This window comes from Bos grunniens, chromosome 22 (genome assembly GCF_055505025.1).
Source record: "Bos grunniens cultivar Pamir isolate PY7600 chromosome 22, Bosgru_T2T1.0, whole genome shotgun sequence".
NCBI classification, from domain to species: Eukaryota; Metazoa; Chordata; class Mammalia; order Artiodactyla; family Bovidae; genus Bos; species Bos grunniens.
Window position 1 is genome coordinate 14,986,943 of NC_141186.1, and position 240,130 is coordinate 15,227,072.

A 240,130-nucleotide genomic window follows, 5' to 3' on the forward strand; every position below is an offset into this window, starting at 1 on the left:
ATCGCAGCACACCAAGCATCTTTTAATTTCATGGCTGCAATCACCATCTACAGTGATTTTGGAGCCCCAAAAAATAAAGTCTGCCACTGTTTCCCCATCTATTTCCCATGAAGTGATGGGACCAGATGCCATGATCTTAGTTTTCTGAATGTTGAGATTTAAGCCAACTTTTTCACTCTCCTCTTTCACTTTCATCAAGAGGCTTTTTAGTTCCTCTTCACTTTCTGCCATAAGGGTGGTGTTATGCATATCTGAGGTTATCGATATTGCTCCTGGCCATCTTGATTCCAGCTTGTGCTTCTTCCAGCCCAGCGTTTCTCATGATGTACTCTGCATATAAGTTAAATAAGCAGGGTGACAATATACAGCCTTGACATACTCCTTTTCCTATTTGGAACCAGTCTGTTGTTCCATGTCCAGTTCTGACTGTTGCTTCCTGACTTGCATATGGATTTCTCAAGAGGCAGGTCAGGTGGTCTGGTATTCCCATCTCTTTCAGAATTTTCCATAGTTTATTGTGATCCACACAGTCAAAGGCTTTGACATAGTCAATAAAGCAGAAATCAGTGTTTTTCTGGCAGCACAGATCAGATCAGATCAGTCGCTCAGTCGTGTCCCACTCCTTGCAACCCCATGAATTGCAGCACACCAGGCCTCCCTGTCCATCACCAACTCCCAGAGTCCACTCAGACTCACATCCATCGAGTCAGTGATGCCATCCAGCCATCTCATCCTCTGTCATCCCCTTCTCCTCCTGCCCCCAATCCCTCCCAGCATCAGAGTCTTTTCCAATGAGTCAACTCTTCGCATGAGGTGGCCAAAGTACTGGAGTTTCAGCTTTAGCATCATTCCTTCCAATGAAATCCCAGGGCTGATCTCCTTCAGAATGGACTGGTTGGATCTCCTTGCAGTCCAAGGGACTCTCAAGAGTCTTCTCCAACACCACAGTTCAAAAGCATCAATTCCTCGGCGCTCAGCTTTCTTCACAGTCCAACTCTCCCATGCATACATGACCACAGGAAAAACCATAGCCTTGACTAGACGAACCTTTGTTGGCAAAGTAATGTCTCTGCTTTTGAATATGCTATCTAGGTTGGTCAAAACTTTCCAAGGAGTAAGCGTCTTTTAATTTCATGGCTGCAGTCACCATCTGTACTGATGTTGGAGCCCAGAAAAATAAAGTGTGACACTGTTTCCACTGTTTCCCCATCTATTTCCCATGAAGTGATGGGACCGGATGCTAGCACAGGGAGGTGGTTAAAAGCAAGAATTCTAAAGCCAGACTGCTTCTGTTCAGATGCTGGTTTTGCCCTTAGCAGCTAGGAGATCTTGGGCAAGTTACCTAATCTCTGCTTTCTCATCTGTAAAACGGAAAAAATAATAGTGCTTTTTAGGGTAGTAAATCTGATTTTTTTTTTTAAGGGCCCAAAGGAAAAAGAGGGCTATATGCGAGTTTCTCCCTCAGCAAAAGCCGACACCGGTGTTTTCCTCGGCCTTGCAGGGTTTGGCTTGAAAGGAGGCAATGCCCAAAGTTCAGGGTCCAGATGCAGGCCTGTAGGCACCAGAGCGGTGTTTAAAGAGGTGTGAATGTCGACCCAGGTAGGCAAGCTCCCACAGAGTGGCGGTACCCAAAGCCTAAAAGCCCAGACGCTACCACGGATACCGCCCCTAAGCCCAGCTTGCACACACGTAGAAGATCCACAAACAGCTCAAGATTCTCAGGGGTGGGGCCAGAGGAGGACGTCAAGATTCTCTCTTATTAAGAGCGTGCCCAATCACAAATGACGTTCTGCCTGTTCCCCGCCCCCTAGGTGGGAGGACCCAATCAACGTAGAGAGTGTAGGCCAACCTATCTTGGTCCCTGCTGCGGCCGTAGTACGTCTGACCGCTCCGGTCTAGATCAGGAGATCTGCCGGGCCTGAGGCCGAGTTCCACCCTGGCTTCCCGGGATGTCGGTGGCTTTCGTACCGGACTGGCTGAGAGGGAAGGCAGAAGTCAATCAGGAGACCATCCAGCGGGTAAGCGCTAACACGGGCAGAGAGTTCTTAGTAGAGATCCTAAATGGCTGCGGATGCTGGAAGCTTCCTGGAGCGAGCAGCTGAGACTGGTGGTGTGCGTAGGTGACTTGCTGTGAGGTGAGAATGAAGTCAGCAGAGGTGCTGGGGCTGGAAAGCCCGGCCTTAGGGGGAGCGGGGGCGGGGGGCGCAGAGGCGGCAGTGGTCCTCGCCGCCCTGACGTCATCGCACTGACCCTTTGTCTGGTCTTTTAGCTCCTGGAGGAGAATGACCAGCTGATCCGCTGTATCGTGGAATATCAGAACAAAGGCCGGGCGAATGAGTGCGTCCAGTGAGTCTCCTCTTTATTCCCTTAATTTGTGAGTGTGAAGGGGAAGCTAGTATTGGAATCCATCAGCTGACCTGAACTAGGAGTCTTGAGTGAGCACAGATAAGGCTCAGAGGAATTACTTACTTGCCCAAGATAATACAGACAGTACATTGTGAAGCCTGGAGTCAGACGTGGCTTCCTCTTCAAAACTTGAATTGTGCTCATTGCAGAGTCCTCGAAAAGCCATGCCGGCCGATGACAACAGGGATGGGGACGGTTCAGTTAAGTTCAGTTCAGTCGCTCAGTCGTGTCTGACTCTTTGCGACCCCATGAATTGCAGCACGCCAGGCCTCCCTGTCCATCACCAACTCCCAGAGTCTACCCAAACTCATGTCCATTGAGTCGGTTATGCCACCCAACCATCTCATCTTCTGCCGTCCCCTTCTCCTCTTGCCCTCAATCTTTCCCAGCATCAGGGTCTTTTCAAATGAGTCAGCTCTTCGCATCAGGTGGCCAAAGTATTGGCGTTTCAGCTTCAACCTAAGTCCTTCCAATGATCACCCAGGACTGATTTCCTTTAGGATGGACTGGTTGGATCTTCTTGCAGTCCAAGGGACTCTCAAGAGTCTTCTCCAACACCACATTTCAAAAGCATCAATTCTTCGGCGCGCAGCTTTCTTCACAGTCCAACTCTCACATCGATACATGACCACTGGAAAAACCATAGCCTTGACTAGACCGACCTTTGTTGGCAGAGTAATGTCTCTGCTTTTTAATATGCTTGTCTAGGTTGGTCATAACTTTCTTCCAAGGAGTAAGCGTCTTTTAATTTCATGGCTGCAATCACTATTTGCAGTGATTTTGGAGCTCAAAAAAATAAAGTCAGCCACTGTTTCCCCATCTATTTCCCATGAAGTGATGGGACAGGATGCCTTAATCTTAGTTTTCTGAGTGTTGAGCTTTAAGCCAACTTTTTCACTCTCATTTTTTATTTTCATCGAGAGGCTCTTTAGTTCTTCTTCACTTTCTGCCATAAAGGTGGTGTCATCTGCATATCTGAGATTATTGATATTTCTCCTGGCAATCTTGATTCCAGTTTGTGCTTCCTCCAGCCCAGCATTTCTCATGATGTGCTCTGCATATGAATTAAATAAGCAGGGGGACATTATACAGCCTTGACAGACTCCTTTTCCTATTTGGAACTAGTTTGTTGTTCCATGTCCAGTTCTAGCATTCGGAAAATGTCTCACGAAATGATGAGAGCGGTGGCTGTTTCTGGTCGTGGATCCCTGGCTCATATTTTTGTGGTAACACATACAAAGACCAATAAAAGTTCTCAGTTAAGACAGAGGTAAATTTGGCACAGTAATTTAAGGTCCTCTCTAGCCATATGCCAAGATGAGAGAAAACACTCTGTTTTCTAAGTGTAGTTCCAGGAATTATGCCCCGTTTATTACAGAAACAAAAAAGATTTTATTTCATTGCGAATGAAGCCATGCTTTCCCCACCCCCTAAAAAGTAACCCTCAATTCCTCACTGAACAGCTTAGTGGAGATATCCATCTTGGGTAAGTCTTTACATTGGACACTGGCATTTGGTGATTTGCTTTTTTACAGTTTATAGTAAACAACTCCCATTTTTCTATATGGAAAACCGTTGCCAAACACTCTATTTGGTGCAGTGATTCTCAAATTATGGGTAAGTTACCAAAATCTCCTCATGGACATTTTCACATTGCATGGTGCATGATTCCTGCCCCCTAGTCTGATTTGGGGCTCGACCCCTTGACTGAGAAATGCGATCGTAGTAAACATGCTTTTATCATGGAAGTGTCTTGTCCTTTCTTTAACTTTTTTCAAGATTTTTTTTGGCCTTGTACCACATGGGATCTTAGTTCCCTGCCTGTGTGTGTGCTTAATCGCCTCAGTCGTGCTGTGTGACCCTACAGACTGTAGCTGACCAGGCTCCTCTGTCTATGGGATTCTCCAGGCAAGAATACTGGAGAAGGTTGCCATGCCCTCCTCCAAGGGATCGTCCCTACCCAGGGATTGAACCTGTGTCTCCTACATTGCAGGAGGATTCTTTTAACTGCTGAGCCACCAGGGAAACCCTTAGTTCCCTGACTAGGGATCTGACCTGTGACCCTGCAGTGGAAGTATGGAGTCCTAACCCTGGACCTCCAGGGAATTCCCTGTTCAAGATTTTTTTATAAGTAATACTGAGTATCAGGCACTACTTCAGCTACTGGGGAATCATTACCAAAACAGATACCAGCTCTGCTTTCATGGAGCTTACATTATAGACTGTAGAATCATATAATTAGGCATATAATAATAAGTGCTTTGAATAAGAATAAAGCACAGTAAATGGGAGGAAGTGCTAGTTTATACAGGTTATCTTTGATGTGGCATTTGGGTAGACACCTTAGGTGAGGAAGGCAGCTATGCAAATGTGTGAATCAAAGTGAGCATGGGGTGAAGTCCCCCAGGCTAGAGCTTGCTGGATAGCTTCAAGTCTCTACAAGGACTCCACTCTGGCCAGAACTTAGTGAGTAGAGGGAAAGTGACAGATGAGATCAGAGAGAGAGACTAGAGGCCCTGATCATGTAGGTCCTTATAGGCCATGAGAAGAGCTGAGCTTTACTCATAATGCGATGGGGACGTTTGAAGAGTTTTGAACAGAGGTATTACATGATCTTAACCTAAACTCTAAAATCACTCAGGCTGCTATGAGTATAATTACAGTAGGGGTACAAAGGTAGAACAGGGAGACAGGTTAGAGAGTGGTCCAGTACAGTAATCCAAGCAAGAAGTGATAGTGGCTTGGCCGAGAGATATAGCTGCGGTAGTGAGAAGTGAGAACAGGTAAGATTCTGGATGTATTTTCCTCTGATATGATAAATAGACACGTTGACAAAACTGATCTAGTCAGTAGATGAGCCATTCACTAGATAAAATTCTTTTCCAGTTTTTTGTTCAATAAAAACACACCTCTAATTTTTATGTTTTTCACCCATAGGTACCAGCATGTGTTACACAGAAATCTCATTTATTTGGCTACCATCGCAGATGCCAACCCAACCAGTGCTTCAAAAGCAATGGAATAGTCTTCCAGTTGGCTGTTGTGAGGAGTAATTGAATGTGATCTATTTCCTATGAAATGGATTTTTGCCAGCTCAACTGCTTAGAATGTGAATGGAACCTCTGTGGCTCTTCTAAAAATGTGAAAATGTGAAGAAAGCTACTAACTTAACCATATTCTCAGTATAAATACTTAATAATTAAGTGGATTCCCTCAATTAAGTTGACTCCAAGTGTCCTCCATCCTGAAATAAGTGTGTTTGGATAACAGAGATATAATGGGCATCTTCAAGTCAACCTTTTTAGTTTCAATCTGAAGAGGAAACTGAGCAGGTATTGGGCGATCAGCAGAAATTGGTGAGACTTTCCACTGAGACACTGCCAAATGGATGTGTGACTGTTTCTCCCTCCTGCCAGTTTGTGGTGGTGGACCCCTGACTGCTGTTTTCATGTTGCCTTGAAATAAAGCTTGCCTTTCCACAAAAGCCTGATATTAAGGTATAGAAATTTTCATGTAATGTCTTCCACTTGGTTTTTGAGGAAAAGTGTAAGGAGCTAAAAATACATGTAACACCACCACAGTCATTGCTAACAAAATTAATAGTAATTCTTAAGTATCATCCAACATCATCTACTAATAGAAGATGTGATGCCAAAGGAAGAGTATCTTTTTCTTTTCTATCCTTTTAAGGTTATTGGCTAGGCCTCTATAACAAAAGACAGATTAACAGAAGAAAAGCATATGCATTTATTTAATATAAGTTTACATGACATGGGAGCCTTCATAAGGAAACAAAAGACCCAAAGAAACAGTTAAACCTGAGCATTTTTATATATGAAGTTCGATGAAAAGTATAAAGTTTTAGAAAAATGTGATGGGACATAAGGGTATGAACTAACTGTAGGAAACTGGGGGAAATTTAGCAAGGCCTTTTTGTTCAAAATCTCTGTCCCTCTGGGTGTGGGAGGGCACCTCTCATCTGAGAGTCACATGACCTGCTTTATGGGAGAAGGTCTGAGAGTCCCTCTAGGATCTGCTGTTTCTCAAATTCCTTCCTTAAAATATTCACTATGCCAAGGAGCTGTATTTTGGAGTGGCATGTCCTGAATTCTGTGATGTTCAATTTTCTTCTCTTCCCACAAAATGTGATTTTGTTGATGTGTCTGAAACAGGATCCCAACAAAATTCACACCCTGCATTTTGTTGACATCACTATGTCTATAAAAATACTTAATTCCCTTTTCCTTTCTTTCCCATTTGTTGAAAAAAACATCATTTGCTCTAAAAATTTTCACATTTCTGTTGTATCCCTGTGGTGTGGTGTCATTATATGTCCCACTATTGGCCCAGTTTTCCTATAAACTAGTAGATCAAGGTGCTCGTTCAGACTCAGATTCTAGTATCTGTGGCAAGAATATATCATAGGAAGTGATAGGTGCTTGCTTTTCCATCACATCAGGAAATAACCCAAAATGATTTATTATCAAGCTCCTGATAGCCTTTCACTTAAATTATGATCTACCCAGCTTTGATAGGTTATTTCATTCAGTTCAGTTCAGTTCAGTCGCTCAGTTGTGTACGACTCTTTGTGACCCTATGAGTCGCAGCACACCAGGCCTCCCTGTCCATCACCAACTCCTGGAGTTCGCTCAAACTCGCATCCAAATCGAGTCGGTGATGCCATCCAGCCATCTCATCCTCTGTTGTCCCCTTCTCCTCCTGCCCCCAATCTCTCCCAGCACCAGGGTCTTTTCCAATGAGTCAACTCTTCGCATGAGGTGGCCCAAGTATTGGAGTTTCAGCTTTAGCATCAGTCCTTCCGAAGAACACCCAGGATTGATCTCCTTTAGAATGGACTGGTTGGACCTCCCTGCAGTCCAAGGGACTCTCAAGAGTCTTCTCCAACACCACAGTTCAAAAGCATCAATTCTTCAGAGCTCAGCTTTCTTGACAGTCCAATTCTCACAACCATACATGACCACTGGAAAAACCATAGCCTTGACTAGACGGACCTTTGTTGGCAAAGTAATGTCTCTGCTTTTGAATATGCTATCTAGGTTGGTTATAACTTTCTTCCAAGGAGTTCAGTTCAGTTCAGTTGCTCAGTTGTGTCCGACTCTTTGCGACCCCATGAATCACAGCACGCCAAGCATCTTTTAATTTCATGGCTGCAATCACCATCTGCAGTGATTTTGGAGCCCCAAAAAATAAAGTCTGCCACTGTTTCCCCATCTATTTCCCATGAAGTGATGGGACCAGATGCCATGATCTTAGTTTTCTGAATGTTGAGATTTAAGTCAACTTTTTCACTCTCCTCTTTCACTTTCATCAAGAGGCTTTTTAGTTCCTCTTCACTTTCTGCCATAAGGGTGGTGTTATGCATATCTGAGGTTATCGATATTGCTCCTGGCCATCTTGATTCCAGCTTGTGCGTCTTCCAGCCCAGCGTTTCTCATGATGTACTCTGCATATAAGTTAAATAAGCAGGGTGACAATACACAGCCTTGACATACTCCTTTTCCTATTTGGAACCAGTCTGTTGTTCCATGTCCAGTTCTGACTGTTGCTTCCTGACCTGCATATGGATTTCTCAAGAGGCAGGTCAGGTGGTCTGGTATTCCCATCTCTCAGAATTTTCCATAGTTTATTGTGATCCACACAGTCAAAGGCTTTGACATAGTCAATAAAGCGGAAATGGATGTTTTTTCTGGCAGCACAGATCAGATCAGATCAGTTGCTGAGTCGTGTCCAACTGTTTGCGACCCTATGAATAGCAGCACGCCAGGCCTCCCTCTCCATCACCAACTCCTGGAGTTTACTCAAACTCACGTCCATTGAGTTGGTGATGCCATCCAGCCATCTCATCTTCTGTCGTCCCTTCTCCTCCTGCCCCCAATCCCTCCCAGCATCAGGGTCTTTTCCAATGAGTCAACTCTTCGCATCAGGTGGCCATAGTATTGGAGTTTCAGCTTTAGCATCAGTCCTTCCAGTGAACACCCAGGACTGATCTTTAGGATGGACTGGTTGGACCTCCTTGCAGTCCAAGGGACTCTCAAGAGTCTTCTCCAATACCACAGTCCAAAAGCATCAATTCTTGAGCTCTCAGCTTTCTTGACAGTCCAACTCTCACAACCATACATGACCACTGGAAAAACCATAGCCTTGACTAGACGGACCTTTGTTGGCAGATAATGTCTCTGCTTTTTAATATGCTATCTAAGTTGGTCATAACTTTCCAAGGAGTAAGCATCTTTTAATTTCATGGTTGCATCACCATCTGCAGTGATTTTGGAGCCCAAAAAATAAAGTCTACCACTGTTTCCCCATCTACTTCCCATGAAGTGATGGGACCAGATGCCATGATCGTTTTCTGAATGTTGAGCTTTAAGCCAACTTTTTCACTCTCCTCTTTCACTTTCATCAAGAGGCTTTTTAGTTCCTCTTCACTTTCTGCCATAAGGGTGGTGTTATCTGCATATCTGAGGTTATTGATATTTCTCCTGGCAATATTGATTCCAGTTTGTGCTTCTTCCAGCCCAGTGTTTCTCATGATGTACTCTGTATATAGGTTAAATAAGCAGGGTGACAATACACAGCCTTGACATACTCCTTGTCCTATTTGGAACCAGTCTGTTGTTCCATGTCCAGTTCTAACTGTTGCTTCCTGACCTGCATATGGATTTCTCAAGAGGCAGGTCAGGTGGTCTGGTATTCCCATTTCTTTCAGAATTTTCCACAGTTTATTGTGATCCACACAGTCAAAGGCTTTGGCATAGTCAATAAAGCGGAAATAGATGTTTTTCTGGAACTCTCTTGCTTTTTCCATGATCCAGCGGATGTTGGCAATTTTATCTCTGGTTCCTCTGGGTTTTCTAAAACCAGCTTGAACATCTGGAAGTTCACGGTTCATGTATTGCTGAAGCCTGGCTTGGAGAATTTTGAGCATTACTTTAGTAGTGTGTGAGATGAGTGCAACTGTGTGGTAGTTTGAGCATTCTTTGGTACTGCCTTTCTTTGGGATTGGAATGAAAACTGACCTTTTCCAGTCCTGTGGCCACTGCTGAGTTTTCCAAATTTGCTGGCATATTGAGTGCAACACTTTCACAGCATCATCTTTCAGGATTTGAAATAGCTTAACTGGAATTCCATCACCTCCACTACCTTTGTTCGTAGTGATACTTTCTAAGGCCCACTTGACTTCACATTCCAATATGTCTGGCTCTAGGTGAGTGATCACACCATCGTGATTATCTGGGTCGTGAAGCTCTTTTTTGTTCAGTTCTTCTGTGTATTCTTGCCACCTCTTCTTAATAATCTTCTGCTTCTGTTAGGTCCATACCATTTCTATCCTTTATCAAGCCCATCTTTGCATGAAATATTCCCTTGGTATCTCTAATTTTCTTGAGATTTGTAGTCTTTCCCATTCTGTTGTTTTCTTCTATTTCTTTGCATTGATCACTGAGGAAGGCTTTCTTATCTCTCCTTGCTGTTCTTTGGAACTCTGCATTCAGATGCTTATATCTTTCCTTTTCTCCTTTGCTTTTTGCTTCTCTTCATTAGGGATTACCTAATGGTGATTTTTCTATGTTATCATTCTTTCTGCTTCTTTTATCTTTGTTCTGTCAAGAACTTTCCTTCTTTGAGATGTATCTGTTAAATGGGGCAAAGAGCTTGTAAGTGAACCCCAAATTAAAACCTCCTTTTGTTGAGAGTCAAGGGTTTCAACCCAGGAAGGCTGTAATATGTAAACAGTGAAGAGAGACCTCATTTTAAATCCCAAATCTGTCAGAACCTCTGTAAGCTCTGTTTCCTAAGCTCTACAATGGAGATAAGAAAAGTAGTATCTGCCTCTTGAGGTTATGAGGTGGAGATTATGTGGTTGGGAGCTGGGCATGGTAAACATTCAAGTGTGTTAGCTGAAGGCTCTGGCCCTTTTCAGAGGCCCCAACCCATTCTGTCATCTGTAGGGTTCTATCCCATCATTGGTCTTCTCTGTTCTCTATTATTCATGTGGTTTGTGCTTGTACTCTATGCCAGGTAGGCTGCTGAAGGGCCTGATCTGATCAGCAAATATGGTAAGTGCTGTGCAATGTCTTTAGTTTTGCATTGCTATGCTATGCTAAGTCACTTCAGTCATGTCCGACTCTGTGCAACCTCATAGACGGCAGCCCACCAGGCTCTCCCGTCCCTGGGATTCTCCAGGCAAGAACACTGGAGTGGGTTGAGGATTTCCCATGAAAGCCTGGATTTCTAGCAATGCTGGATTACAGGTCCACGGTGAAAACTATCAGCTGGAGTGTGATAGCAGCTGCCCCCCACTCACGTTATTAGACAGCTTGAACACTTAAAGATCTGTCAAGAAGGTAGATCTCACGTTAAGTCTTTTTACCACAATAAAGTAAAAAGGAAAGAAAGCAGAGTGCTTGCCAGATCCTGGGTAGAGGGGAGAAGGAGCAGTTATTGTTTAATTGGTACAAAATTTTAGTTTTACAAGATGAAGATTGTCCTGTGGCTAGATGGTAGTGATGGTGATATAACAATGCGAATCTACTTGGTGCTTCTGAACAATAAGCTAAAAAAAGTTAAAAGACCAGTTTATGAAAAGTTAAAGTATATATTACAATTTTAAGAAAATAACGTAAAACAACAACCACCCAACAGTGTGGCCCATGGTAAAGATAAATCAATGTAGCAAATTGAGCGCAGAAATAGAATGGCACATATGTGGTCACAAAGCCAAGGTAATTCAATGTATAAAAGACAGTCTTTTCAACAAATGGTGGTGGAACTATGGTATATCCCTATGAGAAAGAAAAGAACTTCAGCTTCTACCTCACACCATATCCGCAAATGCTGACAGATCATAGACGTACACCAAAAAGACAGGGTTATAAAATTTCTAAAAGGAAATATAGGAGAAAATCTTCATGACCTTGGGGTAGGCAGAGATTTCTTACACAGAGAAGCACAAACCATAAAAGAAAAAGTTGATCAAATGACTTCATAAAAAATTAAAAAACTGCTTTCCACAGCCACTATCAAAACAATGAAAAGGCAAGACAGACTGGGAGAAAATAGTCACAATTACATAAACCTAGCAAGGATTTGTATTCAGAATATACATACATCGTTTAACAACACGTTATTATACAGAATTCTTGCTTTCTATTAGACGAAGAACATGATTAAAATAAGAGCAAAGGTCTTGAACTGACAATTTAGAAAAGAGGTAGAATCGCCTTGAACACTATGCCCATGACGCTGGCCCCCAAAGCGGAAACGCACGTATAACTGTACCTAAACGGCCTTTGAAGTGAGACAGTCTAACAGGATAGGGTCATAACTACTCCCTGAGTAAAAAGAAAGTCAAAACTGTCAGTCTACCGATCCTCAACGACTTGATTCTCCAAACTCTTGCAGCTATGGACAATAAGGGAGGCTCGCGATATCCGCAAATACTTTGACACGGCCCTTGAGAAAGGACAACAGGAAGTAGAGAGCGCAGGCGCGTCCGGGGCTTCCCCACAGTTGGCGTCTGATTGCAGCGTAAAGGAGGAAAGGGGCGGAGCAAAATAGAACCAGCTCAGGTATAGGAGCGCGGGACTCGAGCTCCCAGGCATTCCCACGTAGGCGTAGCCGCTACTGTTAACCACCGCCTTCGAGTACGTGCTCTCGCGGTATTTGTCCTGGCTCTCGCGGGGTTTAGCGTGGCAATCAGAGACCCGGCCGGGGGGCGGGGGTGGCGGTCCGTTAGTGGCGTTGGCCTCCGGCCGCGGTGGCAGCGCTTTCTCCTCTGTCTACTGGGAGGTCTCAGGCTGGAGGCCAACCAGGTGAAGAGCGCGGCTGCATGTGTGTGCGCACTCCATGGGAGCCGGGAGGCCTGAGGTGAGAGGGAGCCGGTCTCGGCCTCCGGCGCTGTCGCGACAGGCCTGCGGGAGGTGACTGAGGCGCGGGCTCCGCCCCAGCCCCCGCCCCAGCCCCCGCCCTGACCGCTTTCCTCTCCATCTCTCCCAGCTTTTGCTGCCGCCTCGGTCGCTATGGGGGCGCAGGACCGGCCGCAATGCCACTTCGACATCGAAATCAACCGGGAGCCGGGTGAGCCGGGCCACTGGGGAGCCCTGCGGGGCCTTGGCTTGCCTTGGGGAAGGGGAGGGGTCTACCTTCATCAACCCTCCCCCAAGCCTTTTTGGGAACTGGTAGGCGCAGTCCGTACTCCCTTTTCTCCTGAGGGAAAATCTGTGGAGAGGAGGGTGGTCCGAATACAAACTAATCGGAGTCCAGGCCTCGTCCTCCCAAACTCCTTGCCCCTGCACCCCTCCTGAGTGTTCCTGCCCTGCCTTAGCGCCAGGAAAAGGGGTGCGATCCTTCTGGACTTTGTCTCTCACAATATCTCTAAGGAGCAAACACTCCCAATTTCGATTTCTGGTATCTTGCTCTGTACTATGAGCTTTGGACTCGTACGTTGTATATTTTCTAATTATTGTGCATCATTAATAGGTTAATTTTGCTTTTATTTTTCCTTAAGTGTCTTTAGCCATAATTCCTTGGTTCATGGGGTAATGACTTAGCACAAGTCTTGGGCTTTAAACCAAAGCATTTAGTATCAACGGACTTGCAATGTGTGTTCTCTTCCATTACTGTTTTCTTTAGGGAATCCAGCCATTCCTTGGTATATTTTTTTGAAAATGAGATATTTTCTTCTCAAGGATAGTTAACTTCATTCTACGTAGCAGAGCGTGCGAGATTCCAAACAGTTTTCTTAGCTTTTTTTTTTTTTTTTTTTACTGTGACAGAAGTTTTAGTTGGAAGCATGTATACAGTCTCTGCAGATCTTGTTCAGCAGATTGTCTACTGTTCTAGACTGAGAATATAGCAATGCATAAAACAAAGGCCTCTCTTCCTTGTAGTTTATATTCTGTTGGAGGAAGACAGACAATAAACCAGAAAAAAAAAAAGTGTCTTGTAATAGGGGTACTGTTTTAATAGATTGGTCAGAAAAGGACATTTTAAGAGGATGACATTTAAGTAGACCTGAAAGAGAAGGTGAGGGTGTGGATATCTCAGAGAAGAACCTTCCTGATAGAGGAACAGATAATATGAAGGCCTTGACGAAAAAGTGTACCTTCTTGTTTGAGGAACAGAAAGTGTAGTAGCCTCCTTGACTTGATGAGAAAGCGTACCTTCTTGTTTGAGGAGTAAAGGAGGCAACTGAGTAGCACAAAATGAGTAAAGGCCAGAGTAAGAACTTTGACTCCGTGAGATAAAATGTTGAAAGGTTTTGAGCAAAGGAATGATGTGATCTTAGAAATTTTTGTTGCATTCTCTCTTCATCTTTTGAACCTTGAGGCTCTTAATCATTATTCTATAGTGAATTTTCGTTTTGAATAAGAAGGCTTATTTTTTTAAGAGTTAAAAATAGCATAGTCCTGGAAAGTAGAGGTCAAACAAAGGTTCTGTAGCCCTGGAAAGTACTCCTTATCTTGTACACATTCATATCCTAGTTTCGCAAATAACTTTTGTCATGAAACATCTCCAGAATGTGTTTGGCAAATGTAAAATGAACTTTGATCACCAATATTATAATACCGTTCCGGTAGAAGTGACTAGAACTCTGGAGAACACTGAACCGTATATAAAACAAGGAATGCTTGCATTGTTCTAGGTTGAACCAGTTGATAACTGGCAATTTCATATGGTTCAGTTTCATATATAATATTGATATTTCTCTAGCACTTTTCAGTATATTATCTAAGTAGTAGGTACTTGTGGAGAAGGCAATGGCACCCCACTCCAGTACTCTTGCCTGGAGTATCCCATGGACGGAGGAGCCTGGTGGGCTGCAGTCCATGGGGTCGCTGAGGGTCGGACACGACTGAGCGACTTCACTTTCACTTTTCACTTTCATGCATTGGAGAAGGAAATGGCAACCCACTCCAGTGTTCTTGCCTGGAGAATCCCAGGGACGCGGGAGCCTGGTAGGCTGCCGTCTATGGGGTCGCACAGGGTCGGACACGACTGAAGCGACTTAGCAGCAGCAGCAGTAGGTACTTGATTTTTACACAGCTTGTAAGAATCTCTTCAGTTGTTTGAAATGAGGTGTCTTGCTTTGTATTATTTAACCTTTAGTATGTATGTCATTGAGTATTTATTCAAGTAATAACTCTTGTCTTCTCGTATAGTTAATAATTCCCTTGATACAAAGTAATATCTTTTATTTACTTTGATAAGTAAAGATCCTTTAATGAGTAGCTATGTTGTCCATATTAATGAGAGATCAATAAGTACTGATAAAAATTGAACAGCACAGTGTGTATTTTCCATTACTATCAATGGAAATTTGTATATTTTATAGCAAACGAGGCTTTTGAATTGTAAAGCCACCAAATGAATGCAAGTATATATTAAAAGAGGAATGTCTTTAAATTACATGAGTATAGTTACAGAACTATTCATGTTGTTACTTCTCTTTGAGTTTTGGTGGTTTGTGGCTTTTAAGCAACTAGCTCATTTAATCTTAAGTTGTCAAACAACATCATCCTTTAATTTAGTATCTGTGGGATCTATAGTAATATCACTTTTATTCCTCATGTGATAATTTGTGCCTGTTGTCTTTCTTTCTGTGGCCAGTTTGGCTAGGAGTTTTACCAATTTTACTGTTATTTCAAAGAACCAGATTTTCATTTCATTGGTGTTTTGTTCTGTTTTCTTTTTTCAGAGGTTCTGTTTATTTTTTCTGACAGGCAGGTCCACCCTTCTTTGATTAAATATTAGTTCTCTCTATGGTTGTTACTGGTTGGTTAAACTGAGTACCTTTCAGGGCAGACATGAAATAGGAATCTACCTTTTCCTTCTTTGGTGCTTCAGAAACTTATTTTGCCCTTTTCAGATGTTGTATCAAGAAGTGGAATATTGGAGCCCAGGGAAACAGGTTTTAGATATCTGGTGCAAACTGATATAAGCCAGTTTAGTCAAAAATGGCTATTAAGTTTTTAGAGCATATCAAGGAGTCACCAATAAGTTAATGGCTGTAGACTGCTTTTGTCACAACCTTGCTACCAGGACACAGTGAAAGCAAGTCACATTTGCCATATGTAGATGTTGACAAGCAAGTATACATACACATAAGTCATAAAACCAGTTCTGTAAGTCTGATGAAGTCATTTTCAGTGCTCCAAGTACTCTTTATGTGGAAGATTTCTGGTCTTGAAAATTGCCATGCGAATCTTTTAGTTTTGTGTACCAGAATCCTCTTAAATCTTGACTAGACCCAGGACCTTTTTGATGAACCCAGCCTGAGATTCTACTCCAAAGGGTGACTCCAGATTTATGTCCTATTAATGGGAGGGTATGGATTATCTCCAAATGTTTTTATTCAGTCTGTATGTTCCAGACATTACCAGTTTGCCAATAAAAACAGATTTTAAGCATTCATTTTACTAATTACTATTTGATTAGAGATAAAGATAGCAAAAGCAGTATTAGAAGTCACCTCTGGAGTACGGCCTTTGATTTATCACTCCCCTTGAGGCTGTGTGTTTCTTAGAGGCCTGAGGTGTAGTTTTAAAATGAGAATGTCTATGTAAGGTATTTTTGAAAAATTATAGTTGTAATATATTACATTATAATAGTATAATGGTGTAGACCTTTTTTTGTTTTCAAACTGGGAAATGCTATCATGAGACCAGAAGTCAAACTCCCAATTTTTTCACTCCCATTTCTGTTAGTATTCAATAGTTTTTCAAAGGCAGCAGTGACACAACAGATTGAATGCAGAAGCAGATAGGAAAATCTATCTTTTATTACATTAGACATGAAATAGGAAATCTCATGAAATGAGATTTGCAAAAATGTAAAAGATGACACTCATTAAGTTTTTTGTTCATATTTCAAAATGTAAAGTATTAAGAAAGAACCCATATTGGGCTTCCCTGGCAGCTCAGTAGTAAAGAGACTGCCTGCTAGTGCAGGAGTCATGGGTTCAACCCCTGGTCTGAGAAGATCCCACCTGCTACAGAACAACTAAGCCAGTGGGCCCAGCTACTGAGCCTGTGCTCTAAGGCCTAGAAACTGTAGCTGCTGAACCCCGTGTGCCCTAGAGCCTGTGCTCCTTGACAAGAGAAGCCGCCGCAGTGAGAAACCCGTACACTGCAACTGGAGGCTTGTCCCCTCTTGCTGCAACTAGAGAAAAACCTGTGTAGCAACAAAGACCCAGCACAGCCAAAATTAAATGCATAAAATTATTTTTTTAAAAACCATATTCAAATGTCTTTATAAAGTCTTCAGTAATTGTTTAGCATATAGAGGGATTCTGAGACCAAAGAGTTTGAGAACTGCTGATAAAGACACATGCTTTCATAGAACTCAAGCATTGGGTTTTATCTGCAATCGTTTTAAACTTTTTGTTTGAATATAATTTCATGTTTATAGGAAGTTGAAAAGTAAAAGCAGTAAAAAGAATGCCAATCTATTCTTTACCTGTTGCTGCTGCTGCTAAGTCGCTTCAGTCGTGTCCGACTCTGTGCGACCCCATAGATGGCAGCCCACCAGGCTCCCCCGTCCCTGGGATTCTCCAGGCAAGAACACTGGAGTGGGTTGCCATTTCCTTCTCCAATGCATGAAAGTGAAAAGTGAAAGAGAAGTCACTCAGTCGTGTCCAACTCTTCACGACCCCATGGACTGCAGCCCACCAGGCTCCTCCGTCCATGGGATTTTCCAGGCAAGAGTACTGGAGTGGGGTGCCATTACCTTCTCCGATTCTTTACCTAGATTCTTTACCTAGATTCACCTATTTACATTTTATACCATTTGCTTTATTAATCTCTCTCTTTCTCTCTAAACGCACAATTTTTTTCTGAATCATTTGAAGATATGTTACCCGCATCATGGCTCTTTACCCCTAAGTACGTGCATGTATTTATTAAGAACAGAAATATTCATTAAAAGAGTCTTAAACATTTTAAAATTTTTTTCAAAGAAAAGAAAGGGGTATTCTCCAACATAACCACAATGCAGTTGTCAACTTCATAAATTTACATGGATACAATACTTTAGTCTACTATCTCTGTATTCTATTTTTGTTCGTTGGCCTAAAAAATCATTTATATCATTCTTTACCCTCCATTTCCATAGCTTTTGTCTTTTATGAGATTGACATTTTAAAAAGATATAGCCCCCTTCTTGAATAGAATGTTACTTATTTTGTATTTGTCAGAGGCTTAAAGTGGTGTTGGAGAAGACTCTTGAGAGTCCCTTGGACTGCAAGGATATCCAACCAGTCCATTCTGAAGGAGATCAGCCCTGGGATTTCTTTGGAAGGAATGATGCTAAAGCTGAAACTCCAGTACTTTGGCCACCTCATGCAAAGAGTTGACTCATTGGAAAAGACTGATACTGGGAGGGATTGGGGGCAGGAGGAGAAGGGGATGACAGAGGATGAGATGGCTGGATGGAATCACTGACTCGATGGACGTGAGTCTGAGTGAACTCTGGGAGTTGGTGATGGACAGGGAGGCCTGGCGTGCTGTGATTGATGGGGTCACAAAGAGTTGGACACGACTGAGCGACTGAACTGAACTGAACTAAAGTTGATTTTCCAAAATGATGACCAAGGTGTTTCTTTAAAAGAATGCTTGACTTTAGAATTTTGTTTATGTGGGCCTCAGAACAATGTCATAAAACCCTGGCAATTTATCAAAATAGGTAAAATGGATGTTTTAGCTTTACTGCTCAAGGTTCACATGAATCAAAGAAACTAAAAATATGTTCTTAGTAAACACTATAGAGTATTTGGAACTGAAACTGAGAAACAAGTTTAAAGTAAAGAGGAAGACAAATGTTTGAGTACTGCTTATGACCTAGGGAAAGCCCTCTGACCTCTTTGTAAATGGAAGTGCTGCTGCTGCTGCTGCTGCTAAGTCGCTTCAGTCGTGTCCGACTCTGTGCGACCCCATAGACGGCAGCCCACCAGGCTCCTCCAACCCTGGAATTCTCCAGGCAAGAACACTGGAGTGGGTTGCCATTTCCTTCTCCAATGCGTGAAAGTGAAAAGTGAAAGTGAAGTCGTGTCTGACTCTTAGCGACCCTATGGATTGCAGCCCACCAGGCTCCTCCGTCCATGGGATTTTCCAGGCAAAAGTACTGGAGTGGGGAAATGAAAGTACTATAGAGTCATTATTGTGGTTCTAAAGTACAGCAAAATTTGCTTGTATTCGAAATTAACCTTTAAACTTTAGATTAATATCCAAAATAACTTATACTTTGAGATAGAGCAGGGCATATGAGACCTGATTTGTACGGGGGCCGGGAGAAATGAATCTCCCATCTCAAGCATGCTCTGGGTCATAAGCTTGTGAATACAATGACTCGATGACTCTGGATGCAGTGGTTTGCTCCATTTAAATGATTTCTCCCTTTTGTATATACTCAGACTAATAAGACAGTGCAGTATTGCTTGCATGGTAAGGTTCTTGAAAAGAGTAATTAAATAATACAACCACGTGTCTTAAAGATCATATTTTTAAAATGAATTTATTCTAATCAATTAAGGAGCACAATTTTTCTTAGCCAGATTACCATTTGTGTTGTGACACAGATAGCAAGGAGGGGAACTACTGTGTGGGAGAAAAGGATGGTGAGCAGCACTGCTGTTTTGAATTATTCTCATCTATTTAATAGTTACTTGAAAGACCACAAGGAGGGTTATGCTAATGACAGTGCTGAGAAAGGTCAGAGTGAGGTGTGATCAGTTGTAGGATTTCCCCAGTGATGTTTAAATGTTATAAGATATTCTTATAACTAAAAGCATGCCTTTATCATTGATACTCCTAAGATAAAAACTATTTTTTACTAGAACCTGAAATTCCCTTGTCCCCAGCTCACATTGTCCCATGGGAACAGTTGTCTTTCTATGTGATTTTTTGATAATGCAGTGTTTCTTTCAGTTTTTTCATGTTATTGCAGAGTTGCCTGTATTTGTAAAGAACCTAGCACAGCATGTGACACACTTGTTTTTTAAGTTGCTTTAATTAGTGCATTTGCGTGAACGTGAGCTTGAGCACTGAGCTCATGTTCAGTTTTAGGGCAAAGGCTTGTTACCATTTCTGTAAGCAAGAAGGTTCTCCTTCACCCCCTTTTCTCCTTATTTTTTTATAAATTGGGCCCAGAGAATCCCAGTAATAACCACAGGCCTGGTTGAAAGGTCGTGAAGGCAAATTCATACGGATTTTTTTTTTTTAATTAAATTTTTTTATTGAAAGATAATTGATTTACAGAATTTTGTTGTTTTCTGTCAAACCTCAACATGAATCAGCTATAGGTATACATATATCCCCTCCCTATATATCCCTTTCCTCTTGAACCTCTCTCCCATCTCCTGCCCCATCCCACCCCTCTAGATTGATACAGAGCCCCTGTTGAGTTTCCTGAGCCATACACCAAATTCCCATAGACTGTCTACTTTACATATGGTAATGTAAATTTCCTTGTTACTCTTTCCATACATCTCACCCTCTCCTCCCCTCTCCCCATGTCCTTAAGTTTATTCTCTATGTCTGTTTCTCCATTGCTGCCCTGTAAATAAATTCTTGAGTACCATTTTTCTAGACTCCATGTATGTGTTAGAATACAATATCTATCTTTCTCTGACTCACTTCACTCTGTATAATAGGTTCTGGGTTCATCCACCTTATCAGAACTGACTCAAACGCATTCCTTTTTATGGCTGAGTAATATTCCATTGTGTATATGTACTACTTCTTTATCCATTCATCTGTCGATGGACATCTAGGTTGCTTCCATGTTCTAGCTATTGTAAATAGTGCTGCAGTGAACAATGAGATACATGTGTCTTTTTCAATTTTGGTTTCCTCAGGGTATATGCCTAAGAGTGGAGCTGGGTCATATGGTGGTTTTATTCCTAGTTTTTATAAGGAATCTCCATACCGTCTTCCTTAGTGGCTGTATCAATTTACATTCCCACCACAGTGCAAGAGCATTCCCTTTTCTCCACACCCTCTCCAGCATTTATTGTTTGTAGACTTCTTGATGATGGCCATTCTGACCGGTGTGAGGTGATATCTCATTGTAGTTTTGATTTGCATTTCTCTAATAATGAGCGATGTTGAGCATCTTTTCATGAGTTTGTTAGCCATCTGTGTGTCATCTTTGGAGAAATGTCTGTTTAAGTCTTTTTCCCACTTTTTGATTGGGTTGTTTTTCTGGTATTGAGTTGTATGAGCTGCTTGTATATTTTGGAAATCAATCCTTTCTTACTTGTTTCATTTGCTATTCTCCCATTCTGAGAGTTGTTACGGGTTTTTATGGGGACTTTGAGAGGAGAAAATTGGCTTCTTAGCACTATCCTTTTCCTTCCTTTTCTCTGCCTCAAATCTCCACGTGAAATATACAAAGATTTTTCTCCTTTTTTGCCTTTAACATAAGATGATTATTCCTTGTCTCTTACCTCTTACTCCTGTTTGAATCCCTGTGCTTTTCAGCTGTTTTTCTACATTTGTTGGTATTCATCTGTCAGTGTTGTTGCAAATGGAATTCTGACAATGGTGGATGAACTACATGTCCAGTATGATTCAGAATTTTTTTTAACAGTTCTGATAGGTACATCATTTACTTTACAGTCTTTAGCAGTGTTCTTAACCTTGTACTGTAGTACTGCACCCAAAACAATTTGGTTTTGTTCATGTTTCTTTCTTTTGCTCTTAACAACACAGTGCCATGGCAGAGACAGAATTTCTGCTCAAACCATTGCCCCATGAGTGTGAAAGGTCAATAGAAATTTTGTTTCTTCATCAGGTTAGAGGGTAGGGTATTCAGTTCAGTTCAGTTCAGTCGCTCAGTCGTGTCCGACTCTTTGTGACCCCATGAATCGCAGCACACCAGGCCTCCCTGTCCATCACCAACTCCCGGAGTCCACTCAGACTTACGTGCATCGAGTCAGTGATGCCATCCAGCCATCTCATCCTCTGTTGTCCCCTTTTCCTCCTGCCCCCAATCCCTCCCAGCATCAGAGTCTTCTCCAGTGAGTCAACTCTTCGCATGAGGTGGCCAAAGTACTGGAGTTTCAGCTTCAGCATCATTCCCTCCAAAGAAATCCCAGAGCTGATCTCCTTCAGAATGGACCGGTTGGATCTCCTTGCAGTCCAAGCGACTCTCAAGAGTCTTCTCCAACACCACAGTTCAAAAGCATCAATTCTTCGGCACTCAGCTTTCTTCACAGTCCAACTCTCACGTCCATACATGACCACAGGAAAAACCATAGCCTTGACTAGATGTACCTTTGTTGGCAAAGTAATGTCTCTGCTTTTCAATATGCTGTCTGGGTTGGTCATAACTTTCCTTCCAAGGAGTGAGCGTCTTTTAATTTCATGGCTGCAGTCACCATCTGCAGTGATTTTGGAGCCCCAGAAAATAAAGTCTGACACTGTTTCCACTGTTTCCCCATCTATTTCCCATGAAATGATGGGACCAGATGCCATGATCTTCGTTTTCTGAATGTTGAGCTTTAAGCCAACATTTTCACTCTCCACTTTTACTTTCATCAAGAGGCTTTTTAGTTCCTCTTCACTTTCTGCCATAAGGGTGGTGTCATCTGCATATCTGAGGTTATTGATACTTCTCCCGGCAATCTTGATTCCAGCTTCTGCTTCTTCCAGCCCAGCATTTCTCATGATGTACTCTGCATATAAGTTAAATAAGTAGGGTGACAATATACAGCCTTGACGTACTCCTACCACTAGAGGGTTCATAATTGTCTGTAAAGGAGAAACTAAAAATATTTGAAATTTTCATCAGTTTTTGTGTGGAGGCATAAGACTTTGGGCGGAAGAACTCTTTATTGAAGTTACTATAGTCCTAGAGAAAAGGTGAAGTTTCAGTTGTTTTGATTATATCTTTTATTCTGAAAAACATCTGTCTTAAAGAGATTCCAAAGACCTATGTATGTTGTAGTTTGCAAAGCTATATGATTTTGAATTTTGACACCCACCTAGCCAGCCATTTCTTAGGGATTTATGAGTGATGGAAATACTCTGATAAGAGTATTAATAAATTATTTTACATAGGATAATAAATTATTTCTATGTAAATACAAAGAATAGTACTTAATATTACTGATATTACATGCATTTCCTAAAATTCTGAAATGTTTTTAGATACATTGCTATCTTCCTTTTTGCTTTCTTAACTTTCTCTTCATTTCTTTAGACATCAAGATCAGCTAGAAGGTTTTGAAACTGCATTAATTTTGACTCCAGCACTCGATTTGACAGTGCTGACACGGGAGTCTCTTCTTACATGATTCCATTCTTCTACTTTTTATCCTTTAAGGTTGTTTCTTACACAGTAACCTTGTTTTGTCCTCGCAGTAACTGACTGACATGCCAGGAATAAAGTAAAATCTTAGTGACACAATATATCAAGGCATTTTGTGTCTACTGGATTATGCCTGATCCAGTTAATTTTGATTTATTCTACAAGTCTTGACTATGTACAAATGTTCATAATGGAAAAGCTTTTATAGAATAAAGGGAAAAGGAACTCCTGGAAAATGGTTGTAATTCAAAATTCCCTTTATTTTATTGACAGGAGGGCAAAGTTGAAACAGTTTTTAAAATAATATGACTTGCCCCTTGTACTCTCATTCACAAGGTGAGTTTTCCAGACATTACAGAATATGTAATGATGTCACTGCTCTGACAGCTGATGGAACAGTTACCTGAGTATTCTTGTTTTGAAAATTTCTGAGTTTTAATTTATAATACAGTAAATATCAAAATTATAACCCACATTTTAAAAGCTTTAGTCATTTTTGAGAGTTTAAAGGAGTCCTGAGATGAACAGATTTGTGAAACACTTCTCTTTTGGCATGAGAGGCATGTTGAGTTCTGTCTGACTCTTTGCAACCCCATGGACTGTAGCCTGTCAGGCTCTTCTGTCATGGGATTCTCCAGGCAAGAATACTGAGAGTGGGTTGCAATTTCCTCCTCCAGGGGATCTTCCCTGACCCAGAGATCGAACCTGAGTTTCCTGCATTGGTAGGCAGATTGTTTATTGCATAATTAAGTCGAATTTGGAGACTTGCTCCTATTGTTTCTTGTTTGTTTGTTGATTAGTTTTTAGGAACCATAACCTATTCTCTTTCTGCCCTCTCAGGGAATTTAATGTGCGTTTTAGTTGTGAGTGACAGTTCAGGGGTTGGCTGTGAACAGTTCTTGCATAAAGGTAAATGTAGAGGACAGAGCTTTCTTCTACTAGTACTAGCCCAGAGTGACTGTCTTATGATGTGCTCTCATCACTGGAGGGGTTTAGGCATAAATCAGACAACTGTTATCGAGAATATCTTTAAAGATTAATAGTTCAGGTAGGAGATATACTAAGAGAGATCTAATAAAATAAGGTCCTGTTAAAGACACTTAAAATCCCACAGTTCTGGACTGAATTCACTTTGGTTGCATGTGAATCCTAATGCTAATAAATATAGTATGGTTCTTATTAATTGGTATTGCCTAGTTAAATTCTTTTCCTGTTGAATCTCTTAAAAAAATTAAAATGAATGATAAAAATGGGCCTCTCAATTTGTTTATTTTCTTTATTTCTCCCATATAAATATGATACATTTAATCAACTTGCTTACCTGTTTTTTCATGTGTTTTATTTCAGTTGGTCGAATTATGTTTCAGCTCTTTTCAGATATATGTCCAAAAACATGCAAAAACTTCCTTTGCCTATGCTCAGGTAAATGAATTATTAGATTATTTCCAATGAGAAGTCCTGGCTTAAAATTTTACCTTCCTTAACAGAATAGCTGTTTTCCTTAAAAAGTAATGGATTGTGAAATGAAAAATAAAAAATATTATTTTCACTGATAAGTCAGGGAAGCATTTCTTAAAGAGAGGAGAAAGAAATGGTCTCAAAAATTTAAAAGGAAGTACCACCATATGTAATGGAATCTTTATGCATTGTAGTTTAAAAAATAATAGCATGTATTCAAAACTGATTTATTTTGATAGAATTTTACAGATTTTAGTACTTTGAATAAATTTAGCCTTCCAGATCTCACAATAAATTTACGATTAGAGGATAGAGAAGCAGAACATAATGATGTTGTTGTTACATGTAATTGGATTTATATTTTTAAACAGTAGATAAAATGGGGAGGAAAGACATTTATAATGTTGCTTATGTCTTAGAGTGTCCTATACCAGGGAGGAATTTGACAAAGAGCTAATTGAATGGTTGTTCCCATGGAAGAATATGTTTGTAGCTAAATTTCATTTCTTTTTTTTTTCCAGGAGAGAAAGGCCTTGGGAAAACAACTGGAAAGAAGTTATGTTATAAAGGTTCTACATTCCATCGTGTGGTTAAAAACTTTATGATTCAGGGTGGGGACTTCAGTGAAGGTAGAGCTAAAAGTTATGCTCTTAATAACTGTATTAATTCCTAAAGCACCTCATTATTTTAATTATAAATATTGTGTCACAGTATGATGTAAATATTAGATGGTCAGTGAATAGTTGTTGGATGAATGAATGTTGTAAGCCAAGAATATATCAGGTCAGATCAGATCAGATCAGTCGCTCAGTCGTGTCCGACTCTGTGACCCCATGAATTGCAGCACACCAGGCCTCCCTGTCCATCACCAACTCCCAGAGTTCACTCAGACTCACGTCCATCGAGTCAGTGATTCCATCCAGCCATCTCATCCTCTGTCGTCCCCTTCTTCTCCTGCCCCCAATCCCTCCCAGCATCAGAGTCTTTTCCAATGAGTCAACTCTTCGCATGAGCGTGGTGGCCAAAGTACTGGAGTTTCAGCTTCAGCATCATTCCTTCCAAAGAAATCCCAGGGCTGATCTCCTTCAGAATGGACCGGTTGGATCTCCTTGCAGTCCAAGTGACTCTCAAGAGTCTTCTCCAACACCACAGTTCAAAAGCATCAATTCTTTGGCGCTCAGCCTTCTTCACAGTCCAACTCTCACATCCATACATGACCACAGGAAAAACCATAGTCTTGACTAGACAAACCTTTATTGGCAAAGTAATGTCTCTGCTTTTGAATATGCTATCTAGGTTGGTCATAACTTCCAAGGAGTAAGCATCTTTTAATTTCATGGCTGCAGTCACCATCTGTAGTGATTTTGGAGCCCAGGAAAATAAAGTCTGACACTGTTTCCACTGTTTCCCCATCTATTTCCCATGAAGTGATGGGACCAGATGCCATGATCTTCATTTTCTGAATGTTGAGCTTTAAGCCAACTTTTTCACTTTTATAAAAAGCAAAATACTAAGAGGTTTTTTGTTTTGTTTTTATGCAGTTTTAATACAGTTATTTGGTGAATACCCTCTAGTGAATGCCAAAGTATTGTTCAATTGGTTTTATTCTTTTAGAGTTTTGCCAGTGTTTGAAATAAATGGGTTCTGGGGATAATTTTTTAAAATAGTTTTTATTATAATGGAATTGGATTTATAGTTTAAAAATGAGGTTGATTGAGGATTATTAGAATTTTTATCATCTACAGGAATTACAAGGTGTTAACTCCTTCAGCAAATTAAAACCATAAAGAGTAACTTATGTATGTTAGTATTTTTTTAGTTTTCATCATTGTTTAACGTAGCTCATTATTTTCAGGTAATGGAAAAGGTGGAGAATCAATTTATGGTGGTTATTTTAAAGGTAAGGCTTAATATTTTATGGTCTTTTGTCTCATTTCTGATATAAAGCAAGTTTGATCATGTACTTTTAATGAGAAGAGGTTTACTTATAGTTCACTTTTTGCATGAAACTAATGCTGCATGAAAATACTTTATTTGCATGAACTTGGGGATAAATTATATTGTAATATATAACTTTTAATTGACAAGATTAATTAAGGCTAACTTTATGGTTAAACATGACTTTCAGCATGGAGGTTAGGCAACTATATACATGAAAACTCCTATCTTCCTGCCTAAAACTGTCAACATATTCTTTTGTTTATAGAGAATGTGGTCTTTTGCAAAATGAAAAGGTAAGAGAACGAAGCTCAGTAACACAAACTCCAACTCTTTTCCCTTGCACCCTTCCTAATAAATTTATGGAGAGTCTGGGTCAGGTTGTGACTGGATTTCTTATATTGCTTGAAGACTTGGAAAACTCTGTGTACTATTTCATCCATGCACCTGTATCTTTTTTTCTTTTTCCAATGGGTTATTATTTCCACGTCAGGGTGAAGAGTCTAGTTTTTTTTTTCTTTTCCCCTCTAAGCCAAACAGTGTCTTTGAATAAAAGTTGGTATTTCTTCCTTTCTCAAAGGTTTGTATGTTTTCTTTTGTATAGTAGAACTATATGATTGTGTTTTATTCCTACAGTAGTATTTGCATAAACCTAACTATTACACTTGCCCCAAAAAGCCTTAGAAAAGTCAGTTGCAGAAATTTATAATGGGATCCAGTATTACTAGGTTTTAATGCCATGATAGCTTCAGTGTTATAATAGTCTTTTATATTTCTTTTGGGGAAAAATGGATTACTACTCTTTTTCAGAAGCCTGTTCCCAAGGTAATCTTTTTTTTGTTTTTGTTTTTTAAGTTTTCTGTGTTTCTGTTTGTTCAAAAGAAAGATTTGTTTGTATCAATGTTAAAAGGAAACTTAAATTAGTTTTCAGGATACTTCTGCTGGAATTAAATCCGTCTCTAAGTGATCTTTATGACAGAGGTTTTCCTTTGAACTAGTAGCAAACAGCTCTTGAGCTGATTCCATTAGCATGTAGCAATTTGAAATTAATACTGTAGGCCACTTTAACATTGTTGTTGCCTGTGGCAGATATTTGTATGTATATCTTAAAATTGAATCTTGCCATTTAAATTTTTGTATTTGCAGGGCTTTCTTCCTTAGATAGTTTTTGATCCTATTGATTAGAATCTACATACTTGATTTAATTAGGCATGTCTCTAAACTTACTGTAATATTTTGGTTAGGGTTGGTTTCATCATCTAGCAACAATTTGATTGAGTAATAAATTTACCATATAGAAATTAAGCACATAAGAGGATTATTAAAGCTCCCATGAATGGTGCATTATGCAGGATGATTGGAAATTTGGAAGAAACGAGCTCTACTATAAAGATTTTTTTTTTTTTAATTTTCTTGGTAGTTTTCCCTGAAAGTTAATAGTTTAAATATCATTTAGCCAAAGTCTGTTGGTACTAAAAGTGACTGTTCTAAGGCTGTTTGTATAAAGTATTAAATATATGTTCTTTTTCTCAAAGCTAAGTAGTAAATAAGTAGTATCTGGGTTTTTTTTTTTTATGCTTTTGTTATTTGGTTAGTTAAAAGAATTTTTTTCGAAATAGTCACGTATCTGTACTGACCAGAAGAGGAATTTCATCCTTTGCTTTCTATTTACTGCTTTGAACATTACACGTTACAAGTGGCTTATAATTGGAGACTGACAAATTTGTGTTTTCTTCAAACAGATGAAAACTTTATTCTCAAACATGACAGAGCGTTCCTTTTGTCAATGGCAAATCGAGGGAAACATACCAATGGTTCCCAGTTTTTCATGTGAGTAGGCATAATTCAGAGATGAGCTTTTCCTAAACAGAGAAGCGCTGTTCATGAGAAAGATGGTATCCTTGATCCAAATTTACTACTAGGTTCTGTCAGCTTGAGTTTTATTATGTTATAGTAACTGGTAAGCTCTTAACAGCCATCTCAGTATTAAAAATATATCCTGGATTTGAAGGATGGTACTTAAAAGGCATAACTTGAAGATGTAAATTATTCTGTTGTCATCTTAAGAAATTGGCTTTGACTCTTAACAAATTTGGGGGCTCAGTTTATCAAATCTGAATTGGAATATAAACTCTTGATGAGCATTTAAAAAATTGTTCATGACTGGAACTGAATGTATCCTTGGCGTGGAAAGCAGTTGGTTTGAGTAAACCATAGTATGGTTGCTTTTCCCTCTTACTGTTGTTCTTTGAGCCAGTTTGAGAGGTGCCATTATTTTCTGACACTGTATAGAGATAAATGATTTGGTGTTAAGCCAACATTTGTAGCAGTCTTAAACTTTGTGAGATCTCTATGCATAATTGAACTAACCCAATATTGCTTTCATTTTCACCAAAAATTTGTGCTGTTATTGCTTAGAAAACTTTAGAATGATAAATTTGTTTTTTAAAAAACAAACACTTTTACATGTACGTGTATACACAACCAAAACCTTAGTTATTTCTCATCTGAAAGACTTTTGGCATACTCTCTGTTATGTTCTTATGTAAAGTTATTCTAAAACCTATTTTTATTATAACTCCATGATATAAAATATGAAAGGTAGTTGCCTAGTATGGAGTTTAATGCTTTTGATTGAAAGTAAATTTCTGCAGTTATCCTATATATATTGGAGAAATATTTTTTCCATACCAGAAAAAAATTTTGTCATCTTTCTGAATGGATGGGTATGAATGGCGCTTCCCTGTATTTAAAGGAGTAAAGTATTCATATAAAATAAATCTCACACTTTATGTTTGTGTGAAAAATAAATTCCAACATGATCTGATAAAGTTCAGATAAGGGGCATTCTGTTCCCAAGAATGTCCTAAAAATGGAAAGCTGACAGAAGATAATAATGCTTGGATTTGTACAGGAAAAAAAGAAGACTTAAAACAGTTATTCCTCTATCTTTTTTGATCCCATAGAGTATTAGTTACTACACTTCTTTACTAGAATATTTTTCTATTCTTAATCTCCTTGAGAGCCAAAAAAAAAAGTAGTGGAAAATATTTTGAAAAACTTAATGTAGGAGCTGTTTACTCTTTGATTAAGGTTTCCCATTTCCATTTTTAAGCTTATCTGAACTGTGAACATGATAAACTAATGATTCATTGGTCAAAAGCTACCATCTGAGGGCTCTAAAGTTTCTTTTAGATTTCCTTTTTTAATCAGTAATTTTAAAATTTGATTTATCGGGTAGTAGTAGCTTCTTCCCATTGTTACATACTTATTAGCTTATTTATAAAATATTAAGAGATAAAACCCATGCATGTATATGCATTGACTAAAATTCAGTATATGAGAGTCTGACTTCAAAAAATTTAGAGTATCTTGTTTTTTTGTTACTTAGTATTTGCTTAAGTCTTTTCTAGAAATGTTTAGCATCAAACAAAATTAAAGCTATGTCTATTTTCTACATGACTTAATTTTACATCGGACTATCTTTTGACAAGGAATGCCAAATGAAAATTGTAACATTTATAAATTAGGATTAAGTTTTAACCTTGTTTTTATAATTAACTGCTTATGGATGGCACTAAGATCACTGTAAACTTGTGATTGAAAGAAACTTTTCTGCTTCTAGTTTGAAATTTACTTTTGGAAATGAGTTTTCAGTTAAAAACAGTCTTGGAAGTAATTAAACATTTTTGCAGTCACAAAATAAAATCCTCTTTTTTTTTTTTTTAAAGAAGCTTTTATGCACGTGCTTTTTTTATGTGGGCTAAAAGTACCAATTCCTCAGGGGTTTCAGGATAAAATAAAACTATTCACTTTTCTAAATAAAATGTTTCCTTGCTTTTATACAAAGAGTAAGTCAAATGGAGACGGTGGCCCATAGAAGTATCTTTGAAAATCTATGTCTTGCAAGCCCAAATCTATTTGGAATTGGAAGTAGTTAAGAAAAAGCATAATGTACAATCTTCAAGTTGTGTAGATGATCACAGACAATTGCTCTAAAAGTTGAGGTTCTGAGGGTTGATGGTCACTGAGCTGTCAGACAGCTTCCCATTGGTGACTTCTAAATTTTATCCTCCTCCCACACTTCTTTGGCACCTTGAGCAGCAGTTCTGCAGTCTGAAAAAGAAAGAGTAGTGTGAGAATGGATCATAAAATGCCAAGAACTGCCTTTATAGTTCCGCTTAATAAGGACATTTAATAAATCCTTGCAAAATGGTATTTGCAGTTCATGTTATAAATCTGTTACCTTGTAATTCCAAGGAGTAAATTTGGTGCAATTAGTGTGGGTACTTTGAGCAAAATGTTTCTCAAGAATTCTTGTGCTTTTTGTAAAAACTATTGCCTTCATTACTTGAAACACTTAAGACCTCTCCTTCCTAAGGCATATACATCATTTTATTAAAATTTTTTGTATATATTGCTTTCTTTGGGTGGAAAAATTATGTGTGTGATAAAAACCAGATTGTCTTTTGTATAAAGCTATTTATAATTTTTGCAGTAATTGCTTATATCTACTACTATATTAGTCATAGTGATTTTGCTTTTAGGGACCTAAATAGAAGAAAACTAATTATTTTTGGAATAGTACTGCTCAAGAAACATGAAAGAAGTAATACATGGCACTATCCCCATGAATCACTGAGGAAGTAATAGTTTGTTCATGCTGAGGTATTTTTGAAGGAATTCAAAGACCTAGGACCATGTTAATGGGGTTCATTTTATTATTATTTATTTTTTAGGCCAAAGACTAGGAAGAGGCTGCAATAAAAGTTATAGGATTATAAAGCCTAGGACTAGAAAAGAATTTAGAGATCCTCTATTCCAGTCTTTCTGTTCTATAGATAATGCTAAATAAGGACGAAAAGACATATACAGTCTAGGTTATAGTGTTTTTCTCATAATCTTGAAGAAATTGATGGCTAAAAAGAGCATGCTGAACACTGTATGCTACATAGGTTTATTGACCGTCTGCTCTGAGTTTATTTATTTATTTAGACTTGTGAGATATTAGTTCCAGGGATTGAACCTCAACAGTAAAAGCACAGAGTCCTAACTTCTGGGCCATCAGGGAATTCCCCTGAATTTATTTTAATTTTAGTCAGCTTTAGATGCATCAACTGTTGCTGGAAAAATAATATGACACACAAGAAAGCATTTTCTTGTCCTTTAGCTGTCAGTAATAACTATCAAGTCTGGCTCTGAAATTCATTGTCTTTCATTCATCAGAAAGATGAAGAAGATACTGCATAACATAAATTAAAGAGATTAGTTAGGTAATTTATAAGTTTGTATTAAGTAACTCTTCTCCTGGGTTAGAGCACTAACCTATCAGGAAACCTTGTATCTAGTCTTACCGTATGCCTTGAGTTAGTTTTGTTTTTCCTTTTCTGTTTGTAAACTGTAGCTCACTTTCAAATATAAATAACATTTTGGTGTGAAAATGCAGACATTAAAGGAAGAAAGTGTTTCTATAGGTTGATCCTAAATTTTTGAGTATATGAAATGATTTATATGCAAATATTGTCTTGCCTAAAAGAAATAGTTGTGGTTGCTTAATTTTCATCAGTCTGAAAGGTAGTTCAAAGCAGCTTTGGTTCATCTTGCCAAAGTCAGCCAGTTTCTTCATTGGCTGCTGTTAGAGCATATTGATGGAGAAGGCAATGGCAACCCACTCTAGTACTCTTGCCTGGAAAATCCCATGGACAAAGGAGCCTGGTAGGCTGCAGTCCATGGGGTCGCAAAGAGTCGGACATGACTGAGCGACTGCACTTTGACTTTCCACTTTCATGCATCGGAGAAGGAAATGGCAACCCACTCCAGTGTTCTTGCCTGGATAACCCCAGGGACGGCAGAGCCTGGTGGGCTGCCATCTGTGGGGTCACACAGAGTCGGACAGAACTAGAGTGACTTAGCAGCAGCAGTAGAGCATATTGGAGTAATGATCACGCTCATCCCCCTTGGCTTAGTCTGTGAAGGCCTCATGTCACACCAGGGAGTGGGAATACCCACAGAACCTTCGAGAACAGGCTTTGTCACTTGCCACTGTTAGCAGTCATGATAATTATAAAAATTTAAGAAAATAGGATAGTCAAAAAGTCGGACTTTGATCTTTAAACAAAAGTTCATCTTGTTTGTTACATCTTGTTATAAATAGGACTGTGGGAGGAAAACATAAATTTTAGGATATCTTCTGTGTCATTTAGGATAGCTACTCACCTGAATGAGAGAAGTGCTGATTGTTTCAGAGTAGCAGAGCAAGAGGAGTTGAGGGGTGGTTCGGTTTCAGGGCTTTACAAAGCTGTATTGATATTTGGGGGTAGAAATGCTTTTTCTTTCCACGTATTCATGAGTTTGTTTGAGAAGAAATGCTACTAAGTATTAATAACCTGAGAAGTTTTTCCTTACTTTTTTAGGAACAGTACCTTCATATGTTAAAGATTTTTCATGAACAGATTTCATGACACTTAACCATAATCCATATTCTCTGGATATCAAATGTCATCCCTGACATCCAGTCTGAATATTACTTAGTGTTTGTGTGACATTTGTGTTAGCAGCATGGACGGAATTCTGTATCTTGTGGTGTTTGGTGTGTATTATGTTAATTTTAGTGCTGAATTTTTTAAAGCTGTTCCATTTTAGTGGCTTCTGGAATGATAGGTAGAGCACTGTACTGTGGGTTCGTTAGTTTCCATTGCCCTTACATGAGCTTTGTTACTCTGTACAATTTGGTGCCTCTTACAGTTTCAGGAGTCGAACGGGAAAATTGCATGTTAAAGGTTGTGACAAATAGATTGTCTTTATTTCCTTCTCTCATACTACTTTACAAATAGAGTCACTTTTTTTCTTAACATTCATTGGAAACACCACATTATTTGAAACATACTCTTTGACAGTCATTCATGTATCAATGCCTTTTAACATTTTTAAATATTTCAAGATTTAGTATGTCCAAAACCCCTGTAAAGAATTTTGTCCACTGTATATAATATGGGTTTTGGTCTGAATAGTAATAGATATGTTTAAATTTTAATTGAGTTAAAATTGATCAGACAGTGTATATTCATTGAACAAAAAATTTTTATAATGGGGAAAATCAGACATTTGAGAGGAAAAGAAAGTACTGTAGCCAACCAAGATTTGACAGCATACATTTTCTTATACTTTCATTTCTCTTGCCTTTTTATCCTTTGAGAAGATTCTTAAAATTCTAGGTATGCTGCCTTATTATTATTATTATTTTCAGTGACTTAACTAAAAAAGTGTGTGTAATGGCAGTGAACAGAAACTACAATCTAAACATTTGCTCATTAACTCATAATGTATAGTAGTCTGATGTGATGTGTAACCAACAAAGGTTTCAAATGTAGAAACATGAAAGGTTCCTTAATTATCTGAAGTGAATTAGTAAAAAGTATTCTCTGGAATTTTGTTTTGAAGTCTCTTAACTCAGTTTTTTCCATTGAGATTTTTGTTTTTGTACCTCTAGTAACTGCTCCTGGGTATTCAGATTTTTATATTTATGTATGTACTCCAGATACATTATTATCTTTTTGAGAAAGATGTTAGTTGACTTAGCCAGTTTCTAGGAATATAAAAGGAAATATAATATTTTGTTTCTAACTATTATTCACACTGTGATGTTACAAATATTAGGGACCTGAGCAGATTCCCACTTCAACCACAGTGCTTTTCTTAAGCATAGTTCATCTCTACATACATATCCTATGTGAAAGAAAATTTAGAGCCCTCCTTTTTAAAAAGCTTTCTTGCTTTGCATAAAACTTGAAAGTATTTAATTTCAAAGTTATATTGATATTAAAACATAGATTCAGTCTTGTCTTAAAAGTGTATTACAATTTATTTCTTGCCATTTTTGTGTAAAATTTACAGAAAGAGTGTTACACCGTGCGCTCCAAAGGTAATGTCTCATTACTCTAAGGCTCTCTCTCTTTCTTTCTTTACCTTTATTTATCTCTTTAATCCTGTTGTTATATGCATTAAGAAAAAAACTTTCTGCTTGATCTGTGGCAGCAGTACATGTAAAATAAGTGTGTTTTATTGTTCATAGTAAATCCTGGGAAGTATAATTTTAATTTCAGTGGCCTGTTACCACCAAGTTCCCACACATCTTGGGGACTGGGGTATATTGTATATAATGGTTTATATCTCATTTCAGTACAGAACTGTTACTTTCTGTATAAGGCCAAAATCTGCTTTGATAATGGTAAAAAAAAAATGTAGTTTCTTTTTTTGCAGTATCAGTCATACTTTTCTGTTTCTAGGATTTATGAGATTTAGATGAACCCTTGTGCATGTATTTTTAAAGCAGATTCAGAGGTGAAGGGAACTGGAAAATCAGTATCTGAGTGACAGTAGAAAATGGAAATGTGAAAATATTGGAAGCTTTTCTAACTTGAAATGTTTTTGTGGTTATTTCTCCTTCAGGTGTGTTTTCATAAGCATGTATAAACTTACATATTTATGATAGCTCCTGGCTTTAAGGTCTTAACTTACTGGGCATATGTTATCACTACATTGGTCCTTACAGCTGTATAGTTTTGAAACATCAATTAAGAATTGGTGGGGTGAGGTCTCGTTGTCTATTTTAGTAGAATTGAAGGGCTTGGACCAAGCATATAATTTTTTTCCCTTGCCCATCAGCCCAATTCCAGTAAGCCTGCTTTACCTTGGAATTTCTGCTGTTAGAACGTGGGCTGAGAATTCCAGAGGGCTTCTTATTGTTAAGCTACTTCCAGTATTCTTATTATATAGCCTAACCCAATTAGATCATAAGTTTGTATTTCTGCATCCTGAATTGCAGATGCGAGTAATAGACTTAGTTATTCACACCTGTTTAGGCACAGTAGGCCAGTTGAAATTTATCCTTGAAAGAATTGCTCTTGTTTTCATTTGTTTTCCTTGCTAGTGCACTAAAGGTTGAGTTTGTGTTCAGTTCTCACTTGAATTAAAAACAAGACTTGAATCTGTCATAAAGGTTCTATTCTCAAATTGAGTTTCAAGTAGTATTTTGCTGCATCACTGCAGTAAGTTCAAATTTTTAATTACACCATTAGTTCCAAAGATTTGCCCTAAGGTGGTTTTTACAGCACTTCTATTAACCAGGGTGCAAACTGAATTGGATTCTGTATGTTTTAAGAAAATATATAGACTTTTCCTCAATACCAGAATATCTGAGAGTTGTGAGAGAAAGGCCCAAGGAAGAGAAATATATCTAATTAATACATCATTGTTTTTACTGCTACATGTTTGAGACTGAACCTTTACATTATAGAACATTTTTTACCTTTAAAATTGTTATCTCTTTCCATCTTTCATACAGTGGAATCACTGTCTAGCATATGTCCTAATTTTTACTGTCTTTACTGTGCTTGGTAAAGTTGCGTAATTATGGGAAGCACATTTCTGTATTAAAGTTACTGTCAGGATAGTTTTTGGATGCTCCTTTCATGATTTAAGCATCAGTGCCTAACCGTTTGCTACATTTTCTTTTCTTCTGTTTTTATTCATTTTTATGGTTACATTGGCTTCAACTACCACTTCTCAATCTTCTAGGGAAAATTTGAGACTAGTGGTTTTAAAACTCAAGATTCCCTTTAAAATTCTGCCACTTCTTGAGTTGATATTTTAATTTTTTAAAGCTAAACTGTAGTACTGTTACAGAACTAAAAATTCTTAATGTAAATATATGTGTTATATTTCCTGATAGAATAATGCTTTTTAGTATTGAAGGCTAAAATTATGTTTTATTGACTTATATTCCTTAGAATTTCCTTAAAATGATAATAAAAATTGACATTAGAGCTTCTAGTACAAGTGACTGCTTTCACATGGTCTGATAATCCAGTGACGATTCTCTCAAATACTATTTCTCTTTCTTATAAACTAAGATGTTTGTGATAGAGTCTAGTTATCTACTTTTGAATTTTTTTCCACTATATAATTCACATAGTCTGAAGATGTGTGAAAATGCTATGGGAAAACCAGCTTGAGTTCAAAATGCCTTAACCATAATATACCCCCTAGGCTTCCCAAGAGTGGCTGTCTGCCAATTTGTGACTGTAAAGCAAGCAGTTGGATGTTTTTGGGCCATGGAAATGTAAAGTACCTGTAATGTTATCCACGATTACTTACTTTGTGGTCAGAAGTGTTGGCAGATGGAAAATTTTGTTCCCTATTGCGTTTTCTGAGTTGTTTTGAGTGGCAACTTAAGTGAAGCAAGAGGGGCAGGAAGTTCTAAAAACAGCTGTTGAGGCCTACCTCCAGCTACCTGCCTAAAAGATGCAGACTCAGTATGAAAAATAACTAGTAGAAAAACTCACTTAAGTGTGGGGGGGCACTTGTTAAGTGTTGATCACACTTTTCTTTCCATAAGCAAATGGCTAGATGTTTTTTATTCTTGTTTAATTATCTTGATAAGTTTTGAGTTTGTTTTTGTTATTGTCATTGTTTCGGATTTGAGAGTAACTTTAATTTTAATGTATATTTATGCTGTATATTTCAAACCTATTTCACATATATGTATATATATATAGTCTTCATATTGGAGAGAGAAAAATTTGTAATGCATTGTCATCTTGAGGGTTTTTTTAATCAGTAAAATGACTACTATTGCTGTTTTTAAGCTTATTAAGTTTAGGTGTATATCATGTTTAACTTTTTCCCCTTTTTATCTTTACTTCTTTGTTCTCTACATGCTGTGCTTTTAAACCCTTCTGCTCTGTACACCTGAACACCTGGTTTCTGCCATCTTCTTTGTGTTGATATTTGTTGCACAGTACCACAAAACCTGCTCCACACCTGGATGGGTAAGAGTTACATTCTTAATATTTTGGGGAGGTGTGCTGGTGGCCAGTCCAACCAATTAGACCGTAGTGAACCCTCAAGGGGGCACTCTTGACCTCTGGTTTATTCTCTCATAGCCAAGCTCTCCCCTAAGGATCACAGGATGCAGTAGTCTTGAGACCACGGATGGTGTCTCAGTATCAAGTGCAATCTGATTGGTACACTCTCTACTGTAAAATAGTTAAGAATCATTGTTTTAAAAGCAGAAAACTAAGGCCCAGTTTGAGCAAGGTTTTTTTTTTTCCTTTTATGAAGCAGAACTTCTAATTTCCTTCTAGTTGCTTCATACATCAGACACTTTTATTTTCAGGTCTGTGGACATGTCATTTACAATTGTCTTGATTACTAATCTTGGCTTAACTATCATCAAACCAATTTTTCTTGAATTTGTATTGTGACAGGGTGCATGTTGTCTTTGGACTAGTTATTTCTGGTTTTGAAGTGATCGAACAAATTGAAAATCTGAAAACTGATGCTGCAAGTAGACCGTATGCAGATGTACGAGTTATTGACTGCGGGGTGCTTGCCACAAAGTCAGCAAAAGACGGTAAGAGTGTTTTGAGTGCAGAGGGAGCTAGGATACAGGTAACACTTGTTGAAGACTATAACTTAAAGATACCTCCTAGATTTCAGTAGTGGAAGAAACTCCTACGAGTAATATACCAATATCCCTGATGCCTCCACATCATAGCCTGTATCCAATCCATCAGAAATCTTTCCAACTCTGACTTTCTCTTTTTACTTCCCCTGTTGTCACCTTGGTCCAAACCCAAATATCTTTTACCTGGGTTATTCCAATAGCCTCACCACAGTTCACTTTGCCTCTGTCATTGTATAATCTTTTCTCAGTAATAATAGCTTCGTAACTGGTCTTCTTGCTTCCACCTGACCCTCTTCAGTCCTCAGCAGCAACCAAAGCCAGCTTCTCCAAGGGTTCCCTCTCTGTCAACCAAAACTAAAGTCTTTACTGTGGTTTGTAAGGGATTCTGGCTTTTTGTTGTTTCTCTAATCTCTCCATATTCATTGTCTTCCCAGCAGTGTTAATCTTTACTCAAACATGCCAGACACTTGGGGACTTTGTGCTAGCTGTTCCTTCTATCTGGAATACTCTTTGTTCAGATACCTGCATGACCCCTGTCCCTCGCTTCTTTCAGGTCTCTGCTCAAATGTTATCTTAAATTACCTTGACTTGCCTTGTTCCCTTTACTCTGTGTTTTCCTCCCTCTTCTTTAAGCATTTATCATTTGTTATATTAGGTAGTTACTTATTTTCTTATCTGACTGAACTAATAAATAAACTTCACGAGGGCTTTGTTACCTTACAATCTCACCAACAAGTTGTATTATCAACTTGAAAAAAAGTTTATTTAAATTTTTAGTGGGCTTTATATAAAACATGTTTTATAATACTTGGTAATCATTTCTTTTTACTCTGAAAGGTGGGCAGTGAAATCCAGTACTAATACTTTTATTACTATTTATTAAAAGTTTTTGAGAAAAAAAGGAAGAAGCCAACTCATTCAGAAGTCTCGGATTCCTCTTCCAATTCCTCATCCTCTTCAGAATCATCCTCAGAAAGTGAAATTGAACATGAGAGAAGCAGAAGAAGGAAACATAAGAGGAGACCGAAAGTTAAACATTCTAAAAAGAGACGAAAGGAAGCAAGCAGTTCAGAAGAGCCAAGAAATAAACATATAATAAGCCCAAAAGGGTAAGTGTGAGACACCAGGGTAGTCTTACCTAGAAAACAAACACCCTGGAATGGGAACAGTATGTGTGATTCTGTAAACTTATCTTTGTTACCTATTGTTGAAAAGGATAGTATTTTAGGAAGTTTATATTGAAATGTTGCAAATCTAAGGGTAGCACAGATGTTTTATATCAAAGATTTATGCATTTGTAGGTAAAAACAATCCCTAAAACTCTTAAAGAAAGGATCATTTGGCAATTCTTGTATCAGAGTTTTAGTGCAGTGACTGTTTCACTCACTCATGTTTTATATGTTCTGTTTATGAAAATTGTGTTAACCTTTTTAGTGGGATTTGCAAGGTATCAGTACTTTTGCTGTTAATTATGTTATTTAATACTAAAAATTTAGATATACACATTTTAATTGGTGATTTGATTGTTCTTTCTAAGTCATTCTGAGAGGAGTGATACCAATGAAAAAAGATCTGTTGATTCAAATGCCAAAAGGGAAAAGCCTGTGGTCCGCCCAGAAGAGATTCCTCCAGTGCCCGAGAACCGATTTTTACTGAGAAGAGATATGCCTCTTGTCACAGTGGAGCCTGAACCGTAAGGATGATTAACCTACATGTTTTTGTTTCTCTGACTGATAATTCCTGTCACCTCATTGCAGGTGCACACTCATTTATTGAGCGTGACCCATAGTCAAAGCACTTTGAAATATACTGTGGGAGATACTGGATTCATGAATGCCATGGACCCTATCTTTCAAAATTCGTAATCTACTAATAGAAAAAGGGAATTTGCCAAGTTGACCTGGGAGAGTTCTTAGTGGAGATCTGGGAAGATTTCTTTACTAACTTCATTTACTTAGCCTTTCATTAGAGGGTGAGATTTTGGTTACCAGAACAGAGGGTTAGTTGAACTCTTTGGGTCCAGTCAGGTTTTAAAACATACTCCAATTAGTAGTGCAAAATTATTGCATGGTGATTTGGGATATAATTTAGTACCATATGTTATTATTGTTAACTTACTCAGTGATAACTCCTCTATATTAGAAAAGCTAAAATGTAGCTTTAGATTTGGTCTCAAAAAATAGTGCTTAATGTATTTTGTGTGTTACACTCAAGTTTAGAATTGTTAAGAGAAATGTTGTATGACTAGAAATACCATAAAGTGGTTGGGGTAATTGGCAATTGAGTTATTTTGAAGTCTGAAAAGTTATAGAGATGTCCCTGTTCACAGTTAAGTCTCTATAGAAGATTATTGTTTAGACCGTTAGATATTTTAAAATTCTAAGAATTCTGTCTTGTGAACAAATCTTAAAATACAAAACACCATTCATTGATCAAATCCATCTAGTTTCCAGAAAGTAGGAAACTTGAAAGGTCAATTTCAGTGTCATCTAGTAGGAGTTGGCAAACTACAGTCCTCCGTGGGCTAAATTCAGCCTCTTGTCTGGTTTTGTGCAGCCCATGAGCTAAATGTGATTTTTATGTTTTTAAATGTTTGTGGGAAAAAATCAGAAGAATAATAATATTTTGTGATATGTGAAAATTGTATGAAATTCAAATTTCAGTGTCCATTAAATTTTACTGGAACACAGCCATATCCATTTGTTCACTATTTTCTTGGGCCGTTTTTATGCTATAGCAGCAGGATTGAGGAGTTGCAGAGAGTTTGTATGTGGTGCTGTCATTGGTATATATGCTGTTCAGTGCACTACACATCACAGTGTATTATATTTCAAATTTCATTGATAAAACATTTGTGAAAACTTGTTTTCTTTTTGTTACATAATCATCTTTAATTTTCTTCTTGGCCTAGAAATCCTAAAATACTTTCTCTTCGACTTTTAAGAAAAAGTTTGCTGACCCCTATTATCTGGTATTTTTTTTAAGTAGTTTATACCACTGTCTTGTATTTATGGTTGAATATCATTGGTGAGTTTATTTGGTCATTGCTCCTCTTTGGTTACATAATATCTTTGGAAGTTATATCCTGCAGAATAATTTTAAATCATAATTGGTAAATAGTTGTGTCATAACAAAGATAGCAAGTTGATCTATTTCATTAGAATGCTTGAGATTTGATCAGTCACTTGGGAGCTAAAATTAATGTGCTAAGAATGCAAGATATGCAATATGAAAGGATAAGAAACAGGGACTGACAGCCTTATAGAGCTTGCCATCTTACTGAATTTGCCAGCAGTTAAGTTCTTTATCGGAGAAGGCAATGGCACCCCCACTCCAGTACTCTTGCCTGGAAAATCCCATGGATGGAGGAGGCTGGTGCACTGCAGTCCATGGGGTCTCTAGGAGTTGGACACAACTGAGCGACTTCACTTTCACTTTTCACTTTCATGCATTGGAGAAGGAAATGGCAACCCACTCCAGTGTTTTTGCCTGGAGAATCCCAGGGACAAGGGGAGCCTGGTGGGCTGCCGTCTATGGAGTCGCACAGAGTCGGACACGACTGATGCGACTTAGCAGCAGCAGCAAGCTCATTACCACTTATACTTTGTTTAGCAGAAGCTGGATTCTACACTTGCTCTAATTCATTTGTTCTCATGTTCAGCTGCACTTCAGTGTAATTTGGCAAGCTTTTAAAAATACCAGTTTCTGGGCCATACAACAGAGTAAATTGGAATGTTGTGGGGAAGGAGGTGGAGAGTGGCAACGTTGGATCAGCCATGTAAAAGATACCAGATGAACATTAATTCATGCTGAACAGTTAGAGGCAGGTCATTTGGTTCAGTGATGTGTTCTTCATGAGGAAAATGAGGTAAACAGTTGTCTACCAAGAGTACCGGCTTCTTTCATTGTGAGAATCAAATGATATCATGAATATGAAATAACCGAAAAAACTATAATATACTTTTTAGTAAGGTTTTCTTATAGTGGCATTGTATGTTTATCTGGAGCCAGATTCCTGGCTGGGAAAACCCTGTTATATCATGGTTGTAAAAGTCATGTTTCATTCCTCTATGTGACGTTGGACAACATTCTTAACTGTAATCTTAAAATTCTTTATTTTTAAAAAGGAGTTGATAATAGTACCTACCTCATAGTATTGTTATGAGAATTAAATGAACTAATAATGCCTTTAATGATATCTGTTAACATTTATTTAAAGGATTTTTTTGATGAGAACCTACTTATAGCACAGGAAACTCACTCAGTATTTTCTGTAATGGCCTATCTGGGAAAAGAATTTCAAAAAAGAGTGGATATATGTATATATAAATAACTGATTCACTTTGCTGTACACCTGAGACTAGCAAAACATTGTAAATCATCTGTACTCCAATAAAGATTTAAAAAATAACAGAGGATTTGCTTAGAAAATTAGGTCATGTGGAGTGCCTCATTCTATAAAAGTGTTAGATCTAAGTGAACTGTTATTGTATTAAAGGAACATAAATTCTCCGTTTACACACTGAGAAAACTGCCTAGCATTTGTTTATTTTTAATTTTCAATCTTCTTTTCCAGGAAAATTCCTGATGTTACACCCACTGTAAGTGACCAGAAACCATCTGTGTCAAAGTCTGGACGGAAGATTAAAGGAAGGGGCACAATTGTATGTGTGTTAAAACTTAATTTTTTTCAAATTAGTTATCTGAGCAGTAAAATGTTTTTACCTATAGGCAAATCCTAGCTTTAATCTTAGGCGTAGTCCAAAGTCTGTCCAGGGAGCTAGTTGTATTCTCTTAAATTAATATGTAGCTATGCGAAGGCACTGCTGTTAGATCAGTGTTTATTGCTATGTTTGAATGGGTTTAAATATTGAAATGAATGTGAAATAGTATGTTCAGAAATCTTAGTATATTGAATAAGCTAATGAGTATAACCATTAGGACTTCTAAGGAAAAGTTTATGTGTGATTACAGGTGAATATCTGCCTTTCCTATTTCTTTTAGTTTGATTTAACTTTATACCATCATTATGGTACTTCAGTTATTATTGCATTTAAATGGCATCCAAGATTGAGTCTTATGCTTACCTGTCCTATAGCAGATTACAGTTGGGAAGTATTTTTTAAATAGTTATTCCTAACTTTGTTTTTAAAGCGCTATCACACACCTCCAAGATCAAGATCCTGTTCTGAATCAGATGATGATGATAGCAGTGAAACTCCTCCTCACTGGAAAGAAGAAATGCAGAGATTAAGAGCATATAGACCACCTAGTGGAGAAAAATGGAGTAAAGGAGATAAGTAAGTAAAAGTATAATCCTATCTCTGCTATATTTTAAGTCTTAAGGGGATAGAGACATACTTCTGGGTTTTTCACTAAAGATTTATATTTAAAATTAGATTGTCACCAGAGAATACATTTGGGAATGCTTGATGAAATGGAAGGAGGGCTGATTGGCTTTGGATACTTTTAAATCAAAATTCTATTTTCTCTCACAAGACCATTACCCTACTGAATTTCTTAAAGATTTCTTGTTTAATTTTAGCAATAATCAGGACTTTATTTTTTTTAACTTACATAGCAGATTCTCTCATAGCCTCTTTTTTTGTAGTCACTGATGGTAGATAAAAAAATTTGTAGCCATTGTGTGTGTTAACTTCTGACCCTAGGGACTGTTGCTTCTTCAGCAGTGTACCCATCTCTTGTCTTCAGTGACACTCCACAGTGGAATATCTATTTTAGAAGTGGGGCTGGCCCCAGAATAGCTAGTGCAAAATATACCAATGGGACCCTGTGTAGAATTCTCTTTCTCTGTGGCCATCCAATGGAATGGTTCAGAGTTCAGAGAAGGAGGACAAGGTGTGTGATCTGCTGTGTGCAAGTGGTATGGATATGGTAGCACTGAGAACAGTTTTGAGCTCTGACATTAGCACTGATATTGTAAAGCCTGCATCTTAGTTTTCATGTACTTTTCCCCCAATTTCTGTACTAAGTAGTTTAACTAAAACCTTAAGGAAAAGTCTATGATCACCTCTATGATCCTGAGATAAAACAATAGTCATGCTAGTTTTAAGAAGAGGCAGGCCTCCCTGATAGCTCAGTGGTAGAGAATCCACCTGCCAGTATAGGAGAAACGGATTCAATCCCTGATCTGGGAAGATCTTACACGCCTTGGAGCAACTAAGCCTGTGTGCCACAACTGTTGAGTCTGTGCCTGGGAGCCACAGCTACTTAAACCCATGTGCACTAGAGCCTGTGCAAGAAAAGCCACCATAATGAGAAGCCCATGCACTGCAACTAGAGAGTAGCCTCCACTTGCCACAACTAGAGAAAGCACATGCAACAAGGAAGACCCAGCACAGCCAAAAATAAATAAGGTTATTTTTTAAAAAAAGAAAGAAAAAGAGGATTGTCAGGAATTCCCTGGTGATCAAGTGATTAGGACTTGGAGCTTTCACTACCAGGTCCCAGGTTCCATCCCTGGTCGGGGAACTAAGATCTCACAAGTCATGCAGCCAAAAAAAAGGGAGGCTTCTCTTAAAGTTTTGGCTGTTATCCTGTATCTACAGAGAATCAGCAAGTTGTTTGGGAATTTGATTTGACTCCCTCAGAAATTATTTCTGGAGGCAGAGCATTATTGAGCAGATCAAAGCCAGGAATGTGGTAGGTGAGCAGTGCTTTTGTAATTAGTTGGTTTGCTTTTCAAAACTGTTTTCCTATCAAATTTGAAAATTCCTGATTTGACTCTGGAAAAATCCTTTTGTAAGTGAATCTGTTAACAGTTATTTCTTTGAAGTTTTATAATTTCAGGACCAGGCCTATCAACTATTTGCTTTATCCTTCCTACATGTGCTTAAAGCATTGATAGAGTTAGTACTTGGTTGTTAACTAGGCTTTTGTTGATGCCTAGTATTGACAACAAATGTGTTTTAATTTTAAAGCTTAGAAAACATGCTTGTACATAACTGCCTGCATATTATGTCCTTTTTATAGGTTAAGTGATCCCTCTTCAAGCCGATGGGATGAAAGGAGCTTGTCCCAGAGATCCCGATCGTGGTCCTATAATGGGTATTATTCAGATCTGAGTACAGCAAGACACTCTGATGGTCACCATAAAAAACGCAGAAAAGAGAAAAAGGTTAAGCATAAAAAGAAAGCTAAAAAGCAGAAACATTGCAGAAGGCACAAACAGACTAAGAAAAGAAGGATTGTTGTACCGTCTGACATAGAATCCTTAAAATCTTCAACCCGACGAGTGAAATCCTCATGTGATAGAGAAAGGAGATCTCATTCTTCCTCGTCTTCATCTCATCACTCGTCCAAGAGGGATTGGTCTAAATCTGATAAGGATGACCAGAGCTCTTCAACGCATTCCAGCAGAGACTCATACAGATCAAAATCTCACTCGCAGTCTTATTCTAGAGGAAGCTCAAGATCAAGGACTGCCTCAAAATCTTCATCACATTCTCGAAGTAGATCAAAGTCCAGATCTAGTTCTAAGTCGGGGCACCAAAGAACAGCATCAAAATCACCAAGAAGAACAGCCTCTCAGTTAAGTGAAAATAAACCTGTTAAAACAGAACCTTTAAGAGCAACAGTGACACAAAATGAAAATGTTGTAGTACAACCAGTGGTGGCAGAAAATATTCCTGTTATACCACTGAGTGACAGCCCCCCTCCTTCAAGGTGGAAGCCTGGGCAGAAGCCCTGGAAGCCCTCTTATGAACGAATCCAGGAAATGAAAGCTAAAACAACCCATTTGCTGCCCATCCAAAGCACTTATAGTTTAGCAAATATTAAAGAGACTGGTAGTTCATCATCCTACCATAAAAGAGAAAAAAATTCAGAAAGTGATCGTAGTGCTTATTCAAAATACAGTGATAGAAGTTCAGAAAGTTCACCAAGGTCAAGGAGCAGATCTTCTAGGAGTAGATCTTATTCCAGATCATACACAAGGTCTCGAAGTTTAGCTAGTTCACATTCACGGTCTAGGTCTCCCTCATCTAGATCTCATTCACGAAATAAATACAGTGACCATTCACGGTGTAGTAGATCATCTTCATACTCTTCTGTTAGCAGTGATGATGGAAGACGAGCCAAGAGAAAATTTAGATCCAGTGGGAAAAAAAGTTATACCTCAAATAGAAGGCACAGCAGCAGCTCTGAAAAAGCACTTCGTAACAGATATGTCAAAGGCAGAGCCAAGTCTTCATGTCATAGAAAGTACAGTGAAAGCAGATCATCTTTAGATTACTCTTCAGACAGTGAACAGTCAAGTGTTCAGGTTACGCAGTCAGCCCAGGAGAAGCAAGTCCAAATGGAAGTGAATAATAAACAAGAGAGAAACAGAGATGACAAATCTAGGCCTGAACGGGAATGCCCTCATTCAAAAAAAAGAACTTTGAAAGAAAATCTTTCTGATCACTTTAGAAATAGCAGTAAGCCCAAAAGGAAGAATTATGCTGGGAGTAAATGGGACTCTGAGTCAAATTCTGAACGAGATGTAACTAAAAACAATAAAAATAGTCCCCGGCCATCTTCTGATAAGGAGGAAGGTGAGGCCACTTCGGATTCTGAGTCAGAGTCTGGTGAAATTCACATCAAAGCCAAACCCACAACTAAGTCTTCAGCAAATACTTTACTGCCTGATGGTAACAGTGCCTGGAAATCAAGCAAACAGCGCTCCTTAACCTCTGATTCTGAGGAATTCTATTCCAATTCAGAAAACACTAGAGGAAAGCCACACAAGCATAAACACAGCTCAAAGGAGAATATTAAAAGGGAACACACCAAAAAAGCAAAAGAGAAATTAAAAGGGAAAAAAGATAAAAAGCACAAGACTCCAAAACGAAAACAAGCATTTCACTGGCAGCCTCCACTAGAATTTGGTGAAGAGGAGGAGGAGGAGATTAATGAAAAGCAAGTTACTCAGGAGGCGAAAGAGAAAAAGCAAGTTTCTGAGAACAGTGAAACCATAAAAGAAAATATTCCCCAAACTAAGAAGCCCTGTGAAGACAGCAGCCTTTCAGGTAAACATAGCACAACAGTGTCATCAGATATTGACCAGTCTACTAAAGATGGTGTTAAACTCAGCACTTCTCCTGTAACCGTAAACACTGATGAAAATGTAGTCCGTTCTCCCCCAAACATTCAGCATATTGAAGAGAGCATCCCAAGCGGAGCAGAGGATATGCTACAAGCAGATGACAACATGGAGATTTGCACTCCTGATCGGAGCTCCCCAGGAAAGGCCGAGGGGACTTCCCCTCTAGGAAATTCAAGGCTTGATACCCCAGATATAAGCATTGTTCTAAAGCAGGATATGGCAGCAGAGTATCCTGAGGCAGAGTTGAGCAAACAGGAAAGCAGTATGTCAGAAATCAAAATGTTGGGTGAGATGGGCAAACAGGACAGCGGCTCTGCCAGCTTGACCAGTGCTGTAGAAAGTACTATAAAGAACGAGGTAGCTGAGAAAAGCCAGACGAGCCTTGTGGATAATAAATGGAAGCCCCTGCAAGGTGTGGGGAACCTTGCAGCACCATCTGCTACCACATCTAGTGCTACGGACGTTAAGGCACTGACTGCTATGCCTGAAATGAAACCACAGGGTTTGAGAATAGAAATTAAAAGCAAAAATAAAGTTCGGCCTGGGTCTCTCTTTGATGAAGTAAGAAAGACGGCACGCTTAAACCGGAGGCCAAGAAATCAAGAGAGTTCAAGTGATGAACAGACACCTAGTCGAGATGGTGATAGCCAGTCCAGGAGTCCAAGTAGATCTAGAAGTAAGTCTGAGACCAAATCAAGACACAGAACAAGGTCTGTCTCCTATAGTCACTCAAGAAGTCGATCGAGAAGTTCCACATCATCTTATCGGTGAGTGTTACTCTCTTTTTGTCTCCCAAGCAGAGTCCGTTACCATTTTGTTTGGAAGAACATCAGAGTTAGGGACAAGACCACTGTTTCCAAATACCTGGGAGGAAATAAGGAGAAGGCTTGTGCTATGTGACTCACAGAGCAGACTGAAGACACAGGGAGTAGAGATTTCAGGGGAAGAAGTTTGGGCTCAGGGTAAACAACTGTTGCTGTTAGTTAAAGCTCCCTGGTATTTGCAATGCGTTGCCATGATAAGGGACAGGGTCTCCATCTTTAAAGGTGTAAGCCCACTCTCTGCTATCAGTCATACCTTAGAAGGGAATCTTGCATTTACTGCTGGGGACCAGCCTCAGCAGAGTCCAGGGATACCCTCAAGATGAACGGCATCGGCGAATGAATGACACGGGGAGGCCAAGCTTCAGTGAGCGAGGCCCATAACTTTATTTTCAAAAGGAGCTTTATACCCTGACTTGTACATAGAGGAAAATGAAAGATGCAAGGTCATGCAGAGTCAGCCCAAACACTCCAGCAGTTTTGCCCTTATCGAAACCAGGGTTTTTTTCTGTATGCCTTTCCATAAACAAGGGTCTTATGCTATGTACATTATCTTCTGGCCTGGAGGCCTGTTGACATTTTATGACCCTTTTTTGATAAAAGGTTGATCAACCAGAAAACTTGTTTTCCCTTGAAATGTTTTTTCTTTATATTTCTAATCTGTGTCAGCCTCAGAAAGTACTAAACAGTTATATTTTCATGGAGCAAAGGTACAGTGGGTCACAACAAGGAAAGAACTTATTAGCTCAAAGGTCTGATGTGGTTAATACCAAGGCTACTACTTGTTTTTCTTACATTGCAACTACATTAACTAATGCACTCCCAGGTGCACAAGGGATAAGGGATATGGGAACTTGGCAGCAAGCATTGGCCCAATAATGAAGCCCTTTACCAGTACTATTCTAATAATTTTTCACCCCTTAAAGGGCTCTATGCCCATTAGGACTTTTAGAATGTTTAGGCTTCCCGTGCCTTTCATGGTTGGGAAGTTGTGAACAATCATGTGCGTTAGTTGTAAGAGTAAGGAAAAACCTGTGAAGCAAGCTAGAATGCCAACAGAGGGGTTAGAATAGAAGTATTCCTTTCATGCCCAGGAGACTTATTAACTTAGAGTCCTAAGTTGATTTTCTCGAGAGAAAGGTGGTCGGGGATAGCCCCCTGCTAATATCAGAAGAGTGGTTGAAAGGCATAATATAGTAAACAGTAGACAGACAGATTTTGGTTTCGGGGTAGATGCTCAAGCAGGTCCAGGGAATCCCTCGAGTCCTCATCTGCCTTTGCCTGTCAGGTCTTCTCTGCATGACCTTTGTCATGGGTGGGATCTCTCGTGGGGGCTCCTGGAACATTTACGGAATATGTAGGATTTAGAAATCAGTAATTTAACCCTCCATTTTATACGAGTGGAAGGTGAGGGCCAGAGAGACCAAGTTGGCTGCCCCAAGACATGCATCTAGTTGATCTTTATTCAGGGGGCAGGAAATGGTAAAAAAGTGATCATCTTTTGATTGATTGATTGATTTTTGGTTCAAGTTACATCTAACTTTTGTCATTGACATAGACTGGATAATGCAGAGAATGAGCATTTTTACAACTGAAAAAAGTGATGGTGGTATGAAGTTAATAACTAATTTGTATTCTTTTCTTGTAAACTTTTCATGGTTTTTACCTCACTGTCTCTTACTCATATCCTTTATTATTTTGTGCTTGATTTTCATCACTTTAACTTGAAATAGACTAAGAATCTTTAACTTTTTTCTTCCTAGTTTTTTTTTCACTTACCCAGATTTCTTTAAAAATAGGAAACAACATTTACCATCTATAATAACCATCTCCCACTTACTCTTAAATTGCTTGCAGTATGTAGTCTGTGCCTTCCTCCCCTCATCTCACTCAGCTGACTTAAGATTTTCAGGTATTTCTGCATGGCCAGTGCCAGGGCATGTTTTCAGTCCTTCTGGAAGCACCCTGCTGGCTCTCCTCATCCCTCAGACCATTCCTGCTTGAGTGTGGGCTTCTCTTCTTCCTCGGGCTCTGATTCACGGCAAGCCCCAGAGAGCTGGTGAATTCTGGCCTTTTCTCTCTGGGTTCATATTCTAGATGCAGGTGCCTGTTTAGCTTCTGCAGTCTGCTGCTGTCTGCTCATTGTCTACCTGGCATTCACCCTCAGATAACTCTGAGCTGTTGGTGGTTCTGGTCACTGTCATCTTCCTTCCTACCCCTGCATTTGGAGTGGGTAGTGTTTCATTTCAGAAATGCTGAGAATTTTGCTCTTAAGTTGAGCAGCTCACAGGTGGTAGATTTGAGATAGCTGAACTGTGCCTCCCTATTTTGGTTACCCACCCGGGCCTGACTCGCCTTCTGGCCTGTGAACTTGGTGGAATCAAGGACTGTTTGCTACTCATCTTTTAGCCACCTCACAGAGTTACCCTGTAATTGTTTGAGTAAATGACTAGAATCTTATGAGAATAGAATGTCTTTGCAAATAAACTGCACCTGTCTTCCAGAACGTAAGTATATACTAACTACAACCTGTAAAGATATTACGTAAGGAGCATATACACAGGGTTATTGTTCTGATCCTGAATGACAGGTACAAACTAGGTGGAAAAGGTTTGGGAGCCAAGTGAATGCAGGGTGGGGGCAAATTTGCATTAAGTTTCTTGTTTGTTTTATTAAATATTAAATAGGTATAAATTTTTTAATGATTGAGGTATAAAACATACAAATGATTAAGGTATAGAAAATAATTTTCTATCTTAAAAAATAGAGCTTTGACATAATAGAGCCCAACCTGAAGCTACCCTACTTTCTCTCTTCTCTCCAAGAGTTAAATATTATTCTAAACTTCTGTTATAATACTCTTGTTTTTCTTTGTTGTCTTTCTATAAATGTTTCTATCTATATATAATGTTTTTTGTTGTTTTCAAATAGAATCCTTTTTTTATATGTATATGTATATTTGCCTTTTTCACTCAACATTATGTTCCCAAGATTTAACTGTGTTGATACATGTAAATGTAGTTAATTTTCCTACGTTAGGATATTTCAGTATATATCTGATAATTGTTTTAAAACCCATTCTGCTGTTAATGAGGATTTGGGTTGTTTCCTCTTGCTGGTATTACAGAAACGGCTCCTGTGAACATACCTGTATCAGCCTTTTCTGTTTTTTATTTATTTCATTCTGTTCAGTTTAAACTCTCATTAGCCATCTCTTGTCATACCTGCTGTGAGGAGTTTATGAGAGACCTTTCCAAAGACCTTTCCTCTATTGGGTTTTCCCACTCCTGCCCTACTAGTAATTAATCTTAACAGCATAATGAGTTAATATAATTATATTTTTTCCACTCTTAATTGTAGATCAAGAAGCTACTCTAGAAGTCGGAGCAGAGGGTGGTATAGCAGAGGCCGCACAAGGAGCCGGAGCAGTTCCTACCGCAGTTACAAAAGTCATAGGTGACCTCGTGAATCCCACCCTACAATGTGGTTTCCAGTCTATCTCCCTGCACAGGCAGAGTGGAGTAGCTGTTGAAAAGGGTCTTGTCATTGCTCAATACCAAACCAGTGTCCCACCTGTCTTCCCCTTCCCCACCCAGTTCTTTTCCCAGTGACTTTCTTTATGTGCACCTCATAGAAGAATTGTGTAAAACTTAAACCTTTCCTGTGAAACCCAACAGGCTTTAAAAAAAAAAAAATCCAGTATGCTTTTAATATGAGAAATGAAATAAATATAGCTGCTGGATTTCATTGTGTTTTCTCCTTAATGGGTAAATAAATGCCTAGATTTTTTATGTAGCCTGTCCTGATCCACAAATTGATGGTCCCTCATGTGGTTACTCTTAGGACGTCCAGCAGGAGCAGATCCAGGAGCAGCTCCTATGATCCTCACAGTCGGTCCAGGTATGGACAGGGCCTGGGAAACCACCCCTTAATTCCCTTTTTAAAGGTGTTGTATTTCATGGGAAAACATGTCTTTGACTTTTTAAAACAGTTTTTATTTGTTGACCCATTTTTCTCTAGTGTCAAAAGTGATAGTTGATGTCAAATTGTAATGGCAGGGGTTTATTGACTATAATTGCCTATAAGATGCACCAGATTCAATTGAACTAACTCAGTGTCAACTTTGTGATATTTTTCAATGCAAAAAAGAAATTAACGTTTTTCTGTTTAATGTGGTAAGTCTGATTTGGAGCAGTTATTAAATGTTTCCAGTACGTGTTATGCACATAATGTCTTCATTCTGTCATATAGTGCCCGTGTTCTATGAGGACACTTAAGAACCTAAAAAGAAATGGGAGTATATGAATATTTGAATGGGAAAATTTAGTGTTTGTTATTGCTGTTAAAGCAGGTCCTACACTTACGATAGCTACTATAGCAGAAGTCGGAGCCGAAGTAGAAGCCAGAGGAGTGACAGTTATCACCGAGGCAGAAGCTACAATAGGCGATCCAGGTGGGTCTCTGTTCTCTCAAGCACTGTAAGTTATTGCAGGCACTTGGGGTATGGGGCAATAGACTGCTATAGCAGAGAAAGCATCATCTTCTAAGGAGAGAAATTCTTCTTTCTCTTCTTGAATTTCTTCAGTCCAGAGGCAGTTACTGAAAGTGGGCTTTGTATTAAGAGTTGCTGGGTAGTGTTTATTGGTTGTGTTTAAACATTAAACATTTAAACATGTTTAAATCTAAAGTGCATTCTTAAATATTCACATATCCTTGGACAAAGATTTCTTTTGGAAGGAATAGAGAGAGAAGACCACTCAAACTGTGGCCCATTCTTTACGGTTACTTGCTAGAAATAACAGCCAATTTGTCAGTGTTTTAAATTTTAAAAAGGTAGTATTTTTTTTGTAATATGTAATAAAATGTCATAGTCACTTGCTTCAGTAGCAGGATTTGTGGCTTATATGGTTAAAAATGTCTTTTATGTGTTAATATATATTCATAGATATGTTTTATATAACATATAGTTATTGCAGAAGTCTTTTTGGTTACTTTTTGTGTATCTCTTTCCTGGTGGCTTCTGGTCTTGCCCTCCCTCACCACCACTGCTCTGCCCCCGTGCCTTGCGGTTACAGTCAGTGGTGCTTATAGAATTTCAGTGTGATACAGACACTCCCTTATTTGAAACTCTTCAAGTACACCCCAGTGACCTTAGGAGCAGGTCCACCATGCTCCTGAGTATTGCATGGAGGCCTCTCCACCTACCAACTCCAGCTTGGGCTTTTCTGTGTTCCCTGCACTAACATTCTGGAACCTCTATTTTCTGCCTAGAGATTCACATGCCCATTTCACCATCTCCCATCCCGCCTCTTGAAATAACCCACTCACTGCCCCTGGGAAGCCCTTCCTGACTGCTCATCCTGAGATATATTCCCTGCTGTGTGTTTTATTTATCTTACTACCCTCTATTCCAGACTACCCTTGAGCCCAGGGAACACTAGTCCGCTGTGTGTGTGCCCTTAGCATCTAGCAAAGTGACTGGCTCTTTGTGGATATTTTTCCCAAAATAACTGAATGGTGACCATTACCAAAGTCTTCTTCACTCACTGTCCCAGTGGTCCCATCCCTGCCCCACCTCACCCCTCATTGGGCTCACATTTTGATTTGATTTTGATTTCCTTGTCTTTTAATGAATTCTTGTTGGCCTTTTTTCCCCTTCTTCAGTCTAATTAAATATTGATGTTCATTTTGGGTAACATGGAAAATTATTCTCATTTCCTTGAGTGGATTTCAAGTAATTCCACAGGAAGTGCTATTTCTTTATTTACGCCTTGATATTACCACCATCTGTCACTAACATCTTTGAAAAGTCCACAGTGTTGTCATGGTCAGTACTGTACTTTTCTACCCACTATGCTGTGCCTCCTCGAGTCACTTGCTTTCAAGCCCCTTATATCAAAAAAGAAGTTTCAACAAGAATTCAAAGGGTTGAGAGTTAAAAGATATTTGTATATTTGTTTTGTCTTGTTATACAGGAGTTGTAGATCTTATGGCTCTGACAGTGAAAGTGACCGAAGTTACTCTCATCACCGAAGTCCCAGTGAAAGCAGCAGATATAGTTGAAAGTGTCCCCTTTTTTTATATGAATTATATCTTATGTGTAAATACCTGGTAACTTAAAAAATTAAGAAACTTAATGGCAGTCTGTTGTTCTGTTTCAGTATTAGAGATGAATTTGAAAAATAGACACTTCTTAATTGTTATTTGTTTATTTACATGTGCATAGAATTTAAAATACAGATATGTCTCCTTAAAATATTTGTATGCCACATTTTACAGTAGCCAACTATGGAAATTAATTTCTTTTTCTTGAATCAAGAAATCATGAAATTTAAGTATAATTTGCAATATTATTTTAGATAGATGATTTGTCTCATATATTTCTTAGAATACAGATTCTTTTTGCCCATTTTTAAGGTTTTAGCATCTATGCTGCCCAAGCATAGAACTGAAGGAGAACTGTGAAAGGTGGCCAAATACTTCCATACCAATTACACAGTCTTATTCATGTGTGTTCTTAAAAACAAACCACCCAAAACTGATACTGATGGTAACCAGGCAGTGGCTCCTTTCTTCTTTGTTGTTTCAGAGGATCAAGAACGTGGTCATAATACAGCCCACTGTCTTATTTCAGGCTGGCGGGTGAGGTTAAAAAGAATAGATCAGCCTTAACTATAAATATCTGCACTGTCTCTGTAGCCCTAATGTTTCATGTGCTTTTTTAATAAATATTATTAGAAGTTCAGTTTGTTTAAAAAAAAAAAAAAAGTTCTATTCCAGTTTATGCTCTGGTGCTTGGTAACTTTTGGTGCATTATTCTTATATATTATACATTAGAATTCCATCAGAGAGAGAAATAAATTTTTAAAAAGTTCATTGGCACCAAGTAGGGTTCATTGTAAGCTGTATTCACTTTAACTATTTGGAGAGCTTCTCTCAAGCACAGGTGTGGGCTGCAGGCCGTGGAGCAGGCAGGATTGGCACAGGGTTGTGTAACCACTTGGGTATGCTGCCCAGAACTGATGCCTGGAAGAGTTGAATGGAGAGTGGACTTCAAAAGTAACACTAAGATCTACCTGCCACCATTTTGGACACATTTTTCAGGGCTTTACTTTAAAGCCTTTCAAGTAAGAGATGTAAGAGCAGTTGAACGGTCCTTAGCACCCGCCAGCTTGTTCCCTTGTTTCAGTGGCCTGCAGTGATGCAGTGAAACCTTGTGTGAGATGGGTAAGCCTATGACAACAGACAGGAAATCAGGGTGTGCAGTATTGCATAGATTACACATATTCAGTGTCTTGGGTGGTTCCTGTAAAAATGATTTGACCTATAAAAACTGGTGAGATTTTGTGTTTTTTTATCTTCAGTTTGAGCTTTTTCCCCAAGTGTACTTAATCACCTTAGTGCCAGTTTTATCCAGTTATGCAGAAGAAATTCATATTGGATATTTGATGCAGAAGTTTGTGCCATCCTACCCCTTGCCTGCTATACTTGGGAGGTGGGAAAGAACCCCCAGTTGAAGGGATCTAACCACCCCTGATGGATGGAGGGGTGACCTTGGATGTATTACAACCATCACCTATAAAAGGTTCATAAACAGGGTTAAGTGGCCAATTGTTTGCCAAGTTGATAGATGAGAGTACATTAGAAAGTAGGACCTGACTCAAGCAAACACTTGATGGTGAATAAAAAACAATGTGTGATTCATATGAGCATTCTCAAAAGTTGCCTGCAGAGGAGAATATTGCTTTAATAATATTCAGTGGAAAAAAACTGCATTTAGAACTCAAACCAAAACTGCCAAATCTAATTACGTTAAGAAAAGTTACCTTTAGGCAGTGTATTAGTTTTCTATTGCTGTGTAACAGATTATCCCAAACTTAGCAGCTTAAAGCAATACTCATTTCTTAGCTTACAGTTCTGTAGCTCATGAGTCCAGCGTGATACGGCTGGATTCTCTGCTCAGGGTCTCACAAGGCTGAAATCAAGGGTCAGCAGGGTGGCATTCCTTTGTGGAGGCTCTGGGGAAGAATCTGCTTCCAGGTTAATTCAGGTTGTTGGCAGTATACAGTCCCTTGCTGGCTGTCAGCTGGGGTCCTCTCTCTCGGCTCCTTGAGGCTGCTCGCATTCCTCCTTGTGCGCTTTCCTCCATCTCCAAACCAGCAATGGCCCATCGGGGTCTTCTCATGCTTCAGATCTCTCTGCCTTCCTCCTCTGTTTTAAGGTTCATGTGATTAGATCACGGTTCATGTGTGAGACAGTGTCCCTATATAAGGTCAGCTGTGCCATAGAATGTAGTCACAGAAGTGATATATTTACAGGTATCTGGGCTTGGGGCATGAAAAGAGGGAAGGGCGTTTTAGAATTCTACCTCCCACAGGCAATAACGTTGCAGGTTGTGCTATGGGTAGAATTTTATCCTCAAAAGGTAAGCCCTAGAAGCCTCGTTTGTTTTCTCCATGGAAAAGAACAGCCCTCAGCTGCACCATTCAACTTGTGTGTTTACTGAATGGACTACAGAAATAGCTTTTCTTCCTAAAGGGGATTGTTCTGTATTTTAAATTATTTTTTAATAAAATTGAATTACATCGTGTATTGTGCTTCTTAACAGAAAATGTATTATTGGACTGTTTTTGTAATGTCCTCTTTATTGCAAATGAAACAATATAGCTGGTATTGTTCAAAAACAGTAGAAAATACTTTTGTATATATTGGCAATGTCTAATTTGTATATACTTCATTTAAATTCCCTAAAACTTAAAAGGGAGGCCTTGTAGAAATTAAACTATATACTTAGTCTAAGTTTGAGTCTGAGCATGTTTCATCCTTCTTTATTTACCAAGACTTCAAATAGTCTTTCTGAAATGGAAAAGGAAGCATTGAGTCTCTTTGCTGACCCAGCCAGGGAAGAGATTTCATCTCTTCTCTCTGTGGCTCATTTTCCTCTTCTGGCCGGGTATTAGTGGTGGGGCACGAGGTGGTGCTAGAGACAACTTCAGGCAGAATGTTTACCTAGGCAGAGAACCATTGATGGTGCTTGGTCATGCTTCCCCTGCCAACTCCAGATTTCTTTCAGGTCCAGTTGTCATCCAGCTGAGGTGGCCTGCATACAGATATCCTTGCAGAGAAGGGACTGTGTCCCACCCCATCTGTGAGATGCTGCCCAGGGACAGCACGTTTACCTGCTAAGCCACCTACAGCCTCCGCCTTCCCTCCCTAAGAGTGGTTCACCAAGCAAGCACATAGCACTTACTCTGGGAGAAAATATTCTTTGTGATATTTTTAGCATCCACATGAGAATTTGCAGGGCAAGTACAATTAACTTTTTTCTCCTCAGAACTCAAAGGGATTTGTACTTTCTTAGTGAATACAACATAACCTCACACAGTAAGATTGGCAGAGATTCAGTTTCCAAAGTTGAGTTAACAGTAAACCGCCAAGTCAGGTAGTTCCTGAAAACAGTCAAATCTGGATGTGTTGCCTTAAAATTTAAAGAAAATTGTAGAGTCAGTTTGCTGTAGGGAAATCCCCAAGTGAGGTTCCTTTAGAGTCGTTTATTATTTAGAAAGCGCCATGATCTTTACTGATGTTCTGATAGCATCTTGATCGGCTGGGCAGTATTGGGAGGAAATGTGTTAAGGACTTTTGACTGTGCTGAATTAGCTAGCAAGATGATTCAAGGGAAATAAATGCCCCTCATAACTGACCATGAATACTGGCCAGGCATCACTGGAAGAGAAAGGAGGTTCCACCAGTGCAGAATGAGTGACACAAACTGTGTGGCCAGGGGAGGGGGCCCAGAAGCCATGGCTCATGTGGGAAGAGACTGGGCTCAGATGGCTGGTCTTTAGGAGAGGGAATCCACTCTGCTGCTGCTCAGAGAGGTGAGCGCCTAAATCCCATGAGGGACTTGTGAAGAATGAACTGGGCAGAATGCTAAGAGGACTCGTGCACAGCAGGGAGAAGTTCTTTGATGCTTAAAGGTTGGGGGGAGGAGCTGGTTCCCTGGAAGATGGCAGCTTGTAGACAGACCCTGGGCAGCTTCAGCCAGTGCCTGAGGAACGTGAGATAAGGAGGGCCTACGTGGGCAACACGCAAAGGAGCAGGAGGCTCTAACGGACTGTTTTCTTGAATGATTTCAGTAGAATGTAAGGGCAGAGTGCTCCATTGCTTCTGCCTCCTTTACTCCCTGTGAATCAGAAGGACTGCAGTGGGGCTATGCCAAGCTTGGGGTCAAGCACTTCTGCCTCTTGGAGACCCCAGGCCCCACCATTCACCTTCTATAGCTATTGAACTCCAGCTCTACAGACTTAGCTGAGTTTCACAGTCTGCAGGACCCAGACTAGCTGGGGGAGGGTGTGTCTCCAGCCAGCCTGGAGATCTGAGGACATTAGGGTAAAAAAACAAAAAAGTGACCTGAGCGCTCAGCACAAACACTTGTATTCTGCATCTGGAGCCCTGACACTCATCTGTAATGTGAGGCGAGGCTAATAGTCCTTAGACTGTTGGTCTCTCAGCTCACACCCAGAAAGAGGGTGCAACCAGACATGAAAACCAGGAGTGCGCATCCCTTTCCGGACCATCCTGGAGATGAATCAGCCTCCCAGAGAGCCCACAGGGGATAGGACTCTGGGCTGGCATATCCCCAGTCTCTGGTCACCCAGGGCCTCCTGCAACTAAAACTTCTGCCACCAGGCTAGATTCCCAGAGAAAGATCCCACTGGTCTCAATGTCTCTGGCCCAATCTGATTTTATTTTGAAAGAGTAAAGGATCTCTGTGAGCAACTTTCTGTGGCACAGCCCTTAAGGGTTTGGGGTCTGAGCCAGACTGCTTGGGTTCAAGTTTCACTCTGACACTTCTTGGTGGGTGACTGGGTAAATTGTTTGACCTTTGTAGTTATTAATATAACTTCTCCATTTTAGGAGTCGTGAGGATTAAATGCTTAGAACTAAGCACACGTTGAAGTGGTTCAGGGACATTAATTCCTGTGCTTGCCTCCAGGTGGAGAGTATGAGGAGGGCCAGGCTCAGTCACTAGTGAGAGGCCCAGGGCCCCTTGAACCAGCAGGGTGGGAGAGGATCCTGGAAGCTGCTAAGGAGGCCTTAAATGCCTAGGCCATGACGTTTATGCTGCTGGAGGGAACTGGGCAACCTGCTGGTTTGAATTAGGCCCTACCATCTACAGCTGTAGCCTATTAGTGCTGAGCTCTGAACAGGAGCGATCTACTCCCCTCCAACCCCCCACCCAGGGATCAATGCTCCCTCAACCTACAGAGCCCTGGGTCCACACCTAGTGGGTAAGTTGAACTTCCATGCCACCCCTCCAGCCCCATGCTGCAATGTCCCTTTCTGTTTTCTGGCACTGCCCACTCTACTCCCCCATTGCTGTTACGCAGCTCCACGCCCCGCCTAGGGAGGCTAAACCCTGTTGTGTGCAGACACACGCAAGTGCTGCCCCAGCACGTTTTGGGTCTGTTCCTCCTCCAACGTGGGAGAGAAGTTCAGGGCTAGAGGCTTAGGGAAGTTGTGGGGGAAAAAAAAGCAGAAAACACAGAGCTGGCCTCTAAAAGCAGGGGTGTGGCTTTGCTGACCTTGCCAGCACCCAGTCCTGAGTGTCTGAGGATCATCCATCCCTGCCCTGATCTCCACAAACTCCTGACTTGCCCCCGTGGCATGTGATTCTGGCCTGGGATCCCCCTCCCCAATAACTTGTCCCACCTTGGACTCTCCAGAAAGCCTGCCTTGACGAACCCTGAGAGGAAGATCCTGTGGCATGGACCTTTTCAAGGCCAAGGGAACAGAACAATTCTGCCTATCTCCATCCGGCTACTCCTACAGGACAAGAATCTGGATTCTGCTACATCAAATCACCTCTAGTTCCCTGCAGATGTTTAACTGTATCCTCCCTTGGGGCATGTGCAGGGGAGTACCCTTCCTCTCCTTTTGCTCTGCTGCCTGCCAAGTCGCTTCAGTCATGTTCGACTCTGTGCGACCCCATGGACTGCAGCCTACCAGGCTTCTCTGTCCATGGGATTCTCCAGGCAAGAACACTGGAGTGGGTTGCCATTTCCTTCTCCAATGCATGAAAGTGGAAAGTGAAAGTGAAGTCACTCAGTCGTGTCTGACTCTTAGCGACCCCATGGACTGCAGCCCACCAGGCTCCTCCATCCATGGGATTTTCCAGGCAACAGTACTGGAGTGGGGTGCCATTGCCTTCTCTCTCCTTTTGCTCTAGCGTTACTCAGCTTTCAGTCCTCAGCTCTGAGCCAGCCCCACATGAGCCCACCAGACAGCTCTTCGGACAGTGCCTTCCTGCCATGTCTCATGTGACCCAAGTCCCAGTAGCCTCCCAGAACTGGCTTGTCCTGGGGTTCCCCCAGTAGATGGGCTGTAGGCCAGAGAAGAAATGGGAACAGCTAAGGTCTTCAGGAAGACTGAGCCCCCTATTCCCTCCTTTCTCACCCAACCTCCAGCCCCTTCTTTGGCTTGACTATTGCAACCAAGACCAATTCCAAAAGGGCCAGCAGCCCTACCTTGGTCACACTGGCCACAACCCCTGCCAAACCTTGGCTGGGAAATGGGCCCAAGAGTGTCCCTTGCAGCCGCCTGCCAGGCTCCTCCCAGTTTGTGAGGCAGGCTGCTCCAGCCTCACCTTTCCTTGGCTCCTCACGCTGGTATCTGACTGTGAGATCTGTCCTGTTCTGCCTTCACTGTCCTTAGCCAACCAATGGGTATACACGGTTCCTCTCTTACCACGTCTCAGGCCTGTGCAAGGGAGCCACAGAGTCAGATGAGGAAGTGGGTTGGGATGGTGGAAGAAGCAGAAGGCAGCCCTGAGGTGATGGGCTGGTCAGACATGCAGGTTGCTCTGGCCTGGCCTCAGCTTGAGGCCTTTGGGAGCTGAGTCAATTCACCCACCACAGCCACAGAGATGCAGAATATCTGCTGTGTGGTCATCGCTGGGGGCATGGGCCCCCATCGGTGCCCCTTCTTCTCTTGCCATCTTTTTCCACCAAGGTCTCATCTCACCCTCCATCCAGCTATGTGGTTTCCTCCTCTTTCTCTTGGCACTCTTTGGTCACCCCCATTTTTGCCCATGAGATGTTTTCTCCCTGACCCTGGAACGGCCTTAAGGACCTAAATCCTGGCCTCATGGGAGGCCGTTGCAGTTTCATAGGACAGACATCAGACTACGGGATGGCGCCTGCCTGGGATCTTGGCCTCTACTCCATTTCCTTCTCTGGCATCCAGAACCAAGTTACTCTGAACTGGCCCCAGAGGCCCTGCCCACTCATGAGCAAGGTGGCAGGCATACTCAGGGGACACTGCTACAGCCAGGCATGGGCGGGTGTGTAAGCACAAGTGCATGTGTGAGCGAAGAGGGTGGGGGATACAGTGTGGTACTGCCAGGATGTGGGCAATGTGAAAGTGACCAAACGTGGGGCAGCCATCAGCTTGGAGTAGGGGAACAGAAGCATCTGAATGATGACACAGATGACATTGTGGCCCTCTCCACAATGATGGCCCAACCACCACCTAGGCTCTGCGAGGCCTACCGTCCTGTGGTCCCCACTCTGCTGCCTGCTTGGCCTGGCAGTGTTTCCTTGCAGCCTCTTGCCAGCACAACCAGCCCCCAGCCCCCACTGGCATCCATGCCAGAGCAGCATTCCGCAGCCCTGGCTGTATCTCTCCAGCAGAAACAGCAGGAAGGCCTCTCAGCAGCCATCAAGCTCCACAGCTAGGGGACACAGTGGGACCTGGGCCTCTGGCCCTCACTCCTCTAGTCTTGCCTTCTCCCAGCTCTGGGTCTGTCACATGAAAGGATTTGATCAATGCACCTGTGGTTCACATTCTCCCATCTCCTGCCCTGGGCGTCCCTGTGTAGCCAGAGGCAGCCACCAGGTCAGTATGGATCGACAAGAAGCAAGTCCTGGAGACAGAATAACATAAACCCTGAGCTGCCCTGGGATCGGGGTGGGGGGTCAGCTCAGTTGGAGATCCTAGACTCACTCTCAGGTCAGAGCAGCCCAGGGCAGAGGGTGGGGATGGTGACCCAGCAAGGATACGCTGGGTTCAGTCCCTCAGTGTGAGGTCGCTCAGGGGAGCAGGTGTAAGCCTTTTCTGTAACTGGTTGGTGGGCGCGGGAGCGCCCAGCTTCCCCATTTTGGGGCCGCCTCCTCCTATGACCCCACCTCGGTGGCGCATCTGGAGGGCTCCCAGGTTAGACTCTGGGATGAACTTCCTGGCGGAAAGGGGCCTCGGTGCGAGAGAGTGAGTCCAGGGACCATCCTCTAGGATGGGAGCGGCGGGGCCTGGCCGGAGTCCGCGGCGGCCCGAGGCGGGGCTGGCTGCACCCGGACGGCGCGCACCACGCGTGTCCGCGCCCCCGCCGGCGCGCAGGGCGGCCTGGCCCTTTAAGCGTCCAGACGGCGGCCCCAGCTGACGCGCGGGCTCCAATCGGCGCCCCGCGCCCCCCGCCCGCCGCGCCTGAGGCTCTGGGGCCGCAGCTGCTCGGCGGCTGGACTCGCCGCGGCCCTGCGCCTCCGCCCGCCCGGCCGCGCCCCCGGGGGCCATGGTCGCGGGGCCCTGCGCGGGGGCGGCCCCCAGCGCGGCGCTACATGGAGCGGCCCCGGCCTGGCCGCCGGGGGCAGCGCGATCCCGCGGGGCCCTGTGAGCCCCCAGCGCCACGGCACCATGGTACGCAAGGCCCTGCCTGTCCCCCCACTTATCCGCCCACCTGCCCGCTCTGCCCTCTCGAGCGAACAGCCGGTCGTCTCGGCGTGGAGGGGTGTGAGGGATCTTAGCCCTCGCCGGGTCTCCCCTACCCCTTCTCGGGGTCCCTGCGGGCTGGGAATGCGGAGCTTTGACGCGGTCCTGGGCTGGGAAGGGGTTAAATTCCTGGGGTTGGGGCCGGGGCGCGAGAGGCTGAGGTCCTGCTAGGCACCAGCGGAGGGGGGCGCTTCTCTGGGCCGGGGACGGCGCCGCCCTCGGACTGGGTGATGGGGGGAGGGAGGAGGTCGGATTCCCGCCTGGGCCTTGGGCCACGTGGGCGCTGGAGCCGCCCTGCCAGGGGATTCGGGGCTCCTGGGCCAAGCGGGATCGGGGGAGGACGCCTGCAGCTCTGGTCCAAACTCCTGTGTGACCTTGGACCTGTCCACCGCCCTCTCTGGGCCTGTTTCTCGGGAAGGACGAGTGGCCTGAGTTGAGAGGAGGCTGGCACAGATACCCTCTCCCTAAAAGGAGGAGGCAGTAAGTCATGAGCCTGTGCCCCCTGTGCTCAGTCTGGGTCCACCCACTGCTTTCTGGGGACAGAAGAATTGACGTGGGAGTAGAGGGTGCAGATGGACACCCAGGTTTCATCCTGGAGCCTCCAGGGAGATTCTGGGGCAGCGTAGGGAGCTAGCTGGTGGTTTTGTGATGGTGAGGCAGGGTACCTCTCAGGAGTAGAAGGCTCTGCCGGTGGTGAGCAGCCTCAGCAGGTGTCCCTGGCACCTGGCCTGCCCCCACCAGCCTGGCTTGTGGGGGAGGGTTTGAGAGCATGAAATGCCCTGGCAACAGAAGTCCCTGACCATTCCTCTGGTCTTGTGTCTTAGCCCAGCTGGCCTGGACTTGGGGTGGGGTGTGTGACTGCAGCTGGCACAGCCAGATGGGGAGGGGCATCTACAGCTTCAGGAAACTGGCACATCTGGCTGGAGAGGCAGACACAGCTGGTGGGCCCTGTGTGGGAGGTACCAGGCTAGGGGGTAACCATACCCCACTGAGGGGCTGCCAGATAAGGACTCAGGCAGCATCTATGTGCCTGGTCAAGGAAGTACAGTCAGGGCTCCTGGTTGTAAGATCCTTGGGCCCCTCAAGGGCCAAGGATGGTGCAGCCTTGCCTGGGGGTGTTGCCTCAGAAATGGAGTCTCTGGGGCAACACTACCTCCCAGGCTAAAACCTTTCCTCCCCTGCTGAGGCCAGAGGAGTCTTCAGTGGATCCTGGGACCAGATGTGCACACAGGAAGTGTTAGGCACTGCCCTTGACCCATGGCAGATAAGCACTGGAGGGCGTTCTGTGAAGGAGCAGTGGACCTGGGATGGGTACCCCACAACACGTCTGACATTGACAAGTCCTTATCCAAGCTACTTCCCCACCACTCTCTGGCCCTGGAGGCCCTGAGGAACTTCTGTTACACCCAAATTGCATCCTGACCCCTCACTGACTTGCAGGTGGCAGCAGCTCTAGGGAGGAGGGTACAGGTTGCCGGAGGTGCTGGTGGGGTCTGGGGAACCACAGCTGGTCCTGAGACGCCTCGTCCTGCTTTTTGAGTCATTAAAGGCCAAGAAATACTTTCCCATGGAATAGTATCCAGTCCAACACAGATTTGGTGGCCTCAGCAGGGCTGAAAGTCCAGGGGCTCTGCTTCTGTTGACTGTGAGACCCTCCCATTCTGAGCCCATCTGTGTAATAAAGTTTGGTCCCAGAAGATGAATTAGAATGAGTCAGAGGATGGAGATGAAAGGGGGTTGGCACTTTATTCCTGTTAGATTGGCCAGACCAAGATGGGCTAGCAGCCCTGAGACAGAGGAACAAATAAGTGGCTTCTTGGCTGGGGTGAAGGAGGTGTTGGGGAGGAACTCAAGAGAGATGGTGGTGGACTTCCCTGGTGGTCCAGTGGTTGGGAATCTGCTTGCCAATACAGGGAACATGGGTTCAGTCCCTGGCCCAGGAAGATCCTACGTGCTGCAGGGTAGCCGGGCCTGTGTGCCATAACTACTAGAGCCCGCAAGCTGCAGCTGCTGAAAAAAGAGAGCATGAGGTGGGTGCTGCCCTGGGCTACTGGGTGTGAAGGGTGAAGCCCAGGGCAGGTCCTCTCATTCAAGTGACTGAAAGGACTGACATAAAGGGAGGGGTAGGCTGTGGATGGATGGGACTGGGGTTTTATCCCGAGGCTTCCAGAGACATGCATAGGGTAGGAGAGCTGATGGCTTTGCAGTGCAACAAGGTACCCTCAAATGTAGGAGGCTCTGACTTAGCGGACAGGGCCTGAGGAGGGCCAGAACCAGGCAGGTCGTTGATAGATGTTAACTGAATATCTGCTGTGCGCTGGATCCATGCAAGGAACTGGGCAGCCTGCCTGTCTGTGCTCCTCACCTTTTGGGGAAGCCGCTGTGGTTGGACCAAGAATTAAGCTAGCCCTTGCTTAATTCCAGGCCCTTGCTTAATTAAGCCCTTGCTTGCTGCTGCTGCTGCTAAGTCACTTCAGTCGTGTCCGACTCTGTGCAACCCCATAGACAGCAGCCCACCAGGCTCCCCCGTCCCTGGGATTCTCCAGGCAAGAACACTGGAGTGGGTTGCCATTTCATTCTCCAATGAGTGAAAGTGAAAAGTGAAAGTGAAGTCACTCAGCCGTGTCCGACCCTCAGCGACCCCATGGACTGCAGCCTTCCAGGCTCCTCCGTCCATGGGATTCTCCAGGCAAGAGTACTGGAGTGGGGTGCCGTTGCCTTCTCCAAGCCCTTGCTTAATTCCAGGCAATTCACAGGTACTGAAAGTGGTCCAAAGATCTAATAATCTGACCAATCAGATTCAAAGGCCTCCTTCAGGCTCCACGAAGATGACATCATCTGGGAACCTCTGGGCCTGGACCACACCTGACCTGGGGTATGGGGGGCCTAGAGGGAAAGGGTTTGGTACAGGTCTTGGGATGCAGGACTTTTGATGCTAAAACCAGGGCCGTCCCCAGCAAACCAGGACTGGGTCGTCTCCCCACAGGCATCCTTTCAGTATTTCCAGGCCCTGTGGATTCTCTCCCTGACACTCACTTACAGATAAAACCAATCCTGCCCAACCCCAAACACCTCAGGAACAGAAGTCACCTAGCTCACTGCTCTGTCTCTGGCCACTGTACCTCCAGGACAGTGACTGTGACTTTTGTTCCGAAAGTGTCTGGGGCTGGGCAGGATTGGTTTAATTTGTAAGTGAGTGTCAGGGAGACAATCCATGGGGACCAGAAAGACTGAAATGATGCCTCTGGGGAGACAACCCAGTCCTCGTTTTTGCTGGGGACGGCCCTGGTTTTAGCATCAAAAGTCCTGCATCCCAGGAAACCCCTAGGTTCCTGGCCCACCTGCATAGTTGGTCATCCTCGAACCTTTTCCTTCCCCTTTTCTCCTTTTCCGCTTCCCTTCCCGGGATGACTGCTCCCATTTCACAGTGGAACAGCTGGAGGTCCAGAAAAGTCAACCACTGACCCAGGAGCTGATACGCGGCCTCAGAAGGTCACGGCCAGAGTCTGAGCTCTGAGGGACAGCTGACTCGGGCTTGAACCCTGGTTCCCCATCGTCTTTGCTTGAGTCTTTCGGCACCTTCTCTGTCACGTGGAACCAATAGTGATGGGGGATGGGGGGCACCTCCTGGCTGGCCTCGACCTGACCTGTGCCCTCGGCCCTGCAGTTGCTGGTTGAGAAGACAACGGACTCACCGGCGGCCGAGTTCTCGCTGGTGGAGGACGTGGCGCTGCACTTCGCCTGCTTGATGGGCCGCCTGAACGAGCAGCGCCTCTTCCAGCCTGACCTGTGCGACGTGGACTTGGTGCTGGTGCCCCAGCGCAGCGTCTTTCCAGCCCACAAGGGCGTGCTGGCCGCCTACAGCCAGTTCTTCCACTCGCTCTTCACCCAGAACAAGCAGCTGCAGCGCGTGGAGCTGTCCCTGGAGGCGCTGGCACCCGGCGGCCTGCAGCAGATCCTCAACTTCATCTACACGTCCAAGCTGCTGGTCAACGCGGCCAACGTCCACGAAGTGCTGAGTGCCGCGTCACTGCTGCAGATGGCCGACATCGCTGCGTCCTGCCAGGAGCTGCTAGATGCCCGCTCCCTCGGCCCCCCGGGCCCTGGTGCCGTGGCCCTCGCCCAGCCAGCTGCCGGCTGCACCCCAGCTGCACCAACCTACTACTGCGACATCAAGCAGGAGGCCGACGCCCCGGGCCTGCCCAAGATCTACGCCCGAGAGGGCCCCGACCCCTACTCCGTGCGCGTCGAGGACGGGGCTGGGGCCACAGGTGGCACGGTGCCTGCCGCCCTCGGGCCGGCTCAGCCCTTCTTCAAGGAGGAGAAGGAGGGTGGCGTTGAAGAGGCTGGCGGGCCCCCAGCCAGCTTGTGCAAGCTGGAGGGTGGGGAGGAGCTGGAGGAAGAGCTCGGGGGTTCTGGCACCTACAGTCGGCGAGAGCAGTCCCAGATCATCGTGGAGGTGAACCTCAACAACCAGACACTGCATGTGTCCACAGGGCCCGAGGGCAAGCCAGGCACTGCCACTGGCCCGGCCACCATGGTGCTGGGCCGGGAGGACGGGCTGCAGAGACACTCGGAAGAGGAGGAGGATGACGAAGAGGAGGAGGAAGAGGAGGACGAGGAGGAAGAGGAGGGAGGAGGCAGTGGAGCAGAGGAGGAGGAGGAGGATGAGGAGGGCGGCAGTCAGGGGGAGGATGAGGAGGATGAGGAGGAGGAAGGGCACAGCGAGCAAGAGGAGGAAGAGGAGGAGGAAGAGGAAGGGCACAGCGAGCAGGATCAGGAGAGCTCAGAGGAGGAGGAAGATGAGGAGGACGGGGAGGCAGGGGGCAGGCAGGGGGGCCTGGGGCGCCGCAGCAGCCGGGCAGAGCCCCCTGCCCACAGTCGCATGGCCACGAGGTCTGCCCGGCGCCGTGGCCCCCCTGAGCCGGAGGAGGCCGGGCGGCGGGGCGGGAAGCGGCCAAAGCCACCTGCAGGAGTGGCTCCCGCTCCTGGCTCCCGAGGGCCACAGGCTGCTGATGGGCTGGGGGCAAAGGTGAAGCTGGAGGAGAAACAGCACCATCCATGCCAGAAGTGCCCGCGCGTTTTCAACAACCGTTGGTACCTGGAGAAGCACATGAATGTGACCCACAGCCGCATGCAGATCTGCGACCAGTGCGGCAAGCGCTTCCTGCTAGAGAGCGAGCTGCTGCTGCACCGGCAGACAGACTGCGAACGCAACATCCAGGTGGGCCTCCAAGGGGCCTGCAGGGGGCAGCCATCCAGGCTAAGCCAGGCCGGAACTGGGCCCTGGGCACCCAGTGTCCTGCTGCCTGTGTTGTCTGCACAGTCTGCAGAGAGCAGGCTCAGCCCCCACCCCCCAACCCCGCCCCAGGGACAGTGGGACCAGCCCCAGCCCAAGGGTGAGCCCAGAGTGGTGAGAGCTCAGGGGATGACGTCAGGGAGAGCTTCCTGGAGGAGGCAGATAGACCTGGGCTTCCGCAAGAGTGCAGAAAGGATTGGAACAAACAGGACCCTTGCCAGAGAGGCAGAGGGGAGCAGGGACTCAGGAGAATGAGAGGAGAGAGTTGTCTGAGCATGTGAGGCTGGGGGACAGCCAGCTCTGAGGAGGGATGAGTCAGTGTTTTTGGACTGCTGCAAGGCCAGCAGGGCCCCCAGGTATATAGTTTGGTAGATTGAGCAGTGCAGGAAAGCACAGAGGGGAGGAGGGGTTTGCCCGGAAGGGGGCGCCATTTTCCACTTATTGCAAGGGCTGAGTGGAGCAAGGGGCAGCCAGGCGGGAGGAAACCCCTGCATTCAGCTCTTTGGAGGTACCAGCTGGCCTGGGCATGGGGAAGAGGGACTGGATGAGCAGTTCGGGAAGTGCAGGGGGCCCAACAGGAAGGCTGCTGGGGCCAAACAGGGGATCTGGGCTGACTGCCAAGCATTGAGCCAGCCTGCATCTGGGCCAGCCTGGCCTTTCAGGGTGAAGACAGCACAAGGCCAGCCAAGTGATTTTTTGCCTTTTCTGGCTGAGAGTGAGGTTGAGGGGCAGTAGGTAGGCGATGCTAATTGCCTGAACTAATTGCTAATTGGAGAAAGTGTTACCTGAGGGTTACCTGGATTCCTGCCCCACCCTCAGGCACATGCTCCCACCTGCCTGCCTGCTGGCCTGCCCTGTGACTCTCCACATGCACACCCCCGAGCTTCCCTCCTGAAAGGGAAAGACGCTTGTACTTCTACCCTGGGTACCCTGACCCAATTTCTGCCTAAGCCCTGGCCTACTGCAGGGGTAAGGGCCCAGGAGACGAGGAGGAGGGGAGTGTGGTCCCCAGGGTTCCCACTACCATCTCGTGTCCAAAAGGCCCTTGCACCTCCTGCAGTCCCCCAGCCCTTTGGAACCTGTTCCCTTGGGGATCTCTGTGGTGTCAAGGTATGGGCCCCAGCAGGGGAGGCAGCAGAAATAATGTCTCAGCTTTGCCAGGACTTGTTATCCGAGGGGCTCCCCCTTGAACTGTAGCCTCCTCACCCACTGTGGCCCTTCAGCCAGTTATGTGTCTCTCCTCTGTAGAAAGATGTCTTGTTGAAATGAGCACAGAGGAGGGACTTCATGGAAGAGGTGGCCCATGACCCTAGTGAGTTCAGATGAGGAGGGAGGGCCCCAGGCTGCAACCCTGGGCGGGTGGGCAGGTGGGTAATATTAGGGATTTACCACCCCTGACTCAGAATATCAAACGTAGCTGGTCCTTGGCCACCAAGATCTCTCTCTCGAGCACAGTTCAGGTGGGGAAACTGAGGCCTAGAGAGGCAGTGACTTGTCCTAGGTCACATGGTCCTGACTCAGGGCCTAAAGTCTTTTCATTCCACAGTGTGTGACATGTGGCAAAGCTTTTAAGAAGCTCTGGTCCCTCCACGAGCACAATAAAATTGTGCACGGCTACGCAGAAAAGAAGTTCTCCTGTGAAATTTGTGAGAAGAAGTTCTATACCATGGCTCACGTGCGCAAGCATATGGTTGGTAAGTCTAGGCCTGTGGCGGAACGGGCCCAAGGTCCAAGCTGGGCCAGCTGCTGGGTGTGCTAGGAAGTCTTTCACATCCAGGGACAATATAAAGGGATGAGAAAGCACCAAGTAGCTGGGAGGTGGGGCGGGGACAGTGGATGGGGCAGTGGGGCCGAGGAGGGGGTAGGGCTAGTCTGGGGCCAGGGCTGCCATGTACAGTTGGGCACGTTGCACATGGCACAAGGGCTCATGACAGGAGGGCAGGTAGAGACCAGAATCCAGCTAGCACACTGCTACCCAGGCTGGCACCCCAACATGGGGCTAGGTCCACCAGAGCACCTTCTGCTAAATTACACAGAGTGCTTACTGTGTGGGCTGACACAGCCCCTGTCTCAGTCTGAGGACAGCTATGCCCCTGACAGGGCTTCAGACTTCTCTGAATGCAACCCTCCTCCCAGGAGTCATACCTGGACACAAGTGTGTCTTGGGCCACTTCGCTGCCTTGGGCATGGCTGTCCCTCCCCTCTAGGTGGGCCTGGCTGAGAGTCTGGCTGTTGTCTGGGTGGCCCTCCTTTCTTTGCCCACTTAGGGGCTGGAGCTCTCCCCACTGTCTAGCCAGGGAGACAGTGAGCCCTGGCCAGAGATGCCCTTTCTCTACCAGACAGTACTGGAGGCTTCCAATATGAACTGACTGGGAGCTGGGAACCTGGGGTGTAGGTATCAGCCAGGAGCATACTAGGTAACCCAGGATTGGTGGTCCTTCCTGGGCTTGGATTCCCCAGCTCTGAACTGTGAGGGGGGCCCTCCGTGTCTCCAGATGCTTCCTCCCACATCTTCCTTGGAGTTTGTTTTGGCAGGGAGTGCAGATAACTCCTTCTGGATGGCAGGGGACCCAAGGCTGAGGCCTTTACAGGTGCCATCCTCTGTAAAGCCCAGCCACCTTGGAGACCCAGGACCACTCTTCCTGTTTTTATAGAAGAGGATGCTGAAACTCACTGAGGCTCACAGCAGCCATACAGAGAACCAGTGGCTAGGCCAGGATTTGAGCCGAGGCTAAGGAACCACGAAGGCCTCTGTGCTTGTCTGAGCAGACAGAGACCTAGCGGGGGGTGTGGGAGGGAGGGACAGGGAGGGAGGGGGAAGGACCTCGCCTGGGGGACAGAGGCCACGGGGCAGGTCCCAGGGTAGATGGTGCCCCAGGAGGTGGGTTCAAGGCTCAGCGTGGGGTCGGTCCAGCAGGGGTCCCCTGGGAGAAGCCAGATGGGTCCCTGAGATGTCATGGCCATGGTGCCTGCCCCGTAGCCCACACCAAGGACATGCCCTTCACCTGCGAGACCTGTGGGAAGTCCTTCAAACGCAGCATGTCTCTCAAGGTGCACTCCCTGCAGCACTCCGGGGAGAAGCCGTTCAGATGCGAGGTGAGTCCACTTCTGCCCCCAGGGACCACCCTGAACAGGGCAGGGATCAGGGGCAACAGCAGCTTAAAAACCAGGGGGTAGGGGGACTGGAGTATAGGGTGCAGAAAGAGAGGGGGCCCTCCTGTTGTTTGCCTTCTACTCCATCCTTCCCTGGTTGCCCACCTACACCAACCCCCCCCACCCCCGCCACATACCCCTGCTTCCTCTCACTATCTCAGTGCTGCACGTTCAGGGTGGGAAGTCTGCATGGGCTGGAACCATAGGACAGGCTTTCTGGAGAGGTGGAGAAAGACACATCTTAGGCAAAGATCAGAGATGGAGTTGCAGGTGGGGCTGAGGGAGGCCTTTGGACAAGGAGGAAGGATGGAGAGTCTTAAGCACAAGGGCTCCCTCCACTCTGGGGCCTTTTCCCACTTGCTGAGCCCCATTCCTGCCTGGGCCTCTCTACCTGTGCCCCATGCGCTGCCCCACCCCAGGAGCACCTCAGCCGGCCTTGGCATCCACCTGTCCTTGCCCAGGAGTCCCTCCCGCTGTGAGTCCTTCCCGGCCCTGTGAGCTGGGGACCAGTGCTTACCTCCCTGAAGGTTATTCCCCCACTCTGCCCTGGGTCTTGCCCCACCCAACCCTGCCCTCAGAACTGCAATGAGCGCTTCCAGTACAAGTACCAGCTGCGGTCACACATGAGCATCCACATCGGCCACAAGCAGTTCATGTGCCAGTGGTGTGGCAAAGACTTCAACATGAAGCAGTACTTTGATGAGCACATGAAGACCCACACAGGTACTGCTGTCCAACGGTGATGGCCTCTGCGCCATAGCAGGCATCCTTCTCTGCCCTTTTCTGAGGCTCAGCCCTGGCCTCCCTGACTCCCACGGTCGGGTGAGGGAGGCTGGCTCACAGGTTGGGGGTGGGGGGCGTGGCGGCCCCCCAGCAACTCCCCGAGGCTCATCCCCACCCACCCTGCAGGGGAGAAGCCGTACATCTGCGAGATCTGCGGCAAGAGCTTCACCAGCCGGCCCAACATGAAGCGGCACCGGCGCACGCACACCGGCGAAAAGCCCTACCCCTGCGACGTGTGCGGCCAGCGCTTCCGTTTCTCCAACATGCTCAAGGCGCACAAGGAGAAGTGCTTCCGCGTCAGCCACCCCATGGCCAGCGACGGCGCCCCCGCGGCCCCGGGCCTGCCCCCTGCCCCGCCCCAGGCTCTGCCCCTGCTGCCCGGGCTGCCGCAGACCCTGCCACCCCCGCCGCACCTGCCGCCCCCACCGCCGCTCTTCCCCACGGCCTCCAGCCCGGGCAGCGGGAGGCTGAGCACCAACAACTAACTGCCTGCCTGCTCCAAGGGGCCCAGGACCCTGCCCTCCTCCTTGGGGGGCAGTGACACCTCCAGAGTTGGCTGGACCCCAGCCTCGCCCCAAGGCCCCTGACCCTGGGGGGTGTGCAGGCTGGCAGCCCCCAGAGCTGGCCGAGGACACCTCGCTACCAAGTGCCCCCTTTCAGTGACTTCTTGAAGCCTTTACTTTTTTTTGTTGTTTGTTTTTTGGGAAGTGAAGGAAAAAGAAAAGAGAGGAAACCATTGGCAGTATCCCCCTCCAGGTGAGGGGGGCGCTGGAGGCGGCAGGTAGGGGGGACAGGGGCCCAGGGAGCAGGTGTGACTGGTCACTCTGCTGAGGCCTAAGCCAGAGGGAGGGGGGTGGCCCAGCCCAGATCACCTTTAGCCACTTATCCGCGCCTTTCCTGGGCCCCCTAACTTGTGCCTCATATCCTGGAGGGTTTGGGGAGAAGTTGGGTGCCATCTCCCTTTGGAGGAGGTGTGGACCCAGTGTGAGGGCTGCGGATATCCAGGCAGAGGCTTGAGCCTGGATGCCCTGGGAGCGTGCCAGGAGGCTGTGGCAAGGCGTGAAGACTGCAGCTCTACATAGGGAGGGTCAGGGGGGTGTGGGGCGGGCAGGGGCTGGACCCCAGACATTTGCTTTCCCCATTCACAACCCTGCGGCAGGCACAGGGATCCCCGACCTGCACTAGGCTGCACCGAGGGCCCTGGGTCCTGGAGAAGATGTCCCCGGAAGCCGCTGGGCCTCAGGGTGTTGTGGGCCAGGCCCTGGGTAGACAGACGGGCTGGATCCCACAGCACTAGCTCCCAGGGCCTGCTGCCCAGGAGCCCCTGCAGATGGGTGGACCCCAGGGGCAGGCCCCTAAGGAGGAGGCTTGGGCCAATGTTCTGAGGTTTCAAGGTGCTATCAGTGGGGCAGAGGCCAGGGCAGCTGTTCACAGAGCACCCCATCCCTCACCAGCTGCCCCAGCTGCATCTCCCACACTAGAGATGTGTGTGTCTGTGTCCGTCTGCTCCCTGAAGGCAGCACAGGCCTCCTCCGCTCCCTGGACCTGGTCACAACCCGACCCTGGCTGACATCCAGCACCCTTGTCCCTCCTGGGCCTCTGTGCTCATGGGTGGCACGAGGAGCCTGCATGACCAGGCCCGGGGGTCAGGGTCGCGGGCGCTGGGAGAGCCCCAGCCTGTGCCCAATGCTTGCCCTCACGAGGCCAGCACTAACAGGACATCCTTTTTTTGTTGTCATTTAACGTCTTGATTCCTGCCTTTAAAAGGGGGAGGAAGGTTCCATAAGCTACATATTTCCTAGTTAAGCTCTTTCCTATTGTGTTTATACAGTTTTGTTTGTTATACTCTTTGCACCTTAAACCCCCATGACTACCCCCACACCACCACCTTCCCAGCATGGCTGGAGTGGGAAGAGGCCTGAGCCCAGGGGGTCGTGGAGGGGGGATTGGCCCCATCAGCTCAAGGGCTGAGGGGGTCGGGACCCCTCAGACCTCCTTGTAAGGTCCATGGCGCTGGGGCAGGGGGCTGGGGACATTTTAATCATCAATAAACGAAGCACTTTATTCTGTACAGATGTGGGTAAGCCCAAGGAGCCCAAATGATTTGAGGATTTAGAATCCAAGCCACACAGCCCAGACTGTTCTCTGGGCTTAGAGGGTTTGAGTTTGGGGCTGTAGCAGGAACAGTGCAAGCCAGAGCCTACGTACGTACCCTCAGATGCCCCTGCTGTCCTCTGGGCACCCCCTCAAGAGAGGAAAGCTCCCTGTCTGGTTCCCAGCACTGCGGCTCCCCCACCCCGAGGCTGAGGGTTCTAGCCTCTTATGGGGTCAGGGTTGCACCTCTCAGGCTCCTGTTCTACTGTAGCTCTTTTCTTCTCCTGCACCCCTTGATCTCTGGGCTTCCATGACGTCCTCAGGGTCCCCCCCACTCCCCCCTCTCCCTTGCTATTTCCAACCTCCAGTCCCAGTGCCTGGCGGCTCTTCAGAGCTTGCCCACATTTTCCTAAAAAAAGTCTGATTTCCCCAAATGGGCTGTAGGCTGGGACTCCCCTGAGCTTCTCACCCACTGTGGCTGACACCAGGATCTCACCCACTGTGGCTGACACCACCACAGAGCTGGTGGCCCTGTCACCTGCTACCGTCACTGCAGCCTTAGAAAGCCTGGGGGGCCCTGGCCAGGCTGGCCTCTGATCCGTGAAGTCAGACTTTCACAAGCAAAGGCTGGAGATGGGTGTAGGGAGCTGCTGGCGAGACCCTGTCCCAGGACTTGGGTCTCCTACTCTTGAACGCTTCCCTTCTCAGGGCATGAGAGGGGTCCAGACAGCAGGCTGGGCACTGGTCAGATGGTCATTGTATTAATAGCTTAGATGGGCACGGCCACCCCCTCTCCTGGGAGGCCCCCGTCCTAGCGGGGACAGGAGTCCTGTGTCCCTGGTGCTAAATGCTCTCTTCCCCTTTGGCCAGTGTTGGTGGGAGCTCCTTTCTGGCCAGACCACAAGGGTCTGAAGCAATAATGGAACCTCAGCCGTGCCAGTGTGGATAGGGGTTCTTGTTTTACCAGCTTTTACATTTCCTTTTTAATTTTTAAAACAAATTAACAAGCACCTGGATATTGGAGGGAGGGGCTTGGGCCATCACACCCACTTCCCAGGGCTGGTGATGGGGAGGGGGCTTGGGATGATTATCTCCCACTGCAGATCTGCCAAGGGGGGCCGCTCTGTCCAGCTGGACTTCTCAGCCCACTTGGCCAAGCCTCAAGTCTGGAACCTGGCCTGCCCCTCCCCAGCTCCCCTTGTAGTCCCTGGTCTTGGGCCAGCTGGGGATGAGTGGCCAGAGAGATGACCATTCAAGCCCCATGACTACAGTTCTAGGAACCCAGGCTGGGTGGGGGGGCAGGCAGTGGGGGCAAAGCCTGAGCCTCTGATCCTGACATTTGCTGCCATGTCCCACATGGCACCCCTCGGCAGTCGGGGGGGGGTGGCGCTCAGTGGCAAAACGGCTGTGCCCAGGTACGTGGACCCTTGATGTCTGCCCTGTGTGGTCATCCCACAGCCCCAGAGTGTATGGGGGACTGCAGGAGGGTGAGGAGAAGAGTGGAGGGGAATAAAGGCAGTACAACTGTCTCTTGGCCCAGCCTCTTCTTTACATATGCCGCCCTGACCGTGGGCTGAAAGGACTCAGACCACAGAGAGATGAAGGACAGTGCGGCCGCCAAAGACCACATGGACACCTGTGCCCGGAGCATCCCCAGGTCCCGTCTCCCTCTCCTGAGGATGGGCTGGGCTCCTGGGGAACCTCCAGAGCCAAGGGCTGAGGTCTGAAGGAGCTTGGTGTCTGCGCCTGGGAGAACAACTCAGACGGAAGACTGTGGCCTCCGAGGAGCAAGCAACTCTCCCCGTGGACCTCAGAATTATTTCGCTGGGGCACCGGGCTCCATGTGGGATAGAATTATAGGCTGTGGGGACACATGGTGAATGAATGAATGCCCCCTCACCATGTATGTAGCACTTGGTTTCAGATGCCCAGAGAGGGGTCTCAGATGAGATACCAGGGTATCTGAGGGGTCTCAGACACTGGGAGGGGCTAGGAGAGAGGCTGCTGGGTGGCTCACTAACTGGCCAGGGAGAGGCAGTTCAGGTCCCCAGGATGAGTACGTTGCCCTCCACGCAGCCCCACTTCTCTGAGGGGAACAGGGGCTTGCTCAAGTCACCCTGAAAGTGCCGCTTGCTGCTAGGCCTGCGGGCCTGGCTGCTCCCTGCTGGGTGTCTTGAGGGGATTCGGCCCCCCTGTGCTACCTGTCCATCCGTGCGTTGCCTCCATATCACCTCTTCCCGGCAGCCCCACTGTGCTGTGAGCAACAATCCGACGTCACACAACACGGTTTTCTAGAGAACCTCTGAGGAAAATATTTATTTTTTTAATTAAAGTTTTATTTGGACATAGTTGAAGAAGCCAAATATTTCTAGAACTTTTTTTTTTTTTCCCAAAAACCTGCAGTTCCCCACATCTCCTCCTTTCCAACTCCCAATAAGTGAGCAGTTCCAATTCAGTTGGTATTTTTGGTGTTTTCCTGCCCATGGAAAGCACTCCTCCAACACTGCTCTCCTCCTATTTTCAGTTTTAGGCATTGGCTATTGATGTATTTCTTCAACACTCCCATCACACACACAAACACTATATACACAATTCCCCTTCCTCCCAACATGGTTATGTTACTATTTGAGGTTAGATTAATATTTAGTATCTACATTATTATGACTATGTAGACACCGATCTCAACCAAGCCATATAATGCAATAGGATTCCATTTCCTTTCTCATAACTTTTTACTTTTGGCTCTTTTAAACATAATTTACTTTGGTTTCTAGGTGTTTAGCACTGCTGCATTCCCAAACCTCTTGTCATAAATGCAACTTTCCTTCCCGTATGTACAAACACAGCGAGTGTTCCATCCATTTCCTCACTCTCATAACCAAGGAGCAGTACAGGAAGATGACCCTAGGGAACACACAGTGCAACCAGCTTCCCATGAGGAGACTTGAGAAACTGCCTAACAGCCTCCCCCGGCCTGTCATTCCCTGTCCCTCTTTGCTGAAGACTGTGTCCTTTTGCGTTCACTGCAGAGATCTTTAACTTCTAAAAGGTTTATGTCTTAGTGGACTCCTTTTTCCTAACCCTAACATTTACCTTCTCCTCCGGACCACTTCCGGGAATGAAGCGCTTGACTGTATCTCCCTGGGTGTAAAATTGCCTGGGTGTAAAATTCAGGCTGGAAATGACTTCCCTCAGAATTTGAGATGCCAGCATTTCTGTTGAGAAGCCCAATGCTGCAAAGTTTAAAAGGATGAAATGAAGTGACAGGTCCCTCTGATCAACATCAAGCCCTGGAGTCATGCTTTCTTCCGCCCACCTGTGGTCCCTGGGCATGTCCTTGGGTGAAACCAGAGTGAGAGGGGCAGGGATGACACAGGACTGGCCATAACTTCATGAGTTGATAGTTGTTGAAAGAGGGTGCTCAGTACATGAGAGATCAGTATATTACTCTCTCCCTGGAAATGTTTGCATTCCCCATAATTATAATTTAAAAATAAACAGCGGTTCCCCATTTCACAGAGGGCAAAAAAACCCGTCTGTACACTGGTCATACATGATACCACCCCCTCTTACCTCTTGGCCCTCATCTCCTACTCATCTCCTCATTCATTGCTCACTGGCTTCCTTGCTGTTCTTGGAACAGGACAGGTGTAGTCCTGCCTCAGGGCCTTAGCTCAAGCTGTTCCCTGCTTGGAATCCTCCTCCTCCATGGTTTAAACCTGCTCAAGCATAATCCACTCAGTGAGTCCATCCTGACTATTCCATTTAAAATTGTGACCTCTGCCACCCATCGCTTCCCATGCCCCATTCCCAGCTACCTGTTACCACAGCAGTTATCATCTGACACCCTGTGTAACTATTTACTTGTTGCTGTTCCCCTTTCCCTCAGCTGAAGTTAAGCTCCAAAAAGACAGGAATTCTTACTTGATGTGTTCACTGCTGAATCCTCAACATTTAGAATAGTGCACAGTAGGTTCTCAATGAATGGATGAGCCACATATAAACATTCTAGTAGAATGCCTGGTAGGAATTGAGCACCATGGGACTCATCATAATCTAAAAATATGCCACTGAATCATCTGATAAACATAAGTTAATTGTTCAGCCAGTACCTTCTGTCCTGGTCTTTGGAAAGTGAGATGACGATTAATGGGCATTTTCTTTGGAATCAGCAGGGCAGGGAGGGATTCCCACAGTCTTTGGAGGTGGGCAGATCTGCTTCGAATCCTGGATCAACCACTTGCCAGCTGTGTGACTTGGCTACATGGCTGAGCCTCTCACAACCTGGTCTCCTCACTGATGGTGCTGAATGGAAATGTTCTGCAGTATAGGGCTGGGCTGGAGGCCCCTGGGTGAGCCTTTGCCCTTCCCAGAAGACAGACAGGACTATTTCTAGGTGATCCTACCTAGGTGCTGTGTCCCTCTGAGACGTGCTAGAGGGGTCATCAAGCAATGGTTGAAAGCACTGCTCAGGAGGGACAGGCATTGACATCACCGGGATCAAAAACGGGGTGGTGACTCAGTCCTGGCCCAGCCTAAGCCCCCCTCGCTAATCCCCCCACCCCCTCAAGCCTGAGGTTATAAACAAGTGACTCAGGAATGATGGGAGAATGCCCCATAACAGTTCACACCAGTGTCTTGGGGGCTAAATTTAACCCACAGCTACAGCCTCTGGCACTTTGGGAACAAGTTTATCTTGGTGGCTGAGGCTGATGTGTGTGTGCATGTTGTCGAGTGGGGGAAGGCAGTCAGGGGTCCAAAGCAGGGTGGGCATTGGGACTGGCTGCCCCACACCTCTACCCGGATCCCTTAGATGCTAGACAGGTGTAGGGGCCCCAAGGCTGGGCAGGCTCAGGTCAAGCTTAGGATGAATGAAGAACTGAGCACAGACAGCTTTCCTGGAATATTCAACTCTGAGTGTAACTTTTTGTTAGTTTTTTGATCCCTGGGGGTTTTAACGCCTAGAATAGTTGAACCTACAAAACTGAATCTAGCACCTCTGACAGCTTACAGTGTGAAACCCTGTGCCTGTGTATTCGCAGGGACAGAAAACCACAGTGAGTGGTACTGTGTGATTCTGCCCCATCACCGGACCACAGAATCACACAGCAGTGGGACTCTGCTTTCGAATCACAGCAGAACTAAACTGAAGCCCTTAAAAATCAAACTCACCCATCTCTTCACTGTGCAGGAAGGGAAACTGAGGTGCAACAGAGTGATCTGGCCTTCTCAGGCCCCACAGGAAAGTGACCTTGTTTATTCAAGCGTCTTCTTGCTTTCTTGCACACTCCAAGGAAGGTCTCCGAGCTGGGGGAGAAAAGTCTTCCCATTTTAAAGCTGAGGCAACAGGTGCCCCAGGCCCAAATTCATTGAGTGGGAAACCTGAGCACACCGTGTCCAGGACTGGGTGGAGGGAGGTACACTCCAAGGAGGATAGGGTCAGCTGGGCAGAAAGGCCCACAAGGCCTGGAGGAAGGGAGACCCTTGAAGAGGGATTCGAAGGCTTCTCCCTTCTTTGAGAGGCAGAGCTTGGGTCATCCCCTTCCCTGAGGGGCATCACCTAGACCAAGGAAAGCAGTCAAGGCCTCACTGTGCTCCGTTTACAGAGGAGGCAGGGAGGCCCTCATCTTTCAGGGAGGACCGAGACACCCTACCCCAGTCCCATGAACCCCAGGGGCTGAGTCAAGGTTGCTCTGGGAGGGGGCCTCAGCCCAGCTGTCCCCTCTGCGTCATGTGCGGGAGGCCAGGCAGCTCGCCTTACCGGGCCCAGTCCAGCTCTATATATAGCCCGGCTTGGACAGCTGCGTAGACTGAGTGCGACCCAGCAGGAAGGCAGGGAGGGCGGAGAGGAGGCCACCCACCATGGCGCTGGGCTTGGAGCAAGCGGAGGAGCAGCGGCTGTACCAGCAGACGCTCCTGCAGGACGGGCTCAAGGACATGCTGGACCACGGCAAGTTCCTCGACTGTGTGGTGCGGGTGGGCGAGCGCGAGTTCCCGTGCCACCGCCTGGTACTGGCCGCCTGCAGCCCCTACTTCCGGGCGCGCTTCCTGGCCGAGCCTGAGAGCGCAGGCGAGCTGCGCCTGGAGGAGGTGTCCCCTGACGTGGTGGCCCAGGTGCTCCACTATCTGTACACGTCAGAGATCGCGCTGGACGAGGCGAGCGTGCAGGACCTGTTCGCCGCGGCGCACCGCTTCCAGATCCCTTCCATCTTCACCATCTGCGTGTCCTTCTTGCAGAAGCGCCTGTGCCTGGCCAACTGCCTGGCGGTCTTCCGCCTCGGCCTCCTGCTCGACTGCGCGCGCCTCGCGGTGTCCGCCCGCGACTTCATCTGCGCGCGCTTCTCGCTGGTGGCCCGCGACGCCGACTTCCTAGGGCTCTCGGCCGACGAGCTCATTGCTATCATCTCCAGCGATGGCCTCAACGTGGAGAAGGAGGAAGCCGTGTTCGAAGCGGTGATGCGATGGGCAAGCAGCGGTGACGCCGAGGCGCAAGCCGAGCGCCAGCGCGCACTGCCCACGGTCTTCGAGAGCGTGCGCTTCCGCTTGCTGCCACGCGCCTTCCTAGAGAGCCGCGTGGAGCGCCACCCTCTCGTGCGTGCCCAGCCGGAGCTGCTGCGCAAGGTGCAGATGGTGAAAGATGCCCACGAGGGCCGCATCACTGTGCTGCGCAAGAAGAAGAAGGAGAAGGGGAAGGAGTCGGCTGGGGCCAAGGCCACTGACAAGGGCACAACCGAAGCCAAGGCGGAGGAGGAGGAAGAGGAGGCAGAGCGCATTCTACCCGGGATCCTCAATGACACCCTGCGCTTTGGCATGTTCCTGCAGGACCTCATCTTCATGATCAGTGAGGAGGGCGCCGTGGCCTATGACCCGGCAGCCAACGAGTGCTACTGTGCCTCCCTCTCGACCCAGATCCCCAAGAACCATGTCAGCCTAGTGACCAAAGAGAACCAGATCTTCGTGGCTGGAGGCCTTTTCTACAATGAGGACAACAAAGAGGACCCCATGAGCGCTTACTTCTTGCAGGTGCCTGGCCCGCCTTGGGAGGGGCGGCCAGTACTGATTTCTGGGCACTGGGGGGCGCCTTGGGGCCCAGCAGAGGCCTATGTCTACTTGTTGGGGAATGTCATTGGATCTAGGCTGAGCTGTAGACCGGGGAGGATGAGTGACAGCCATTTGCCTGAAGGCTGAAGATCGTTATAGGCAGTTGACAATAAGATGTATAACTTTGGTGTCTCAGTTTCAGGGAGATGTCAGCTTTCAGATGGTGAATATGTTGGAGGCCCTAGCTCTGTGCAAGGATTGAAGTCAGGGACAGTGAGAAGGAGCAAGGTCAGTGTAGGGGTCCTGGCTAAGACCTTTGCATGAAGCTGGGACTGGAATGTGGAACAGTGTGTCTCAAACAAAGGGACCATCCTCCCCTCCTTACCATTGCACAGATAAGGAAACTGAGGCCCAAGAAGGAGCAGGAGAGTGGGGTGCCTGGTCCAAGCTATAGTGTGACAGTGGGATCTCAGAGGCCAAACGTGGTTTCCTTGTGACTGGCCATGTAAGTTTAAGCCTTGCCAGTTGGGTGAATTTGGAGACGTGGAGGGGAGGGTGCAGTGCTTCTAGGTGGGAACCAGTGAGCATGGAACAGAGATGGGTAGGAGCCGAGTGAATAGTGTGCTTACTGAGGCCTAACCAGGCTGGAGAGGGGTGAGGGCAGCATCGTGCCAGTGTTAAGCTGGTGGGTGGGGAGAGCATCTCCACCAGCCAAGGCACACGGTGGGTGCATTGTGTGTTCTCTCTAGGCCTCTTTGGAAATGGGGATATTATACTTCCTTGCCTGATAAGATTGTGTGAAGGTTAATTGATGATTATAAAGTGTTCATCAGCACAGTGCTCAGCCCTCAGAAAACTCCACCAAAAGATGAGCCACTAGTGTAGTTATTAACAGACCGTTGGGAATTCCCTCTAGGTCCAGTGGTTAGGACTCCACTCTCACTGCCAGGGGTAGGGGGGTGGGGGATGGTGGGAGGGTGTGTGTGGGGGCGTGGTGGAGGGCTGGGGTTCAATCTCTGATTAGTGAACTAAGATCCCACAAGCCATGCGAGTGTGGCCAGAAAAAACGACTGTTGGAGTGCACAGGGCCATAGACTTATTACACTGTAAGTTTGAAGGAGTGGGTGGCTGTATTTGGACCTTTCCTGTGCAGTGGGATGGGATGGAAAACAGGGGTCAGGCAGGCCTCAGTTCAGGAATTGTACTGGGGAAGGGCCAGGGTGGCAACTGGGCCTCCCTCTCAGAGACTCCTTCTTAGCTCTGCAAGGGATGCTCCATCACGGTGCTATAAAGGTGATCTCCGGGCCCCGGTGGGGTTGGGACCCTCGGCTGTTCTCAGCCCGATATGGGGGGCGGGGGGGCACTGTCTCCAGGCACCGCCTCCCGGCTGCGCTGGCCCTACCTGCAGGCCCGTACTCCCCATGACCCAAGGCGGGGGGTGGCCAGAAGGCGCTGGGCTGGGGCTGGGGAGAGGGGTTGATGAGAGGGCGTGGGGAGGGTCGCTGACTGGTCGCCCGGCCCGCAGTTTGACCACCTGGACTCAGAGTGGCTGGGGATGCCGCCGCTGCCCTCGCCGCGCTGCCTCTTCGGCTTGGGAGAGGCTCTTAACTCCATCTACGTGGTCGGCGGCAGAGAGCTCAAGGACGACGAGCAAAGCCTGGACTCGGTCATGTGCTACGACAGACTGTGAGTGAGGGTTGCGGGGCGAGGCCAAGGATCCGGGGGCGGGGCGGGGCGGGGTGAGCGAGAGCCCAGGGCCGGGGGCAGGGCGAGAGCCCAGGGCTGGGGGCGGGGCGAGGCGAGGTGGGGTTGGGCTGGGCTGGGCTGGGCGAGGCGGGGGCTGGGCGGGGCTGGGTGGAGCGGGGCGGGGCGGGGCTGGCTGGCAGGTAGCGTGGGAGCCGGGAGCTGAGCTGTCTGGGGAGTTCCGGTTAACAAGTCGGGTGCATCCCAACACCACGTGTTGGGTGGTGGGCAGATGGACGGAGAGCGCCTTACTCTCCTCCCCTCTAGGTCGTTCAAATGGGGCGAATCGGACCCTCTGCCTTATGCCGTGTACGGACACTCGGTGCTCTCCCATATGGACCTGGTCTACGTCATTGGCGGGAAGGGCAGCAACAGGTGAGGCCCGGGCCTGGACGGGGGAGTGCAGCAGCCGGGTCGGCGGGTGGAACCGAAGCAGAGTCTCCCCGAGGCTGTCAGGGGTCTGTCCTGCCTGCCTTGGGAGGCAGCTGGAGGGACTGGGCCAAAGGAAAGGGGCGGCTCTGCCCCTCGCCTTCTCCTTTCTCACTCACTGCCCCTCCACCCCGATCCCATAGGAAGTGCCTGAACAAGATGTCGGTCTACGACCCTAAAAAGTTCGAGTGGAGGGAGCTGGCGCCCATGAAGACTCCCCGCTCACTCTTCGGGGCCACCATCCATGACGGCCGCATTTTTGTAGCTGCTGGGGTCACAGACACAGGGCTGACCAGCTCAGCCGAGGTGTACAGCATTGCAGACAACAAGTATGGCTGCTTCCCACCTCCCCACCCACTTCCACAGGACAGCCAGGGACGAAGGTCCCCACTGTAACCCTCTGGCCCTGTGGCTTTGGGCCTATATCAGCCCTCTCTGTGTCTGCCCTGGCAGGAATCATAGCACCTACTTTGAGTCTCCACTGTTCAGCTTGGACATCAGCACAGATGTAGCCCCTTTAATCTGGTCAGCAATGAGGTGGGCTTCCCCTACAAGATGGGGCAAGTGTTATGGCCAGCCTGGTCTGCAGGCGAGATCTTCCAGGAGATGCCAGGTTCCTCATTCAGAGACTCATACCGGTCACTGGATTGATGGCTAGAGATAAGAGCAGTAAACAAGATAGAAGCTACCCTGCCGAGGGAGGTCAGGAAGAAAACTGTGGACTCTGCCAGCTAAAGGGGTAGTGGGAGGATGCCCGAAGGCAAAGGAAGGCTAGTGCCAAGGCAGTTAGGAGAAAAAAAAAAAAGGCAAGCCCATTGGATAAAAGGGCTTTGGTCAGGCTGGATAGAGCGTGGTGGGTGAAGGGAGGTGGGGATGGTGGATACTGGGGCTGGAGAGATGGCCAGTGGGCTGAAGCACTTTATCCCCAGAGTAATGAAATGCCTCTGATGGGTTTTAAGCTCCCATCTGTGTTTTACCAAGATGCCTCATGGCACACCATGTAGAGAAGAGATTAGGGATTTCCCAGGAGGTGGGGGTACAGCTGGGTAGCAAGTAGTGATGGTAGCCTGGAGCTGGGGGTACAGCAGTGATGGGGCAGAAAGGATGCACCAGAGAAAGGTCTAGCCAGTGTTTCTCACGTGCACACGAATCTCCTGGGGGTCATGTTGGAATGCAGATTCTGAATCTCAGGTCTGGGGAGGGATCTCAGGTCTGGGGAGGGATCTCAGAGTGTATTTCTAACAACCCCCCAGCTGATGCTGATGCTGCTGGTCCATAGGCCAAACTCAGTAGCAAGAGTTCAGGAGACAGAAGAAGCAGGATTTAGCAATTGATTGGATGGTGGGGGTGAGAGGGAGAGGTGGATGCTTTTGAGTGAGGCTGGGAGGTCATTTATTGAGGAACTGTTGAAGTTAGGTAGGAAAAATGAGGGTCCACTTAGAACATGTGGATGTGAGGTGCTTGGGTGTATCCAGGAGGAGCCTACTGGGGCAGAGAAAGGGCTGAGCTGGGGGGTGAGATCTGGGGGTCAACAGTAGTCCGTGGGGACAAGCTCCCTCAGGAGAGAGGGTGTGAATGGGAGAAGCTGAGGCTCAGGCCCTGAGGGACAGCAGGGACAGATGCTTTATTCAGCAAGGAAGCCTACGCGGTGAGGCTGGGGAGGTGCAAGGTGAAGAAAGTCATGTCAACAGAGGTGTGTGCTGTGGGCCCTGGATTCCGGTGGTCAGGAGAGCAGTTTTGGAGGGATGGAGGTCCACCCTCAGGAGTTAGGGGAGTGAAGGCAGCTTGAGAGGGTCTGGGCTGTGAAGGGGAGAAGAGAGAAGGGGCAGGAGTGCACAGGATGGTCTCAGTGGTGACTGAGGTGACCAGTAGAAGTTGGTTTAGGAGCAAAGGTGGGACCTTGGGGAGGTCCCTGGTGGGTTTCACCGGGTGTAGGTTGGATGGATGATAGGGGCACAATGAAGGGAAACGTGAGGGGCAAGAAAATGGGGAAGAAGAGAAGACCAGAGGGTGTTCCTGAGCAGTCAGGGAAGAGGAGGTTGTGCTTGCAGAATGGGTGCCTGGGAGTCGAATTTTGAAGGTTGCAACTGAAGCTATGGATGCTGGCAGGGGACAGTCACTGGGCTTGCCGAGGCCCATGCGGGCACCCCCCCTCATACCCCCTTCTTCCCATCAGGTGGGCACCCTTTGAGGCCTTCCCACAGGAACGCAGCTCACTCAGCCTGGTCAGCCTGGCGGGCACCCTCTATGCCATCGGTGGCTTTGCCACTCTGGAGACTGAGTCCGGGGAGCTGGTTCCCACAGAGCTCAATGACATCTGGAGGTGAGCCTGCCCCCCAACACCAGGGAGGTAAGAGGAATTGTGAGCAAGGCTGGCTGGGCACCGAGGCAGCACCTGGCAGGCTCGTGGGCGGGGCAGAGCTGACCCCCTTCCAGGGAACCCTGTGGGGACGGGACAGCAGACATGCCTTGCTTAGCCCAGGGTCTCTCCACTTGGTTGGGAAAGTCTGGGTGTGCACACATGGCCCCGCACCCCACTGTGGAGTATCAGCAGTGTCACAGTCAGAAGCCGATGCCAAGGTTAGGACCCAGACCCACAGAAATTGGCCCCCGGGAGCAGAGTGGGCTTTTCCTCACTCCTCCCTCCTGAAGGGGAGAGCTGGACTGGCATTGAGAAGTAGCTGGATCCTAGCTTCTCAGTGCCTTGCTTCTTTGGCTGATCCTACCTGGGGGTGGTCGGGAGAGGTTTCAGCCATCTGGGGCAGCTTTTGAACCTTCAGCAATGCCAGTGCTGCAGGCAGCCTCTAGGGAGCAGCGCTGCTGGGAGAACCTTGGGAGAACCCTTGGGTCCTGGGAGAACAGGACCCAAGACATTGAGGGTGGTGGGGGTTACTTCTTCGAGGGTTCAGTTCAGAAATTCTCAAGAGGAGGGGATTGAGGAGGTGTAGACCCTCCTGGAAGGAGGTGGACTTCAAGGAATATGGGATTCTTGGAACTTCCCTTAGTCCAGTGGTTAAGACTCCATCCTCCCAATGCAGGGGGCATGGGTTCCATAACTGGTCAAGGAACTAAGGCCCCATATGCTATGTGGTTAAAAAAAAAGAGCGTGGAATTCTTGAGAGGGAGCCCTTCCTAGAATGTAGGTGTTCTTTAGGTAGGTGCCCACCCCTTTCCCAGAGCATGGAAAGGAAGGAGGTGGGCCTGGGGCTGGGAGGCAGCACCTCCCAGGGGTGGCCTGCTGCACTCTTCCTGCTGGGTCCGACCCTGGACTTGGCTGACTGAGCTCTGCATCCTTGTCCCCACTCCTCCCACCCCAGATACAATGAGGACGAGAAGAAGTGGGAGGGGGTCCTCCGGGAGATCGCCTACGCTGCTGGCGCCACCTTCCTACCTGTGCGGCTCAACGTGTTGCGCCTGACCAAGCTGTGACCTGCCCAGAGGGCCTGAATGTGCCCTGTCCCCTATGCTGCAGACCACAGAGGCCTGGCCTTCTGGGTGGGGACTCCAGGGAGGAGTCCCTAGCAGAGGAGTTTGGCAGAGGCAGAGCCCACCTGGATCCCATCCCATCATGGTGCCCCAGGGACTGCTTCAGCTGGGAAAGGGAAATCGGTGCCCAGTGCTGGGGCTTCGGGCAGGGATAAGAAACTTTCGGCTTCTCCAGTGTCTCATATCCCCCAGTGTTCTTGGTCCACGAGGCAGAAGCTCATGGGGTGTCAGGCTGCACCCTGGTCCAGCCCCAGCCTGGCCGTGTGCCGGTAAATGCCCCACAGGGCTCAGCCTCCTCGCCTGTCAGGTGGGGAGCAACTCTATCGAGTGCACCTTGCAGCCTGAGTAAGTCTCCTCCTTTGAGAAGAATAAAGTGCCTTCCGAGCAAGCAGCTCAGAGTCTGGGATGAGATGCTCCAAGCAGCAGTGACCAGGTGGTTTGAAGGCCTGGGGCTTCTTGTGTTCAGCTGCTGGGCTGCCAAGGTCGGTGGCCTTGGCCGTCCATGTGTGTCTCCTACATGCTCTGTGTGCGCCGAGAGTTTGAGCCCCCTCCCTGGACCTCTAGCTCCTAATCTGGCGTGGACAGGGAGCCGGGAGACCACGGGAGGAAGGGGAAGGGAATGGCTGAACCACGGTAGAAAAGTCTTTTATTCTATCAGTCAGGCCCCATCTGGCCTGGCCTGGGCCAGGGCCCAGGAAGAGCTGAGCAGAACCCACCCCTCTTCCCCTCCGCCCCTACTCCAGCTTCTCTTTGTCCTGCTTCTGTTCCTCCTCCAGAGCCAGGGTTCGCTCTCGCTCCTTCACCAGTTGGACACCACAGTAGGTGACAAACAGGATGGCCAGCGTGGTCTGGGGGAACCCTGGGTGGGGAACAGGTTATGGGTCCTAGGAACAGAGCCTCCCTCCCCCCCACCATGACTCTTCTCTTCCCACTTGATGGTCCCCTCCCTGTTGGGTCCTTGAGGAATTACGGTGGGGTGGGGACATTTCAGGAGGTCACGATTCTCGAAGTGGATGCAGGGCACATTCTGTATCCACTGTCCCTCACCTGAGAGCAGCAGGCGCTGGGCGACCAGATCTGTGAACTCAGGGCTGTTCAGGCTTACAAGGTTGTACATGATGATGGCCCAAAAGTTCATGGCCCCAAAGACAGCTCGGACCCTGCGGGACATCTGCTCTGACAGAGAGGTCTGCTTGGTCCAGGAAAACATTGGCAGTGAGGCAACAGGCCCAGGGGAAAAGAGGATACAATGAGTCAGAGGCCTTGCCCACATGGCCACAGGATCCTAGGATATGCCCGTGTCTCTGAGACTCACACGTCAGCTCTCCCTCTGTTAAACATGGGAAACTGCACCCTGGAGAGAGGACGCAGCCTGATCAACACAGTGAGGGCCAGGGGCCCCACCCTGCAGAAGGTAAGGGAGGGCCAGACACCCACAGGAGGAGTCATAGCCCTGATGACCAGGAGGGTGGTGGTGAGAAAGTTCTGGACTGAGAGTCAAGTGTGGCTGGAAGACTCCAGAGGTCAGCAGTGCCACCCACTCCAGGGCCCCAGCCAACCCCAGCCCCAGACCTTCTCTGCTCACCTCAATTTGAGATAGGGGCTCCAACTCTGCCAGCTTCTGTACCCAGAGCTCAAAATTGAGGCCAAAGCAGTTAAGGCATGACCACAGGTAGACAACATCACAAGGCCCAAGCCACAGAGTGGTGATGGCAAATGTGGCTATGGTGGCCCCCAGCTCTGGGATCACCGCAGAGTGCTCCCCACCAATGTAGTTATACACATACCTGCAGGAAAAGTGGAAAAAGGGACCGGTGGGAGTGTGAGAAAAGGCAGGTGGGAGGTGGGCAAAGGATACACAAAGGGGGGCAGCTTCCTCAACACTATCATCCGGGGCATATTCAATATCCTGAGCCTCAGGTGGCTGCTCTGCTTCTATCCAACTTCAAAATATGGAGGGCTCAGCCTTGAACTTCCCGTCCTCTCCAGCTACCTTCCTTCTTCAAGTGACCTCATCCACAGCCAAGGCTCTGAATGCCGTCTCTATTCTGATGAGCCTCAAATGTATCTCCTGACTCATAAATCCAACTGTTACCAGACACCTCATATGAATGACTGACTCCCTCATCCCTGCCCAAACCTGCTTCATTCCCATCTCAGCCACCATCCATTCGGTTGCTGCCAGAACTCTTGGTCCCATCTTGGATTCTCAATTCCCCTCTCTGCTCACATCCAAGTGAGCAAATTACACAGCCTCCTCTCAGTCCTGAGCACTGCTCATGCCTCCAGTAACACCACTCGAGTCCAGGAGGTCATCTCCTTTTACACAGATTATTGCAAGGACCTAAGTTGTCTCCCCGGAGAAGATGATGGCACCTCACTCCAGTACTCTTGCCTGGAAATCCCACGGACGGAGGAGCCTGGTAGGCTGCAGTCCATGGGGTCGCTACGAGTCGGACACGACTGAGTGACTTCACTTTCACTTTTCACTTTCATGCATTGGAGAAGGAAATGGCAGCCCACTCCAGTGTTCTTGCCTGGAGAATCCCAGGGACGGGGGAGCCTGGTGGGCTGCCGTCTATGGGGTTGCACTGAGTCAGACACGACTGAAGCGACTTAGCAGCAGCAAGTTGCCTCCCTGCTTCTGCCTCTGCCCTCTACTGTCCATCGTCCACACAGCAGCTTTTGTTGTCATAGTTGCTCAGTCACGTCCGACTCTGTGACCCCATGAACTTCAGCATTCTAGGCTTCCCTGTCAAGGCATCTTTTAAGAGTGTAACCCAGATTACCTCACTTCCACAATTATACCCTCCCTCATAGTTCCTCATTAAAACTCAACCACCTTCCTACGGCTAGAAGATCCCACGTTGTCTGGTTTCTGCCTCCCTCCCTGACCTCATCACCCACCATTCTCTGCCTCATTCACTGTGCTTTCCCTTACCAGTCTTTCTGACACTCAGAGACACACAGCTGGTTCCTGTCTTGAAGGCTTTGTACCTATTTTTCTCTCTGCCTGGAAATCTGTCTTCCAAATTGCCTATCATTCAAGTCTCAGTTCATCTCACAGAGGCATGCCTGAACCCCAACTAAAGAAGATTCTATCCCATTACGTTCTTTTACTTTCTTCATAACACTTACCACTCTCTAAAATTATTTCTCTCTCTCTATCTTTTTTTACCTGTTTATGGTCTGTTTCTCCCCACTAGACTCTAAGTTCCATGAGTTCAGGGTCTTTGCCATGTTCACTACTGTATCCCCAGAAACTAGAACAGTGAGTGCCTGGCACACAGTAGATAGATACTCAATAAATATTTGTTAAATAAATTTGGTTGAAGACCTGTTGCATAGCCAGTGTCTCTGTTACTTGACCTCCTCATTTCCAGTGACTTCTTCTCCACTCCACTCCAGTCATCCACTCCCATGGCCACACCCCAACTTTTTCACCACTTCTTTTACTTCTTCCTGATTCCCATCCTTCACCCAGCCCCACCTGATCTGACTCCCTAGCTCCACTTCTTCAATCTCATTGACTCCCCCTACAGTCCTCATCTCCTGATGCCCTTCTATTTTTACCACCCTTCTTAACAGGCTTATATTCAATAAGTCATCATCACAACCTAAAACACCCTTCTCCCTTACTTCTTCCTTCTCACCCATCTGGGAAAGCCCAAATCACCCACTTCCTCCTCACCTGCACCCTAGAAACTAAACCCTAATGAGAAGAATGCCACACCTTGGCATATTAGAATCCATAAATCCACCGCCTCCCACACTATCTGCGCCATCAATGTCAAAGCTTCTCTCGTCAGCTTCTTCTCCCAGGCTCTGCAGTGGCTACTCCACCTTCATCTCTCCTGCAGGTATGAGTGGGTGTATGGTGATCTAAGCAAGGGAGGCACATAGATGCTGCCTCCCTCCATCCCCAAACAGCTCTCAGCTGATGACCTTGCCTTTTATTTCACAGAGAGAACCAAAGGCTTCAGGAAGAATCCCTCATCTTGCCACACTCACCCACCATTCTTCGGCATCCACACTGGCTTTTCTTCCTCCTCCCTGTCCTGAAGCCAGACCTCTGCCTGGCACTGGTTCCATTGCCTCTTCCTTTCTCAGGGACCACCCTCCATCAATCACCCCTCTATCCTACATTGTCAACTTCTTTCCCTCTACTGAATAATTCCCCTCAGCACCCAAGTATGCCTCATCATTTCTTGTCTATAAAACACCTACTTCTCCCTTCAGCCATTCCTGTGTGTCCCCCTTCAGTGCCACACTTCTTCCAGGGGTTGTCCACATCGGGACTTCCCTGCAGTTCCTCAGTGCCCACCCCCCAACTTTCCCTCTCCTCCCCTGCCCCTGTGTCTCCGGGGAAACGCTGAAAACCTGCAGGCAACCAACACTCATGCTCAGTCTCTAGCTTCAGCAGCATCCAACCTGCTTGCCCCCACCATGCCAGGATGGGCTTCCCTTAGCTTCCAGGGTGTCCCATGATCCTGACTTTTCTCCTGCTCCTCTGACACTCCTTTTAGGCCCTTCTGCCAGCTCCGCCTTCTCCCTTCAACTAGAGTCCTTCTTAGCACATGACTTCCTGGGAGTTATCGCCCGCTCCTTCCTGATGCCCTCAATCCAGGGCCAGGCCCTGTCCTGGCTGCCTGCTGTGTGTCTCCCCTCCACCATTCTCTCACCTCCAGGGCCCCTGCTGCTGCTGCTGCTGCTAAGTCACTTCAGTCGTGTCCGACTCTGTGCGACCCCCATAGACGGCAGCCCACCAGGCTCCCCGTCCCTGGGATTCTCCAGGCAAGAACACTGGAGTGGGTTGCCAGTTCCTTCTCCTCCAGGGCCCCTACCCACGTCCAAATCCTCATCTTTCACTTAAACCTCTACCATGACCTCCTCACTCCCGCCTTGCTTCCTCTGGCCCAGGGGGTGACCTTTGAAATCGTGGACCCATCCGGACACTGCCCTGCTCAGATACTTGGGGGATGGCTGTGACATCCCGCCACCCCACCCCACCCCAACTCACTTGCAAAGCCAGTCATTGATGCCACGGTCAAAGTGTCTGTGGGAGGAGAGGAGAGCAGACGGGTTTAAATCGGCCAGGCACCCAGCTCTGGAGCATGGGGGAAGAGGCTAAGGGAAGGTGGGGATACCGGGGGCGTGTCCCTGGACCTCGCACTCACGTCTCTGCGAAGACATAGAGCGCTGTGATGCACTTGGGAGGCTGGGGCGGGTCCAGATGGTCGAGGCGCGCAACGGTGTTGACGACTCCGAAGAGGACAGCTGCCTTCACCCAGTCGTACACCAGGTTTGAGTAGGCTAGGCCAGCTGCGGACAGAGGGTCGTTACTGCCTGGGGGCCGTCACATTGGCATCTCCTCCCGCCCCCTACCCTGCCCCGGGCCTTCCCAAATCCAGCGTGGTAACTGAGCCCAGCCCTTCCCTACGGAAAATTACCAGCTCCTGGGGCGGTCCTTGCGCCCGGACCGCCCCCATAGAGGTCCCGCCCCCACGGAGGTCCCGCCCCCACGAGGTCCCGCCCCCACGGAGGCCCCGCTCGCCTCCGCGGAGGTCCCGCCCCACTTCCGAGGGCGGGGCTGGCCCTGGGGAGATGCTGTCGGGCTGTGGAAATCATCCCTAAGCCCCAAGTGGAGTGGGGCGCCCTCTGTAGGATACCCCTCCGGGCCTCACAAGGCAAGCCTACCTCCAAGTCCCACGCATTTCAAAGAGCAAAGCCCCGCTCCCCCACCCTTCCATAGACGCTGCCATGGCTGTGACTCCGCCGCTGTGGGGGCACAGAGGTCAGTTCTGAGGTGGCTGCCCAGCCCCCGTCCCTGTGCTGGGCCCGGCGCGCACCCACCGAGGGCGCTGTCCGGGAGACGGTTGACGAACTTGAGGTCACTGGGGATGGTGAGGATGTAGAAGAAGTGGAAGAAGACGTCCACGGCCAAGATGGCTACCACGCTGAGTCCTGCTTGGGCCCGGATACGCCACAGCTCGCCCTCTGGCCGCACCGGCTCCACCTGGCTCACCTGAGGGGACGCCCAAGTGTCTGAGCGGGGAGGCCGGCCCTGCCTGCGGGAGGAGCCCTGTCTGAATGGTGAGTCACTGTGTGGGGACCTGAAGATGAGGGGAGACGCCGCTTCATCCCGGCTGCCCCGAGTGTGGAGACCAGCCCCTCTGGCTCCTGCGAGGGGTTCACTGCCAGTCATGGTGGGGGGAAGGGGCCCAGTCCTGTCTTGGGAGCCCACAGTGTGTCTGTCTCCTCACCTGAGAGTGGAAGCGATCAAAGGTCATGATGGGTCCGAAGAAGAAGAAGGGCAGGTAGAAATTGTACTTGAGCAGGTCGGCTAGGGAGTAGCGGCGGTCAGGGTGGGCGCAGCTCTCCAGCGCAAAACTGGTGCAACGCAGCACCGTGAAACCGCAGCCCCCGTGAAACAGCACCTCTTGAAGATCAAAAGTCCCTGTTACAAACCCGCTCTGGATGGGAGAGAACAGGCCACCGGCTCACCAGGGTGCCCCTTGCCTCTGGGAAGCCCATCCCGCTTCCAGCAGGGGCCCAGCCTGGTCCTGCCCTCTCCCTCTGCTGGCGTCAGTCAGCACTGGCCGCCCAGTGCTAGTTAAGTGCTGGGGTAGAGCTGGACATTTTTGCTGAGGTGGAGGTGACTGCCTCATGGGCCAGGCATGCTCTGTAATCAAAGGGTTGACGACAGCTGGGAAAGTGAAGGAAATGCTTGGGGAGACTCTGGAGGCCAAGGGTTTGGATGGAGTAAGATGTTTGGGGTCCTGTCCCTGCACCCTCCACTCCTGCCCTGCCCCAGCACACACCTGCCAGGAAATGAGGGGGTCCAGCTTGAAAGAGGCAAGGCTGGCCAGACCGACGCCAAGACAGAGCCAGGGCTGGCCAAAGAGTGAGACAACATAGAGGCCCACACAGTGGCCAAGGAGCAGCAGCAGGTACCAAGGGCCCATGGTGCCCACCACGGCCAGGGCCCCATACACAGCGTACATCCAGGAGCGGAGCTGTGGACAGGGAAAGTGTGAAAGTGAAAGTGTTAGTTGCTTCATTTGTGTCTGACTCTTTGCCACCCCATGGACTGTATAGCCCGCCAGGCTCCTCTGTCCGTGGAATTCTCCAGGCAAGAAGGAGTGGGTTGCCATTGGAGAAGGCTTCAGTTACCTTTTCAAGTAAATGGAAGTGGGACCCCAGGATGGCCTTCCCACAACCCTTACTAGGGGAAAGGGAGGGGGAGGCTGGGGTGGCTCAGATCCAGCTCACCTGGGGGGCAACCATTGTGCAGAGTTTAGCAAATAGCACGTGTCCGGAGAGAGCGAAGATGATGACATTGCGGAAGGAGGTGAACCACATAACCCATTCGAAGTCAGCCACATCCTGGGGCAGGTCCCAGCAGGTTAAGGTGGGGTTGGGGTAGAGTGGGCTGGTCAGGGTCCCAGCACCTTCCCCGCCCCCAGAGTCTTCTTATACATTAGTGGAGAGCAGTGGCAAAAGGTCCCTACCTTCCCCTCTTGTGGCAAGTACCAGGAAGATAGGTTGAGAAGAATGAGGGGCCCCATATGGGCTGCTCTGCTCCTCGGAGCTTCCCCTCTGCCCAGCACCTTGCCTGACATTCTGCCATTATTGCAGTGTTCTGGGGAGGATGGTGCTGGAGGCCCTGCTGAAGCATGCCTCAAGTTGTTTCTTAAATGAGCAGGGTCTGGGCAGACTTGACGTGACCCCAGGAGGACAGAGGAGGGGCCACTGGAGGATTTGAGGCTGCTAAAATTCAAGCCAGGGACCCTCCCCACTGAGAGCCCTCTTGTTATCTGGGACCACTGGGAACAGGGGACAGTCAAAGAAGGTTTGGGACAGGAAAGTTGTGCCAGGGATCAGGGACCCCGGTCAGGTACCCCGAGGTGTGGGGAACCTACCATCTTCCGACCAATGTACTCCCAGCCGGGTCGCACAGACTCCCGGAAGGCCTTCCTGTGGGCCCCATCTGAGAACAGAATGTGGCCTCATGGGGAGGGACCCCTTCACACCCATACCTGCTTCTATTGCAAGGCTGATGCCACCCTGGGAAGAGGCGAGAGGGTCTGGGTCTCTCTCTGCCTTTGATTCTCTCTAGGTCTCGCTGTGTGTCTGGGGCCTGGTCTCTGTATTCCTGAGTGTCTGAGCCTCTCTGTTTCTGTCGCTCTGGCTCTGGCTCTGTCCAGGTCTCTGTTGATTCTTCCGCATTTGAATCTCCCTGTGATTGCATTTGGCTCAACACCCCCCCCACCCCTTCCCTGCTCAGGGCCTAGGGACTACCCTTGAGTCTGGGGCCTCTTAAGTTTCTGACCTTGCTGGGCAGAGAAACTTGCTGAGAACCCCGGGGAAGAAGGGTCCCACCCCTCTGCCCCTGGGCTCAGCTGTTACCTTGTGAAGCCTCAAAGAGCCCCCGGCCAGCATACGCTAGGGCCCCACTCAGCACCAGGGAGTACAGGCCCAGCTCTGCCGCAGGCAACGCTGTCTTGATGCCCATAGCCTGGATGGAGCTGAGGGAGAAAGATCGAGTGAGGGCCCCGAAGCCCCCCAGCCCTGCCTAGCGCAGTTCTTGGTCCCTCGCTGAGGTGGTAGGGACCCCACTCTGAAGAGAAACTGCCTTTCCTGCCCCTTGGGGACCTCATACCATCCTTCCCCCCCACCTATCTCCCACTCCTCCCAGGCCCCCTACCATCTGGTGCCCCATCCTAGCTGCCGCTCTAGCTCCCGCCCTTCCCACTGAAGGCTCATGAAAGCATTCTCTTCACCCTCAGCCTGCCTTCTTCACCTTCATTCACTCCGCCATACCTTTCAGCTGGACCGGTCCCCACCCTCTGCTCAAACTGCTCCTCCAAGGTCTCAGATGACTTTCACGTGGAGAAATTCCCTCTGCATCACCTCAGTTGTATTTCTGGCCCTCAGGATCCCCACTCCCCCTCAGTAAATCTCCCACAGTTTCTGACAAAACCCCACCCCCTCAGGGCACCCTTCTGTGATCCCCACCTGCTCCTGAGCTGCCTTTACTTCCCAGGGCCTTCGCAGGTCCTGCCCTAGCACCAAGCCCCCATCCCTCTCATTCAGCCTCTAGCTTCTCACCGACCGCCATTACCCCACCCAGCCCCTGAGCCCCAGCCTGCCACGTCCCTGGTTCCTGCCTGTGTCCGTGGCCACACCAGCCCACTCTCTCAGTGCTCTGTATTCAGGCCCTGGAAGCTGGCTGGAGGAGTGCTATTTGAAGAGGTGCCCTGGAGTAGTGGGTGTGGGGCTAGGCTGGGCCAGGCAGACACCAGGGAGTTTGCTGGCCACTGCCCAAGGTGCTGACCAGTGTTGGGCTCAGGGTGAGCCTGGCCACTCCCTCCTGCCAGGGCCTAGCTCATCCCCAGGAGTCCTGGGTCATCTCTGGGACCTCAGTTAGAACCTGTGCCCTCTGTATTCTGCTCCAACCTAAACTAGGGCCTTCCCAGGGGCCCCATGGGCCCAAATTAAAGGGAGGAACGTGTCTAGGCATCCTTTCGGTCTGGGCTGAGCAAGAGGTGGCTGGCAGAGCCCTGTCCTGCCCCAGATCCTCCCCCAAACCTCCCTCACTGTTTCTGAAACCAGCTCCTCTGGGCCGCTAAAGTCAGCATTCTCCCTGTTGCAGTGATGGAGGCGTTATGGACCAGAGAAGGGCAGGGACCTGTCAAGGTCACACAGTGGACTAGGGACAGGATTGAGTGTTCTCAGTGAGGCCCCTGGAGTCTCTCATTGAAGAAGCCAGTCCGCTGCCCCTGCCACTACCGGGGGGCTGCCCGACCTGACTTCTCCACTGCCGGCCTGAGGGCTGAGGCACCTTCTCATGGGCCGGGTGGGGGCAGGGAGGCCCTGAGGATCGGATTAATGGAGCAGAAGCTTGAAACCGGAGCACGGTGAAGAGCCTGCGAAATAGCTTTGTCAGCTGCCTCCCACTCGCCACTTTCCAATTTTAGCTCCCCATGGCCGGTGCCGGGTGTCCCCAGTGAGGCCTGTGTGAGCATGGCCAGTGCTGGCCCCCAGCTTGGGACCTCTCTGGATAGACCCCCGGACCTGGGCCCGCCTGTGGACAAAGGAGTACCCCCTGCCCACTGACCTGCCCGCCTCAGGTACACCTGGAGTAAAGCTGGCTTTGGAGCCTGAGGTTTGGGATGAGGAACCTGGGGTGGGTTCCTTGGGTCTCAAGAACCCTGTGGTGGCTGCATCCCTAGCTGGCACTGACCTTGAGGCAGCTGTGAGGGACCCTGGCACACTGCCCACCTCAGGGCTCCGGGGTCCTGCGTCCGACCGTGCGACCGTCCGATCAGCTGGGCTCTGGGGCCACGGTGGGGTGTGTCCAGCCCTGGGGTCCCCACCCCCTCGAGGCTGTGATCGGTGAGTGGTGACAGCGGGAGGAGGGGGGAAGGAGGAGGGCAGGGAGGAGGTGGCCTTCCTGGAGCGGAGCTGAGCAAAGTGGAGCAGAGCCGAGTGCTGCAGAGCTGCTGGCCACAGGGAGCTGCAGGGAGGATGGTGGGGGGAAGCGCAGAAGGGGTGGCCACTGGCATCGGCTCTCGCCAGGACACCTGGACCTCTCTTCAACCTGCCTTCCCTGGTCCATAGAGCCTGTGTCTCCCTCTCACTGCTCGCCAGGACTCCCCTCTTCCAGGAAGCCTTCCAGGTGCCCCTGCTGACCTCGTCAGGCTTGTGAGCTCTGCCCTGCCTTGCCACACTCACACCATGCACACACTCTGATGATCAGCTCCATGAATTTCGGCACACACCTTTACGTGTGAATTCTCAGGGCACCCACACCTAGCTCCCTGCGCTGGTCCATTTTAGCATGTAGAGTCCTGCCTGGCCAGGCATCAGTGCAGGGGGGGAGTGGAACTGGAACTGACAAGAGCGATGTGAACCCCATACCCCGACCCTGTCCCACAGGGAGCTGCCAGGTGGAGGGCTGCTAGCAGGGTCACTTGAGTGGGTCCTCGAGTGTAGGCACCCAGCAGTGCTCCCAACCAACTGGGACTCCTCTGGGGGAGACAGGACTCTCATTCTGGGAAGGGGTAGCCAAGGCCTCAAACCAGCCAACGTGATACAGAGGGATATCCTGAGGGCCACTCCACCCCAGCTCCAGAGCTCAGTGGGTCGGATGGATACGTGGGTGGATGCCAGACCCCAGAGTTCCCTGCTGGGTAGTGTGCCAGGGCCCCTCACAGCCTCCTTAAGGCCAGTGCCACCCAGTGATCCAGCCACTCTGGGATCCTTTGGGGCGAGGATCTCAGTCTGTGAGGGTCTGTTTGTGCATGTGCCAGGGGGGCAGAGTCTGGGGGCAGAAGGAGCTGTGTGATGGTAATCTGTCAAGGATAGGTCCTGGGGCCCATGCCGATCCCCAACCCCAGTCATAGGCTCAGCTGAGACTAGAGGAGGAAGGGGTGCTCTCCTCCCTCTACCCCCAGCAGGGGCACTTCCAGGGCCTGAGCAAGGCCTGGGCGGGAGAGTCCCCTACCTTTCCATATACCTTAAGGCAACAAGCTCCCTCCCAGCACGCACTCCCCAGAGTGACACGGAGCCTGGCATGCCTGGTCCCTGGCTGGGAGAAGCATGAGTGGTGATTCCTGCCCTGTAAGGGGCTGGGTAGTGGCTCCAGTCATGGATCACAAATGCTAGAGGAGGCCAGCATCAGGCAAGGCTGCCTAAGCCAGACTAGGGCGGGCTTCCTGGAGGACGTGGGACACCTGAGCAGAGTCCTGAGGCAGAGGCAGTGATGGTTAGAGGAGAAACGAGTTAATCACAGTAGCCAGGCATGGTTGTAAGACAGTACAAGGATTAACTCTTTTTAATGTCACCACAATCCCTAGGGAAGGGGTGGTTACCATCTTTCCTAGTTGACAGAAAAGGAAACTGACGTACGAGGAGGTTAGAATCAGCTGTTGGGTCAACTGCATAAGCTTCTGGAGCTGGGTGCCCTGCAGGAGCAGGAAGCCAGCACACCCACACCCGTGCTGGCTGAGACAAGCCTGGGCCAGCCATCCAGCTGGTGCCCTTGTGAGGCTCAAAGAGAACGACTCTGGGAAGCAGATGGGGTGGTCTGGCTTCACCATTCAGAAGCCAGGTGCAGCCTGCCCGACTTGAGCCTGAGCTCCGCCTTGCTGGCGATCTACTTCTCTGAGCCTCAGGTGCTCCTCTGTAAATGGGCACCCTGCCAGGCCTGACCTCACTGGATTCCTGGGGGGATTCGACAACTCCCTCCATGGCCAGGGCTGGCTCACTGGACTGCTCATAGAGAGAAGCTGTTAAGAGAGATGGAGACCTCTTGCTCACTCCAGAGGCCCGGACAGGCAGCACTCACACACAGCAGGTCCACCAGGCGAGCCCCACATGGTGGAGTCTGTCAGCAGCTTGATGGGGTGGACGGCAGGTGGGTGGAGGGCTAGGGAGGCCTCTTGGACCTCAGGTTAGACAGCCTGAGGCCAGCTCCTCCCTGCATGAGGGGTGCCAAGGGGAGGGTGCCTGGCACCCACAAAACGAGGGGCAGGAAGTGATTGGCCTAGAATCAGCAGGGGCCACTGGGAAAGATGGGCAGGGGGCCAACTCTCTCAAGTGTCAGAGTCCTTTTTATTTGTTTCTGGTTGCTGCTCATAGTAAAAATTTGGGTAAAGTGTGTGTGTGTGTGTAAGGCTCAGGGACTGTAGGAGATAGGATGTATGTGCAGGCACTGCCTGTGAAGATGGAGCAGGTGGGCAAACGCTTCTTTGTATGGGGTATGGGGGCCCAGAGGAGTCCTCCGGAGGGCCAGGGACAGTGGGATGTGTCTGGGGCTTGAATCAGCCTGAGCCAGATGCAACCTTATTCAGCTCAGCTCTGGTGCCCCAGAGGCCCCCACAGGGACAGTGGCCAAGCCCCACCCATGACTCAGCCAGGTCTCACCTGTCAGTGTTGGAACCTGAGCACCCAGGCCCACAGCCCACGGTGCGGCCAAGGACAGTCCTCACGTGAGGCCTCTCCATCCTTGGCCTCTTTGTTTGTTGCACTCTCCGGGCACCTGTCTCCTATTCCCATCACCGTGTGGCTCTGGGCAGGGACTTCAGTATTCCCATCGGGAGAAAAGTCCAGCCCACCGGCTACCCACCTGCCTGAGGGCGGGGGAGGTCCTCCTCAGGGACAGGTACTGCTGCTCAGGAGGGGCCAAGGGCACTCACCTGGACAGACTAGGTTGTCCCACTCCCCACCCGGCCCACCTGGGTTAGATCCTTCAGGGCCCCGTCCTTGTCCCTTTTGACAACACTTTCTTCTCCTGGGCCTTCCCCTTCCACCCTCTCCCATCCATACCTCAGGGAGAGTAGAAGGATGGCCCCCGCCCCATTCAGACCTGGCCAATGAGCCTGGAAGCCAGAGGGATGGTGGGAGGCTCTGAGGTGCAGTTTTCTGTCTCTGTCTCCCCCAATCCCACCCCACCTCTTCCTGCCCCATCAGGGCCCTCCATTTCCCACACCTCTTTGACCAGACCAGCAGCTCTCTAAAAGCAGCAGCAAGTCAGGCTCACCTCTGGGTCCCTAACAGGCCTGGACAGGCTGGCATGCTGTTGGCATGCAGTGACTACTTGATGGCCAGCTGGCTGGGTACATGGTGGCCTGGGAATCTGTCTCCCCAGCTGGTCTGGGGCTTCTAGGATCTCAGGGGCCGAGTCTACCTTGCCCGGCGCCCCCTTACCTGGGGCAGTGGAGCTGCTCGACAAGTATTTGTGGAACTAATAGAGGAGATACTGAGGGCTGAGATTTATTGAGTGCTTACTGTGTGCCATCCACTGTGCCAGCACTTGGCACCTTTTAATTCAGTGAGTCCTGAAGAGGGATTCTGCTGGGGGAGTGGAGCAGACCTCTAAGCTGGCCCCTCCGTGTATGTGTGTGTGTTTAGAGGTAGATAAAATGGCAACCCACTCCAGTGTTCTTGCCTGGAGAATCCCAGGGATGGGGGAGCCTGGTGGGCTGCCGTCTGTGGGGTCGCACAGAGTCAGACACGACCGAAGCGACTTAGCAGCAGCAGCAGCAGTACCTTCCTGCTAGAGAAGACCAGTCACTTGTGTTACTTGTGCAGTGACTCACATAGGCGGCGTACATACTGTGAAAACCCCCTCCTCAGGGAAAGTCATCCACAGCTTCCTGGACCCTGCCTGTTGGAGCTCTTCTTCAGGGATGGGGCTGAGGAGGGAGTCCATGCTGGCCCCCTACTTGGAGCCGACCCTGGATGGGGTGACAGGTCTAGAGACCTCAGCAAGTGTAGTGAAGGCAATCAGGATGAAGGGCCCCTCAGGTTTCCTGGGCAGGAAGTTTTTCTCTGATGCTACTTGAAGGGAAAGGGCCAGGCAGGACCCGTGAGCGTGGAGTCAGCACCGTCTTTTGGCACATGTGTATACATATGATTCATGCTCCCAAGTCTCGGGATTTGTGTGTGTCTGTGTCTTTGTGTAGGCCCATGTGAGCAGAGATGTGGCTACCCTCCATGGAGCCACCCCTCCCCATGACAGTAGTGGAGGGGGTGACCCTGTGGTTGTCACCGAGGGGCCTGGAGCTCTCCTGCAGCAGCCCTCCCAGCTCAGCCCTGTGCCGTGGGGAGGGAGGTACACTCTTCCTTTGCCTGGACCCACTGCCTCAAAATCCTCTTGCTGGCCTTGCCTCTGCCCTCTGCCGCCAGTGCCCACTGGCAAAAAGAGGTGCCTCTTGGAATAGCTGGTGGGGGGCAGAGCTGCCCAGTAGTGAGTAGCATGCCCACCCTGGGTAATCTGCTCAACTGGAGGCCCCGGCTTTTGGAGGCCTACAGGCCAGGGTTAAATATTAGTTCTGTGTCTTTCCATGAGCCTCAGTTTCTCCATCTGTAGAATAGGGTGACAACCACCTGGGTTATTGGAGATCTTGATGGGGGTCAGGTTTACACAGTAGATGCCCACTCACTGGGATCTGCAATGATCGTGAAAATAATCATTATTATTACAAACCTAAGAGTCTGAATCTAAGGAAGAGCCCTAAGGTGTGGGTTGGCAAGATGGCTAGGACCATAGTGCCCCCCGAGTCTGCAGAGGGAGGAATGCCCAAGATGGGGCCATGGTGTAGGATTGGCCTAGGGCTGTGAGGATGCTCTAGTGAGGGGGATGGAGTGTGGCTGGGTGGCTGGGGGCTGCTCCCAGCCCAGAGCCCTCTGCATGCTCCTGCACGTGTGGAGCCCTTTGGGCCTGCAAGGTCCCCTGCAGGGGACGGGGCAGTGAGCACCTGCCCAAGGGACTGCATCTGTTCATCCACAGCTGGCGTCTCATCCCAGAGCTCTTGCTGATGCTGACAGGGTGTCGGTCTCCTTCCCTGCTGTGGCTAAGCATGCCCGGGGATATTGCTCTCCTGCCATGGGATATTGGCTCTGGTCACCTTTGAAGCGCCTCTTCTGGGAGCAAGGGCCCAGCTGGCTGTTTCAGGTTGGCTTCCAGGAGCAGATGGAGTCCTCAGATGGAGCCTCGTCCTCTCAAGGCCTAAGGCTGCCCTGTCCAGCCAGGCTGACGGGGCTGCCCTCCTAGTGCTTGTCTGCTTTCTGCTGCCGCAGGGCCTGCAGGAAAACCCCTTTCACCTGGTCCAGGGTCTCATGGTACATTCGGAAGTCCTCCTCCTTTCCCTGCAGGGCGTTGCCTAGGGCAGCCTTCAGCATTTCATTCTCCTCCACCTGGATGGCCAGCCTGGACCACACAGAGAGAGGGCTCAGCATGACTGAGCTGGCACGTGTGAGCACGTGTGCATGTTTGCGAAGGGCCCTGGGGCTGCCGGCATAGCTGCTCTTCACACTCAGGGTACTCTCTGACCAGTCCCCTCCTCTCAGGGACCCTCGGGGAATAATACCATCTGGGATTCCTCTCTGGGCCCACTCACAGCTGCTGGGCCTAGTGTCTGGTAGTTCTCCAAAATGTTGACTGCCTCAAGGCATGAGTACTAATTTATAGAGGTTCCCCTTTCTTCCTTTCCCACCACTGCATTTGACCTTAAAAAGTTTAAGTGAATGAGCAAAGTGGGTTCAGTAACCCACACATGATAAAGCTTTTCTTGGGACCATGAGATCTTTAGTCATGGTTGGGTCTCTCTGCCCCCTGATGGCCGGCCACTGAATGGCAGGCTTAGAACCCAGGACCCTGCGGGACCAGCCTTCTGGGCAAATAGAAGTCACGAGGGGAGCGATGTGATCCCTCTGCCTGTCAGGGCACCTCCACCCATGCAACATCACCCTTTTCAGAAAAAGGGGCAGGGAGCACCTGGTGGTCAGCTCCTCCATCTGGGATTCCATGGGCACACTGGAGAGCTGGGCGGAAGATGGGTCCTTCCTCTCACTTTCGCTCGGGTGGTGCCTGGTGTTAGAGGCAGGCAGACCTGTGGGGCAGCAGTGGCTACTTTTTGTGATCCGGCCATGGCTCTGTGTTAGCACTTCCCCCTGCCCAACCCCGAACTGTCCACTTCCTGCTTTTCCACTTTGTGAAACATTATACCTCCTTCAGGGTATAGGCTGCCTCCCTCCAGGCCCTGCTTTGTACTGAGATGGCTCCTCTTGTTAATGTTTCCATATTTGCATTTTACAAGTTTCTGGAAGTCAGCTGGGCCTGAGGTCTGGCCTGCAGGTTGGGTCTGAGTCTAGGTCATCGGACCTGATGCTCTCTTACCATTGGGCCCCTCACCTCCAGCTCTATCCATACATATAGGGGATCCAGGGTGGCTGAGTCCAGGGGACAAAGAGTGCTCAGAAAAAGAAATCAGAGCCCACCCAGTGGGGAACTCCAGTACTATCACAGCATCAGAAAACCTCTGTGCTGAATAAGACCTCAGGGGCGGCCTGGTGCAGGGTAAGTCACCTGACATCAGCAGCCCTGGCTTTTACCTCCTGCTGTGTGGCCCCAGGTAAACCGTCAACTTCTCTGAGCTGGTCTCCTCACCTGTTTCATGAGGAGAATAGTTCTTGCCTCCAGAGCTCTGTGAGGCCACAGTGGATGCACGTCTGGCCCTCAAGGCCTGTGTGATGGAACCACCACCTCAGCACTTCATGACTTCCCTACCTCACTTCATATTCCCCTCCCCATGCTCCAGTCTCACTGCCTCCAAGCCCCCAGCCATGTACCCACCTCAGGGCCTTTGCACTTGTTCTTCCCGCTGGTATCTATGCCACATCCCCACCCCCTTCTGCTGTCTTTGCTCAGATGTCAGCTCATCAGTTAGGGTGACTGCTCCACAGAAATCAGCTGCTCTCCGTACCTCCTGTCCCCTTCCTCTTCTATGAGCCACAGCACCTGCCTCTATCTGACCTACCATCCTTTGCTGGTTTGTTTATGGTTCTCTTCCCCACTGGCATGGAACTGCCACAAGGGACCTCATTTCACAATCAGGCTTCCTATTGTATAGGTGCAGGGGTGTGCTGTGCCCCCCAGAGGGGTGCTGCATTTCCCAGGTCACAAGCAGCATGCACAGAAGCCACGTGGTCACTTTCTCTCCAGGCAGTTGCCCCTTCCTTGTCCAGGCAGTGCCAGAGTAGTTTTTCTTACTGTGGCTTAGCCCTCCCTAGTTGGAGGCTCGGCCAAGGAGGTAAGTCCAAGGTCTGGAGACACTGTATCCCTGAGGAACCTGTTCTGAGAGCTCAGCAGAGCTAAGCCCTGTACTCCTTCCCCAGCCTGTACTCTCAGCAGCTCCTGGAAGGCCCATGGAGTCTTGGCTCTGCTGGAGGGAAAAGGGCTTTACTCCTTCTCCGTGCCCTACTTCTGGCACATCCTACAGTGTTCTGATCTCACCTGCCCTGGGAGAAAAGATCTAAGTGTCCTTGGCTGGGGGAGGGGTACTGGGGTGTTGAGAGGCAGGGAAGTGGGGACAACCGTCCACGCCAGAACCCAGAGGGGTTGGGATAGAGCTATCAGAGAGAGGCAGACCCATCATCTCCTCACTGAAGATTCTCCCTCCCCAGAAATGGCTTCTGGCTCTGGCATCTCGCACCCCCACTGCCCCCACGAGATGCTGCCACTTGCGGTCCAGAGACTGTACCTTAAGAACCACTGTGTTAGAGCCATAGAACTGAACTTTTAGTTTAGGACACCTAAACTGCCCTCTGCAGCTGGTGTGGTCATGTGACTAGGATCTGGCCAATGGGATGAAAGCAGAAGTGACTTGTGGAACCTTAGGGTCCTGCCCTTGGAAGCTAAGGGGCTCAGGACAGAGGGTAGAGCCAGGCAGTAGCCCCTCCACCAGGGTGGAGCTCAGCCTGCCTCTGCTGCTGTGTGTGCTCTCCCCCAGCCCCCAGTCAGAACCAGGAGCCCCAGAGCACCGTCAGCCCACATGGCCCTGGGCCGGCCCCACCCCCAGCCCTACCTGTTTTGCTCCTGGGGGCTGCTCTCTGAGAGGCTGACATCCTGCCCGGCTCCAGGCGCATCTTCTCCAGGTGCTGCTCCAGCACCACGGCGCGATGCCGCTCTTCCTGCAGCCTCCTCTCTGACTCCAGAAGCTTGCTGTTCCTCTCCTCCACCCTGGTGATGAGAGAACAGGGGCCACCATACTCCCTGGCACCTGCTCAGACTCTCAGAGAGCTGGGCACGTCTTACACCAGTGGACACAGGCTCCGTTCTTCCTTATTTTTATTGCAGTAACATAGATATGTGCGTTTAAAAACCATATAGTTCTCTCTAAGCCTTAAAATGAAAAAAAAAAAATGCAGCCTCTTCCCACCCCTACTCACTCCCAATTCCTGCTCTCTAGAAGCAACCACTTATACCGCTTTTAGCTGTTCCTTTCACTACTGCCATATTTCTACAGATGCTTATGCTGCTATTTTTTAAGGCTTAAATATAATCTTATGAGTATATCTTATGCAACATGAGATTTTAGTTTTATTTTGGTACTTTCTCCTCACCAAACAGAATCACCTCACCACTTCCCAATGTAGTTATATTACCCTTATTGGGGGCTGAATGAATGTTAGGTAGCGTATTTGTTTTCTATTGCTGCTGTAACAAATTACCACAGACTTAGCTTAAAACAATGCAGATTTATCACCCCATGGTTCTGTAAGTCAGAAGTTTAGCAGGTCCTGTTGGTTTCTCTGCTCCAGGTTTTATAAGCCAAAATCAAGGTGTTGGCTGAACTGGGCTCTTACCTGGAGTTTCTAGGAGAGAATCTGCTTCTAGGCTTGTCCACATTGTTGGAAGGCTTCAGTTCCAGTTGAAGGACTAAAATCCCTGTTTCCTGTTGGTTTGTTGGCTGGGTGACTTTCAACTTTTAGAGACTACTGGGCCCTCTCCATCTGCAAAGCCAGCCGGGTACCCTTTTCATACTGTCTCTGACTTTTTCTGTAGCACCTCTCTGACTGACCCCAGATGGAGAAATTTCTCTGCTTTTAAGGGTTCAAGTGATTAGATTGGGTAATCCAGGATAATCTCCCTGTTTCAGGGTCCATGATGATTATTACATCTGCAAAGTCTCTTTTGCCATATAACATAAAGTATTCACAGGCACAAGAGTGGGGATGGAAGGACACAGGGAACAAAATCCTGTCTACCACAGGGGGTTACATTAGGACACTCAAGAGGCAGTATACTCATGATTACTTTTTTTTTTTTGGCCATGTCACACAGCATGTGGGATCTTAGTTCCCCAACCACAGATTGAACCGGGGCCCTCTGCAGTGGAAGCGCTCCAAGTCCCGACCACTAGACTACCGAAGAATTCTGGACATTTTCTTTCTTATTTGCTTGTTTTGCTTGGAGTTAGTGATTGCTTTCTGTTTGTTATTATGATTATTTATTATTTTCTATATACTTGTCATGAATTTATGGGCCTTCAAGTCCTTGTTATTTGGTTATTTCACCAAAGGATCTGATTATTTTCTCACTGAGTTTGAGGCTGTGGTCCTTCTTATGGTGACGTGTGGCATTTCAGACTTTTGTGATACCAAAGGACTCTTTGAGGTTTCACCCCAGCAAAGGATCACATACACACATAGACCCATGCAAATCAGAGTGGGAACCTGGAGATGTAAGAACAGTGATGGAGGAAGCGTTCTTCCCACCATCCCACCTTCCCGGTGTTCTTCTTCCCTTCCTTCAAGAAGGAGCAGAATGCTAACAATTTTGAACAGAATACAACTACCAACACAGAACTGTATGCCAACACAGTATACAGCTACTAACACAACCTGTTAGTGTTGCGTTAGTTCCTTGAAACTAACAATGTTAGTTTCAATGTTCCTTGTTACTTTGAATGTTCCTTGAAACTGTATTTGCTAAAGCAAATGACTAAAACAACCTAAAGGTGCATCAACAGGGGAAAGACCAAAGGTAACATATTCACACCATGGGATATGGTAGAATATGATGGAGTTGTGCTGCTCAACACAGTGGCTGCAGCCTCGTGTCCACATGTAGCCATTCAAATAAAAAGTCATGAAAATAAAATGTAAAATTCAGTTCCCAGAAGGTCTGGGTATCAGCTGAGAGAGAATCACACACGTGTGACTCTGAGAGTGTCTTTTGAATGTTGTACCCTAGGTCTCTTGCCTGCCCCACCCTCACCCCAGCCCTGCATGGAGAGGCCCTGGAAGATAAGGCGCTACATGGAGAGAGAGGCGACGTACACAACAGAGGCGCCCCTACCGAGCTAGCTGAATGGAGCATGTGCGTGATCCCGCTGGCATCATGTGAAGCAGGATTACCTAGGCTGCCCACAGAAGGGTAAGAAAAAATCAGTCATATTTGAGGCCACTAGGTCTGGGACGGTTTGTTAGGCAGCAGTAGATAAGCGAGTCAGCTTGCTTCACACCGCACTGCCCCAGACTCAGGTGCAGCTCAAAGAAAACGGCAAAGAAAGCCATAACCGAGTATGTTTCTTCCCTTGGGTAGGCTGGAGGCTTGTGCTAGCCATTATATTTCAGTGACAGAAAAAGAATTTGTTACTTTTTCTTACTTGCTTGAGCATGTCTGAAATTCCTACCCTCTCTGTGTACATACTACTGAAAAGAAAATAAAGCTGATTACCCCTCACTGCTTAGGCAGTTGCCATCCCAGCACCTCAGCTCCTTTGGTGACTTACTCCATCTTTTCCTTTGGCAGTTTGCCCCTCCTTCACTTAATTTAATTTTTTTTTTTTTTTTTTGGCTGCAGTGTGTGGCATGCAGGATCTTAGTTCCCTCACCAGGGATCAAACCCATGCCCCCTGCAGTGGAAACACGGAGCTTTAACCACTGGGCCACCAGGAAAGTCCCAGCGTTCCTCCATTATGTGAGCACCTGGAGGTCCTTCCAGTAAGGGTGTCTGGCCTTTGTCCAGGGTTGACATGTGAGCCACCCAGGCCAGCTAGACCTTCTCTCCCAGGACCCACTGGCATAAGAACTGAAATCCACTGGGCATCATTCTCATGGCCCAGGAGAGACTACTCCAGGGTTCCTGCTACCAATATCCCTGGACCTTCTTGGGCTCCTCTTCTGCCCTGCACATTGGAGACGGCCAGCACTTTCCCACTCTCCTTTCCCTTGAAGGAAAGGGAAGCCAGAATTGGTTTCTGTTGTCACCAAAGAGCCCTAACTGACATGTGACATGGCCTGTTCAGGGAGATAATCAGCGGTATCCTTTATATTTTTCAGTGTGGATGTCACATGGTTGGGCCATGTGTTGGCCTGGGCAGCCACAGTTCTTGCCAAAAGTATCACTTGAGAGAGGAACACTGGTTTATCCGAATAGAAATCTGTCAACAACCCCTTAGAGGAAACCAAACCCCCGGTCCACTGCCTCAGGCCACACGCTTCCCTCCCCCAACCAGGAAAGCCCCAGCTCCCATCTCTCGGTGACCCTTTTCCTCTTTGTTATTTCAGGCCTCAGTCTCGCCTGGAACTTCTTCCCACCGCAGCCTGCAGAGACACGGAGTGCAGTGCTGTGCTCATCCTAGATCTTTCTTACTGGTGAGTTGACTTGACTGATTTACCTACTTCAGAGTCCCTTCCTTGAGACTCCCACCTCACGGCCACGGCAGAACACAAGTGTGATGACGGGGCCCCGAGACTGAGGGGCACTCGGGGGGCACATGAGATGTGGCCGGGAAGGCCCAGGACCAACACTATGGGAACCAAGCTCACCAGTGGGGTGGACCCAGGCACGGACACGGCCTGGCCTCTGTCCAAGAGGGATGCCCCTGGGTCAGGCTGCCTACCACCAGCCCACCTGGGCCCACGAGAGTGTGTCCCTGGCTCCAGGCGTTACCGTTTCTGTAGGACGGTGACAAACTCCGTGAGCCGGTCGCGCTCCACCTCGGCAGCCTGCCAGAGGGCCTTGAACTCCGTCACCTGTGTCTGCCAGCCTTTTTGTTCAGGGGAGTCCAAGAACCTGGGGACCAGGGTTGGGGGCAGAGGTCAGTTAAGGGTTACCTGAAGAGATGCTTATCCCTGTGAGGGTGGGAGGGACTGGAAGGACATTCACGGGTCCTCAAAGGGAACCAGAGAGAAGGAAGACAGTCCAGCCCCTTCTGGCCTCTTCCTCTGGCTTCTTCTCAGGCCTCCATTCCTGGCTCTGCTGAAATCTCTCGACCTCACTTAGCTGGCTCCAAAGCCATTCCCCACCAGGACTAGAGTTTCATCAGTACCTCTGTCCACCCAGTCCCTGTAGGGGCCTGGAATCAGTATGGTTGCCTTGGAAGCTGACTCTTGGGCACCTGGTGGTCCTACCCTGGGAACCCGTGAGGTGTGGGACCTGGCCGCCCTTTTCAGTGCAAGCTGGGCCCAGCCCCTCCTGTCTCCCTGTCAGCCTGTCCTGGCCCTCCTGTATTTCCTGGCATGACCCTCAGCCCAGTCCTCTTTCCTGGGCCCTGGACTCCTGCTTTGTAATTTAGTCAGTTTTCTCCAGCCCTGATCCAGCCCATCTCTGGTTCCCTTCTTACCACTGGGCCTTACCTGCTGGCTGGGGTTGGGACCAAAGGGGAGCTCTGCACGCCCCCACCCCTGGAGTGCTTGTACAGTGCCAAGCTGCTCTCTCCTTTGCCCTCACCCTTCCTAGGGAGACCCTGGTGAAGCTGACTTGCTCTTCCAGAACCCCAGGACCTGAGGAGGGCTGGGCTGGGGCCAGGAGCCCAGAAGCTGACTGGCTCCCCCATGGGTTCTGAGGACCGCAGGCTCCCCTCTGTTCTGGTTCCTAAGTATACTCTAAGGTTTTGCCGCTCCATGTGGTCTCTGAATCATCGAGCTTGCTGGAAATGCAGGATCCCATTTCCTGCAGGATCCTACCTGCAGAGTCAGAACCTGCTGTAACCTGGCAGATCCTCAGCTGATTCGTGTGCACAGTGAGTTAGGAAAACCTACTCTAGTCGCCTCTGTGATCTCACATGTTGGGGTAAGGTGTTATCCCCTCACTCCACCTGCCTCCCAGGCACCGCATCTGAGCCAGCACGCTAGCCCTGACAGACACGCTCTCTGGGATCACTCCTACTTGCTGAACATCTGTCCTGTCCCTAATGGGAGGGAACTGTGAGCTCCGTGAAGGCAGGACTCACATGTGGTTGGCTTTGGTAAATATGTGTCTTGTGGAAGACACAAGCTTAAGAACCAGCAGTCTGGCCAGCCCGGGGCACATTGGCTTCTGCAGCCCTTTGGAGTGCAGAGGTCATGGCTGCATAAGCCTGGCAGGGACCTTGGGGTCATCTTGTCTATCCTCCTGCTCTCACTACTGTGATAACCGCCTCAGAGCAACAGAGCCTCTGTTCTCCCTGTGCTATGAGGAGAGTGTGACAGGGGCCCTTGAGGCTCTGAGTCAGACCCCTCTCCCCCATGCCCTTGTGGCCCCAGGCTGATGGAGGGGGCATCTGCAGGGCTGCCCTCAGCCCATGGTGCCTGTGCCGCCAGATGTCAAGCCAGAAGCACCACCCCCAGACACTTCCTGGGGGACAGCCCCCAGGATTTGCCGACAGCCACACAGCAAGGTGAGCGTGAGACAGAGGCCCTTGAGAGGCCTCAAGCAGAACCTGAGCTGACCTGCCCAAGGAGTGGGGGCAGGAGCTGACAGCAGGAGCACGGCTCCAGTGGACAGTACATAGGACAAGTGAGGAAGGACAAAGCAGCCCTTTGTCTGTGAGCTGGCAGGAAGGACAAAGGGCCCATTGGAGTGCTATGGCTTGATTCTATCAACAAAGAGCGGGCCAGAGAGCTGAGGGGATATCAGTGGCTTCAAGTGGGAACCGTGTGATGTGAAATTCTCCCCCCTAGAGACGGACTCTCAATGGGCAAGAGGAGGCAAGGGAAGGTTCTGGGCCCTAGGCCCTGGAAGGTTCCTAGTGTGAACTCTGGTAGCAGAAGGAACACTAGGCCAGGACTCCTATTGTGAAGCCACTTGCCCTTTCACCTTAGATAAGGCCCTGGACCTCCCTGACCCTCTATGTCCCTATGGAAACTGGGATGAGTCCCCAGACGTGGCCTGGCCTCAGTTTCCCATCCTTGTAATGGGATGGTAACACTGGCTAAGTAATCAAGGATGGGAAGTCCTGTGAAGGCATGGTGCTGAGAGGGCTGGGTTCCTACCTGGGTGAGGCCCCATGAGGACTGGGCAGCGAAGGCCATGTGAGAGAAGATTCCACCAGTGTGTGGCCCAGGCTGGTCACGGAGCTGTGCAAAGACAGAATGGGCTCATCACCACGGGCAGGCAGGCTGGGCCCAGCTGTGAGGGGAGCAGGGGCCAGCAGGGACCTGGGAGTGGAGGAGGGGGCAGTGCTGGCCCCTAGAGCCACCCTGTGGATTTGCCGCCCTCCTTTCCAGAACTCTAGCTTGCTTAAAAACAAGACAGAGCCAGGGGACATCAGAGCCTCGAAGGGTCCAACACGGGTCTGTTTGAGAATCCTAGAAGCGGGTGAGAATTGAGGCCAGCTGGGAACCAATTTTACAGACAGCTGCAGCCAAACGCTCTTGAAGTAATGGTATCTGGAACTCACTGGCCCCTTCATACAGATGCGAGGCTGACGGAAGGGGAGGCCCATGTATCAGAAAGACAACACCACAGACATCGTAAAATTGCATCCGGGGCTTCCCGCCCTTTCTTCTGAATAATGAAGATGCACTTCCCAACCCAGCGCCCCACCCCATTTTTTCTTACCGAGAAGATCCAAGCCTGCCAGCATGATCGCCTGCTGAGGCTGGGGGCTTGGTCAGGCCAGGGTCCTCAGGGAGCTTGGTGGAGGCCCGGCTGACCTCGGGCCCACTGGAGCCCTCGTCTACTCCTTTATTCCGAAGATACTGCAGGGAACAGACGTGGGTTCCATCATCAGGGCCTTGGCTCAGAGGCCTGGAGAAGGCAGGAGGGGGCCTTGGCTTGATTTCGGGGCTTTCAGGGGATATGAAAGAGGCTTCTTTTCAGGAGTGCAAAGCGAGGCCTGTTGGGTGAAGGCACTGCTTGCATGATAATAACAGCTCATAATGCCTCTCTTCAGAAAGGGAGCTTCACAGCCAGAGGAGGGTGACCAGGCCATGAAGCTGTTCCACATTCAGGTCCCAAGGGGAGGTGAGGGGGCAGGTCCACCTCTCCGGGCAGCCCCACCCACACGGGGATGAACACCAGGTGTGACTTCAGGCCTTTTTCAACTAGAGATGTGAAGACCTTCCAAACACCTGAAGCCAAGAGCAAGGGTTGGCAGCCTGGCCAGGAGGCTGGGCTTCTCAGGCCCCTACCTTCCCCCATCCCTCCCTCTTTCAGATGGCTGGTGGGGCCAGTGGAAGGAGGAACGTTTGAGGACCCCCAACGGGAGGTCTGGCCACCATCAACAGCGGGACAGTTGGTGTGAGCCCCGAACAACCTGGCACGTCCCCTAAGCCCGGCCACCCCGAGGAAACTTGCCATGTGTGCCCTTTTGTCTGGGGTAGTGCTCGGCCCCCAACTGCTCGGTGTGACCTCTGAGGTGAAGGTCAGTCTCTTTTCTGTGCCTGGAGCCAGGACAGCAGTGAGGTGGAGATACTGTGACCTCCAGGCCTCTGCTAAGGCAAAACATCCTCAGGAGCTCACGCGTTAGACAGGCATTTACTGAGCAGCTAACTACTGTGTGCTCGGTCCTGGGCCAGGCACTGAGGCACCACTGTCGGTGCCCCCTCAAGGAGAATTTGGGAGAGAAAACAGGAAAATGATCACACTGTGTGACAGAAGTTTGGCTTGGGGATGCACAGGAGTTAGGAGAGTACCCAGGAGGGGCTTATAATACAGACTGGGAGCCCCAGAGCTTCCTGGAGGAGCTCTGGACTAGTAAGATGTCAAAGCTGAGGGGAGGGCAGGGAAGGTGTGTGCTTTGGGTATGTGCACAGGCCCAGAGTGGGGAGAAAGTGGGGCCATGGGGGAGCTCAGTGGCATCCACGTGGTTAGAGTGGTGGACGGTGGGCAGTGAAGAGAAGATGCAGGAGGGATGGCAGCAGGAGCCAGTCATCTGGTGCCCTGCAGACTGGACGAAGGAGTGTGCTTCCCTTCTGCTATCCTGCTGCCTGGAATGTGGATAAAAGTGCTGGCACTGTGGCCACCATCTTGGGTCATGAGGATGAAGGCCACAACTGGGGAGGAAGAGGGTAAGCTGGCAGGAGCCTGGACCCTTGGCCAGGTGAGGTTGAGGGTGATGGGGAGCCACAGACAGGTTTTACAAGGAGCAGGGAGACAATCAGATCTGTACTTCAGAGAGGAAAGGTGTGTGCAGCATGGGCTGGGGAGCCAGATGGAAGCAGGGAGCCGAAGCAGGGCCAGGTAGGAGATGGTGCAGCCCAAGGGAACACAGGTGGAGGGAAGAGGAAGTGGCTGAGGCTTCTCTGGGTAATGGGTGGACTTGCCCAACTTGGGAGCCAGCAGGCTGAGCCAGTGCCCCGCTCACCTGCACACTGAGCTGCCCAATCTCCAGCTCCAGCTGCCGCACCTTGGCCTCCCGCTCAGCCACCATGGCCCGCAGTTGGGCCACCAGGCTGCTGCTTCGCTGAGCCTCGCTGTTGAGCTGCTGGTCTAGGCGGTGCTGGGACACTCGCGTCTTCTCCTCTTGCAGACTCAGGCTGCCCAGAATCTCCTGGAGCTGTTTCAGCTGGTCCTGTGGGGCCGGGTGGGAGGGTGGGCGAGGGGAGCCACGACTCTCGATAGAGAAGGACAAGAGAAGACCAGCAACCCACCCCTTCCCTGCTCCTCGGGAACCTAACAGTGGGATGCTAGTGTTCCCTTGAGAAGGAAGAATACTTTGCCTGCCCTCAGCGGGTATTCAACCAGGTTTTCCTGTCCTCAGCTCCCTTCTCCTTGAGATCAGGGTTAAGAAGGACATCCAAAAGGCTTCCGGGAGCCCCATCCAAGGAGATTTTACGATCAGATAAGTCTGGTTTGAATTCAGTTGTGTGGCCTTGGATGACTTACCTAGCTGTGAAATTGGATTATGTGTTCCTAAGGATTATCTTCGGAGAAGGCAATGGCACCCCACTCCAGTACTCTTGCCTAGAAAATCCCATGGATGGAGGAGCTTGGTAAGCTGCAGTCCATGGGGTCGCTAAGAGTTGGACACGACTGAGCTACTTCACTTTCACTTTTCACTTTCATGCATTGGAGAAGGAAATGGCAACCCACTCCAGTGTTCTCGCCTGGAGAATCCCAGGGATGGGGGAGCCTGGTGGGCTGCCGTCTATGGGGTCGCACAGAGTCGGACACGACTGAATCGACTTAGCAGCAGCAGCAAGGGTTATCTTCCCTGGAAGAGGAAGTGGCAACCCATTCCAGTACTCTTGCCTGGGAAATCCCATGGACAAAGGAGCCTGGCAGGCTACCGTCCATGGGGTTGCAAAGAGTTGGACATGACTGGTGACTCACCATCATAAACCACACCCCAAGAGCCCAGAAGGGTGTGCTGTTGCTACCACACAGATGGGGATATGCACTGGCTCCCCTCAGTCATCCTTTCCATTTCTCCATGAAAAATAACCCAGGGTGTAACCGCATCTGTCCCCACTACATCCTCTTCTTCCTCCTTTGGGGTCCACAGGCTCAGTGGCTCATGGCCGGCATCAACCTCTCACAGCAGGTCCTCTGCTGGCCCTCCGGCAGCCTCTATGCTGCTCCTGTGCCCAGCGCCAGGCTTTGGGGCTGGGCCCAGCAGAGCAACGAGCTCCCGGGTTATGCAGGTGGCATGTTGGGGTGCATGAGGACTCTGGGGGCTGGGACTGGGTCACAGGTCTCTGGTTGGGGCGGGGGCCCCAGAGGTAACTGTACCATGAGGGCATCGATGAGCTCATCATCATGCCGGCCCTTCTCCACAAGGGTCCCCATCTGACTCCTGAGGGTCTTCACTTCACTCGACAGCACCTTGTTCCGGGACCTCATGCCCTCAAACTTCTTTTTCAGCTCTTCGAGCTCTCTCTGGAGGGCATCCCGCTCCGCCGCAAGTTTCTGTAATCAGAGGGGGCAGTCACAGGCTGCAGGGCTGAGTGGGACCCTTGGTCACAGCTGAGCCTTCACTGCCACTCACTGATGAGGCCAGAGCAGAGAGGGGTTGGGACCCCATGGACTGTAGCCCACTGGGCTCCTCTGTCCATGAGATTCTCCAGGCAAGAATGCTAGAGTGGGTTGTCATCTCCTCCTTCAGAGGATCTTCCTGACCCAGGGAACCCACATCTCTTGCATCTCCTGCATTGGCGGGTGGGTTCTTTACCACTGAGCCACCTGGGAAGTCCCAGTGTGTCTTCTGAGGACCCTCAATCCCTGCCTGGGTGGTGAAAAGAGAAAAGCCATGCTTCGGTGGACAACACTAAGCCTAATGTTCAAACTGAGGTGTCTCACCCCATCAAGAGCTAGTTTCAGGCCCAGCATCTCCATAACAGCCATAATGGGGCCACCTTGATATTCATGAAATGGGCTCGGGGTGAGGAACCAGTCAGGCTGCTCAGAGTGGACCAGCAGGGCATGAGGAGCATGCACAGAGGTGACCCCAAACCTCAGAGCCTCTGAGTCTTCACAGACGTGGCTGTGGTCTCCCGGTTCCACATGCCCCTGACCTCCTGCCGGGCACACTTACCTCCCATCCTTCCTGTTTTTCCCTCTCCAGGTTGCGGATGCGCAGCAGATTTTTCTCCTGGGCTGACAGCTTCCTTGAGTCAGGATAGACAGACAGCTCACTGGCTGTTTCTTCGGACCGGCTCCGGGTCTGTCCCAGCTGTTTCTCAAGCTCTCTAACCTGAAGGTGGTTCCACAACAGGTCTGCAGTGAGACTTGACCCCTCAGAGGGGCCGCCCTGCAATGTGATGTATGCATGACCCCCCTGGACAGATGACACCGCAGTTCCAGATGGGTGTGGAGGCCCCTAGGAGAGGGACACTGGTGGGGGAGGGGTGGAAGGGGTCTGTGGCAGCATCCTGAGCAGAACAAGGGAAGACACCAGAGAGGCTTTGCTTGGCAAAGAGAAACTTCAAAGGAAATGAGAGAAATCACCCTATCTCTGAGGCCGAGAAGCAGATGTGGAGCCCCGGGAACTTGGGAGGGAAAGGACAACAGGTCTCAGTACCAGAAATAGCTAACAGACAGGCCACCTGAGCCTGGGGACGCTCCTCGGGAGGCCACAGGTTCCTGCAGGAGATGCTGCGAGGGAGGGCAGGGTGGGGAAGCTGGGAGACCAGCTCAGAGCCTCGCTGGCTGTGCTCTGCACAGATTACTTCTCTGAATCTCAGGTCCCTCGTCTGTTAAGGGTAGGGGATCTATGAGTACACCCTGTATGTTAGGAGAGTTCAGAATCCCAACTTGTCTGAGCCTGGGAATCCCCAAGATGTTTTTTGGGGTGACAAATCTTGGGGCCCACTCCAGGGGAAGAACACTGGGATTTTCATTTTAAACAGGTGCTATAGATGATTTTTAGGTTAGGCAACTTTGAGAAACCCCAAAATGGCCTCAAAATGACGGCGGAAGCCCTCAGCATAGGGCAGGTGGAAGTCATCCTACAGAACAATGGCTTTATCACTTTGAGTTTAATGTGGATAACCCCTAGGGCCCTTCTAACCCTGATTTCTGTGTCAACACAACATACATGGTGTGACCCTGAAAGTGTTAGTCACTCAGTCATGTCTGACTCTTTGCCACTGTGTGGACCATAGCCCACTGGGTTCCTGTGTCCATGGCCAGGAGAAAAATTCACTGGGATCCCTGGTAAAGGGCTGCAGGATCAGCGCCCTCCTGTGGCATTGTGTGGTAATTCCATTTAAGCGCTAAAGAACACTTGCTTTTAACCATTTATTTACACAGCTTTACAACACTAATGCAACCCACTCCAGTGTTCTTGCCTGGAGAATCCCAGGGACGGGGGAGCCTGGTGGGCTGCCGTCTATGGGGTCGCACAGAGTCAGACACGACTGAAGTGACTTAGCAGTAGCAGCAGCACAACACTAACAATAATAACTAAAGTGCTGAGTGCTTATTATGGCCACGCACTGTGCTGGGTGCTTCCCAAACATTATTTTGTCTAACCCATAACAATCCTATAAAGAAGGTATTATTATCTCCATTTTACAGGTGCAGAGACTGAGACACAGAGATGAAGAGATTTATTCAAAGACACCAAACATGTAGACCAATGACTGAGGCCAGACTCAAACTCAGGTCTCTGGAAGCTCAAGGCCACACACTGGTTGTTAATTACAGTTTTTTGGAGACCTCTTCATTTGGCTTCAAGGATCCCACAGGAGACCCTGAGGGTAAAAGCCACTGGAGAACCTGGGGTGAAGGCGAACCTGCGCGTGGCAAATCATGGAAGTGGCCCACCTAATTGCATGCCTCTTAGTTTCTTGGTCCAGCTAACCTCAGACAGCGTTTCCTCCATGCCAGGCACTGTGGCAAGCGATTTACACATGTGCACACGTTCAGTCCCCCCACAACCTGTAGGGTAGATGCCGTCATTATCCACAGTACAAAGAGGAGGGAACTGAGACACAGAGATGAAGCATTTTGCCTGAGGCCACACAGTTGGTGAGTGGAGAGCTAACATTTGCTGGTTTTTAAAAAATATATATTTATGTATTTGGCCGTACTAGGTCTCAGTTGGGACACGTGTTAGTTGTGGGATGTGGGATCCAGTTCCCCAATCAGGGATCAAATCCAGGCCCCCTGCATTGGGAGCATGGAGTCTTAGCCACTGGACCACCAGCGAAGTCTCAGAGAGCGAAGATTTGAATCCAAGCAGTATGGCTGCGGAGCCCCTACTCCCAGCCTCTTTGTTGCTGTTCAGTCACTCAGTCGTGTCCGATTCTTTGCGACCCCATGGACTGCAGTATGCCAGGATTCTCTGTCTTTCACCATCTCCCAGAAATGCTCCAAAATATTTAGAACATAAAAAGGGAGACAGGCTAAGTTTTTTTTTGGTGGGGGGTGGGGTGGGTAATTGAAACTTTCAAAAGCCTGCAAGCATTTGGACAAAACTGGAAAAAGCCTACAATAGTCATGCAAATTTACATGAACTAGGGGGAAAAAAATCTGCCTGGAGTGAAATAAATCAAAGGCATTTGTTGAGCGCCAGTGCCTGGCATGTAGTGTTCCATAAATGCCTGTTCATTAAACAACAAATGAAAATCAGGCTGGTTGGGGAAAATGTGAAACAACAGCGTTGCGAGTGCACTCCGCAGAATCTAAAGGCCTTTTTTGGGTTCTGTGTCTCTTAATGTGGGTCATCGTGGGTCTTTCTAGGGCATCTCAAGCCTTACGTTCAGGGCCAGGAGGAGCCTGATGACTCACTCACCTTGCTCTGCAGGACAAGGATCTGTTGAGCCCGACCCCTCCAGGTCCCAGGCGAGGACAGGAGCTGCTGGATGTTCACATCTTCCCCAACCTCACTAGTCAAAACCTGAAAAAGGTGGGGCCTTCAGTATGACCCAAAGCACAGTATGTGCAGAAACAGTGCTGGGTGCCTGGCGTTCCCAGAAGACCCGGCCTCCACCTGCACAACCACCCCCCTCTCCCGCCTCCCCACCTCAAAGGCCAGTTGACCACGCTCTATGAGCAGCTCTCCCTGGGAAAGCAGTAAACCCACCTTCCCCAGCACTTCCCGGTGATGCTCCAAGCAGACAAGGAACTGCTGACAGTGCCCAGGTGGGGCCGCCTGCTCTTGACACATTCTGGGATGAGTGAATCACAAAGTTGACCAGGACCTGCTTCCTAAATTTGTTCCCCTGTCACCCTGAACTGAGATTGTTCTGGAGGTTACAGGGACGACCTCACCACAGGGCCTTGCCCTCCGTGCAAAGCCACAGACGAGGGGCCGTGTCTGAGTGCAGCAAGGCAGGGGCCTACCAAATGCCACTTGGGGATGTTTGCTTCCAGAAGGGCCCAGATTTGTGGTTGTTACAGGGAGATGTTCAGGCTCAACCTCAAGGCTTTGAGGTAGAAACAGTACACCCCAGCTTGTGCCCTGGGGCCCTCTGTAGCCTGTCACGGAAACTGATCTAGCGTACCAAGTCTCTGGTGCTTGTTTCCACAATAGAACTCTGTTTTGGAAATCTTGGCTGGTCTGAGTGGTTCCAGCAGGGAAGACAAATGCCAGAGAATTCACTATGTAAATAAAAATAAATAATGAACCAGCTGGGCCTGCCTCCCAAGTCTGAGCATTTTCCTTTGAAAGGGGCCTTTAATCCACAAACAACCTTTCCATTTTCTAACATTAGAGACAGCAGTGGACAGGAGGTGGGTCTTGGTAGGCTTCCAAGTCCAAGGTGGCTTATTAAGGAGACATCCAGGGTCTGTTGGGGTACACATAGCTCAGGGAAGGTTTAAGGGACTTTCTAGGGTGGACAGCACTGTCTTCCATCCAGGGTTGGGTGGGCACCACAAGGGCCTCTGTGCAGGGACCTGCAGGCAGCCAGCAATCCCCCTTACTAGATGGGTCTGTTTAAAGAGCTGGTGGAAGGACGTTACTGGATCTGGAGCCTGACCCAGAACAAGCAACATGATGCTCACGGGACCAGGCTCCTGAATGGAAGTCATTGTCCAGCCGTGCCCTTCCCAGCCCTAGTCCAGCCATGCAAGAAGACCTGAACTCTGACCCAGAAGTACCTTCTGGGCCATCCGGAGCTCCTGCTTCACAGCCTGGATCTGGTTGCGGAGGTCACTCATCTTCAAGTTTGTGGCCGCCAGCCTGTCCTGCAAGACTTTCACCTCTGGGTTCTCCGGCTGGTTGGGAAAGACAGGGAGAGAGTTCACTTGAAGCCTAAATAGTAATAATACTCACAGCCCCCATTTCTCCAGGTGTGTGCAGGTACCACGCTGAGGCTCAACAAAAGGAGCCCATCTCATCATCATACGCGCTGTGAGGTAGGTCCTGCCGTCAGACCATTGTGGATGCAGAGCAGAGGCTGGTGCAAGGTGAGCCCCTTGGCTTGAGGGACCTGGTAAAGGGGAGCAGGGGTGTGGATCCTGGCAGCCCAACGCTGGGGCCTGAGCCCTGTGCTCAAGTGTGGCCCACACACGTGTGGACACCTGTGGTTGACCACAGACCGGGAGCATCTGGAGGAAGCTGTTCCCCCCCTCCCCAGACACAGACTGTGGGCTCTCTGCTGTGTGTAGAGACTGGTATCACAGCAAATCTACCCTCACTCAGGATGAAGAGGGAACGGGTTTAGCTTGGCAGGAGGGCCACAAACATTCTAACTCAGGGCCTCCCTCTCCTAGAATTGTCAGACTGGGCCTTGGGCTTTCCTGGCAGTAAGTTCACTAAATAGAAATAAGGACCCAGGGTTTCCCTGGTGGCTCACTGGCAAAGAATTTGCCTGCCAATGCAGAAGACACGGGTTCAATCCTTTATCTGGGAAGATCCCACATGCAGCGGAGCAGCTGTGCCCATGTGCCACAGGTACTGAGCCTGTGCTCTAGAGCCCAAGAGCTGCAACTCCTGAAGCCCATGTGCCCTAGTGCTCTGCAACAAGAAAAGCTACCCAATGAGAAGCCTGCACACCGCAACTAGAGAAAAGCCCTTGCAGCAGTGAAGACTCAGCACAGCCAAAAATAAATAAATAAATGAATAACATTATTTTTTGAAAAAAGAAATAAGGACCAGTTTAATCCCCCAGTGCTCCATTTCTGTGGTATAAAGAATTGCAGGAACCATGAAAACTCTGCCTGTTAGAGTTCTTAGCAGTGTTTTGTTTTTTTTTTAATAATAATATTTCATGTAAACTATTTGGATGAAATTTTTCTCAAAATGGGGAGCTAATGTGCTCCCCATTTCTGACTTCAATAGAAGTTCCTGAGGCTCACAGAACTTTGGCATTAAAGGGACTCCAGGGTCAGCCCATTCAAACCTTTTCCATAGGTGATGAAAATAAGTTCCTGAGGAGGGAAATACATGCCCTCTCAGGCACACAGCTGGCTGAGGTGGCAGCAGTAGAATTAGGAGCCTAGTCCTTCCCTTGCACCAACTGATTTTCCAAATTTAAGCTGCTGCTGCTGCCCTGGCATGATGGCAACAGGTACACTGGTTGGTGGGCTGAGGGTCCCACTGGCAGTGACACAGACCATCTGCTCCTGTCCCAAGACATCAGGTGGAGTAAACTTCTGGGAAACAAGGTGGATACCGCAGCAGCTTTCTCAATTTTTCTTAGCAGACACAGATTAAAACTTCCAGGGAATTCTAGTGAAAGATAGACCCTAGGAGACTGGGGGTGGGGAGCTCCATAGACCCCAGAGGTTCTGGGCAGCCCCTGTGAAAACCACTGATCAAAGTAACTAGACCTGCACACACAGCCAGGAAAGCCTGGACTCATGGGGGGGCGGGTCTCATCTAGGAAATGCTTGCGTCCTCACAGCGCCACCATGAGGCTAAATAGAGTAACCAGTGTGAGCAGAATTTGCAACCGGAGAACTTAGGCAAAACACAAGGGCATCTTTTTTTTGTCTGTCCTTCCCCCGTCTGGCTGTCTGCCATCCCTTCCCACTGCTGTTGGGGGCCTGTCTGCCCCCTGCTAAGGTGCTGCTTTGAATCTGCCCTGGGTTAGGAAGCAGCAGCCCCTGCCTGACAACCCCCTCCCGCCCTATCCCCCAGGCTCTGGTGGGTGGTGGTGCAAGAGCTGAGAGAGCACTTGAGAGCATGAGGGCACAGAAAGGGCACTCGGATTGCATCTCGATCTGGAGCCCGGGCAACCTCACACCTCTCCAAGCCTCATTTTCTCGCCTGTGAAATGGGGGCAATCTTATACCAGCCCCTGGGGTGCCTGTGAGTGTTGATGGGATAATGCTTGTAAAGGTGCTCCCTGGGGCAGATTCTGACAGATGGTGATGCCCAGAGAGCATAACTTGGCTTGGGGCGGCAGCTGGCAAAAGTGGCTGAGGGTTAGATGGTGTTCTGGTGAGGGCATCACCCCATCTACTCTGCCAGGCTCCACACCTCACCCCCAACTCGGGAAGCTGTGCCAACCCCACCTCCTTGGCATTTCAGAGCTGTTTCTGCCCAGAGTGAGATACCACAGGCTTTCTGGGGGTCTTGGCTTTCTCCCCTGAGGGAATACCTGAACCGGTGTCCAGGGGGAGCAGACAGTGCCAAGGCCACACACAACAACAGCTTCATGAGGCCCCATGCAGAGAGGGTATTCAGCTCTACTCTGGAATGCACTTGGAGCTCTGGGCCCAGTCGGGGGTGAGCCCGCAGGCTATGGAGCATGACCCAGGCCTGGGTTGGGCTGAACAGTCTAATGAGAGGAACATGGCTATTGTTCTCGCTCTCAGTAGAAGAGGCCCGGGAAGACCTGTGTCCTGAGGAGTGGAGACTGCAGCCGACCACCCACGCTTCCATCAGAAACCTCCCAGGCTCCCTGCTGCCAGAGAACGAAGTTGGAACTCCTCCTCCAGCTACTGTCAAGGCTTCCTTCCGCAGGTGACTCCACCCCAGCTTTGTTTATGTTCCCCTTTTCCTCCTCATGGGCCCTGGGCTGCAGCCAAATGTTGTCTAACTGATGCCCAGCTAACAAACAGAATAGGAACAGTGACGCTTTCCTGCTCTGAGCTTACGCTGCTTCTGCTGGAAGGGCCACCCCTACCTTCCTACTCCAGCAAGGCCACCTCAGGAAGCCCTTGCCCATCCCACCTCCTGGCTGCCTCGGGTGGAGTGCGTTCCCTCTGTGAACTCCAAGCCAGGGGGCTCTCCCTGAGGGCCCTGTCCCCGCCTCTTCCCTTCAGTATGCCTACTCATCTCCCCTATTGTGGACAGTGGGCTGGTCTTTGATTCTCTGTGTTACAGAAAATTCCATCAGGTTCAACAAGTGACCGAATGAGCAGTTTCCCACCCAGCACAGTCCCACTCAGAGATGTGGATGTACATGGGGCAGCTTAGCAGCATCCCCTAGAGCTGGGAAAAGCGCTGAATGACACCCAGACTGGCCCCCGCTGAGGGCGGAGCCCCTCCACTGCCTCCCTAGCAATGAGACAGGTCTACACAAGACTAGCCTTCAAGAGATATGTCACCCTGTACATGGAGGGGCCCATCACTGTACACTGAGGAGAGGACTGAATTCTCCTTGAGACAGGCATGAAGTGGCTTGACCCTGAGTCATAGACAACAGGGAAGATTGGGTGGAAAAGGGGGCACCGAACTGGGAGTACTGAGGCTTGGATTCCATTTCACCAACTCATTTGGCTTAAGAAAACGATGGAGAGATTTCCTTGGCTGTCCAGTGATTAGAACTTGGTGCTCTCACTGCTGGGGCCCCGGGTTCAATCTCTGATCAGGGAACTAAGATCTCATAAACCACATGGTGCAGCCAAAAAAACAAAAACAAAACCGTGGGGAGGCCTCCTGGGATGTTCTTGAGTGTGTACTCGGTTGCTCAGTCATGTCTGACTCTTTGTGACCCCATGGAATGTAGCCCGTCAGGCTCCTCGGTCCATGGGGATTCTCCAGGCAAGAATACTGGAGTGGGTTGCCATGCCCCTTCTCCAAGGGATCTTCCCAACCCAGGGACTGAACCTGCATCTCCTCTGCCTCCTACATTGGCAGGCAGACTCTTTACCACTGAACCACCTGGGAAGCCTGTCCTTGAGACTCTGAGCTATTTATTGTCTGGCTTGGGTTTGGTGCCCCTCACCAGTAGCCCACTGGGTCAGGCTGCCTTCCTTTCATGGAGTTGTAATTCCCATGTCCTAGGTTTCCTGGAGGCTCATTGGCTACGTGAAAATGGAATCTTGGAAATAGCCCCCATTCCCAGTGACCACTTTTACTCTGTAGATTTGGAGTTCCACCAAGGGAAGACTTCCCACAATATGGACTGCCTCCTTCCAAAACCAGGGTTCCGTTGAGGACGAGTGAGAGCCCTGTCCCTGGGGTAAGGTAGAGGCTGGATGTCTCACCAGTGAAGGCTGTAACGGAGATCCTTCATGGCTGGGCTGAGAGTGGGAGGCCAGCTACACCAGGCCTTCCCTCCTGATGCTGAAATTCTAGGATTCCGGGGTCCTCAGGCCCCTGCTGACCTCCCTCTCTGGGAACTAAATCAATTAGACCCTCACTAGCCTTCACTGGGGCATTCCTGGCCTCAGATGGTAGACTTGGTCACTGTGCCCTGATGGCTACTCTGAGGATGCTGCTGCAGTGGTGGCACCAGCTCAGCAGTGGGGTGGAGGTAGACCCTGGAGAGAGACACCTGCGCCCCCATGGAAGAGGGGAGGCCCAGGCCCATGGCTGCCTCACACACTCCCCAGCACAGAAGGGAATTCATACCAAGACTCTGTCTCCCATCTGGGTCCTTGGTGGCTTGGCTCCTGCGTCAGTGGATCCCTTGGCTGGCAGCCTGGCCTGGGCTATCTGCAGCTGAAAAAGCAAGCCTGGCACTTAATATTTAATTCTGCTCAGTGGTTGTGGCACCTTGCGGGAAGTGCTCTGGTGCTGCCGTCGGATGTGCGGTCACCGATCTCAGTAGCCTGTCTCTTCAGCTCACTTGAAGGCCCATTAATGGAAGAACTGTCCTTTACAAGCTGCTTTGCGGTGGGAAAAGGTTTAATTGATTGTTTGCCCCATTCCCCAGTCACAGTGGAGCAGCCTTAGGATTCATGAACAGCTTAATAAATAATGATTCTGCAGCCATGGTCTGCATCTGACAACAGCCTGGGAGACAGAAAAGGAATTACGGACTTCACCTTACACTCAAGGAAACAAGGTCGGAGATGCTAAGAAACCTGCCTAACAGGCTTGTGGCCTGGTGGCCAAGACCGCTGCTATATACAGACAGTCAACTGACCCTTTAAGGGTTTCCCAGTTGTCCTTCACACCAAGACCACGCTTGTCTGACATGGTTGGGCACGACCCGCCCTCCCACCTCTTTCACCTCACCTTGATCCACGCTTGGCCACATTGGCCCTCTTTCAGGCCTTTATCCATATTTAGGTCCTTGCACCTGCTGGGTCCTCTGTCTGGAGGCCCCTGCCTCAACCCTCCGAGTCTGGGCCCTTCTCATCCTCCAGGCACCCACTGCCCGTGCTACCTCCTTGAAGGGCCCCCGATGCTGGTCTGACTCCAGGAGGAAAAGACTCAGGCCTATTTTGCTCTTCACAGTCTCCCCAGGGTCTGGAACAGAGCCTGAGATGGTTCTCAAAAAGAAATTTGTTATAGAATAAAGAAGCTCTAATGCAATGCCAAGTATAATGACTGAGGAGGGTTTTGGAGAACAACAGAACTGGATTTGAAGTCTGGCACCACCACATGCTGTGTGACTTGAGAAAGCCTCTTAACCTCTGCCAGCCTCGGCTCCTCCAGCCACATAAGGAGAAGCTATGCACGTAGGTTCATTCCAGCTCCTGAAGGACCATGAGCCGCTGGGGCTGTGCCCTCGCTCAGCTGGAGGCGTTTATGATTAGCTGTGAGAGGCAGGGGTGGCAGAGAGGGAAGGTGGACGAACAGGGGACGAACTGATGGAATGTTCCTGGTTCTAGCTTCAAGTTAGCCAGAATCCCTGATCATGTATCTAACAACATCTTTCTGGTGCTAAATACCTGCTAGGCTCTGTTCTAAGCATTTTACAACAGTAAGTCATTTAATCCTCAGAAAACCTTGAGGTGAGCACCATTATCACTGCCATGTGACAGGTGGAGGAAACTGAGGCACAGGGAGACTGTAACTGGCCCAAAGTCACAATGCAAGTCGGTGGTGGAGCTGACATTCACACCTGGGTGGTCAGGCTCCAGGCCTGCATCCTTTCCAGTGTGCTGTGTTACCTTTCCAGGCCTGCTTCTTCCTTGCTTTCCAACAGTCCCCTCTCAGGATGGGACAGACTGAGGGACTCAGGGCAAACACTGACCCCAAGTCCTTGCAAAGGACCCAAAGCATGTAAGTGCGTTCCCTCTCTGGAGGAGTGGCGTGGGGTGTGAGGAGCCCCCGGGGCAGGGGCACCTGAGATTCCTCACCTCCTGCTCCAGCTCCTGGATGCGGTTGCTGAGCTGCCGCACTCTGGTCTTCGCGCCCTCGGACTCTGCCATCAGCACCCGGTTCTTTTTGGACAGCTCAACGATTTTGGTGGCAATCACATCCCCAGCCACACCAGCTGTCCCTAAAATGAAGGGAAACGGTGAGGTCCATTAAAAACACAGGCCCGCATGTTTGAATAAGCTTGCTGCTGCTGACCTGGGCCAGGCAGTGACTGGGGAAACAAGGAGTAGCTGCCCTCGGCCACCTCATGTCTGTTGAAGAGGGTGAGGACACGTGAGGAGAAAGAACCTGGGGAAGGAAACGAAACCTAGAAGTACAGATGGTCCAGTGGTGAGTTTTCTGGTTATGTTTCCCTCCCAGGACTCAAAAGCATTACAAATCCTGGAACTAGACATCAGAAAGAGGTCAAAGCGATCTGCCCTCTCTCGTCCAAAGGGCAGGCAGTGGGCTCAGAGCGAATGGGGGAAATCCTTTTCTTTTGCTTATTCTTTCCCAACTGTCTTCAGACAAGCCCCACTATTTTTTAAAAATAATTTTAATTTATTTTTGACTGTGCTGGGTCTTCATTATTGCAGCAAGCAGGGGCTGCTCTCTAGTTGCAATTCCCAGCTTCTCAATGCTGTGGCTTCTCTTGCTGCAGAGCATGGGCTCGAGGATGCACGGGCTTCAGTAGGTGCAATACCCGTGCTCAGTAGTTGTGGCTCTTGGCCTCTAGAGCACAGGCTCAATAGTTGTGGTGCATGGGCTTAATTGCTCTGAGGCATGTGGGATCTTCCCGGATCAGGGATTGAACTGGCGTCTCCTGCATTGGCAGGTGGAATCTTTATCACTGAGCCATCAGGGAAGCCCAAGCCCCACGCTTGAAGCTGCCAACCCCATGATAGTAGGGGCAGCACTAAATGGGCAAGCACAGAAATGGTAAAATATCTGGGTAAATAGAATATTTTATATCGTTAAGTTCTTTAAAATATGTATTAATATAATTCAGTTCAGTTCAATCGTTCAGTCATGTCCGACTCTTTGCAACCCCATGGACGGCAGCACGCCAGGCCTCCCTGTCTATCACCAACTCCTGGAGTTTACTCAAACTCAGGTCCATTGAGTCGGTGATGCCATCCAGCCATCTCATCCTCTCATCCTCTGTCGTCCCCTTCTCCTCCTGCCCTCAATCTTTGCCAGCATCAGGGTCTTTTCCAATGAGTCAGTTCTTCGCATCAGGTGGCCAAAGTATTGGAGTTTCAACTTCAATATCAGTCCTTCCAATGAACATTCAGGACTGATTTCCTTCAGGATGGACTGTTGGATCTTCTTGCAGTCCAAGGGACTCTCAAGAGTCTTCTCCAACACCACAGTGCAAAAGCATCAATTCTTTGGTGCTCAGCTTTCTTTATAGTCCAACTCTCACATCCATACATGACGACTGGAAAAACCATAGCTTTGACTAGACGGATCTTTGTTGGAAAAGTAATGTCTCTGCTTTTTAATATGCTGTCTAGGTTGGGCATAGCTTTTCTTCCAAGGAGCAAGCGTCTTTTAATTTCATTGCTGCAGTCACCATCTGCAGTGAAAAATAAAGTCTGTCACTGTTTCTACTGTTTCCCCATCTATTTGCCATGAAGATGGGACCAGATGTCATGATCTTAGTTTTCTGAATGTTGAGTTTTAAGTCAACTTTTTCACTCTCCTCTTTCACTTTCATCAAGAGGCTCTTTAGTTTTTCTTCACTTTCTGCCATAAGGGTGGTGTCATATGCATATCTGAGGTTATTGATATTTCTTCTGGCAGTCTTGATTCCAGCTTGTGCTTCCTCCAGCCCAGCGTTTCTCATGATGTACTCTGCATGTAAGTTAAATAAGCAGGGTGACAATATACAGCCTTGACATACTCCTTTTCCTATTTGGAACCAGTCTGTTGTTCCATGTCCAGTTCTAACTGTTGCTTCCTGACCTGCATATAGGTTTCTCAAGAGGCAGGTCAGGTGGTCTGGTATTCCCATCTCTTAAAGAATTTTCCACAGTTTGTTGTGATCCACACAGTCAAAGGCTTTGGCATAGTCAATAAGGCAGAAGTAGATGTTTTTCTGGAACACTCTTGCTTTTTTGATGATCCGACAGATGTTGGCAATTTGATCTCTGCTTCCTCTGCCTTTTCTAAATCCAACATTTGGAAGTTCACGGTTCATGTATAATGGTTGAAAGCAAATACAATAGCATTCTCTGATGAGATTTTCAACATATACAGATACAATACTTAAGAGTTGTACTGTAAGGGGGAGGGGAAAGGGATCCATATGGTGGTAAAGTTTCTTCATCCCACTTGAGTGGTAAAATAATATTTCTAAGTAGGCCATGAAAAGTTATATGTGTTGTAAGCACTAGTGCAATCATTAAAGAATTGTACAAAGCGATGGAAAAACTAAAGCAAACACGAAAAATCCAGCCAAAGGAAAACCAGTTTATCAGCTGTCAGCAGCCTGGTTTAGAGACATGAACTGAGCCTGTCAGACTTTCCTCTTCAAAACATGAAGGCATCTCCTCTTCCCCTGGAGCCTCTCAGCCTTGAGAGACAGTGTTGCAAAAGCTGCCCCTTTGCATCTGAAACCCAAGCCAGGTTAGGTGTTACCTTCTCTTCAGTATAGCTTTATTTTTAGACAGAAAAGGCCAAAGAATGGAGGGAGGCATAAGAGTTTTTAAGATACCAAATTTCCCTTGCTTTTTAATTCAGCACTGGTCCTCTGGGTACACCTACTCTCAAGGGCATTTACTAGCAAAGGCAGAGGGGGACACTCCAGCAGATGCCAGGTGAGACGTATTGCCCTCTGTGATTGGTGACACCGACTTTGTACTTTTTTAGTCAGCCACCTGGGAATTGCTCAATGCATGGAGCAGAGGACAGCCAGGGCCAAGGTCTCTACCAGGTCTGTAAGAATAAGGTCTAGCTTAGAACCACAGAGTCAGTGGTCAATGTCCAGTCCACACCCACAGGGCTAACATACCCAGGGTCCCTAACAGGCCCATGGGGTCAAGGTCTCAAGCAGCAGAGCCAAGGTCCAAGTCAGACCTGAAGAGACAAGGTCCACTCTAGATGCTGCTGGATTCCAGGAAATCCCCATGGGAACAGCCAAATTCCCTGTCTTGTCTACCCTTCTCGCCCAGTAACAGCAAGAGGTATAGAGTAAATGCTTACTTCTACTGGAGCTTTTTTCACGTCCATGTTTGAGTCAGAGTATCGAGATAGAATGGATGCCATCAGCCCACCGAACATGCAGCAGATGCCATGGAGAACTGTCATGAGTCCCAGCGGCTTCACCCACACTGCCTGGAATGCCTGTCCTCTGCCTTTGCTGCTCCCGGTTCCTGGCATGCTGGCCCACCCTGCCTGCTCCATTCCTCTCCCCATCCCTCATTTCTGAGACTTAACTGGACAAGCTTGATTACAGCTGACCCTTGCACTCTTTCTTCACACCTGCCCTCTGGAACTTGCTGTTTGTCCACCCTGTAGGCTCCATGGCAGCTGGGCCAGCCGACCTAGACTTCAGGGTAGGAACTGTCATAATAGCAGTGCAGTTACCTGTAAAGGCAAATCTGTCTTCTTCTATTTTCTTTTTGAGATGTTTGATTTCAAAGTCCCTCTCCTTCAGCAACTTATATAATCGCCCGTTCTCATCCACTGTTTCCCTGAGTTGATCCCGAAGCTGTTCGATCTCATCTTCAAGCACCCTGCAAGGGAAAAGCAGAATCACAGGGGGCTCAGGCCTCCGTGGCCCAGGTTTGTTGTCCCTGGCTGGGTACTGGGTGGTGACTAGAACTGGTCTGTATAAAACAGGAATGAAGAATTAAGGGGAATCTCAATGAGCAGATTTTTAGCATACTGTTCTCAAAACAATGATCAAGGACACATGCACATAAGTGAAAGGAGTAACAAGCTTTGAATGCTATGGTTTACTAGGGGTTCAACAGAGCTATGTAAAACCCTGCCCAGAGAATTCATACTCCATTCCAGCATCCATGGAACATGCATAAAAATGTATTGTAGTCTTCAAAAGCAATCTTAGCAAACTTCAAATAATGAGCATCATGCAGACCATTTTCTTAAATATTCATTATCTAAAATTAGAAATCAATACTAAAAAAGGGCAAAAATTCAGAAAAGAACTCCAAAGTTGTCATATGCTTAGAACTAAACATACACACACACACACACACACTGCTAGATTATTTATGGGTTAAGAAGAAATCATAATGTGTATTATGAAGCATTTAGAATGGATTGACTATAGAAGCAATATATCTGAAAACTTGTGAACAGCTAAAGTGATACTTACAAGAAATTTATAGTCTTAATTTTTAAAAGATTTTTTGATGTGGACCATTTTTAAAAGTCTTTATTGAATTTGTTACAATACTGCTTCTGTGCTTTTTATAATTTAAAATTATTTATTTTAAAATTTTTGGCTGCGCTGGGTCTTGGTTGCTGCGTGAAGGCTTTCTTCTAGTGGCGGTGCATGGGCTTAGTTGCCCCACAGTATGTGGAGTCTTCCTGGACCAGGGATTGAATCAGTGTCCCCTGCATTGAAAGGTGATTCTTAACCCACTGGACCACAGGGGAAGCCCTGCTTCTCTTTTTTGTTTTAGTTTTTTGGCCCCGAGGCATGTGTGTGATCTTAGCTTTCCAACAGGAATCTGCAGCTCCTGCACTGGAAGGCAAAGTCTCAACCAATGGACCACCAGGGAAGGCCCTCTAGTTTTACTTGCATATTGGATTATAGAAAAAGTAATAGAATTCCAGAAAAACATCTACTTCTGCTTCATTGACTATGCTAAAGCCTTTGACTGTGTAGATTACAACAAACTGTGGAAAAATTCTTAAAGAGGTTGGAATACCAGGCCACCTTACCTGCCTCCTGGGAAACTTGTATGCAGGTCAAGAAGCAATAGTTAGAACCGGATATGGAACAATGGACTGGTTCAAAATTGGGAAAGGAGTAGGTCAAGGCTTATTTAACTTCTGTTCTTATTTAACTTCTCTGCTTATATTCACCCTGCTTATTTAACTTCTATGCAGAGTACATCATGCGAAATGCTGGACTAGATGAAGCCCAACCTGGAATCAAGATTGCCGGGAGAAATATCTATAACCTCAGATACGCAGATGACACCACCCTTATGGCAGAAAGCAAAGAGGAACTAAAGAACCTCTTGATGACTGTGAAAGAGGAGAGTGAAACAGCTGGCTTAAAACTCAACATTAAAAAACCAAAGGTCATGGCATCCGGTCCCATCACTTCATGGCAAATAGATGGGAAAACTATGGGAACAGTGAGAGGCTTTATTCTGGGGGCTCCAAAATCACTGTGGACAGTGACTGCAGCCATGAAATTAAAAGACGCTTGCTCCCTAAAAGAAAAGCTATGACAAACCTTGACAGCATATTAAAAGCAGAGACATTACTTTCCCAACAAAGATCCATCTAGTCAAAGCAATGGTTTTTCCAGTAGTCATGTATGGATGTGAGAGTTGGACTGTGAAGAAAGCTGAGTGCCGAAGAATTGATGCTTTTGAACTATGGTGTTGGAGAAGCCTCTTGAAATCAAGTCCCTTGGACTGCAAGGAGATCAAAGTAGTCAATCCTAAAGGAAACCAACCCTGAATATTCATTGGAAGGACTGAGGCTAAAGCTGAAGCTCCAATACTTTGGCCACCTGATGTGAAGAACTGACTCATTAGAAAAGACCCTAATGCTGGGAAAGATTGAAGGCAGGAGAAGAGGACCACAAAGGACAAGATGGTTGGATGGCATCACTGACTAAATGGACATGAGTTTGAGCAAGATGGAGCATCTGGGAGATGGTGAAGGACAGGGAAACCTGGCGTATTGCAGTCCATGGGGTCACAAAGAGTTGGACATGACTGAGTGACTGGACAACAATTAGAAGACCAAAGAGGATTGTCTAAGCCTTAAGTTGAGGCCAGGGCTCTGGGTCTCAGGTTAATCCAATAGGAAATCAGAATAGGCGACTGGTATTGCATGTTCTACGTTGTCTTGCAACGCTTTTTTCAGAACTTTAAAACATGAGAAACATGTGATTGATGGGTCTGTGATTGTTTCTATCATTAGGCACGAAACCAGCTCCATAGAGGCAGTTGCTCAGGAAGTAAATAAGTTATAGAAATTATGCATGTGTGTCTGCTCAGTTGCTTAAGTTGTCCGACTCTTTGCAACCTATGGACTGTAGTCCACCAGGCCCCTCTGTCCATGGGATTCTCCAGGAAAGAAATCTGGAGTGGGTTGCCATGCCCACCTCCCGGGATCTTCCTGACCCAGGGATTGAACCTGCATCTCTTACGTCTCCTACATTGGCAAGCTGGTTCTTTACCATTAGCGCCAATTGGGAAGCTCAAAGGTAACAGTAATTATTGTTGTTTTGTTTAGTTGCTAAGTCATGTCCAACTTTCTTGTGACCCCATGGACTGTAGCACACCAGGCTCCTCTGTCCACAGAATTTCCCAGGCAAGATACTGGACTGGGTTGCCATTTCCTTCTCCAGAGGGTCTTCCTGCCCCAGGAATCAAACCTGGATCTCTTGCATTGCAGGCAGATTCTTTACCACTGAGCCACATGGGAAGCTCAACTAATTATTAGATAATGGATATTATTAATAATATTGTTGGATATCCACAAATTCCACTTTCTCCGACTTGGGTAAAGATCATTTGGAAATCGGTCTGGGGTTAACTTAGATCTAATATTTAGGAGCCCTATGAATTTTTCAATTATTGACATCTTAATTTTTTTCTAATTAGCTTTTTCAGTAGAACATTGTGAAAACTGAGAAACCATGAAAAGTAGAATTTGTAGATGGAGAAAATAGATTCTGGGTGAAACCAGAAGCAAAGAAATAGCTCAACAACTGCTGTGATTTTTTTTTTAGCAAACTGGCTAGCAAACTTTGGTATCAATTGAGACTTCTGCTTCTAATAGCCTATATAAATCACTGCATCTGTATGACAAATTTAGAGCAAAATGAGAAGATTTTGGACTCTTCAAACTTTTCACCAACTATATAAAAGCAATCCATCAAGTGCTTCTTTATGAGAGGTAGGTTTGTGTCCTTGTGTGTCAGGAAAGGGAAATTGGGGCAGAACAATCTCAGATGAGATTTGGAGCAGTGGTCATCTGTGAGTCATCAGAGCCAGCCAACTGGCTCCTCAAAAACCAGTTTTTTCTTTCATGAAAGACAAAATCCAAGTGAATAAACTACACCTTGATGAGTTTCAAAATTTTCCATTTGACTTCACATGGTTTTTGAATAAATTTCATGCCAAATTATGTCTATAGGCCCACAGACCCTCTATCAGATGCAAGAGTCTTCAATAACAATCTCTATGTTGAAACCTCTTGAGTCTCAGTTGATAAACACACATCTGGCCAACCGGACTGTCGAACTGTCTGCAGTCATTCTCCCCATCTTCCCTACCTCCCTGCAATGCCCCTGGGAGAGTCCAAGCTTGCATTTACCTCTGCTGAAAGCTGGTTTTCGAGTTCTGCTCCCCAGCTTGGAGGACGCTGAGGCCATCAGAGATCTCCAGGGGCTCTTTTTGGTCATCACCTCTGCTTTGGAGGCTCAGTTCTTTTTCCTTCCGTTTCTCCATCTGCTTCTGTAACCTTTTGTGCTGCATCTCTTGCATGGCTCTAAACTGGAGCCTCAAGGTGTCCTGTGAGCCTTCATCCTCTGCCATCTTGCCCTCGGAGTAGGAAAAGAAGCCTGAGCTGAAGCAAACTCTACGAAGTGCTTCTTCCTCAAGAGTGCTCGACTCGTAGTAAGCCCTGTACGACCCCTCAAGCCTGGAGTTTCTTGCTTAGCTTTGCAAGTGTCCATGTGGAAGCTTGGAAGACCCACCCTCACTTCAGATCCCCTGACAGCCACAGCTGAACTGTACTGAGCGTTACCGCCCCACCCCACCCCCGACACACCCTTCCATCCCTGACTGTGCCATCAGGATACTCTTCCCCATTACTCAGACTCAACAGTTGACTCCTTCCTATCCCTATAAGCAGTGGCTGTCAACTCTAGCTGAACATTAGAATCTCAGTGTTCTTAAGTGGAGAATCCCAGGGACGGCAGAGCCTGGTGGGCTGCCGTCAGTGGGGTTGCACAGAGTCGGACACAACTGAAGCAACTTAGCAGCAGCAGGAGCTCCTAAAATATAACAATGCTGTGGCACATTCCTGGACCAATTAAATATCAATTCCTAGGAATGGGGCTCAGATATCATTACTGCTTTTTAAAAAAATATTTATTTATTTGTCTGTGCCAGGTCTTAGTTGCAGCATACAGGATCTTTAGTTGTGGCATATGGGATCTAGTTCCCCGATTAGGGATCGAACCCAAGCCCCCTGCATTGGGAGCGCGAAGTCCTAACCACTGGACCACCAGGGAAGTCCCTAATTACTGCTTTTATTGAATTATAATTTACATGAGTAAATAATATGAGTAAGTCGTGACTGTACAGCTCAATAAGTCTTTACACAGGTATACACCCCTGGCTCCGGCCAGGCCTCCTGGCGGCTACTTGCTCCCTTGACTCCAGCCGGAACCATTCTGTAGTTTTCCCTGCACTTACAGTGTTTGCTCCGCTGCTCCCCATCTCTAGCTGCAGAAGGTCCGTCACCTCTTCAGACGCTTTCCTGCGCTGTCCTGGCAACCGTCACCAGGGAAACCAGGCACGACGCCGCGTGACGTCATCATGCGTCTACGGCGGCCAAGAGGGCGCAGGGAGTTCGGAAAGGGACGGAGGTGCAGACTACCCGGGTTTAGTAGGTAAGTCAGCCAGCGCGGTCGGGTAATGGGAGGGGGCGTCTTGCGTCTTGAGACTTTAAAGTTGAGCTAGTGGTCCGCTTCTAGAACGTAGTTTAAAAGTTTTGTGGGCCAAACGTTCTACGCAGAGATGCGCATCCCGCAGTCCTGCTGGAAGAAATTAAAGTGAACGATCCCACCATGAAATTTAACGTAGCCTTTCAGAAAGTCTTTGGAAAATACAGAACAGTGTCGGGAAAAGGTTATTTTGTGCCAGTGAGTGTAAAAGGCAGGGCACGAAATAGTAACTGCTAAATAAATGTAGTTATGTTTTTAAGACTAGGAACAGAGGGACTTCCTGGGAGTCTAGTGGTTAGGGCTCTGCGCTTCCACTTCAGGGGGTGCGAGTTCGATCCCTGATCTGGGAATGAGATCCCGCATGGCGCTGCCAAAACAAAACAAAAACTGGGAACGGAACTTGACTGGGGAGGAATGCAGAGAAATATTAAAGTTTAAAATGGTTGTATTCGGGTGCTGGAATTGCAATGGTGTGTTTTTATTTTTGCACTTTAGAGGATAATATAGAGCACATGGTTTATTTCCACAGTGGAAAACATTTGTGTGTTTGTTTGTTTTCTTCTTTCAGATACTTCCGAATTTAAGTCACTACTAGATTCAGGTCTTCAGAAAGTCTTCAGATATTTCATGGTTGTTTTTTTCTTCTTTTTTTCCTCATAAGGCATTCACTCCACAGACATGCATGAAGGTGGGGCACCGGACCACATATTGCAGAACTCTAGTGCAGTATCACAGCCAGAATATTGATGCTGATCTTTGTACTTGTATGCATTTGTGTGTGTGTTTAGTTCTGTACCATTTTATCATGCTTAGGCTTGCATATCCACTATCATCTTCAAATAATGAACACTTAAATCACCACAAGGATTCCTCTTTGGGGCTTTTATTACTACATCCACTTTCCTCCCTCCTCACTCCCAAAGGGAGTGACCACTAATCTGTTCTCTATTTCTAAAATTTTGTCATTTCAGAAATGTTATATAAATGGAATAATGTAGTATGTAACCTTTGGGGACTGACTTCTTTTATTCAGAATAGATTTCTGGAGATTCATCCAGGTTGTTGTATGTATCAGTTTGTTCCTTTTCACTGCTGAGTAGTTTTCTATGATTTGCATGTACAACATCTTGTTTAAACCATTTGCCCCTCAAATGACATCTGGGCTCTTTCTAGTAAGGGGCAGTTACAAATAAAGGGGCTTCCCTGGTGGCTCAGACAGTAAAAAATTTGCCTGCAATGCAGAAGACTTAGGTTCAATCCCCGGGTCAGAAAGATCCCTTCAAGAAGGGAATGGCTACCTACTCCAGTATTCTTGCCTGGAGAATTCCATGGAGAAAAGATCCTGGTGGACTACAGTCCATAGGGTCACAGAGTTGGACAGGTCTGAGCAGCTAACAGACACATGAGGAGGATTACAAATAAAGCTGATATAGATTTCTGTGGGAACTTAACGCTTTCATTTTTCCAGGATAGATGCCCAAGAGTCCAGTTGTATGATAATAACATGTTTAGTTTTATATGAAACTATCAGTCTTTTCTGTAGAGTGCGTCTACCATTTTACATTTCTACCAGCAGTGTATGAGTCATCCACTTTCTTCACATCTTTGCCAGTACTTGATTTGTCAGTATTTTTCATTTTAGACATACTCGTAGGTATGTAGTGACGTCTCATTGTGGTCTACTGTGCATAATGAATAATGATATTGAACATTTTTTTCAGGTACTCATTTGCCATCTGTGTATCTTTGGTGCAGTGTCTGTTCATGTCTTTTGCCCAATTTCTAGCTGTTGATTTGTGAGAATTCTTTATATGTTCTCGGTTCAGTTCAGTTCAGTCACTCAGTCGTGTCCGACTCTTCTCGGCCCCATGAATCGCAGCACTCCAGGCCTCCTTGTCCATCACCAACTCCTGGAGTTCACTCAGACTCAAGTCCATCGAGTCAGCAATGCCATCCAGCCATCTCATCCTCTGTTGTCCCCTTCTCCTCCTGCCCCCAATCCCTCCCAGCATCAGAGTCTTTTCCAGTGAGTCAACTCTTTGCATCAGGTGGCCAAAGTACTGGAGTTTCAGCTTCAGCATCATTCCCTCCAAAGAAATCCCAGGGCTGATCTCCTTCAGAATGGACTGGTTGGATCTCCTTGCAGTCCAAGGGACTCTCAAGAGTCTTCTCCAACACCACAGTTCAAAAGCATCAATTCTTCAGCGCTCAGCCTTCTTCACAGTCCAGCTCTCACATCCATACGTGACCACAGGAAAAAACATAGCCTTGACTAGACAGACCTTTGTTGGCAAAGTAATGTCTCTGCTTTTGAATATGCTGTCTAGGTTGGTCATAACTTTCCTTCCAAGGAGTAAGTGTCTTTTAATTTCATGGCTGCAGTCACCATCTGCAGTGATTTTGGAGCCCCAAAAAATAAAGTCTGACACTGTTTCTACTGTTTCCCCATCTATTTCCCATGAAGTGATAGGACCAGATGCCATGATCTTCGTTTTCTGAATGTTGAGCTTTAAGCCAACTTTTTCACTCTCCACTTTCACTTTCATCAAGAGGCTTTTGAGTTCCTCTTCACTTTCTGCCATAAGGGTGGTGTCATCTGCATATCCGAGGTTATTGATATACGTTCTAGATACTAATTATTTGTTGGACTGTAGTTTGCAAATATTTTCTTCCATTCTGTAGCTAACTTTTTCTCTTTACATGAGTTTTCACGGAACAAAAATTTTGACTCATTCCTATTTATCATTTTCTTTCTTTCAGTGTTGAGTGTAAGAACTCCTTGTGTTAGGGGAAGCACACTGACTGAAACCGCCCACCCTGGCCAGGCCCTTTAGTAACCATTCACATGAGTTATTTTATGACAGGAAATCCTGGTAAGAAATACGGAACTAATAAGCCACCACCAACTGGAAGAGTTTGGGAAAGGTCGAAAGGAGACACTGCGTGTCCATCCACTTCCCAGAATCCCTCTCGCTAGCATCCATCTTGGCTGGGCGATGCGTGCGCCACCAGGAAAGACTCTGAATTAGAATGATTGGCCAAAGACAAGCCGGAAACTAATCCCATCACTGTAAAACCTAAGACTGCAAGACACATGGCAGAGCAGTTCTCCTGGGTTCCCTTACCCTACTGCTCTCCACCCGGGTGCCCTTTCCCAATAAAATCTCTTGCTTTGTCAGCACATGTGTCTCCTCGGACAGTTCATTTCTGAGTGTTAGATAAGAGCCCAGTTTCAGGCCCTGGAAGGGGTCCCCCTTCCTACAACACTTGAATATCTCTGGGTCCCAAAGATTTCCCCTTATGATTTTCTAAAAGCATTAGTCTTATGTTCATGATTTATTTTGACATAATTTTTATGTAAGATGTGAGGTTTAGGTTGAGATTCTTTTTTTTTTTTTAACCTATGGATGTCCAGTTGCTTTAGCACTGTTTGTTGAAAAGTATCCTTCCTCAGCTGAATTGCTTTTGACCCTTTGTCAAAAATCAGTTGTTTAAATTCAACAACAAAAAGCCACCCACTTTAAAAATAGGCAAAGGACTTGAAGAGACATTCCTTTCAAGAAGATATACAGATGGCTAATAAGCACATGTAAAGATGTTCAGCATTACTATCCATTAAGGAAATGCAAATCAAAGCCACAGTAGTGTACCACTCCATACACATTAGAATGGCTATTACTTTTTTTAAAATGGAAAATAATGTATTGTTCAAGAGGTGGGAAAATTGAAACCCTTATGCATTGCTGGTGGGAGAGTAAAATGGTGCAGCCACTGTAGAAAAGTTTGGAAGTTCCTAAAAAATTTAAACATAGATTATGATCCAGTAACTCACTTCTGAGTATATTCCCCAAATATGAAAGCAGATGGATACTTGTACACCAGTGTCCACAGCAGCATTATTCACAATGCTCAAACGATGTAAACAATCCAAATATCGATCTCCAGATGAATGGATAAGCAAAGTGTGGTAACGTCACTAAATGGAATATTATTCACCCATAGAAATGAATGAAGTACTGACACATTCTCCAACATGGATGAACCTTGAAAAACATGCGAAGTGAACTAAGCCAGACATAAAAGGACAACTACTGTATGATTCCACTTATATTAGGTACCTAGAGTAGAGACAGGTAGTAGAAAAGAGATTGTAGGGGGCAGGGGAAGAGAGAAATGGGGAGTTTTATTATTAAAGAGTATGAAGTTTCTGTTTGGAATGATGAAAAGGTTATGGAGGCCAATGATGGTAATGGTTGCATAGTATTTTAAGTATACTTAGTATCACTGAACTGTACACTTAAAAATGCTTTAAATAGTTAATTGTTATGTATATTTTGGGCGTCCCGTGTGGCTCAGCTGGTAAAGAATCCGCCTTCAGTGCAGGAGACCTGGGTTCAATCCCTGGGTTGGGAAGATCCCCTGGAGAAGAGAACAGCTACCCACTCCAGTATTCTGCCCTGGAGAATTTCATGGACTGTATAGTCTGTGGGGTTGCAAAGAGTCAGACACGACTGAGCGACTTTCACTTTTCTTTCATGTATATTTTACAGTATAGTTATTTTTTAATCAGTTGAGCATGTTTGTGTGGCTCTAGCTGATCCTTTTTCTAATCCCTAAATTAGGTCCTTCCCACAGTTCAAAATAGCTCCAACTTTAAGCTGGAACCTTTCTTTTCTAAGGTGATAAGATAGATTTCCCTTCACTGAAATAATATTCCCTCTCCCACAAATAAGTAAATATGACATAACCAGTTAGTGATCCTACCCTTATTATGAGAAGCAAAGTTAAACACAGTCTTTCAGAAGTAAGAATACCTAGGTTTTAATTCTTGGACATTAGTCAAGTCACAAACCTCAACTTTCTTCTTAAAATAGCAATAGTAAATTTATTTTCATGATAATCAAATAGATCTCAAAAGTGATCTGTAAACTGAAATGCTCTTCAGCTGTCATGCATTTTTATAGCCTTAGCTGTTTAGCCTCAAAATGAAAGTAAGCTTTGCTACAGCTTAAAACCAAGGTTCCATTTATCTCTTGCCATTTCAGAGTTCTCTTCTTAATGGACCTCAGCTTTGCAGGTCCAAAATCTAATTTGATCATTAAACCAGGAGTGTCATTTGGGACCAGACTTATGTCATCCATGATATTAAGTGATTAACCTGTAAACAAACAAGAACACTAAGACCCTAGTTCACACTAGGGGATTGTGACACATATCCAGAGCTCCTCCTTTCCCAGGACCAGACACTCATGATGCCAAAAGAGTCATCAGAAAGATATTGTGGGCAATTGAGAGCAAACAGAAACAAACTGCATTGAAATATTTTTAACTTAGGGTTAGAAAGAGCGCTAAGTCATGTCTGACTCTTGTGATCCTGTGAACTGTAGCCTGCCAGGCTCCTCTGTCCATGGGATTCTCCAGGGAAGAATACTGGAGAGGGTTGCCATTTCCTTCTCCAGGGGAACTTCCTGACCCAGGAATTGAACCCTGGTCTCCCGCATTGCAGGCAGATGCTTTACTGACTGAGCTACATGGGAAGCTTTATTAAATATTCTACTTCACAACCAGAAGCACGCTATAGATAAAAATTATCCATTGTCTCCAGGTTCAAGTTCCTTTCTCGCTGGAAGGTGCTGGATACACATCGCCAGTTTTCTTCATCTCATCATGGATTTGGGCTTTTTTTGTTGGCCACCAGCCTCTCAGACTCCCCCTACCCCACCCAGTTGCCCCTCTGTACACTCCTTGTTTTAATTTAACACCATTCTGGCTATAGTCAAGTCCTATTTTATCTGTGGAGCAATTTTGTCTTAAGATGTGCTCGTATATATAGTGATCTCATTCATCATATGTTGACTTCATTAGAAAACCCAATGTTCTGCCAAGATTCATCAGCCCTTAGTTTCAGGGGACCACTCTGATGGCTCTCCTCCAAGCATAATGTATTGGTAATATACTTTATATTTTCTCCCCAAATTTCTCAGTTTCACTCTTGGCTCACATCATGGTCTTTGAAAACATTTGGATGAAAGTCACCTTTTCTCAGAGGTAATTGGTTTCTTACATGTTGATAAGGTCCCCAATACCTTGTCTACTTACTAGTTTTTAATTTACTCCCTCCACAGTAAGACCATGTATATGTGAGAATCTCCTCAACTTTCTTTTTAAAAAACTGAAGTATAGTTGATTTAAATTATTCTGTTAATTACTGCTGTACAGCAAAGTGATTTACTTACACACACATATTACATTTTTGTAGTCTTTTCTGTTTTATCATAGGATATTGAGTATAGTTCTCTGTGTACAGTAGGTTTTTGTTTATCCATTCTCTATATAAAAGTTCACATCTGCTAACCCCAGCCTTCCACTCCATCCCTTCCCCAACCCCTTTTCCCTTGGCAACCATCAGTCAGCCCAGTCTGTGACTCTGTTTCTGTTTCATGGATATTTGTTCATTTGTGTCATATTTTAGATTCCACATATAAGTGATATCATATGGTATTTGTCTTTCTGACTTACTTCACTTAATGTGATCATCTCTAGTTGTTATCACTCAGCTTCCTTCTTATAAAGACCAAATATTGGCCGAGGATTTTTATATATGAAGAAAACCTGAGAATAAAGCAGATATATTGGAAAAAAGTATTGGATTTGGGACCTGATGGGAACTGTGTATGTGTGTGTGCAGTGAGTGGGGGAAATGAAGGAAAGAGCAAGTATTTTTTGGATTCGCACTGCTTTATGCATAAGCCTTCTGTTCCGTCATGCAGTCTTTGCACAGGACGGAGATCTCAAGTTCTGGATTTGGGTCCCAGCTCTGTCATTTTTCAGTTGTGTGGACTTGAGTAAATTACAGCTTCCCATATTGGCAAAGTCAGGATGATACCTACTTCAGTTTTTGTGAGGGACTAGTAGGGAGTATGGGCTTCCCTGGTGGTTCAGTGGTAAGGAATCTGCCTGCCAATGCTGGAGACTTGGGAAATGGCAACCCACTGTAATATTCTTGCCTGGGAAATCCCATGGACAGGGGAGCCTGGCAGGCTGCAATCCATGGGGTCGCAAAAGAGTCAGACGTGACTTTGTGACTGAACAACAGCAAAGTGGAGAGTATAAATACATTCTGTTTATTTATTTATTTTTGGCTGCGCTGGGTCTTCGTTGCTGTATGCTGGTTTTCTTTAGTTGCAAAAGTGTTACCACAGTGGACCATGCATTGTGTTTTAAATTCAAATATAGCAAGATTTATAAAAAGGTAAAAGTTCACTGTGGCCTGGAAGAGTTCAGAGTAGTTTACCAAAAGTAGAATGGGGTTGGGTCTTTAAGGCGTACACTGAATTGACTGGGAGTGGGGAAGGGGAACATTCAGGAAAGGACTAGAGCCGGAGCAGAGGTGTCAGGGACAGTGGTGGGCACAGGGCTTTGGTGTCAGTGGCTCTGCTGGAGCTAGGGGGCAGCACAGGAGATGAAGGGCCTCAGTTTAGTGGTGGCAAGAAGAAAAGAACAAATCTGAGCAATGCAGGACTCGGCTTATGAAAAACAGGGCTTGGTGACTGGCTTAATAGTGATAAATGAATGTGAGGAAGGAAAGACACTTCTAAGAGTTTGAGCCCAGGGTGTGATGGTGGGAGATGGAGATGACTAACAGGAACGAGTGATCTCAGAAGGAGCCCCAGTGGGGAAGACAGGAAGTATAGCTGTAGACAAGCTGAGTAAGAGGGCTCCAGCTGAAAGGTATGATGATGGCATTTCTACCTTGTAAACTTTCAGTCTCTGTGACACTTCAGAGTGACACTGAGGACAGGAAAAGACCTAACACGAATGTTGTAAGCAACTCAGGATACTACAGAGGGGACCAGCCAGATGCTAGCCCCCACTCTGGAACTATTACTACTGAATTTAGGAGAAATTTTCCTAACTTTTGTTTTGCTAAAAAACATGATTTTGCCTCATTTCAGTGGCTAGAGGGAAAGTAGGCCCTCTTTAAGAATAACGCCAGGATGCATGAGTATTACTGGCTCTTCCATGAACTTATAGCAGGTAAATCATTCACTAAGAAAGTGGCAATCCATGCATGGCTGGTGCATGTTTGGTCTCCTTCCTCCAGTTTCCCGTTTGAATTGAAGAGCTTTCAAACAGGATTAAGTATGTAAATAATAGTTGGCAGTTCCACTGTTTGACATGATACCTTATGTTCCTTCAGCTTTGTTCCGGCCTGTTTCCATGGGGTGTAGATTACCTGGGGATAGAGCCTAAATTTCAAGTTCTTGAAACTTTGAGCAGTGTTTCCTCATCTGTGAGGCAAAAGAAATGGTCTAAATGACCTGTCCTCTACTCCAGAGTTCCGACTCCAGGATATAGAAGCAGAGTGTACTTTGGGGATTTATGCATGCAGTCAAATTCCAACTCTCACCACCAGATGGCACTGTTGCCTGTTAACTAGAAATAGGTTGATGACTTTTTCTGGAAACAGAATCCTGAACGTCAAAATATGACCTGCTTATTCTAATTAATTCAACAAACATTTATTGAACATCTGTATGAGCCAGGCACTAATGCCAGCTGCTTTGGATGAAAAAAGATCATCACGCCTTCATAGTAGTAGAAGAGAAAGGCATGGAAGCAGTCATACACCAGTGCTCCAAAAACATGCAACAGTAAGCCAAGGAATCTCCCAGAGAAAAATCATCTTAAGTTAGATCATGGCTTCCTTGGGGTAACTTCTCTGACTCTAGCCCTAGGTTAGGTCCCCCATTCTTCTGCATCCTATACCTAGTAATCATCATGCTTTCCGAAGTCAGTGATCTAAAGGCAGCCTTTGCTGCTAGACTAAGTTGTGAGAGGAGGGCCCGTGTACCTCCTGTGCTGCCACATTCCCAAGCTTAACATTTAACAATGGTAACAGCTCAAAATTCTCCAAGCCAGGCTTCAGCAATACGTGAACTGTGAACTTCCTGATGTTCAAGCTGGTTTTAGAAAAGGCAGAGAAACCAGAGATCAAATTGCCAACATCCGCTGGATCATGGAAAAAGCAAGAGAGTTCCAGAAAAACAGCTATTTCTGCTTTATTGACTATGCCAAAGCCTTTGACTGTGTGGATCACAAGAAACTGGAAAATTCTGAAAGAGATGGGAATACCAGACCACCTGACCTGCCTCTTGAGAAACCTGTATGTAGGTCAGGAAGCAACAGTTAGAACTGGACATGGAACAACAGACTGGTTCCAAATAGGAAAAGGAGTACGTCAAGGCTGTATATTGTCACCCTGCTTATTTAACTTCTATGCAGAGTACATCATGACAAACACTGGACTGGAAGCACAAGCTGGAGTCAAGATTACCGGGAGAAATATCAATAACCTCAGATATGCAGATGACACCACCCTTATGGCAGAAAGTGAAGAGGAACTAAAAAGCCTCTTGATGAAAGTGAAAGTGGAGAGTGAAAAAGTTGGCTTAAAGCTCAACATTCAGAAAACGAAGATCATGGCATCTGGTCCCATCACTTCATGGGAAATAGATGGGGAAACAGTGTCAGAGTTTATTTTTTTGGGTTCCAAAATCACTGCAGATGGTGACTCCAGCCATGAAATTAAAAGACGCTTACTCCTTGGAAGGAAAGTTATGACCAACCTAGATAGCATATTCAAAAGCAGAGACATTACTTTGCCCACAAAGGTCCGTCTAGTCAAGGCTATGGTTTTTCCTGTGGTCATGTATGGATGTGAGAGTTGGACTGTGAAGAAGGCTGAGTGCCAAAGAATTGATGCTTTTGAACTGTGGTGTTGGAGAAGACTCTTCAGGGTCCCTTGGACTGCAAGATCCAACCAGTCCCTTCTGAAGATCAGCCCTGGGATTTCTTTGGAAGGAATGATGCTAAAGCTGAAACTCCAGTACTTTGGCCACCTCATGTGAAGAGTTGACTCACTGGAAAAGACTCTGATGCTGGGAGGGATTGGGGGCAGGAGGAGAAGGGGACAACAGAGGATGAGATGGCTGGATGGCATCACCGACTCGATGGACGTGAGTCTGAGTGAACTCTGGGAGTTGGTGATGGACAGGGAGGCCTGGTGTGCTGCGATTCATGGGGTCGCAGAGTCGGACACGACAGCGACTGAACTGAGCTGAACAGCAAGCATTCAGAGGTTACCAATGTATCAGGTGCTATGCTAAGCCTGCCACATTCACTACTGCATTTAATCTTCCCAACAACCTAGGCCACTGACACTGTCCCCACTTTACAGATGAGGAAACCATAGCTAGTAAGTGGCAAAACCATGAACCCAGGTCTGGCTCAATAAACAGTAGTATCACATCCCCTTGAGCCACTTTTAATAACTTTCATAATCTGAATATCAGCCTATTCATCCACCCTAATTTATTGCTGTCTTCTTCAGGGAAGGTTCATCTGTCCTAATTTATCACTCTGTTCTTCTTTACTCATTTTCTCCTTATTACTCAGTACTCACTAGTCTCAACATTTTGCTCCTGTTCTTCTGTCCTCTGGCATTTGTCTAGCTCAATTTCTCTCAAATTAGTATTCATTTAACAAAATCAATAATGTACTCATCCATTAGAAAGTTTCTGAAACTTGTTCTCAAATTTTTCTGTAGAAGGCTTATCCTTAATGAAATTACTGTTAGGACTGCCTACGAGCAACTCCTGTGTCTACTGGAGGCTGAGAAGAGTTCCTAGTAATAGCATTTATTTTTTTCCTTGTTTATTTTCAAATCTGAGTACAAAACAAGCACACAGTAAACAGCTTTTAAGTGACCTTTTCTATTTGCAATGATCTATAAATATTAAATACTCCAACAAAAAAATGGTTCTATATAGTGAAATCAAGTATTCCCCCAAACCAAAAAATAAAGCCCATGAACTATATGAAAGTGACAAACTCTCCACATCTCAGTTCTCTCAATTTTGTTGTTATTGTTTAGTTGCTGAGTCGTGTCGGACTCTTTGTGACATCCCCCACCTCCCATGGACTGTAGCACGCCAGGCTCCTCTGTCCCTGGATTTCCCAGGCAAGAATATTGGAGTGGGTTGCCATTTCCTTCTGCATAGCTTTTATTTTTAAAGCACATTTCCCATGGACCCATATCATGATCTCTAAGCTAGATAGGACTGTAGTAATTACCTAGTCCAATCTCTCGTTTCTAACTAGGAGAAAATTGAGAAAACCCTGATTTGGGCCAGGTTATATAGTCAACGGAGTGGTAAGTCAAGACCATGTTGTACCCTCTTGTCCAATAGTACTAATTTATGACAACTGCTGCCTCTCCAGCATTAATTTCACAAAGACCAACATTTCAAGTCTCTAACACCTGTTGGCTTTACTGCACGACTGCCCAGGTTTCAGTCCCAAACACAGCTTTCTCTACCTACGTGACCTTGGGTTAATTACTTAAAACTGTATCTCAGTGTCCTTCTCCACGAAACAAGGATCACAGTTCTTAGGGTTGTTAGGAAATTTAAATGATTTTATACATGAAAGTATGTGGCACACAGTAATACCCAATAAATTTTTAGCTGTTATTCCCTCTTTTCTTGGAACTACTTATGCTACTTCAAAGAACGATGGTTTTTCCCAAATTGAAATAAATACAAGACATTTGATGTGTTCATTTACTTTAATAACACTACATTTACCATGTTATCACCATGGAATGTAAATTCAGGTTAGACGAGAATTCACAAGTACAACAAAGCATTCTGTGATATACCAAAGTTTGTATAATGTCTGACCAAACCAGCTTGCTCATCAATGACTTCCATTGTAGGGATTTTATTTAGTTGATGATACTTTTGGAGAAAATAAACATACTGCACACATTTAAAAAGTGTTTTTCATTTACCTTTGCATTAGCACTTAAAATACATGTTTCAAAATAATTTAAAATTATTCTAATATAACAGCAGCAAAATATAATTCTACAATTACTAAAGAGCTAAAAGGGATCCACAAGTTAAGTTACTCTCATGTTTATGATTCTAAAATAAATACTACTTCAAGGTGGCTCTGTTACCAGCTTTTTAGTTTTGGTTTAAAAACACACACAGACTTGCAGGGAGGTTTATAATGTTGTATTCCATGCACTGTTCTGAAAGGGTTCCTCAAGAGCCAACCAGCCCTTAAAACAGTACTCAGTCCACAAGGCCGTCAGAAAGTTACATTAACTGGGGTAAATAGGATTCCTACATTACATCAAAAGCATATGATATTCTGCAGCAACTGGGAGCATTTTCAGGATTGCCATGTTGTCTTCTTTAGAACTAATTTCAACAGAAGAGTTTAAGAAGGTGGACAGGTACCACTATCAAGTGTATTTAAAAGTGACATGTTTCTTTTGTGCTGGTCTGACTCCCCTGAATGACCTAGCTAGTGAACTAGTCACCAGTAACTTGGTCACCAGGCAAATCAAGCCTGCAAGAAAGGAGGCCAATTTTCAAATTACCATGTTCTTGTCTGACCCAAACAATTTATTTTCAGCATAAACATATAACCTCAATATGAGATGTCTAACTAAAGCAAGCACCACCAAGACGACCAAGACAGCATCTCCTCTTCTAAGGTTTAGGTTTCCCCCAGAATTCTTGATACAGGGAATAGCCCATACCTAAAGAGAAAGAATGCTAGTTAAGCATTTAAAATTTTTCTTCAGTATTAGAAAATTAAAAACTATTCATAAAACAGCTAAAAGTAGCACTCTTACTAGCATATGATGCTTAAAAGGAAAACAAGACCCTAGGCTGCTTACATTCTTGCTTTCTTAAATAATTCAAATTTCTAAAATTCTTTTTACACAGTTTCCGAAGTATTTTCAAGACTAGTATGATTAGCTCAGATGGCTAAAATATCAATATTTATCTGGCAACTTTAAAAGGACTCAATCTTGCTGTATAAAGCAGATAATGTCAATGAATTATAAAGCCTACAAAAGCATGTAGTATCTTTTCCACCTTGAAAAACTCAATAAAACAGCCATCATGTCTCTTCCAGATGATGGATCTTACTACCAACCCTATTTGCATATATAGACTCAATGACATTATAATGGGCATTACTATCTTTTCTCTCTTTAAAACCTTAGTAAGATTATTCATCATAGAGTAAAACTATACCACTACTTGAACTATTTTTATTCATTCAGTTTTTAGGTGAAAATGAGTAGTGATATTTGCAAACTGCTTCAAAGTCAGTTAAAAGTATCTACCTTGTTTTACTTACAAAGAAATCCATTCATGGGGAACCAAAAATTTGAAAATGTCCTGTAGGAACCTACCAAGAGTCATTGCTCCCACAACAAAGCCTTGGGCTGCCACACGCATGTGGATCAGGTGAACAGACATTTTAGTATGTCCCCTGCTCTTCAATCTATATAATCCATATGCAACAATTGCTGCAAAACCTGCCATTCCTGTAAAAGAAATAGTCACAAGTTATGTCAGATACATTGGGGCAGGGAATCAAGATGAGTTTATTATCAATCGATGTTCTATTTTTTATAAGGATGCTTTAGGAGACCATTACCCAGCTAGCATATGAACTGAGGTTTTAATCCCCACCCCGATTCAGAATTAAAAACTCAAAATTGGTAGCAAGCAATAGCAGATCTAGAAAATCAAGATCATCTTTGAAGTATGGGCTTGTGAAGCCAGTAAATAAATTCCTTTAAGAGTGCTAGGGGAACTCTTCTCTGTTCTACTTCCATCCCTGAAGGAAATCAGTTAAGGGAATGCAGCAGAGACTGTAATAAACCACAACTGTGAGTTTATAACAACTCTTGAGTCTTGTGAGTCCTTGTAGCAAATCACTGAAACTGATGGTCGTCTTGGGGTCACAACACATTCACTGAAATAAGTCAATAAAATACGATGTCTGAATTCGGAGAAGAATTTTTATGAGACTTATACCAATCTAAGCATATTTCAACATATGAAAAAATATTAAAAAATAAATGCTTCATCAGGAAATGCTTGATGAATGAAACAAGCTGCCCACACTTCTACTGTGTTAAAGCTTATTAGACCATCAAAGTCAAACTTACCAATGGGGACAAATGGTGCCTCTCTAGCTTTTCGGATAAGTTTAGATCCCTGATCTTCATCATATGAAGAAAGAGAAATATCTGTGTCGCTTGACATAGTGATTGAAGACTCTTCCTGAAACAGAATTTCCATGAGGTTCTGCAGTTAAAAGCATACTTTTTTAATAAGATTATTCCTTTAAGTAATACAAAAAAAAGCCAAGATACTAGCCAGATTATATGAATAACAGGGCAGGGTGAAAAAAAGATTAATTTCCATAACAAAGGGACCAAGGCTCCATTCTCCCTTTTCTGTCTTTTTTTTTGGTAACACAGGAAGCTAATAGGCATTTCATCACAGTAAAGTAATAATTCAATTTCACCTTAGTCATGGTCACTACATACTTCGTTCTGACTGATCTGCACAGATGATAAACTTCACCCGCAGATTGAAAAAAGGGAGTCACACATAGTATATAAGTGCACAAGTATCTCTGACTGATGTTAATAACAATACACTGTTGTAATTGATATCAGTCAGATGTCATTTACTGCTGCTGCTAAGTCGCTTCAGTCGTGTCTGACTCTGTGCAACCCCATAGACGGCAGCCCACCAGGCTCTGCCGTCCCTGGGATTCTCCAGGCAAGAACACTGGAGTGGGTTGCCATTGCCTTCTCCATTGTGTGAAAGTGAAAAGTGAAAGTGAAGTTGCTCAGTCACGTCCGACTTGTAGCGACCCTATGGACTGCAGCCTACCAGGCTCCTCCATCCATGGGATTTTCTAGGCAAGAGTACTGGAGTGGCTTGCCATTGCCTTCTCTGATGTCATTTACAGATGACATCAAAAAGTTAACTGCCAATCCCATTATCTGTATAGTCTTAGCTTATGAATTTTTCATGTGCATCACACTCCCTCCAGTAATAAATGGCTCTCATTCAACACTTTGCTATTCAAGGGGTTTAATAGTAATCAAGGTTCTCAAAGAAAATCCAACTCTAGACGTGAGGCGTAGGGTTTAGTTTGAAAAGTGAAATTGTCCCTCAAAGCCTCCATCCTCACTGGGAAGAGTACAGTTCTGTCATCTGACAGAGAAGAGCTTAATCCAGATGAGCTGTACAGTATCACACAGATAGAATCAATTAGAACTAGGGCTTCCCTGGTGGCTCAGCTGGTAAAGAATCTGCCTGCAATGCAGGAGACCTGGGTTCGATCCCTGGCTTGGGAAGATCCCCTGGAGAAGGGAAAGGCTACCCACGCCAGCATTCTAGCCTGGAGAAGTCCATGGACTGTATAGTTAGTCCATGGGGTTGTAAAGAGTTGGACACGACTGAGCGACTCTCACTTTGACTTTCTCTTCTTTCTTGTGCTCCATTACTTGCTAACTAAATGAACCCCTACTTTGTCTGAGCTTTTATTATATACAAGGTTCAACAAGCTCAAGGTTCAGGATGCTCATTATATATTTCAAGAGATTAAAATGTAAACACTGAAATAATGTTTCAGAAATTAAATTCTTTTAAAAACATGCCAGAGTATGTATACTTTGCAAAGAGCATAACAGACAGAATTTAGAGTGTGGCATCTTTTAGATAAAGTTTGGGAAATTTCAGAGAAATATTTGAGCTTGGCTTTCAACATACTACATAAATGAGGACTTCCCTGGTGGTCCAGCAGTTAAGTCGCTAGGCTTCCACTGCAGGGGGCCCGGACCCTGGTCTGGGAACTAAGATCCCACATGCTGCGTGGTGCAGCCAAAAAAGCCCAAACAAACAAACCCCAAGATATTACATAAATTGACTAGATGGTAAGATTAAACTATTTTAGGCCAGTATATTTATTAGTTCCCTTCATAATCAATCTAAACTTCCCAAAGGCAAACATTTCAGAATCTTTCCTATTTTACCACAATTCCTTCTTCTACCTTCCTCACCAATCCCACATTCTAATTAAACTTATTGTTTGTTGAAAAATATTACTTCAATATTTATTCAACTATTAAAATTATTCTCAGGCAATTAGGAAAAGTTAGTGAAAAATAACAATTACACACATTTGTAGAGTTTCATCAGTAAGAAAAATATCAAGCTGTATCTACATAAGTGCTAATTTCTCTTTTAATTGTTACATTGCTCAATGAAAGAACACATGATAACCTGAGTAGGTTTTGGATCCTTGCGACCCCAAGAAAAAAAACCACTATATATGACAATCCATTTTTAAAAACTAGCACCTCCTTTTGCAGATACAAAAGCATGTTTTCTTCCTTTGTCCTAATTTCTAGATAACTAATTGTCCAACAGATCAGGGTAGCAAAAGTTCGCTTCTCCTTCCTTGCAGCAGTTTGTATGGATAGGCCATTTGACCTGGCTTTCAGAAAGTAGTCCCTGGGGTAAGAATCAAGGTATGAAGGAATCATGTAGTCATTATTTGTCTTAAGTGACTAAGGATAATTTGTCTCTGATACAGAACACCATGTGTGCACATTTCAGCATAAAAGAAAGGGGAATATTAAAAGTCCAACACATCACAAAGTTAATTTGTTATTCTATGGTTCAAATTCTATTTCTATCATGACATATATCTATAAAACTCCCTGAGTGTAAGATTTTAATAATTCTCTTCCTGATCACCTAGAAGTTTCCCCAAGTATTCATGATTTACAGCCATCTAAATAAAAAATGGTTAACTTTTAAAGTATCAGGGTCAATAAGTATAAGTCACTTGAGAATAAAACCCCAAGGTTCAATCCATGCCAGTAGCCTTATTTTACAGATGGAAAAAGAAAGCTTATGAAGGGTGCAATAAACTGCTCAACAACAGGAATCTCTGACAGGGCAGGATTAGAACCCAGCTCTCCTAATAAACAGTTGTGGGTTCTTTTGATTGACAATATATTGCCAGATCATTTGTCTTATTATGCTGGTGTACATTTTATCTGAAAAAATGGAAAATCCATTTCTTAACAGAAGCCTGCATCTCCTCCTTTGAATTGTGAAAAATGTCTGTCATGCCCAAAGTTAAATGGAATCTTCTTCCCCAGTGACGTAATTCATCTAACAATTTCAGCTGTAATTTGAATATTTTTTCCCCTAGCATCACTTCTGGACTTCCTTTATCATTTTCTTATCCACCCACAGCAACTGACCCAGATCTGCCAGAAAGTTGAACATGTACAAAAGGAGGCACCTAAAACCAGATAACACGAATTAGTCTGTAAACTAAGATACTACTGAAGACCTTTCCAAGTGCACCTAGCAGAGGCCTAAGGTAACAGGAGCCGCTCCGCATCACGTGATGTAAAAAGATTTAAGGATCTTCACAGCTCGTCATTTTTGTCACAGGAGCTTCTAACAATGGATTTCAATTTTCATTTTGAACCCGTCACTGTCAGCCCGTTTTAAACGGCTGCCAAGTCCCCACCCCAGGAGATTCTGATTCAGATGGTCTGGGGCAGGTCCCAAGGAATCTATATTTTAAGAAGATCCGTTCAAGAGATTCTGGTGCACAGGGAATCAAGAGAACCACTGATGTACAAAACTCAAATACGATTGTCATGCTGGGGCCTGGTACCACTTATACATCACAACTTTTCATCCCAGGCACTTCTGGAAGCATAGATTCCATCCATAGGGATTACCCAGAAGAGGGGAATAATTGATTCCCGCACCGGTAAAACAGGCGAATAAACCTGCCGAATCATTTCGACTGCTCCCAATTCTAATCCTGTGCTATGTTTTGTAATCTCTAACTTGGCAGGTTTACTTTTGAGGAAGAAATGTAAATTCTGTCAGAGGCGCTTGATACAGGCCCTGGTCCTTACCTTCCTGAGGCGGAAGAGAGTCGCCAAAGGTGGAACAGAATACCGGCCCGGGGAGAACACGAAGCCGATGGCGGGAAGGTCGTGTAGTTTTACGCCCTCCCCTCAACCCTTCAACCTTCCTCCCCTTTCCCTTCCTGTGACCTTGTCAGGACTCCATGGCCGGACCGCACGCCCTCCCAATCCCTCCTCACCCACCCGCTCTCAAAGAAGTCCCGGACACGCTCGGGACAACGGGCTCCGCGAAGTCGGCTCCAGCCCGGTGCCTCCCCAGATACATCCCCGAGCCTTCCAGCTCAGCCGCGATTCGCTCTACAAACCTTTTCTGCATCCCCCCATAGGTTCCGTACGCTCTCACCAGCCCTCACCGGCACCACGAAATGAGGCCTGAGCCCCGCCAACCAGACTTCGCCCCTTTCAGCCCAGGCATCAGCCCCCTCTCCCAGTCCCGCGGCGCCAACCCTCCCAAGGTGCTCTCGACACGGCCTCTCTTCTCCCCACTCCACCGCTCGGAATCACTCGACCCCCAAAGCCCGCCTGCATCACTTACAGACAACTTCAAGACGTTTCAGGTTCCTACCGTATTCTGACCCCACTCCCGCACCCGCCGTCCAGCCGGCTTCTCCAGGTCCCGCCTACGTCCGGCCTCAGCCAATCAGAAACCAGCAACGGGCACGCGAGGGTCGGGGCGGGTGGATGGGTGCGTGCGTGCGTGTACGCAATGGGTGGGGTGGCCCAGAGAGAGCCCCGGATTGGCTGGGGCGACGTGCGCGGGCGGTGACTTCTCGTCACTGGCTCTTACGTACGGATTGCATCAGAGGTGAGAAGTCGGCTTCTTAGGAACGGCGGAGGACGTTCGAGGGTGCTTCTCGGCCCTTGGCCGGGCGGAGCTTGACAGTAGCTTCGCTGTTTTCCTCTTGGGAGGTGGCGGCAGCGAGCATCCGCGAACGCAGCAGGGCGGGGCTGAGGCTGAGAGGGTTAAACCGCGGCGGGTCCTTGAGTCTCGGCTGCGGGTGAGGAGGGGCCGCCGGCGGCTTTAGGGCGCTGGATCCACTCTCATGCCCTGGCACTTACCGGCCGCGAACAGGCGCTATGGGCCTCTGAGCTTGGCGCTTACACTGTAGTCGGAGACAGCCATTCATTACAAGCACGGGTGACTCCATACTGACCGGCGTGGTTTGCCTGAGGAAAGAAGGCACAGGCACCTTGTAACGGTGAACTTCCTGGGACAGAACCCGTAATTTGTTAGTAGATCACTCGGTAACTACCTGGCGAATTGGCGCAAAGCATCAAGCACTGCCATGAGGACTGCTAACTAAACTAAAATCTCTGGCGATAACCGTGAAACGAGGCAGACTGCCAAGTGCTCTAACCCACAGGTAGAAGCTCAGTGTCATAGGCTCAGGATCTTGAAAGTCTTTTGTCTCATAATTCAGACACAAGTAGAAAACATTCCCTTGTGGCTCATCTGGTAAAGAATCTGCCCACAATGCGGGAGACCTGGGTTCAGTCCCTGGGTTGGGAAGATCCTCTGGAGAAGGGAAAGGCTACCCACTCCAGTATTCTGGCCTGGAGAATTCCATGGATTGTATAGTCCATGGGGTCGCAAAAGTCGGAAACGACTGAGCGGCTTTCACTTTCACTTCAGGCAACATTCATTCTGAGTAGGATAAAAACTCCTTACCTTGGTCGTGTGGAGTGCTTTCAGCTCCTTGCTGGCACGTGTTTTGTCAGGTTCGTGGCGATATCTCCCTGAACACTGTCTTTGAGCTCTGGAGGGCCTTGGTAATGTTAAAAGAAGCAACAGTGGATACAAAGGGCTTTAAAGTTAAGTCGGAAGATCAGAAGTTGATTTAGGGTAATTAAAACAGTAAAAGAGGGACTTATCTGGTGGTCCAGTGGCTTAGAGTCTGTGCTCCCAAAGCAGGGGACCTGGGTTCACTACCTGGTCAGGGAACTAGATCCCATATGCAGCATCTAAGGCCCAGTGCAGCTACATAAATATTTAAGAAAATAAGAGAACGTGAGATTTGAAAATGAAAGCCATATTCATAGGTAATGCAGAAGTCATCAAGTTCCTTAATTCTGGAAATACAAAGGCTAACTGCAGCAATGACCATGGCCTATTCTTTGAATCAAAATAGTGTTAAGTTTGTTTACTAATTTCTAGAGAATGGGATTTGGAGTCAGGCAGACCAGTGCTAGTCCCAGCTTGGCCATATACTAACCATGACTTTGAGCTTCACTTTCTTCCTTTGTAAAAAGAGGATAACAGTAGTAGTGATTAATGAGGAAACACATATAAAGTGTGAGTTATTACTTTAAAAATTCCTATGATATGCATTGTGCGGAAAGAGGCAGACTCTGCCCTACTTGTGTAAGAAATTATCTCTTTCTGATTAGTATGTAGAAACCAGAATCTTGGTAAATGGTAATGATAACTATCAGACGATATAGAAGATTTTAAAAAGATTATTCTGCTATTCTTTATTCAGTACCATAAGAAAACAATAGTGACAACTGATTTAACTATTAAGATTTTCATAATACAGACATTATTATTTTTAATGTACAACATATATTGTTTGATTCTTACTCTGTGTCATTTCAAAGAATAATACAGAAGACTAAAAAAATTCAGGTTCTCATGTATTAAATTAATCTACATGTAGTTTATAGAAAGGCAGCCCAGGAAGTGTCTGCCAGTTTGGGCTAATTTCCCCTCTTTAGAGAGTCTCTCTAACTTTTCATGCTCCAAGGAGCTGTCCACATATGATCATATCCAATATAAAAGAAATGCGCTTCTAAACTCAGACGTCTGTTTAGGTTATGGCTCAGCTTAAAGCTACGTAATCCAGTTTTAGACATCCTTAAAAAACATTGTGTGATCTTTGTGGCATTTTGTCTAAAACAAATCTTAAGACTTTTGAGAAAAATTGAGTATTGAGTATTTTAAAAATAGAAATGAGAGTCAGGGTCACCAAATACTGGACATGTATATTGTGCCTGGTGCTGTGCTGGACTCAGAAATTAGACTCAGTTCCTTCCCTGAAGTAATTTATAATCTGATGAGGTCAAAGGAATAGGTGTAGAAAGCAGTCTGTGAGAAGTGCTTTGAGTGGAAATCCAGGTAGATACCATAGTGAGTGAGCTATTTCAAAGTAGGCTTCTTGGGACTGGGGCTTGAATGTGTGAACTTTGAAGGATGACTAGCGTGTAAGTAAACTGGAAGAATATTCCAGGAAAGGAAACAGTGGGTGGAGGAATAGAAGTAGACTGTGGAATTGTAGTTGCAGTATGAAGGACAATAAGTGGGGAAAAAGCAAACACTTGTGACTAAAGCACAGTCAGTGAGTCATGGAAAGTAAGCTCAGTGGGGAGGACCTTTAATGCTAGTAAAAGAACTTGGACAGTATTGTATTTGTTGGCCCTTGAAAGTTTTAGAGCTGGATATTTACAAAAGCTGAGTGTGTTTGAGGTATTGAAAATTGAATGCATTAGAAAGGTACTATCAGCATTTATCTGCCAGAAAGCTAAAGGCTGTTCAGTTTGTGGCTTGTAATGTTCTTTGTATTGAGGCCACAGTCTAGGTCTTAAGGATGTGGAAGGCAGCTACATGCAGTAGTGTCGTTCCTCTACTACCTTGGCAAGGCCTGCTGCTTTAAAGCAGTGATAGTCCATACAGACCAGTGCTCAGGGAACATTGACCAGGGTCCAGGCCATCATAAAATTCCAGACTCTGTAAGATGGCTGTAACTGAACTTATTCTCTCCTGTCCTCCCTGCTGCTCTGGATACTCCTTTCTTATATGCCGGTTCAGTTCAGTTCAGTCACTCAGTCATGTCCGACTCTTTGTGACCCCATGAATCGCAGCATGCCAGGCCTCCCTGTCCATCACCAACTCCCGGAATTCACCCAGACTCACGTCCCTGGAGTCAGTGATGCCATCCAGCCATCTCATCCTCTGTTGTCCCCTTTTCCTCCTGCCCCCAATCCCTCCCAGCATCAGAGTCTTTTCCAATGAGTCAACTCTTCGCATGAGGTGGCCAAAGTACTGGAGTTTCAGCTTTAGCATCATTCCTTCCAAAGACATCCCAGGGCTGATCTCCTTCAGAATGGACTGGTTGGATCTCCTTGCATTCCAAGGGACTCTCAAGAGTCTTCTCCAACACCACAGTTCAAAAGCATCAATTCTTTGGCACTCAGCCTTCTTCACAGTCCAACTCTCACATCCATACATGACCACAGGAAAAACCATAGCCTTGACTAGACGAACCTTTGTTGGCAAAGTAATGTCTCTGCTTTTGAATATGCTATCTAGGTTGGTCATAACTTTCCTTCCAAGGAGTAAGTGTCTTTTAATTTCATGGCTGGAGTCACCATCTGCAGTGATTTTGGAACCCCAAAAAATAAAGTCTGACACTGTTTCCACTGTTTCCCCATCTATTTCCCTTGAAGTGATGGGACCGGATGCCATGATCTTTGTTTTTTGAATGTTGAGCTTTAAGCCAACTTTTTCACTCTCCACTTTCACTTTCATCAAGAGGCTTTTTAGTTCCTCTTCACTTTCTGCCATAAGGGTGGTGTCATCTGCATATCTGAGGTTATTGATATTTCTCCTGGCAGTCTTGATTCCAGCTTGTGCTTCTTCCATCCCAGCGTTTCTCATATGCTGGTACTTTCTCTTAAATTCCCTGACTTGACTGGAAAACCTGCTTCCCACTCCATTAACCAAACATGAAACCTGGGTAAATCCCTGATGGTACTTCTGCTTTTGTGTACATGCAGCCAGTGACATGTGGACAGATAACTGGATGACAAGGGGCCAGCGCTCTAAAGAACTGTGGCAGAGATGAGACGTGTCTTCACTCTCAGTAATGTGCTCTGACAAACCTGGCTAAAATTTGCCCAATTTCTGTATACAGTGATGTCAAGAGGATTATTTACACAGGAAAGCACTTAAACAGCTCAAATAAGGAAATACATTTGCATCCTTCTAGGTTTGATGCAAGACTTTCAATGACAATATTTTCTAACAAAAAGCTGTGTGGTTGTCACTAAAAAATGGATCTTGGATTCACTGCAGCTCCTCAGAATTCCTTTTTGTTCTTCCTATTAGTTGTTTGGGGTGCGTGGTGGGTAGGGAGAGGGGCAGGTGGAGTGGTGGGTATGTAACTTCTCTAGATGAGCTGAAGGCCACCTGCATCTTTCCCTTGTGTTGGAAATGGTTGGATTTGGAATTAGTACAACCATTTTGTCTTAAAATTTGATGTAATTTTATATCCCATATAATTTATTCAATATGTCTTTTGGTAGAGAGTGAGTAGACAGAATTTGGTGTCTTTAGCATTCAGTTTTAGGTAGTTTATATATTGATTTTAAAAATTAGAAAATTTATAGTCTCATATAAACTATGTAAGTGAAAAGGTTGACTAATTTTTATTATCTGTATTTATACAGGTAATTTGACTAGATTACACAAAGAATTGAGCACTGGAAGCGAAAAGCTGTTTACCTGTTTACCTGGAAACAGCTCTTTCCACTAGAAAGGATAAATGTGATTTTCTACCTGGGCTCCCCAGCTGGCTCCTGGTACTTGGTATGATGGAGAGTCCTGTGGTTGTGCATGAACGTTGGCTTGCAAGCACCCTGGCAGCAGAACCTCCATTATGTTTCCACCACAGCACTTGGTGGTATCCTGCCCATGGAAAATGTTGGTTGAATGACTCAAGACTGTTTCTCTGCAGAGGTGAGTACGAGAGTTCAGTAACTCTGGCTGCATTTCTGCTACTGGACTGTGGTAGCTGGGCAGGGGCTTTGGGCTCCTGTGGCTTCTTCTTCTCTTGATCACCACCCCATAGACAGTCTCCCTTTCAGAAACCTCCTCTCCTCTCCCCAGCTGCCTTGGGTACCCATTGGCTCTCTGCTTTCCCCGACTCTGTCTCTCCCAACGGCGACTTAGGGCTAATTTTACAAGTCTGATAATTCTCTGAGAATGAGGTGCCTCTTCCGGAACGCACTGCCACACTCAGTGGCACTGCAAGTAGGTTTTTATTGACTAATCTCCACTCTCCGAACCATTTTGCCATCACACTGATTGTGAGGCACCATCTGTTTGCCTTGATGACTTAATGAATTGAGGGCTTATGGTGTAGCTGACATCTAAACCAGATCCGTATCTCAATACAGACAGGATAGTGGTTTCCTTTGCCAGAGACGCTGGACAAGTATTTTATAATTCTGAGAGAAAAATGGATTATGCAAATAGACACTTCACCCAAATTGGTGGCCCTCATTACTCTCCCTATGCTGATGCTTTTGTTTAGGGACAGGGACGTGCCTGCCCTGTGTCAGGAAAAACCAGAAAAGAAAAATTATCTGTCTGACTCAAATTGAGTTTTGAGTTTTACTCATGAATCAGCAGACAAGTGCTAGCCGTCAAAGTCCTCCTGCTGTTTTGTTTTATGAGAGTCAGAACGGTTTTATGAGAATGATGAGTATTAAAATAACTAGATAAAATGAGCTTATAACCTTGGTCTGTTGCCTAGTATAGTATGGCTGATTAGAGGGAAATTGCAAGCTGTGAGATGGCTAAGTATTGTGTCCTGTGCAGATTGTGATTGCTTGTGAAATTAGGTAAGCTGTTGCTTAAGGGGAGTTCACCAACAGTTTTAAAAGACCTATGACCACTTCTGGCTAATTTGCTCTTTCATGTAGCTGGGATCTGGAATCCTTGTGGTCTCTGAGCTATTGCTTGCCTTGGGCCGGTAAGGGGACGAGGTGGGAGGTGGCGAGACAAAGGGCAATAGGGAATGATAGTTAATGGGTATCACCCACATTGGGCATGATAAAAATGGAATTGATCTGGAATTAAAGGTGATGGTTATACAACTTTGTGAATATATTAAAACCCACTGAATTGTACACCTTAAAATGGAGAATTTTATGGTATGTAATTTACCATACCATCTGTTTGTCTTGGTGACTTAATGAATTGAGGGCTCATAAATGTGAGAGAGTGTCCCTGGCCTCCCTCTTACCTGTAAGTATCTTACATTAGAAGTAAGCAGCACCAGGGACTTCCCTGGTGGTCCAGTGGTTAAGACTTTGCCTTCCAGTGTAGGGGCTGAGGGTTCGATCCCTGGTCTGGGATGCTAGGATCCCACATGCCTTGTGGCCAAAAAGCCAAAACATAAAACAGATGCAATATTGCAACAAATTCAATAAAGACTTTTAAAATGGTCCACATTGAAAAAAAAAAGAAGCAAGCAGCACCACATGCAGCTACCCAGACAGCCTGCTGTACAACACCAGCACACGCTCAGCACCTCCCATTCTCTGGGCAGGATGCTTCCTTCATACCTGATGTTGTCAAGTGTCTGATCACTAAAACAGCTCGATCAAGCACATATTGTCTTCACTTTACACATGAGAAAGCTGAGGTTCAGCATGGATAAGTAAGTTGCTTATGTTTCCATAGAAGCAGAGGCAGGATTTGAATCTAGTCTTGTTTAGCTCATGCTCTTTCTGGAAGGTTCCATTGCCTGTCTGTACTTTCTTTTCCTTTTTGTGCCTGGTCTCTTTTATTACCTTCCTTTTCCACTGTTAGAATCCTTATCAGTCACAACTTTTGTTTTGAAATATATGTGTAGTTATATCTATGTGTAGTTATATCTTTGGACCTAGTTATATATCCACATATATATCTATGAAATATATGTGTATGTATAGTTATGTCTCTATATGTATGTATATATTCACAAACACATGCACTTTCATATCTGTATATCCATATTTATAGATATTTATATTTATAGTATCGATAAATATTTATAGATAGACACAGATACAAATAAGATGAGGAAAACTATACCTCTCAATATTAATGATGGTTTTATCTGAGTAGTAGGATAATAATTTTCAATTTTCATTTTTTTCCCTCTGTGTTTTTCTGTATTTATCAAACTAAATTTATTTTGTTATTGTGATCAGAAAGCAATTTTTAAAGTCTTTCATATCCTTTCAGCTTCATATGCCACTATTTTTGTGAATAAAATCTTTCCTGATCTTTAAACTGACACTACCCTGTTGTTGTTGTTGTTTTTTTTTTAATCACACTGTGTGGCTTGCAGGATCTTAGTTCCCCAACCAGGGACTGATCCCAGGTCATGGCAGTGAAAGCACTGAGTCCTAACCACTGAACCGCCCAGGAATTCCCTGATGCCACTCCTTTTTCTTTTGAAACACACTGCCTTTCCCAAGAACTTTGTATTTTCTTGAGTCATTTATAACATTTTGCTTTGTATTCTGGATAGCTTGAGTTTCTTGGAGCCCCACTCAGAGAGGAAGTGTAAGGGAGGCTCATATAATAATACAAAAGGTAACAGAAGAGTTTTGCTCCAGTCTATCCCCATGAAGAAAGCTAGGATCTTCCTGATACACCTACCATATCCCAGTCTTAAATCTCTTCTCATCCCTGTGATCGTAGTTGTGTTGTGTCTCCGTTACATTGCTGTTCCCATGACATGAGTCAGTTGTCATGCTTACTTTGGTGTTTATGCGTGATTCTGTCCCATCTCCTATTACTTAGTGATAAGCTGCTGCTGCTAAGTCCCTTCAGTCGTGTCCGACTCTGTGTGGCCCCATGGACGGTAGCCCACCAGGCTCCCCCGTCCCTGGGATTCTCCAGGCAAGAACACTGGAGTGGGTTGCCATTTCCTTCTCCAATGCATGAAAGTGAAAAGGGAAAGTGCAATGTGAAAGTGAAGGTGCTCAGTCATATCCGACTCTTAGCGACCCCATGGACTGCAGCCTACCAGGCTCCTCCGTCCTTGGGATTTTCCAGGCAAGAGTGCTGGAGTGGGTTGCCATTTCCTTCTCCGAGTGATAAGCTAGGCACCATTATTCCATCAGGCCCCACGTGGTCCAGGTTGTGCCTCTGTTCTTTGTTGAAGTTGGAGAAGGACGTCTCTTCCCACCCAGGTTGTACTTTGTCTTTTCTTTTTAAAATTTATTTATTTGGTTATATCGCGTCTTGGTTGTGGCACGTGGTCTTAGTGATTGCAATGAGAGGATTCTCTAGTTGTAGCGCATGGGCTTAAGTTGTCCTGAGGCATATGAGATCTTAGTTCTCTAACCAGGGATTGAACCCAGGCTCCCTGCACTGGAAATGAGGAGTCCTAGCCACTGGACTACCAGGGAAGTCTCCTCTTTTTTCTTTTTAACTTTAATATATTTTATTTTGGGGTTTTTTTGGCCGTAATGAGAGAGGTGTGGGATCTTAGTTCCCTGATGAGGAGTTGAACCCATGCCTCTTGCAGTCTTAACTATTGGACTGCCAGTGAAGTCCCTCTTTTTTCTTTTTTAACATAGGAATTTACAGCGATACATTTCCTCCTAAGCATTGCTTTCACTATATCCTGTAAATTTTGTGTGTTTTGTTTTAGCTGTCTTTCATCTCAAAGTATTTTATAGTTTCCTTTGTTACTTCTTCTTTGACTCATTGGTTACTTAGGAGTGTGTTGTTTAATTTCTGCACAATTGTGAATTCCCTAAATTCCCTAATGTTGATTTAATTTAATTCCACTGTGGCTGAAGAGCATACTTTGTATGAGTTGAGTTCTTCTAAATTTATTGAGATGTGTTTTATGGACAGCAGCCCACCAGGCTCCCCCGTCCCTGGGATTCTCCAGGCAAGAACACTGGGTGGGTTGCCATTTCCTTCTTCAATGCATGAAAGTGAAAAGTGAAAGTGAAGTCGCTCAGTCGTGTCCGACTCTTAGTGACCCCATGGACTGCAGCCTACCAGGCTCCTCCGTCCATGGGATTTTCCAGGCAATAGTACTGGAGTGGGGTGCCATTGCCTTCTCCGAAATTTATTGAGATGTGTTTTATGGACTAACATGTGGTCTACCCTGGAGAATGCTCCACGTGCACTTGAGAAGAAAGTGTGTCCTGCTATCACTGACTGGGGTGTTCCATCCAAGTTTTTAGGTTTTCACTTTTTACCTGGTAAAACACTGTTCATCCTTTGAGTCCCAGTTCATCCCCAGGTCCAGAGGATTTCATCTGTCAAATATTTCTTCATCCATCTCATAAGCAAGAATGTTCAGTTTCCTCATTTGAACTTCTCTTTCCCATAACTGTGATTTCTGGATATGCCAACACCCATAACTATGAGATAGCCTTCATTACAAGTCAGTCTTTCTACACACCCATGTTACGGGGTTTCTTTTGTGCAGGCACCAAGTCTTCACTGTATCTCCATATCCCTGAATATGGAGTATTCAGGAGTAACTTTAAAGCGTGCCATTAAAAGGATGAGCAAATTTGGGCGTCATTGAATACCTTTTAAACAGTGAACCCTAGGCTATGTACTGTCAAGAGTGGAATGGGAAAAGAAAGGCAGTGCACTCTGCCTCTGGGGACCTATAACTTAGTTGAAAAGATAGTATATCTGCTTTAATACACTTTAATACACAAAACCTTTAATACATGGTCTGATGAAGTGCCAAGACAAGGGCTGTAGGAGTCGGACTTCTCCACTTTTTCTCTTTCTCTCTATGCACAGGAAAGAGACTCATTGAGTTGTGAGGTTGAAATAACACTCAGGACTCCTGATTTCCAGCTGTGAATCAATGTGAAATCCTCTGGCTGCCGATCACCCAGCCTTCACTTGGATACTTTCACCCACAGGGAGAAAGCCCAACACTCCCCAGTCAGGACTTATGATGGTTGTTTGCTAATTTGGGGTGGTAAGGGGAAGCTGAATTGCTTTTTTGCTACTATACACCATTTAGTCTTCCTCATAAAATAACCTATACACCTGAAAGGATATGTGTTAAGTCAACAAGGAAGGAAAAGAGTTCTAGTCATAAGCTTTAATCTCAGTAGGCTAGGTCAGAGTGTTAGGTAAGCAAAGTCAGATCAGGTTGACTGGACAAGGGTCACTTCTGGGGGAAACAAAGTGAATTATTTTCTGAGGCCTATTATTCTCCCAGAGCCCACCTGTATGTGAATGTTCTGGGAAGATCTGAGGGTATGAGATTTGGAGAGGTAAATTCATCCCACATGCCAGTTAGATATTTTATTACATCTAATTTAGGATTAAAGACCAATGATTTCGGGGGCTCATTAGGGTATTTCTGGAGGTTTCTTGTCAGGAATACAGTGTAGTAAGGAAGGTTTTCAAGTCAGAATGTAAACTCTTTTCTCTAGAAACCTCTGAAAACAGAATCGTATTAGAAAATAAAATTATGTTATGAAGTACTTACCGTTTTGGTGTTGTGCACTAAATAAAACAGGAGGATAATATAAGGGCTGGCCCATCACCGCATATAATAGCTGACTAAACGAGTAATATCTTTGTTACAGTCTCCACAGACACATTTATTGACAGGCAGTCAGAACACTATGGGGTGGAACAGTCTTGAGGGCAGGAACATCAAGCCGTCTGATAGCGTGGAATTAGCAACAGAGCAGGTCTGGAATAACACTTAGCAGGGTGGAAGAATGGGCAAGCTTTGGGTGGAGAGGACAAGAGATGAGGGTTGGTGACAGGGCTACAGAGGTTGAATGTATAAGACATGCTATTTGATCAATGCAAAGCACCTAGAAGGCTGTAAACCTGGGCTTTGGTAGAGGCAAGGCACAGGACACGCCTTCTGCGTGTCCACATAGGTGTGGCAGAGTTCATGCAGCTTTGGAACGAGATTTGCTCTCAAAGTGCAAAGAAGCCATCCATGTGACTCTTAGTAGCTTTTACTGAGTTGATGACTAAGACTGTGTCTTGTGTCTATGACTTACCAGAATTTGTCTTCCCAAGAGGTCAGAGGAGAAAATGGGAGTGGTGGGCCAGGAATAATGGGCAGTTCTGGGTGGGCCAGAGTGAGTCACCTGCTTCAGTGCTAATACCAGGAGATTAGACCAAGGGCTTTTGTGTCTGCTGTTTTTCTCTTCACCTTTTCCCCAAATCCTGGCTCTGTCACCTCTTTCATCCTTTGACTTTTCTGATAGGGCCATGGAGTTGGAACAGCTCTAACTTTACTGATAGAGACCCTGCAGCCCAGAGGGGCCTTATTCCTACAACATGTCAGTTTCAGAGTTGGGACTAGAAAGGCCTCATGACTACCAAGCCCTTGCACCTTGTCCTCCCCCAACGTGGCTTTCCTTTTTAAGTCGCCTCCCTGTGTGCCAACCAAGGGGCAAAAGGGACACAGGACAGGACATGACAGAAACTTGAAGTGGTGGTCTCTCGAATATAAGGTGCCCCAGGGAACGTGAGGAGAGGCAGGGGGAGTCGGGCCACAGGCCCATCTTCCATGACCCCATTCTCTCCCATATTTTCTTCTGCAGTGTAGTCCCTACAAGTGAAAACATCTTACCTTGAAATTTTGTCTGTGACTGCCACCCCTGATAGTCTGGCCTCGTCAACAGGATAAGGAACAACATGGAAGAAGAGCAGAAGGTGTAATGTAGGATGAAGCAGCAAAACTCATGAGATCCCTTCATGCCTTACTTTTATCTTCTCCTCCCTTGCCTTCTACTCCTGGCAGTGCTGTACCTAAGTTCTGTCCTTGGCTGGTTTACTTTTCAGAAAGGCTTTGTTGCTTCTGGCAAGCATCGTTAAGTTAAACCTGCTGGTCTATCTGTTTGACTACCGCTGTAACCCTCTCCTCTCAGACCCCTCAAAATCAGATGTACACTCTTTCCCTGTGGGTTAGATAAATGTTCTATTGATGCTTCTGTTAGGATCAGGAAGGGAACTCCCAACATCCTTTCAGTAAATCAATGTAAAACATTTTGGTGCCTCTTTTGTATAATTTGGGATTGGTGATACCAGAGATGGCCCAGAAGTTCCAAGCCTGATCCTGGGACCATAATTTCGCAAAACGTTTAAGGCAAACAAACAAACTCTCATCATCGCCAGTCTGAATCAGAGATCTGTGAGAAAACAAGGAAATGGCCACCCAGCAGAGGTTGCAAGATCTCATTAAGGCTGTTGGTGAAACTCTTTGTCTTTTATGTACCTGTGAAAAGCCCATGAAAGCAAAAGAGCAAGCCCTCCTTAGAGAAGGTGTGCCAGTTCTCACTTAACATCTCCTTATTCCAATCCACCTTTCACTGCTTTGCTTGTGATATCACATTTCTTCCTTGTCAGCAGGCTCACTGTTGAGCTCTGTCAGTAGAGGGTGCTAGAGGACAAATTTCATCTGCATGAGTGAGTGGTTTCATCTTCTGCCTACTAGAGTCCCAGTCATGAGGGAGTCCTGCTTGCCAGTCAAGGCCCAAATAATGAAAATGTTGTCCGGATATTATCAGTATCAAATTATTGATTTAAGAATTATTTAAAATTTAAGACTGAGATATTTACATTCTTTTATTGTGCTGGGTCTTTGAAATCTGGTGTGTGATTTATACATGTAGCACTTCTCAGTTTGGACATTCAGGTGCTCAGTAGCCACATATGGCCAGTGGCTTCTGTATTGGACAGTGAAGCTCTGGAACATGGTTTGCCTACACATACTTAATGGGAATGACACTTTGGGAGACAGTTTAAAAAAAAGGAAACTGCATAAAAAATATTAGACTTAATCCTGTAGCTTTATTGATCATATTAATGTTGTATTTTAAAATCATTTTCTTGTGCTAAATATAAGTAAACATAATAGTGATTATGTGTATTATTTTAGGAATCAACATTTTCAGTATAAAAATAAAGGAAGTACAGTCTCAGAATCAAGAATTTAAGTAGAAACACTGTTGAACATTACCGTTGAGTTACTACTCAATCGTGTTGATATTAATCCATTTAGTAGTGTCATAAAGAATACAGAAACTGTTAAAAATAGCAGTTAGGAGACATTATCTGATTCAAAGGGAATGTAGTATCATGAATCTGTAAGTTCTGCCATTGAGTCAGAAGAAAACCATACGAAATATCCAAAATCCAAATGGATCTAATTTTAAAGATCCTCAAATGTTGCATAGTTCTATGAATATGAAAGAATGCACATTTCCATCAGGGCTTCAGTGATCTCTAGAGATATTTATGTAAAGGTATTTACATATCTAAGCATGTATATTTGGGCTTCCCAGATGGTGCCAGTGGTAAAGAAACTGCAACGCAGGAGATCTAAGAGACATGGGTTCAATCCTTGGGACAGGAAGATACCCTGGAGAAGGGCATGTCAATCCGTTCCAGTATTCGTGTCTGGAGAATCCCATGGACAGAGGAACCTGGTGAACTACGGTCCATAGAGTTGCAAAGTCAGACACAACTGAAGTGACTTAGCTCACAAACATATATGTTTATGTATCTTAGAATTTCAAAACTTAGTCAAGTAATCAATGTGACTAAGAGCTTTGGAGTTTTAGGGAGAAAAAAACACATAAAATAAAACTTGAACACAGGGAAATGGACTAGGTGATCACGCCTACATTTATGTATTTAGGTATATATTTACATTTTAACTTTTTTTTTCCCTAGAGTATTTTAAAGCAAATCCAAGATATTATATATTATATACTATTTCATCCAATTATTACTCCTTTGACATTATGGAGTGATTAACATAACTTTATATAGAATTTAGTGTTGCCCATGGGTTCTCAAATATGCTTCTCCTCCTCCCAGCCCAGGAGTCTGCTAGCAGACCCTGGTATGATAACTGCCTGCCTTAGGTGCGTAAGCATTTTTTAACCTGGAAATAAAGGTTAAATAAATAGAATATGAATAAAGCATAGGAATAGTTAAGGAAAAGACCCATTAGCATTAACATTTTTGTGTGAAGTAAGTAAGTGGCTTTGCGTATTTGATATTTTATAAATGTATCACAGGAAGGGTAATCTTGATCTAGTAGAATGATAGCTTTGTAACTGGTTTGAAATGTTTAAGCAATGTACATTTTTTTAAGGTGAAATCTTACAAAATTATTCTTGATATTGGAACACTTGGAGGCCTTTAGACTCCTAATATTTAAAGTTTAGTGTATTGGATTTATAAGTATGAATTTCGTCCCAGGAAGGCTTTGCTTATGAGTTAAAGAAGTTGAAGTACGTAAAGGGAAATGCTTGAGACAAAACTGGCCATTATATGAATATATGCTCCCTGTTCTGGTCTATAGCCCTTGTCATTTCCAATGTAAGAACCACCAAAGAGCCTAGAAAAGGGGGCCCTGATACAGAAAAGGCTGCCCACACATTAGCAGCTTGCTCTCCTGTGCTACCTATTTATAGCCTCCACCAGGATGGGCAACAGGAGGTCCCAGGCCCCTCCTCCTCCTTCCTGCCTATCTGAGCTTGTGATCCTAGGGCATAGTCAGATGAAGGAGCATGATAGAATAAAAAATGCCAGGCTTGACCTGGACTTTCCAATTTATTGGTTTATTTCTTAAGTGCACTGCCCTTCTTCTGTCACTGGTAACGGGGGGGAAGCACCCCAAAAAGATGATATAAGTGTCAGTTGTCATCCACTGGATCTGAGTTGTTAGGCTTATTCTCTGAGTAGCCTGCGGAAACCCCTCCTGGGAGGAAGATCCTACCATAGTCAGAAGAACTCCAAAGATGCATTCCTCTCTGGGAAAAGATAGATTCATACCTAACTCAGACTGATGTTCTCGATTTTATGGGATAATTTTTCAAACGTTTTTATAAATTACAAACCACATATCCCTTCCAAATTCCAAAGCTCTGGTGATCTAGTGGCAAAACTATGGAACTAAGCAAAACTAAACAAAACTTAGCAACAAGGAGGCTTTACATGGCCTGAAGCCCTTTTGAGGATCAAGATGAATGGTAATGCTGCAGTTCATCAGTCGACCAGATCTCAAGACTCAAGCCGTATCAACATGTAGCTAGTTTTCCAGTAGTGTCACTTCAACCCCGAGAGCTGTCTTACTTGTCTTTTGCATTCTTATTTTCAAGTTCTCAACTATGTCCCGGGTTCCTCTGCAGCCCAGGTCACCACAGAATCCGTATAACGCATATGTTCCAGCAGGATACAGGTCTATGAAAAGGAACTTCCATAAAGAACCTAGATGGAAAAAGCCCTGTGAGTTCTGTTGGCCATCCCCACAGGATTCTGTGGGGCCCTCGACCACGCTCAGCTATGCTAGGGTGGCTGGCCACAGCTGCATCAAAACCGATAGTGAACAAGGTAAATCTGTATGTAATTCATAGAGACCACAGACCCCTGGGAAGTCTTAGCCTGGGAAGAAAAGGAGGTTACTTTGTGGCATTCAAGATATCCTGGGTGAAGACCACAAGAGCATGGGACTGTGTGGAGTTGCCAGGTAAATACCCTCAAGTCTAGATATGAAAGATGCGGGGCTGGTAGTAGGATTCTGAAGTCCTCACCTTGCTTACCACTGTAGTTTACTGCTGTGCATCAGGAGCCTCGTGCCTGCCCCTTTCCACCATGCCTTCTCCGTCAAATGCCTTTGCAGTGGTGACCCATGGCTACCCAGTAGTTAGTGCACAGACTTTAGCATTGTCTCTAAAGTCCGTTGACTGCTGCTTACTCTGCCTTCAGTACACAAGGTGATAGATGCTATAAAAACTTCCCTTGCCTAAAGGTTACCTAAGTAAAACATGGATCCTCCCTGACACAGCATTTTTGCTGGTTAGCTGCTTTGGAATATAGAGAACCAACAAACATTTGGCTTTATGTCCTTTTTATAATTCTTGGAACTGGGTTTTTGTTTTTAACTTGAAAAGTCCATTGTAAAACCAGTGGGAATTCTAGAACAAGGCCTATTGGAACTAATGCCATTGGGGCTTCCCGAACCAATGAGTTGTCGTTTGCCTCTGTAAAAGGAAGAATAAAATAGCTCATGAACTTTAACTGTGGCTCAAGGTAGACAGAAGAAGATAACCCATAAAATGAAAGAAGTGAAGTTTCTTCACTCCATAAGATGAATAATTCTTCAGTTGGTTCAGGCAGATCCTAGACGTTGGTGGGTGATTGTTAAAAGTTATTCATTACAAATTAATAATTATCCTGATCACACGATGAACTCTGTGTATTTGTTATGCTACTTAGGGTTTGTTTGTCATGTTACATTAAACAAATCTCCCTCTCAACTCTTAACTTTTTGAAGGGCTAAACAAATGGTCCTCTTAGGAGCAGAGAAGCAAAACAAACAAAGACTGTGAAATTATTTATAGACTGAAAGGGCGTATTTGTAGACTACTGCATAAATATTATATAAAGGTGATACATCTATCAAAGGGAGGATTCAGAGAGGAAAGCAGCCCCCATCATCCCTAGAACTTCTTGCCAGTTTTTTCTGAAAGATAAACTCTGAATTAGCAGAAAATCTTAACTTTTGACTCTATACACAGAAACTATGTGTATCTAATAGTTTCCTCCTAATCTATCTTGAGTGTTTTACTGGAAGTAAACTCTGCCCTCTTTCAATGTGTCCATTATCAGACCCTTTTTCAAATACCTTTTGAAGTTTGTTAATATAGGCTCATCAGTCACAGGCCTAAATGTAAAACCTGAAAATATAAAATTTATAGAAATCTTTGTGACTTGAGGGTAGGCAAAGGTTTCTTAGGTAAGACACAAAAACAAAAAGCACAATCCGTAAAAGAAAAGTTGTTTGTACTTCACTAAAATTAAGAACTACTGCTATTCAAAAGATACTGTTGTGGTAACGAGAACACAAGTCACAAACTAGGAGAAAATATTTGCAAACCATCTGCCTGATAAAGAACTTGTATCCAAGATAAACAGAGAGCCCGCTGTACTCAACAGTAAGAAAACAGCTCAGCTTTAAAAATGGACAAAAGATTTGAAAAAGACACTTCACCAAAGGACATATATGGATGGCAACATATATAGTCATCCATATATGTTCACCATCATTAGTTCTTAAGGAAATACAACTCAGTAGCACAATTAAATACTACTTCACACTTAAAAGAATAACTAAAAGTAAAGACTGACCAATCCAAGTACTCAGGAGATTGTGGAGCAGTTTGAACTCACATACTTTGCTGGTGGAGGTGCAAAATGCACAGCCACCTTGGAAAACAGTGTGCCTGGTTTCTCTCACAGCACAGTGTAGACTTACCATACAACCTAGCTGTCCCATTCCTAGTTTTTACCCGAAAGAAATGAAAACCTGTGTTTACCCCAAAATTGCATATGAATGTTTGCAGCAGCTTTATTTGTAATCCCCCCCAAAATGGGAACAAACCAAATGTCCCTCAGCTGCAGAGTGGATAAACAAACTGGTACAGCCATAAATATTGTTGAAGGGAATGTAATTTGGTATAATCACTTTGAAAAACTGTTTGGCAGTATTTACCCAAGACAAGCATATTCCCCAGCAATTGCAGTCCTAGAGACACCCACCCATTAGAAATGTGTGATATGTTTGCCAAAAGGCTTGTACAAGAATGTTACAGCAGTACTACTTATAATAACCGTAAAAGAAAGAGTCTGATTCCATTTTTGATGTTTGACCATGATAGCCTGCAAGCCCCATTATTCTTTCCCTTTTCACTCCACTCCTGGACATGCCAATAAGAAAAGCTAGATACTTGCTTCCTTGGCATGAGTGGGAAGGTGAGACTCCTGAAACTCCAGCCAGTGGGAGAGGGCGTCTTCACCTTTGATCCCCCTCTCTCCATCCACTGTAAAAACTAGAGCCACTTGCATCTTCTGCTTAAGCCAAACATGCTGGTTTGAGTGTGGGCCCTGCTGTCCCCAGAAAGCTTTACTATGTGATTAATCTTTCAAATCCTCTTGTGAGTGTATTGCGTCATTAGTCCCCAGCTCCAAACCAATTTTGGTTGGGTAGAAGCGTGGATGCTACCCTCCAGGGAGCACCCACAAAGCAGACCCTAAACTGGACTCTATTCAAATGCCAAGTCAACAGATACATGGACAAATTTATTGAATATCCACTGGGTAGAACCTACAGGGCAGTGAGAATGGATGAAATACAACTGCATACAATCTCACAAACATAATATTGAACAAAACAAACACAAAAGAATATATTTAATATATGTTTGTTGCTCAGTTGTGTCCCAACTCTTCGCAACCCCATAGATAGTAGCCCACCAGGCTCCTCTGCCCGTGGGATTTCCCAGGCAAGAATACTAGAGTGGGTTGCCATTTCAAAATATATGCCATGGGGTTGCAAAGAGTCAGACACAACTGAGCGACTGAACAACATTTAAATAAACTTTAAAAACAGGGCAAAGCTAATCTATGGTATTAAAAGTCAGAATCAGAGATCAGATCAGATCAGTCGCTCAGTTGTGTCTGACTCTTTGCGACCCCATGAATCGCAGCATGCCAGGCCTCCCTGTCCAACACCAACTCCCAGAGTTCACTGAGACTCAGTGAGACTCAGAGTTCACTGAGTTCACTGACTCAGTCCATCGAGTCAGTGATGCCATCCAGCCATCTCATCCTCTGTCATCCCCTTCTCCTCCTGCCCCCAATCCCTCCCAGCATCAGAGTCTTTTCCAATGAGTCAACTCTTCGCATGAGGTGGCCAAAGTACTGGAGTTTCAGCTTTAGCATCATTCCTTCCAAAGAAATCCCAGGGCTGATCTCCTTCAGAATGGACTGGTTGGATCTCCTTGTGGTCCAAGGGACTCTCAAGAATCTTCTCCAACACCACAGTTCAAAAGCATCAATTCTTCGGCACTCAGCCTTCTTCACAGTCCAACTCTCACATCCATACATGACTGCAGGAAAAACCATAGCCTTGACTAGACGAACCTTTGTTGGCAAAGTAATGTCTCTGCTTTTGAATATGCTATCTAGGTTGGTCATAACTTTCCTTCCAAGGAGTAAGCGTCTTTTAACTTCATGGCTGCAGTGTCCATCTGCAGTGATTTTGGAGCCCCCAAAAATAAAGTCTGCCACTGTTTCCACTGTTTCCCCATCTATTTCCCATGAAGTGATGGGACCAGATGCCATGATCTTCGTTTTCTGAATGTTGAGCTTAGCTAACTTTTTCACTCTCCACTTTCACTTTCATCAAGAGGCTTTTTAGTTCCTCTTCACTTTCTGCCATAAGGGTGGTGTCATCTGCATATCTGAGGTTATTGATATTTCTCCCGGCAATCTTGATTCCAGCTCTTGCTTCTTCCAGCCCAGCGTTTCTCATGATGTACTCTGCATATAAGTTAGGTAAGCAGGGTGACAATATACAGCCTTGACGTACTCCTTTTCCTATTTGGAACCAGTCTGTTGTTCCATGTCCAGTTCTAACTGTTGCTTCCTGACTTGCATACAAATTTCTCAAGAGGCAGGTCAGGGGGTCTGGTATTCCCATCTCTTTCAGAATTTTCCACAGTTTATTGTGATCCACACAGTCAAAGGCTTTGGCATAGTCAATAAAGCAGAAATAGATGTTTTTCTGGAACTCTTGCTTTTTCCATGATCCAGCGGATGTTGGCAATTTGATCTCTGGTTCCTCTGCCTTTTCTAAAACCAGCTTGAACATCAGGAAGTTCACGGTTCACATATTGCTGAAGCCTGGCTTGGAGAATTTTGAGCATTACTTTACTAGCGTGTGAGATGAGTGCAATTGTGCGGTAATTTGAGCATTCTCTGGCATTGCCTTTCTTTGGGATTGGAATGAAAACTGACCTTTTCCAGTCCTGTGGCCACAGCTGAGTTTTCCAAATTTGCTGGCATATTGAGTGCAGCACTTTCACAGCATCATCTTTCAGGATTTGAAATAGCTCAACTGGAATTCCATCACCTCCACTAGCTTTGTTCATAGTGATGCTTCCTAAGGCCCACTTGACTTCATATTCCAGGATGTCTGCCAATTTGGGGAGTGGGGTGCAGATGCTGAGCTCAGAATGGGGATAGAGCATCTAAGAAGGGTCTGAAGTTAGCCCTTATGTCCAGCCAAAGGGAGCTGGTCTCAGCCACACTGAGGGGGACAAATGGCTTCTGTGACAGGAGAGGTGGGCAACTGAGGGTTCCACTATGCTTGGGCTTTGTGTGCCTCACCAGGCAGTCTAGGCTGGTTTTGGAATCAGTTTTATTCAGATGCTAGATGCTAATCCAATAAGGTAGGTAGTAATCCCCATTCTACTGATGAAGGTACTGAGGCCCAGGTAACTTGTTTTATAAATGGCAGAACTAAGGTTTGAACTCAAACCCAGCTCTTAACTTTTTTGGACCATAGTTTCCACTGGCAGCCTGGTGAAACCTATGGGCCTATCTCAAAATAATGTTTTAAAAAGTATAAAATAAAACAGATTACTGACGCTATTGAAATTGCTAAGAAATGCCAGTCCTATTAAAATACAGATGCTAAGCTATGTTTTTCCAATTGTGGCATGGTATGTGCTATATCTGTGTTTCTTTACCGGCGTCTTAAATACAAGATACAGCTGTGGGTCTGAAAACCAAAATTTTTAGGAAGTGATGGGTGTATTTTGTGATGTCTGCTGCAATGGTGATGTGAAATGGAATTATTAGTGACTTTACTAGTGACTGAGTCACAGGTCAGATTCCATTAGAAGGAAATACTGAATTTCCATGAGAGGTCAGTGACAATAAAGATGTAATCTTGTTCCACTTAAGTTCAGAGACCTGTATCCTAGGCATGGGTCCAGTGGGGATCTGTGGACTGCAGGTTAAGACCCATTCATTCTGTTGTCTCTGACTTGTCTTCCCTTCCCTCTGTTGCCAGCGCTTTACTGGAAACCAGCCTGTGAGCTAGTAAATTGCAAAGAATACTGAGTGCTTGTTAAATAACAAGAAAAGATCATAGGATCCAAGAAATACTGAAGGCCTCTGATGCCTCAGACAGTCTATTGGACACAGAAATACATAGAAGAATAAGATGTTGCCATCCTTTCAAGAAGCTCCCAGCCTGGTAGAGGCAGTGTATCCAAGCAGTTTTATGATTGACCTCCAGTGAGTTAAACAGGCAAGAAGCGAGTGCTTTGGTAACAGAGGCAGAACAATATTATGGATGTGTAGTCCAGGATGGTATCCTGTAAGAGGCGACACTAGGGCTGACTCTGGCGATGAGCACCTTCAGAGGGGGCAGTTAGGCACGTAGGCTCTGCTTTCAGATGACCTGGGTTCAAAATGTCCTAACTATGGGCAAGTCTGCCTCATCTCTCCATACTTGCTTCCTCATCTATAAAAGGGAGTGACCTGACCAGGTCACAGGGCCAGTGTGAAGACTGAATGAGTTTAAATGTCATTAGCCATGATGATGGTGCGGATTATCATTGGGGAGGTGGACTGTCTGGAAGGACAAAGCCTTTGTAGGGGTTAAGGACAGCTTGTATTGAGCTATCAAGGCTGGATTATTTTCTTGTGAAAGGAGCAGGACTGGGAGAGCCAGAAGTTCTGGAATTTAATGTGGAACACAGAAAGCGTGTTTTATTTTCATCATTTGTGTTTTAGTTTTATTTTGCATCAGGGAGTAACTTCAAACCTTTGATTTCCATAAGACAAGGCTAGTGTGAGTATTTAAGTTTTAAAAAGTGATGAATTGATTTAGAATATTCATATAGTAATCATAGTACAGGTGGTATGAGATGTGGCAAAGAATGTGAAAGCAATGGCAATGCCTGGTTTGAATCACTGGATTAGGAGACAGGAATCACCTTCACCTTACAGAATTTTATATTTTACTTTAAAATTTCTATTTTATTGAAGTATAGTTGATTTACAATGTTGTGTTAACTTCTGCTATATAGCAAAGTGAGTAGTTACATAGATATTCGTTTTCATATATATTAATACATTCTTTTTCATATTCTTTTCCATTATGGTTTATCACAGGATGTTGAATATAGTTCCCTATGCTATATATACACCAGGACCTCATTGTTAATCTATAATAGTTTGCACCTGCTAATCTCAAATGACCAATCCATCCCCTCTTCCACCTTGGCAACCACTAGTTCTCTGTGTCCACTTTGCAGAATTTTAATTTCCTGGCCCAGCCCAGTATTCTCTGCAGCCTTGGATGGGACATGGAGGCTGACAGTAAATACACAGTATTTAGGAAAAGCCTAGAATTCCTGTCCATGTACTTTCATTTCTGGATACATTCAAGGGCAGTATTTCAAACTGTGGGTCACCACCCAGAAGTGAGTTGTGAAATCACTTAATGTGTTATGTCCAGCATTTTAGAAATATGAAACAGAATAAAATTGAAAATGTCAAAATGTGTTACGGATTGTCAGGGCATTTATTTTTTTTATGAAACTTGTGTAGTTGCTTGCTGGGTAAAATGCATTTCCTGTTGGGTTACAGGCAAAAGTATCTGCTCAGAGAGAAACAGGCCTGGCTTCTAGTCCAAGCTCTGCTCCTGCTCCACTGTCTAGCGGGGGGATCCCCACACCCTCCGAGCCATGGAGGCAGGCTAATTTTGCTGGGTGGCTAACATGTTAGGTTATGTTTGGGATTCAGACTTAGCCAAGGTGTTCTCCAGCCCATTTATAAGCCCAGAGCCCTCCACCTCCACCTCCTAGGGATTGAGTTCTCTAGGAGGGAGGCCTGGGATCAGGCCAAATAGGGCCCCAGAACTTTTCACGGTCACCGTCCTGAGATCATACAGATATTCCTTTTTGCAGTTTTTCACTCCACATCCCAGGCTTCAGCTTCCAAAGATTTCATCACATTTCCAATCATAGCATTTCATTATCTCATGGTTTCTTAATTTTGTGGCCACACTTCCCACTGTGATATGTAGTATCTGGGTGGAGCGTATTCCCAACCTGAAGCAGCCTCTGTGTTCTTTACCTCAGCTCTCCTGTGGAACCAGAGGAGGCACACTGGGCCTCTCCAGCTCCCAGGGGATCCTTCCCCTGAATTTGGTTCAGCAGTTTCCTCCCATTGACCCACTGCAGAGAGGGCTTGGTGGCAGCTCAAGGGGACAGTTCTTGGGTGGAGTATGTAATAGATAAATGTCTTAGCAGACCCCAAGACAGGGATGTGAGTATAGATTTTAGTTTCAGTTTTATTTATACAGTTGCATTCATTTTTTAAAAATAAAGCAAAGAAGATCAGCCATTGGCAGTGTCATGTGGTTCAAGTGGGTAGTTTATTTGGGAGGTGGAAACACAGGCAGGATAGTGGGGAAGTGAGACAGGGGAGGGAGGGTCATGTAATCCCGTTTGGGAAATTCAGGATAACAGTACAGACCATTCACCTGAGGGTTACTGGTGGCTCTTTTTTTTTTTTTTTTAAAGTATATTTGTCTGTGCCAGGGTTATCTGTGGCAAAGGGGATCTTTATCCCCTTTGCAGTATGTGGGATCTTGTTCCCTGACAAGGGATCTAACCCAGTTCAGTTCAGTCGCTCAGTCATGTCCGACTCTTTGTGACCCCATGGACTGCAGCACACCAGGCTTCCCTGTCCATCACCAACTCCTGGAGCTTACTCAAGTCGACTGAGTTGGTGATGCTATCCAACCACCTAATCCTCTGTTGTCCCCTTCTCCTTCTGCCTTCAGTCTTTCCCAGGATCAGTGTCTTTTCAAATGAGTCAGTTTTTCCCATCAGGTGGCCAAGGTATTGGAGTTTCAGCTTTAGCCTCAGTCTTTCCATTGAATATTTAGGACTGATTTCCTTTAGGATGAACTGGTTGGATCTCCTTGCAGTCCAAGGGACTCTCAAGGAACTGCTCTCCTGCATTGGGAGCGCAGAGTCTTAGCTACTGGACCAGCAGGGAAGTCCCTAGTTGAGGGCTCTTGAGGTGGTAGAAAGTGTTGTATCCCTGGAACTTCTGGCCCAGTCATTGGTTACGGACCCTTGATGGGGTGGGATGTTTTAGTTCTCTGGAACTTCTGGCCGGGCGACTGCTGAGGACTCTTGAGGGGGCGAGAACATTATTTCCTTGGAACTTCTGGCGCACGGCACTGTTGGGGAGGCAGAGGTAAAACAGGCTTTGTTAGCCAGAGCAAGCCCTGAGACATGGCATAGTGGGTGTTGCCAGTTGGGAGTCAGCCAGTGGGTATAAGGAAGGGTTGGATCTTGGAGCACCAGCAGTGGCACCTGCTGCAGAAGCTGTGCCCTTGGATTCTGAAAGTGCCAGTAGCTCTTGAACACAAACTCAATATACAAAAAAATATCATATTTTCAAGAACAACTTATTTTCTGTTTTGTGACTGCATTCCACAGGATAATGGAAAAGAAATATCAGTCAGTGTGAGGATCACCCTTTGCCCGGAATTGCATCAGGTCTAGGAGACTCAGTCAGGGCCAAGGCAAGCACTATGCCACATGGTTCTTGGTGGAATCTGCCCATACAGGCCTCCACTTAGACATTTTGCTGCCTCCCAGTTGGTCTCCAGCCCTATATATGCACACTCAGGATGGTCCACCAGCACCTTCAGGCCTGGCAGTTCACTGAGTACCTCATTTTGTTGCATCTGTGCCAAGCTAGGGAGTGGGATGGGGCTGCCTGTAGCTGTACTCAACTTAGACTCACAATGTGCCATGTCCCTCTTTCCCTTGATCCCAGAAACCCCAGGTCTCTGATGGGGAAGCAGAGCCCAGGGTCACCTAGTGTCTAGAGTGACATGCTTCCCTCAGGCCCCTCATCTTCTCCCCAGCCTGGGGAATAAGTTTTTAGTTTGATGAAGGGCGGAAAGAGAACCTTAATATCCTCAAACTCCTGTACTCAAAGGACAAGGAAAATTCAGACTTTTTTAAGATCTTGCTGTTTGAGTAAAGGGAAAGTCAATATGGGGAAGCATGAATTGACATTTCAAAAATGCTCCATGCCACCATGACCAATGCAGTGTGGCCACCACGTCCTCCATAGATGCTCCCACTACTACTCTTTACCCACTGTGTCCATTATAGCTTGTGAAACAGAGGAAAGAAAGCTGTCATTTTAAGCAAAGCTGGAGTCCTTAACTTGGGGGCCCATGATATGACTCAGGGAGGGAACCCTGAATTTTGATAGGAAGAAAATTTACATTTTTATTTTCATTGTGTGCGTGCTAAGCTGCTTCAGTCGTGTCTGACTCTGTGGGACCCCAAGGACTGTAGCCTGCCAGGCTCCTCTGTTCATGGGATTCTCCAGGCGAGAATACTGGAGTAGGTTGCCATGCCCTTCTGCAAGGGATCTTCCTAACTCAGGGATTGAACCTGCATCTCTTACATTTCCTGCATTGGCAGGTGGGTTCTTACCACTAGCACCACCTGGGAAACCCCTTTATTTTCATTAACCTCTGACAAAATTAACATGTTTGATTATGACTGTAAGCAACCAAAAAGTAGTGTTATTAGCAGGATCTTGTCACAGGTATCTTAAAAATATAATTTATATTTATCACTGTCATAGTAGTTGTAAGATTGCTATATCTTTTTAAATGTGTTAATAATGAAAGGCATATGTTACTGTATCATAAATGTGTTTTTAAAAATACTTTAAGAACTGTATTTCAGAATAATTTTTTACCTTTTTAAAAATCATCTTACCATAATTTTAGACATGCATTTGCAAGAAATAATACAGAAAGATCCTATATCCCTTTCATGTAGTTTCTCCCAGTATAACCTCTTGCAATAAGCAGTTCATGATCTGAGCCACAATCAGCTCCCAGTCTTGTTTTTGCTGACTGTATAGAGTTTCTCCATCTTTGGCTGCAAAGAATATAATCAGTCTGATTTTGATATTTACCATCTGGTGATGTCCAAGTGTAGAGTCTTCTCTTGTGTTGTTGGAAGAGACTGTTTGCTATGACCAGTGCATTCTCTTGGTGAAACTCTGTTAGCCTTTGCCCTGCTTCATTTTGTATTCCAAGGCCAAACTTGCCTGTTACTCCAGGTATCTCTTGACTTTCTACTTTTGCATTCCAGTCCCCTATGATGAAAAGGATATCTTTTGGGGTGTTAGTTCCAGAAGGTCTTATAGGTCTTCAGAGAACCGTTCAACTTCAGCTTCTTCGGCATTAGTGTTGTGGTATAGATTTGGATTACTGTGATAGTGAATGGCTAGACCATTCACCAGACCATTCAGGTATGACCTAAATCAAATCCCTTATGATTACACAGTGGAAGTGACAAATAGATTCAAGGAATTAGATCTGATAGACAGTGCCTGAAGAACTATGCATGGAGGTTCATGACATTGTACAGGAGGCAGTGATCAAGACCATCCCCCACAAAAAAATGCAAAAAAGGCAAAATGGTTGTCTGAGGAGACCTTACAAATAGCTGAGAAAAGAAGAGAAGCTAAAGGCAAAGGAGGAAAAGAAAGATATACTCATTTGAATGTAGAATTAAAAAGAATAGCAAGAAGAGATAAGAAAGCCTTCCTCAGTGATCAGTGTAAAGAAATAGAGGAAAGCAATAGAATGGGAAAGACTAGAGATCTCTTCAAGAAAATCAGAGATACCAAGGGAACATTTCATACAAAGATGGGCTCAATAAAGGACAGAAATGGTATGGACCTAACAGAAGCAGAAGATATTAAGAAGAGGTGGCAAGAAGACACAGAAGAACTATACAAAAAAGATCTTCATGACCCAGATAACCACGATGATGTGATCACTCACCCAAAGCCAGACATCCTGGAACGTGAAGTCAATTGGGCCTTAGGAAGCATCACTACGAACAAAGCTAGTGGAGGTGATGGAATTCCAGTTGAGCTATTTCAAATCCTGAAAGATGATGCTGTGAAAGTGCTGCATATTTGCAATATGCCAGCAAATTTGGAAAACTCGGCAGTGGTCACAGGACTGGAAAAGGTCAGTTTTCATTCCAATCCCTAAGAAAGGCAATGCCGAAGAATGCTCAAACTACCGCACAATTGCACTCATCTCACACGCTAGTAAAGTAATGCTCAAAATCCTCCAAGCCAGGCTTCAACAGTCTGTGAACTGTGAACATCCAGATGTTCAAGCTGGATTTAGAAAAGGCAGAGGAACCAGAGATCAGATTGCCCACATTCGTTGGATCATTGAAAAAGCAAGAGAGTTCCAGAAAAACATCTATTTCTGCTTTATTGACTACACCAAAGCCTTTGACTGTGTGGATCACAATAAACTGTGGAAAATTCTGAAAGAGGTGGGAATACCAGACCACCTGACCTGCCTCCTGAGAAATCTGTATGAAGGTGAGGAAGGAACAGTTAGAACCAGACATGGAACAACAGACTGGTTCCAAATCGGGAAAGGATTATGTCAAGGCTGTATATTGTCACCCTGCTTATTTAACTTATATGCAGAGTACATCATGAGACATGCTGGGCTGGATGAAGTGCAAACTGGAATCAAGTTTTCTGGGAGAAATAACAATAACCTCAGATATGCAGATGATACCACCCTTATGGCAGGAAGTGAAGAAACACGAAAGAGCCTCTTGATGAAAGTGAAAGAGAAGAGTGAAAAAACTGGCTTAAAGCTCAGCATTCAAAAAATGAAGATCATGGCATCTGGTCCCATCACTTCATGGCAAATAGCTGGGAAACAGTGGACACAGTGAGAGGGCTCGAAAATCCCTGCAGATGGTGATGCAGCCATGAGATTAAGATGCTGGCTCCTTGGAAGAAAAGCTATGATCAACCCAGACAGCATATTCAAAAGAAGACACATTACTTTGCCAGCAAAGGTTGGTCTAGTCAAAGCCATGGTTTTTCCAGTAGTCATGTATGGATGTGAGAGTTGGGCTATAAAGAAAGGTGAGCACCAAAGAATTGATGCTTTTAAACTGTGGTGTTGGAGAAGACTCTTGAGAGTCCCTTGGACTGCAAGGAGATCCAACCAGTCCATTCTAAAGGAGATCAGTCCTGGGTGTTCATTGGAAGGACTGATGTTGAAGCTGAAACTCCAGTATCTTGGCCAGCTGCCGGGAGCCGGCATATTGCATATTGAGTGCATATTGCATATTGCATATTGAGTGCAGCACTTTCCACAGCATCATCTTTCAGGATCTGGAATAGCTCAACTGGAATTCTATCACTGCTGGGAGCCAGTGTGAGGAACTCTGCCCATGACAAAGGTCATGAGGAAGGAGGCGCAAAGGCGGGATCGAGCCTCAGGGGTTCCCCTGGAAATTCTCGAGCATTTACACCCAAAACCAGGGTCTGCCTACTTTCTGCTTTGTGCTTTCACCTACACCTCTGACTTTATGGGGGGCTGTCCCCCACTACCTCTCTGAAAAAAGTTAGCTTACAGCTCCAGTTAATAATTCCTGGGTCTGACAGTGTTTCAACCTACAAACTCCTTTGGAAATCCTCTAGCCTGCCTGAATAGGTTTTTCTGGCCACATGTGATTGTTCAGAGCCTCCCAACTGTGAGAGGCAGGAGATGTTCTAAACTGTCTAAACACAGATTCTTTTGAGTAGTTAAAAGATTGATTAGAAATTGTATTGGTGAAGGGATTTTCACTTGTTGGGCCAATGTTTGCTGCTAAGTTTCCATATCCCTTACCTGCTGTGTCCCTGGCAGTGTATTGATTAATATAATTGGTGTAAGTAGTAGCTTTAATGTTTGTAACCTGGGACCCTTGAGTTAATTCTTTTTCTTGTTATAGCCCACCACACCTTTGCTCTGTAGGAATGCAACTTTATCTAATGCTTTTGGAGGGTGGCTCCTGACCAATCACCTTTAGAGAAAAATAAGTTTTCTGAAGAAAGGGTCTTAAAATGTTAACAGGCCTCCGGGCCAGAAGATGATGCAAATCACCTAAGCTTTTGCATATGATAAGTTTGCAGGAAGAAAGCCTGGCTTGCTGCATGACTCTACCCCTTCCCCCATTATCCTCTATGCATAACTTAAGGTATAAAAACTACTTTGGAAAATAAAGTGTGGGCCTTGTTCACCGAAACTTGGTCTCACCATGTCGTTCTTTCTCTTACCTTCTGGCTGAATTATTCAGCCTCTTTTCTCTGCTGAATTTCCTCACTGAGCTATCCTTATTTCAGCCTCTTTTCTCCACTGAATTTCCTCACTGAGCTATCCTTATTCTATTACTCTTTATATCCTTAATTAACGTTTAATTAAGCAGTTGTTTCCTGATCCTCGCTGACGCCGTCCCCGCTTCGAATTCCCTGGATCCACCGGGGCTGGACCCCGGCAGCAACCTGATGTGAAAAACTGACTCATTTGAAAAGACCCTGATGCTGGGAAGATTGAAGGAGGGAGGAGAAGGGGACGACAGAGGATGAGATGGTTGGATGGTATCACTGACTCAGTGGACATGAGTTTGAGCAAGCTCCAGGAGTTGGTGATGGACAGGGAGGCCTGGTGTGCTGCAGTCCATGGGGTCGCAAAGAGTCGGACACGACTGAGGGACTGAACTGAACTGAACACAGGAAGGGATAAGTGAGTGGGAGTATGAGTAGAAAGACTGACCACTAGTTGATAATCACTGAAGCTGGATGATGGATCCATGAGAGTTATTTACACTATTCTGGCACTTTCTTAAAGTATATATTTGAAAATTGCCAGAATAAATAAACTTAACAAAACTATAAAACATGTGGTGTGGAGAAAACAGCTGGATTTGGAAGGAAGTTGCCATCAGCACCTGGCTGGGGGCTGAGGGTGGGAATGCAGAGTTAGGCCTCCTGGACCTGAGACAGACATGTGGGGAGGGCCTTGGGCAGATGGGATAAAAAGGTGAAGGAGTGTTTGGCAAGGCTTTCTGTTTTCAACAGTTGATTAACAGCTTTCACACTTTCCAAGACCGGAAAAATGTTTGAAAGAAAATAATTCCACAAAACGAACTTACCCACGGAAAGCTGGCACCTCAGCCCATCCTTGCCTCCTACCTACTTTTGGGCTTTGCTGTGAGCACCAGTTTTCAAGCCCTACACGATGCCATCTTTACTGGGAACCCGAGGATGTGTGCAGCTGCTACTGGTTGCTGACCCTGACCTCACTCTGGCTGGGTGTCAGTCATGCCCTCATGGGCAAAGTCCCAGAGCCAACAATAGGGTAACCCAGCTGATGGAGCATGGATGTCATCAGACCTGACCGACCTTCTACAACCACTCTCCAGAGAAGCCCCAGGGAGTGGATTTAAGTCATTCTGGGAAGCTTCCTACATCAAAGCATGTGCTACATGCTAAGTTCCTTCAGTTGTGTCTGACTCTGTGTGACCCCATGGACTATAGCCCACCAGGCTCTGTCCATGAAATTCTCCAGGCAAGGATGCTGAAGTGGGTTGCCATGCCCTCCTCCAGGGGATCTTCCCGACCCAGGGATTGAACTTGCGTCTCTTGCGTCTCCTGCATTGGCAGGCAGGTTCTTTACTTTAGCACTAATGTCACTTGGGAAGCATCCATTCACCTAGTACACTTGTATTACAGTTCTACTTCATGTCAAGCCCTCGCTGGGCTTTTCTGTGAGGGATTCGCAGATGAGTAAGAAATAATTTCTGTCCTAGAATAGCTAATTAGGTCTGAGTTGGAAGGGAGGGAGAAGGAAGAAGCAAAGAATTAAGCAGAGTATTCTCATACCTTGTGGGCAAGAGAGCACTCGGGTAGGAATCAGAAAGTTCAGGGATGCCTATCAACTACAGGCTTCTGGGCAAGTGACTTTCCCTCTCTGAGCCTTGGCAGCCACGTCCACAAAATGGGTGTGATAACCTCAGCTTGGCCCAACTCACAGAGAAGGCATGTGGTGAACCACTATATTAACATGGAATACGTGGTTGAAGGTATTGTGATAAAGGAATAAATATGTTGATTACAAACAGGTATATTTGTACCCCGGCAAGGGGCTGCTGAGTGGTGAGAAGGTTACACACCCCTCACCCACCTTAACTGAAATCAGCCCCCTCATGAGGCCCTGAGCACGAGGCCCTGGGCAGATGTACAGAAGGGGAGACAACACATGTCTAGGGTGACTGGAGGGGCCCAGAAGGTGTAGGAAGAGGTGAGATAAACATCATTTTTCTCCTGCTGGGCCATCAGTGGAGCATAGTAGAAAGAAGCTGCTCTGAGATTTGTCACCACATTGAATCAGTGACTCGACATAGGCACCTATAGAACTTGTGAGTTGGGCAGCCAGTCTGTGCTCTAGGATTTCCAACTCTAAAACCCTGGAGTTGGACCAGACTAATGTCCTCGTGGGCCCAGCCCAGAATGGGGTGAGCTTTGCCTAAGGATTACAGAGAAACGGAGAAAGAGAGACAGCGAGTAAGACAGAAGCTGAGGCTGGGCCAAACCAGGACTCCTTTCTCTAAAATCCAGTTTGTCAAGTTTGGCTGGACTCCGTCAACAAATTAACCAGCTGCCTCTCCCATTCCTGTGTAGTGTGGGTAGTGCTGGGTACTCTGCGTGCAGGGGCTCAGAGCCAGGCATCAGGGTAGGCTGGAGGGACTTGGGGAGGCTCGTGGCGGGGGAGACAGGCCTTCAGGTGGCTCGTGGAGGACAGGCTGCATGCAGAAGCTTGGCAGATTCACAGTCCATGCTCAGCTGAAGAGAGAAGCAGGTGTTTTAAAAATGTGATGCCACTTTTCACTGTAGTTAATAAATGTGTTCAGTGAGTTAGGAGTATGTCGGAATAGTAAAGATTGTCAAGTCACAGACCTGTAGTCCAAGGGCACTGTGCCCTATGGGAGAGGCCTGTGAGCATCCTGGCTGGCTGGCCTCAGAGACTGAGTCCACCCCTTCCACAGGTCAGACAGTCTTATTAAAGAGAGCAAAGAGAATGAGCTCAGAGCCCCCCATCTCCCTCAGCTCCCTTGGACGTGGGCCAGTCCCGCTGCTCCCTGGCCAGTTTCTCTTGCTGCAGTGCACTGCACTCACTGCCTTGGCTGCCCCTGGAGCTGGTGAAGGACACCTGTCAGCTATCTCTTGGGTGGAGCGCAGTTCCTCTCTATGAATCTGGGTAAATGTTGCCCAGCTGTCTGCCACCCAGGCTTCTCAGCAACTGTCCCTGCAGCAGAGCAGAGAAAGGGGAGTCGAGAATGAAAAGCTCAGGGCATGAGGTTGGCTGGTACTGCCATGGGCCAGGTCAGGATTGGGGTGGAGAGCAAGATGATGGACTGGAAGGCAGTGGAAGGATGTGGACCTACCTGGTCAGCCCTTCCTGGCATTGGAGCCCATGACTGACTTCCTCTGACTGGAACCTGCCTATTCCAGGAAAAGGCCCAGCTTTTACTGGGAAGATGCCTGAGTGAATTTTAGGGAAACCTGGCCACTCATGCAAAGACACCTGCCCCAGTATCCTGCCCTGCCCACCATGATGAACTGTGGCTGGGAAATTAAGTCAGCAGGAAGCAGATGGGTTGAAATATTTCAAAAGAGCATGAGATGATTTGAACATCAAAAATGAAATGAAAGTAGTACTCATGAGTCTCTACCGATATATATAAATAAATAGGACCAACTCTTAATGGTAAAATTCAAGTTAATAAATGTAGAAAGAATGATGGAAATAGAAAATCACCATTCGGCAAACACCACAGTAATAATTGTTGTCAGAAAGCATCATTTGATGGGTGCTAAAATTAGTAGTGAAAGTATAAGAAGATACAAGATATTTACATAGTTTCAAAATACCTCCCCACAGGATGCTTATTAATTACAAAGGGTTAATCAGTATTTTCGCTGAAGAAAAACCTGGCAGAAGCCACCTTACCCAGTGATCAAAGTTAGCATGGTCAGTAATGGGCTATATTGAAATTGGTTACCTCTGGTATGTAGTGAGCAGGACACATCGCTTCTCTGGAACACATGTTCCTACCCAAAATGCATAGCCTCAATCTAATCATGAAGAAGCATCAAACCAAAATTTAGGTTCATTCTACAGTTCTCTTCAAAATGGTGAAGGTCATGAAAGACAAAACAAGGCTGAGGAACTGTCCCAGAGCAGAGAGACCATGGAGGCACCACCGCCAAATGCACAACGGGGTTCTGCTTAGGATCCAGGACCAGAGAGGACACTAGTGGGACAGTTGGTGACATTCAAGTAGGTCTGTGGATTAGTTGAAGTATTATTGTTGTTTAGTCACTAAGTCATGTCTGACTCTTTGATGACCCCTTGGACTGTAGCCTGCCAGGCTATGTCCATGGGATTCTCCAGGCAAGAATACTGGAGTGGGTTGCCATTTATTTCTCTAGGGGATCTTCCTGACCCAGGGACTGTACCCACATCTTCTGCATTGGCAGGTGGATTCTACTGTTGAGCTACTAGGCAAGTCCAGTTAATGATATTATGCCATGATATTCATGGTTTAGATAATTGTGTTATGATTATATAATATGTTAACAAGAATTCTATGCACAATTTTTGCAAGTCTAAAAATTATTTTAAATTTAAAAATTAACATTAATTAAAAAATTTAAAAAAAATTAAAAAGGGGGTGGTGAGGAAGAAGCCCAAGTTCTAGAACCTAGCTGTTCCCCTAGATGGAACCAGGACTCTGTGGCCTTATTCTCCCTATTGGTAATTAACATTTGCCCCAGAGAGACTTGGAAACCCACTCACGAGGAAGGTCCCTTGCTCCCCACTGTTGGGAGTGGAACCCATCACAGGCTTGGCCTCCTGTGGCCTGTGGACCCCAGAGAAAGGCAAATGTCTGTCTTTGTCCACCTCTCTGGGGACACTTAGTTCTCATGCCTGTCTGAGGGAGACACCAACCCCACCTCCCCCAAAAGATCTGAAAACCAAGGCTCAGAGAGGTGAGGCTACATTCTCTAGGTCACACAGCACGTACGTAGCCAGGTTCAAGCCCAGCTCTGTGTGACCCTATTGCCAGTGCCTGTAACCACCTGCCATTATTCTGTTAACTGCTCAGTTCAGATAGGGGCCGTGAGCATTCACCAGGCATCTGCTTTGTGTCAGGCTGGCAGTGGGGTTGGAGATGAAGGTGGCTGAGACTCACAGTGGACCACAGGTGCCATCCTGGTGGAGAGGTAGGTACCCTCATACTGCCGAGCGCGTGACGGGCAGTGTGTTCCACACGTGTATTCATTCACTCGGTCTGCATTTGCCTGGCCCTAGGCTCAGCCTGGTGGGTCACATATGGTCCTTGAGCAGACATGAACAGACAGCTGGCTCTGAAGAGATTTATGCTGTGATGGGACTGGCGGGGGGAGCAGGGAAGGGGAAAGAGTGAAGTTGGCCTGAAAAGTCTGGTAGATGAGAGAACTGATGTCACTATGGGTGAGCCAGACACAGCTCTGATTGTGCGGAGTTACCGTCAGAGGAGAGTTGGGTGGTGGGGCAGGGAGCGGCGGGGGGCGCAGAATCCAGGACCGATGAAGCTGGAGGCTGGGAAGACTACTTAAGATAGGGGACAAGAGTAAGTGAAAGCCTGGAAGCCTGGACTGAGGCGTTTTGTGTCCTTGGCCCAGCCGCAAGAGAATGGTTCCAGAAAAGTGTGATTGGGGACACATGTTTTCTAAAATAATTAGTGTATCTTTGGGGGTGGTGATCTTTCAACGAGGCGGTCATTTGGGCTTGACTCAAGTTCAGTGTGCAGCTGAGGTGGGGCTGGGGCAGGCACAAGGGATGTGCAGAGAGGATGCGGGCAGGAAGCCGTCTGGGGAGGGGAAGAGCTTATAAAGAAGAGTCACTCCCTCCGTGCTTCCCGAGGAAGAGGGACACAGACGCTGCTGCTCTCCTCCTGGTTGCGAGGTGGGCGTCCACAGGCAAGTGGGTCTGGCTCTGGTAGGTTTCAGCCATTCTGGGAATGGGGTGGGTGGGTCCTATGTAGGGGTTACAGGGAGAGACCAGATCCTGTGGCCAGGAGAGGGGACAGGTGTGGGGAGAGACAGGAGCTAAGTAGGGTGAGCGTGGCACTCTCTCTTTAGGACAGCTGTTGGAGCAGTGGCCCAGGCAGCCGAGGAGGAAGGTGGCCTGCTGGCCCCTTACGCCCTTGACTCTGGCTCTGAGGATCTGCTTTGTGGGTTTGGGAAATCCCTGAGGGTTGGTACCAGATGAGGCTGGGTAACCTCAGCTGTTCCCTCTGCTCTCTGGGCTGTACTGTGATGTGGACAGATGAGGTAGCCTTTAAGGGGCCCCACTCCCAGGGCTGAGGTTTCCAGCACACATCTACACTTTCTTCTTAAAAGCCCACATCCTTCTCTTTTTATCCCCAAACCCTGACAAGATCTTAACCCCTCCATCTGTCCCAAACAGCCCCAGGATATCCTTTTATCCATCCCAACTTGAGCCAAGTGTCATTTTAGGGCCTGGAGGGGAAACCAATAGTCATGTGCTAGGCACTTATTTAATTATTAACTAATATTATAGAAACACCACCAGGGAAGCATTTCTGAGTTGAGAAAACTAAGGCTCAGAGAGGTTAAGTAATTCGCTCATGGATGCTCAGCCATGAAGTGAACCAGCCTGTAGTCTGTTCCTCCATGCTGCACCATGCTGAGTATACCACTCTCCTTGGGGGTAGTGGCAGTGGGGTGAGTGTTTCATTTTTACCCCAGGATAATGGTGAAATGAAAACCAGGAGCTGAAGTGGTGAAAGTTCAGGCAACAAGAGAAGCAAAAAAAAAGGAGTGGGGAGCAAAAATGATTCAAGAAAGATGTGAAAATCTTCCGCAGCAGCTCCTTGAAGAGCCAGGTTCTAAAATTACCTAGTTTTTATTAATTGAAGGAAACTTTGGGTGGAGGGGTTGTTGTTGTGATTTCATCAATGTCACAAACATCCCTGTTTCCTGATAAGAGCCAGGAAACATTGAGTAATGTGGGGTCCCAGGGAGCGTGGGGAGTGGGTGGGCCTCACGGATCCCAGGGAGCAGGAGATGGCATGTCTATCAGGTGGCTGCAAGGGGCCCCCTACTCCATGGGGACTGGGCAAGGCCACTCTTCCAGCCAGGAAGCCAGCAGGTGAATCTCACACCCAGGAAAGATCAGTGAGGCAGATGGGGACTCTGGGCATGGAAAAGAAAAGGTATACCAGCATGTTCCCAAGGGTTACTTTAGAGGGGGCAGGGTAGGATTAGGGAGAGATTTTTAGTCTCTTTTCTATTTTTTCTTCTATTTTCACATTTTACATTGAGCATATATTACTTTGGTAATCAGGAAAAATGCATATTAGAAAAACAAAGAGGGATCGTGTGTGCAGTGGTCCAGGACTCAGTGTTGAGGGCTCTAGGGTCAAACGTGCCTGGCTTGTGGTATGGCCCTGGGCTTCCTGTGAAACCAGGGAGGGCATACCTGCTCCCCTTCTCACAGGGAGGCCAGGAGGACCTGCAAGCGCTAGGGTATAAGAAAGCTTCCCGTAACTGTCAGGACTGGGTTGCATTGTTTTCATTGTGTTTTATACATTGCTATGAACCCAAATGCCATGCTTCTCAAGGGGGGCCATGCAGAGGGCAACTGTCGATTCTGTGAGTCTGAGAGGGCTCACAGCAGCTCCCACTGCATGGTTCGAGCCTCCAGATCTTGAGCCAGCTTCCGGGACTTGATTTCTAATCCTGCAGTACACTCGCTGTGTGTCCTTGGGAATGTTACCTGATGTGCTCAGCGTTTTAAGTTAAATAAACAGGGTGACAATAAACAGTCTTGTATTCCTTTCTCAGTCCTGAACCAGTCAGTTGTTCCATACAGGGTTCTAACTGTTGCTTCTTGACCCGCATACAGATTTCTCAGGAGACAGGTAAGATGTTCTGGTATTCCCATGCCTCCACAGTTTGTTATGATCCATACAGTCAAAGGCTTTACCATAGTCAGTGAAACAGAGATAGATGTTTTTCTGGAATTCCCTTGCTTTGTCTATGATCCAGCAAATATTGGCAATTTGATGTCTGGTTTCTCTGCCTTTTCTAAACCCAGCATGAACATCTGGAAGTTCTTGGTTCACGTACTATTGTAGTCTAACTTGGAGGATTTTGAGCATAACCTTATTAGCATGGGAGATGAGTGCAATTTTCCAGTGGTTTGAACATTCTTTAGTACTGCCCTTCTTGGAATTTGGGATGAGGATTAACCTTTTCCAGTCCTGTGGCCACTGCTGGATTTTCCAAATTTGCTGGAATATTGAGTGCAACACTTTGATAGCATTATCTTTTAGGATTTAAATAGCTCTGCTGGAATTCCATCACCTCCACTAGCTTTATTGACAGCAGTGCTTCCTAAGGCCCCCTTGATTTCATACTCCAGAATGTCTGGCTCTGAGTGAGAGACTACTCCACTGTCGTTATCCCAGTCATTAACATCTTTTCTGTATACCTCTTCTTTCCATTTCTTCTTGATCTTTTCTGCTTCTGTTAGGTTTTTTACCATTTCTGCCATTTATTGTGCTCATCTTTGGATGAAATTGTCCTTTGATATTTCCAATTTTCTTGAAGAGACCTCTCATCTTATCTTTTCTCTTGTTTTCCTCTATTTCTCTGCATTGTTCATTGAGGAAGGCCTTCTCATTTCTCCTTTCTGTTCTTTGGAGCTCTGCATTTAGTTGGAGGTACCTTTCCCTTTCTCCCTTGCTTTTCACTTCTCTTCTTTTGTCAGCTATTTGTAAAGCCTTCTCAGACGACCGCTTTGCCTTCTTGCATTTCTTTTTCTTTGGGATGGCTTTGTTTGCTACCTCCTGTACAATATTATGGACCTCCGTCCATAGTTCTTCAGGCACTTTGTTTACTAGATCTAAAACCTTAAATTTGTCACCTTCACACACACAAAAAAATTGTCGCCTTCACTGTATATTCATAGGGAATTTAAGTTGTACCTGACTGGCTTAGTGGTTTTCACTGCTTTCTTTAGTTTAAGCCTGAATTTTGCTATGAGGAGCTGATGATTTGCCACAGTCAGCTGCAGGTCTTGTATTTGCTAACTGTATACAGCTTCTCCTTGGAGAAGGAAATGGCACCCGACTCCAGTACTCTTGCCTGGAAGATCCCATGGATGGAGGAGCCTGGTAGCTTGCAGTCCATGGGGTCGCTTTTAGTTGGATACGACTGAGCGACTTCACTTTCACTTTTCACTTTCATGCATTGGAGAAGGAAATGGCAACCCACTTCAGTGTTCTTGCCTGGGGAATCCCAGGGACGAGGGAGCCTGGTGGGCTGCCATCTCTGGGGTCGCTCAGAGTCGGATATGACTGAAGTGGCTTAGCAGCAGCAGCAGCATACAGCTTCTCTATCTTCGGCTATAGAGAACGTAATCATTCTTTGGTTTTGACCAAATACCAAAAGAGATTTTGGCATTGACCATTTGGTGACATCCATGTGTAAAGTCATCTCTTGTGTTGTTGAAAAAGGGTGTTTGCAGCCTTTGCCCTGCTTCATTTTGTTCTCCAAGGTCAAACTTGCCTGTTACTCTAGGTATCTCTTGATATCCTACTTTTGCATTCCAATCCCCTATGTTGAATAGGATATCTTTTTTTTTTTTTTGATGTTAGTTCTGAGGTTTTCTAGATCTCTCCTTCAAGGTTCACTGCTTTGTCATGTTGAAGGGGCTTGTGTAACTCAATGAAGCTATCAGCCATGCCGTGTAGGGCCACCCAAGACAGTTGGGTCATGGAGAGTTCTGACAAAATGGAGGGGGGAATGGCAAACCACGCCAGTATACTAGCCAAGAGAACTCCATGAAATGTTTAAAAGGCAGAAAGACTTGACCCCAAAAGATGAGTCATCCCCCCCCCGCCCCCCAGATCGGAAGGTGTTCAATATGCTCCTGGGGAAGAGTGGAGAACTACTACTAATAGCTCCAGAAAGAATGAAGTGGCTGGGCCAGAGCTGAAACTGAAGCTTGGTTGTGGATGTGTCTGATGATGAAAGTAAAATCTGATGCTGTAAAGAACAGTATTGCATAGGAACCTGAAATGTTAGGTCCATGAATCAAGGTAAACTGGACATGGTCAAGCAGGAGATGGCAAGAGTAAACATTGATATCTTAGGAATCCGTGAACTAAAATGGATGGGAATGGGTGAATTTAATTCATATAACCATTATATCTACTGCTGTGGCCAAGAATCCCATAGGAGAAATGGAGTAGCCCTCATAGTCAACAAAAGAGTCCAAAATACAGTACTTGGGTGCAGTCTCAAATATGATATGATTCCAAGGCAGAACCATTCAACATCACAGGAATCCAAGTCTATGCCCCAACCACTGATGCCCAAGAAGCTGAAGTTGATCAATTCTATGAAGACCTAGAAGAACTCTGAGAGCTATGGCCCTATCATAGTCTTTTTCTAGCCTCCGGCAGCAGGCGGTCAGAGAGCCTATTTGGCTGGTCCTTTCCTGTTGCTTGGTGCATCAGGCACTTAAAAGGCCAGCCTCTCTGGAGCTTCTCTGTTCAGCTGTCACTGCTGGCATGTGGGGAGAGAGAGACTTCAGTGATGGCTCCATCCCCTGCACGTAACTCTGCAGTATCACCTTGGCTCCATGGTTGCCTGGTTTTCCTCCACAGGGATTTCCCCTTGAGATCTCCTCCTTCACGCCCCATTGGTCCGTCTCCTCACAGTCAACAGCAGACCTTGCCTTGGGATTGCTCTCCAATCCCTACGTTCCAACTCCCAGCCCCTGTACTTCCTAGGGGACTTGCATCCCTGTCCAGGGTATGTATGGCTGCAGCAAGGATTGTCTGTGTGATTCTATTCCATTCACGCTGTCACAGCTCAGCTACTTCGCTCTCCAACAGCCTTAAATGCTTCTCTTCTGTCCTACACAGTTGCCCCGATGTGAGGCTCTGACCCCTATTTCAGTTCCTCTACCCCCAGGTGCAGGTCCAGTCCTGCTCACTCTCCTCTTTCCCCCCTACTTCCTTCGTCCTACCGAGTTTTGCGTGGTTCTATATATTTTCTTCCAGTGGTCAGGTACTCCTGTCTGCTCTCAGCTGGTGTTTTGCAAGATCTTTTGTGTCTGAAGGTGTATTCCTGATGAATCCGTGGAGAGAGAAGTACTCCACATCCACCTGCTCCTCCGCCATCTTGTTATCCCAAAAAATACTTTTAAAATAACCAAAGCAAGGGAAATCCTCAAGTGACAGAAGTAAAGGGAGCTCAAAGCCAGAGTGGGCACACTAGCTATTTACAGAAGAAGCAAGCCCACTGAAGAGAAGCTCTTTTTTAAAAAAAATTGGAAAAAAAGAAAAAAAAAAAAATTGGGACTTCTCCAGTAGTCCAGTGGTTAAGACTCTGTGCTTCCACTACAAGGGTGTGGTTTCAGTCTCCGGTCAAGGAACTGAGATCTCCCACACCATGCAGTGTGACCTTAAAGTGAAAATTATAAGTCACACAAAGAAGAAGAATTTTAAGCCACACGTGAGGAAGGGTATACAGACTCAATAAATAGGTGAACTGGTGTGTGCTGAGTCACTTCAGTCGTGTCCAACTCTGTGCAACCCTATAGACTGCAAGCTGCCAGGCTCCTCTGTCCATGGGATTCTTTAGGCAAGAATATTGCCCTGCCCTCCTCCAGGGGGTTGTCCCAACCCAGGGATCAAACTCACGTATCTTATGTCTGCCTGCATTGGCAGGTGGGTTCTTTACCACTTGTGCCACCTGGGAAGCCCAGGTGAATCGGTATCCCTCAATAATAAAGAAGACACAAATGACTGTATCAGTCTTTATAAACGATGAGGGATAAAATAAAGAAGAGAAGTGAATACTGTGAGAACACCTGAGGTTACGTCACCTACCCAAGATGACCGCAGTATCACGGGGTAGCCTTGGGCTGCCCGCACTTGTACTCCTAGTCGCTAGCCCACAGGTACTGGTGTAAATGTGGAGAGTCTATTGGCCAGCCCAGAAAAGGGGCTCCAGTGGGTTTGGAGAGAGGGCGGGAAGGCCTGGATCCGTCTCCTGTGGCTCACACTGCTCTCTGGCCCGCAGAGCTCCAGGACTGGGTGCGTCCTCCCACCATGGCCACCACCACCTCCCCTCTGCCGCCCACCACCAAGGTGGCCAGTTCTGAGAACAGCAGCTCCTTCTATGACTATGAGTACTACCTGGAGGACATGATCTTCATGCTGTGCAGGAAGGACGAGGTGCTGTCATTTGGCAGAGTCTTTCTACCTGTCTTCTACAGCCTGATCTTTGTGCTGGGCCTGGTTGGAAACCTCCTCCTCCTAGCGGTCTTGCTCCGGTTCGTGCCTCGAAGACGGATGACCGAGACCTATCTGCTGAACCTGGCCATCTCCAACCTCCTGTTTGTGGTGACACTGCCCTTCTGGGGCATCTCTGTGGCATGGCATTGGGTCTTTGGGAGCGTCTTATGCAAGGTGGTGAGCACCCTCTATACCGTGAACTTCTACAGTGGCATCTTCTTCATCAGCTGCATGAGCCTGGACAAGTACCTGGAGATTGTCTGCGCTCGGCCCTACCACCGACTGAGGACCCGAGCCAAGAGCCTGTTGCTTGCAGCCAGTGTGTGGGCTATGGCCCTGGCTGTCTCCATTCCTGACATGGTCTTTGTGAGGACGCATGAGAACTCCCCGGGCATGTGGGAGTGCTATGCAGATTTTGGGGGACATGGGACCATCTGGAAGCTCTTCCTCCGCTTCCAGCAGAACCTCCTGGGGTTTCTCCTCCCCCTCCTTGCCATGATCTTCTTGTACTCCCGCATTGGCTCTGTGCTGGTGAGTCTGAGGCCCCCGGGCCAGAGGCGGGCCCTGAGGATGGCCGTAGCTCTGGTGGTGGCCTTCTTTGTGCTGTGGTTCCCGTACAATCTCACCTTGTTCCTGCACTCGCTGCTGGACCTGCAAGTCTTTGGGGACTGCAGGGTCAGCCAGCACCTGGACTATGCGCTGCAGGTGACGGAGAGCATCGCCTTCCTGCACTGCTGCTTCACCCCCATCCTCTACGCCTTCTCCAGCCACCGCTTCCGCCAGTACCTCAAGGCTTTCCTGGCCACTGTGCTCAGAAGGCAACAGGCCCTGCCGTCCAGCTATTCTGAGAGTAGCGGGCTCACGGTCCAGGAAGATGTAATGTGCATGAGTGACCTCGGGGAGAGGCCGCCTGAGAGCTCCCCGACAAGGCTCTCGATCTCAAGCGGACTGCTGAGACTTGATTCCTAATCCTGTGGTATACTTGCTGTGTGTCTTTGCGATTGTTACTCTCCCTCCCTGAGCCTCAGTTCGTCATTTGTAAAATGGAAATAATAATAGTGCTTGTCTCAAAAAGTCTTTATGAGGTTAGTGTGTACCGTAACACACATAAAACTTGATGATGAAGTTGGGGGTGGGTGGGACTACCACTCACTTGTTGTTTTCTTTGAGAGGGAATGTAATTTTTGGTTTTAGAAATATGGACTCTGGCAAATTCTCTGGCAGTCCAGTGGTTAAGACGCTGCACCTTCACTGCCAAGGGCATGGGTTCAGCCCCCCATCAGGGAGCTAAGCGATGCTGCATGGTCCAAAAAAAACAGGCATGAATTTTGGATTTTAGTTTCTGGTGTGCTACTCACTTGCTCTTGGGCCAGTTCCCTAGTCTCTGTGCCTCAGTATTCATAGCTATAAAACAGGACTAATAATCATGTTTAATTTCTATAAGTTAATATTAGGATTAAATAGGTTAATGTATGTGAAGCTCCTTGTTCCTGCGCCCAGCACACTGTCAAGTGTCCATGGTGTTAGCTGCTATAATAGCTGTACCACATTTAATCCCACGGAATCCCTTGTCTTTGCCGTAAGTCTTGTTTATTTTATGATGAGAAAACAGCCTCGTGGAATTCAAGGGCTCTGGATAAAGCCCTGACCTTGTCTTGTGGCTGCAGGGCCTGAAGGTTTAAGCCTAAAGGCATCCCACACTGTGCAGTGGAGAGGAGACCTCTCCACTGAGGTCTGACCCTGAGCTGGTCAGACCTGAGCTAGTCTTTCCTGAATTCTCTCCCTGCGTGCCATTCCCATGGCCCTGGACCTTTTCCCTCTTGTCCTTATGTGGCTCCCAGTTGCTTTTCCTGTTTTTCATTCACATACCGTCAGCCCCACAAGCAGCCTTCCATTCAGGCATCCTGAGCCATGGCAGCGTGGTCTCCTACCACTTTTCCATTTCTAGTCTCCAGCCTTCACCCCTGTCTTTTAATGAGCTAGCCCAGACTCTGGGCCTGGGTTCAAATCCCCACTCCCCTACTTACTAACTGTGTGACCTCAGGAATGTTCTCTCAGTTTACTCAAAGGCAAAATAGAGATAGCAGTAGTATCCGAGTGGTATTGCAAGGCTGAAATGAATGAATACATGTAAGGTTCTGAGAACAGAGCTTGGCCCACGGTAAGTGCTATGTAAGTGGTGGGTATTGTTGTTGTTGTTGCTCTGGTGGTTATATGTAGAATAGAGTTTAATATCTGATGTTTTGCCGAACCCAGGAGGAAGAAAATAGAGATCCCAGTGCAGTTACCAGTTCCCCAACCCCAGGGCACTTTCCACAGCCTGACACTGCAGTCAGAGTGTGAGTCACTTCACAACACCAGCCTCAGCTTTTCCAACCACAGCTGAGCCAGGAAGGCAGGCTGGAAATGCTGGAGTTATCATCGGGTGGGGGCAGAGGTCCTATTGCTAGCTGAGCCAAGATGAGTCCAGACCTTGGGACTCCATCTCTACCACTGTCCTCTCAAAGCAGTCAGAGGAGACTTCTGAGAGAGGGGAGGGGGTGGGGGAGAGGTGTGTGTGGTGGTCACAGGGAGGTCACAGGGAGCTGGAATTGGCCTTGAACTCGGCTGCAGTGGAAATAGTGGGGGCTGTGGGCTGGTCATCCTCCATGGTCACTGGCTCCCAAGGTCACTGAGGCAGGGCTTGCCCAGGCTGAGGAAGTATTAATAACTCAAGAAAGGAGGCTTTTGGCTCCATTGTATGCAGGGCACCAGTGGCGGAGGGAGGAAGCAGGCCAGGAAAAGAGGCAGAGTAGGGAGAGAGAGAGGCCTGACTATGCTAATTAATTCCATGGTCATTTGTTGAGTACCTCTCAGATGCTAGCCTGTGCCGGGGAGTTCCAACCTCTGGGAATCCCCAGTCCAGCAGAGGAGGCAGGTGATCCTCACACGGCGACTGTGAATCTGGGGAGGTGGATTTGAGGCTGAGGAGCAACCTTCTGTGAGTGCTCGGGGGGCTGGGAAGGGGGTTTCACCAGGCTAGCGGCCCAGGCAGGCTTCTGGGAGGGGAGCATTAAGGTGGCCTTTTTAAAGGTTATAATTTCCAAATCCTTTTCCAGGGGAGCCAGCAGAATTATTGTCCACTTGAAGTGATCTCCAGTGTTACTCTTTGTTTTATATTATGAAAGCTGGTGTGGCCTCTTGGGGTCACGTTTGATCTTGTTTGTTTGTTCACTGGTCTCAGCTGCACTGTAGGCAGCACACAGCATGGGAGTGCTCTGGGGGCCTGGCAGGGGCCTGCATGTGACCGTGACCTCCAGGGCCCTCGGCTGGGGAGGAGGGCAGCTGTGGGGCTGATGTGAAAGGGGGACAAGGAGGTGACACAGACAGGGAGACAGCAAGACAGGCAGGTCTGGCCGGGCTCCATGGGGTCCAGATCGGGGTCCTGGTAAAAGTTTAACAACCAACTCAGCAGTGGCGAGCGAGGGAGGGGAAGGCCCAGTATGCGGCCTTTGCCGTGGTATAAACGTTCCCACTGTAACCCGTTTCAAGCTACTGACTTATCACTGAAGGTGGAGCTGGTTAATTCCATGATCGTTTGCTGCAGGCCTCCCGCATGTTGCGTCACTGACTCTCGCCAGCCAGTACAAGCCAGGCCCAGCGTATGGCAGACTTAGAATCTCCTCTGCCACCCCTTGATGAGGCCAGAAGCCCCACTATCAGAAGCTCACCCTCAAATTCAAGTTTGGTTCATGTTAAAAAAGGGAGCTGGGGGAAAAGGGTATCACCAGTTCTGTTAGCGAGTCTGAGCTTGTGCTGCTGCTGCACACAACAGGGGACAAAGGAATAGAAACTTTATTCAGAAAGCCTGCAGACCAAGAAGACGGTCAACTCATATCCCAAAGAACCATCTTTCCTAAGTTAGAATTCAGGCTTTTTTTTACACCCCAAGGGGAGTGGGTGTGACTGGATGTTGCAGACATCTGGGTGTCAGCCAGACCCTGGTGGGGACAGGGTAATCCTTTGTTCTTGCAATTATCCACATGGGATTGCTCAGATGTTCCTGTAAACCTTCAACATGACACATGTTATTTTCTGTTCCATAAATTTTTGTCTCTATATGAATGCAAAGTGTTATGCCTTTAAATGGTCAAGCCTGAGGGACAGTTAGGAGTGGGGTAACAGAGACATGAAGGGCAGTCAGAAACATGGGGTCCATGGCTCAACACAGCCTCTGATGATTCACTGTATGCTTTGCACAAGTAGTTCCTGTTCAGTGAGTCTCCATTTCCCCACCTGTAAGCTGGAGGAGGTAGACACCATGCAGTCTCACTCTCTCAGTCTGAGATTCAGAGGGCACTCGAGGGTCACAGGAAGTGACCCTATTGCCACCGTGTCAGAGTACCACAAATTCAGTGGCTTAAAACAGCACAGATGTACGATCTTAAAGTTCTGGAGGTCAGAAGTCTTAAAATGGGTCATCAGGACCATGTTCCTTTCAGAGGCTCAGGGAGGATTTGGTCCCTGCCTCTTCTAGCCTTTAGAGGCTACCTGCACCCCCTGTCTTGGAACCCAGTCCCTCTGACCTGTTTCCATAGTCACATTCCCTTCTCTGCTTCGGACACTCCTGTGCTTAATAAAGTAACTCAGTCATGTCCGACTCTTTGTGACCCCATGGACTGTAGCCCGCCAGGCTCCTCGGTCCATGGGGATTCTCCAGGCAAGATTGCTAGAGGGGGTTGCCATGCCCTCCTCCAGGAGATCTTCCCGACCCAGGAAGATCCTACCTCCCCTATAAAGGACCCTTGTGGTTACAGTGGCCCCACCTGGATAATCTAGGGTATTCTCCCTAGCTCAGGGTCCTTAACCACATCTGTCATGTCACTCTTACGTATAAAGGAACATATCCACAGGTTTCAGGGATTAGGATGTGGATATTTGGGGAGGCCACTCCATTGACCATAGAGAAGGTGTTTCCCAAGGAGGCTCCATAAAGCCTTCAGGTGATTAATGGTGGAATCTACAAAGATAAGACTAGCCAGTGAGGGTGAACCCCGGTCAACCAAGACCTCCTGAGCTCAAAATCATACCTCTCTCAAGTGGGTCCTTTTGATAACTGCTAGACAGGGCAGAAGAGAGGCAGAGAATGAGATGGGGCTAGGGCCACGGTACTGTTGCTGAGGATGAAGCCCTTGGATCCAGATGCAGTTCAGCCAGTGACTTCCTGTGTAACTGTGCTGAAGTTACTTTGCTCCTGGGTTAAGCGGGGCTGGTGGGTCCTTCCTGGTTTGCCTTATAGGACTACCACAGTTGATAAGAAGATGCCTGGCCAGTTGTCATGTGAGTACAGGAATGCTTATTGCTGTTGTCATCTTTGTTGGTATTATTGATGAAGGGACAGGAGGGGTTGTGGCCCCAGAGGTTAAAAGAATGTGGAAAGAGTCCCAGGGTGAAAGATCAGGAGGCTTGTAGCCCCCAGAGAAAAAGAATGGAGCGTTCCAGGTAAAGGGAGCCTTGTAAAGGTGATCTCGTCCAGCTGGGGCATGCTGACCCTGACCTCTGGCTTTGATCAAAACAATCATCAGATTTGGTTGTTTATTAAAGTAAAAGACAGGGACTTTGAGAAGCCAGATCAGGATCAAGGTCAGTGCTGACAGACTAGAAGAGCTGTTATTTAATTAGTGGTAACTCCTGACTGGGCTTCCCTGGTGGCTCAGTGGTAAAGAATTCACCTGCCAATGCAGAAGACGCAAATCCAATCCCTGGGTCAGGAAGACCCCTTGGAAAAGGAAATAGCAACCCACTCCAGTATTCTTGCCTAGGAAATCCCATGGACAAAGAAGCCTGGTGGACTACAGTGCACGGGGCCTCAAAAAGAGTTGGGCATGACTTAGCGACTAAATAACAACAACTTCCTGACTGAAAACCCTAATTAGGCCCACGTACAGAAGGGCAGTCCCTCCTCCCAACCCCAGCAACTCAGACTCACAAACCAGCCATGTGCCGGAGGATGTCATGACTGCTGCCCAGGAAAGTCAGGGGCTCACACACAGGAGACCCCAGATGCACAGGAAGGGAGTGGAAGACCAGGAATGAAGGCACAGGGCCCAGTTCTCAAGTCCAGTCAGGAGCAGAGCCCAGCCCTAGTTAAAGCCGCCCAGGCTGAGGCCTTGGGGTGGGGATAGGGCGTTTATCTTTCCCCAATCTCTGGCCCAGAGGCCAGTTGACAGAAGCCCAAGGGTGGGGCAGAGGCTCAAGGAGTAGGAAGACTCCTGGGAGAGGTTCAGCCTCCGCAGAATGTGTATTTCCATCAATGGGTCACAGTGTCATGGATACTGGAAGAGTCAGCTGAGGACCTGAATCAACATTTCCTTCAAAATTCTACCTGGAAGAAAAAATAACATACAAAATTTCTACCAGAAAGGACTGGGAACAGTATTTCCAGTATATCTGCAAAAAGCTAAAATCTTACTATAGAAAACCTCTTGTAAAATGAGAATCCCACCCATTAAAACAATAAATCATGCACAGAAGAAATACAGACTGGCACTGAACACATTAAAAAGTTAAACCTCATTTACAACCATAGGATAAGAAACAGGGAATTTGCTGGTGATCTGGTGGTTAGGACTCAGCATTCTCACTGCTGAATGCCCAGGTTTGATCCCTGGTCAGGGAACTAAGATTTCACAAACCATGCAGTACAGTTCCTCCTCCCCTGAAAGAATAAAAACTAAAATGCAGAGGAACAAGGTAGAGTTGATTTGTATTTCGGGGTTTGTGGCCCATTACCATTACCAGCCTACAGGCCTTATTCTGGTGACTGCACATGGGTGCCTGTTTGGCCAACAAATTCTTTTTTATCTCCTTCCTCTCTCCATCGGTGAACAATTTAATGTGTTGAACATGAAGTTTCTCTCCTTGTAGAACACAGAACAGGACTGAGCATAATCCTTGGTTCATGACAGGGTTTTTTACACTGGTTCATGTGAGGCTTTCTTTTAAAAATTACGCTTAACAGTACAACTAAAACCTGGGAAACTGCTGTCCAGGGGAACTTGACCTTAAACAGTGACCTGCTCCATCCCGTGTCGCTGGCTTCTCCTACCCAGGCGGCCACCGTCGTGAGTCCTCTGCCTGTCTCTTACCTGCCTTTCACCTCTTTGTACTCCTTCATAGCATATGTTTGTATACTTCGTGAGGTTGTTTCATATATATATTTCATTTGTATTAATTTTTTTAAAAGAGTATTATATTTTTATCATGTGTGTATTTTAATGGGACCTGAGGACATCAGTGTGGAGGTAGAGCCACCTGGGGTGGTGATGGGGCTGCAAGGAAGGGGTCTGCGATGTCTTACAGTTCAGTCTTAGGAGACCGAGTAGCTAGTGGTGGGTGTTCAGTTAGATAGAGGAAAAGAGGCTGATTTGGAAGGTGGTGAACTCACTTCTGGGCAAAGCAGTAATTTAAGCGAATGTGTGCTGAGTGCCTCCTATGTCCTGGGCATTCTTCATAGAGCTTGAACTGCTCTGCCTGAATGATCACGTTTAAGCCTCACGAGAACCCCATGAAATGGGCACAATTATTAATATCATTTTGAAGATGGTAAAACTGAGGAATTAGTAGGTTTATAGGTTCTGAGTCTATCAACATGGTGGTTCATACCTTTCTGCTGCAAATCTAGAAGGAGGAGATAAAATATTTTTAACATATTGAATATTTACAAATGAAATTATTGACATAAACCTAAGTATTTATACATAAAATATTTAAAAAATAAATTCACTTTTACCTGAAGGGTAATTGCTTTACAGTATTGTGTTGGTTTCTGCCAAACATTAACGTGAATCAGCCACAGGCATACCTATGTCTCCTCCCTCTTTAATCTCCCTCTCATCTCCCTCCCCACCACACCCCTCTAGGTTGTTACAGAGCCCCGGTTTGAGTTCTCAGAGTCATACAGCAAATTCCCACTGGCTATCTATTTTGCATATGGTAATGTATGTTTCCGTGTTACTCTCTCCATATAGCCCATATATCCCATGCTCTCCTTTTTCCTCCACCCCCGCAGTGTCCATCAGTCTGCTCTCTATGTCTGTGTCTCCACATTGCTGCCCTTCAAGTAATTTCATCGGTACCATCTTTCTGTGTTCCATATACGTTGCTGCTGCTGCTGCTGCTAAGTCGCTTCAGTCGTGTCCGACTCTGTGTGACCCCATAGACGGCAGCCACCAGGCTCCCCCATCCCTGGGATTCTCCAGGCAAGAACACTGGAGTGGGATGCCATTTCCTTCTCCAATGCAGGAAAGTGAAAAGCGAAAGTGAAGTCGCTCAGTCGTGTCCAACTCTTCGTGACCCCATGGACTGCAGCCTACCAGGCTCCTCCATCCATGGGATATTCCAGGCAAGAGTACTGGAGTGGGGTGCCATTGCCTTCTCCGTCCATATACGTTAGTATATGATATTTGTTTTTCTCTTTCTGACCTACTTCACTCCGTATAATAGGCTCTGGGTTCATCTGCCTCGTCAGGACTGACTCAAACATATCCCTTTTTATGGCTGAGGAATATTTCACCATGGGCTTCCCTGATGGCTCAGTGGTAAAGAATCTGCCTGCAATGCAGGAGATGCAGGAGCCCTAGGAGATGCGAGTTTGATCCCTGGGTGGGGAAGATCTCCTGGAGGAGGGCATGGCAACCCACTCCAGTATTCTTGCCTGGAGAATCCCATGGACAGAGGAACCTGGCAGGCTACATTCCATAGGGTCCCAAAGAGTCAGACACGATTGAAGTGACTTAGTATGCACACATGCAACATTCCATTGTGTATATGTACCACAGCTTCTTTATCCTTTCATCTGTTGATAGACATCTAGGTTGCTTCCATGTCCTAGCTATTCTAAATAGTGCTGCAGTGAACATTGGGGTATACGTGTCTTTTTCGGTTTTGGTTTCCTCAGGGTATATGCCTAGAAGTGCGATTGCTGAGTCACATAGTGATTTTATTCCTAATTTTTAAAGGAATCTCCGACTGTCTTCCATAGTGGCTGTATCGATTTGCATTCCCACCAACAGTCCAAGAGTGTTCCCTTTTCTCCACACCCTCTCCAGCATTTATTGTCTGTAGGTTTTTTGGTGATGGCCATTCTGACTCGTGTGAGGTGATATCTCATTGTAGTTTTGATTTGCATTTCTCTAATAATGAACAATGTTGAGCATCTTTTCATGTATTTATTATCTATCTTATGTCTTTGGGAAAATATCTGTTTAGGTCTTTTTCCCACTTTTTGACTGGGTTATTTGTTTTTCTGGTATTGACTTGTATGAGCTGCTTGTATATTTTAGAAATTAATCCTTTGTTACTTGTTTCATTTGCTATTACTTTCTCCCATTCTGAGGGTTGTCTTTTCACCTTTATAGTTTCTTTTGCTATGAAAAAGCTTTAAAGTTTAATTATGTCCCATTTGTTTATTTTTGTTTTTATATCCATTACACTAGGAGGTGAGTCATAGAGGATTTTTCTGTGACTTACATCATAGAGGATTCTGACTATGTTTTCTTCTAACAGTTTTATACTTTCTTGTCTTACAATTAGGTCTTTAATACATTCTGTGTATGGTGTTAGGAAGTGTTTTAATTTCATTCCTTTACATGTAGCTGTCCAGTTTTTCCAGCACCACTTATTGAAGAGACTGCCTTCACCCCATTGCATATTCTGGCCTCCTTTGTCAAAAGTATGGTAGCTACAGGTGTGTGGGTTTATCTCTGTGTTTTCTATCTTGTTCCAATTGTCTATATTTCTGTTTTTATGCCAGTACCATACTGTCTTGATGATTGTAGCTTTGTAGTGTAGTCTGTAGTCAGAAAAGTTGATTTCTCTGGCTGTGGCTCCATTTTGCATGGTTCTATATATTCTTTTCCAGTGGTCAGGTCCTCCGCCTGCTCTCAGCTGTTGTTCTGCAAGATCTTCTGTGTCTGAAGGTGTATTCCTGATGAATCTGTGGAGAGAGATGTACTCCATGTCTACCTACTCCTCCACCATCTTGTTCTCCCAAAAAATACTTTTAAAATAACCAAAGCAAGGGAATCCTCAAGTGACAGAAGTAAAGAGAGCTCAAAGCCAGAGTGGACACACTAGCTAAATATAGAAGAAGCAAGCCCACTGAAGAGAAGCTCTCATTTTAAAAAAAAATAAAAAAGGAACTTCCCTGGTGGTCTAGCAGTTAAGACTCTGTGCTTCCACTGCAGGGGTGTGAGTTCAGTCCCTGGTCAGGGAACTAACATCTTGCAAGCTGTGTAGCATGGCCATTAAATTAAAAAAAAAATTACAAACCACACAAATAAGATTAATTTTAAGCCACACATGAGGAAGGGTTCAGTTCAGTTCAGTCACTCAGTCGTGTCCGACTCTTTGCGACCCCACGAATCGCAGCACGCCAGGCCTCCCTGTCCATCACCAACTCGCAGAGTTCACTCAGACTCACGTCCATCGAGTCAGTGATGCCATCCAGCCATCTCATCCTCTGTCATCCCCTTCTCCTCCTGCCCCCAATCCCTCCCAGCATCAGAATCTTTTCCAGTGAGTCAACTCTTTGCATGAGGTGGCCAAAGTACTGGAGTTTCAGCTTCAGCATCATTCCTTCCAAAGAACACCCAGGGCGGATCTCCTTTAGAATGGACTGGTTGGATCTCCTTGCAGTCCAAGGGACTCTCAGGAGTCTATACAGACTCAATAAACAGGTGAATTGGTGTGTGCTGAGTCGCTTCAGTCATGTCCGACTCTGTGCAACCCTATGGACTGCAAGCTGCCAGGCTCCTCTGTCCATGGGATTCTTTAGGCAAGAATATTGCCCTGCCCTCCTCCAGGGGGTCGTCCCAACCCAGAGATAGAACTCATGTCTCTTACATCTACCTGCATTGGCAGGTGGGTTCTTTGCCACTTGTGCCACCTGGGAAGCCCAGGTGAATCGGTATCCCTCAATAATAAAGAAGACACAAATGACTGTATCAGTCTTTATAAACGATGAGGGATAAAATAAAGAAGAGAAGTGAATACTGTGAGAACACCTGAGGTTACGTCACCTACCCAAGATGACCGCAGTATCACGGGGTAGCCTTGGGCTGCCCGCACTTGTACTCCTAGTCGCTAGCCCACAGGTACTGGTGTAAATGTGGAGAGTCTGTTGGCCAGCCCAGAAAAGGGGCTCCAGTGGGTTTGGAGAGAGGGCGGGAAGGCCTGGATCCGTCTCCTGTGGCTCACACTGCTCTCTGGCCCGCAGAGCTCCAGGACTGGGTGCGTCCTCCCACCATGGCCACCACCGCCTCCCCTCTGCCGCCCACCACCAAGGTGGCCAGTTCTGAGAACAGCAGCTCCTTCTATGACTATGAGTACTACCTGGAGGACATGATCTTCATGCTGTGCAGGAAGGACGAGGTGCTGTCATTTGGCAGAGTCTTTCTACCTGTCTTCTACAGCCTGATCTTTGTGCTGGGCCTGGTTGGAAACCTCCTCCTCCTAGCGGTCTTGCTCCGGTTCGTGCCTCGAAGACGGATGACCGAGACCTATCTGCTGAACCTGGCCATCTCCAACCTCCTGTTTGTGGTGACACTGCCCTTCTGGGGCATCTCTGTGGCATGGCATTGGGTCTTTGGGAGCGTCTTATGCAAGGTGGTGAGCACCCTCTATACCGTGAACTTCTACAGTGGCATCTTCTTCATCAGCTGCATGAGCCTGGACAAGTACCTGGAGATTGTCTGCGCTCGGCCCTACCACCGACTGAGGACCCGAGCCAAGAGCCTGTTGCTTGCAGCCAGTGTGTGGGCCATGGCCCTGGCTGTCTCCATTCCTGACATGGTCTTTGTGAGGACGCATGAGAACTCCCCGGGCATGTGGGAGTGCTATGCAGATTTTGGGGGACATGGGACCATCTGGAAGCTCTTCCTCCGCTTCCAGCAGAACCTCCTGGGGTTTCTCCTCCCCCTCCTTGCCATGATCTTCTTGTACTCCCGCATTGGCTCTGTGCTGGTGAGTCTGAGGCCCCCGGGCCAGAGGCGGGCCCTGAGGATGGCCGTAGCTCTGGTGGTGGCCTTCTTTGTGCTGTGGTTCCCGTACAATCTCACCTTGTTCCTGCACTCGCTGCTGGACCTGCAAGTCTTTGGGGACTGCAGGGTCAGCCAGCACCTGGACTATGCGCTGCAGGTGACGGAGAGCATCGCCTTCCTGCACTGCTGCTTCACCCCCGTCCTCTACGCCTTCTCCAGCCACCGCTTCCGCCAGTACCTCAAGGCTTTCCTGGCCACTGTGCTCAGAAGGCAACAGGCCCTGCCGTCCAGCTATTCTGAGAGTAGCGGGCTCACGGTCCAGGAAGATGTAATGGGCATGAGTGACCTCGGGGAGAGGCTGGCTGAGAGCTCCCCGGCAAGGGGGACAGAGGGAAAAACAGCCTGAACGGTCACACCACAGTCCATGAGAGCAGAGGGGACCTAGCTCCTTGGTGCATCCACTGAAATCTTCCCTTCAGAGGCCTCAGTGACCATGTTGCTGATCCCACTGGTCAGTTCTCAGTCCTCAGCCATCAGCAGCGTTCGCTCTCTCCCTCCCTCACCCTCCTCTTCCTTCACTGCCCTCCCGAAGTCCGTACTCGCTTGCCTGAAAGGCCGCCTTAGTTTAACAGCTGACCTCTGTGCTGCCCATCCTCGGGCTCGTGTGTCATCTGAGCTGCACCTAGCAGCCCCTGACCACAGCACCCTCAGCATCACTCCCACACCCTGCAGAGTAGTCAGATGTCTGCCACCCACCAGGCTTCCCCTTTCCCTGAAGCTCGGCTGGGAAAATATTATCATAATTTTGTTTAATATCACAGTCCTCATGCTGGCTCCAGGGGCTGGCTGTCAGGAGGGGCTGGAGGGTCTCCACCCATGAGAGTCCGCAGGTGGGAGGCAGAGTAAACACATATTTCTGGTGGTCCAGGAGCTTCTCCCTCCTTCTGCCTCCCGTGCCCTCACTCAGGAGCCTTCAGGGGTCCCTCAGAGCCTACACCATCAAATCCAGGACCTCTGTCCAGTCTTAAAGCTGGACTTTTCACAATCAGAATCCCACACACCATTTCACCCCGACACTCCTTCTCCTGGCTTTTCATTTCCTGGGCACCACACCTGTTGCTGTTTCCTTCACATTCCCATCTCTGCTCTTCGCTGGTTGGCTCCCTCATGGAACAGGGGTCATTTTCCAGCCAAGTATCCCCTCACCCTTGTTTTGTAACTGAGTCCTACCTGCTCTGGGAAACCACTCCAGAGTCACTCTGTCCTGTGCTTTGGGTGGTATTTGGGTGGGGCACGGGTCTTGGGCCAGCTTTGGCCTTACGTTTCCCTGATACAGTGATTCATTTAGGGATGGGCCCAGGCCCAGGCAGAGCTTGTGAAATGCAACTCGACTAGAACATGCTAGAACAGAGGCATGAAACAGAAGCCAGGAGGGTGTGAGGTCTAGGCTGCTCCTCCATCAGCTCGAACTTCAGAAGGGGAGGTGACAGCAGTGAGTGAGCAGATCCTGGGGTCAATGCCAAAGCCCCAGAATCAAGGCCCGGCTGAAGGACATCCCAAGCCTGCACTTGACAGTGACACGAACCAAGGGATGTCTTTTCAGTTTGGGGTGGTGGTCTTCTGTTACCTGCGACCTAAGGATTCCCGACGGATATGCCCTGCCCGGATGCTCCATGTCTCCCTCGGTCGGCATCCTCCCTGTGCACCGATATGTCCACCGAGAAACCTTTCCCAGGGAGCCCCTGAGCCACAGTGCCGTCTCTTTCTTGCTGAGCTTCTAAAGCATCACTGCTTTCTTCCACCTCCCAGCTGCTGCTGCTGCTGTCGCTTCAGTCGTGTCCAACTCTGTGCGACACCAGAGACAGCAGCCCACCAGGCTCCCCCGTCCCTGGGATTCTTCAGGCAAGAACACTGGAGTGGGTTGCCATTTCCTTCTCCAATGCATGAAAGTGAAAAGTGAAAGTGAAGTCCCTCAGTCGTGTCTGACTCTTCGCGACCCCATGGGCTGCAGCCTACCAGGCTCCTCCATCCATGGGATTTTCCAGGCAAGAGTACTGGAGTGGGGTGCCATTGCCTTCTCTGCCCACCTCCCAGAGCCACCTGCAAAACCCAGCACAGAGCCTGGCAGACAGTAGTGCTCAGAACAAAATTTTTGGCTGGATGGAATGAAGGCTAGGAGGACATGAGCCAAAGTAAAGTAGACAAGACTGGAAGTCAGGTTTCTGTAATTTAATCTACGTTTAGGGAATTGAGGTCAGAGATGAAGGAATAAGATACCAAGCCCTGTGGGCTGCAGTCTGAAGCAGGTGCAGGAGGCTGGAAACAGGACACAGAAAGCAATGACATGACAGATGGGCTGTGATACACGCAGTGGCAGGGTGCTCCAGGGAGGGGCTGGGGAGGAGGCCATCTCTGGCCAGATGGTGATGTTCAAGAGGCTTCCAGGAATAGCCGGCCCCGGGGCTGAGAGTGAAAACAAGCATTGTACGGACAGTTCCACTGGAGAAAGTTGTCAAAGTTGAATTGCCCTGGATTGAAAATTCGGGAACTGCATGTGGCAAAACTTAAATATCAACTGCGGGGAGGTGATGAGGAGCCAGAAAAGTAAAAAGGGGATGCTCAGAGGTGCTTTTGGAAAAAAAAATCTCTGGCAGTAGGGTAAACAGAGTCCACAGGCCCCACGTGGAAAGAGATGCTGGGATTGAGCTCTAAGAAGGGTAGCAGGGGTGGGGAAGCGGGACCATGGTTCGGTGGCACCACAGGGGTCAGATGACAGAGCTCTCTCCCTGTGGGAGAGAGAAAGGGAGGGGCTGAGGGTGTGTCCTCTGTATCTGCCTAAGGGGATGGGGTGGATGGTGATGTCCTGAGCAGAGAGGCAGGGAAATCAGGAGATGGGCGTGGTTCAGGGCAGAGGTGTGTGTGGGGGGGCACAGATGCTGAGTTCTGTGTGGGCTGAACTGAATCAGAGGTGCTGGGAGATCGCTGTGGGGATATTGGGGGTCTGGAGGTAGGAGAGAGCTCTGAGCTTAGCAATGGTTGTGGAAACCAAGTGAAGGGTTGAAATCACCCCAAGGTGGGGGTGCAGAGGGGAGAGGAGGGCAGGGAGGAGGGACCTTGCATATCTCTTCCATGAAAGGCCACCCTTTTCTAGAGCTGCTCTGTCCATTACAGAAGCCACACGGCTATTGAGCACTCAGTGTGAAGGGTTAAAAAGTACAGACCAGATCTTGGAGGGAAAACGAAATGTAAAAATATTTAATTAATACTTTTGTATGACTCCTTGTTGAAATGCTAATATTTTAGATACATCAGGACAAGTAAAATACAGTAGAAAAATGAATTTCACCAGTTTCTTTTTACTTTTAAAAATATGTCAGCTAGGAGATGAAAAATTACACATGTGGCTTGCCTCATATGGCTATCGGATGACACTGTTCTAGGCCCTGAATCCCACAGGGTGAGTGTTGAGGAAAACAAGCAAAGCAGAGTGGGAGGGTGGAGACCAATGTTTGCAAGATGCTATATGACTCACTGTAACCGGTGTCTGTACTGCGTGAGATTTATCATGGCATGTATTATCCCCCAAACTGAGTTGCCCACAGTTATTTCCCCTTCCTTGGACTTCCTATGAGAGGCGAGTTATGCAGCATCTGCTGTGAAAGATGGTGTTTTCAAGAGAGAAGTATCAGCCTGTGAGGTGATCAGAAGGATGCCAAAGAGCAGGGAGGACAAGCAGGAAGAGGAAGGGGGTGGTCTGGGGCTTTAGAGGGGTGGGCGAGAGGAGGCAGAGACCCAGGGGAGCACCCCCAGCCAGACTTCGGCCTCTTGGACAGAGCTCACTCCGCAGGCCGCAGGCGGTAGCGGAATCGCACCTCGTGGCTGGGCTGTGTGGTGCCAAAGCCCCAGCGCTGGGGGTCCACGGGTGGCACAGGTGTGGCAGGGTCCACCAACTCCAGGTCAAAGTTCATGACCATGAGCAGGATAAAGAGCTTCATCTCGTTGAGGGCCAAGAACCTCCCAGGGCAGATGGAGACACCCGAGCCCCACGGCATGGTATAGTGGCGGATCTTCTTGCCTGCCTTGTAGAAGTCTACTTTTCGGCTGCCACTGGGGGTGAGGAAGCGATCGTACCTGAAGGCGGTGGGCTCGGGGTGGATGTCGGGGTCCATGTGCACTGAGAGGTAAGGGAAGAGGGCCAGGATGTCTCCATTGCGGAGCAGGTACTCCTGCCCACTGGCCATCTGCAGGATCTGGTCATCGTTCACCACCCTGAGGAGGGTGGGCGAGGCCCTCAGCCGCAGTGTCTCTTCCATCACACTGTCCAGCACTGGCATGTGGTGCAGGGCACCGAACTTGAAGGACTGCTTAGCCTCCAGCCTGACCTCTCCCAGGAGCCGGGTGGCCTCCTCCCTCACAGCCCGCATGGCCTCTGGGTGCTTCAGGAGGAACAAGAGGGCCCAGAAAGAGGTCGGCCCTGTGTTCCCCTGGGAGGCCCAGAGCATCATGAAGTTGAACTTGTCCTGCATGGCTGGGGAGACACCCTGCTCCCTCAGAAACTGAAGCATGTAGGTGATCCAGTTGCTTATGCCGTACTTCTCCAGGTTGTGTTCCACCGAGAGTTCCTTATGGAAGAGACGCTGGAGCCGGCCCACTTCCAGCCACTCCCAGGGCCCCAGCAGGGAGTAAACAAACCGGGGGAACAGGCGGTCATACTTGCGAAACTCCAGGAATAGCTCCTCTGCCTGCAGCAGGTCCTGCTCCTTGTCCTTTGTGTAGCCGAACAAGCTCAGGTAGCCAGCCTTGAACAAGATGTTGTAGCAGAAGTGAAAGAGGCCATCCTCACGCCAGTGGTGGGTGTCCAGACTGGGGCCTGTGGGCCCCAGCATAACCAAGGACAGGGTGTCTAACATGACTTTGTTGAGCTCCTCCAAGCCTTCCCCCATGAGGTGCTTGGTGCTGGCTGAGTGTATCATCCTATAGTCTCCCTGCACAGAGCGGTATCCAAATACCTTTAGCACCAGTTTTTGAGCATACTCCACAAAGTCTAGCTTCCTCTGCGCATCCTTGAGGATAGGGCCAAAAGACAGAGGGTCCATGACAAAGGTGAAGTACTGGCCCCCTAGCTGTACCGTGAATATGTCCCCATGTTTGGCCTGCATGTGCCTCAGAAATTCGAACATATTCTTCCGGAAAGCCATGGCATGGCCCAGCCAGGGCACGGGGCCCTTATCCAGTGGGGGCTCCTTGGGTCTTCGTTGCCGGAGCAGCCCCCGAAGGCACAGATATCCCACAATGGCCACTAGCAGGGCTCCCAGCGCCGGACCCCAGAGCACCATGGCTGGTCTGTTCCAGGTTGAGCTCTGGATGTGCTGTTCTCTGGGTGCCAGAGGATTTGGGAGGACAAAGTGGGGATAGAAAGGACTTCCTACCTGGACCTTGCCCTGTGGCTGCAAGTTGCTGTAAATAAAGCTGGTGAGACAGTACCTCAGAGCAAACCCTTTCCCTTGATTTTGTTAGGACCTAGTCACGTGAGAGGAGCAGGTGGGAGGAAGCAGGAGGAAGGCCAGAAGGAAGCCTCTTGCTATGGTCACAGCCCCCGCAAGAGCTTCAGACTTTGTTCCAACCTTTCCTGACACGGTCCAGCATTTTCTCTGCCAAGACTTCTTTGACCCAACGCCCGCCCTTGTGACTTACTGACCACTCACTCCTTTATTTACTCTTGACTTCATATATCCATTAATTTGCTAGTTTCTTCAACAGAAATGCACGAAGTACTTACTAAGTTTCACATCCACCTCTTCCTCATTCTTTAAAAGACCCACAGACTCTCCCAAACAGAGGCTTCTTCAAACACAAGCTCAGACTTGAGTCTCTGAGTCTCTCGCCAACTGGCTTGCACACTTCTCTACCAAGAAATACAGAATGTAAATCATGGAATTATGAAATGTCAGAGATGATAGGGACTTCAAACCAACTGCTTTACTTCACAAGAAGGATCTCGGTACAGAGTGTAGCAGGGACTTTTTCTGACAGTGGCCCTGGCTTGGGTGAGGTGAGTTGACCATTTACTAGGGACCTTCAGTGACATGTCAGGCTAAGACCCTGTCAGCAGGCCCAAGAAGAAGAAAACTACTGTTGGCTCTTAAGACTTTGGTTCAGCAGCCTAGCTCATTGTAGCAATATATGAGGTTCAGACTGAATTCAACCAGTTGTGACAACCCTCAAGTTACTCTTTAACTTCTGAGATGACCTGCAAACAGGGACTTTGTCTCTTCAGACAATCATACGATTTCTCTTGAGTGAGCTCCCATGTGTAGCTCCTCCCACTAGGGAGCTGAAAATATCCACACTCAGCATCCATGAAGTCCTCTCTGGTTGCTCAGGGCAACCACAGCAAGTACTCAGCTCCAACAACTCTCCCCATCCTTAGGATATGGTCAGAAAGGGAATTCCCTGGTGGCCCACTGATTAGGACTCTGCTTTTACTGCTGTGGCCCGGGTTCAGTCCCTGGTCAGGGAACTAAGACCCCACAGGCTGAGGGTCTGCCAAAAAAAGAAAAAGGTCAGAAACTGTGAGTCAAGTCCAAAGAGCTTGACTTTGTCCCTTAGTATTTTTAGTATTTTTTTGTATTTTGGGATTCGGATTTTTTTTTTTTTTTTTTGGTCGTACCATTTGACTTGTGGGATCTGTTTCCCTACCAGGGATTAAACCTGTGCTGCTGTTTGGGAGCTTGGAGTCTGAACAAGTGGACCAACAGAGAAGTCCCTGTCCCTCAGTTTTAATGGATGGCAGCCCCACCTGGCTTGTCAGCAGTAAAGAACCCACCCGCAATGCAAGAGCTATGGGTTCAATTCCTGGGTCAGGAAGATCCCTTGGAGAAGGAAATGCCAAGCCACTCCAGTTTTCTTGCCTGGAAAAATGCCATGGACAGCCCATGGGGTCAAAAAGGAGTCAGACACCACTTAGCAACTGTACAACAACAACCACCACTACCTTACATTCATTCTTTCCTTCATTTATTCATTCATTCTCTCCTTCATTTATTCACTTATTCACTCACACCCACTCATCCATTCATTTCCTCCTTTCTTGGAACAGCCTTGTCTATCCATTTAACAGATACCTGCTGTGCACTTAAACCAGAAATTTTGCTGCAACCCTAAATGAGACAGACCTGGTCCCTGCCCTCTTGGAGTTTATGGCTTCCACCGAAGAAGCATATAATCACAATTGTGTTAAGTGCTACAAAAAAGGGCTGAACAGGAAGGAGGATGGGGAATCAGGGAGGTTGCACTGATCAGGATCATTAGTGGAGGACAACAAGACCAGGTAAATGTGTGCTGTGTGTAAGGATATAGGGGACATTCTTCTAAAGCAAGTGGCAGGGTCATCTCAAGAGGGCCAGTGTGGCCAGAGTGTTCAGAGCGGGAGGAGTCTCCAGCTCAGTGCGAATTTGAGCTCTGACCAATCACCATTGCACTGAACTCTTCTCACGCCAGCAGGTCCAGCCACTCTTGTGTATATGGGGCCAGCCCACCAGGGCCACTGAAGGGTGGCCTGTCCCACGGTGTTGGCCCAGGCGCTGCCCTCCCAACCCTCTGGAGTGGCTGGGACCCAGCGGTCCAGAGTGTGCACCGCAAGCCTATGGCAAGTCTCAGCCTCACACAGTCCAGCCGCAGCTGCAGGGCAGGGTGGGGGCGGCATCACAATGGAGTTGCAGGGCAGTCCGGGAGCCTTGGAGTACAGAACGAAGCACGGCAAAGGCTAATAGAGTTTTGCCAAGAGAACGCAGTGGTCATAGCAAACACCCTCTTCCAACAACACAAGAGAAGACTCTACACATGGACATCACCAGATAGTTAATACCAAAATCAGATTGATTATATTTTTTGGAGTCAAAGATGGAGAAGCTCTATATATAAGTCAGCAAAAACAAGACCGGAAGGTGACTGTGGCTCAAATGATGTACTCCTTAGTGCCAAATTCAGACTTAAACTGAAGACAGTAGGGAAAACCACTAGACCATTCAGGTATGACCTAAATCAAATCCCTTACCACTATACAGTGGAAGTGAAAAATAGATTCAAGGAATTAGATCTGATAGAGTGCCTGAAGAACTATGGACAGAGGTTCGTGACATTGTACAGGAGGCAGTGATCAAGACCATCCCCAAAAAAGAAATGCAAAAGGCAAAATGGTTGTCTGAGGAGGCCTTACAAATAGCTGAGAAGAGAACCGAAAGGCAAAGGAGAAAAGGAAAGATGCTAATGCTAATGCTAAGTCACTTCAGTCGGGTTCGACTCTGTGCGACCCCATAGACAGCAGCTCACCAGGCTCCCCCGTCCCTGGGATTCTCCAGGCAAGAACACTGGAGTGGGTTGCCATTTCCTTCTCCAATGCATGAAAGTGAAAAGGGAAAGTGAAATCTCTCAGTCACGTCTGACTTTTAGTGATATACCCATTTGAATGCAGTGTTCCAAAGGATAGCAAGGAGAGATAAGAAAGCCTTCCTCAGTGACCAATGCAAAGAAATAGAGGAAAACAATAGAATGGGAAAGACTAGAGATCTCTTCAAGAAAATCAGAGATACCAAGGGAACATTTCATGCAAAGATGGGCTCAATAAAGTACAGAAATGGTATGGACCTAACCGAAGCAGAAGGTATTAAGAGGAGGTGGCAAGAAGATACAGAAGAACTATACAAAAAAGATCTTCATGACTCAGATAAGCATGATGATGTGATCACTCACCTAGAGCCAGACATCCTGGAATGTGAAGTCAAGTGGGCCTTAGAAAGCATCACTATGAACAAAGCTAGTGGAGGTGGTGGAATTCCAGTTGAGCTATTTCAAATCCTGAAAGATGATGCTGTGAAAGTGCTGCACTCAATATGCCAGCAAATTTGGAAGACTCAGCAGTGGCCACAGGACTGGAAAAGGTCAATTTTCATTCCAATCCCAAAGAAAGGCAATGCCAAAGAATGCTCAAACTACTGCACAATTGCACTCAATCTCACACACTAGCAAAGTAATGCTCAAAATTCTCCAAGCCAGGCTTCAACAGTACATGAACCGTGAACTTCCAGGTGTTCAAGCTGGATTTAGAAAAGGCAGAGGAATCAGAGACCAAATTGCCTACATCTGTTGGATCATCAAAAAAGCAAGAGAGTTCCAGAAAAACATCTATTTCTGCTTTATTGACTATGCCAAAGCCTTTGTGTAGATCACAATAAACTATGGAAAATTCTGAAAGAGGTGGGAGTACCAGACCACCTGACCTGCCTCCTGAGAAATCTGTATGCAGGTCAGGAAACAACAGTTAGAACCAGACATGGAACAACAGACTTGTTCCAAATGGGGAAAGGAGTACGTCAAGGCTGTATATTGTCACCCTGTTTATTTAACTTATATGGAGAGTACATCATGAGAAATGCCGGTCTGGATGAAGCACCAGCTGGAATCAAGATTGCTGGAAGAAATATCAATAACCTCAGATATGCAGATGACACCACCCTTATGGCAGAAAGTGAAGAAGAACTAAAGAGCCTCTTGATGAAAGTGAAAGTGGAGAGTGAAAAAGTTGGCTTAAAGCTCAACATTCAGAAAACGAAGATCATGACATCTGGTCCCATCACTTCATGGCAAAGAGATGGGGAAACAGTGGAAACAGTGTCAGACTTTATTTTTTTGGGCTCCAAAATCACTGCAGATGGTGACTGCAGCCATGAAATTAAAAGATGCTTCCTCCTTGGAAGAAAAGCTATGACCAACCTAGACAGCATATTAAAAACCAGGGACGTTACTTTGTCGACAAAGTCCATCTAGTCAAAGCTTTGGTTTTTCCAGTGGTCATGTATGGATGTGAGAGTTGGACTATAAAGAAAGCTGAGTGCCGCAGAATTGGTGCTTTTGAACTGTGGTGTTGGAGAAGACTCTTGAGAGTCCCTTGGACTGCAAGGAGATCCAACCAGTCCATGCTAAAGGAAATCAGTCCTGAATATCCATTGGAAGGACTGATGCTGAAGCTGAAACTCCCATACTTTGGCCACCTGATACGAAGAACTCATTTGAAAAGACTCTGATCCTGGGAAAGACTGAGGGCAGGAGGAGAAGGGGAGAACAGAGGATGAGATGGTTGAATGGCATCACTGATTTAATGGACATGTGTTTGAGTAGACTCCAGGAGTTGGTGATGGACAGGGAGGCCTGGTGTGCTGCAGTCCATGGGGTCGCAAAGAGTTGGACACAACTGAGCGACTAAACTGAACTGAACTCTGAGGATCAACGACCTGCAGAGGTGTCCTCTGGGCTCGCTAGAGGGACCTCGGGCCTAGGGGCCGGAAGGCCCATGAGGCATTTCTGCTGCCCCGCCCTGCGCTTAATGGAGACTTTAGGTCGGTGCTTTGGGGGTCCTCAGTCTGGAGACACTCTATGGCAGTAAATCTGGGAGCTTGGGTCTCTGTCCTGTTCATGGCCCTCTGCTGGTCATGCCTTTTGCCACCATGACCGCTTACATTTTTACCATTTAAAATTTTTACCAATTTTATATTAAGAATTTACCATGAGCCAGGAATTAAGCGAAATGCTTAACATCTGTTATGCAGTCTAGTTCCCATGACCCATGTCATGGATCTCTAGAACCACCTTCACATGCAGAGAATTGCCTAGAAGAACTCAGAGGACTTGGCCTATAGTTTTACTCATAACCGAAATTTATTACAGTGGTGTATTAAAGATACATAGCCAAATCATCAGGGGAAAAGACAAACATGGAGTCTGCAAGAATCTATGTACAAGCTTCCTAATGCTTTCCTGAGAGAAGGATTTACTAGAGAAATTAGAAAACACCTTGAGATGAATGAAAATGAAAACCAAAGTTTACGGCATATAGTGAAATTAGTACTCAGATGAAAAATTACAGATGTAATTAGATTTGGGCAATTATAGATAATTGTAGGGATTCCCTGGTAGCTCATCTGGTTAAGAATCTACCTGCAATGAAGGAGACCCCAGTTCAATTCCTGGGCCGGGGTCAGGAAGATTCCCCTGGAGAAGGGATAGGCTTCCCACTCTAGTATTCTTGGACTTCCCTGGTGGCTCAGCTGGTAAAGAATCCGCCTGCAATGCGGGAGACCTGGGTTTGTTCCCTGGGTCAGGAAGATCCCCTGGAGAAGGGAAAGGCTGCCCATTCCAGTATTCTGGCCTGGAGAATTCCATGGACTATATAATTCATGAGGTCACAAAGAGTGATCAAGAATTTACAAGGTGATAATTCTAATGTGGTCTTGGCATGGCTCACATGTCACAGGGTGGTAGATGGTCTTGGGTGTTATACATTATATAAGAAAGGAACTTCTTAGCTAACTAGGGATGAGCTGTAGCATATAGTGTGAGAAGACGTGGGGAGGATTGGGGAAAAGGTGAAGTGATTGTTCCAGAGACTAGATGTAATGATTCTATGGCTGTGGAAGGAGAGAAACAATCCTAGTTTGTAAGGCAAAAACACCCTAGACTCTGGGAAGTCAGGAGCAGAGGCAGAGATAATTAGTCTAGCTTAGCTTTTGTCTGTAGGTTATCTGGCCAATTTAACCCAGGCTTTTACCACTACCCTCAATTTGACTACTGGCCAGATCTTAGTTTAAAAGTTCTCAGAATCCTCCCAATAGCCACTGACTCCAGAAAGGAACAGCCTCATCAAAAAACAGCAGAACAGAATTAACTTTCTAGACATTGACATAATTCCCTTTAGCTTTATGTTACTGTTGGAGTCTCTTGTACATTTTTCAGAGATCACTGATTTTCTTAAATTCTCTAGCATGAATGATGATGGACAATTGTATTGCCCTGGATTTCTCACTGGCCAGTTTAGCTGAGGTATGTGCCATTGCCAGTTTTTCTTGCCCCACAGGGATTAATGACACATTTAGTTCTGGATGTGGAGCCTCACCATGGTCTTTCCTACAGTGAGCCTGGTTATACTACTGTGAGTCACAATCACTGTCACTCCTGTCCAGTGCTGCCTGAGACAAATGGAATATATTTGGCCCAATCCTCTTTCAGTACAATGAACTAGAGTATCTGGTGACCTACGTGGTGACATGCTTCTCAGAATTCTTTATGTGTTAGAAGTAAGGAGTTAGGAACTGCCCTGGTGGTCCAGTGGGTAAGTATCCATGCTTCCAATGCAGGGGGTGTGGGTTTGATCCCTGGTCAGGGAACTAAAATTGCACACGTTGCATGGCAAAAAGTTAGGAGGTAAAGTTGTAGGAGAATTGCCTCTACCATGGTGCTCTGGCAGTTTCACTCATGTCTATTGGTTTGGCCAATATATAGGCCATGCAGGCAAAGCCTTGAACTATAGCTAATCTGAGTCTTGGCAGACCACCTTGTGATCCTTCCAGAACAAAAGAGGATCTTTACAAGCTTTTCAGGCCATCTCCCACTTCTGTCCCTATCCCTGTGGGAGGCTGTTATGAGACAGTTTCTCATTGCCTCCCAGATTCTGATAAGTAATGAGACTTTCTCTCCCACTCTTCTCTGGTTTAACTTCAGACTATAACACTGTAATTTCCAGTAGTCATGTACACTTGTGAGAGCTGAACCATAAAGAAGGCAGAGTGCTGAAGAATTGATGCTTTTGAACTGTGGTGCTGGAGAAGCCTCTTGAGAGTCCCTTGAATAGCAAGGAGATCAATCCAGTCAATCCTAAAGGAAATCAACCCCGAAAACTTATTGGAAGTTCTGATGCTGAAGCTCCAATACTTTGGCCACCTGATGTGAACAGCTGATTCATTGGAAAAGACCTTGATGCTGGGAAGCACTGAAGGCAGAGGGAGAAGAGGGTGACAAAGGATGAGATGGCTGAATGGCATCAATGGACATGAACTTGGGCAAACTCCGGGAGATGGTCGGGGACAGGGAGGCCTGGAGTGCTGCAGTTCATGGGGGTCGCGAAGAGTCAGACATAACTTGGCGACTGAACAACAATATAACACTGTTGAGCTGCAGCCTAAAATTGACTCCTCAGCAAGGGTGTATCCCACAACCCATGTTGCGGTCATCCAGCCCCCTTTTGTTTTCGTGTCGTTGTTTTTGGTGTGTGGGACAAGGACCTGGGGGATTGGGATGTTTGCCTACTCTTCCTTTTGCTGTTTTTGTAATTAATACATTATACGAATCTCAGAATGACAGATTATCTTTACTGGCCAAATCAATTAGGACGTGGCCTTGACCTTGCCTGCTGCCATGTGTTTGACAGAAGAATAATAGAGTAAAAATATGGGATTAAATGTGATAGACTCTTCCTTGCCTCTTTAATTTTCTAAAAAAAATATAAACCAAACACTGATCATAGCCATCGATACCTCTTTTCAGGTGGACCATAACTTGGTAAATCAGGTATTTGAGGGCTCCTTATTCTGAGCTACAACTCCCGCAATTGTTTTGTCACCAGTTCAGTTTTCTCCAGCTGGTCCTGAGGAAAATCATGGGGTTAACATATATCAAATTGTTGTATGCTCACCCTTCATAGTGATCTTCCCCAAGTTAAGAGTCTTTGCTTCCTTCTCAGTACCTGCAGACTATCAGCTATTGTCCTTTTATGAGTTACTCCAGTATTCTCTTAGAAACCAACCAACCAACCAATAAACCTGGGAGTTCATATGAGGGCTTCTTTGTAACTTTCTGTAGGTATGGTATCTGTAAGCTCCAGTCCCTGAGGTACCTGAACCTGATTTTGAGTTCCTGTGAAGCAGATATCTTTCTACTTTGTTCATTCTAGAGACTGAATATACAAATGGACAATGGCCAGACCATATAGAAAAGTAGAACTCTGACTCTCAATCTGCAGCAGCCTGTCCAGAAAACCAATGCACTATTAGCAATAATCAATCCAAGAGGTCAAACTACTGTCTGTAGCAATCGGTCCAGGAAGCCAAAGTAACCCCTGTAGTAATCATCCCTAAATAGCCAGAGTCTGAATAATGCCTCACAACCAATCACATAAGATGCTTTGCTTCTAGTAAGGCCTTATACTTAGAATCTTTTATCAGCACATACTTGAAGCCTTCCTTTATTCCTGCTATCAAACTTTCCACTTCTCTGCCAAATGCAAGTATGGCGGCTGATCTCTGAATAAATAGCCATTGCTTGTTCTCATCTCTGAGGTTTTCCTTTATTTCCACAACTTTCTTTAAAAGCTTATCTTCCTCTGTGACTGTAGGTAAGTCATTTCCTCTTTTGGGGCATTACTTCAACTGAAAAACTGGCTCAACATATAATCATCCTTTTATTCAACAGACATTCTATGGCACTTGAAGAAATTGGGTCCTAAGAAGTGCTAGATTTGGGGCAGATATTAGAGACACAAAGGTGAGCATATCCAGGACATAGTAGGATATGTGAACAGGCCTAATCAAGGGAAGTGTGGGCTATCTTGTATCAGCATCTATCCTGCAAAGGTGCAACAAGGTGGAGAAGTGGGAAGAAAAGGGCCAGGGAAGAATTCTACAGCGTCAGTGTCTCTGGGAGAGCTGGGCCCCTCTCCTCTCCTACTGAGCACGGCGGAGGACCACAGAGTCGCGGAGCCCTCCACCATCCTAGAGAAGCTGGAATGGCAGGAGTGCGCCGGCCTCCACCTCTCGCGTGAAGCAATCTGGCCAACACAGAACGTGGAGAGCTGCATGTGGGGTTGGCGGGGGCTTGAGGCCTGCGTCTTTCCAGGTCCGCTCCCGGGCCGATGGCTGGTATGTCAGCCCCGAGCGGTTCTGGAGCCTTCCTCCCAGACACCTGGCCGCCCCCGGTCTGACCCAGCGAGCAGCTGGTGGCCCTGGGAAGTGGGGCCCGTTTCAGCCCAGCGCTCAACCTGCTGCCAGGACAGCCCACGTTGTCAAAGGTGAGCCGATGCCAGGAAGCTGGCTATAGGCCCAGATGAGGGGCGGAAAGCAGGCAGTGCAGTGACGGGGAAATTGGGACACAGTCCTGAGTGGAGGGACCCGAGGAACAGGCAGGGGCAGAGTGGATCCGGCATCCCCCAGGCTTGTGGCGTCAGGGGAAGCAGATGCACAGACCTGAGCCAGTGCTGGGGTAGAGGTGTCCACAGACCGCTGTGTGCGGCGATGAACGGCCAGAACTTCCACGACTGGTTTTACAGAGCTGGTTTTGTTTGAGGTGGGTCTTGAGATGAACGGGCTTCCCTGGTGGCTCAGATGGTAAAGAATCTGCCTGCAGTGTAGGATACCTGAGTTTGATCCCTGGGTTGGGAAGATACCCTGGAGTAGAGAATGGCTGCCCGCCCACTCCAGTATTCTTGCCTGGAAAATCCCCATGGACTGAGGAGCCTGATGGGCTACAGTCCATAGGGTCACAAAGAGTCGTACACGGCTAAGCCACTAACACTTTGACTTAACACCTTTAGATGAACACAAGGGAGGATCTGGATCTTCAGGCAGGGCTGGGGGCCGGGGGCTGCAGGTCTAAGGGCACAGAGCTGGACAAGGGAAAAGGAGCCAGACTGGAGACAAACTAACATATGAGGAGCACATTCTTGACATAGGCATGGTTTCGTCCCAGTGTGAATCCTCTGATGTACAATGCAAAGTGATCTAAAACTGAAATTCTTCCCACATTCCTTACATCCATAGACCTTCTGTCCATTATGAACTCTCTGATGTTGATCAAAGTCTTCCTTTTGATCAAAACACTTGCCACATTCTTCATGTACATAGAACGCCTCTTCACTGAGGCTTTCCTGATGTACAAGGTGGGTGTTAACATCGGCATCCTCTGAACGCTCTTCTACTAAGATCATCTCATCTTTGACAATCACTGCCGTGATGTCACGTGTAGTGTTCTCCACACTTGCCCTATTTAGGGTAGTCAGGCCATCTCCCTACAGTGCTTTTCTCCTCTTCACAGGTTTTTCCAAACCAGAATTCCTGGGAGCCACAGAACTGGGGTCCACTCAATAGCAACATGTGGTCCTGTGCCTGCTCGTGAATGTTCTTCAGGATAAAATGTTCTTTCTCACTCTTCAACACCCCCTCTGAAAGGAGAAAACAGAGCTGCAAATGTCATCAGTACCCATGACAGAGCGACTAAAGTCATCAAGCTGTATTAATATGTCCATTTTTCTCAAGTGCCACTCCTGTGTCTAAGCAGGAGGGGAGAATGAAGGTTGGGGGAAAGACTGGTAACACAGATGACCTGAAATTTGAGAGTAGTAAGAATATAAAGGACAGGAAAGAGAGGTTCAGGGAAGTTGGGATTCCATCAGTTCACCAAAATACAAAAACTTGTCACTTATTTTAAAATGTCAAGAAGAAATAGGAAAGACTAACGTCTCTGCACCTGCCCCTAGGAGCTGAAAGCCAATTCATATAGAAAACTATCTTGACAGGATAGAATTTCAAAGAGCTGCTCCTGAGGCTGTGTTGGGAAATCACCATCTCTTACTTCCCTTCCTTCCTATCCATCATAGCCTTCTCTTTTTATAAGGGTCAGCGATGAGTCTCTCTATGGCATCCATAAAAATGGCCTCATAGCCTCACTCAGCCACTTCCAGAAGTCACTTCTAACTCTAATGATAAACACCTAAGGATAAAACTCTAGTGATAAAAATATGTAAAGCACATATTTACAAAGGTCCACTCTAATAAATTCTTCAGAGTTAGTTAAGCTCTGTTTCTTTGTAACTCCCATCCAAGCCTGGAGAACTGTAGACCAATTCTACAATTTCCAAGGGAAATTGAGTAGTAACATGAGCTCCAGGAAGGGCTGCTGCAGGTCAGGGAGTTCAGGTTTTATTTAAGGAATAACCTCGCTGTTAGCTTTCTGTCTAAAGCAGAGATGGGAAATTCCCTGGAGTGATAGCGAGAGTAGGTCCTGAGATCCTGAGAGAATCTAGAGGACACTGTGGTTCCCTCCCTACATCCATTCTCCTCCCCCTCCCCGACTAGGGAGTAGCCAGGCCCTTTGGGTGGGAGTAATCCCAACTCCAGCTTCTAGCATAGGCCCCCACTGAGATAAGCCAAGTAAGTTCTCCCATCTAAGTCACTACATGAGAGACCTGTTCAGAGACCAGCAATCCAGGCCAAGTCAGTCAATGCACAGCTTCTCCCTGGCTATGGGACCAATTTAGAGCCGGCATAAGACTTAAGATGGTGAGTAGAGCAACACGTGGACTGTGACTCACCATGGTTAGAGCCTAAGGAAGGCCTGCCCTGTTCCTCCCCCTGGGTGTGAAGAAGCACAGTCCTGGTTACAACTACCAATCACATTCACACTAAGGAGAAACTTTATGAATGTAAGGGCTTTAAGAAAGGCTTCATGTGGAACTTGGGTCTCGCTCGGCACCCCTGGGTCCACACTGGAGAGAAGCCTCATGAATGTATTGACTGTGAGGAAAGCTTTATTTGCGAGGCACATCTCACTTGTTATCAGAGAATCCATACTGGGGAAAGGCCCTAGACATGTAACAACTGTGGGAAAGCCTTCACTTAGAATTCTGTTTTGATTATGTATCAGAGGTGCCGTGCTGGAGAGAAACCCTATAACCGTCAGACTTCTCACCTTCTTGAACAGTAGAGAATGCGTAATGGTGATATTTGTTTCTAATTCTTATGCTACAGGAACCCCAACCACAAGATGAAATGATGGCCCACAGTTTGCTGGACTGCAACATCCAGTATTATCTTGCCCCTTCTGAGTGAATACCCTGTACTCTGGCAAGACTGGTTTCCCTGTTCAGCCGTATTCATACCAGGCAACGTTTAGTTGAGCACCTACTCTGTGTCAGGTACTGTGCTAACTGTTTTACATACATTCCTTCAGTTCAGTTCAGTTCAGTTCAGTCGCTCAGTCGTGTCCGACTCTTTGCGACCCCATGAATCGCAGCACGCCAGGCCTCCCTGTCCATCACCAACTCCCGGAGTTCACTCAGACTCATGTCCATCGAGTCGGTGATGCCATCCAGCCATCTCATCCTCTGTCATCCCCTTCTCCTCCTGCCCCCAATCCCTCCCAGCATCAGAGTCTTTTCCAATGAGTCAACTCTTCACATGAGGTGGCCAAAGTACTGGAGTTTCAGCTTTAGCATCATTCCTTCCAAAGAAATCCCAGGGCTGATCTCCTTCAGAATGGACTGGTTGGATCTCCTTGCAGTCCAAGGGACTCTCAGAGTCTTCTCCAACACCACAGTTCAAAAGCATCAATTCTTCGGCGCTCAGCCTTCTTCACAGTCCAACTCTCACATCCATACATGACCACAGGAAAAACCATAGCCTCGACTAGACGAACCTTTGTTGGCAAAGTAATGTCTCTGCTTTTGAATATGCTGTCTAGGTTGGTCATAACTTTCCTTCCAAGGAGTAAGCGTCTTTTAATTTCATGGCTGCAGTCACCATCTGCAGTGATTTTGGAGCCCAGAAAAATAAAGTCTGACACTGTTTTCACTGTTTGTTTCCCCATCTATTTCCCATGAAGTGATGGGACCAGATGCCATGACCTTCGTTTTCTGAATGTTGAGCTTTAAGCCAACTTTTTCACTCTCCACTTTCACCTTCATCAAGAGGCTTTTTAGTTCCTCTTCACTTTCTGCCATAAGGGTGGTGTCATCTGCATATCTGAGGTTATTGATATTTCTCCCGGCAATCTTGATTCCAGCTTGTGTTTCTTCCAGTCCAGCGTTTCTCATGATGTACTCTGCATAGAAGTTAAATAAGCAGGGTGACAATATACAGCCTTGACGTACTCCTTTTCCTATTTGGAACCAGTCTGTTGTTCCATGTCCAGTTCTAACTGTTGCTTCCTGACCTGCATACAGATTTCTCAAGAGGCAGGTCAGGTGGTCTGGTATTCCCATCTCTTTCAGAATTTTCCACAGTTTATTGTGATCCACACAGTCAAAGGCTTTGGCGTAGTCAATAAAGCAGACATAGATGTTTTTCTGGAACTCTCTTGCTTTTTCCATGATCCAGCGGATGTTGGCAATTTGATCTCTGGTTCCTCTGCCTTTTCTAAAACCATCTTGAACATCAGGTAGTTCACGGTTCACATATTGCTGAAGCCTGGCTTGGAGAATTTTGAGCATTACTTTACTAGCGTGTTTTTTTTAATCCTGTAATGTAGGTATTCTTATTCTCATTTTATACATGAGAAATATGAGGTTGAAAGAGGTTATAATACTCACTCGAGTCCAGTCAGCTACTAAACTCTAGAGTTGAGATTGGAACCAGGCCCAGTTGACTCTACTGTTCCTTGCGCACATTTCTAGTCTTGCCTGTTTTTACTTCTAAAGTTTCCCTGGGCTAAAAGGCTCTCTTCCTCATCTAAGACCCAGCTCCTCCTGTTGAACAGACCTCTTTTCCTCTTCTAATGGTAGTCAGTACCACCCAAATTGGTATTTAATTATGTGCTGTCTTATATTTTTCTAATAGTCTCATGCTTGTTAGTCCAGCTATAAACAGCTCTCTGGAGCATGGCATTTCTTTCTGTTTTTCAAATTTTGAAGAATATTTATTTTTGACTAGATATAATATGCTCATGATAAAAAAAAATTGAAATGGTTCAAACGTTCCTTGTCATTCCTGTCTCTCAGCCCTCCTCAGAGACAATACGTTATTTCTGTGTCTTTCTGGGTACACACACACAAAGTATTTATTAATACTGCTTTCTGTAAGTCTACCCCACTTAAAACTGTATTTGATATGAGGATATTGCTGTTACATTGCCAACTCCAGGACCTTCTCTTCCTCAGAAGTTGTGAGCCTCCTTGAGACCATGGAGGTGACTTAAGGGGAGCAGTGGGGATGGTCGGGGCCCTGCAGTCTTGGGAGACCTGATTGCCCTTGGATTATGAGAGAGTTCTCTGGAGAAATGTAAATAAAGTGGAATTTCTTTTTCATAAAAATTTGTATAGTTACAACCCCTGTCACTGCACCACTCTCCTAATTCTCTCCTCGTCTGTCCCCTTCTCATTGCCATCATACCCACATCCTGAAGTCAGCTGTGGGGCCACCTAAAGGAGGGAGAAACGGTCACTCTCTGATGAGGGCTCGCACTCTGTTGGGTATCCTCAGTCAGTCAGCAGTGGAAATATAATCAAGTGTCTTGGCATCAGGGTCACAAATGCCCTGCAGAGTCCAGGATCAAAGACGGATGCTAGAAATGCTTAGATTCTCTGCAGCAAGTAAGGGGTCAGTGAAGGATTCCAGAATTAACTGTGCTTGATATTGAGTCTGTAAGGTAAGACCATATTTTAAAAAGGTGTTAAAATATTAACTGTGAAGAAATGCAGTATATTAATGAATGGCATGAACCATCTTAAAAGATCAGATAACCAAAGGCCCAATTCAGAGAAGCAGAATGCTGGCCAACACAGATGAAACATCCATTCCAGATTCTCCACTTTTAGAGCCATTCTCCAGACTGCAGTTTGCCCCACTGCTATTTAGAATCCCACTTTTATAAACTCCCAACCAGTGAATAAAATTTGTTGAAGGAGCAAGGAAGAGAAACCAGAGGCCTGCTTGGACGAGACTTCTGCTTTCTGAAAAGCACAAACATACTGATAACTCCAGAACTTGGCCCAACATTGTCCAGCTAGAGAACCTCTAATAAGCAGTAAACATTTTGTTTTGTACTACACAGAACCAGGAAATGGAAATGAGTAACATGAACAAGTGTTTTGGGCAAGTCGTTTATTGAGCAAATATTACTGAGCAACTGCCTGTATGCAAACCACCATGTCAGGTCCTGCCAAGGAATGAGAAGTCAGACCTGCGCCCTGCCTTCCTGGAATATTAACCTAGTGAGGATTAAAGGGACCAACCGAGAAAAATCAAGTGAACCAAATCATTAAAGGTTGCTAATTGCTATGAAGAGAATGAACAAGATCAGAAAGGGGGGCCCTCTTTCTAAAGATGCTCACAGAAGGCCTGTTCTAAGAGTAACATCAGTGCTAAGAGCTGAAGGATGAGAAACAGCCTCTTATATCAAGAACAGGAAGAATGGATAGAGGGAAGAGCTGTGCAGACTACCTGATGTGTGAAGAGTTTGGCATGTCCAAGAAGACAAGATTTTAGCAAAATGATCAGGGCATGTGTGGCACCAGTTGGGATTGTAGAGATCGATGGGCCAGATCATTCGATTTTGTCCTAAGTGAGAAGAGGCCACTGAAGGGTGTTCAGTGGAGAAATGGCATGTTTGATTCTTATTATAAGATGATGGTGAACTTCTGGCTACTAAGAGAAAAGGGGGCCAAAGTGGAAGTAGAGAGCATGTTGGAGACTGCCAGCAGCCCAGGTTGGAGATGATAGTGGCCTGGAGAGGGTGGTGATAATAGAAATGAAGAGAAAGTGGATTGAAGATATATTTTGGAAAGAAAAATCAGTGAACTGCTAATGGATTAGATGCAAGGATAATGGATAGGGAGGAGTCAGGGGTAGCTTCCTGGCTTGAATAGCTGAGTTAGTGTTGCCATTTACTGGAATGAGAATAGGTCTGGGGATGGAAAAATCTAAAACTCTATTTAATGTTAACATTTGTACTATGTGTGAGATGTGCAATTAGAAATTTCAAGTAGATGGTTTTATATATGGACTGAAGCTCTGGATGGTCATACCTCAGTTCAGTTCAGTCGCTCAGTCGTGTCCGACTCTTTGTGACCCCATGGACGGCAGCACGCCAGGCCTCCCTGTCCATCACCAACTCCTGGAGTGTACTCAGACTCATGTCCATTGAGTTGGTGATGCCATCCAACCATCCATCCTCTGTCATCCCCTTCTCCTTCCACCTTCAGTATTTCCCAACAACAGGGTCTTTTCAAATGAGTCAGTTGTTCACATCAGCTGGCCAAAGTATTGGAGTTTCAACTTCAGCATCAGTCCTTCCAGTGAATATTCAGGGCTTATTTCCTGTAGGATGGACTGGTTGGATCTCCTTGCAGTCCAAGGGACTCTCAAGAGTCTTCTTCAATACCACAGTTCAAAAGCATCAATTCTTCGGTGCTCAGCTTTCTTCGTAGTCCAATTCTCCCATCCATACATGACTACTGGAAAAACCAAAGCTTTGACTAGACGGACCTTTGTTGACAAAGTAATGTCTCTGCTTTTTAATATGCTGTCTAGGTTGGTCATAGCTTTTCTTACAAGGAGTAAGGGTCTTTTTATTTCATGGCTGCAGTCACCATCTGCAGTGATTTTGAAGCCCCCCAGAATAAGGTCTGTCACTGTCTCTACTGTTTCCCCATCTATTTGCCATGAAGTGATGGCAATACCTGGAGCTGTGCATTTGGGAGTGGTCAAAGGAGCAGAAGGTATTTAAAGCTGTGGGAAGAAATGAATGAAATCTCCTAGAGCTGCACTATTTAATACTGTAGCCACTAGCTACATATAGGTATTAAATTAAAAATTTAGGTCTTTAGGCACAACAGCCAGATTTCCAGCACATAGTAACCATATGTGGCAGTTGGCTACCTTATTAGATGGTGTAGGTGTAGAACATTTTCATTATTGCAGAAAGGTCTGTTGGACGGTACTGCCCCCAGAGAGAGTACAGCAAAATATGAGGACCCAGGATGAAGTCTTAAGGAATAAGACTCAATATTTAGGGAATCAGACGGGTGGAAGCACCAGGAATACGTGCTAAGAAAGAGCAATCAGGGACTTCCCTGATGGTCCAGTGGCTAAGACTCTGCGCTCCCAATGCAGGGGGCCCAGGTTCAATCCCTGGCCAGGGAACTAGATCCCATGTGCTGCGACTAAGAGTTTGCATGCTGCAATGGACCTGGCACCTCCAAGTAAATAGGTACTTAAAAGAAAAGGGCAGTTAGTGAGCAATTGGCAACATCACCTGTGGATACTTTATGCAAGCAGCAGCTGAAATAAGGTTGACTTTCCAACTAGGACTGCAGAGATTGTTAAAATCCTAAATATTCAAAAGCTCCCAGAGTGAAGTTGACACATACTGTTAGATGAAGTCAGTACCTTAAACTGGAGGAGAGAGAGAATGGAGAGGAATAAGAACCCATGGAAATGGAACAGTTTGGACTTCCAGAAGAGCATCACGGGAGTTGATGAACCCTAGTAACTCAAAGATAGAAATGTAAGTAGGCAGAGCCATGGAACGACAAGACAGATTTTAGAAGCGTCACAATGAGAGAATGAGCAAAACATGGCAAAAGATAGGTGTTGCAGGAGGATTAAGAAATAGTGGAGATAGATGGCCCCTACCGAGAGAATTCCTAACTGGTCTTTTCCTTACCCGAGGCCCAGAGACAAGCTCTTGGAAACCCTGAGCGAATATCAAAGTTTCCATAGTCTGCGATGAAGGATTTGTACCGTGGAAGACCCTTCAATTTGTAGTGACACTGCACACATCTCAAAGTCAGAAGTGGGATAAAATTAATACGGTTGTCCCTTGGTATCCACGGGGGATTGATTCCAGGACACCTCCCACCAAGAGACACAAAAATCCACATAGTTTAAGTCCCTTACATATAATGTCATGGGGGACTTCCCTGGTGGTCCAGTGATTAGGAGTCCCACTGCAGGGGACACAGGTTTGATCCCTAGTCAGGAAATTAAGATCCCACAAGCCAAGTGGCACGGCTGATAAAGTGAAAGAAAATACCATGGTTTTGCATATGATTTATGCGCTGCAAACTCAAGTTTTGTTTGGGGAAAGTTGTAAAATTTTTTTTTTTTTTTTGATCCACCATTGGTTGAATTCACAGATATAAGACTGTACTCAGTTCTTAAATTTTGGAGAAATAGAAGGGTTTATCTTTTAAAATTGATGATAATTTCTAATAAATTGCAATTAGCAAATATTAAAAACAGTCATTGATTATGGTACAATTTTGTCCTCAAAAATTTCAAAACTAGGACTGGAAAGTGAGGAAATGGAGAAATAGTGAATAGATTTTTTTTTCTCACACAGTGAAAATTAGCTGGCCTGCCAGGAGTCTCTTGGCAGAATGAATAATTAAATCCCTCCTGTTTTGCCACCCAGAGCTAGTGACAAAGATGCCTGTGTGAGAAGCTGCTCAGTTGCAAATGTTCATGTGTTCTCAGTCGTGTCCGACTTCTTTGCAACCCTGTGGACTGTGGCCCTCCAGGCTCCTCTGTCCATGGAATTTTCCAGGCAAGAATACTGGAGTGGGTTGCCTATTCCTGCTCTAGGGGATCTTCCCGATGTAGGGATCGAATCCGTGTCTCTATGTCTCCTGCATTTGCAGGTGGATTCTTTACCACTGAGCCGACCGGGAAGCCCAAGTGTAAATCAGTATCTGCAATTCTGAGCACGTCTTGTGGTTTCTCAGCCAGGGTTCTGTAACGTTCACCTTTTATTCGGCTCCCAGCATCCATTCGCCTTTTCTCTGGGAACAGTAACCCAAATGTTTTAGGGGTAAGTATCCTTTCTCATCCTCTCGGCTCAGCTCTGTCTCCACCTTCAGCTTCACGAGTGGATCCTGTTTGGCTTAAGTCCATCAACCTGCCTATCCCCTTGGCTACAGAGCCACTGAGATCTGAAGAGATATTTACCGGGCTTTCAGAAAGAGAGAGGCTTTTCTTTTTGAGAACAACCACTGGAGATGTTCTCTATCCTCCTTTGTAGGATATGTAGGGAGAAGGTACAAGGCCTGGAATCGTATCCACAGCTGTTCTGTTGGGGTGGGGGAAGTCTGGGCTTCCCGGGTCCAGCATATGGATCATGAGAATGAGGCTAATACTAAGAATACAGTGGTGAAATAGACCCCGGGTCCCTGGTGACATCAGTTGAGCCACTAGCCCAAGCTTACCTGACATAGACCTACCTCTCAACTTATTCCGTGAGCCCATAAACATCTTTAGTTAAAGTACATAGATTTGGGTTTTCTATCATTTGAAAATTAATCATGCTGATCCTGGCTTATATTTGAAGGCACTGTTTTCTTGGACAGCACCTTAATATCATATTTTCTCTTCGTTGCCACACAAGCTCCTCCTTTGTATTCCATCTCAGTTGCTTGGAGGTTGAGTGTCAAAATAGGTGCCTTTCACACCGCAGCCTTAATTTCATGAATGCCACAGGACTGATGTTTGTCATATCATAACGTACCTTCCAAATTTGATGAAAATCAGCTCTCAATCCCAGATTCTCCAATGGATAACGTCCTCTCTCTTTGAGGTAACTTCCAGGCACCCCTACCCTACCCATGTGAATATGGGGCTTCGCATATCACCTGTGTTTTAAGGTCAGATCATGTGGAATGCCTAGGTGTTTTTCCTGTCTGCTAGAGACTTTGTTTTATTTATTTATTTTTATGTATTAATTTTGTCTGCACTGGATCTTCATTGCAGCTCTTGGGCTCAGTAGTTGCGGTATGTGGGATATCTGTTCTCTGACCTGGGATCGAACCCGGGCCCCCTGCATTGGGAGCACAGAGTCTTATCCACTGGACCACCAGGGAAGTCCTTAGAGACTTTGTTTTATAGGACATCGTTTCAACACCAGTTGGAACCAGCTATTGGAACTGTGTGTCCGATAGCTCCCCTAGGAGTAGCAACTGATTTCTCCACCTATCAAGCTTCTGAACTGAAAAACCACAGTTTCCATTCTGTATACAGAGGACATTTTGGAGCATACCATGTCCTGGCCTATATCAAGAGGGCTGCACTGAAACTTGGGGTGCTGTAGCTTGAAATTAATATTTTTTCCACCGATGTGGCCAGAAGTTAGGTTAACAGATCTTCTGCCAGCTCTGGTTTAAGACTTTAAACTCCATCCTGTTCTTTCTAGTGGTTGTGACCAGTATCCCCACTCTGGAAAAACTGAGGCAGGCAGGTTCTTCAGGCCGTCTCCAGCATTTATTGCTAGTAGACATGGGGTCGCAAAGAATCAGACACAACTGAGCAACTGAACTGAACTGAGACAGTCTAAGGATGGCCATTGTGGCTGGTAAGATATGACATCTCTTGCTGTCTCTCATTTTTTTCAAAAAATACATTTATTTAGTTGAGCTTTTATGTATTTATTTATTCACTTGACTCCTTTAGGCAGTGCTGGGTGTTTTTTTGCTGCCCGGTTCCTCTCTAGTAGCGGCAAGCTGGGGCTCCTCTGTACTTGCGGTGGGCAGGCTTTCATTGTGGTGGCCTCTCTTGTTGGGGAGCCCTGGCTGTAGGTGCAGGACGGGACTAGTCGTGGGTCTCATGTTTGTTGATCCCTGGCATATGGCATCTCCCTGTATGAGGAATCGATAGTTTCCCCTGCATGGCAGGTGGATTGTCTAGCAGTCAGCCACCCAGTAAGCCCTCAGTGGTATTTTGATGGGCATTTCCCTGACGATTAGCATGTTTGAGACTGTTTTCCCGTGTTTTTATGTTTCACTAAACCCTGTGAGTCAGTTTACCTGTTGCAATGGGCTTCAGGCGAGTCTGCGGCTTATGAGTTCTGTTTCTGTTACCCACCCCTAGAGATGTATTGAGGGCAGGTGTCATTGACAGAATTTGCCCCTCAGCACTGGGTCTCAGGTTGCAGTTTCGCAGAATTTCCACAAGGCGGCAGCACTTGGCCTGCCCAGCTCGGCTTGCTCAGGCAACCAGAGCCTTAGAGAAAGGTGATTAGAGTGCAGTGTGCCAGCACAAAGCCCCACGGGCTTGTGTCTCTTGGCCTCTCTCGTGTTTATATATTTCAGTAATCCCTGTGAGTCAGTTTACCTATTGCAGTGGGTTGCAGTGGGCTTCTGGCATGTCTGCCGTTTCCGAATCTTGTTTTGGTTACCCACCTCTGGCGATGTCTTGAGGGCAGGTGACATTCAGTTCAGTCGCTCAGTCGTCTCTGACTCTGCGACCCCATAAATCGCAGCTCGCCAGGCCTCCCTGTCCATCACCAACTCCCGGAGTTCACCCAAACTCATGTGCATTGAGTCGGTGATGCCATCCAGCCATCTCATCCTCTGTCGTCCCCTTCTCCTCCTGCCCCCAATCCGTCCCAGCATCAGGGTCTTTTCCAATGAGTCAATTCTTTGCATGAGGTGGCCAAAGTATTGAAGTTTCAGCCTCAGCATCAGTCCTTCTGATGAATACCCAGGACTGGTCTCCTTTAGGATGGACTGGTTGGATCTCCTTGCAGTCCAAGGGACTCTCAAGAGTCTTCTCCAAACACACTGCTGCTGCTGCTGCTAAGTCGCTTCAGTCGTGTCCGACTCCGTGCGACCCCATAGATGGCAGCCCACCAGGCTCCCTGGTCCCTCGGATTCTCCAGTCAAGAACACTGGAGTGGGTTGCCATTTCCTTCTCCAATGCATGAAAGTGAAAAGTGAAAGGGAAGTTGCTCAGTCGTGTCCGACTCTTCGCGACCCCATGGGCTGCAGCCTACCAGGCTCCTCCGTCCATTGGATTTTCCAGGCGAGAGTACTGGAGTGGGGTGGCATCGCCGCCTCCGACAGCCCCTAAAAACGCCCTGTGAATGTGCAGTGCCCTCTCAGCCTTGGGTCCCAGGTTGCAGTTCCAGAAATTGTCCACAAGGCAGCAGCACGTTGCCAGCCCAACTCGGCTGCTCAGACCACCAGAGCCCTAGTGAAAGGCCTGTTTGTGGGTTGAGAGTTCGAATGCAATGTGCCAGGCCAAAGACCCACGGACTTGTGTCTCCTGGCCTCTCTGCCCGTCCCCTTCACCCCGGAAGACATATCCCAACCGCTGCAAAACCGCTGTGCTGAGGATGCTGCCGCTTGTAGGTGGGGCGACTCTAAGAATGGTGATGGGAGGGGGAAGCCCCATTCTCAGGACACGTGGAGCGGGGATTATTAAGAGCTCTTGCAGCCCAGGGCGGCCGCCAGGTGTTGGGTGCACCTGGCCTGGGTTTGCTGAAGGCAGACCGGTCTGGGTCTGCAGGTGGGGTCCCAGTCCAAGGGGAAGAGACACCGCTGTTCTCACTTGCCTGGGCATCCTCTACGGCTCCTCAGCCCCCGCAGGGTCCAGCCTTACCATCCAAGAGGGCTCAGGCTCCAGAAATGTGACACCAGCCAGGACGCGGAGGCCTCAGCGGAATATAGTAGGCATTTCTTTCTTTCCTTCTCATGTAACTATTTATTTTGTGGTGGCATCTAGGTGATTTAATCGTTGCTTTGGTTTGAGGCCAACAGCAACTTGGTTTTTTTTCTCCATGTGGACGTGTGGATTCGTTGTCAGATTCTTCTTCCATTGGGAATATTCCGGAGCACCCAGCAGAGCTTCCTGTGAATATATTTGAGTTTGCATATGTGAATCCAAAGCACCTCTTTGATCCCTCCCTTTAACCTTTCCCCTATTGTAGCAAGAGGTTTCTGGTTTTACCTGGTAACCTCTGCTGCGTGTATAACCAGTTCACAGGCGCCACTTTCCATATTCTCTCTACGTGTGGTATCCTATCGTATTTGGTTCTGTCTCTCTGCATTAGATTGTGTAGCGTGACCATGTCTAACTTCATCATGTTGGTGCAGATGTCATTAGGTCCAATTTCACTTCTCTTCCTAAGGCTGAGTGAGAGTCCATTGCCTCTATAGAGCCAAATGCCTATGTCCTTCCCATGTCCAGGGACATCTGGGAGACTTCCATGTTCTCACCTGCATCCACAGGGCTGCTTCGAACTGTGGGGTTCGTGTGTGTTGGAATTAACGTTTTCTCTGGAGATGGGGGCAGAAGTCGGATTCCCAGATCTGCCCGCTCTGGTTTCATTTGTTTGTTTATTTAATAAATTATTTATTTGGGGGCTGTGCTGGGTCTTCACTGCTGCTGCACCTTGGCTTTCTCAAACTGTGGTGTACAAGCCTCTCGTTGCCTTGGTTTCTCTTGTCGTGGAGCACTGACTGGAAAGCTCAGGCTCAGTAGTTGTGGCACTCGGGCTTAGTTGCCCTGAAGCAAGTGGGATCTTCCTGGACCAGGGGTCGAACCCATGTCCTCTGCATTGGCAGACTGATTCTTCACCACTGGACCACCATGGAAGCCTGGCTCTGGTTTTTTACTTTAAAGTTAACTGCATCCTGTCTTTCTAGTGTCTGTGGCCAGGTTCGCATCCATGAAAAGCTGAGGAGGGCATGGCTTTCTCCAGGTCTTCTCCTCCTGCATTTGTTGCTTGTAGACAGTCTGAGGATGGCCATTATGACTGAAAAGATATGACATCTCTCTGTCTCGCTCTCATTTTTTTTTTTTTTTTTCAGAAAAATACATTTGTTCTATTGAGTTGAATTCTTCTGTATTTATTTAGTCAGCTGATTCCATCGCTGTGCTGGGTCTTCCCTGCTGCCCGGGTTTTTCCCTGGGTGCGGCAGGCAGGGGCTTTTCTGTAGTTGCGGTGAGCAGGCTTTCATTGTGGTGGCCTCTCTTGTTGGGGAGCCCTGGCTTTAGGGCAGGGGGCTGGAGTAGTTGTGAGTCCTGGGCTTCGTTGACCCCCGACATATGGGCCTCCCAGATGAGGAATCGATACGGTGTCCCCTGGCTTGCAGGGGGATTGTTGGGCAATGAGCCACCCCGGAAGCCCTTGGTGGTGTTTTGATTGGCGTTTCCCTGATAAGCATGTTTGAGCCTGTTTTCCCATTTTTGTATATTTCAGTAAACCCTGTGAGTCAGTTTACCAGTTACAGTGGGCTTCGGGCATGTCTGCCATTCCTGAATCCTGTTTCGGTTACCCCCCCTCCAGTGATGTCTTGAGGGCAGGTGACATTGACAGCCCCTGAAAACGCCCTGGGAATGTGCCACGTCCATCAAGCCTGGGTCTCAGGTTGCAGTTCTGGAAGTTGTCCACAAGGCGGCAGCACGTTGCCAGCCCACCTCGGCTTGCTCAGGCAACCAAGGCCTTAGTGAAAGGCCTGTTAGTGGGTTGTAATTAGAGTGCAATGTGCCAGCACAGAGACCCACGGGCTTGTATCTCCTGGCCTCTTTGCCCGTCCTCTTCAGCCCGGAAGACATATTCCAACCGCTGCAAAACCGCTGTGCTGAGGATGCTGCCGCTTGTAGGCGGGGAGACTAAGAATGGCTGAGGGAGGTGGAAGCCCCACACTGCCGGGACTCCTGGAGCGGGACTGTTAAGAACTCTTGCAGCCCAGGGGGTCCCCAGGTGTTGGGTGTGCCTGGCATGGGTTTGCTGTAGGTCGGCCCGTCTGGATTTGCAGGTTGGGGTCCCAGTCGGAGGGGAAGAGACCCTGCTGGTCCCGGGTTCTCACTTGCCTGCGCATCTTCTTCAGCCCCTGTGGGGTCCAGCCTCAGGATCCAAGAGGGCTCAGGCTCTAGAAATGTGACGCCAGCCAGGACGCGGAGGTCAGGGGAATATAGTAGGCATTTCTTTCTTTCCTCTTCTCACATAACTTTTATTTTTTACTGGCATCTAGGTGATTTAATCATTGCTTTGGTTTGAGGGGCACAGCAGTTTCATTTTCTTTTTCCAGTGGAAATGTGGATTTTTTTTTTCAAGTTCTTTTTCCATTAGGAGTATTCCAGAGCACGCAGCTGAGCTTCCTATGGGTATATGAGTTTCCATATGTGAATCCAAAGCAACTCTCTGATCCCTTCCTTTTGCCTTCCGTCTTGTCTTATTCTGGGACCCTCTACTTGGTGTGTAAGGAGTTTATATGTGCCAGTTTTCATATTCTGTCCATAAGTGATATCCTATCATATTCTTCTCTGTCCTCACTGCAGTAGTTCAGTTAGTGTAGTCATATCCAGCTCCCTCATGTCCATGCAAATGTCATTATTTCATTCTTTGTCACATTTCTTTCTTGGGGCTGAGTTTGAGTCCAGTGCCTCAGTAGAGCCAACTTCCTATATCGTTCCAGTCCAAGGACATCTTGGAGGCTTCCGTGTTCTCCCCTGTGTCCATAGAGCTGTGCTGAACTTTGGGGTTCAGGTGTGTTGGAATTCATGCTTTCTCTGGAGACGTTAGCGAAAGTCGGATTCCCAGATCTGCTTGGTCTGGTTTTCTTTGTTTACTCTTTTTATTTATTTATTTATTATTTTGGCTGTGCTGGGTCTTTGTTGATGCTGCACCTTGGCTTCCTAACGTTTGGCGTGTGGTCTTCTCGTTGCGGTGGCTCCTCTTGTCCTGGAGCCCCGGATCGAGAGCGCAGACAGAGTAGTTGCGGCACACAGGCTGAGTTGCCCTGGAGCGTGTGGGATCTTCCTGGACCAGGGATCAAACCTGTATGCTCTGCATTGGCTGATGGATTCTTAACCATTGGACCACCGGGAATGTCCTACCTCTTGTATTAGACTTTAAAGTCAATTCCATCCTGTTCTTTTAAGTGATGGTGACCAGGTATGCTTCTCTGGAAAAGCTGAGGCAGGCATGGTTTTCTCCCGGCCCTCTGCAGCATTTATTGCTTGTAGACAATCTGAGGATGGCCATTCTGACTGGTGAGATATTACATGTCTCATGTCTCTCTCTCTCTCTCTTTTTTCCTCAAAATAATACATTTCTTTTTTTCAGTTGGATTTTTCTGTATGTATTTATTTAGTCGGTTGACTCCTTTCGGCAGTGCTGGGTGTTTTTTGCTGCCCAGGTTTCTCTCTCGCGGCAGCAGGCAGGGGCTCCTCTGTAGTTGGGTGGGCAGACTGTCTGTGTGGTGGCCTCTGTTGTTGGGGAGCACTGTCTCTTAGGCGGGGGGCTGGAGTGGTTGTGGGTCTTGGGCTCTGTTGATCCCCGGCATATGGGATCTGCCTGGATGAGGAATCCATACGGTGTCCCCTGCGTGGCAGGTGGATTTTTACCAGTGAACCACCCAGGAAATCCTCAGTGGTCTTTTGATTGGCATTTTGCTGTGCTGGAGCCTGTTTTTCCATGTTTTTATATTTCAGTAAACTCTGCGAGTCAATTTATCTGTTGCAGCAGGCTTCAGGCAACTCTGTGGTTTACGAATCCTGTTTCAATTACTCATCTCCGGTGGTGTCTTGAGGGCAGGTGACATTGACAGCTGGATCATCAAAAAAACAAGAGAGTTCCAGAAAAACATCTATTTCTGCTTTATTGATTATGCCAAAGCCTTTGACTGTGTGGATCACAATAAATTGTGGAAAATTCTGAAAGAGATGGGAATACCAGACCACCTGACCTGCCTCTTGAGAAACCTATATGGAGGTCAGGAAGCAACAGTTAGAACCAGACATGGAACAACAGACTGGTTCCAAATAGGGAAAGGAGTATGTCAAGGCTGTATATTGTCACCCTGCTTATTTAACTTATGCAGAGTACATCATGAGAAACGCTGGGCTGGAAGAAGCACAAGCTGGAATCAAGATTGCCCGGAGAAATATCAATAATCAGATATGCAGATGACACCACCCTTATGACAGAAAGTGAAGAGGAACTAAAAAGCCTCTTGATGAAGGTGAAAGAGGAGAGTGAAAAAGTTGGCTTAAAGCTCAACATCCAGAAAACGAAGATCATGGCATCTGGTCCCATCACTTCATGGGAAATAGATGGGGAAACAGTGGAAACAGTGTCAGATCAGATCAGATCAGATCAGTTGCTCAGTCGTGTCCGACTCTTTGCGACGCCATGAATCGCAGCACGCCAGGCCTCCCTGTCCATCGCCAGCTCCTGGAGTTCACTCAGACTCACATCCATCGAGTCAGTGATGCCATCCAGCCATCTCATCCTCTGTAGTCCCCTTCTCCTCTTGCCCCCAATCCCTCCCGGCATCAAAGTCTTTTCCAATGAGTCAACTCTTCGCATGAGGTGGCCAAAGTACTGGAGTTTCAGCTTTAGTATCATTCCTTCCAAAGAAAGCCCAGGGCTGATCTCCTTCAGAATGGACTGGTTGGATCTCCTTGCAGTCCAAGGGACTCTCAAGAGTCTTCCCCAACACCACAGTTCAAAAGCATCAATTCTTCAGCGCTCAGCCTTCTTCACAGTCCAACTCTCACATCCATACATGACCACAGGAAAAACCACAGCCTTGACTAGATGGACCTTTGTTGGCAAAGTAATGTCTCTGCTTTTGAATATGCTATCTAGGTTGGTCATAACTTTCCTTCCAAGGAGTAAGCGTCTTTTAATTTCATGGCTGCAGTCACCATCTACAGTGATTTTGGAGCCCAGAAAAATAAAGTCTGACACTGTTTCCACTGTTTCCCCATCTATTTCCCATGAAGTGATGGGACCTGATGCCATGATCTTCGTTTTCTGAATGTTGAGCTTTAAGCCAACTTTTTCACTCTCCACTTTCACCTTCATCAAGAGGCTTTTGAGTTCCTCTTCACTTTCTGCCATAAGGGTGGTGTCATCTGCATATCTGAGGTTATTGATATTTCTCCCAGCAATCTTGATTCCAGCTTGTGTTTCTTCCAGTCCAGCGTTTCTCATGATGTACTCCGCATATAAGTTAAATAAGCAGGGTGACAATATACAGCCTTGACGTACTCCTTTCCCTATTTGGAACCAGTCTGTTGTTCCATGTCCAGTTCTAACTGTTGCTTCCTGACCTGCATACAAATTTTCAAGAGGCAGATCAGGTGGTCTGGTATTCCCATCTCTTTCAGAATTTTCCACAGTTAATTGTGAGGAAACAGTATCAGACTCTATTTTTTTTGGCTCCAAAATCACTGCAGATGGTGACTGCAGCCATGAAATTAAAAGATGCTTACTCTTTGGAAGAAAAGTTATGACCAACCTAGATAGCATATTGAAAAGCAGAGACATTATTTTGCCAACAAAGGTTTGTCTAGTCAAGGCTATGGTTTTTCCAGTGGTCATGTACGCATGTGAGAGTTGGACTGTGAAGAAAGCTGAGCACC

At 46.8% G+C, this 240,130-nt stretch overlaps 10 protein-coding genes and 2 long non-coding RNA genes across 74 annotated transcripts; 8 read left to right on the top strand and 4 right to left on the bottom strand.

Annotated features, from left to right (window-relative positions):
* Nucleotides 1–1,866: 1,866 nt before the first annotated feature.
* On the top strand, nucleotides 1,867–5,890 carry SS18L2 (SS18 like 2). Its single transcript, XM_086366181.1, has 3 exons — nucleotides 1,867–2,018; nucleotides 2,270–2,346; nucleotides 5,344–5,890. Exons 1-3 carry the CDS (start codon nucleotides 1,950–1,952, stop codon nucleotides 5,429–5,431), a joined length of 234 nt encoding a protein of 77 aa, XP_086222307.1. The 5' UTR covers nucleotides 1,867–1,949; the 3' UTR covers nucleotides 5,432–5,890.
* Nucleotides 5,891–11,909: 6,019 nt separating this feature from the next.
* NKTR (natural killer cell triggering receptor) lies at nucleotides 11,910–56,320 on the top strand. 21 transcript variants are annotated; one of them, XM_086366164.1, is made up of 20 exons: nucleotides 12,126–12,291; nucleotides 12,421–12,501; nucleotides 24,079–24,153; nucleotides 24,711–24,818; nucleotides 26,045–26,089; nucleotides 26,396–26,423; nucleotides 27,870–27,957; nucleotides 34,021–34,048; nucleotides 36,175–36,247; nucleotides 36,927–36,956; nucleotides 37,395–37,540; nucleotides 38,481–38,703; nucleotides 39,132–39,287; nucleotides 42,171–42,258; nucleotides 42,749–42,894; nucleotides 44,588–47,467; nucleotides 50,882–50,977; nucleotides 51,365–51,421; nucleotides 51,870–51,974; nucleotides 53,497–56,320. In XM_086366164.1, exons 9-20 carry the CDS (start codon nucleotides 36,240–36,242, stop codon nucleotides 53,582–53,584), a joined length of 4,023 nt encoding a protein of 1,340 aa, XP_086222290.1. In that variant the 5' UTR covers nucleotides 12,126–12,291; nucleotides 12,421–12,501; nucleotides 24,079–24,153; nucleotides 24,711–24,818; nucleotides 26,045–26,089; nucleotides 26,396–26,423; nucleotides 27,870–27,957; nucleotides 34,021–34,048; nucleotides 36,175–36,239; the 3' UTR covers nucleotides 53,585–56,320. The 21 variants fall into 21 exon arrangements, with proteins under 21 accessions (XP_086222282.1, XP_086222277.1, XP_086222287.1 ...); XM_086366170.1 differs by lacking the exons at nucleotides 12,126–12,291; nucleotides 36,175–36,247 and adding an exon at nucleotides 12,025–12,068; XM_086366166.1 differs by lacking the exon at nucleotides 36,175–36,247.
* A 5,665-nt stretch (nucleotides 56,321–61,985) lies between these two features.
* On the top strand, nucleotides 61,986–75,145 carry ZBTB47 (zinc finger and BTB domain containing 47). 3 transcript variants are annotated; one of them, XM_086366175.1, is made up of 6 exons: nucleotides 61,986–62,215; nucleotides 65,955–67,511; nucleotides 69,133–69,280; nucleotides 70,567–70,682; nucleotides 71,267–71,462; nucleotides 71,649–75,145. In XM_086366175.1, the coding sequence occupies exons 1-6, from the start codon at nucleotides 62,213–62,215 to the stop codon at nucleotides 72,005–72,007; spliced, it is 2,379 nt and encodes a 792-aa protein (XP_086222301.1). In that variant the 5' UTR covers nucleotides 61,986–62,212; the 3' UTR covers nucleotides 72,008–75,145. The 3 variants fall into 3 exon arrangements, with proteins under 3 accessions (XP_086222301.1, XP_086222299.1, XP_086222300.1); XM_086366173.1 differs by having other exon boundaries at nucleotides 62,008–62,215; nucleotides 71,318–71,462; XM_086366174.1 differs by having other exon boundaries at nucleotides 62,024–62,215; nucleotides 65,716–67,511; nucleotides 71,318–71,462.
* Nucleotides 75,146–79,423: 4,278 nt separating this feature from the next.
* Nucleotides 79,424–86,706, top strand: KLHL40 (kelch like family member 40). Its single transcript, XM_086366208.1, has 6 exons — nucleotides 79,424–80,639; nucleotides 82,183–82,343; nucleotides 82,668–82,775; nucleotides 82,973–83,158; nucleotides 85,006–85,152; nucleotides 86,147–86,706. Exons 1-6 carry the CDS (start codon nucleotides 79,479–79,481, stop codon nucleotides 86,256–86,258), a joined length of 1,875 nt encoding a protein of 624 aa, XP_086222334.1. The 5' UTR covers nucleotides 79,424–79,478; the 3' UTR covers nucleotides 86,259–86,706.
* Nucleotides 86,707–86,944: 238 nt separating this feature from the next.
* On the bottom strand, nucleotides 86,945–96,655 carry HHATL (hedgehog acyltransferase like). 19 transcript variants are annotated; one of them, XM_086366188.1, is made up of 12 exons: nucleotides 96,600–96,655; nucleotides 94,725–94,843; nucleotides 94,238–94,305; nucleotides 93,588–93,701; nucleotides 93,137–93,331; nucleotides 92,579–92,788; nucleotides 92,169–92,340; nucleotides 91,493–91,637; nucleotides 91,336–91,371; nucleotides 87,901–88,102; nucleotides 87,363–87,504; nucleotides 86,945–87,174 (listed from the first exon to the last, which is right to left on the bottom strand). In XM_086366188.1, the coding sequence occupies exons 2-12, from the start codon at nucleotides 94,828–94,830 to the stop codon at nucleotides 87,050–87,052; spliced, it is 1,515 nt and encodes a 504-aa protein (XP_086222314.1). In that variant the 5' UTR covers nucleotides 94,831–94,843; nucleotides 96,600–96,655; the 3' UTR covers nucleotides 86,945–87,049. The 19 variants fall into 19 exon arrangements, with proteins under 19 accessions (XP_086222314.1, XP_086222333.1, XP_086222319.1 ...); XM_086366207.1 differs by having other exon boundaries at nucleotides 92,579–92,754; nucleotides 96,562–96,655; XM_086366193.1 differs by having other exon boundaries at nucleotides 96,562–96,655.
* On the top strand, nucleotides 92,172–135,641 carry LOC147348100 (uncharacterized). 15 transcript variants are annotated; one of them, XR_015150991.1, is made up of 9 exons: nucleotides 92,172–92,408; nucleotides 106,861–107,043; nucleotides 108,180–108,266; nucleotides 115,382–115,531; nucleotides 116,836–117,288; nucleotides 119,557–119,673; nucleotides 122,032–122,176; nucleotides 134,368–134,534; nucleotides 135,157–135,641. It is a non-coding gene; the product is annotated as an uncharacterized LOC147348100 (long non-coding RNA). The 15 variants fall into 15 exon arrangements; XR_015150994.1 differs by having other exon boundaries at nucleotides 119,557–119,622; XR_015150992.1 differs by lacking the exon at nucleotides 135,157–135,641 and adding an exon at nucleotides 129,324–129,481 and having other exon boundaries at nucleotides 130,778–135,047.
* Nucleotides 100,072–134,472, bottom strand: CCDC13 (coiled-coil domain containing 13). Of its 4 annotated transcripts, none has more exons than XM_086366184.1 (16): nucleotides 134,338–134,472; nucleotides 133,232–133,452; nucleotides 129,284–129,432; nucleotides 125,692–125,834; nucleotides 124,013–124,102; nucleotides 119,365–119,481; nucleotides 118,055–118,159; nucleotides 115,352–115,510; nucleotides 114,550–114,726; nucleotides 113,183–113,389; nucleotides 111,436–111,575; nucleotides 110,868–110,951; nucleotides 108,565–108,687; nucleotides 104,690–104,844; nucleotides 102,601–102,715; nucleotides 100,072–102,033 (listed from the first exon to the last, which is right to left on the bottom strand). In XM_086366184.1, the coding sequence occupies exons 1-16, from the start codon at nucleotides 134,359–134,361 to the stop codon at nucleotides 101,874–101,876; spliced, it is 2,169 nt and encodes a 722-aa protein (XP_086222310.1). In that variant the 5' UTR covers nucleotides 134,362–134,472; the 3' UTR covers nucleotides 100,072–101,873. The 4 variants fall into 4 exon arrangements, with proteins under 4 accessions (XP_086222310.1, XP_086222308.1, XP_086222311.1 ...); XM_086366182.1 differs by having other exon boundaries at nucleotides 133,232–133,458; nucleotides 134,338–134,463; XM_086366185.1 differs by lacking the exons at nucleotides 125,692–125,834; nucleotides 129,284–129,432; nucleotides 133,232–133,452; nucleotides 134,338–134,472 and adding an exon at nucleotides 124,622–124,758.
* Nucleotides 135,642–146,198: 10,557 nt separating the features above from the next.
* HIGD1A (HIG1 hypoxia inducible domain family member 1A) lies at nucleotides 146,199–153,066 on the bottom strand. 6 transcript variants are annotated; one of them, XM_086366214.1, is made up of 4 exons: nucleotides 153,014–153,066; nucleotides 148,636–148,750; nucleotides 147,871–148,005; nucleotides 146,199–147,204 (listed from the first exon to the last, which is right to left on the bottom strand). In XM_086366214.1, exons 2-4 carry the CDS (start codon nucleotides 148,730–148,732, stop codon nucleotides 147,155–147,157), a joined length of 282 nt encoding a protein of 93 aa, XP_086222340.1. In that variant the 5' UTR covers nucleotides 148,733–148,750; nucleotides 153,014–153,066; the 3' UTR covers nucleotides 146,199–147,154. The 6 variants fall into 6 exon arrangements, with proteins under 6 accessions (XP_086222340.1, XP_086222341.1, XP_086222339.1 ...); XM_086366215.1 differs by having other exon boundaries at nucleotides 148,636–148,746; nucleotides 152,984–153,059; XM_086366213.1 differs by having other exon boundaries at nucleotides 152,984–153,059.
* A 4,968-nt stretch (nucleotides 153,067–158,034) lies between these two features.
* LOC147348103 (atypical chemokine receptor 2-like) lies at nucleotides 158,035–195,441 on the top strand. Its single transcript, XM_086366210.1, is given in 3 exon segments — nucleotides 158,035–158,182; nucleotides 194,153–195,283; nucleotides 195,286–195,441. Coding segments are annotated over 3 exon segments (1,323 nt in total). The 3' UTR covers nucleotides 195,330–195,441.
* LOC147348104 (atypical chemokine receptor 2-like) lies at nucleotides 158,045–207,038 on the top strand. The gene is given in 4 exon segments (XM_086366211.1): nucleotides 158,045–158,182; nucleotides 202,269–202,341; nucleotides 205,625–206,783; nucleotides 206,785–207,038. Coding segments are annotated over 4 exon segments (1,290 nt in total). The 5' UTR covers nucleotides 158,045–158,155; the 3' UTR covers nucleotides 206,816–207,038.
* Nucleotides 207,039–208,601: 1,563 nt separating this feature from the next.
* On the bottom strand, nucleotides 208,602–215,299 carry CYP8B1 (cytochrome P450 family 8 subfamily B member 1). Its single transcript, XM_086366209.1, has one exon. The coding sequence runs from the start codon at nucleotides 211,721–211,723 to the stop codon at nucleotides 210,224–210,226; it is 1,500 nt and encodes a 499-aa protein (XP_086222335.1). The 5' UTR covers nucleotides 211,724–215,299; the 3' UTR covers nucleotides 208,602–210,223.
* Nucleotides 215,300–217,649: 2,350 nt separating this feature from the next.
* Nucleotides 217,650–219,681, top strand: LOC147348106 (uncharacterized). Its single transcript, XR_015151006.1, has 2 exons — nucleotides 217,650–218,550; nucleotides 218,940–219,681. It is a non-coding gene; the product is annotated as an uncharacterized LOC147348106 (long non-coding RNA).
* The last annotated feature ends 20,449 nt before the right edge of the window (nucleotides 219,682–240,130 follow it).

Excerpts from the sequence above, each read along its gene's own strand:
- SS18L2 (XM_086366181.1), top strand. The coding sequence starts at position 1,950 with ATGTCGGTGGCTTTCGTACCGGACTGGCTGAGAGGGAAGGCAGAAGTC. Across the intron at positions 2,019-2,269 it reads ATCAGGAGACCATCCAGCGG|CTCCTGGAGGAGAATGACCA; the intron begins GTAAGCGCTAAC and ends CTGGTCTTTTAG. Across the intron at positions 2,347-5,343 it reads CGGGCGAATGAGTGCGTCCA|GTACCAGCATGTGTTACACA; the intron begins GTGAGTCTCCTC and ends TTTCACCCATAG.
- NKTR (XM_086366151.1), top strand. The coding sequence starts at position 12,444 with ATGGGGGCGCAGGACCGGCCGCAATGCCACTTCGACATCGAAATCAAC. Across the intron at positions 37,541-38,480 it reads CACAAAGTCAGCAAAAGACG|TTTTTGAGAAAAAAAGGAAG; the intron begins GTAAGAGTGTTT and ends ATTTATTAAAAG. Across the intron at positions 42,259-42,748 it reads TTAAAGGAAGGGGCACAATT|CGCTATCACACACCTCCAAG; the intron begins GTATGTGTGTTA and ends TTGTTTTTAAAG.
- ZBTB47 (XM_086366175.1), top strand. Across the intron at positions 70,683-71,266 it reads AGAAGCCGTTCAGATGCGAG|GTTATTCCCCCACTCTGCCC; the intron begins GTGAGTCCACTT and ends ACCTCCCTGAAG. Across the intron at positions 71,463-71,648 it reads GCACATGAAGACCCACACAG|GGGAGAAGCCGTACATCTGC; the intron begins GTACTGCTGTCC and ends CCCACCCTGCAG.
- KLHL40 (XM_086366208.1), top strand. The coding sequence starts at position 79,479 with ATGGCGCTGGGCTTGGAGCAAGCGGAGGAGCAGCGGCTGTACCAGCAG. Across the intron at positions 80,640-82,182 it reads TGAGCGCTTACTTCTTGCAG|TTTGACCACCTGGACTCAGA; the intron begins GTGCCTGGCCCG and ends CCCGGCCCGCAG. Across the intron at positions 82,776-82,972 it reads GGCGGGAAGGGCAGCAACAG|GAAGTGCCTGAACAAGATGT; the intron begins GTGAGGCCCGGG and ends CCGATCCCATAG.
- HHATL (XM_086366187.1), bottom strand. The coding sequence starts at position 94,830 with ATGGGCATCAAGACAGCGTTGCCTGCGGCAGAGCTGGGCCTGTACTCC. Across the intron at positions 93,332-93,587 it reads GCACAATGGTTGCCCCCCAG|CTCCGCTCCTGGATGTACGC; the intron begins GTGAGCTGGATC and ends CCCTGTCCACAG. Across the intron at positions 92,789-93,136 it reads ACCCCCTCATTTCCTGGCAG|AGCGGGTTTGTAACAGGGAC; the intron begins GTGTGTGCTGGG and ends TCTCCCATCCAG.
- CCDC13 (XM_086366182.1), bottom strand. The coding sequence starts at position 134,361 with ATGGGGAGCAGCGGAGCAAACACT. Across the intron at positions 124,103-125,691 it reads TCCAGGAGCTGGAGCAGGAG|CTGCAGATAGCCCAGGCCAG; the intron begins GTGAGGAATCTC and ends TTGCTTTTTCAG. Across the intron at positions 113,390-114,549 it reads AGCTCATCGATGCCCTCATG|GACCAGCTGAAACAGCTCCA; the intron begins GTACAGTTACCT and ends CCGGCCCCACAG.
- HIGD1A (XM_086366212.1), bottom strand. The coding sequence starts at position 148,768 with ATGGAAATTCTGTTTCAGGAAGAGTCTTCAATCACTATGTCAAGCGAC. Across the intron at positions 148,006-148,635 it reads GGCACCATTTGTCCCCATTG|GAATGGCAGGTTTTGCAGCA; the intron begins GTAAGTTTGACT and ends TTTCTTTTACAG. Across the intron at positions 147,205-147,870 it reads TGTGGGAGCAATGACTCTTG|GTATGGGCTATTCCCTGTAT; the intron begins GTAGGTTCCTAC and ends CTTTCTCTTTAG.
- CYP8B1 (XM_086366209.1), bottom strand. The coding sequence starts at position 211,723 with ATGGTGCTCTGGGGTCCGGCGCTGGGAGCCCTGCTAGTGGCCATTGTG.